The 288358-nt window shown below is 37.3% G+C and overlaps 2 protein-coding genes across 8 annotated transcripts; one reads left to right on the plus strand and one right to left on the minus strand.

Annotated features, from left to right (window-relative positions):
- The first annotated feature begins 36781 nt into the window (after positions 1-36781).
- Positions 36782-96014, plus strand: SACS (sacsin molecular chaperone). 2 transcript variants are annotated; one of them, XM_039718758.1, is made up of 11 exons: positions 36782-36984; positions 53211-53751; positions 60244-60394; positions 63094-63181; positions 66158-66243; positions 68556-68667; positions 69830-69976; positions 71181-72663; positions 74760-74851; positions 77462-77488; positions 78820-96014. In XM_039718758.1, exons 2-11 carry the CDS (start codon positions 53729-53731, stop codon positions 90378-90380), a joined length of 13770 nt encoding a protein of 4589 aa, XP_039574692.1. In that variant the 5' UTR covers positions 36782-36984; positions 53211-53728; the 3' UTR covers positions 90381-96014. The 2 variants fall into 2 exon arrangements, with proteins under 2 accessions (XP_039574692.1, XP_039574693.1); XM_039718759.1 differs by lacking the exon at positions 77462-77488.
- SGCG (sarcoglycan gamma) lies at positions 94252-201203 on the minus strand. 6 transcript variants are annotated; one of them, XM_039718762.1, is made up of 11 exons: positions 200860-201196; positions 170293-170384; positions 168358-168486; positions 158332-158413; positions 149153-149350; positions 136558-136659; positions 132830-132917; positions 122338-122457; positions 116514-116586; positions 99424-99547; positions 94252-97775 (listed from the first exon to the last, which is right to left on the minus strand). In XM_039718762.1, exons 5-11 carry the CDS (start codon positions 149345-149347, stop codon positions 97602-97604), a joined length of 876 nt encoding a protein of 291 aa, XP_039574696.1. In that variant the 5' UTR covers positions 149348-149350; positions 158332-158413; positions 168358-168486; positions 170293-170384; positions 200860-201196; the 3' UTR covers positions 94252-97601. The 6 variants fall into 6 exon arrangements, with proteins under 6 accessions (XP_039574696.1, XP_039574699.1, XP_039574697.1 ...); XM_039718765.1 differs by lacking the exons at positions 158332-158413; positions 168358-168486 and having other exon boundaries at positions 94252-96826; positions 97730-97775; positions 200860-201203; XM_039718763.1 differs by lacking the exon at positions 158332-158413 and having other exon boundaries at positions 149153-149347; positions 200860-201195.
- Between the last annotated feature and the right edge of the window lie 87155 nt (positions 201204-288358).

Raw genomic sequence — 288358 nt, forward strand, 5'->3', positions numbered from 1 at the left:
GTTAATATGTGTCTTGCCATTTTGGTATCCACAGCTTTCATGTGCCTCTTCCTCAGCATACACACCTTGAAAACAGATATGTGTGTTGGAAGACTGTATAGAAGGAGAAGAGTATAAGCTTTACATTTTGGGAACTGGTAATCTCTCTGGTTTAAAAGGCTTTGATAGCTACCTTTTAATTAAGGATGTGCCAACAGTAATTTTCATCCCTATTTCACAAGAAACATAGTTCTGTTCAAAGCTGTATTTTAGTGTCATGCTATGGTTGCCCCAACTATATTTTAGAGCTAGGATCTTTCTCTTCATGCTGAAAACATAGAGAAACTTATGTTGAAATAGAAGGTACTGTGGATATGATTCAATTTGTCTGTCATTATGTCCATTTCACCTTCATCTTTTGTGAATAGTATTTTGTATTTCCAATAAGTGATTTAACTTAACCACTGCCTTCCACAGAAGCTCACAGTTAAATTCTAAATGTTATTTACTTCCCTTTAATTATAAAAATACACCAGGTTAGTTTGTAATTAAAGATAATGATAACGTTGTTTGATACCTTGTGGGGAAAAGTTTAAATATTTCATGACCAAGGAGTTCTAGAAAGGAGGGCAGCAAAAATAGCCGAAGGTTCTTTTTTCCTCTCTCTCTCTTCTAGCATGGAGAACAAAGAAAACAACCCCCAGGAAATTTGGTATGTAAACAAAATGCAGCAAGTTGGTAAAAGCTGAAGACTCTCTGGATGCAAGAGAAGAGAGGTAACACTGAAAATCACACAGATGAGCTCAGACAGATCTTGAGACCCACCTCCAAGAGGTCACCACACCATGCCCAGCTAACTGCCTGTGTTCTCCCAGTGGAGACAGCAGGAGCAGCGCATCAGAGGCTTCTGTCCAGACCTACCTCTTAGAAGCACAGAATCATAGGACATCCTGAGTTGGAAGGGACCCCAGGGATCATTGAGTCCAACTCCTGGCCCTGCACAGGACAGCCCAAGAACTACACCATGTGTCTGAGCACATTGTCCAAGCACTTCTTGAGCTCTGTCAGGCTGATGCTGTGGCCACCTTCCTGGAGAGCCTGAGACAGTGCCCAACCACCCCCTGGGTGAAGAACCTTGTTTTAATATCCAACCTAAACATCTCTGTGAAAGACACAGTTTCTTTCACCTGATTTAAGCTGTGCATAAAAAGGGGGTGTCAAAATGCTAGACCTGTCACAAAAGTGGCAGAGGCTTTGTTTTAGATCCCTCTTGAAGGAATCTTCTTCCAAAGAAAGGGAACTGACAGTTGGAGCTTCTAGCTTTGCTAAGCCACCACAAAAATGTGCACTAGAAGTGCTTTGTCAATACTCTTAAGAAAAATGGAGCACTGGTGAATGACATCTTTGCATCCTCATGTTTAAAAACAATATCTGCTACAGACAAATGTGGATATGTGAAATTATTTTGTACTTTGTCAAGGCTGAATATTTCCTGAAAAGATTGTTTTATATCTGATATTCAGGTATAATGAAATTTTCCTGCATCTGTGCTAATTGTGTCTTTATAAAAGGGAAGAAATAGTGAGAGTGAGGACCACTCTTTCACAACTATCACTATTTGAAAATTCAATATATCCTCCTACCATATAAATGAAAAATTTATCTTGGCCATTCCTGTTGTTTCAAACTATGAATGCTCAGCAATATACTTACTTTATATACCTCTGGAGGTTTTAAATTCCAGCTCATAAAACACTTTATGGGGGATGACTTTCCTTCCCTACCTAGTTAGAGGAGGATAAATCTGAACTGGTATTTTTTTAGTTTGCTGCTATTTCATTTCTTTGATCCTTCATATGTGTATATACTACTAATAATAATCTCATGTGGGAGTTAATCCATCTTGAAGGGGTTCTTTTTACCTGTGAAGTATTCTGATATATGTGGGAGACAACACAAGAATGAAAGAAAAGAAGGTCCTTAACTCAGCTGTAAAGAATGGACCTAAATCAGTCTGTTCTCTGTGGGTTAAATGTCAGTTGCTGAACCTGTGGGATGGACTGAAGACTGGATAACTTTCACAGAGTTTGGAAGCCTTGATCATTTATTTTGTAAAAAAATTGTAAAATATGCTTTGTGAGACACAGAATCTTTAAAACCTGTATTACTGTAATGTTTTAGAAGGCAACCAAGTTTACAGCTGAGACACATTTAACCTAATATTTGTAATATTGTCCGGCTTGGTTTTTAAACGTTTTTTACAGATGTGGCTGGCCTTTTGTGAGTGCTTTCAGCCAAGGGAAGTGGGGCTATTAGTCCTAATTCCCTATATTCTTAAAGTTTCTTGAATACAATGCATGAGAACAGTACAATTGCATGCTGACTCTGGAGGGATTAGAGAGGGCAAAGAAACTTAAATAACACTTTCTCAAAAGACCAAAGCCTCTCCCTTGATGTGGGTTTGCCACAGCAGAATCAGCCAGAAAGGTTTTGGGTGTTTCCGTGAGGCCACACCATTGCTCTGCCATCCTCAGTACAGGTAGACTACACCCTAAGTAGTAACAAGTTACTGCTGTAAGCAGTAACAGCCCCCTTTGGAAAAGCCCTTTTACAAAATAAAAGGATCTTTAATAACATATCTTGTGAGGTTATCCACACGTTGCCATTGGGAGGTGTGAGTGCAGTATGTGTGGGCATGGTGAGATGACTTTCATCTAGCTGACAGACTTCTTGCTGTCTGTGCTGGCCTTAGATGGTGGTGTCAGGCAATGCTACCTTGCAGAGGTCTGAAGAAAAAGCCCATTTCTTCCCTTTCTGGCAGCTGCAAAGAGCCTTATGTGTATCCCAGAGAGCTGCTGCAGTGGACAGAAGTGCCCTGAAAAATCAGAAGTGCCCTGAAGGATACGGCTCACAGGGGCTCTCCATGCCTGTGCAGCTGAGCGATCTCAGCCAACCGAGAGGAGACTGCTGCAAGCAGATGTGCTGAGGGTGGGACTGGCTGGAATTGCCACAACGTCTCCTGTGTAAAGGGCCGGTATTTCTATTTAATGCTTATGGCATTTCCTCCAAATAACTACAAATATACTGGTAACTGGTAACTCTTACAAATGCTTGGTAATGGTTAATTGCATTTAATGGTGTTGCTGCTACAGTTCACACAACAGTGGCAGCTGTAGTATCTGTAATGGGTTAAATACATTTGAAACTGCTAGCTTGGACTCTTCATCTTGTTATATTAACAGTTGAAACAGAGTAGTTTTCCCTGTGTATGCTGCTAGATTATAGCATTACTGCATACTTGGACTTAGATTATTTTGTTCTGTTGAAGTTTGCATTTAGAGCAGGCATAAGCAGCTACCACAGATTAGCCGAGACACAGCAACTTCCCTCCTTTCTCAGCCCCTAGTGCAATGAGGTCCTTCTTTCGAGGTAAACAGAAGAGGAAAATAAACTTCTTTGAGTTAGCTGTCTGAAAGAATCAGAAACATCTTACAAATGTTTTTCAGTATGAAGAACACTGGGGATGGACAGGAGGATGTATTTTTTGATGACCACTACAATAGAAATACTGAAGAAATTCCAAAATAACCAGCAGAAAGTCAGAACAGGATAAAGGCTACTCTGGTCCAGCACTGCAGAAAAACATGTGGTTAAAAATCTTTCAGGTTAAGGGCTAACTGGTGCAGAATTTCTGCTCTACTTCCCATTGATTGAATTATGCTGCGCCAGGGAACTGAGACCCTGCCCAATTTTTGTATCAAAGAAATCCTCAGTTGTACTTAATAAATTCTTTAGCCCCCAAAAATGGACAGCTGTCAAAACTAGCTAGTAGGTATGGAAATAATGTAATGAAATATATTCCTTTTTTGATATCTGGAAATCATTTTCAGTACAGTAGGGAGAAAGGGAATAAAAGAGTCTCCTTGCATGATAATGATTTTGGTATTTTTACAAATAGCATAGAAGGTGGAGCCAAAAGCAGTTATATAAAGGATAATTAATTTCAAAAAAATAGTTCTTATATTTGCCCTACTATCATTTTTGACCTTTTTACTTGGGAAAAAAATCTAATATTTGAAAACTTTATTACTTGAAAAAAAAAAATATAAGTTTTGACAACTTTGTTCTTGATTGATTTTGATGGAGGTCTTATTTTCCAACATTTCCTATAAATCACACAGTGAATTTCCCACTGTCCTCACAGTGGTATGATTGCTAAGTTTTCTTCAAAGAGGTTCTTTCTCTGACTTTTTAGTACTCTGGGAGTGTAAATGGGTGATAACTAGAGCAAGCCCAAATTTTTAGTTATCTGACACTTCCTTTCTCATTGAAATGCTCTCCATATGCCCTGATGTTATACAAATCCTGCCAAGGTGGCACAGCCCAAAACCTCAAAAGAAGCTTCAAAAGAAAACACAAATTCCTGTAACAGATCATATGGAAAAAGTCCCAGCACATAAAATCCTCACAGATATTTCTGAAAGCCACAAGATGACTTGTGCTTGACATCCTAGCAGTTTCATAGCCCATAGATAAAGGAGGGGGTTCTGTCTAAGGTAGAATCTCTACATATTTTTATTAAATGCAGGGATTATTTCTGGGGCTTCTTTTGTAAAAATATGCTTGCTCAAACAAAAGATACAGTATGCTGTAAATTCTGAGTTAATTATGATCCCTCAGTTCAATTTAGTATTTCTTTTTCTTTCTCCAGAATTAAAATTATTAAAAATGTATTAAATTCTTATTTGGCTTATAAGCTTCTTTTCATGCATGAGGTAAAACAAAATGAAGATTCTTATGTTTATGATGTGGGACAAAGTGTTATCACTGAACAAGCAACACAGATGCTGGAAAATAAAATACATAAGTGTTTTAAATTTAATTACTTAGGATATTTGAAAGTATTCAAGTTACAAAAGGAAAACACAGGGAATTTTTGGTTTTATTTTTTTGCTTGCCATATCTGCTGGTTGAAGTAAATAGAACTATTCACTTTACTAGAAATAAACTTTTTAGTTATCTCTTTTAAATGGAAGACTTCTTAATGTAAATTTTAACTTCAAAGTATCATGTGTACAGTGTGCTGAAGCACGTTTTCACATGTTTCCCAGTAAGCAGCTGCTCCTTTCAGTAGGAGGGCAAGCTAGAAGATACCATGAGCAGAATTAGAGGGCCCTTCAATTAGTATGAAAAATCAGCCCTGTTCCCATATTTTAAGTCTTGTACTTCCTGATGGATTTCAAAGTCTTTTTCATTCTGCCCACCCATAGAGTAACTTGAGCTCTTACTAGTTAGAATTTCTGAATATTACAATTGGTTAGTGTGATTTATGTTCTCTAAGTGCTGTTGTCTCTTAGCTGTCATTTGTCTGGCAGGAATCTGTAGCCACCTGCCATGGTGTAAAAACAGTGTTCTACAGTTTTAAGCTGTGCAGCCTTATCTGAACTGAAGATGTGTCATGGTTCTATGCTTTATCATTATATTTCAATTTAGTATTCCAAGTCTCGTGCCAAAGTAATTTCCTGAAACTTGTGTCTATCTTGATGCAGACAATTGTAGTTCTCTCTTTTAAATGTAGCCTCCCTCTTTTGCATATGTAATCTTGTAGGAGGTGGAAGTGTGTATAATCTGATGTAGTTGTTCCATGCATACACCCACCTTTTAAGAATATTTTACATGCAGATGCCCTAAGCTCAGAAGTTTTAAACAGGTTTTTCTGGGTTATCAGAATTCCCCAGGTTTCCCCTTCCCATGGCAAAATTTATGTGATATCCTCTTGTTTAGGAAATGTGTGTGAAAATCTCCTGTAGAGGTCTTTTAAGGGAAATAATACTTTGTTTGCCATTCTGTAAGTCCAGAGACTCCCTCTCAAGCTGGGCAGATATCCCATACCTTCCCTGGTTCACTGGGAATTATGTCAGTCCCTACCCCTTGTGTTTATTCCGGGGTCCAGCCAAGTGCTCATCCTAGGGAAACTGCAGAAATTTGCGACTAAGCCAAGGGTGAGAAGCAGTTTGAATGAACAGCATGGTGAAGAACAAATTATCCTGGACTTAGCACTGTGCTAACTTGCTGTGGGGGGTCCACAGAAGTTCTCTGTAAGCAAGAGAATTTATCTCCTTTTCACATGTCAGTCTGCAGCCTGGTGGTGCACTGTCCTCTGGGGACATCCCAACTCTATGCAAAGGAGAATGGCTTGCATCTTTTTTGAGGAATGCTTTATGGAGGAAGGTCTGTGTGATTCTCAGTCCTGACTTTTGCTGTGTAAGCCCTGCCTTCTACCACCTGTCACAGGCTCTCCTGGGGGTGCCTGAGAGAGGTGGTAGTGGCAGACAAACCCTCAAATGTCTCTTTTTCCAGAGGAGGCAGATTTGGGGGTGGAGTGATGGGAGCCACATGTGAGGAGCCTGAAGGCACTGAGGTGGGCCAGTAGTTTAAGCATTGTAGAAGATCATATTCACTTAATGAGGTCTTGGCTAGTTTGATATTCATAGTGGTTTCATTCCTCTTGCTCTTTCCCACCCTTCCAAGGAGTAGTGATTAAGAACTACTTTTTGGCTGATTGCTTTTTAATTCTATTGCTTTAAGTGGTAAAACTGGATAAGATATACAAAATGCATTATGCTGCTTGTGCTTTATGACTACTCAGCTCTCTGGAGTTGCACTAAGGCCAAAAGGATCAGGACCAAAAAATTACTCTGGCCTTTGAAATCAGCTTTGTTTAAACACTTCCATACCTCTCATAGCCTGGGGTGAGGAAGCCTGTAGCCTTTCAGCTGTGACTTGCATGTGATTCAGGTGCAGTTCTCATGGTAAGCCCTCAGCACAAGGCTGCCAGCAGTGCTGTAGCTCCTGGCTGCAGGAGGAGGCGAGCAGGCAGGAGGTGGGGGCACCCAGCATCAGCAGGAAATGTAACACCGAGCTCTTTGCTCTGCACTTCCCCAAATTACTGCAGGAGAGATGAATTCCCACTGCACTACCACCACCCTCATCCTCTGAAATATGCCTGGAGTTTTCCGTGTCTCCTTCAGATCTCAGGGTATATACGACGTGACATTTGGCCTTTGCTCCTGTGAAGATTCTGAGTGCTTACAGGAGAAGAATGGGCACCCTAATAGCAAGTCTCTAAAATACTTTTCTAAAAGAAATTAAAAATTATCTCGCCTTGTCTTCTTTAAATGCAGTACCAACACTTCTTCATTTTGATCCTATTTTAATAACAACACCTTGCACTTTTTCTCACTGCTCTACGTCATCTCCTCTGTAAATGATTTTCATTTGTTTCAATGGTTGACTGAAATATAAACTTTGATCAAAGGAAAATGTTCTCAAGACATTCTGTGTGCAATTGCCTTTAAACTAACGTTTGTGACTTTGGGATGGTAAAATGTCACAATTGCCAGTGTTTACACTGGCAAATACACATATAGCTATGTGCATGCTTGTGGACAAATACCACATGGCAAAATTTTGCTATCATTTATTTCACTGCATGCATGTCACATTGTTATGTTTAAATATGTTTATGACAATTTCAGGAAGAAAATATTTGGTATACTTCAATACTATTTATCTGCTGAAAAGGCTTAGAAAAGCATCAAGAAGGAGTCCAGAAATGAATGCTATGATAGGTAAGCATACTGGGAATGGAATGCAACCAGTTACACAAAAGACAGCTAAACCACTTCCAAAGTAATAGAAGTGCTGAAAAATAAAATAATTACTCTAAAACAAGAACACACTATTGATGTAAAATTAGCAAGACAGCCAGTCTATTCTCACTGTCATGAAAGAAGCAAATAAAACTTCCAATTAATACAGGAGTAACTATAATAATAATGTCCTGAAAAGGTGAACCCTTCTAGGTGAAGATTCTTAAATAGTTTTAAAAATGAATAGGTCAGAATTATTACCATAACAACAAAAAAGGAGGACAAAATCACCTCATGTCAAAAATATCCATTCAAAATCTTTTGGCAGATATTAAAAACAAGACCAGATGTGTAGATGTAGAGGAATTGTTATATCCTTGCTGAGGCAGTAATTTATGGAGAGGATTTGTTGTGGAATTTACCCCTTGCTGCAGAATTGTTGTCTCCATTTTGAGGGTGTGCCCACACTTGTGAAGCTACTGGAATTTATTGAAGTAATTATTTCAGAATAAGTTGGTAAATTTCCAGAGAAACTCCCAGCCCTAGTTTTAAAATATTTCTGGCCCTGAAGTTTGAGAAACGATGTGGGTTTATTTGTATGGTTCTAAGGAAATAGAATTGCCTTCCTGAGGTCACAGAGAAAGCCAGAAATAATACAGTTGACAGATGGGATCTGCCCTGTACCAGGCTTGTTTAAATTTAAAAAGGCAAGTCCATAGCATAGGAAAGATGAAATGTAGACAGAGAGATGAAACAAAAACAACTTATTTATCAGATAGCACAGAAGCAGGATTATAGAATGGATGCTTCATCATCAGAATAAAACTTCAAAATTCATGAAAATTTTAAAAAATTGAAGGCTCCTTGAAGTCACAGATTTCTGGCAATTTTCCCTCATGTACTGCAAAATTTAGGATTTTTCCTTAAAAAAGAAATAATACCCAGCTTTCTACAGAGCACACTAAGAGTCCAAAAGAAGCTACACATCATGCTTGAGGCCTTGCTAAGAAGATTGTCCTGCTGGGTAAAACTGCACACAGTCTCAAACCCAAACTGCTGCAGCTCTGTATAAGAACCTTACACCCTCCAAACACTCCCAGGTGAGCTTCTCTTGGTAAAGGAGACTCAGTCCTACAGGGGCAATCAGAAGAAACATTGCTCAATTGGAGTGCTTCAGGATGTAGAATATATATTATATTGGCATCACTAAACTCCAGAAATATTATTAAATTCTCTTCCACCTCAGTGAAGTAAATAGTTTGATTTCAAACATGTGCACATATGGGAGAAGTTATATAAGAAAAGTTTGGTATATTAAGGTGAGCAGTAGAGGTTTACTGGTAGAGGCAGTTTTGATCGGTGTGTTGGGGAGTCTGCACTCTCTAAGAAGAGTATCTATAATCTCTATTTCCCAAGCTCAGCTGTTCTGTTTTGGTTTACTTATTTATTTTTAAAATTAACAACCTTTGATCATGGGAAGAGTAGCTATTTTGTACAACAGTGAATTATTTTTTCAGTATTTTTTTTTTCAAAACCTGTGAGTGAAGCATTCCAGTCCTAGTGTTAAAAGACTGGCTCACAGGTACTGAAGTCGGGGGTAGTTCTATTGCTGATTTCAGCAGACTTTGAGGATCTGCAATTGGTTTGTCTTAACTTGTTCCTGTCTAAAGTGTTTACAAGTCATGGAAGTAGCAGAAAGTTACTGCTTGGGATATTTATGTTCTTGTTTCTAAATTCAATTTTGCTTTGATGCACAGCTATGAAAGAATAACATCTAAAATATTCTACAGAGCACATTATGAGTGAATGACATTTTTCAGTTCAGACACCCATGATATACTGTTTAAAGACACTTTTGATATATTTCAAATGTCAAAGTTTCTAGAAGTTTCCAGGAGATGTAGAAAAATGTGATTTATTTTCCACCTATGATTATCATAGTAGATGAAGATATATGGTGATTAAATACCTGTAATGGACTCAGAATATGTAAAGCTCAGTTCAAGTTCTTTTGGGGAGAGGGAGATTTAAAATAAAAAAAATTCTCTTTAAATACTGAAACATACGTATGTATTTTAATAAGCCTGTCGGGATGATTTGTGTGAAAGATAATGTAAAATGATTCTCAGTGCTCCTATATAAAATTTTTTTCTGATATTGAGATGCTTGGGGAAGAAATAAATTATGAAAAAGACAGATTGTAAATGCTGGATCATCTGTGTCTCTGTACTTGAGTGTACCATTACCTGCCATTAGTAAGACCAGCTTGATGCTACCAGTAGTAACACTTCAATTTATAAGTGGTGTCCTGATAGGTGTTGGCTGTGATATTTGTCTCCCTGTCTCAGTATCCTGTGCAGGAAATTTTCAAGACAATTGTCATTAGAGCATGGTGCTTTGTTAAAAATGAAACTTTCTATCCTTGGATGTGCAAACAGTGGAGTATAGACTGAAAACTCAACCTGAAATATTCTTTGTGGCTTTAGATGGTCACAGAACTCAGAGAAAAAATATCTTAGAGAAAAAAAAGTCACAGGGTCTCATGTCTACATGTCAAGAAGGTGAAGGGCTGTAGTAATGACCAGAGTCCTCAAAAACTTGCCTTAGGGTGAGACTCAATGAATGCTTAAGTACCTATATCAAAACCAGAAACTCACTATGAAAGGGCTTTTTGAACTCTAAAACGAACTAGGCTTTAATAGCCTCCAGTTGGTGCAAGATGAAACAGATAAATGCAAACTGCAAATAAATCACACATTTTTAATAGAAATGTTAATTAAACCCTGAAGAGTTTATCATGGGTTGTGGATTTACCACCACTGGAATAATTTAAATCAAGTTCATATGTGTTTCTCGAGGTCTCTTCCAGTTGAGAGGGAAGTTAATTCAAGGCAGTCCTGTGGCCAGTATTATTCAGAGTTAGGTTAGATGATCCCAGTCGTTAGTGGCCTGGATAAATGTTAATCTAACAAACCTCACTTTGTCTGCATAGAATGAGGAGAATTAGCTATAATCTGAAACAAATAGAGCCTCACAAACTATTTCAGGAAAAAGGTAGCCTCAGACGCAGAGTATGAGCTGGGCAGGTGGATAAGGATTTTGGAAGACAAACACTTAAACATGTAAAAGGAACCAAGATAGTAAAACAACTAAAGAAATGAAAATGGAAAGCAATAAAAAGTGTTTACCTTCTGGAAAAAAGAAAATAACAACAACAACAACAAAATAAAACAAAAAAACAAACCCAAACCCAACAAACAAACCACCAAAAAAACCTCCCTGAAATAAACAAAAAACCCCAAGATTCCATCTCCCCCCCCCCCAAAAAAAAAAAAAAAAAAAAAAAAAACAAAAAAAACCCACCAAACCAACAAACCCAAACCCAACAAACAAACAAACCACCAAAAAAAACTCCCTGAAACAAACAAAAAACCCCAAGATTCCACCTCCCCCCCCCCCAAAAAAAACCCAAAAAAAACAAAAAAAAAACCCCAAAAAAACCCAACCCCAAAAAATGAACAAACAAAAAAAGCCCAAACCATTCAACATGTTTTCCCACATGGTTATATGAAATGAGTGGAAAGAAGAGGTCAAATAGAAGATATAGAAAGATAACAGGGTCAGAGATTTTTTATGTTATATGGCAATGGGGAAGAAATCAGCATGTTAATCTGAGTCACAGTTCCTGTCAGAATGAAGTGAAAATTAGTTGTACTAGTGTTGAAACACATAAAGTTCTAAATGATACATATTGGAGCAGCAGTGATCTTTTGCTTGGCACAAGTCACTGATGGGTATAAACTGTTGCAAATGGTGTTTACTGAGGACTAACAGATAACAGTAACACACTTAAAAAAGCTACTAAAATTCCTACACGGTTCCTCAGACGATCAGCAAATATTTTTTTAGTGGATATGTACTTGGCTAGCTTGTGAGGTTATGCAACCCTTGAATTATCTTGTGTGCCATCCATTTAATGATGTGTTTTCCTGGGAATGTATTTTAGTACATTTTCTTCTTTATTGGGTGTAAATTGTAATGACCTTATTTGAATTTGGCAGGTTGCTTGCCAGTGATTGCCATTAATGTAACAGTTTTCAGCCAACAAGGATATACAGTGCTATCACAGTAATGAAATCAGGCAGCCTAATCTGTTTTTAGATTCTTTAACCAAACAGACTGCCAAAATCAGCCCAAAAAATTGTACCATAAAGTAGTGCAAAGGATCAAATTTCTTATACAACTGGCTAATTCCTTGTTCTGTAAAAGAGCTGAGTAGGACCCTGGGCAATATTTGATGCTCATGGAGAAGTGGGATTAGCCCATCTCACTGGCACCAGGCTTGTGTGGTGCAATTAATGGATGTCACCCATGTTTCCATCTGATGCCACTTCTTCTGAGGGGGGTAGATTCTCTTGGGGAAATAATTTTCAACTTGTATTTTGGGGCCTGCCCGAGGTTCCCAAGGTAAAATGTGGATTGGGGGATGCTGTATTTGGAAAGGATATCCTACTCCAACCCAACCTTCTGTGAAAGAAAATCACAGCAACACAGTGGTGGAGCTTGCAAGTTCTTTTTTCTAAGATAATTTTTGGGTCTTGAAATTAATTTATAGGAAAGTTTTAAATGTAGCACCACTAAGAAAACCTTCAAAGATTATTTTAATCCAGGCTGTGGATTAAAGGAACTTCTGCTTTGCGAAGAAGAGCAAATTATGTCTCACATGACAGGCAGCCCTGCAGGTTGCACCGCACTGCAGCAGGAAGCGTAGCCCCAGGAGATGACCAAAATGCCTCTTAACTAAGGGTGGGTGGCTTTTCTTTTTTTGCCATGAGAGTCCCATGCAGCAGGAGTGGCTGGAGCTCTGAGAGCAGCCTGCGGCTCCCTGCAGCTGGGGCATGTCTGCAAGGAGGTGGCACCTGGGTAGGCTTGTGGCTGCTTGTCACTGCCACTTTCTTCTTTGTGCCACGGCTCTGCTCTGCCTCAAGGCACCTGCAGTTTCCTTCTCCTAAAGAAATCAGATGGGAGCCTGAGTGATGTTCACCCAAATCAGGTCAATTCCTTTGGTCTTTACTTCAGCCTTTGTGTGCTAGCAAGCTGCATGTGATGCTCAAAAAAACCAAAAAACCAAAGAAACATCTGGGGACATCCATGGCATGAAGAAATGTGTGCCCATTGGGACATGGATCCCAAGGACATGGGACAGCCTGAGTGGCATCTCCCATGGTGGTTTTGCTCTAATTCTGTAGAATTAGACTTACCCATATGTGGTACTGGGGATTAATTTGGCCATCAAGAAGCCTGGGATAAAGGGACAAAAGTGGCGGATACTCCCTTTCTATACCCATATCTCCCTTCCACCAAATGTGATTGTTGTACAGCCTACTTTTATGCACTTACAGGTACACATCCTCTCAAGATTGGGCTTCAGGGACTGTTACAGACACAACCCCCAAAAACTTGGGTTTTTTTTAGTTAGTTAGTTTGTCATTTTTTCTTTATGTATTTCTCATTGTGCCCACAGATAGTATCTCAGCAATTTATTTTCTCACAAAGATTGCATTTTTGGGCACAGGAGTGCCAGTGACTCAGTGGTCTTAACTTCTCTCAGTTATTCTTCTGGGACAGCAGTGTAACCAGTAGCAAGACACATGTAAAAGTGTAAAAGAGCATAGAGCTTTCATTTTGGTGGCCAGCTGAGGAGAGGAGAATGCACTTATCTCAAAAGCTTAACTTGGGAGGTAAGTAGGGAAAGTATACAAAACATATTGATTCCTTTTGAAAGTGTAGATCAAAGTCGTCATCCAAAGGGTTAATATCATACAGCTAACTAACTATTTCACTCTTGCTGCTGCTTCTGTTAAAGCTTGTCAGGGAAAGAGAAAATTTTCATTTAAAACCTGTTTTCTTCATTCTTTGCTCTTTTGCTATGGCATAATGAAGACATAATTTAAAGTCTGAGGTTTTAAAATTAAGTAATTTTTAAAATTATAAACAAAAAAGTCAAACGCTTTAAAAGATGTGAAAACAGATGGCATTTCTATTTGCATCTCACTTAGTTTGATGTTTTTTCTCAGATGGGGCTGGGAAAAATGTTTAAAGTACTTTTCTGCATTCTGGCAACAAACAGGGAAAAAAGAGGCTGTGTGAGAGTGGGTGCAAGGGAAAGGAGGGCTGAAAGAAACAAAGAAAACTGAACATTTGAAAGAAGGAAACCTCATTTCAATGTGAACTTTGATTCAGCAGATGCTGGCACAGATGCAAAGTTTCTTCTTATTCAGGGCCTCAAGACTTAGTCTGTGATAGATGCATTATTAAGCTCTTAAGGAGAATTTTATTTTCATACCTGGACTGCAGAGATGAAGTTTACATTCATTTTATTTTTCATTAAATCTTGTATTTTTCTCACTTTATTTCACAGGTTATTTATTAATTACATCTTTCTTAAATTTCTATACATGGTGACAGGACTTAGATCTGCATTAAGTCACCAAGACATACTAAATTTACCTTCTTCACTCAATCACATTATATATATTTATATATATATATATATATATCTAGTAATTGGATACATAATTTGGGGCAGTTTCCCAAAAGCTGCTGATGAAAATATGTGAGTATTGTAAAAATCATAAATTGATTTCCCTTCAGAATTTAAGCAATGCATATTTCTTAGAGAAATCTACATCAAGGCCACAGTAGTTTATTCTTCCCCAGCTTGAATTTCCTTTAGCTTTCACAGTTTTTCCTACAATATTTTTTCTAATATATTAATAATAGCTATGAATCAAGGAATCTGTGGCATGTGTTTTGCTCCTGACAATGGTCAGCCTAAATTTGGTAAAAGTTATTTCTGCGTGAAATTCCAGCACCTTCTAGCATATGTACTTGTTCCCTGTTGTCAAATAAGGTTATTTTTCCGCACTATTTTATGTGGCCTTAAAATTATCAAGATATTTATCTTTATTTAAATGTGTAAATACCATTCTGGGAAAATATTCTTCTCCCTTTCACCACCGTGTTAACAAGTTATAAGCGGTTTTGAGTGATAGCAGAACATGACAGGTTGGAGAGTGTCATATAACATAGAGAAATATCCATGTATCCAAGATGGAGATTAAGCTTACAGGAAAATTTTTTTCTGCAGTTTCTGTTCCAGTTCAAGACAGTGAAATAAGAGGCCAAGGGCTAAAATTAGTCCTTGTAGTGTTTGTTCTTGGTCCTGTTTATTTTCTGTGTCCTAAACCCTGTGAGATGCTTTGTAGTCAGAATACAACATCTCATGTTAGAGTGGTATCTGGGTCCTTAAATGCACAAACTTCAGCTTTATTTTTGTATTTTTTCATCCCGCTCTTGACTGGCACCTGGTGGTGTAGCCATTGAGTAATTTACGAAAAAAGAAAAACACTGAGAAAACAAACAAATAAATGTTTTGGTGTATTGCCTAGGTTTGGCTCCCATTGCTTTCTTATGAAGCATGCATCACCCCCCTTTTCAATCAGTACTAAGACACAATTTTAAGATCAGCAACATGTAAATCATGTGAAGATACCTGAGCTAGCTTTTTGCAGATGTTTCATTCAGTTTATAACTTATGATTTTCCTGCCCTAAAAGCAGGAGAGACATCTATTCACTTCACCCCTGCTGACCTGTGATATTGAAATTACAACTACTTGTGCCAGGATTGGGCAAGTGAGCCCTGGAGGAATTCACCTGAGTGCCCCAACTGCCTCCACAATTTCTGGATGAGTGGAGCAGCTGTATTTGGTGAAAGCTCCTTCATATTCCTCCACTGCATAAAGACTGATGAAAGGGCTAAGCTTCCAGCTTTCCAGCCTTGATTTCCAGCCACTCCACTTCTGCCCTTGTCACAGCCAGTCCTGATGTTGTAGAGGATCTCATGAGCAATGGTTGATCTCTGCTGAGGGCAAGTCTAAGCAGGCTAAATTTAGGTAGGCAATCCAAAGGCTGAAAGTGGTTTCCCAAAGCGTCCTGGTCTGCTTCACTGATGGTAGATGAAACAGTGAGTCTGGCTGAATACAACCAATCCACCTTTTAATCTGTTTGCTTGAAAGATGGGATAATCTAATCCAATATTCTTTTGCAATTCAAACAACCATTTTTTAATCAAAAGGCATCCCTACATGTTTTTGGCTGGAGCTGGCTGCAAGCAGATCTGGCAGCAGGGTGCTGACACTGGGATTTACCCTTCTCTCCCCATTTTCTACTGGTTCATGTATTTGGCAACACAGTCAGCATGCTCTCCTGTAAATATCCCATTTGTACATGCTTCAGACTCCAGCAGGTAGTGTGGACACTTCAATATCTAATTTTGTTTATGACTTTGATTTTTGTCCCATCACATAGAGGTTCATGTGGCCTCACTCCACGGCAGTGCTCCAAGCATTTGACTCATCTGTGGAGTTTGACATTGCTGGACATTAATATGACATGGTCATGGCAGAAGTGCTAAAGATCCTAAACATTATCCTGTAAATCCTGTTATAAACATTGCTGCATAGCTGAGTTAGTGTCCTTGACAATATGTTTCAGTGAAGTCAATTATTAATACTGGCTTTTGCTACACTGGACAACAGTTCTCACAATTGTGGGCTCCTTTTACCTCAAACACAGGGGTTGTATATTAATCATAGTATTAAAACAATAAACTGAGAAATCTAACACTGCCATTAGAGATACAATTTTTGATTTTACATTTCATTTTTCACAGTAACTGTATCTACAAATTTTAAGGCCTGAGGGCAGAATCACAATATAAAGTATCTAGTTTCATATATCAGATAAGTGCTTAGGAAATATTAAAATCAATTATGCTATTGTAAAGTTTTAAAGTTCAGAGGGATTGAGATCTGTAAAAAAATGTTCAGATATAATCTCAAGGCAAAGAATTAGGCTCTTATGTCTTCATTTGAAAGTCTGTTCCATAATCAAAAGCTATCTCATTCCATCAGTTTTAGCTTGGGACTCAGTACTGTAGTGGATTAACAGAGGATTTGATAAACCTCCTTCATGCTGAATTGCAGGAACCTCATAGCTGAACTGGCATTGCAGCAAAAATACTTTTTACTTCCATTTAGTTAGCTTAATCCATGAAGAGATTGAAATATTAGATCATAAAAGCTCTTAATAATTAGGGTTTTTTTTGTTTTGTTTTGTGGGCTCAGAGGCTCCTGTGAGCACTGTTACAAGCCTAAGGATCAATGTGCCAGGAGCAGATGGATTACAAATTCCTGCAGCAGTATTAGAGGTACAGCACAGAGTTTGGGAGAGAGCAGCCTGCAGTTTAGCATTTGCAGACTTAGACCTTCATGTCTTGCTGCCAGGCACACTGCATGGCTGTGGGGATCCCTGACTGCACAGCAACACACCCCCAAAACTCTCTGCTGGAGGCTGTAGCACTATGCAGCAACTAAGCAGTGGAGCTGAGAGTTTTCTCCTAAGAGTTTTAGCTACTTTCGATAATCCTGCCATCCCTTTTTCTGCAATCTTTTCATCTAGGACAAGATGATATATACAGCCATCTGTGCCAGAGCTGAATTTCTCTTGTAAAGACTAGAAAAGGAAATAATGGTTTGCAGGTTTATATCCATATTCATCATGAGAGAATTTGGTTTAATGAAAAAGAAAAAAGTGAGGGCTTTATCTTACAGCTAGTGATGTTAAATTAATAGGAAAAATAGTTCTGAGGGACTGGGAAGGAATGTATCTGCATATATATGTACATATGGAGAGCAGAAAAAAATGTATATGGAGAGCAGAAAAATACAGACCTTTGTGCTGTGTCTGTACGGGCAGGCGTGGGCACTTGCATTTTGAATCTGCCAGACAAGGGCCAGTTCAGGACTGACATCCCTGAAAACATGCTAGTGTAGCATGAGATACTTAATTTTTCTCAGAAAAATTTTTTCCCTTAAACTCAGGACTCTGTTTGTGCAGATGCCTTGAAGGTCTGCCAGGCTTGGGAGATGGGTTTGGCAGATGTGCAACCACTGGTAGCAAAGCATGGAGACATGCCCACAAGCCTCTGTGCAGCTGTAGAATGAGTGGCCAACTTGGCTTTCTTTTGATTTTTTGCTTAGCAACTTTTATTTTAAGTTCTATTCCACTCCTTTTATTATGACAGCTGTATTCCTAGACCAGGATGCTCCCAGCCCTGTGGGTGTTGGGAAGCGTGACACCAGAGAGTGCCTTCAGCATCTCCACAGCTGGGTTGCCTGCATGGTTTGAGGGAGCTTGGAGAGGTGCCTATGGCTGAGCAGAGCATGTGCAGCAGAGCCCAGCACTCTTTTATCTTTCCTTCCCCAGAACCAGCTGGAGTGAAGTCATAAGGAAAAGAAGTTTTGCTGGGAATAAAGGCAAAACTTGTCAGGGCATACTCATATGTTGCTCATTTTATGTGAGTACACTTTGCTTCTTCTGTGTTTGCAAAGTAGCACTTAAGAGAGTTTATAATTAATAACAGTAAATTATTCTCTGTTTTCTTATCAGATAATATGAGATGAAGTAGCTGTCAAGACATGTTGGGCAGACACATACAAAACTAATGATATCTAAAGATCCACAACAAAAAGGAAAAATTTGGAAGGTCTTCAGTCAGCACCTTACAGCTGCGAATTTTGCTTAGGATGAAATAATGAACCCATCTAAGGGTCTCTCTCTGAGAACAGTTTTGCTGAATTATTCTTGTCAGAAGCTGTATTTGGCTTCTCACCTTGACCTATTTCCAAAAAAGGAATTGGAACAAACACCTCAAAATGGGTAAGTCTGTGTAAAATCAGGGTATAATGAAGGAAAGAAAGAGAAAGAAAGAAAGAAAGAAAGAAAGAAAGAAAGAAAGAAAGAAAGAAAGAGGCCTCATATGCAGCTGTTTTGCAAAACCAAGACAGTGGTGAAGTTGCTTTGGTATTGCTTACCTGAATGTCTTTGCTCATATTTATATTCAAATTTTAAACTAGATGATATGATGTGCAAGATAAAACTCCAATATAAAATCAGCCAATGCCCTTAAGGCCATGATACAAATATTTCTATTTGTATAGTATTTGATTAACTATTATATTGCACTTGTTTCACAGTTTAGATTTCTGTAATGAAAATGAGTTGCTGTACTGGCAACTAACAATACAGGAACTAGTGAGGAAAAAAAGGACTAGTTTAGGTCCAAACACACTAAAACAGAGGCTGTCCTGATTTTGGCTGAGATAATTTCGGATTCAATCCTTTTTGTATATTTGAGGCTGTTCTGTCCACAAACAGAATTAATGTCTTTTTCACAAGTGAAACTGTTTAAGGCAATACATATTAAATTGCATAAAGATGAATTTGCCTTAATTTTTTTAAAGACAATTTTGTCATCTTTCACAACAATGACTTTTTACCTGAGAGTTGTAACCCTTTGTTGAAAAATCATTTGAATGATGTAGGAATTGTGATATTTTATTTTTTCACTGTGTATGAAAATAATTTATTAACTTCTGAGCAAAACTGATGCAAATTTGGAAGTATTTATATGTGTATTTACTTATTTTGCCAAAATTACTTGTTGAAGACACATTCATCAGCCATGAATTAGGGACATCAGCATAAAATGGATGCTATACGCTAGCTGAAGGCAATAGCTGTGGCATGTTCATATAGAGAATGATGAAAAATTGTCACACAGCTTTGTGTGTGTCTATGAGTGTGTGATGCACAGGTGTGTGTGGCAGCCTGGCCCCTGCATTACCATCTTGTTTGATATGTATATCATTGATTCAGCTGTAATAAAACCCTTCTGAATGGGGAGCCAAAGGAGTTTGGTTAGAAAATTTGCTGGTAGAAAAGACTTTAGATAGTCACGGAGTCCCCCTGTTTAAAGAACAAAAACTCAACATTTTTTGTTCTTTCTCTTTCTGGCCCAGAAAGTACTAATCTTTAAAAACAATATTCATATATTAACTGGGAGGTAACTACCCGTTCAAATGGTCAGGGTTCCTTTATTCAAATGTGCGCTGAGATTTGTTGTCTAAATGTACAAACATCAGTTAGCATTGTGGAGTGGGTGGCAGGCCAAGTTAATCAATAATTTAATTACCAGTGACCCATTTTGTTTACTTCTAGTTGAAAGGGAATTCCTGCATTCTTGCATAAGTTCTCACTTATTCAGTTTTTCACAGATGGATTCCAATGATGCTTTTCCTGCCTTCAGGATGAGATGAACTTAATCCAATGTTATAAATGAAAAACAGGTGCCCAGACGCACACTTTTCCTGACAGCTTACATTGCATTTATTCACGTAGCATAATTTCTGACAAAATTTTCTGCCAAAAGTTTAAGTTACCTTCACTTATGGTGAGTGTGGCCATGCATGCAATCGCTGCAGTGACTGTCAGCAATGTTTTTTTAACATTTGCAAGCCCTTGTGAGAAGGCCAATGTTCACATGATGTAGTTATTATTATTATTACTCATTTTTATTGAGAAGGCAGCTGCTGGGGCTCCAGAAATAGGACAGTTTTAAAGTGAAGCAGAACTTTTCATTTGTCTCTAAAAATAGGTCATCTTCCAGAATGGAATTTGAAACTACGAGTTTTTGTGCTTTTGAATTCCCGGAGTTATTCCTGTTGGATTTCTCTTCATACAATTTTAATATGAACCCTTTGAAATTGGATGCTGGCTGAAGTGTTTCTTTGGCTTGAAAGTCTGCGCTTCACTCGCAGTTGCTTTAGTTAAAAAAAGAAAAGCTGGATGAGAACAGGTGGCGTGACATACTTTTTTTTATAAGCATTCCGGATTTATGTGGTATGTGGCATCACCACAGTCATCACCACAGTCAGGTTGAAGCAGAGAAGCACACACTACATATCCTTGAGAGATCAAACTTCAATTTAATTGGCCTTTTTGATTTCTCATAGTATGAAGTATGATACACTTTATATAGATGCCCTAACATTTTGTAACAAATTGTGCATGTGTTAATTATAATACTGGCTAGAGATCTAAACAGAAATTAGAGTGTGCATGTCTCAGCTCTCAACAAGGACTCAGGAGACCGTTCTTACCCCCGACAGCAAGCAACGTGGATGGCACCATTTTACCTCCACTATGTAGATGAGAAACCTATGTGCAGGAAAACATAAATTATTGTCCCAGAAGCACTAAGCCTACGTCTAGACACCATAACCTGGGAAACATCTGAGTTTCTGACTCAGAATGTGCACAAAGGCTATGTCTGGATCACATTTTGGGGTGAACCCCTGTGCATGCCAGTCACCTCACCTGGGATACCTGGATTTCATAGGAAGGACATCTGGGGATGTGAGCCAGGCTAGAGCTGCAGTGAGCTCCAAGAGATGGAGTCAGGACCTGGCCAGTCAGGGAGCTGGATGTAGATAATGAAGCACCTTGGCAACAAGTTGTGCTTCAGGCAAAGCCACAAAAAATAAAAATAAAACCCTCTAAACTTTACAAAGGTAACTCCAGTGCTTAGGCATAAATTTGTCCTCTATGGGTCCAAACATTTAATAGGATTAAAACGTTTAAATGTTTCTCAGTGTGTGGGTACAATTTTAAATAGGGTGATGGGGAAATGGTTGGAATATTTCCACTATTGTTGGGAACCATTTGCTGGATTCTGGGAACAACACTTCTGGGCAGCACCACTTTTCAATGAGCAGAGGCACAGAGCAGATTGATTACGTATTTTCAAATGTGTGACGATTATTTAAAAAGTTAAATGTCTGCTAGGTGGGTTACTGGTGAACTCCTAGATGTGTCGAAACTTCTTGAAAGTATAAAAGAAAAATATGAAGGGGCACTTTAAACTGAGAATCCTGCCTCTGGGCAGTGTCTAATGCTACAGTAGCAGTGACCATTTAAGGACATAAGCAAGATGAACTATATGAATACAGGTAATATGGTCTGTATTATCCAAATATGGTGTTTATTATCTCTTCCTAAAAACACTGTCTTTATGTATTTATTTCTGATCTGTCCTACTCTCAGCACAATGGTCTGTAGGCTTTTCTGAAAGTTTTTCTGATAGAATATTTTATGTGGAATGTTTTATGAAAAATCTTATGAGTATCTGAAGACAGAGCTTTACTGTTATTTGCACCTCAGACTACAATATAGCTGTAGGATTTATTCCTGCTCAACTAATAAGATATTCAGAGAGCACATTTAATTTAAAAATGCGCCTCAAATTGTGCAAATTCACAGATGTTAATGATTACACACATGTTTTCCCTTACTGCTTCAAAGCCAGCAAAGGCCAAATTCAGCTGTAATTTGTACTGCAGTGATGAGATTTGAATTAATATCAATGACATGAAAAAACGTTTTCAGGGACCTGGGGGTTTATGCAGATAATGGGGCATTTCTAGAAACGCCTGTTTTGGAGAAGTCAGTCCTACACTTCAGCTCATAAAGCATCAGGAGGGTCACTCCAATGTGAAGTCAAAATTGTGCAGAAGGTGAAGAGAAACGACAGAAAGCACCTCCTGCACCCCATGGAAGCAACTGCATCTTGGAACCACTCTTTCCATGTCATGGAAGAGAAGATGAGAAAAAAAGAGGAAATGAAGTGATGGGGTAATAACATGGCACCCAAGAGCAGTGCTGTGTAGCACACACTCTGCTACATGAGACTTTACTCATGCCCTCCATATCTATTTTCAAATTCCATGTGCTTCCATGCATGAATTTTTGCTTGTATATACACTTTATATGATATAGTTTCCTCATTTCTGTAGTAATTCTGGTACCAACCATTGTAAAGTAAGACACTGCATAATGAAAAAAAAAAAAGTCCTTTTATACAAATATGTGTGATCATAAATAGTTTAATAACATGCAGAAATGTGTGCCCTAAGAAGAAGTTTTTCATATGTTTTCTTTCTTCAAAGCTGATGCAACCATATGGGTTTATTCAAGTTCTTTCTACACAATTGCTAAGACTTTTAGAAGATGCTTGGCTTCAAAACCCCAATCTGTGTTTGTATATATGTTTGTATATAAGTAATGCTTTGAGAAGGCTGACCTATAACAGAGGCTAAACAGAGTTAAAGAATAAAGTAGGTATTTATTAACAGGCCTTAATGGATACACCTTGGGCAGCACAAGAGTCCGTCCAGAGCTACACCCGAGATGAACCCAGAATGGTCACAAAATGGATGACCAGCCACAAGATCTCAGACTTTTATAAGTTTTGGTCCATTTGCATATTGGAGTTAATTAATTGTCTAATTACTGATTTAGGTTATGAAGTTCCATTGTCTTTGTTTTTGTCTCTTCAATTCACCGTTGTTTATACTTTTTTGGCCTGGAGCTCATAACATTTTTCCTTGGTCTCAAGTTGGAAAAGGACTGTTTTGTCTACCTTCTCTGTGAAAAGAATTTGCTAACAATTAATATGAAGCTCAGAGTTACACACTGCAGCACAGAATCTGAAAAATATGAAAGCTAAAAGGTATTATAAGCCCTCTCTTGCACTTTCCATTCATGTCAGGAATATCCACTAAACACAAATTTAAGAACTTTAATTTTTTTTTATGTTTAAGTACATAAAAAAGTAAACTTTTAAATGTTTAAGTACAAAGCTGGCAGACTGAAAGCAGCTGCTTCTGAAATTTGTGCTCTAATCTCTGCAGCAGCCCCTTTTAAGGGTCAGATTCTATTTCCTCTGAATGAATATGCCTGTAGGAATACACGTGCACACAAACATTTTTCCTGTCTCTTTGATATCCAAATAGAAAGCTGGTGCTGCGGCTGAAGGCACTACAGTAAGGCATCAACCTGGCACTTGGTAAAGCTTCTAACTCACTGCGTGACTGACCTCCAACACAAGCTCGTGCCACCCATGTGCCAGTGCCTTTTGGGAAGGACACTCCTCACCCACTCCTCCGTGGTGACAGCTCCATGGTGACCTTGAATCCTGGCTTACCACACAGGAGCTTTGCAGCAATGGCCACTGTCCAAATGCCTGATATACTTAGCATTAGAAAGGAATTAAATTCTTTCAGCTCATGTCTTCAGATTGGACATTCATTCCTCTCTCAATTGCTCTTTAATGACAGGATAACATTTCCCCCTTCTAATCAGCCACTTACAAGGTTACTTCGTTCCCTCCTGGGCCATCCAGTGCTAAAGCTGAAGCGTTTATGACCAGTGCATGCAAACACACGTGCTGTGCTTTGTGTGTTGCAGAGCCTCTCTGAGGTTTGTCCTGAGACACCTGAGATGTTCCGCACATTCTGGCACAGCCTCACTCTCCAGTTTCCTTGCTAACAGTGCTGTATACTTACTGAACATTATTTTATCTGGAAGTTAAGCAAGAGTGCACATTCCGGCACAGCCTCACTCCCAACTTTCGCTTGCTAATAGTGCTGTATACTTACTGAACATTATTTTATCTGGAAGTTAAGCAAGAGTTTTAGGGAGCTTAGGTAAATAAACATTTAAGTCTACTGAACTGCATTCTTACAATGTCCCAATCACAAGTCAGATACAGAATTTTGAGGCTGTAAGTGAACAACAAGAGTTTTAGGGAGCTTAGATAAATAAACATTTAAGTCTACTGACTGCATTCTTACAGTGTCCCAATCACAAGTCAGATACAGAATTTTGAGGCTGTAAGTGAACAGGGCATTTTGTCAAGGGCATTGCCTAATTTTTATGCAAGCTAAAGCTGTTCCCCTGATGCAGCAACGATCTTGAATTACCTGAAATCATTTTGCCATATTTCCAAATTCAGTTTGATGGGGAAAGAAAGCAACATGGATTCATCACTGCAGTTAGTGCAACAGGTTTTAAGAGGTTTGGGCTACAGAAACCCTTCATGGCTCTGACATCTGCCTAAGGGGAGCTCATGGCAAGACTGGGCCCAAAATGACCTGTTTCTCATATGAGGCTGTATCACTGCAGGCAAAGGAAGCTGAAGAACCAGATTTTCAGACACTACAAAGAGCATTATTGTGTGAACACTCTCAGAGTATTGAAGGGAGAGGTCGAATCCTGTATGGCATTTTTACAGGTGCATAGTTTCAAACATGAGAGTAATCACACTGATGACAATGAATTGCTTACAAACTTAAAATTAAATGCATTCTTTGTTGAATTAAGGCTAGGGCACAATCTCACCAAATTTAGCCCCTGGTTCTTTCTAATTTAGCCCCTAGTTCTTTCTAATTGTACAACTAGGCCAATCTGTTCCTCTCCCAATACCTTTTGTAACAGCAACTAATTTGCAACGAGTTGGTCTCTCACATTGTTTTAAATTAATTTTTTAAAAAATGAGTGACAACCATTGAGATGCAGCATTGACCAAACCTAAAAGGATGCCTAATTTGCTGCTGCCTGCACCTGCCTTTCATGTTGATGAATATTGCAGATGTGTCACTTTCACTACCACGGACCTTTATTCATATTCACAATTCGGCTGGACCACACCCCTGCCTGAAGTCATCTCAATGCCTACCAAAATGCAGCTCCAAACATGATTCAGTGGCAAGTGCTGTGTGAAAAAGTTTAATGCACATTGACTTGCCAGGGGCCCACGCTTGGCAGCAAAACATTTGCACACCCATTATAATTTTAAAAGTGGTTTTGGGGAGAAGAGACAATAATCGGGTTTATTTGAGGGCTCACCAGAGACAGAATATTTTTCTAAATAATTCTGAATATTTAGTCAATGTCTCTTTCCCCCTCCTAGTTCTAATTCTATTATTTTCTTTTGTTATTTTTTTCTAACTTACTCTATTAAAAGACCAACACATGTAACTCCAATCTTTCAAACACAGGCACATATAAGTGCAAAGATGAGACTACGAGGCAGGATTTTGCAAATACCATTACTTTAAACACCTTCATAGGTAAAAGAACCATTAATCCAGCATTACACACTTGGGTGGATAAACTAGGAGCAGACTCTGCTCTCTGCTGGATCTTACTATTCCTCTTCTTATTCCCAATACAGATATTGTGTGTGGGGGGGAAAAAATAAATAAATTTCGTAGCCAGGTGCTTCATTTTAACCCAATACAGATATTGTGTGGGGCGGGGGGGGGGGAAATAAATAAATTTCGTAGCCAGGTGCTTCATTTTATGCGTGCAAGTTTGACGGAATGGCTTTCACAAGATGCCAGCGGCTGCTGAGAGTGATGCGCGCCCGGGTCCAGCGCAGCCCGGCCGGCAGCCCCGGCTGGCGGGGCTGCGGGGACCTCTCGTGGTGGCAAAGGAGGGAGCAGCCCTCGCTCCCTCCGCTCCCGAACACCCACAGCAAAGCTGCCCTCGCCAGGGAAGCCGACTGGAAGTGAAAAAGGGAAAGCAAGCGGAAATTAATGAGAAGAAATTAAACAGCGCTGAGACCGCAAGACGTTGAGGTGCTGGAGGGTGTCCAAAGCAAAGCAGCAAAATTGGTGCAGTGTCTGGGACATAGCTCCCGTGAAGAGCAGTGAGGGAACTGGGTTCCTTAGCCTGGAGAAAGGAAGAATCATGGGGGAGCCTTGTCCCTCTCTACAGCTCCCTGAAAGAAGGTTCTAGCCACATGGGAGTTGATTTCTTCTCCGAAGTAATAAGGGACAGAATGAGAGGAAATGGCCTCAAGTTGCATCAGGGAAGGTTTACTCTGGATATTAGGAAAAATTTCTTCACTGGAAGGGTGGTCACATTGGAAGAGACTGGCCAGAGGTATGGTGAAATTGCCTCCTCTAGAAGTGTTCAAATTTGTGGATGTGGCACTTAGGCACACCTTGTTTTGGTGGACTTGGCAGTGCTTAGCTAGACCTTGGACACAATGATTTTTTCCAATCTAACAATTTTATGATTCTGTGATTGTCATAGAATCATAGAATGGTTTGGGTTGGAAGGTATCTTAATGTTCATGTCATTCCAAGCCCTCTGTCATGAGGAGAGACAGGCTGGTCAAAGCCTCATCCAACCTGGCCTTGAACATATCCAGGGATGGGCAACAGTTCCTCTATGAAACCTGTTCTATTGTCTCACCTATGGAAGAATTTCTCCTTAACTCTAATGTAGAACAACTCTGTTTCAGTTTAAAACCATTTGCTCTTGTTCTATCACTACACTCCTGGATAAACAGTCCCTCCTTGTCTTTCCTGTAGATTCCTCCTTTCCTGGCTCTAAGGTCTAGACTAAGGTCTAAGGTCTAAGACTTCTCTTCTCTAGACTGAACAACCCCAACTCTCTCCACCTGTCTTCACAGGAGAGGTGCTCCAGCCCTTTAATCATCTTCACAGACCTCCTCTGGACTTGCACCAACAGGTCCATGCTCTTCTCATCCTGGGAGCCACAGACATGGACACAGCAGTTAATGTGGGGTTTTATGAGAGAGGAGTAGAGGGGCAGAATCATCTTCCTTGAACTGCTGGCCACACTTCTTCTGATGCAGCCCAGGGAATCATTGGCTTTCTATGACTATGAAGTTTTATGAGAGAGGAGTAGAGTGGCAGAATCATCTTCCTTGAACTTCTTCTGATGCAGCCCAGGGAATCATTGGCTTTCTATGACTATGATTCTACGTCTATCATTCTAGGATTATTACTCAATGCCAGTGCTGGTGCAAACATGAGCACCTGCCTATACTTTAAAAACATATACCATGAAAGTTCACAGTTTTATGAATAATTAGTGCCTATGTTCATTATGCGGATGTAATTTTCAGTCCTTTCAGTGACACACAGTCCCAACACAAGAGTTTTACCATCCCAGTTTGAGGGACATGCTTACATCCTTCCTCCAGCAGTAATGCTGCAATTTTTTATCTATTCCCGCAGCATTAGTTTTGTGGAATAAAAAAAATGTGAATGTATGCTTACATAATTCAATATTTATTTTTTGCATGCATTCTGGATTTTTTTTCAATCAAAAATACCTAAGCAATGAGTTTGAAGAAATTTGAAGATTCTAGTTCCATAAAAAATGACGAACAATGAATTTGGTCTGGGAATAAAACTCTTCAGCCATGACCCAAACTATGCACGAGACAAACTGAGAACAGAATCAGACACAAATGTAAACTCACATATTGTTCACAAGTGGGATTTTTATTACATTCTGAAGAAATATCTAATGGAAATGTACTTACATGTGTGACTTCAAGGCAGAGTCCAGATTCCCATTTAAGCTTCTTAATGAAGAGATAAAGGGGCTCTCATCAATTATTTTTTACCTGTTTGCACATATGAAAGTAAGATAAAGGTGCAGTGTTTGGTTTATTTCTTTATTTGTTGAGGATTTTTTAACCAAGAGCTACTGTAAGGAGGGATAAATAAGCTTCTCGCACTCAGCGACCCAAGAAATCTGCCTCAGCCAACTTGTTGAAGGGCAGCTGCAGTGCTGAGATTGGACATCAGGCAGGTACAAAGTAAGGTACAGGAAGAGGTGGCTCTGCATGTGCTTCCAGGATAGAAGTGGAGCTGTTGCTCTGATGTCTGCCCAGAATTTTAATGGGCTGGAGGGACACATTTTCAAGAGGATGGATTCAAAGAATCATGGGATGGCAGGACTTTAATATAAGCAAGGGGGACCACAGGAGGTCTCTTTTTCTCCCAGCAGAGTCAGCTCTGAGGTCAGACCAGGCTGATAAGGGCTTTATTCAGTCAGGGCTTGAAAAATCTCAAAGATGGAGAGTGCATCACCCCTTTGGACACCAAAACATCAAAGAGAAATAAAAAAACCCCATACACCAAAAAAACTATGTATGAAAATGAAAAGAGTTGCTCGTCACCCACTGATCAATGCACAGTCAAGTCCCTGAGCCTCCCTGCCTCCCTACCAACCTCCATTCATCATTTTATTGTTGAGCATGATGCCATATGGTCTGGAATATTCCTTTGGCCAGTTGAAGTCAGATATCTTGGCTGTGTTCCTTCCCAACTCCACGTGCACCCTCAGCCTTCTTGATGGTGGTATGGGGTGAGAGGAATAAAAGGCCTTTACCCTGTGCAAGCCCTGCTCAGCAGTAAGGAAAGCATCTATGTGGTTTCAACACTGTTTCCAACACAAGTCCAAAACACAGCCCCTACCATCTACTGTGAAGAAAATGGACTCTGTTCCAGCCCAAATCAGCACACCATTTTAAACTTTTATTCTTTCAAAGTGTATCTGCTGGCTCCCATCTTCCTGTCCTTCATTGCTGTGAAGAATCCGGCTCCCCCTCAGTGACCTCCCTGTTGGCACCAGGAGCAGTTAGGACTCCTCAAGCCATCTTGGCTCAGGCTGAGCAATCCCACTCCACCAACACTTCCTTATAGGACCAGTGCTCTATCTGCCACCAAAGGGGTGCCTCTGCTAAACTTGATCCAGTTCTAGTCAATGCTTCTCCTGTATTTGGGGCCTGGCAGTAATATAGTAACTGCAGATTAGAGGGGAATAATCTCATTCTTTGGTCTCTGGCTCTGCCCCAGCACAATATCTGTTGGTCTTCTTTGGTGCCAGGGCACTGCTGGCTCATGCTCATCTTGCTTCTCCACAGACTCGCCACTAGTCAGGAAGGATCAGCCTGCAGAGGTGCCAGAGGCTCTTCCTTTTCAGGAGCAAGGCTTTGCACTTTTCCTTGAATTTCACAATGGACCAGTCTTCCATCCTGTCTACATGTTTCTGAATGGCTTGTACTCAAGTGTATTCACTAATTTCCCGCCAAATTGGTGTCATCTGCAAAATTTTATTCCATGTAGATCCATGCATATAGGCAAATGATATGGCTACATGATTTTTTTGTAGACCAGCATCTGCTCACTCCTTTCCTGATCCAAGTTTTTATGTGGCATCCCGCCTAAATTAATATACATTGCCTTTCAGGAGAGTTTAATAGCTTGGGATCAAGCTTATGCTAATCACAGCTAAACAGTCAGTATTTGCTCTGTTTTAGTGTCCTGGATTCTCAGAAGCCATAACTCCACTGTGAAGGCTCTGAATTGATGGATGCAGGGATGCGGTTCATTTGCCATAGTCTCCAGTTTTGCCCCCTAAGATCCTACGCACCATTTAAGGTCTTGCTAGCCAGCTGTCATTGCCAAACCATTCCTGCAGAATGCACAAAAAAGCAAACAAAATTTGTTTTGACAAAGATACCAGGGAAAAAATCTACACTCTTGTGCCACCATTGTAGCAGGTTTACAGAGTTCACAGATTCAGGGTGGCTCAGACAGGGGCAAGCTGCCCCATTCCTCTTGCAGGTGACTAAAAGCCTTGTGAGTATCAGCACTGTTAAAGCAGTTCAGTTTCTCTTGCCAGCAGACTCTTGGTGCCACTAGCCCTGAACAGTGCAGAGGCTCTATTTTCTCTAGGCTTACCATAGAGGTGCCAAGTCCCTCAGGGTCGGCACCTGAGAGAGCCAGGTGTGTAACCCAGAGCTCTGACCAAATGTCCCTGCACTGACAGTGCTGACCTTGTGCCCCATGGGTTTGGTATGACTCACTGGAACAATTCTCACAGAATCACAGAATTGTTTGTGTTGGAAGGGACTTTAAAGATCATTCAGTTCTGACACCTCTGCTGTGGGCAGGGACACCTTCCGCTAGACCAACCGGTCTTGAAGAACACTTCTGAGGACAGGGCATCCACAGCTTCTCTGGGCAACCTGTTCCAGTGTCTCACCCCTGCCATAGCAGATATTCCTCCCAATATCTAACCTAAACCTGCCCTCTTTCAGTTTAAAATCACTGGCCTTTGTTCTGTCACTACATGCCTTTGGAAGGTAAAAGGCAGAGCTGCTTATCAACAAGTTTGTGAAAGCTGATTTAGGAAGGTTTTTTGGGAGGGAAATACTTCTTAGCTTTGTGCTCAAGGATAAATTTTGCTTAAAAAAATTGTGAAATGTGGAACAGACACAAAAAAAAAAGAAAAAAAAAAGCATTAAAAAATGAGAGAAGTGTTTCTGAATAAGAAATTAGTACTGTCCAGTAGGCTGAAAAATATATTCTGCTTCCTGGCTAGCCATGGCTTTTGCTGGTGATCAGTCATATTTTTTCCCCTTCCTTTGATAAACAAATTAAGCAGGTTTAATCTATTTTAAGGTGAACATTGTTTCTCTAACTGTGTTGCTGGGGCTTCTCTCAATCTGTTCTTCATGTCTTCATGACATCCTCCTTAACTGGGACTAAATCAGAACTGGACTGAATCTTGTAATTAGCTCTCATTCATTAGTAACTAATGATTTTCTGTAGATCACACTTTTCTTCTTCATGGGTTCACTATGCCAGAAGATAATGGTTACGACAAATTTATAATAATTATTAAGATTATCAAATTGGTTTCTAGTTTTTGAAAAGAAACATATGTATAAATAAATACATAAAAATTCCTTTATATTTATTTACCTACTGAATATACACATAAAATATTACATGTCTGTATTTTGTATAGTATTTTTGCTATTACTACAATAATTAATAATATTTTCTCTGACTGCTGGATGGAGTCAGAGTGCAGAGTGTTGACACTGCAGTCTGACTCATGCTGCCCCTCATTTCACACAGCCTGCTCTTCTGTCCTGTCTTGTCCAGTGTACAAGAGAGAAAGACTAGAGATCCTTAAAATGTTTTCCAAAGCTTTACATACATCCATTGGGGGTCTGCAAATGGTTATGGATGGGTCTTCATCCTTCTCTCCTAAATGTCTTTGGTATTTAAATTGTAGAAAATAATGTGTTAAGCATGTTTGAACACAGTGGCTCATGCTAGCTCATGCTTACCTTACAGTCCCTGTGATATCATGTTGAAGAAGTTATTAGTTACCAGTGCTTATGTGAAACATGTTCTCATTTAGGAGAGATTAATTAACAAATAAACAGAGACTGGAAGTGACACAGCTCTGAGCTGATCGCTGATGAGCAACCTGCAAAAGGGCAAAACTAATTCTACCTAGTTTTTCAAACTCTTCCATGGTAAACAAAACACATACACCCATCACAGAAAAAGCTGATTCAGTTATTTGTATCTTTGTTCACCACGATAAAGCATAGGAAAATCTCCATGCTGGCATCCTTCCAGATGGAAACTACATAGAGTTGCTGCCTTGGAGTGAAATATACGTAGAACAGTAGGGAAAATGAAGAATAACAAATTGCCAGGGCCTAGACATTTAAAAAAATTACTTAATTTAACAACTCATAAAGGAAATACCGGAATGGCTGTTCATGCTTGTAACTTCTCCTTCAAAACCCTTTGCTTCTCACAGTGCTGGAAAGCGACTGATGGGACCATTTTTCAAAAAGGGTTCCAACAGGGATCTGAGGAACTATGGACTGGTATGTTCATTATCTCTACAGGACACTTCCACAAGATTTATAATAAAGACTAAAATTAGAGAACACATGAATAACTATGACACTGTGAGAAAGCATGAATTTTGTGAGTGTAATTCACACCTCACATACTTACTTCAACTGAGAGGAGCAGCATAAAGGGGTACAGGAAATCCTGTCTACCTAGGGTTCCAGAGGCATTTGAGTCCACTGCTGATAGTTTTTTAGGTCACAGAATAAGACTGCATAGCTATTTGGAGAGTTGATTAGATAATAGAAAATTCAGAGTTGCAGTAAATGGTCAATATATATATATGACTGTATAGAGAGTACAGAGAGTGTATATAGATATACATATATACAAATGCTACACAGGTCCCAGGATGCACTGTAGGTGCAATTCTGAGTTGAACACTGATGGCCCAAGTGCTACAGCCTTACAGGCTGCTGTGACTTGGCTCCAGCCTTCTGTAGGTATTGGCTTCTACAAAGGTGATTCTTCATGGCCCCTCTTTTCCTGGACAGCCTAAGCCAAGGTGTCTGCCATGACATTTTTGCCCCAATGTTGAATTTTGCCCCTCATTGGTGTTGCTAGCATTCATCATAGAAAAAGCTCATCTCCTGAATCTGAACACTTGATGTCAAAGCCAACTCTCTCCATGGACCCATCCATATGTTCTGCACCCGCCTTGGGATGCAGAGAGGGCTGCACTGCACTGCAGTGGTTAATGCATCCACTGCCCTGGGCAAATGGGGTCAGTCAGGCTGCACGGCTCTGGCTGCGTGCCATGGACTGACTGAGCTGGCATTTAAGTTTTAGTCAGAGGGTGAAAAAATTTCATCACTGTTTTAACTTCTCTGCTTGGAATTCCTACTTGATAATCCAGCCTTTTCATGACTCCTCCTCCACAGACAATATGTTAGATCTTCCATTATCATGGTGGTCCAAACAAACAAATATTTTTTTCTTATGATTACAAAAATATTAGAAATATGCATATGTATATTTCTATGAGATAAAGTATAGATAAAGAAAAAACATCATGTCAAGCTAATATGAGTTTAAATTAATTCTCAAAGGCCTATAAAATTCCACACCATCAGTGCTAACACTAATAGCTAGGACTGGCAACATACTAATCACTTTGGCTGTAGAAGACCAGGCTGGTATTTTAATCACACAAACGCTAATTGCCTGGCCTTGCTGGCATTAAAATTGTTATGGCATTAATAGTCTGGGCAAGACGTTATTTTAATCATCCTGGATCACAGCCTAGAAATGTTAATTTACAACATTTTTGTCTTTTTATCTAGGTTAACAAGAGGTCTACCACAGATATGATTGGTTACAAAATGCAGAAATCACAAATTCGACCTAAAACAGAAGAAAATCAGATGTCTTGGCATTACAATACTGGAGAATTTTCAGTTAGGTCACGTCTTCCTGATATTTCGTCTTTTTAAAAAACTTTTTCCTTGCAGCAGCTTTAAACCACATGTGAGTCACTTAATGAAGCAGGTTGTGCTGAAGAGTTGCTGTTCCACATATTACAGTGATCTTACTACAAGATCCAGCTAATACAGTTCCATATATTTGACCTTAGATGATTAAACCCCTGTCACTATTGTTGACAATTAAAAAAATTATTTCAGGTTTTCAACAATTCAGGATATCTTCAAGTTTCACTGATTAGTTATCTGTTATACATTCACCAACTTCAAAGACTCCACTTAATCTTTGCCATTACATAGTGCAGGTCTCTTATACACGGATTTTGTAGGAAGGTTTTATGGCTAAATTTCATTTTTATTCCCTTTAATTGGAGGCTGGCTAGGCTGGGGGCTGGGGAGAAGAATTAAACAGAAAATTGTCAGTCCTCCTCCTATGGTTGAGGAGCGTGATCTTGCAATGCCTTGGAAAATTCAATAAAATTGTAGAGGAAATAGAGCTCACTATAAAAAAGAATTTTTATTAAGATTTTTAATTTTGTTTTTTATTTCTCAGAGTGGTTGGGTCAGCCAGCTCTTACGAGATTTTCCACAGTTAAAGCGGTCAGAGCGCTCTTGTACTCAGAACTGGGTCTGTATCCTAGATGCAATACACTGCCACTTGAGGAAGATTTCAGGTCCTCTCATTACAGGGGTGGCTGTGGGCTGCATCCGGATGATGAAACCACTTGCTTGTACTGGAATGTGACAGTGGCCCTGGATGGGGCAGGATGAGTGAGGTGTTTTTGGCTGCTTCCAACCCAGCGCTGCCCAGTGGAAATCCAGGCCACAGTGAATGCCCAAGAGGCATCAGGGGATGTGACTTTGTGCCTCTCCCTACGTGGACAACATAGAGAAGCTGCTGATGCTGAGGGTGCTGTGTGAGGGTAGGTATCCCATTCAAGGAGGAGGGAAGTGAAATTAAAGAGGAAGAGAAATAAGAAAAATGTTTCTGACTGAAAGAGGAGGCAGGTGAACTTTACAAGGTATCAGCTTTGCAGGCCACCAATTTGAGTAGCTGCCTGGCTGCACTTCAGCACGAATAAAAGTCATACCAAACTCAGCAGCAGCAGAAATGAACTTTCTAATTTTACTTGCTTTTTCACAGCTGGGATGCTGAATGCATCAATCAAATACTTATTTTTGCCTTTGTTTTAAAATGTCCCTGGAGGGAAAATTTGCCCTTCACCTGCTTCCCATGTGGGAAGCCAGGCTGCTTTTTCAGGCTCGGTTTTCAGACACAGGGCTGCCCTCAGCTGACATTCTTCTATAAGAAGATTGCTAATAATGCTAGTCATTCATAATCTATTTTCACTCTAGGAATGGAATTTCAAAGAGGGCTCTTTATGCCTGCTGTTTAAAAAGGATTTGAGCACTTCGGGAGGGAGTGCTTTTAAAGCACTTTTATTTTGACGTTCTCTCCCCCATTGCCTCCTATCCTTGCAATGCTTCCTGTGTCATCTGTGGCTTCAGTCCCACCCTCTATATGGATTTTTTCCTGCATCCAGAATGTGACATTGGTAAACAGGGCTGATGCCATGCTTCTGGCCTCTGTGGCCAGCGTAGCCACGGGCAGTCGCAGCTGACACACGTGCCCTGCTCAGGAAGGTCATTCTCCAAGTGCCACTGCATTGGGGCCAGTCCTTCTGGCAGTGAAGCTTAGGAGCAACACGACAGCTGTGTGAGATCATTGTGCTGCAGGAGCTTATCCAGTGGGGCAATGTTTTGGAGACTGGCACTATGTGTTTTCCTGGCTAAACAGTCTGCTCTGCCTGGTTACAATGCCCTTTTGTTTACTTGAACTCAGACAAGATTTCTTACTGTTTCTGTGGTTAAAGCTGAGATGTGATGACCAGAAAAATGTGTTTTCCTTGATCCCTATGCAACAAAAAGCAATATTGTAGGGACAGTGCTGTTGCTTACTTCCTCAGTTCCTCTTGATCAGGAATTCCAAATATAAGATGTTGTCCTCTTCTGGTAAACTGCTTCTGATAACACAAATAATTTCACTTACTATCAGATGTACTTTAATATGGAACAGACTTCTTTTCTTTGGAGGAGTAATATTTTCTTTTATACAATGCAGCAGTAGCCTCTTAGTATTTGCAATGTTATTTTAACCTTCAACATGACAGAAGCCAGCCTCAGCTCCTTGGCAGGAAAATGGGTTTTTCTAACCAAAAGCAGCAGAGGTGTAGTAAAGTCCAGGAGTTGTCTAAGGAGGAGTTCTCTGTCTGTACAAAGATGAATTTCCAATTTGTGGGGATTTTTTCTGCCTCTGCTGACATTACCCCGTAGAGCAGCTATTTCTAGTTCATCACCTGTGCAGCTCAGGACTGCAGAGGGAAAAGAGAGCTCCAGACTCAGGAGAAATCCCTAATCTCATCTTTTCAGCCAGTCCTGAAGCCCTTGTAAAGTTCTGTGTTTGTTTGGCATTTTAAAAGCAGACTGACAGGTTGGAATAATGTGTTTCTGGCAGTAGGCTACCAGATCAAGGGGAGGGACAGAATTCTACGTTTGCATGTGGAATTCAAAGAAGCACAACTGGCGAGATTAGAAGGGCTCTCAAAGGGAAAGTTTCTTGGTTTTCCTGGAGGACAACCTGACAAGTTATCATGAGTGACCAAGGGGAGAGAATGAAAAATCTTAGAAATGCCTCAAATGCTGACATGCTGACATGTGCTTTATGCAGTTGATCACATGAATAGGAATGTGAATGTAAAATTAATAAGGAGATGAGTTTAAAAATGTGGAAGTGCAAACAGCTACCTGTGCCAGCTTAAAAAATGAAACCAAGCTTGAGATGCAACTGGTAGCCCACAGACTTCTGACTTTTGATGTAATCAGCACCAACAAAATTGATTTAAGGAAGTCCTAAAGAGTGTGAGCATACCATGTTAGCAAAACAGAGGCAGAACAGCAAAGATATTTGATAAAACTGCTATACAGACAGAAGTTTTAAGAGAGGACTTCTTCAAATTGTGAACATTTAAATGTAAACATTCTTTGACACAGGAGTTGAAGAGTGAAATATATAAGCAGAAAACCTATTCTTTCTATTGTATAAGCTGAAAAAAATGCAGAAAGTAAAGAAATAAAATATCAAAATGTAAAAAATTTGAATTAAACAGAACCAATCACAAAATTTGAAACAGTTCAAATACGTGTTACACCATGAGTAACATCTCTTAAAATTGTATTATTTTGGCCTTCTGTCTTGATATCCTTCCACATGTATTTGACTGGCCCATGCCTGGATCTTATATTGTGCTCCTAAAAGCTGAGGTTACTCAGGACCATATCTCTTTAAAAAAAACCCCACACAGACAAAGAAAGAAAAAACCCAGGCTGGGAAGGGGGAGCTAAAGCCTCTGCTGCATTGGGCTGTTTGGATACATCGGCTGCAGCAGTGGTCACGCATCCCTCCGCAGCCTGCTGACTTTGCAAAAGAGAGGGCAAAGGATCATTTTGCAGTCCAGATGCTGCCAAACACAAGCAGTCAATGGAAGGAATGGCACAATGAGCAGACAAGCATGTGGAAGCAGCTTACGGAGAAATAGTTAAACGCCGAGCTTTGTCCCGGCTGATGCCGTGATGTAAGTACGAGCTCGACAGCAGATCCCGTGGTCACTGCAGTTGTTTGTGGGAGATGTTTTATGGGTATCCTGATGCTTTTAGCACTTACAGCGGGAGAAAGCATTAACTGTGACTCGTTCCATAGTGTATTTAAGCAAATAACTGTATTGTCTCTGTCTCGACAGGATTTTTGAGTGATTCACAGGCTGCAGTGTGCTGGTAGGGTGGGTGAAGAGTAGGACTGTGCACATGAGCTTATTCTCCTTTCCTGATGGCTTATCTGGGCTCTGCTCTATAGATGTGCTGGCAGATTGCTGCAGCACCACCCTCCCTGTGCAGAGGCCTCTTGCTGAATTTCAGCTCTGCCTTCAAGCACAGGGATGCACAATACATTTTTTCACGCTCCTAAGAATTATTTGTTATACAAACTTACTTCATTCCAAGTGCTTTATTTTAATTTTTTCCTCATGTATGCAGTTGTAGAAAGCTTATGAAATTTCAGTGGCTCTGTGTGTTACTTTCAGGAGACTAGCTCTTAACATAGCTCTCCCAAAGAGACTGCCAAGTATGATTTATTACTCAAAGAATGTACACTTTCCTATCTTTGGGCTCTTGCTAGCTGAAGTAGATGTATATATTTTTAAATGTAAACATTTTTCTTACATAAATCCAGTGTCTTTCTCTTTGGCAAATGATTTGCTGCTTTTTATTCTGCATATGCCCTAATGATCTAGCTTTAAAAACAAGAGAAAAAAGCAGACCTGCGACAAGTTTACCACACTGCATTTATCAGCAATTTTTTTTGGTAATCAGACAAAATTTTTTCTTGTAGCTAAAACTGCACATACCAGCAGAGTGAAAAAAAACCACAAGTAATGAGTATTTCCTTGTTATTTCATGAGAACATTACTTTTGCTTTCATCGGCATAGTACTGCATAAAGCTGTTGTGATTTGCTGTAAGCCAGAGAATATAATCTATCTATTTGATGTCCTCTGTGGCTGCACCTTGCTGCTCAATGCAGCTCCTGCAGAAACCGCCGGGAGATCTCCCTCCGCTGCCGGGGAGGTGACAGCGGGGTGATGGTGACAGCAGCGGGATGGTGACAGCAGCCTGTGTGGGCCTGTGAAGGAGGGTGGGCAGTTGCTGCAAGGAGGAGCCTTCCTTTGTGCATCTCTTTTGGGACCTGGCAGAGCTGCAGCTCCTGATGCTGAGGGCTGCAGGGTAATGCATTTCTGCCCCATCACACTGATCACTTTGGTGGGAATGTAAGGCAGAGCTTCCCTCACACCAAGGAACCCACAGGGAAGTTTTACCATCACTGTTTTGGAAGTTGCCCTCACCTGTATTCCCAGAGGTGTAAGAGCTCTATCAGCTGTCTATTGGCAAAACAACTTCTTATTGCTTGCTATCAGAAACTGAATTATAAGAAGCTAAATTTATCCCTTAATGAGCTTATAGCAAATTACTGTTACCTAGGGGGTGCTCTGGCAGTATATGTGAATGTTGAGGCTTGGTATTGTCAGTGTTCATCCTTGTCCCTTCCTCCCCTGTGTCAGAATTGTCACCCTCTCAACACCAAGCAGAATTGCTGGTTGAAAACAGGATTTCCAAAGATTAAGAAAGTAATAATTTGCAAGAATACGACAATATTAAAAAAACCCTCAGTCCTACATAGAAAAGTTCTGTTCACCTACTGAAAATGTGCAGGACTATTGGATAAAATAGTTTTACAGGCTGCTTACTGTTGTGTAAAGACAGTGGGAAAAAATCAGCTCCTGTGTACTTCCAGTGTTTTCAGCAGAATTTGGTGTTTCTGGGGCCCACTCAAAAACCTTTTGTTTCTCTGTCCCTGGTTCTTGATTGTTTTCCTGTTTCTTAAATGGGAGGGTTTTATAATGGGAATTTCTTAAATGGGAGTTTTTTGCCCCAAGGCAACAGGCACAGATTTATAAAGTATACTGCAGAGGACCTAAAATGCTCAGGTTTGGACTCTATTTTCTTTCTATTACTGGAAGCACAGCAGCGCTTCCAGAAAAAACTGATATATCACATATCTAAAACTAGCCCATGGTCACTGACTTCAAATTTTTGGGGGCCCTTAGATCCTACTCTCAAAAGTAGAGTTTCTAAAATACTGTATTAGTTTTTATGTTAAAATATACAAAAGTGTAAGCTTTGTAAGGCAAAAGAGCATTTTATTGAAGAGTTTAAATAATGTCTAGTTTCTCAGTATGTATCAATCCTTGGAATAACACACAAGAATTGAAAACATGCATGTCAGATTTTGAAATATTTGATATTTTGGAAGGTTTAGTCTTTTTTTTTGAAAAAAAAGTGTTAATTCACTCAGCAACATTTTTTGTTATACACACAATTATTCAGCAATTATTTCTGCCTCAGCTAAGAAATATAACAACTCATACAATTATTTGGTACAGTAGGTTTTTTCTACACATTTTTCTTCTAAATGTGTATTTAATGGATATGTTTTCACTTTAGCAGTCTTGAGCTGAGTCTTTAAATGGGATGATCTAGTTCATTAGCATTTTTTTGTCTTCTTTTTGATCAGCTTAGCAGAAGATGGTCATTGTTTGAAACTTTTAGCAAGTTGTTGGTTGTGATGGAGGTACACCAGAGCTGTGAGAAAGGAAGGTTTCACATTGTCTGTGAAGACCTACATGTGTTTATGTGCAAAAAAATGTGCAGCCACAAAGATCAGACTAGAAATAAATTAGCCTTAGTTGTCTTCACTAAAATTCCCTGTAGAAAATTTTTGCACCCAGGTGAACCCAAAATAAGGCATTATTTCTGATGGGTGATGATTACACGCATGAGAAGATGGGACAGGTGCTTTGATCTCTTCTGGTGACCTCACAGGAGGGCATGAATGTGCCTCAGGCCCCTCTCAGTGGTGAGGTTTGGTTTCCCTTTTCTTACAGGAGAATGTTACAGCTGGCTGCATATACCAATCACCACCTATTTCAGATATGACAGCTGGTGGAAAATAGCAAAGGTCAGAGCTTTAGCACTCTGGTCTCCCATGAGGAAGGAAACAACAATGTTAGTATTTAAAATTAGTTAGTTTTGTCTGGGATAGACTTAATTTTCTTCCTGGTAGCTGGCACAGTGCTGTGCTTTGGATTTATTATGAGAATGATGTTGATAATGCACTGATGTAGCTGTTGCTAAGTAGTGCTGCTCTAAATCAAGGACATTCCAGTTTCCCTTGCTCTGCCAACAAGGAGGTACACTGGAAGCTGGGGGGCAGCACAGCAAGGACAGCTGAGCCAAACTAGCCAAGAGGGTATTCCATACCATAGAATGTCATGTGCAGTATATAAACTGGTGGGAGGAGCTGGTTGCTGCTGCCCAGGAATGGGCTGGGCATTGGTCAGCAACTGTGTTGTGCATCACTTGTTTCACTTGGGTTTTGTTTCTGTCTCTCTTTTTGTTGTATTCCTTTGCATGAAAATTATTATTATTATTATTATTATTATTGTTGTTGTAGTTGTTGTTGTTGTTGTTATTGCTATTGCTATTGTTATTGTTGGATAATTACCTTTTTTAACCTATTTTCATCTCAACCAGTGGGTTTCACCTTCTTTCTGATTCTCCTCCTCATCCCACTGGGGGAAGATGGGCAAGCAAAGCGTCTGTGTGGTGCTTAGATGCTTGCTGGAATTAAACCACAACAGAGTTTTAGCTTCAGTGAAGCAAAAGGATCAGCCTGTACATTTTTTCATTTAAGGACAGGCCAATTTACTTATCTCCTTGTTAGTTATATATGGTGCAATGTGGAGTTCTGCAGAGGTAACAGCTAAGTTATTGTTATTGTTGGTTAATTACCTTTTTTGACCTATTTTCATCTCAACCAATGGGTTTCACCTTCTTTCTGATTCTCCTTCTCATCCCACTGGGGGAAGATGGGCAAGCAAAGCGTCTGTGTGGTGCTTAGATGCTTGCTGGAATGAAACCACAACAGAGTTTTAGCTTCAGTGAAGCAAAAGGGTCAGCCTGTACATTTTTTTCATTTAAGGAGAGGCTAATTTACTTATCTCCTGGTTAGTTATATATGGTGCAATGTGGATTTCTGCAGAGGTAACAGCTAAGTTATTGTCAGATTTTAAATTATGTAAACAGAGATCCTGGGGAATGTGATAGTTGCTTCAGAGTGGTCTGATGCGCTTTACAAGAAAACACCAGCTGTTGCCAAATCCTGTCCCGTAAAATCATTCAATCTATGAAAGAAATTGCTAATGTCAGGTGTCTGGAGACCTGCTGGGAGAGAAGGGGAATTGCAGGATTGTGCCCTCAACCCTTGTTTGTGCTACCTGTACTTTCCCCATGAAATGACTCCTGTAAACCTCCCCCTTCCATCTCAAATTTCTCCCTCCATATTATTGCTTGTTCTCATACCAGGACAATTCCTACACAAACTACCACTGACCAACTCCCATGAAGCTTTTTGTAACAGAAGTGTCCCCAGCCTGCCCCAATCCTACGGCAACACGTTGCATTTCTCCTACTCTCCAGGCCACAGATGTACTGCTAAATAAGAGGTAGGGAACTAAATACTGCTCAAATTCTTAACTCTCTGTGCTCAGAGGTGCAGCCAAGATCCTGCCTGCGTGTTCTGAGCCAGGCTCTCTGTCTAGGGTAGTCCATGGGTAAGAGAGAGAGCAAGATGTGCGCAGAGGATGATTTTTGCACTATAGAGTGATATAGAGCCTCATTCCAGGTGCCAGAAATTTTCAGCTCACTACCTTCATGCTTATATTGGACTGGTGTTGGAAATGCTTCCCTGGATCTTGGCATTGTCTTGTGTTTCCCCACCCTGAGCCAATCAGGATCTCAGCCTAATGCTGTTGACACACCACAGTAAAGTAGATTTAAGAGCTGAAGAACTTAAATTGTTTAAATTGATTTCTGGATTGTTTTGATTACTCCTGTTTTGGTACTCCTGTAAAAACATCTCTTTGACTCGTGCTTGTTTGATGTTTATGCAATGTACGTATATGGACACAGGGACATCCCTTAAACAGCAGTAGTGGTGTGGAAAGCTCATCCCTTTGGGACATACACAATCATATACAATAATCTGTTTAGTTGTGTAGGTTAGCAAGCCCTTCCCTACCACAGAAAAATGGATCATTAGATATGAGATTTTTCATATCTTCTGTGAGAGATCCATAAATATGGATTTATTGCAATTTCTCATTAGCTGTGACAAGGATGATGTCAGATAAGTTGTGCATGCCCTGTCTTATAAATAATAAATGAGAAGGACCCTGTCTCCTCTTCAGCTAATGGATTAATGTCATAGCTGGATGGAAAAGCCACCAGCTTAATTTGTGGAACATAATGGAGCAACAAAATTGCTTAGACTCCCTTAAGTGAATTTATCCCAGGGCCTCCTGCTTGACCCTTTATCTTGATCTTCATTATCTCTCTCGTCATGTTGTAAAATCCAAGTAACAATCAAGTCTTACAGTTTTCTAAAAAAATGCCAAAAATAATAGAACAAATTGCACTGTTTTTTTAGTCAACCTCAACTCTATAATACAAAAATCTTCCACATAACCTTTCAGCATGGCTTTATTTATTAATTATTAGCATAGCAACTGCAATCTAAAGTGTGCTTCTCATTTCTTTCTTTTTATTGTAGTGCTTGCAGAAAGAGCTTTGTTGTTATAAGCTTATCATTAATCATAATTTTCACTAATAAGATGCAGTTTAATCAAGTAGTTCAAAACACTCTGCATACACTCATGAATGCAGCTTTATTTATTTATGCAGCACCTGATGCTTAATATAGCTCTCTATGAATAATATTATAGCTGTTTGATGTATTGAAAAGTCCTTGTTCAGACCCTCGGTCGTTTTCTTTCAGTGTTAGGACACCTTTTTAGCATTTTTGATTGGGGGGAAGAAAAAAGGGCATTAAAATGTCCCTCTAGAAAGTACTATGTAGAACTGGGTATGTTGTGAAGCAATGGAAGAGAAGGATGTGGTGTCAAATCATGGGCACAGCAAATCTTGGCAGAGTTTTAAAGATGTTTTCTAACAACAGTTGCTGTCATGATGGCACCTGCTACATAAACAGGTGACATTTCAGTGCTTTTCACACTTTGCAGCATCTGTAAGTGACTTGGGTAGTCTCAGCTTTTAAAATATTTCCTCTTCACTGTCTTGGTATGCTGTATCAAAGCAGATCTGTGTTCATCTCCTTGCTGCTGCGACATTTGGCATTCCTAGCTGAAAGTTTTCAGCATAATATGTCCCAGTCTAGAGATAAGCCCCCCCACTTATGAAGTAGAACTTAATACAGATGGATTGCCTGCTTAAAAGCATACTAGTCATAGACAGAAAATGCCATGCCATTTGTCATCAATTGTGGCTGACAAATGACATAAAGAAAAAAACACTTCTGGTCATGTCTGTCAAACCTTATCCATACTTGTATAAGTACAAAATGATCATTAAAATCTCTTCCTGATTTTTTTATTTAAAAATTGGAGGAAATGAAGAGAAAAAGAATTTTTTAAAAAATTAACATCAGTAGCTGAACAAAAAATAAAAAATTACCCATGCAACAAACACTTCAGAAGAATTTATCTGTTGGTCTGAATATCCTTTGCCAGGTATATGAACACAACTCATCAGAGCTGTTCTCACTCTTGTGTCTGTTTCTGACACAGCTCCTTGTCCTTTGCAGGGAAACTTGGCCATGTGGAATTGTTTTGGAGAAAGACTATAGCCTGCAAAATATTTCCCACTTTTTACTCATGGACCTGCCTTTCTCCTTAACAACAGTCATGGACACATCCAAAATTTGTGCTAGGAACTTTGTGCTAAAGAAGTACCATTTTTACACAATATAAAGTCATTATTTCCGGTCTTTTGACCTAAAACAAACCCTCTTTCTTCAAAGTTCCTGCAAATCTCTCAAGATCACTGGTATGTCAGAGGGGGCACAGAGACCTGGGAGCAGGGCTATGCACCACATGCACGGCCCAGATCTAGCCTGGTTCTGACTCTGGGCATGCTGTGTATCTGATATGCCAGTTTGTGCACCCAGGACCGGGTAATGACAGGCACATGTACAAACCACGGGAGATGTACATGTACAAACCTGGGCTGGAGAGCAGCCCAGCAGAGAGGGATCTGGGGTTCATGGTGGGAAGCAGCGCAGTGGGAGTCAGCAGCGAGCCCTGGCAGCCAGGAGGGCAAAGCCCATCCCAGGGGGATGGTGCATCAAACAGCATCAGCAGCTGGGCAAAAAAGGGAGTATGGGTACACTTTTCTATAGGTCTGGATCAGACTGATCCAAAGTAATGTTTTGTTTTCTCTCCTCTCTGCACAGGTCTGGTCTATTTGTTCAGGTGGCTGTGATGTATCTGTAGGTTCTGAATTATGGGATTCCTTCTAATAGTTGCAGATTGGGGGCCTTTATTCTAGATTTGATACTACAGTGCTACTGTAACAAGCAAACAGTTGTTACAAAATATTTTGCTCCCTGGCCTAAGTCAAAGAGTCCTGCGGTAAATCTGGGTGCAAGAAAAAACTGATGTGACTTGCTCTTCTACCTGTAGCTGAACAATCTTGTGGTATGCTTGGGTGAAAGCAAACAGAACAAAATCACCAATATCAGCATTGAAATTCTCTGCCAGATGAATGAACAACAGTGAGTTTCTGTGTCAGGAGAGCACACTAAGGCATTTTGTCCTTAATGTATCCATTAATTTTTGGTTTATAGCCTACATTTAGCAGATCTGACATGCATGAGTCCACTACTCACGATGCACAAAGGATCTGTAACTGCCCAGAACAATTTTTCCCAGTATATATACTAATCTCTGATTCATTAAAAATATTTCCTACAAAAATGGAAATTTCAGAAATTATATAATTACTTCCAATTAGAGTGAATTAACTTTAATTCCTACCTCAATTAGGGAATCTCAATTTCTGAACTTTTTTTTCCTACTAGCCATATCATCTTGGCTCCCATGTTGAATGCTAAAAATATCAGGCAATGCTACTTGCCTTTGCTGCCTTGCTCTATAACAATTTGCAAATGAGGTTTTCTAAGTAAAAAGATCATACCTCAAATTGTACCCAGGAATCATTTGGAAGCTATTGCAGGGTAGGAGATACATTGTTCAGAGAACAAGTGCACTGCACACAGTCTGCAGTCCAAAACCGCCGTCCTGACAAGATGAATCAGAGCTCAGTTTTGTCAGAGATATTTCTGTCAGCAATACATGTTTGTCTCACCTGGAGATCCCTCAAACTGGGGCTGGAGATGCATATCTCATCCCTCCCAAAGGACAGACTGACTTGCAGGCTCATGATGTCATCGAGATTACCTCATCATAAGGTTTACAGTAACCCAGTGTGAAGAAAGGTTCTTCACAAGAATAACTGAGGCCACAAGAAGTATTAGGAAAAGGTTTGCCTTCATAAATGCTCCTTTGAGAATTGTTAGTATTTTCCCCTCCATGAAAGTATTGTAACTGTAGACTTGAAATTCTCTCGTCAGGCTTTTCTCTGTCAAATGCAGATTTCTGAGCTGTAGTCTAAGAATTTCCATCTAACACAAACTTTACAAATGAGATACTGCAAAACACGTTCATACCATCAGTCAATCAATCAATCAATCAATCAATCAATCTCATTTATGTATAGCTGATACAGGCTAGTGCTTTGTGGCTATCAATCTTTCCTGAATTCAAATAACTGTAAAAGATACTGCAAAACACATTCATACAATCTGTCAATCAATCAATCAATCAATCAATCTCATTTATGTATAGCTGATACAGGCTAGTGCTTTGTGGCTATCAATCTTTCCTGAATTCAAATAACTGTAAACAAAAGCAAACCACAACACTCTTATCATCGGGCATACTTATTTCCTGGCCATCTGTGCTGCAAAGTGACCAAAGGGGAAGATGCTAGGCCAGAGAAAGCAATAAGGTGACCTATCATATTGACAGCATTCAGGGAAAAGTAATGTCTAAGTCAAACTTCAATTCAATTCATTTTCTTCATTAAAAATATTTTTTTTCAAGATCTGAAACCATCTACCTTTCATTGAAATGTTGAAGTTACATCAGTAACAATGTTTGGACATAGCTAAACTCTTCACTTAAGGGTTAAAGCAAAAATAATTTTAGACACAATGTGTGAAAGGATAACTTTCCATACATGTGTATTACTTGTTATAATTACTTGGAGTTTGATTTAGTAAGTAAGAAAATTTACTAAGTGTATTTTTTCTTGTTTTAAACATTTTTATGTAAACAAAGAGCAATTTGTGTACATCTAAACCAAGTAAATCAAGTATTTTTATTTTGTATTGTTCAGTATACTTAAGCCTGAACTGCCTGTTAGCTTAACTAACTGTGAAGGAGGCAATGCATAAAGAATTTGGATACCAAGATTAGGTATTCAGCATTTAGGGCATAACTGACCTTATAGTATATAACTAAAATTCTAAATTCATCTTTGGAATAAGTTCAGTTATTGTTCCAATTTAAGTGCTTATCTGCAAAGTGTACTTCAGATGCACTGTGAGACTTCATGGATCTGTTATAATGGTTTTCGGTGTACAGCACAGTACAGTGCCCTTGAGCAACCAAGAAGGGTATTTGGTTTTCCTGATATTTCAGCCACTAATAATGTTGCAAAACAGTAATTAAGGTGTGAATTTTCCAGGTTAATCTTGAAGAAAAGTGCCTGAAGGAGATTTATTTTAGCTAAATCCAAATAAAATCTAAAAAAAAAAAAAAATAGAGAGAAGGAAATCTGCAAAAGTACTCAGTTCCATTCCTTCCTGTGGAATTGTATTTTCAGAGCACTTGGCCAACTACTTTTCCTTCCAGCCCTGTATCACTTACAGAGACTGAGTTCAACAAAAACTTATTCTGAAATTTTAGTGTTTTCTGTATAAAGACTAAGTTCCTATCCTGTCTTTCATCTGATTTCTCATCAGGGATTTGTGAAACTGGCAACCTATTGTTAGAAAATTCATAAACTCTTGCATTGGCCAGTCTGCACAATACAGTGTTTTGCTGTGGTGGTTGGTTCGGACACTAGAAATTAGTGTTCAGTTCAGACTTAGTTTACCCTGCTTTAGAGCAAGAAAAGCTTATCTATTAAGCTCTGTATTTCTAAAGGCATCATATTCTGCAGTGAAGTCATAATTCATACACTATTTTTTCCTCAGCTTAATAGCCCATTGTTTATATCTGTGACTGCAGTGCTCTTTAGGCTTCTGTATTGTGGTTCATAGGCAGTGTCAGTTTCCCATTTCATTGGAAAGCACATTAAAATATTCAGAACCAACACAAGCAGAAGTAATTCTCCTTCTGCTTGTCCTTTTTTATGGCAATCATTTCAGAGAAAAGGTCTTAAAATACCCACATTTCTGGAGAACAGCAGTGAGGTCTTAACCACATGGCTCTTTCTCCTAGTTTTGTAGGTTTGTTAAAGACTTTTCTGTCGCCCTAATTTTTTTTAGATTTTCTAAGCCTTCTGATGTTTACATTCTTGTAGCAAACTTTCTCACACACTTCTGTAAATAACTTATTGTTTTGCATTATTTTATGGAGGAGAGAAATTTGATGGACTGTTGGTTTGTGCAGTGTTGTTGGAGAGGTGGCACTTTCACCCTCCAATCCACTGTCATCTTTAGAAATTTATAAATGTTGAAGTCAGAAAATAAGCTTTCCCTTTTCTACCTTGAGAGCAGCAGTGTGTTCATGTTGGGTTTTTTTCGTGTCCTATAGTGACACTTTTTCTTCAGCTGCTATGCATTGCTGAGAAATCACTTTGAGATATTGTCATTTGGTATCTGAGTTTACTTCATCAGGATTTGATGAAAGCATTCTTTATGTATAATTCAGCCACACAGTCCCAGATGGTTACTGTGAGGTCATTTGAATACCATAGAACCAAACTTATTCATACTATTCCAAGTAATTTTTAGAATTTTCCTGATGTTGCACTAATCATACCTCTTGAGTCACCTTTTCCATAAGTGAAGTATGGCATGTTTTGTGTTAAGCACATTTACATTTTAAGAACTGTGTTGCTTTTGCTCCTCTAAGAAAGAAACAGATAAAGTGGGTATGAGACCTATTTTTTGTTTCAGCTAACTTGTTCTTTTATGTCTAAGACAAATTTCCTCAACTCCACGGCTTAAAATAATGGTCAGCTGATGTATCCATGCAGCATTGAGCTGTGAAGAGATACTGGATTAATCTTGAGAACAACAGGGCTGTCAGCTCTGCTTGCTGCAGTGCTGGATTGCTAGCACTGGGCTGCTTTGGATTTTGGAGCTAGTGGCTGCTCTGTTTGCTCAGGCAACTCTGAAATATTTTCCAGTGTGTGCTACAAATGCATCCACACTAGAGCTACTACTTAGCTACATATTGGTATATGCTTTCACTGATTGCTGCTGGAGGCTGCCTTTCCTTTAATAATAAAGAAGTTTTCACAATTAATAGATTTCAGTGATGGTCAGATGACTGCCATGCTGTGAGGCAAAGAGTAGGACAGGGTCTTCACTCATCTTGAGGGAACTACAGAACCTTGTGGTAGGTCATAGAATCACAGAATGTTCTGGGTTGGAAGGGACCTTTAAGATCATCGAGTTTCAACCTCCTGCCATGGTTAGGGACACCTTCTACTAGACCAGGTTGCTCAGAACCCCATCCAGTGTGGCCTTGAAGACATCCAGAGATGGAGAATCCACAGTTTCCCTGGGCAGACTGTTTCTGTGCCTCACCACCCGCACAGTAAAGAAATCTCTCCAGAAGTTCTTCCCTGAAGCTACACTTCAGTTTGAATCCTGTCTCTACAGGCTCTTGTAAAAGCCCCTCTCCACCTTTCTTGTAGGCTTCCTTCAGGCCACGATTAGGACACCATGAAGCCTTCCCTCTTCCAGGTTGAACAATCCCACTTCTCTCAGCCTTTCCTTGTAGGGAGGTGCACCATCCCTCTAATAATGTTGATGGTCTCCACTGTACTCATTCCATCAGGTCCATACCCTCCCTGTGCTGGGACCCCAGAGCTGGAGCAGCCCTGCAGGTGAGGTCTGAGCAGAGCAGAGGGGCAGAATCCCCTCCCTGGCCCTGCTGCCCACCAGTGGATGCAGCCCAGGACATCTTTGGCTCTCTGGGATGTGAGAGCACACTGACAGCTCATGCCATCCTAAGAGGAATAACTGCTGCTCTTCCTGGTGCTGGTGTGGCCTTGGAAAGGGTAGGCATGAGCAATACTTGCTTCAAAAACTGACTGCAGCATTTGTCCTGATTTTCATCTGTTAAATATTTTTATCCTTGTATGTATGTTTGTGATGCTTCATCAAAAAGCAACAATGCCTACTGTGCAAATGCATTGAATTCATCACACTCTAGAAAAAGAATCACTGTTACAGCTGCAAGCACTCTCTTCTCTGTCTAAAAATCAACAAGGGTACAGCATTTTTATTGATTTTAAATGAATAGCATTAACTATATAGAATTTTTAGCATTAATATTATCAACTCTATAATTATTATGATTAAAGTATTGGCATTTTGGAATGCTTTGAGTATATTTTTAATCTTAAAATTCTGTGTGATAAAGAATGAAAGCTCCTGTAATTCATAACAATATAAATGCAGAGCCATATATTTTGCTGATGGCACTGATTCGTATCTGCTGATGGTGTGGACTACTTATTTCAGTTGAAGTTGCTACACCAAAATTGTCTAGACAATTAACATACTAAGGACATATCTACTTTATTTCCAGCTTTAATAGCTTGCAGTCACAGTATTGTATTTCACTGCATCAGGTCTGTCTTAAATTTCTGCAGAACAGGTATCTCTGGGAAGCAAGTCTTTACATTTATGTGGTAGCTGCAGTTGTGTGATGGCCTCGAATTTAATTTGATAGAAATGTGTTTTGAACTCAGCTAGTATAAGTTGTGTGTTGAAAGGAACAATTTGTTCTTTTAGACTGTCTAAAACATAAATTAAGCATTAGCTACTGCAATACTTTGTCCACAGATTTCCTACTCAAAACTTTGGTGTTCAGTAATTCTGATGGTTCTGTATTTTTTTCCCATGCTGCTGGATGGACTTAACAATTTTGATTTAGGCATTATCATTGTGGAAAGGAACTCAGTGTATTTAATTTAGACTGATCCTAATATTAGGTAGGATGAAGGAGTGAGCAGATAGATAATCAGACAACCACTACTGGTTTTTAAAACTAAAATTTCTGGAGAAGTACATTATCTATCTATCTATCTATCTATCTATCTATCTATCTATCTATCTATCCATCCCTACCTGGTTTGCAGGCAAAATTAGGTATTTGTGAAGATATACCTGTGATTGTTTCTACCACATAATACACAAAGCTGAAGATTGTTTTTGCTCTTTGACTGCTAAACCTCCTCCCCCAAAATTCAATTAGACACATATAAAATCCTCGAGCAAGGGTGTTTTTTCCTAAAAGGTAATAAATTCCACAGCAGAAAATTGGCATAGGCATTGGTTGTTACTGGCATTTTTTTTTTCCTCCAGGAGAGATTTATGGTTGGTTATAGCAATAAATTCAATTAGAGAATGTTCTCAGATGCTGCACCTCAGTATCATATAAAAACATAAGGTAGCCTGTATAAGCAGCTCAGGCACCGGGGAAGTGTAAGGTCAGTAAGTTAAGTGTGCCAGGATAACTCTGTATCTGGTATCTGACAGCCAAGTTGGCTCTCTTTCTTTCCATGGGAGACAACATAGACTTGACTGTGTTGAAATCTTTCTAGGGTTGTAATGTGATCTGGTACCAAACTTTTGGTCACATCCATGCTGGCAAGACCAAGTACCTTCGAGGACTATTGGAATTATTTTCTGGTGTAGAGATGTCAGTTCACACTGTGCTAGAACATGCTTTTCTGCTAAGCAAAACATTTATTGTATCAATAATTTTAGGCCGTTTTTAGGTAATTTGGACCTCTCAATTTTCTGAACAAGTTGTCATTGTCAAAAATCCTAGAAGATATTTTTGTTTTCCTAGCATGTGTCAGTACAAAGAAAAGTAACATATCAAAGGGGCAACATAATAAAGGACAATCTTTGAGAGACCAAGTCTAGAAATAGAATGGAGTCTGAGAAAATGTGTCACTCACTAATTATGGAGAGGCTGTCTCCTAAAGTCATAATTAGCTTTCTATTACTTTGCATTATAATGTATTTTCCCTTTATCGTTCCTCAAGGCAATTGAAGCTGCTCAAATAACTTGAAATACTTTTCATGTGTGATTTTTCTAACAACAGTTTAGAGGAACTGGTATAAGCTATCCTTATTTCCAGCCATGGGTGCACACACAGTGCCCGGGCCTCTTGAACCTGGCTTTCCACTGCAGCCAAAAAGCCTTCCCTTAGCACTCCCCTTCAACTGCAACCCATTATGCAGCTGGGCTGCAATAGTTTTGCACTCTTTGAAATCATTTACATCTGGGAAAATGGGGCTGGATTTGCTTCAGTCTTTATTATTTAAGTACGACTTAAGGTTGGACTTTTGTTTATAAGGTAGATATACATCTCAGCATCCACAGAAAGAAAAATTTATATTGAAGCCACTTAGTAACATATTATGCTAACTTAAATTCTTCTTAATGCTTGTCACATGCATTCAGGAGTCATACATTTCAACATTTTTTATACTGAGTAGGTAAAATCCTTAAGTATTTAAAAAACCCCAGTATTCAAGCCACAGATTCTACTTCCCTTTCTTTCACACCATTTGTATTTCAGTATCATTCTTACATCTACTTAATCTTTTGCAATTTAGCCACAGTTGTTTTTCTTTCTGGGTCAGGAAGGAATGTCTGTGCATTGCTGTTTGGAGAGGGACATACACAACTGCACATTATGGAAAGACTTGCCAACACTGTCAGAGGCTCAGAGAAGGATTTACGTTTGCACAGATGCAGAACAATAATGGAACACCACTGTCAGTACTCCCAGCTCTCTAAAGCATATCTTCCTTGGGTAATAACTTAATATTGAAGTATGTTGTTTTCTGCAGCTTGACAGCACACATCTTGCCTCACTTTTACACTGTTCTGGTGCTACAGAAATTCAGTGGAAATAGTTCCCAAGGGTAGCTTAGGGTAGCTGTTGACCTATATAGCTTGGGACTGGGGATTAGCTGGGAAGAGTATGAAACCTCCCAGTGGAAAGTCAGTCTTTCCCTAACTGCAAGCCATTTGACTAGAAGGGCAAAATCCTTCTCCATGAATGCTCTGCCCAGCCTGTTACTTTCCTTGATGGCATAGTTTTATATCCAGACTGTAATATCAAGCAAAGAGGAATATATATCCTAGAACAGCTGCCAGTTGTACTGGTTTTGGCTGAGATTGAGTTAATTTTTTTCCAAGTAGCTGGTACAGCACTGTGGTTTTGAATTTAGTATGAGAATAATGTTGATAACTTGCTGATATTGCCATTGTTGCTCAGTAGTGCTTACAGTAAATCAAGGTTTTTCAGTTTTCTGTGCTCTGATAGCAAGGAGGTGAGAGAAACTGGGAAGAAACAGATCCAGGACAGCTAAGCCCAAAGGGGCTGAAGGAATGTTCCAGACCATAACACTATAGAAATTGGGATGTATTGGCCATGAGGGATGGATCTCTGCTCAGGCATGGGCTGGGCATTGGTTAGTGGGTGATAAGCTACTGTTTTATGTATCACTTTTCTTACCTGGGTATTATTTCTGTCTCTCTTTTTGTTGTATTTCTTTGCATTATGATTACTTCATTCTTATTAATATTAATGATAATATTTTCCATTATTAAGCTGTTCTTATCTCAACCCACAGATTTTACCTTTTTCCCTGGTTCTGCTCCCCATCCCACTGGGGAGAGAGTGAGCAGCTGCTGGGTGCTTAGTTGCCAGCTGGCATTAAACCATGACACCCATTCAGTCAGCATACTTGCAGCTCTGCGTGTTTGTCACTGAGCTGACTGTATGGTATTAAACTGGAGGAGAAGCAGGAAACCTCGCTGCTCTGTGTCAGCCCTCCCTCCGTGTGCCTACAAGCAACGCACAAGGCAGTTTATAATTAGTATCATGACTCACTCCATACTGGTAACTGCAACTATGCCCTCAAAGGAAATGGCTTTTTCATACCCTTCAGCTCAACTCTGCATTAATGATCCTCCCCTTTTCCCTTGTGTCCCTTCTTCCAGAACTCCTGAGCTGATGTTAAGAAGTATCTTCCAGCAGGTGTGACAGAGAAGACACGACAGACTTTGGGCTTCACTAATACTCTTCCAACTGTGCCTGCTTCCAGAAAAAAAGGAACACAAAGCAGAAACAGCAGCTTCCAGAATTCCATGCCTTTTCTAGAAGATAAATAGAAATCAACTGCACAAGAATATAGCCTGAATTCAGGCTATATTAGAGAAACTGAACACGACCTCCTTGCTTTCTGAGATCTGCTCTTGATTATAAGAGAATGAACTTCTGTGAACAATTAAGCAAGTGGCTTTAAAAGAAAACTGGAGAAGTAGCAAATGGTGATGCACAGAGACATTTTGGTCAGAAAAGGGATGAAGTGAATACCGAATTGACTCTCATATTCTTGGGCTTTCTGGTGTCCACTGAAGAGATGATAAGCAAAAAGGATTAAAAAATAACTTTTTAATTTAGAAATCCAATATCTGCTTCATGTTCCTATCAAGAAGATATCAAAGAAAAAGAGACAATGGAGATCAAGGATAAGAACAGGTAAAAAAACACCAAGCAAAAAAAATCTCCTGAAAAAATTTACTGTTAGGCTGGCATGTTCTTGCTAAAACATCCATGGTCAGTAATTTAAAGAAGTCTGAAACTTGGCAAGTGTTTGTACAAAATTGCTATTTTTAAAGGTGAAATTAATTTCTTAAATTACAAAATATTATATAGATGCCAGGTTGTGCTGCACTTACTTATGAATTGTCCCCATGAAATTTATGAGAACTGCTTGAAAAAAATCCTGTGATTAAAGGGTTCATAGTTTAACTTTAAATTTAGAGTCTTCATTCACTATAGCACTTTTTGTAAACAAGTGAAAGTTTCCTTCCTGCGCTTGCCTAACTCTGAATTCAACATATTGTTTCACTGGAATGAATGTACAATCTTGTCAACAGCTAAAATGCAAAGCAAGTTGTTTGTGTCAACCATGTCTAAACAAAGTTAATGAGATAAGTATTTACTTGTTATAAGTTAACAACTTACAAAACAGTAAGTTGTAATTGGAATTGTTCTTATTTGCTGTCAGTGGGCCTGCAGGAAGAAGACAACTTCCACCCTCAGCCTTGCAATCTGCAGAATCCCTCTTGATGTGCAGTTCTTTAATGTACAGTCTCTGCTTTTTCCTGTGTGTTAAGAAGGTGGGCTTTGCATTGTGTTAGACCATGGCTGTAAGCAATAGCTGACTACTCTTTCAGGGTCAGTTCCACTGGCTCCCTGGGTAATTCTGTGAAAACTCATGGAAGTTATATATTTCCATTGCCAGGTGACTGGGGGGTGGAAAATTTGGGGCTTTGAATCCCTCTCTTTCTCCTTTTTTGTAGGTTAGTTAACTAGGCCCTTCTAATGCAAATCTTCTACATGTGGGCATCTCTGAGGATTTTTTCACTTCTCTGTCTTTACCCAGAAGAGGATGACCTGTGTGTTTCTTCCCCTTTTCCTCCCTTCCTCTTACTAGTCTTACACGTGACTCATGTTTCTTCTTCCATGCCACCTGTCCTGTTTTCTGAAGCATAAACTGTAGCTTGTATTTCTCTATGGAATTGTGTTGAGTGAGACAGAACTTATACAGAGATGGAAAAGAGATAAGATTATCTGGAATGATATTGCTGGATATCATCCACTATCTGATGAAGACACAATTGCCGAAATGCTTTAAGTTGTGGCTTTTTACAATTACTCAAACCATTTGTCTTGTATTTCCTTCTATTTTGTATTATAGTTTTCTCTAAATACAAAGGACTCTGTTCACTGATGCCTAGAAAATGTTATGAAACTTTGAAGCATTATTAGATGTAGTATTCAGCAAAAATAGAGATCAGTAAATACTACTTAAAATGTTTAATGCATGTGTAATCTGGACCATTTTCATTAATCAGTTGATTTTCCTCAGTGGAAAGATAGTAGCTTCATTAACTCTGAAATTAAAATAGGAAAAATGCCTTAAGGTAGTATGGAAAAACCCCAGCTTTGATAACCTGATGAATCTGTGTCCTAAATGGAGGAAAAACCCTAGGCCTGCATTAATGAAGGTGTTTAGGAGCCTGCATCAGGTCCTGAAATCAATTTGCAAATTTAGGCTCTGCTCTTCTGATGTTTCAAGGTTAAAGTGAATCTTCTAAATCTGGCCTTTTATTGGCACCAAAGGCCAAAAGAAAATACCACCAATAATTTAACATATTGCTTATTAAAAAATGTATGCCAACAGCACCTCTTGCAACACTGCAGTCCCTCCTATTGTGATCCCTAAAGAGCAATTGAGGAGTTTATTTTTATCATTTGGTTTAATCTTTTGCATAATTTGAAATGTCAAACATTTTGTACTGGTATTTTATTATTTGTACCATCTGGAACCAAAAACTCTGATTCTCAGCAATTCGAATTTGTGGAATAACGGTTACTGCTCTATAGTTGAGTTGTCTCCTCAAGGACTTAGCTTAAAGTAGTATTTCCTTAAAGGTGAATCAAAGAGGAAATTTTACTTCAGCATTTGAGATTTTGAAATCTTGTAAATTTTTTTGCCTTCTTGCTTTGCTCCTTATTTTCAAAGAATAAACTGAAACAACTTTTATAGTTTTTTAAACTATTTTCCATCAGAATTTGCTTAGTGCAATCAAGGAACTCACTTGAACACTAAAGCAAATCACAGAGAGATCAAAATCATTAGATGAAAATAAATGTCTCTTTCTGGTCTCTATGCCCTTAAAGGGTTTGGTCATTGTTAGTACTATTCAAAAGTATCCTGTTCTGTTGATATTTGACTTATAGAACCAAATCAGCTTGAAAAAGGAATAAGATAATATTTCAGTTCTTCAATGTTTGACTAAGCTATGATCATGTAGATATTTTGCTTAGAAACTGCTAATAATGGTTTCACATAAGGGGTGCAAAGTAGGAGTATTTCTTTAAATTCACTGCACCAATCTAAAATAAATAGTTTCATCAAAATATCCAACTTGTGTAATAGATCTGAGGAAAAATGAGACATTTTTTTGAATCAAACACTTCACATGCCATAGTTTGGGGGGGGGTGGGTTTGGCCATTTGTACTAAATAGAACTCTAGCTGGAGAAAAATTAGATGTTTTCTATTAGTGCAGCTATTCAAATGAAACAGAAACTGTACAGTAAGGGGTGGCTTGCCAATGACTAGCACATGTGTCATCAACAAATGGGATTATTATGGCTTATTTTCAAGCTTCTTGAAAAGGCATTAATAAGCAAGGGTATAGCAAGCTCCTGGCAGTGACTATGGACCAATGCAATCTGTAATCTCTGACTGCTGGGAAATACATACAGTGCAATGTTTAAAACATCTGTTGGTAACACTTAAGGCATTGATTTAAGAATGAAGGTCAGTGCTTGCTGTGTCATAGGAAGCTTTGCTGTAAGTTTGGTGTGCACTGTCTCAAACCCAGATGAAGTTGTTGAGTCACTGCTCCTTGCCTGCCAGCACTGCAGAATGTTACTTGCTCTGCTGGAAGCTGCTGTGCTGCAGCGGTTTTCCTCTGGCAGGAGTGACCTAATCGTGTCTGTTTCTTATCACACCATACACCCCTCTGTAGACTCCATTCCATCGTTCTAGTCACACTGACAGCATGGAAGGGACTTGCATCCGTCTCTTTTTCTGCTACTGCAGTCTTATTTTAAATAATTGGAAATATAAGGTGATTCTGCAATGCAGAATTTTCTGTCTTCGAGGAAATGTTACTGTGAAAATGGCTTTCATTTTATAAAGATAATTTAATGTTGCAGAGACCATTAAATTTTTTAAAAAAATTTTTTACTGCATGTCCCTTCTTGTATGACTTATATGACTTCATTCTGAACCAAACAGAATTTATTTATAGCCACAGGAGAATTTTCTGTATGTATTTTTAAATCTAAGTGCTGTTCTGCTTGGAAAAGTGGTTATAAAATTGTTAGCATAGGAAATTCTACATATAATATTTAAAAAATCTCAAATCAGACTCAACCATTTTATATCTAAAAGCTGTTTTTTCTTTTTTTCTTTTTTTTTTTTAATTACCATGGGTAGTCAAAAAATTCCTTGCTGTTAAGGTCATATTTTTTTTTTTAACATTGTAATGTAAAATAAAGTTTAGTAGTTCTGCATAACAAATTTGTGCATGATACAAATTTGTACATACCTTGAAATTTTCTAGGATTACCCAGCTTCCAAGTTCTCTTTTCAAATGGATGAGATTTTAAAATTTATTTTTGTTGTTGTTGCAAAAATCTGCAAGTTGGAACATGTACTCTTTTAGTACTTTTTAGTCAGTCACTGTGATTTATACCTCATCAATTTCTAGGATACTTTTATTTAGACATGAAGTAAAAGTAAGGGGATCAGATTTTTGAGAACAGGCATGGCTAACTTCCAATAGCTCAAGAGTCCAACTCCTTTGTCCAGAACCTTGAAAGGTTCCATTTCTGCAATACCAGTTCTTCCCAACTCTTCCTTCCTACTAAGAGTTTGCATACGAGACAGAATCTGTGGTACTCCAAGTGTTTTTCCTCTAATATTAATGTCAAATCATCACAGGATACAAGTATGTGAATATTGTGAGTATTGTCCTGTCATGTGATGTGGCATAGGTTGGGGAACTTCAGCCTGGCACCTATAGCAGGGTGGTCTCTGGCCCTGAATGTGTCCCACCACTTGAGAAGTTTCACAAGGAGAGATGGCTACTTGAGATTTGTTCTTCTCCAGGGTCCCATTCAAACACTTGTGCATGCTTCATAAGATGTTAAATCACACCCGTGTTCCCTATAAAAGAAGAATTCAATTTTGACAGTGCAGGCTTGGTGGTTTGCAACTGGTCTGGAGAGGATTTTAGTAGCTAATATGGATAGAACTGCATTGGGTTTCAACTCCTTCCATTTTGCCTAGCCACCCTCTTTTGTGTCCCTTCTGCAGGTATTAAGACATAAAAAGATAAACATTGAGAGATCAGAATGCAGCATTTTCATTCTTTTTGACATAGTAGGAAAAATTCTGTGATGATGAACTCTAAAGGGGATGTAATAAAATGGAAACTTAAAAGAGCAAAACAATAGAAAAATGAACAAAGTCCTAAACCAAAGCAGAGAGACATTTTGTTTATGTTAAAATAGTTTTTGTATATTTCTGGTGAAAGCATCCACAGATCCACAAAATTTTCAACATTTTCTTACAATCCTGTAGAATTCAAGATACAAATATTGCTGATGAATAAAATCAGTTGTTGTAGCACTGGTAATCTGGTTGTAGCACTGGAACCTACCTACTTAGATACCGTGTTGGATCCTGCTCCACCTATCTTTGTGGGTTTTTTTAGCTTTCTATCCATTTCAGTGTGCTTATTTTTTCTCTTAGCTTGATACATTTTCTGCAAAGGTTAATTGTGTCTTTTTCCCCTTCCACAGAAACTCTGTTGCCTTTGGTTGTCAAGCATCAGTTTTAGCTCCCTGTCATTGAGTAAGATCTTAAATGCTTTTAGTTTGGTCATGGATTGGAATTGAGGACCTGTTGGAATGAAGTGAAACTTTGGCTGGAGGTCTGTAGACCATATTTTTGCTCAAAGCAGGAGGATCAGTATTGGTTCAGGTCTGTCATGTATCCCTAGACAGCTCCTCTCCTAGTGACAGGATTTTTCCTGCTGTTTCATGTGAACCTCCCAAGCCAGTTTGTTGCCATTGCCCCTTGTTAGTCTTGCACTACTAAGAAGAGCTCAGCTCCCTGGCCTTTGAACCTGCCCTTCATGCGTATGTAGGATGTTACTGTACTGCACCCTGTAGTCTCCTCATCTTCAGACTAAACAGCCCAACTCCCCTCATATACTCCTTGTAGGTCATCTGTAGGGCCCCTGACCATGTCAGTAATCCCCTGCCTGGGAACAAAGCAAGTCCAAAACACCATTGTGTTCTGGTCACAGTAGCTTCATCAGCACTGAGCAGACTCATTTTCCTTCATCTGGAAAGCCTGGTATCCCTGGTATCCTCCAGCTCCTTTGGAGCAGGGCTGCTGTCCAGCCCCTCACTGCTGCACAGCCCATGGTCCCAGGTGCAGAACTTTGTACACGATGAACAGTGGCCTTTCTGCTGGCCCCCTCCACAAGTTTCTCAAAGTGTCCCCTCAAATCATTGGGATCACAGGCAGGCTAAGGCTCACCTTTCAGGAGCGAGCACTTTCCTTAAGTCTTGAATGGTATGAGGAGTTAACACACACCCTTTTGAGATAGGGCAGGATGTATGACCATTGACAGGCTCTCCGACAGAGAGCAGAAAAGGTATGTGTTTTGCATCCTTGAGAAAGAATGAAGTTTATCAGCTGTACCTATGTGTGCTCCATACGGTGGTGCCCGAACGCTGTGAGTTGCGTGAAACACCAGCGTGCTTCCCTGCCGAAGGAGGGATGCGCCTGCGGTACCATCTCAAGATCTCACCCTCAGTCACGGCTCACGCCGTACACGCGAAGCTGAACCCTCTGCCTCGCCCCAGGCGACCGGGCTCTCTCTCCCGAGGGCCCTGGGGACACCGGGCCGCGGGGAGCCGGGACACGCCTCCGTGCGCCGAGGCTGAGGAGCCGCCCGGGCCCCGCCGCCCCTCGGCAGCCTCGGCCGCCGCTCTTGGGGCGGCACTTCCCCCGCTCCCGCCTCCTCCTCCGCCTGCTCCGCGGCGCGGGCCTCCCGGCGGCGCCGCCCCACCCCTTCCCCGTGCGGGGAGCGCCGCCGGCGGGCCGAGTAGCGGTCCTTTGTGTGCGGCAGCGGCTGCGGGATGTGAGTGCGGGCCGGGCCGGGCCGGGCCGGGCCGGGCTGGGCTAGGCGGGGAGGCTGCGGGGTCGGCTTCGCCGCTTCCCTTCGGAGAGCGGGACGGGCGCCCGCCCGCCCATCGCTGCTCCCCGCGGGCTCCAGCGCCCACCTCGGGCCTCCGCGGTGCCCGAGGGGGAAGCGAGCGGGCGGCGGCGCGGCGAGCCTTTTCTCATCTGGTGTCTGTCGTGTTGCCGCAGGCTGGCCCGGGTGACCGTCCTCCATGACTGCCTGGGCTGCAGGACCTTCGAGCTGCCGCCGTCCGCGGCCGTGCGGGACGTGAAGAGGCGGATCGAGGCGGAGGCCGGGCTGCCCGCCGCCCAGCAGCGCCTGTGGCACCGCGGCAGAGAGGTGAGGGCCGGGCGGGGCCGCCGAACCGCCGGGCTGCGGGAAGTCCCCACCCGGATGCTCCTGTGTGGTGCGTGGGCAGCGCGGTGTGGGTGTGTGTGTCCTTAGGTGTTCCTCCCCTCAGGTCGCTTGGACGACCCTCATACCACTCTTGATGGTGCCGGCTTTTACCATCCGAGTTTTTGTATTTTTTTTCACTTTCTTTCCCTGAATTTCTCCATGTGTTTTATCCTAATTTCTCTGGGGGGTTGTTGGGGAGAGCAGAAATTCACCGGAGAGTGCTGGTGTGTTTATTCTGCCCTCCTGCCATTCTGGCCAGTTTCAGGAGCAGAGTTGACATCACAGTGAGATGAAAGTGACAAGCTGAAAATTGAGGTCTGGGCACAGGAGAGAGTGGAATGAATGAATGAATGAATGACCTTGTTCTGTTGAAGGGATCAGCCTGGTGTCAGTCTTTCAGTACTGCTTCCTGTGCTTCTAGCTGTGCTCTTGGGAAATGGGAACCCTTGGGAAATGAGAGCTGGTGAGATGGGATGAATAGAGGCAGGAAGGGGAGAGAGAGGAGGTTGCAAGTTAGTGTTAAATAGGGCAAGGGGATTTGCAAAGGTCTAGAGAAGAGAGGGCTCTAGGAGAACCTTATTGTGGCCTTTCTAAATATAATGGGGGCTTATAAGAAAGATAGAAGGATACTTTCTGCCAAGGCCTGAAGTGATAAGACAAGGGACAATGTTTTAAACCAAAACAAAGTTAAGTTTAGATTGGGCACAAGGAAGAAATTTTTTAGGATAAGGGTGATAAGATACTGAAAAATGTTGCCCAGAGAAGTTGTGGGTTCCCCATGACTGGAAATATTGATAATCAGGGAGGATGGAGCTTTGAGAGACCTGATCTAGTTCCTATTCATGACGATGGTACCAGGGGGAGTTGAACTACATGGTCTTCAAATGTCCCATTCCAGCCCAAACCATTCTATGACACAAGGAAACATACACGTGTTGGTTGTATTGCTTAGGAAGCTTTTGAGAACCTGGGCAGCACAAGTTGGCTTTGAGGGCTCAGGTTTGAAGCAAACTGCCTGTGTAGTTTATCTTTTTTTTTGTATGTGTGTCCTTGATTTTGTTCTTGCCAGGCCTTCTTTTTTTGGAGGACAAACTCTGTATCACTTTCTAAAATTTGCCTGGAAGCAAAGATCTCACTGCCACAGAAAACTTATCTTTTGCAGGGTACAGTCAGTAAGCAGACTCTAATTGCTACTCTGTTTGTTTGGGGTTTTTTAATGTAATACACTAGAATATATATGGGAATATTTATTCTGTACTGCAGCAAATTTGAAAATCCTTTATAAACTTTTGAACTCCTGTTTTTTTGGGATCAAATTATTTTAATTTTTTTTTTGAGTAGTAGAATATTAATCTGTGAATAATTTTTTTCCATTAGAACTGTTACCTGCAATTGATAAATGTTAAGTCCAGTATCTTTTTCTCTCATAGTTCCTTGCTGTATTAAACTATTGATTTGGATCTATTCAATGTCCAAGTTTCTAGTAGTGTCTTGATACAAAAATCCTAACTTAGAATATTCTGTTACTCTATCCCCTTAATGCTTGGTGATGGCTTTCAGCATTCTGTGGCATTCTTTATATTTAATGGTTTCAGAATAGTTATAACCCAATTTTACATCTTGAGAAAGTTCAACTCCAGTACAATATTTCTGCAGTTTTATGATAAACCCTCTGTTGTTTTTATCACTATTTAAAGCTGATAAAAGTAAAAAAGAATGTAAGTTTTTTTCTTACTAATAATGTTAAATAATTATTATGTACTCTGGACTAGGGCTGTCTTTTATTAAGGTAGTTAGATTGTAAGCATCTATGTCTGTGTAAACACCAACTGCTTTCTAGTGATTTGTTTTTACCCATGAAAGTGAGGAAGTAGTCCCAAAATCTACTATAAGCTGAGACTAATATAATAATATAATTTCATATAATAGTATTTTAATCTAGTTTCTAATTAGTACAGTGGCCTTCTAAATCTGCATTTGTTGTTGTGTGCAGGATAACATGGGTCATTTATGAGTCTTCTAGTAGCACTTGGTATATGAATGAGACACACATCATATGAAACTAGAATTGTAACAAAACCTTTATGTGCTCTGAATACGTAATAGTTTTCCCAATGGCTTCTAGGGGTTGTGTTGCTTAGTTTGCCTCAGCTTCTCTATGATGTTCCTGGTGTGGCACTGGAGGCTGGATTAGGTGACTTTCAGTGGTCCTTTCAACCTTGATCATGCTGTGATGGGTCTGCATGTAGCGGTAATAGGGGGTGAGGCTGTCAAATTCTTCAGGGTTGTTTCTCTGACACACTTTTGTCTCTACACAGTGTCTTGCCAGCTGCTTTGAGCTGCTATTGCTTAGTTTAAACCCCCTATAAAACTGCATACCCAGATGTACTTGTGGAGTATACAGACTATGTACTTCCTGTATGTGTTATTTTTTTTGTGGACATGCACCTTAGAACAATAACTGCTTTAGTTTTATGCTTCCAGAACTTCCCTGAATACAAAACTTTTTCAATTGTAGAAACAAGAGGCCATGGCTTGCTCTTAGTATGCTTCTATAGGCATTTTTTCCACCTGATTTGTTTTGGTCCTGTTATTATCAAACTGAAACTTCTGACCAAGACCTGTCTTATTTTTTCCTTCAGTTGTCTGATGGTATCAAGATTGTGGAACTTCAGAAGTCTGAAAATCAAGTTTTTCTAGAGCTTCAGTCAAAAGGACTGAAAGGAGGAGGTATGGAAAATATTTGCTGTTTACAACTCAAAGCATTTTCTGATGCAATATGGAGTTATTTGAATTTTTAATCTTCTTTAAATGGGAAGCAATTATTTTTCATGTAAGTCCTAGGTTTGTCACTGGTTCTTTTCATTCTGCTCTAGATAAATTGAACTGCTCTTTTGAAGTGCCTTGGTGGTGGTGTGGTTTTTTTTTGGTTTTTTTTTTTTCCTCTGTGATATGTGTAGAATTAAGGTTATTGTTATCCTTTGGAATCAATAAGACTTGCCTTTCAGTAATTTTGTAGCTGCCTTGTCTCATATAAAATAAGCTGGATACTTGAAAACAATTCAGATCCTGGAAGGATATCTTTTCAGTAACCAGCATGTAAAAAATTATAACACTGGTGAAAATTTCTGGATTTCTTCTGTGGTTTTTAGGTTTTTTTCTTTGATAGTTTGGTTTTCTTTTGATTCTGTCTGTTATTAACATTTTTATTAAAAAAACCCCAAAGGTGTTTCTTTTCATGTCATATCTTGATAACTGAATATCTTCAGAAATGCTCTAATTAAAATGTCATGATTATTTTCTTTGTCTCCTGGCCTTAATATTCTTCTCACAATAACTTTATTGTAAGGCAGTGAAATAATTGCTAATCAGATGGCATGATGAAGAAGAAAACCCTTCTTTTCATGCAGATATTTTGTTTAGTCTCACAAAATATTGAATTTCTTAGCCTGTTCAAGGCATGTATATACTGGATTATGGATTTATAGTGACAGAGGGAAGTTTGTATATTAGCCAGAAGTTCATGTTCACATTCTCTAGAACCTGAGTAATTAGAAAACACCTATGAAAATTTGACCTCATTTCTATGACCTCATGGTTGTATGACATCAAACATTTTTCTTTCTGTCATGCTTGACTGCTTGCTCTGATGTTTTGCTGTGTGTAGGCTGTGGTAGACTACATAAAAAGAGCCTTATTTTCTGCCATGCAAATATATGGAGAATAAAGTGTGGTGGTCCTAAGAAATCTTTAATGGGAAACTGTTGCTGTATTTTTGTGCCTAGGTTTCTTAGAGATGTCACTGTAAGCAATCTATGTCTAGATAAAGTGTTTAACATTTCCTGGCCCATAGTTCTGATGTAAAACATCTGAAGGCTTCAGTATTAGCCTTTTATGTTCATTCTGGAGTCTTCCAGTTCAGAGATATTTCCTTACAGCAGATGAATCAAGAAATGCCCTGAATTTCTAACTTGGAAATTGGACCAGTAGGACCAAGCGCATGGGTTGCTGAAGCACTCTGAGGATTATCTATGTCCTCTTTGTGTTCATTCATTGCTGGTTTCTATCAAATAATGCATGATCTTTTAATTTGATCACAAAATAATTCATGTTGGAAGGGACATGAGGAGGTTTTTACTCCAGCCTGCTGCTCAGAGTGTGGGCAGCTCTGAGGTCAGTCTGGGTCACTTGAGGGTTGATCTGGTTGAGCTTGGAACGAGGAGGGAGATTGCACAGACTTTCTGGGCTCCTAAGTGCTTGACTGCTCTTACAGTAGAACAAGTTTCTCCTTCAAATTTGTGGTACCAGTTTTGTGTTAAATATGACCACCTCTAATACTGAAGAAAAACCAATTAAGCCTTTCATAGGATGCAGTAAATAATGCCCTATAGCCAGAGTAATTGTTGTGACATACACAGAGCTCTGCTCTTAAAAAGAACAAAGTCTATTTTCATTCCTATCACTTAAAAGTCATTTGTCTGTTTTTGTGGTGGTTCCCATGGTGAATGAAATGTGTTGTTTAAACATTTCCACCTGCCTGTCCAGCTTAGAGAAGATCAGTTTCTTCATTTTATGTTATGTCTGTTGATCAGTTCACCTTATTTTGGAGGTATGCATATTGCATATTGACTTTCATATACTTCTGTATGCTGCAAAAATAACAGAACGTATGAAATACTTCACAAATTCAGCTGTCCATTGCAATTTCTTGCTTATTTTATCATTGATGCTACTAAGTTACCTTAAATAAAACTACTCAAGAAAATTTTAAAGACAAAATATTTGATGTTTTTACTTGATGCTTTCTCAGCCAATTCTCTTATTTGTCCCCTTGTTTTCCACTTTGCTTTTTTATCTTAGTGTTTTATTCCAGAATATATATAATATGTGTGTTTGAATCTGTATAAACATATATATCCAGAAGAGAGGGAGAGAATATTTACTTGTTAACAATTTTAAAAGGAAGCTTTAGATGGGGCATCGTTAGGATCTGTGTTCCTTGCAAGGATTGCATCATTTACTATTTGTTTGAAGCACATGTTTAGGGATCTGCTCTTTAGTCTCAGACTGGAATTGAAAGGGAGAGTATTGAACCTTTCATTTTGTGATAGACTTTTTCTCTTGAAGCAGATGTTCATAATGCTGGGACTCTTCTCCCTCCAGCATTAGGCCCTGGCAACACCAAGGCTGGCACCAGGTCCATGCCCAGAGTATGTCAGAACAGGAAGTGTACACTGGAGCCAAAAACGTGTGTGCCTGTGTGTGTAACTGTCAGTAGGGATCATCACTGGATGTAAAAGAGTTAGAGCCACTGCTGCCCTGGAATACTGTCCTGCTACTTAAAAAGCAGTGGTCCTTTAGAAATTGCTACTTTTGAGCATCAAGTAGTTGGAACTGTGTCATAACTGTTGCAAAGTCTTATGCCCCAAATTTATGTCATCTAGTTATGAAGCAGCTCATTGACTTCAATATCAAGACTGCTATTTCACCTTCTTTGATTAAAAGATTTATAATGTAGGATTTTCACAGCTGATTCTGGAAAGACAAGATTTTACAATAATAGGCCCTGAGTTAGTTTTAAGAAATTATTGCTTCCAGTAATTGTTGTGTTTTTTAAAATCTGAAATTAAGTGCACATTAATGCAGTGTATTAAACAGTGCAGCATAATACACAGCTTTTAAAAATATTATTTGTTTGTTTTTTAGGTCGTTTTGGACAAACAACTCCGCCACTTGTTGATTTTCTAAAGGATATATTAAGAAGATATCCAGAGGGAGGACAGATTCTTAAGGTAGACAATAAATAGTATTTTTAGTAGTTATTTAATGTGCATAACATAATGCCAAAGTTTAACACTTCCCAGCAAATCTTGTGGTTGTTTTATCTTACATTCACTGTACTACAGAAGATATATGAGTCCATTTCTGTGGACAAGGCAAAAGGAGTTGGGTGCTTTGTGTGGTTTTTAGTTTTTTTTTTTTCCTTTGAAGGTGGCAGTTTGGTTTTTTTTTTTTTTTCTTTAAGAGTATCTGGGGTGATCAGTTTGATGTTAAACTTCTCATCCAGCATGCTTCATCACATGGGTGGTAGGAACTTAATTTCTTAGTGTATGGGAATACTAGGTTCTAAAGAATGGGATTTGATACAGATATATCTTATCTATCTATACATGCATACATCCAAAACACCCAAATAAAATGTTGACAGATGATGACAGTTCCTTATGTCTGTTGTTTTGTTTGCATCATGGAACTAGAAGCTGATTATGCTTAGTGGGAATGCCTGAGATAAGCATATTTTCAACTGTTTTGGCAAATTTCCTCCTGGGTATGTTCTAAGCAGTGTCTGTATGTAGGAGTGGTGCTTACATTTTTATTATTTCTCAGTACTAGTTGCATCTGTAAAATGCATTTGAATTAAGAAGGGTTCAAATCTCCTTAATATTTTTAACCCAAAATTTCATTCCAACATGAAGAAATAAGGGAAGGTCCTTAGAAATCAGATAGGCAAATTTAAAAGTAGAAATGATGCTATTTTCATAGTTTACAATTTAGGGTTAACAGATTGTTTAAGAGAGATTACTACCAGGAATTTTGCTGATACCTTAAAATTTATTTCAGTGTTTTGATTCTTCAGATACAATGCTGTTATAGCTGAATGTAGCAGTTACCCCATGTGCCACAGCATGAATGCAAGTCTGACTTCATGGTATTGCCATACTTAGTATTTAATATTTCTGGAAACTTTGGGTTATCTTACTGTGTCTTCATGAAGGGCTGTCATGATTGTTCATTTAGAAGAAGAACTACATATAATGTTTTGTAAATATTCTTTAAACATTGGGTATTTTTTTGCTTAACTGTAGTATATTTCTTGCTATCTCATAACACTTCAAAACTATGTAGAAGTGACAATATAATGTGCATTATAGACTTAACATACTGTCAAAAACTGCAAAATAAAAGGGTTATAATTTTGGATCCAGATATTAAATAAGAGTGAGCTTATTTTAGTCTCCACAATATACTTGAATGCAACCTCATCTGAAATACTTGCTGCTAGTTGATGCATTTTTAAAGTACAAGTTCATCTTGCTATCAAGTCTTTTATGTATAACTGAATGAAATTGAAGTATGTGAATACATTGCATGTGATATATCTACATTGCTTTCCAATTCAGCTGAAATACTTGCTTATGCCAAGCTTGCACACTCCCACATAATCATACACATGTGTTTATGTGTCTGGAGCCCTGGTACACTGTGATGATTCAGTGTAAATAGACCATTGTGTGAGGCTGTAATCCTGTAGGTATTTATAATCACGCTACTGTTGATGAAAACAGGACTGGGTAGGGGTGTTGTATTAATGGTCATGTTTTCAGAACTAGTTTATTGATATTTGAGTTTTTTGTACCTTTCACCATTGATACTGCTATTTAACAAATAACAACCTTAATATAAGTCTCTTTCCAGTCTGTGGGTTTCATTCAAGACGATTGCTGCTCTGTTGGTTCATAACTTAGGGAGCTACTGGTCAGAAATGTTTTGCAGCCCTTTGCTGCAGGGGTGTTAGAAGCGTGAGCACCATGGCCCAGGAATGGTTGGTTCATACTGTGAAATGTTAACTTGAACCTAATTCAGTTGATGTAAAGAAGATTGCTGTGCATTACTCTTTTGTGAATGGTTACCTTACTGTTGTTGAACAACTGTTTGTAAAGACTTACCTAATACACTTTGATAAATTTAAAATTCTTTTTTTCTCTTCTCACATTTGTCTTGTTTTGAGACTTTTACAGCTCTGATTCTTAGGATAATATAGTAGTAACAGTTTAGTAGCTTATTTCTCAACTTTGTGACTGCTTTTGTATGGTATTTGAGCTCCAAATTCAAATCATATTTATAGTATTTGTCTGAATATTTGTTTATAAGGATACCTATTCTCATGCAGGTAAACTGGATAAAACCATTTTAGTTGAAATGTACTAAAACAGTTATACTTGAGAAATTAGCTTGTTATTTTCTACTGTTTAAGTTCAAAAGCCATTGCTAGAATATGTATTACTGCATTATACTTTGTTTTGATTTGTTTTGTCTGCCTCAGGAACTCATACAGAATGCAGAAGATGCTGGTGCCACGGAGGTTAGGTTTCTATATGATGAAACTCAGTATGGAACAGAAACGTTATGGTCAAAGGACATGGCGCAATATCAGGGTGAGTATAAGTTTTATTAAATTTGGCCATTATTTTTCAACATGCATGTTGTTTGGGGTTAGCTGTCCTGGCTATGTTCCCTCTGAGCTCCTTAGCAGCCCCTGCCCACTCGCTGTGTGGGCCACTTAAGAAGCAGAAAAGGCCTTGGCTGTGCATGAGCTCTGCCCAGTGATAACTAAAACAGCCCTGTGTTATCGTCACTGTCTCCAGCACAAATCCAAAACACAGCCCCCAGCTACCATGAAGGCCAAGCCAGCACACCAGCTTTTAAAGGAAAAATGACCTGTGCGTGCCCTTTGCATTTCAGCATTCTCCAGGCAGTTCAGTTTTCTTCCCCATCCCATTTTTCCCTTCACTGTACACCCAGCTTTGCTCCCATGTTGTCTGTATACTGCAAATCCAGCTTCTTGAAACTTTAAAGTTTTTTACATAATTTACTATGGCTTTGTGAGATAAAGATCAATTATGTATTTAATAAGAATAATTATTAAGAATATTACTTTGAAAATTAGTTTGCATAGTCATCCCAAAAGGCATTCAGTTGTGATTTGAAGTTTCAATGATGGATGATCCACTACTTCTTTCTTCCGGCTTTTTTTCAATTGTTAATGAGCCTTATTATGTCTTCTAATATGAATTTGTCTTACTTTCTAGACACAGGCAATTGTTTTATCTTGCCTTATATTCCCTTGCTGTGGTGGTATCTTCAGACTGTGACTAGTACATTTTTCAAACATCTTTTTGATAGTCTGAAGAGACTGAGTTTAAGCCTTGTGTCACATGACACTTCTTTCAGAAGTTCTGTTGTTTTCTGCTTTTTGTTCAGTTTTTCAGACTCATTCTTTTAAAATGAGGTTGCAAGAATTAAATAACAACACATCAGAATATAAATCTAAGTACCATTTACAGAGGTAAATTCATCTCCTTGCTTTTGCTTTTGCATTTGCTTTTATTTTTTTCACTACAAGGCATAATTTGATGTCAGCTTAGAGTCATAGCTTCCCCATTAAATTTGCACATGCATAAAGTATATGATGTATATTCATAACATATACTTCAAAGAAATGCATTCTCAGGTCTGTGAGTTAATTTCCTAGAAATTTTAAACATTACATAGTTTTTTTCATCTGTCATCTTTTAAACTCTTGCCTGTGTATTATAGGGCCAGCATTTTATGCATACAATGATGCGATTTTCACCCCTGAGGACTGGCATGGTATACAGGAAATAGCAAGAAGCAGGAAGAAGGATGATCCCCTGAAAGTTGGAAGATTTGGAATTGGCTTTAATTCAGTTTATCATATAACAGGTAATCTTAGTAGTTATTTAAAAAAAAAGTTGAAGTTTTAAATAGTTAAATTACTTTATATATTCATAAATTCATGGCTAGATTTTCTTATGAAGCATTCCTGTTTTTCTCTAATCCTATAAGGTGTCTGTTTCATTTTGAAGGTTTTTGAAGATTTTTCTATTAACATCATTATGTACTTAGTCCTTTATATTGAAATGAACATTCCTTTACACTGGTATTTCAATTATACACTGCTGCTCATTTTATAGAGGCTCATAATATACAGTAAGTCTCCAAGCAGAAGTGTGAAAGTTCTACTCACTAGACTGAAAGTCTTCTGCAGGTTCTTTGTATAGTAGTGTTTTTATTTATTGCTAGAAAAGATATTATGTAATAGAGGTGTATTCATAGTACATAATGTCTTGCAAGCTCTTAATATTCACCCTTGAAATCTATTATTCTCCCAGAATGTTTTATTGTGGTTCAGAAGAAGCATAAATAATGCTTACAGTCTCCACAGTTAAATAGTGCAGGATAAGAGGCAAATTTTTGCTGAAATAAAATTTTTTACCTTATGAATTGAATTTGTAAGACACATGAATTTTTAAACAATATTTTACCTGGCTGAGCGTGAATAAAATTAATATATTCTGTGGTTTGATAATTCTGTGAATTTGTGCTTTTAAATGTATAAAATTACAGTCTGCCAGCCTTCAAGATCTACAAAGTATGAATGTAGTAGAACACACGTAGTAAATTAATTTGTTGGTTTTTTCCTTGAAAATACTGGAAACATAAAAGTACGTAACTGTAAGAAATTGTGCTTCCTGTTTGCCACTGTCAGCTAGAATTCAATTGGTTGAATGTGTATTTATATATTCACTTGCAGAATAGGTGTTTGCTTGTTTCTTCCCTGTTAGTAAGCACTGAGTTATGTTATCAGAATCATAGAATCATGTAGGTTGGGAAAGACCTTTAAGAACATTGAGTCCAACCATAAGCCTAATGGTGCCAGTTCCACTGTCCCTTAAGGGTCACGTCTGCATGTCTTTTCAATACCTCCAGGGATGGTGACTCAGCCATTTCCCTAGGGATTGTACTCAGTTCATCACAGTTTTAGAATATTTTATTCTTGCCTTTTAAGATTTGTTCCTTAACACCGTATTTTTTAAGTATCTTGTTTTAGAATTATTAGTAATTGTGGTTTTTTTTATGGATACAGATGTCCCTAGCATCTTCAGTGGTGACCAGATTGGAATGCTTGATCCCCATCAAACCCTCTTTGGACCTCATGAGTCAGGCCAGTGTTGGAATCTAAAAGAAGATAGCAAGGAAATAAATGAACTTACGGACCAATTTGCACCTTTCATTGGTGTATTTGGCAGCACTAAGGAAACCTTTAAGAATGGAAACTTTCCTGGTACATTTTTTCGTTTCCCACTTCGTCTGCAGCCTTCCCAACTGAGCAGCAATGTTTACGACAAACAGAAGGTCTTGGAGCTGTTTGAATCCTTCAGAGCAGATGCAGACACAGTATTGCTTTTCCTGAAGAGTGTTCAGGATGTTTCATTGCACATACGGGAAGCTGATGGAACAGAGAGGCTGGTTTTTAGAGTAACTGCCAGTGAGAACAAGGCCTTGAAACATGAAAGACCCAATTCTATAAAAATCCTGGGAACTGCAATAAATCAGTATTGTAAGGGAGTTCCAAGCAATAGCATAACATGTGTGACATACCATGTAAATATAGTTGTAGAGGATGAGAGTGTTAAGGACGCACAGAAAACATCTTGGTTAGTGTGCAATTGTGTGGGTGGTCGAGGAATGTGCACTGAACTGGATGGTTTAGCTGATGACTTGAAATTTGTTCCTACTATTGGAATAGCCATGTCTTTAGCAACTAACGAGGAGGAAAATGGAGCTGTAGCAGACTTTTCAGGAAGAGCATTTTGTTTTCTGCCTTTGCCTCCTGGCGAAGAAAGCAAAACTGGACTTCCAGTTCATGTTAGTGGTTTCTTTGGTCTCACAGACAACAGGAGGAGTATCAAATGGCGAGAGTTGGATCAGTGGAGAGATCCAGCAGCTTTGTGGAATGACCTCCTTGTGGTAAATATAGTGCCTAAGGCATATACCACCCTTATCTTGGAAGCTATCAAACGAATGGAGACTGAGAAGAATTCAGATTTTCCATTGTCACCTGAAAGAATTTATAGGTTATGGCCTGATGAGAATAAAATCAGGGTACCCTGGAAACCCATAGTAGTACCTCTCTTTAAAGACCTGCTCCAGCATACAGTTATTTACTCAGTGAGTAATCAGTGGATAAAGGTGGAACAGGTGTACTTTTCTGAAATGGATGAGAGTTTGGAGTACATGCAGTCTGTTCTCAACTACCTCCAGAATTCAGGGAAGCAGATTGCTAAGGTACCAGCAAATATTGCAAGTGCAGTGCATCTTACTATTTCTACTGATAAAGCTGTGAAAAAAGTGACTCCTGCTGTAGTGCGGCAAGTCCTAAGGAAATCTGGGCACAGTGGACGTGCTGAAGAAAAGCTTCATCTTTTAGAATTTGTGCTTTCTGATGGAGTCTACAGTGAACTGATTGGATTGGAGCTTTTGCCTTTACAGAATGGGAATTTTATTCCTTTTTCCTCATCTGTGTCAGAACAGGATGTAGTTTACATAACCTCAGAAGAATATCCCAGGTATGCTTAATATTTCTAATACTGTGGGGAAGGTTTTTGTTAGGTTTTTTCTTTTTTTAAAATTTCTGTGTTAAAACAGAGCTTCAGACTCCTTTGCTTGTCAGCAAACAAGCAATGTTATTGTGATGAAATAAGGCATAGATAGAACTCAATTTTCTGTATATATGTATATGTCTGTGTTCATATGCCTCATTTGAAAAGTTTGACACCCATTTGCCATTAACCCGTTATAAAAGAATTGTGTGATTGCAATTAAGAGAATACCTCAGGATACATTTCCAGTTCATTTTCTTCTTGGAATTACAAATACGAGGAGATTAGCAACATGCACACTAGGAAGTTATTAAATTAGGTAATGCTAAGGGCTTTTATTAAACTGAAGCCTTGAGATTATGTCTGGCTTTTTTTTTATCACAACACAATTTCAGTGAGGTAGTACTAAAAACTGGTTTCAGGAAATAAGCAGATAATTCGATGAGCTGTCTTTTGCATCTGCTCTCCCTTTGTTCTCTCCAGTCCCTCTCCAATTAGTTTTTTTCCCTTGCTTATTTCCCAGCTGCATCAGTGCTCCACTTTGGTTCTCATCTCATCAGCCAACAGAGCTTGCACTGACACTGGGGAGGGGATAGCAGAGGGCAGGCTAGCTGGAATGAATGAGCCTGGGGTCACTGGGGAGAAAGCATGACTACTGCTTTTTATGTCTGTACTGGATTATGGATGTATTAAATACTTGTTAAGTCTGGACCATTCTGCACACAGTGTCTAAAGACATAAGGCTTGAAGTCACTCAGACACACCAGATGTTTCCTCTTACAAAGTGCTACCCCTATGCATGGGTACAATGAGCCCTCCTTCTCCTTTGCCTCAGAGTTTCACTAATTTCCAGACCCTCAGCTTGAGTGAATGTGACACTTGGCATAGGTTTTGTTGCTTTTACTGCTCTGTGGACTTTTTAAAAGGGAAGTAGAGGTGGGTTGGAGTGTGCCCATATAGGTATTATTTTAAGGTAAAAAGTGCTTCAAGTGACGTCCTTACGTAAATTGTGTTTTGACTAACATATAGACAGCCAATCTAAAAGAAAAGCAGTTGGAGTCAAGTAACTTTTCTTCCCATGTTTCTTGTAAACAATTTGCATATCCATTGGTAATGGACCTGTTTGATTAGTCTTGTAAAACTGATACAAAAGCGTATTATAACAGGCATAAATCTCCTTGCTAGCTGTGATGAAATGGGAATTTGAAATAGTAATGCTTTCTTTGCCTCTATTCTTGTCTACATCAAGTATCTTTAATTCTAATGTTTTAAGTATGATAAATTACGTATGTTAGCTGTTTCAGAACCCTTTAAATTTAGGACATTGGCTCTTATTCAGATTTGGAGCCTGCTAAGAAGGTAAAATCAGCTCTTAGAAATTTTCTTTCTGTTGACTGTGGAAGAACAAGATTCTGTGTTGGCTTATGTCTAATGATCATATCATTATACCCGTGATCAGAATTAAACTGGATATTTATTTTTTATTTCACAAAAACCAAGGCCCTGAAACCTGATTTAGTTTTAACTGCCAAAGTAAGAGAAGGGGAGGATGAGACTGACTCTTGGCACAATAATTTTAAGTATTGACTGCAGATCTTCTGAAATTTTTAGATCTTTTCAAATTCACAGATCTGTGTGACATTCTAGGATTATGTGTTGTATTTTGTGTAAACTTTTCAAACAGAATTCTAAGAGACATAGAATGGTAAGTGTTATTTTTACTTTTTTTTTTCTTATTAGCGTACAAATAAGTGAAAATAGTTTTTTAATCCCAGTTTTTCTATCAAAGAAAACTTGCTTAGACCTGCTTTGTAAAGAAAAGTAGTTGGAAAAATTACTTTCTTACTGCTCTCTGCTTCTAAATGTATAACTTTTTTATTTGTCAGAAAATACTCACTGAAAGCCCTAGCCTGCATATGCACATGATTGCTTCCCATGCTTCTCTGTTCTGCCATGATGATTACCATGCTGGTGATGTCTATACAGCAACACAAATAAATGAGGCTTTGCATAAGTGTGGGGGCCTTTTTTTATTATTTTTCTCTTTTTTTATGGTGTGCTAGATCACTCTTTCCTGGCCTGGAGGGAAGGTTACTCTCTGATGACCTGAAGCCTGAGGTCCTTGCTGCTTTGAAAGAAGCTGCCAAAAGCCGAGGTAATGCGTCTTTTGTATTTTCTTATGGAACTTCTAATGGTTCAAACAAACTAGCTCTAACCCCAACTTTAAAGTAATGTCTCTTGTAGATGAGTTCCCATAAATAAGACAGTCATCTAAAAAAAAACCCAATTAAGATATGATACACTTCTTTGAATTGTAATGACACAAATGAAAATTATAAATGAACAAAAAGGCAAAGGAAGAAGGATGAAAATTTGTGATACAATTTAGTAAAATGTATTCAAGGGTGAAGAATAGTTTTTTAGTCAAATAGTATTCTTTCACCTAAGACTGTCTTAATTCTGTTTTTTATTTATAGTATTTGCATATATTTGCAATGGCTGTGTCATGGTTTTAGTACTGTGGATCATCTTTTAACTCACAATTGCAGGTGATCCCTTCAGTACATTTATTTTAAACCAGGTTAAATCAGTTTAAGTATCTAGTCTCAAGCATACTGTAGACCAAATAATTTCATCATGTGTTTCCTTATTCTTAACTTATGGTTTATCATTATGTCAGTGTGGACCTACTGAAATACTCCCAATCATGATCAAAAGGCATGGTGAAGGAGTTTATTTTATCTGTAGTTAAGATACCTCTGTGTTTAACTGTCTTCACAATTAATTTTTTTTCTGGTATTTATTCTTCTCAGAGTTTGTCTGCATTTACCTTTCCACTCTTGTGTTTATGGTTTGATTGATAAATTTGAAACCTAAATCTCAGAAATATTTTCATGTAAACACAATTCACAAATCAAGCCACTTGTTAGTTTACAAATCAAGCCACTTGTTAGTTCACAAATCAAGCCACTTGTTAGTTCACCATATACTTATCTATTTAAAAGTAAGTGGTTCTTCAATGTCTAGAAATGTACTTTTCAGAAAAAGATTCTTGCCTTTTTTTTATTACTTGATTCATCAGAATTCTTTGTTAGACTGAAGATGTTAGAACTAGATGTAGAATATTGTTATTCACAGTCTTGATTTTCTTTATATCCTTTATTATGGTCTTAAGTCATTTACTCTATGTTTCTTCTATGTTTTGACCTTTTTTCCCCTTCAATCCTTTAAATCTTTCCTCTTTATTATTCTTTTTGTTAAGTTCTAAAGCTCCTCCTTTCTCCATGTTTTGATCATTCCTTCATTATCAAAACCAAAAGAAAAATAAGGTAATCCTGAGGCAAGATGATAAATTTTTAAACTATAGCAAAGCACCTATGAAAAAATTAAAATAATTGAGTAACTTTTTGCATACAGTAAAACATGTAAATATTTAATATAAAATGTATTTAATATATAAAATCTGTGCCTCTAATTGAATATGAAAGACATCAAGTTTGAAATTATTACAAAAAAACCCTTTATTTTAAAAAGCAGAATTTTCAAATTCCTATTAGCATATTAGATGATGGATGCTGTGTCTGTTAATGCAGTAGAATATGCTTAATTTTTTTCCTCTACTGTTAATTTCCCTCTGTAGTATATTTAAACAAGATGTAAAGTGCTGAAAGTAATGACTACTTTAAATTGTGTATCCAGAAAGCGAATATTCGTGATCTAGTATAGAACCAAAAGCAGCTACTGTTTAATAGTACCTTTTAAGGAATAGATATATATAGGTATCAAGACAACCGCAGTGAGATTAGATGGGTGAAGATTTTATGTAAGACAGCAATGTTAGTATTGAAAAATGTCTGTTCTGTGCGAAACCTTGAGCTGATTTTCGAGATGTACTTTCCATAGACAATTTCCTCTGAGTGAATGTCACAAAGCAATCTAAAACCAAGCTTAAATTAAAAAACAGAGCAAAACAACCAAAACAAAATACAGTATATGCCTGAATACATCTCAAACAGAAAACACAGAGGTGACAGAAACAGAAAACCCCTGTATGTTATTAAACCAGTCCCTTGCTGAGTTCTAGGACAATGCTTCCCTTGCAGGCTTGGTCTCAGAACTGCAATGAAGTATTTCTACTCCTTTTAGTTACTGGGGAGATTTTAGGTCACATTTAAGTCTTGCTTTTGTCTCTCTTTTGTTCTGGCAGATCCTTTGGATGATATTTTTCTAGGGACTTGTTCTTGGTAGTATGCCTCTCATTCATTTAGAAGAACATATTTTTGTAAATAAATATGGCGAGTATTCTTCTAAATATTCTAAAAATATTAAATACTATTAGATAATCCTTTACAAGATTCAGGTGTCCTACTTTTCATTCTACCTCCTCCTAAATTATTCTTCACTCAATGATTCTGCATAATTGTACGACTGCACTACCATAAAAATTCTATGTTAGTATAAACAGTAAGTATTCGAGGGGGTTTTGACAGGTTTAGAAATCTTAATCTGTCAAGAATTTTATTTATATAGCTGTAGAAATTATATCAGAGAGATTTCTAATACAGTTGCAGAAATAGAAACTTCTTATATTGTTTCTTTGAGATGGGATACAATTGTTTTTATTGTGTTCAAAGGCAAACAGATCTGACTTTTAATCTGCTAAAGTGTGAACCGTATTTGTCGAGTTAGTAACTGTTTCTTTACTTAGTGTATTCATATGTAGTTCACATGATGTTTTCTAAAAATGGATTTGATTATATTCTAGCCCAACAGCTTCTCTGGGGATTTTCAGGTATGGTTATTAATTGAAGATGTAGTGGTTTGGACTGAAGCTTGATATTTGTGTGAATTTGGTGATTAGCGTTTCTCATTGCCCCAACTTTCTTGTAAAAAAGCTTGCCAAATAGTGCTGCCAAGAGATAGCAATCTAACATAATTATGAAAAGATTTCTAAATACATCTGAGGGGAAAATGCTTCGGTGAAGAAAACCTTGTAATTATGTTTCATGGAAATGATCAATATTTTCATTGGTTTATTTATATATATTTAATAATTTTACATGCAGGAAGATTGCCAGTACTTTAAGATTACCTGTATAACTTTTAAACCAGTATTTTATCTTCTGTTCTCAAATTACAAAAATGGGATTTAAGTTTAGCTTTTAAGTAGATTTTTATCTTCCATGGGCCCCTTCTGCAAGTTTTCCTCACTTTTACAAGGCTGATGTCTTTACCTGTTTTTCTGTTCAACAGAGCTATCAGAGTCTGTAGCTCTGTAAGCATGAAGTGAAAGAAAAAAGATTTTTTCTGAAGGTTGTTTATAAATGCTCTTAATCTTTATTTAGACTGTTGCCTTCAAGAAAATGCCAATGTTATCTAGATGTGTGATGAAAGATTTGAAATTCAAATGGATGTTTTGCTTTCACTTCTGTCATTATTTCTGATGTGTTAGGAGGTAGTGGTATTTTTATTTTCATTCTGTGCTGTTTTAGTCCAGAAGTTCTGTAGTTTTTGAGTATAAACTTGCCTAATGATAATTAAGACATGAGTGTAAAGACATACTTATTTTAGTGAGAACTTCAATAATAGTAAAAACAGATAGACTTAGTTTCAGCACTTCCTGCCTGAGTCTGTTAATTGTCAGTTTTAGTTGTAAGAGCAGCTGCACCTGAACCACTTTGCTATATCTAATAAATGATCTTTCAAATCTGTTTGAACATTTACAGTAATAGAGAAATAAAGGACTAGATTTTTATTTAACACTAAGCAAATAAGTTGGGTAAAGAATCAACTAAAAAAAAAAGGTTTGTAGTTCAATTCTAAATCTCTAGTTGCTATGTATGCCTGAGAACTTTTGTGTTAAACTAACACATGTAATAACATACTGACAATTTTCAATTTGTTTATACTTTCATACTAATATGGAATGTATTTGCTTTTAATTAACTCCTGAAAGCAAAGGAAACTGGTATCTGCAGTCCTGGTTAACAAACTCTTTTTTTTTTTTCCCCAGAAAAAGAGAGGGCACAGATCAGACTTTCCTTGTTTTCCTTTTTCTTTGCCCCTTGCTAAGTTATTCTGCTCTGTGATTTTCACAGCTTTTCCCTTTTGCTGTAATTTTAGGGAGGCCATGCACTCAGCTGCAGCTCCTGAACCCCGAAAGGTTTGCCCGGCTCATCAAAGAAGTTATGAACAGCATGTGGCCTGGGAGAGATGTGGTTGTACAGTGGTATCCAGGCTTGGAAGAAAAAAAGCACCCACCAATTTCCTGGCTGAAGATGGTCTGGAAGAATCTATATATACATTTTTCTGATGACTTGAGCGTGTTTGATGAAATGCCGCTTATCCCCAAGACGCTGCTGGAGGAAAATCAAACATCGGTGGAACTGGTTAGATTTAGGAATCCATCACCCATCATTCTGGAAGATGAATCTGAGACTCAGCTCCCAGAATATTTAGCTGATATTATTCAGAAAATTGGTGGAGTTGTACTTAAGAAACTGGATATTTCTATCCAACATCCACTTATAAAAAAATACGTGCATCCACCATTGCCAAGTGCTGTTTTGCAAATAATGGAAAAAATGTCCTTACAGAAACTATGCAATCAGGTTGCCTCATTCCCACCAACACATAAAGATGCTCTTAGGGCATTCTTAGCTAGTTTAACAGATGCAAATGAAAAAGAGAAGAGAATTATTCAGGAATTGCTAATATTTAAAAAAATTGAAAAATCATCTGATGAAAGTGTTCCTGTTTTTACTGGGCTAAAAGGTAGTAAGGTATTACACCACACTGCCAAAATTCCTCCTGGTCTAAGGTTTTCTGTTCCAATAATTGACAGCAGTGATGAAGCAACTATTCGCTTGGCTAATTTGCTGAAAATAGAACAACTAAAGAGCACAGACTGCTTGAAGTTTGTTATAGAAGACATAAGAAGTGATTTTTATTCATATGATGAAACAGCACAGATAATGCAATGGGTACTTGAAAATCTGACTTTTCTGAAAAATGAGAATACAGATGTGATAGATTGGCTGACACCACTAAAGTTTATTCAGATCTCACCAGAAAAGATGATGTCAGCAAATGAACTCTTTGATCCTGAGGTAGAACTTCTGCAACATTTGTTTTATGCTGAGGAGGAAAGTTGCTTCCCCCCTGTTATTTTTACATCCTCAGATGTTCTTCATTCACTGAGACAAATAGGCTTAAAAAATGAAGCCAACCTTGAGGAAAATGATATCTTGAGAGTGGCAAAAAAAATTGAAAGTTTGCATGCTGACCCTAACACCAGTCATGATTTGCTGTTAAGAAAAGCTAGAACTCTCTTGACGATTTTGAACAAAAACCATATGCTGCTTCAATCATCTGAAACAAAAGCTGCAATGAAAAAGATAAAATGGATTCCTGCAAGTAAGGAAAGGCCTCCAAATTATCCAGGGTCCTTGGTTTGGAAAGGAGATCACTGTAATCTCTGTTCACCACCAGAAATGTGTGATATATCACATGCAATTTTAGTTGGTTCCTCAGTTCCTCTTGTGGAAAATGTACTGTTGGATATAGAGAAAGCACTTGGCATCCCCACCAAGCCCAGCATAAAAGCAGTCTTGAAACATTTCAAGGTGGTAGTTGATTGGCATAGTTCTAAAACCTTCAGTGATGAGGACTACTATCAATTTCAGCATATCTTGCTTGAGATTTATGGATTTATGCATGATCATCTAGAAGAAGGCAAAGAAGCTTTTAAAGCCCTGAAATTTCCCTGGGTTTGGACAGGTAAAACATTTTGTTCCCTCACACAAGCAGTTATAAAATCAGTTCCTGATCTTGATCTCCAGCCTTATCTACATTATGTTCCAAAAACTATGGCGAAGTTTCACCAGTTATTTAAATGTTGTGGTTCAATTGAGGAGTTAACACCAGACCATGTTTCTATGGTCATTCAGAAAATATATCTGAAGAGTGAGCAGTCTCTCTCGGAACAAGAGAGTAAGCAAAGCCTTCACATTATGTTGAGCATCATAAGATGGCTGTACAGCAATCAGATCCCTGCGAGTCTGCATACACCCATGCCGCTGTACAGTGGCAAACTTCCTTACAAACTTGCAATGAAGCCAATTCATGAGTGCTGTTACTGTGACATCAAAGTTGATGACTTAAACGATCTGCTTGAGGATTCTGTTGAACCCATAATTTTGGTGCATGAAGACATACCAATGAAAACTGCTGAGTGGTTAAATGTCCCGTGCCTTAGCACAAGACTCATTAATCCAGAAAATATGGGGTTTGAGCAATCTGGGCAAAGAGAGCCTCTGACTGTGAGAATTAAAAACATATTGGAAGAATACCCTTCCATTTCAGATATCTTTAAGGAGCTTCTTCAAAATGCCGACGATGCTAATGCAACGGAATGTAATTTCCTGATTGACATGAGAAGAAATAATGATATAAGAGAGAACCTTCTGGATCCAGGAATGGCAGCATGTCATGGTCCAGCTTTGTGGTCATTCAATAATTCTGAGTTTTCTGACTCTGATTTCCTAAATATAACTCGATTAGGAGAGTCTCTAAAAAGGAGTGAAGTTGACAAAGTAGGAAAATTTGGACTGGGATTCAATTCTGTTTATCATATCACCGATGTTCCTATTATTTTGAGCCGGGAGTTCATGATTATGTTTGATCCAAATGTCAACCATATAAGTAAGCATATCAGAGATAAATCTAACCCTGGCATCAAAATCAACTGGAGTAAGCAACAGAAGAGACTGCGAAAATTTCCAAATCAGTTTAGGCCATTTATAGGAGTTTTTGGTTGCCAGCTACCACTGACAGTAGAATCTCCCTATAGCTACAAAGGAACACTTTTCAGGCTGTCCTTTAGGACTCAGCAGGAAGCTAAAGTGAGTGAAGTCAGCAGTGCATCCTACAATACAGCAGACATTTACTCTCTTGTGGATGAATTTAGCATTTGCGGTCATAGACTAATTATATTTGCTCAGAGTGTAAATTCAATGGTTTTGAAATACTTGAAAATTGAAGCAGATGATCCCAGCATGGCACAAGATGTTGTCACTATCAGAAAAAATCTGTGTTCTTCCAAAGCCTTGACTGCACCAAATGCAAGTGTTTTAAAGGAAGCAGCTAAACTCATGAAGGTGTGCAGCAGCAGTACTAAAAAGCTTCCCACTGAAACACCAAAGTCGTCATGTATCCTGCAGATAGTAGTAGAAGAGTTTCACCATGTGTTTAGGCGGATTGCTGATTTACAGTCTCCACTTTTCAGAGGTACAGAAGATGATCCAGCTGCTTTCTTTGAAATGGCTAAATCAGGACAGACGAAAAGATCAGGTGATGAATTGCCACAGAAAACAGTAGATTCAACAACGTGGCTTATATGTTCTTGCATGGATGTTGGAGATGCTTTGAAATTTTCTTTGCATGAAAGTGGACGAAGACTAGGCCTAGTTCCCTGTGGTGGTGTAGGAGTGTTGCTGTCTGAAACCCAGGATCAAAAATGGATTGTGAAACCTAATTGCAACAACATAGGTGAAGTATTCTGCTATTTACCTCTGCGAATAAAAACAGGCTTACCTCTCCACATAAATGGCTGCTTTGCAGTTACTTCAAATCGGAAAGAGATCTGGAAAACAGACACAAAAGGAAGATGGAATACAGTATTCATGAGGCATGTTATTGTAAAAGCCTACATAGAAGCCCTTTGTGTTTTACGTGACATGGCAATCAATGGTGAGCTAGTTGACTACAGTTACTGTGCAGTGTGGCCAGATCCTGATTCAGTTCACGATGATTTTTCTGTTATTTGTCAAGGGTTTTATGAGGACATAGCTCATATGAAAAGCAAAGAAGGGATCAAAGTGTTCTCTGATGGTTCATCATGGGTTTCCATGAAGAATGTAAGGTTTTTAGATGACTCCATACTGAAGCGGCCAGATGTTGGGCCATCAGCCTTCAAGATCTTTCTGAAGTACCTGAAAAAAACTGGTTCCAAAAATCTGTGTGCTGTAGATCTTCCATCTTGGGTAAAGACAGGATTTGAAGAAGCGGGATGCAAATACATATTATTGGAGAACACTTTCTCTGAGAAACAGTTCTTTTCTGAGGTATTTTTCCCTAACATTCAGGAGATTGATCCAGAGCTACGCGATCCTTTGATGCGTTATGTTCTCAATGAAAAAGTTGAGGAGTTCTCAGGAATTCTTCGTGCTACTCCATGCATTCCCTGTTCATTGGATGGACATTCATTAGTTACACCATCAAGACTGATCCATCCTGAAGGAAGAGTTGCAAAGTTGTATGATGCTGAGGACGGAAGATTTCCTTATGGTACCACTCAGGATTATCTTAACCCTGTTATTTTGGTTAAACTTGTGCAATTGGGAATGGCTAAAGATGATATTTTGTGGGAAGATCTGATAGAACGTGCAGAGTCAGTAGCTGAAATTAACAAGACTGATCATGCTGCAGCTTGTCTCAGGAGCAGCATTATATTGAGTCTTATTGATGAAAAATTAAAATCTAGAGATCCTAGAGCTAAAGAATTTGCTGTAAAATGTCAAAACGTTCCTTTCCTTCCTTTCCTTAGCAAACCAGCAGGCTTCTCACTGCACTGGAAAGGCAGTGATTTTCCGCCTGAAGCGATGTTTTCAGCAAATGATCTCTTCACTGCTGATCATCAAGATATAGTTTGCCTCATACAACCAATTCTTAATGAAAATTCCCACTCTTTTAAAGGTTGTGGTACTTTGTCATTAGCCGTCAAAGAATTTTTGGGTTTACTTAAGAAACCAGCTGTTAATTTAGTCATAAATCAGTTAGAAGAAGTTGCAAAGTCGTTTGATGGAATCACGTTGTATCAAGAAAACATCACTAATGCTTGTTACAAATATCTGCATGAAGCAATGTTAGAGAGTGAATCAATGAAAGCCATGATAATTGAACAGCTAACAAACTGTAGTTTTATTTTGGTTGAGAATGTGTATGCTGATCCATCAAAAGTGTCTTTTCATTTGAATTTTGAAGCAGCACCCTATCTCTATCAATTGCCTAACAAATACAAAAATAGTTTCCGTGAGCTGTTTGAAAGTGTGGGTGTAAGACAGGCTTTCACAGTTGAAGACTTTGCTGTAGTTCTGGAATTAATAAATCAGGAGAGAGGGACCAAACAACTAACAGAAGACAATTTTCAGCTCTGCAGGAGAATAATTAGTGAAGGAATATGGGGCCTCATTAGAGAGAAGAAGCAGGAATTTTGTGAGAAAAAGTATGGTGAGATATTGTTGCCAGATACTCGTCTTGCACTTCTGCCTGCAAAATCTTTGTGTTACAATGACTGTCCATGGATAAAAGTTAAAGACACAACTGTTAAATATTGTCATGGCGATATTCCAAGAGAAGTTGCAGTGAAGCTTGGAGCAATACCAAAACGCCATAAAGCTTTAGAAAGATATGCATCAAATATCTGTTTTACTACCCTTGGAACAGAATTTGGCCAGAAAGAAAAATTGACTAGTAGAATTAAAAGCATTCTGAACGCTTACCCTTCAGAAAAAGAAATGCTGAAAGAGCTCCTTCAGAATGCAGATGATGCAAAAGCTACAGAGATCTGTTTTGTTTTTGATCCTAGACAGCATCCAGCCGATAGAATATTTGATGAGAAATGGGCACCACTTCAAGGACCAGCACTGTGTGTTTACAACAATCAGCCTTTTACAGAAGATGATATTCGGGGAATCCAGAACCTTGGAAAAGGCACAAAAGTAGGAAATCCCTGTAAAACTGGACAATATGGTATAGGTTTCAATTCTGTTTACCACATCACAGATTGCCCTTCTTTCTTGTCTGGTAATGATATACTTTGCATTTTTGACCCTCATGCAAGATATGCACCAGGTTCAACATCAACAAGTCCTGGCCGCATGTTTAGAGATTTGGATGCAGATTTCAGAACACAGTTCTCAGATGTACTAGATCTCTACTTAGGAAATCACTTTAAACTGGACAATTGTACAATGTTTAGGTTTCCTCTTCGAAATGGAGAAATGGCAAAAGTATCAGAAATTTCATCAGTTCCATGCTCAGATAGAATGGTCCAAAATCTTTTGGATAAGCTGCGTACAGATGGAGCAGAACTCCTAATGTTTTTGAACCATATGGAAAAAATTTCTATTTGTGAGATAGAAAAAACAACAGGAGCACTGAATGTCCTGTATTCTGTACAAGGCAAAATCACTGATGGAGACAGACTGAAACGAAAGCAATTCCATGCATCTGTGATCGACAGTGTAACTAAAAAGAAGCAGTTAAGTGAAATTCCTGTACAGCAGATTACTTACACAATGGATACTGAAGACTCTGAAGGAAATCTCACCACCTGGTTAATTTGTAACAGGTCAGGCTTTTCTGCCATGGAAAAGGTATCCAAAAGTGTGGTCTCAGCCCACAAGAATGAGGACATTACTCTTTTCCCTCGTGGTGGAGTAGCAGCTTGCATTACTCACAATTACAAAAAACCCCACAGAGCATTCTGTTTCTTACCCTTATCGTTAGAAACTGGATTACCTTTCCATGTGAATGGACACTTTGCTCTGGACTCTGCAAGAAGAAATCTGTGGCGTGATGATAATGGTGTTGGAGTAAGAAGTGACTGGAATAGTAGTCTGATGACAGCGCTGATAGCACCAGCCTATGTTGAGCTGCTGATTCAGCTGAAGAAGAGGTATTTTCCAGGCACTGACCCTGCAGTATCAGTGCTGCAAAACACACCTATTCATGCTGTGAAAGACACTTTAAAAAAGTTTCTATCCTTTTTCCCAGTTAATAGGCTTGATATTCAACCAGACTGGTATTGCTTAGTGAAAGCAGTTTACACTTGCATTTATGAAGATTTGAAGCGTCTGTTACCTGTTATGAGAGCTCCAAATGTTGATGGGTCTGATTTGCATTCTGCTGTTATCATCACATGGGTTAACATGTCTATTGTAAACAAAGGCAGACCATTCTTTGACAATTTGCTACAAGATGAATTGCAGCACCTCAAAACCACAGAATACAACATCACAACACGGAAGACAGTGGCTGAAAATGTTTACAGACTAAAGCATTTACTCTTAGAAATTGGATTTAATTTGGTATATAACTGTGATGAGACAGCAAATCTCTACCACTGTTTGGTAGATGCAGATATTCCTGTCACCTATGTGACACCTGCTGATGTCCGATTGTTTTTGATGACATTTTCTTTTCCAGACTCTAACTGCCACATTGGAAAGTTACCCTGTCGTCTTCAGCAGACAAATTTGAAACTGTTCCATAGCCTCAAACTCCTGGTTGACTACTGTTTCAAAGATGCAGAAGAAAATGAAATCGAAATTGAAGGTTTGCCACTCCTCATTACTCTTGACAATGTTTTGCAAGTTTTTGATTCAAAGCGACCAAAGTTTTTGACAACATACCATGAACTGATTCCGTCACGGAAGGATCTCTTTATGAACACATTGTATTTGAGATACAACAATATTCTGCTCAGCAGTGAAGTAGCAAAAGTCTTTGACATCAGAAGTTTTGCGGAATTGTTGTCATCTGTGCTGCCTAGAGAGTATAAAACTAGAAATTGTATGAAATGGAAGGAAAACTTTGCAAGTGAATCTTGGCTTAAGAGTGCTTGGCATTTTATCAGTGAGTCTCTAAATATTAAGGAAGAGCAAGAAGATACACAAGCAAAATTCGATGGTGTTATTGAAACTTTGAAGGACTGGACTTTGCTTCCAGGTGTAAAGTTTACTGTCTCAGCCAATCATCTGGTTGTGCCAGAGTGTGATGTCTTGCTGCCGCTCAGCATCATGCATATAGCTGTCTTTCCAAATGCTCAGAGTGATAAAGTCTTCCATGCTTTAATGAAAACGGGCTGCATTCAGCTGGCATTGAACAAAATCTGCTCCAAAGACAGTGCTTTAGTGCCTTTGTTGTCGGGACGTACAGCAAACATAGATAATCCCTCCAGCATTCTGAAAGCCATACAATATATGGTACAGACATCAACTTTTAAGACTGAAAAGTTAGCAGAAAGTGACTTTGAGGCTCTCCTAATGTACTTCAATTGCAACTTATGTCATTTGACGTCTCAGGATGACATTAAAATTTTAAAGTCTCTTCCATGTTACAAATCAATCAGTGGCCGATACATCAGCATTGCAAAATATGGGACATGTTATGTCCTCACGAAAAGCATCCCATCAGTGGAAGTAGACAGATGGACGCAGTCAACTTCATCGGCTTTTCTTGAGGAGAAGGTTCATTTGAAAGATTTGTATACTCTGCTTGGCTGTGTCTCTGTGGATGATCTTGAAGTGTACTTGAAACATCTTTTGCCAAAAATTGAAAGTCTGTCTTATGATGCAAAATTAGAACATTTGATCTACTTAAAGAACAGGCTAACTAGCATTGAAGAAACTTCAGAAATGAAAGAACAGCTGTTTGAAAAGCTTGAAAGCATTTTGATCATTCATGATGCAAGCAATAGGTTAAAACCTGCAAAGTACTTTTATGACAGGACTGTAAAAGTCTTTGAAGTTATGCTGCCTGAAAAATTCTTTATACCTCAAGATTTTTTTAAGAAGCTAGAGCAACTTACAAAACCAAAAAATCAAGCAGCGTTCCTTCCATCATGGGTAACTTTTCTGCGACATATCGGATTGAAATTCATCATTTCACAGCAGCAGTTACTGCAGTTTGCTAAAGAAATCAGCATGCGAGCAAATACAGAAAACTGGTCTAAAGAAACACTACAGAATACTGTCGATGTTCTCCTCCATCATATATTTCAAGAAAGAGCTGACCTTTTTTCAGGAAATTTTCTGAAAGAATTGTCTTTAATTCCTTTTCTGTGCCCTGAGCGAGCTCCAGCAGAATTTGTGAGGTTTCATCCTCAGTATCAAGAAGTTAATGGAACTCTTCCTCTTATACGATTCAATGGGGCACAGGTGAACCCTAAATTCAAGCAGACGGATGTGTTGCAGTTGCTATGGACGTCATGTCCTATTCTTCCTGAGAAAGCAACACCTTTAAGCATCAAAGAGCAAGAGGGGAGTAGTCTTGGTGCACAAGAACAGCTTGAGCAAGTTTTAGCCATGCTGAATGTTAATTTGGACCCTCCTCTGGACAAAGTTATCAATAACTGCAGGAACATATGTAATATAACAACTTTGGATGAGGACATGGTGAAAACTAGGGCCAAGGTCCTGAGAAGCATTTATGAGTTTCTTAGTACAGAGAAGAGGGAATTCCGCTTTCAGCTTCGAGGAGTTTCTTTTGTAATGGTGGAAGAAGGTTGGAAGCTCCTTAAGCCTGAGGAGGTGGTAATAAACCTTGAGTATGAATCTGACTTCAAACCTTATCTTTACAAACTTCCTTTAGAACTTGGCACTTTCCATCAGTTATTTAAACATTTGGGCACTGAAGACATTATTTCAACAAAGCAGTATGTTGAAGTTCTAGGTCGCATATATAAGAGCTCGGAAGGAAAGCAATTGGATCCTAATGAAATGCGCACAGTTAAAAGAGTAGTTTCAGGCCTGTTCAAAAGTCTTCAGAATGATTCTGTAAAGGTTAGGAATGACCTTGAGAATATGAGAGATTTTGCCCTTTACCTTCCTAGTCAAGATGGTAGGTTGGTAAAGTCTAGTATCTTAGTTTTTGATGATGCACCCCACTACAAAAGCAGAATCCAAGGTAACATTGGTGTGCAGATGCTTGTTGATCTTAGCCAGTGTTACTTGGGCAAAGACCATGGCTTTCACACTAAATTGATAATGTTGTTCCCTCAAAAGCTGAGGCCTCGCTTACTTAGCAGTATACTTGAAGAACAGTTAGATGAGGAGTCTCCCAAAATTTGTCAGTTTGGAGCATTATGTTCTTTGCAGGGAAGGTTACAGTTACTGTTGTCTTCAGAGCAGTTCATCACAGGACTCATTAGGATTATGAAGCATGAAAATGACAATGCTTTCCTGGCTAATGAAGAAAAAGCAATAAGACTTTGCAAAGCTTTGCGAGAAGGTTTGAAAGTTTCCTGTTTTGAGAAGTTGCAGACAACATTAAGAGTTAAAGGGTTTGCTCCTATTCCCCACAGCAAAAGTGAAACATTTGCTTTCTTGAAGAGATATGGAAATGCAGTAATCTTGCTTTACATACAGCATTCTGACAGCAAGGACATAAATTTCCTCTTAGCATTAGCCATGACCTTAAAATCTGCAACTGACAACCTGATTTCTGATACCTCATATTTAATTGCCATGCTGGGTTGTAATGATATTTATCGGATCAGTGAGAAGCTTGACAGCTTAGGAGTGAAGTATGACTCTTCTGAGCCATCAAAACTTGAACTACCAACACCTGGCACTCCTATACCAGCTGAAATTCACTATACACTTCTAATGGATCCAATGAATGTATTTTATCCTGGTGAATATGTTGGTTACCTTGTTGATTCTGAAGGTGGTGATATATATGGATCATATCAGCCCACTTATACCTATGCAATCATTGTGCAAGAAGTAGAAAGAGAAGATGATGAAAGCCCAAGTTTTCTAGGGAAGATTTACCAGATTGATATTGGATATAGTGAATATAAAATAGTCAGCTCCCTTGACTTGTACAAATTTTCCAGACCAGAGGAAAGCTCTCAAGGCAGGGATAGCACACCTTCTACCCCAACCAGTCCTACAGAATTTCCAGCACATGGACCAAGGGCAATTCCACCTATCTTCACTGGTAGAGAGAGCCACAAAACAATGTCCTCAAAACACCACTCTCCAAAAAAGATAAAGTCAAACTCGTTGCCAGAGATATTAAAAGAAGTGACATCTGTGATTGAACAGGCTTGGAAGCTTCCAGAATCTGAAAGAAAAAAGATTATTAGGAGGCTGTATCTTAAATGGCACCCAGATAAAAATGCAGAGAATCTTGATATAGCTAATGAGGTTTTCAAACATTTGCAGAATGAGATTAACAGGATGGAAAAACAGGCCTTTATGGATCAGAATATGGACAGAGCCTCAAGGAGACCATTTTCATCTTCTGCTTCTCGATTTCAGTCAGATAAATTTTCATTTCAGAGATTTTACACTTCGTGGAATCAGGAAGCAACAAGCCACAAATCTGAAAGGCAACAGTATAAAGAAAAGTGTCCCTCCTCCACAGGGCCCTCTTACTCCCAGCGCTTTTTCGTCCCACCTACGTTCAGGTCTGTTGGCAATCCTGTGGAGGCACGTCGATGGCTTAGGCAGGCCCGAGCCAACTTTTCAGCTGCACGAAATGACCTTCATAAAAATGCCAATGAATGGGTGTGCTTTAAGTGCTACCTTTCTACTAAACTAGCCTTGATTGCAGCTGACTACGCTGTGAAGGGCAAGTCAGACAAAGACATAAAACCAGCAGCCCTTGCACAAAAAATAGAGGAGTACAGTCAGCAACTTGAAGGACTTTCAAATGATGTTCAGACATTGGAGGCTTATGGAGTAGATAGCTTAAAAACTAGGTATCCTGACTTACTTCCTTTTCCACAGATTCCCAATGATAGGTTTACTTCAGAAGTTGCTATGAGAGTGATGGAATGCACTGCTTGTATCATAATAAAACTTGAAAACTTCATACAACAAAAAGTATAAATTCTTTGAAGAGGTTAGGGGACTGTTTTGTCAAGAATTAGGTGTTTAAAGTGGTGGCATACAAATGCAGCTCTGCAGATTATGGAACGTCCAAGAGGTTGCATGGTCCCAAGCAGTTTAGAAGTGTCGTACACAAAGGTGGATTGTATTGAGGTACTTAGAACTGATATTTGCTTAAATGGGATTTTTTTCCTTAACTGAGCCTGCTGTTAAGCAAACTGTAAAACAAAACCTGAATATTTTTTAGAATTTGCAAGGAAATTGAGCTGCAAAAATTAGATGTATGCACAACATTGTGATTAATTGGCATATTATTGAACTGCACTTTATATAACCAAAGCTTAGCTTTCTGTTAGATAAAACCTGTAATTATAACTCCTTATTAGATTTATTTCATTTAATGTAATGTTTCTGAAAGAGTAATGTCAGTTTTCAATGTACTAATCTTAAGACTGGACATACAATGAAATGGGGAAACGGGGTGGAAGTTAAAGTAACTTTGGAGATATTGCTCCAAAGCATATCTGTATTCTTTTGCGTTCTGTGGACATTCATGTCACTCACAGTAATACTCTTTATCAGCTGGATCTGATTATAAATTTGCTGCAGTATCACACTGTAAACATTTAAAGGCTAGTTTAGTACATGTGAACTGGTACAGTTATTTTAATGCTGAATAATGATACTTGATTTAACATGCCACATCATGTCATGCATTGATTGCATTTACTTTATTATAAAATCATTAAGTATTTAATTTACTTTTTTTTTAGAGCCTGTCATCTTTTGTTTAATGAGAAAGCATGTGGATGATATAAAATCTGTGAACATTATTATATGGTGTTTTATGATTTTTTTTGGAACACCAAAACTGAGTTTTCAGATGCCTAAACGCTTGAGTTCCTTTTTTCCCCCTGCGTGTGTGCCTTTGTGTATGTACATATATATATATTTTTCCACAAACATTGGTTATAGTACAATTCAGTAAATCATTTTTTGTGTACACAGAGCACTGTTTTTTGTTATGTGTTTAAAGGTGCTGCAATGTAATGCTGGTTTTATTTTGTTATTCACTACAGCCCTTGAGAAATCTGATTATTAGTTCACACTCTTTTCTTTTATAGTTTGTAATACTTTTGGTAATGTCATGTGGTATGTTCAACATTAGCTTTTTGTAAAAAAAATTAAAGAAATAAAAAATGGAAGGATCATGCTAAATGAAAGGATTTTTTTTTCCTTCTGGATCAACCACATTGAACATAAATGTCAAACATTTTCCAGAGGCATGCTGTTACACTTGTCTAATTGACAGCACAGTGAAACTGCAATTTAACTTACAGAATACAAAGGAAAATAAACAACATCAAGCTTGCTGATACAGCTGATACAGCTGTGATAGGGTTGTAATACAAAAACAAAAAAATCACAATGAAGTCTGCCTCAGTTTTGAGTAAATTATGAAGGCCTTGTTCTCGAAGAAATGTGACAGTTGGAAAATGATACTGCTTCTGATTGTGGAGCCCTATTATTATTATTTCTGCTATTAAAATAAGTGCCATACATTTAATAAAGAAAAATGCAAACATATATTTCAGTCCGATGTGTTTCAGTTTTATAATGTAAGCTAACTCTTACCTATTATTTGAAGCTGAAGCTTTTATATAGGTAAATACACAATCTTTTTTTGATTAATTCTAAATAATTGTACAAATATTAAAATACTATTGAAAAGGAAATTTGCTTTTTTTTTTTTTGCAATGACAAATGTTTGCAGTTTTCTCAAACAAGTTGTACATTTTGCTGATTTTTTTGCAATAAATAGCATGTAAGTAAAACACAAATCCTGGTGTGTCATGAAATAAATCAGTTTAGTTAATTCCCTATGTTTTTAAAATAGATTCCTTTGTGGTTCTTGATTTGTGCATTAAGTCAGATGAATAGTATTCAGGGTAAGCAAAATACTTGAAAAGGACACAGTTCTCATGCTTTTCATTTTAAATGGAGCTAAAACATAAGGTCTCATGGAAGCATAAAAAAGTATAACAGGAGCACCATGAACACTTTCCTGTTTTTACGTGAGCTCTTGAGGAAGAAAAACCTTCTAAGTGTTTAACTGTGTTTTATATGCAACTAATGTTGCCTTACCAGTATTATTATTATTATGAACTGTTAAAATAGCTGTGCAGAACCACTAAACTATTCTGTTATAACTTTAATTTTGTTTAGTTTGTATATTCTGTTGAGCACTGACACTGAGAAAGAAAATGGTTCCACTTCTTATGCTAATGGTCTGAAACAATTTTAAACTCTGAGCCAAGTTGAGAAAGAAAACTGGAATGACACAGAAAAAACAAATTAATTCTGTTATTCCTGAATTGAAACTAGCAATAAAATTTACAGATGGCTGCAGAGGGACAGGCAAGAGAGGTGTCTCAGTTGGAAGTCTCTTAGTTTCTTATTTGCTTAACTCACTGTAACAGCTAACATAAATACAGAGGCTGTGTGAGACCAGAAAACCATATTCTGACAGAACATGATTTGATAAGTGCCATTTAATTATTGATTAAAAATAAAAACAAAAAAATAAAATGCTTAATTGATTCTTCCTTTTGGCTCAGCTGGGAGACTTGGCAATGTGTCCCAAGTCAGGTGTGGAGGCTTAGAACAGTTAGGATGTGATGATTCTGTACTAAGGGTCCATAGAAGTAAAAGGTAGCATGTAGGTTCCACAAAAATACATTTAGTAAGTAATTCTGCACATTAAATGAGTCCTCATTGGAGAAAATATTTTTTCATTCAGGTCTATCTCCTGTCTTCCACAGGTACCAGCAGTTTATCTAGGAAAAGCAGCTTCAGTTCTTGTCTCCCAAAATTACAGTTGAGGAGTTTAACAAAAAGTCAGTGGTATAGGAAGCTGATTCAACTATACGTAGAACAGCTTAAATCTAAGGAACTGCAGTTGGAATAAGCCTTGATAGGCTTGTTACTATCTTGTGCTTTAAAAACTTTCCTCTCAAACAATGAGGTGTTACACAGCTATTCTAAAAAGCACAGGACACTTTACTCAGCAATTTGTGACAATAAAAAATACCTTTTGTTTGTTTGTGGTTTTATTCCATTTTGTTTTTGTTGTTTTTTGTTAAGGACATAGATTTTTGTGTAGCTGACTACCACCAGAATAAATGGTTTATTGTGTAAAAAATGCAGTTTTACAATATTTGTACTCGAATCATTATCAGTAGAGTTACTGTAATGATTTGTGAAATAGGATTTAAAATTTACTACAAGGATTGCATGCACTTGGTACTGGTACACCTGGGTTTCTTTAAACAAGGCTGTAATTAAATCTATTGTAATTTCTCCAATTAAAGTAGAGGAATGTAGTACCACCTTTGAGATTTTCTGTTGCTGGATCTAAACTCTTTGAGAAAGGCTGGATTGGTCCCAGGGAACAAAGGCAGAACTAATAGTTCAAAAATAACTAAACCTGGCAGCCAAAGTAAATGTTTTCATTTGAAGAAGACACTTTTTTTTGTCACATGAAGGGTTTTGTCAATGAATTTTTAATCAAAACTGTTTATCTTTTCATTGGTTTGTTTTCTGGATGATTAATTCAGTATCTGCCGTAATTTCTTTGTTAACTTTGACCTACTACTGATTAAGACAAAGGAATTCTAGATGTCAAATGAAACCTAATTGTAAAGCATTTTCTGAATTCTGCTAAGTACATTTTTAGCTGGGACCAAGAATTGCATTCATATTTTTAAATAAAGTACATTTCACATTCTTAGTCTTGGAAAAACAATTTTGTTTTAAAAATAAAAACATTCATTTCAGCTGTGTTTCATTTGAATACAAAAGCAGAAGCAGATTGTTCAAAATGTATAAAGTTTATTCAAGAACTCGGTTTCCAATTCTTGCAATTTCCTTTTGCATAAAGCTATATAAAGACAGACAACTGCTAATACTAAAGGACTGTGAAATGGAAAAAAAAAAGCTCGTGTTTGCGCAATTACCAGTGAACTTTTTCTACCATTTTTCCACTGTGTAACAATTGGAACCAGTTGCAAGAACAGCTGTAAATAATTCTTTTTGAGGGAGTAAATATGCAAACAAATCAGTTCACTATGCTGGTAGTGATTTTTTTCTCTTCTCCATTTGGATAATGCTTTTGGAAATAAACTAGAGAACTGCATACTCTCAATTCCCTGTGCCATAATTTTCTGTTACTCTGTAACTACTGAAGTTTGATAGAACTTTGTAGAAACAGTAATTTTGAAGTATTAAAGAGGGATGGATAGACATCCACATGGAGATACCAGAAACGATAATTTAGCGATGTATGAACTATCATGAGATTAACAGCAATTCAGATTGTGGCATCAGCTGATTACATTCTGGTAATGTTAGCATAAATTTTGTTTCTCTACTAACCATACATAAAAGAGAAAAAATAGTCAGTGACAAGATGTTGCCAGCCATGCTTTAAAACGTGCACAACTTCTATACTGGAACAATACCTCTGATGTCAGTGTTGTAGCATAATGAAAAGAAGAAAGAAAATTAAGCAATGAAAGGGATCATGTTGGTGATTCGGGTGGCAGTGCTGAGGGTACAGCAGACCTCTTTAGGTTTTGGTATACTCAAAATCCACTGTGAACTTAAGCAAGTCCAGAAGATTTCCACAAGAAAGGTAGTAGTTATTGCAGTGTGAAGTGCTATCCTGTTTAATAGTGTTACCAGCCAGGGGACTGCACCCTGATTTTCCCAGATCTTTAGGGGTCAGGTTATTCTTGCCTGGAAACCCTCAGTTCAATCCCTTGCTGTGAATCAATTGGCAAATCACATTTGAAAATGTGCCTCCAAAACAAAAGCTTAAAATGTATAACTTAAACTTGTGCTTCTGTTGCCAGCAGAACAAACAGATTTTTAACTCTTTTGCAGTATCTGGCTAACATTTAGGGGTTAGATTAGGGAATTATTTGTTTGATACTCCACGGAAATGGGCATATGTTCCTCAATGTCAGAACAATGGCTGAAATTTCTAAGGACTCAAGTGCCATTTTTGTTGTTAATACTACACCTGTAAGAGACTGGTGACATTACAGTTCTCCAAGTTAATTGTAGCAGTGGTTTTTAGGTATCTGGCACATGCAAGGGTATTTGCTGACCTTTATTTTAGTACTCGAAATTCCTATCCAATGAAGTGTGCTTGTATTTTGGTTTCTAAAAGCTTGTGCATGGAGCTGGAACCACCTAAACTGATTTTAAAGGAATACTGAAGACAAGTTTCTGTTAAAGTGTGCCTCAGCTGAGGGCTTAGCCTTAGAGACAGATATTGTCAAGATACAGTCGTGGAGATAAATATTTCTCCCCTTGTTGCCAATAGTCTTGGACTCACTCCTGAAGACAGGAGTAAGGGAATGAGTCTAAGCCCAAGAAAAGGCAATTTCAGACATGAAAGATGTGTGGCTTCCTACTTCTGCCTTAGGAGAACAACAGCTGGAGCACTCTCCAGCTAACATGTGAACCCTTGCTTCCCTCGCCTAAGCTTACCTTAAGTGTTTCCTACTTGCTCTACTGAAGTTCTTGGCGTCTGCATTAATTGCTGAGGGCTCCACCCTGCTGCTGAAGGGCAGTTTCAGTTCTGTACATCAGATTCTTGGAGAAATTGCAAAGGCAGCCCTTAAAGTGGGGACTGCCCTGGGCTTTACCACAATAACAGGGGACTGTTTCTCAGCTCAGGCTTTTGTGTGTACCTGGGGATCTCATCCAAGGTTTGATTTTCTTCCCTTGTTCACCAGAGCTTAAGTATCAAGTTTGTTAGTAGTTATTTTGTCCTGATTCTTTTGTTTTCATGATGGTGATTAATTTTTTTCCAAAAGGTGGACATTTGTGGTTTACTAACACTATGGGATAAAGTCCTTCTGTAAATAGACACCAACACAATATGTGATAGCTCCTTCCTGGAGATCATAATGTATATACAAAACAGCATCAAAGGAATTAAAAACCCATGAGGTTTAAACAACAGACTAAATCTTAAGTACAAATCTTGCTACCCAAAGGTGTGCAAACAATTTATTTGTGTTCAGTGCAACACTGTACAGGGGAATGGATCTGCAGTTGCGTTTGTTTACAAGGCCAATAAATGGTTTGTCAGCTCTGGTGAACATTTATTTTGTATCCAAAATCCTAATTAAAAAATAGTAACAGTTTTACTCTCTCTGTTTGTGATGGAGTCCCAGTCTGACAGGATCAGAAATACCAGTAAACAGGTGCAGATGGGAATGAAATATTCCTCTTAATTGAAATCTGTGGGCTGCATAAAGGGATTTTTTCCCAGTGTCCAAATAGTTCCTTGTGTCAGACAATCTGAAGACGCCTTTTTTTTTTTTTTACTAGTCCAGCTGGCATAACAGATTGCCTTGTTGAATTAGCATGTCCTAAAATAAAAAAGGATTTAAATGAATATGATGGTACAGGCAGTAGAACAAACAATTGCTATTATAAAATATACTAATATACTTCTCTGTTGTATAGTGAATGGATTTGAGACACAGAGAGGCCTTCATGACTTCTGGAGCTTTTTGCATTAGTTATTTTTATATGAATCTCAGTAAGAAGCAACTCAGCATATGTGTTGCCAAATTAAAATAGAAAGCTATTAGCAAATTAACATCTTTTACACAGAACTCATACAAATACCACATTTTTCTATCTTGTGTTATTGCAAGAACAAAATTGCATAGACCATTTGCTGGCACTTTCTGAATTTTCCAAATAATGCTTTGTCTTACAAATAATTCAAGTAGTTCTCTCAATTTCATTTCACCCACTAATACAGTAAGTGTTTACATGTAGTGAGAGGAAAAACCCACGGATCTCAAAAATATGAACAATGACATAATCATCTGACTGAATAATAGTTCAGCAAGGAAACATATTTGTTTTATTTTTCTATGCTCTCTGTAAGGCTGTTTTCCAAGTGTTACTGACAAAACATGTAATTTGATTCAAGTCATTCTTCTGAAGTGGAAATGTCATTTGTGCTCTTCTTTCCCTTACACCCTGTATTCCAGAACTGTAGATGCAGATTTGTTTCCTAAATTGTAAGTACTTTTTGTTTTTAAAATGCTGAAAAATATGCTTTCAGTGATGCTCTTTAGGAGTAATACAAAACTCAGATGCCCAAGGGGGTGTGTGGCCTTTTGGGGTGCCTCACTGGCAGACTCGGCTGTATTCCTGGCAAGTGGAGCCCACGCCGGCCACTGACAAGTAGAGCTTTCCATCTGGACACACACAGATTTCATAGAGCCCCTGAGAAATCCCGGATCCACCCCTCGTACCCTCAGGCAGCTTGGGCAGTCGCACAGTTTCAGCATCGAGCAAAAGCTGTGTGGGGAAAAAGCAGGACAAACGGGGTTATTAGAGATGGTAAAGCAATAACGTGCCATGAGACAAGCTGAATTTGGCTAGGCAGAAACTTAAGAACAGCCTTTTACACAGGACTTGTTATATACAAAGTTTCCCTGAGCCCTAGGCTCTTGGCAGACATAAACACAGGACAGGAATAAGCTGGTGCCCAGCCTCTTATCAGAAAACTCCTGAAGTTCAACAAGGCCAAGTGCAATGTCCTGCACCTGTGTTGGGGCAATCCCCAAAACAGAGCAGGGTGATAAACCGATTGAGGAGAAAGATGTGTGGGTAATGATGGATGAAAACCTATGTATGAGCCAGCAATGCACACTCACAGCCCAGAAAATCAATCATATCCTGGGGTTGGATTGAGGAGAAAGATGCGTGGGTAATGATGGATGCAAACCTATGTATGAGCCAGCAATGCATGCTCACAGCCCAGAAAATCAATCATATCCTGGGTTGCAACAGGAGCAGCATGGGCAGGGGCAAGGAGGGGATTCTACCCCTCTGCTCTGCTCTGGTGAGAGCTCACCTGCGTGCAACAGGAGCAGCATGGGGAGGGGCAAGGAGGGGATTCTGCCCTCTGCTCTGCTCTGCTCTGGTGAGAGCTCACCTGCAGTGCTGCAGCTCTGGGGTCCACAAAATAAGAAAGACATGGGTCTGTTGATGTGAGTTCAGAGGAGGGACACGAAGATGCTCAGAGGGATGGAGCACCTCACCTAAGGCTGAGAGGATTTGGGTTGTTCAGCACAGAGAAGAGAAGCACTCATTGGAGCCTTCCAGTACTTAAAGGGGCCTACAAGAAAGCTGGGGAGGGACCCTTTATCAGGGATACTGGTTTTAAACTGAAAGAAGATAGATTAGATATAAAAAGGAATTTCTTTCAGCAGTGAGGCACAGGAACAGGTTGCCCAGAGAACTTGTGGATGACCCATCCCTGGAAGTGTTCAAGGCCAGACTGGACTGAGTTCTGTGCAGCCTGGTCTAGCTGAAGGTGTCCCCGTCCATGGCAGGGGAAGTTGGACCTGTATGATGTTTGAAGTCCCTTCCAGCACAATTCACTCTGTGATTCTAAGATAAGTGACAGGGTCCCTGCCCATGCACAGAGCAGCAGGACACAAACACTGCTGCTGGACCCAGGTCTGTCCTGGCCTGAGTGCTGAGGCCTCACCATGGAGCCAGCTGGTTAAGGATGGACGTGGGTCGGTCTGCAGTTCCTCTGTGGAAGAACTGGCACAGTACAGCCTTGCAGAGGGGATAAATTTAGGCTGCTGCATGTTGCCTGCTGTTAATGATGCATGCAGAGCTTCACTCCTTAATTCTGCCACTCTGGGGCTGTGTCTGCTTCTGAGCCAGGGGGTGCCTGGGAATCACTGTGCTAGTGGGGAGCTAAGCAGTATCTAAGTTTTATTAGAAATCATCTCTCTAAGCTAATACAACATTATGTCTGTTGGTAGTATTATTTATCATAAATGAAAGTTTTATTATTGTCACTATTAATTTTAATATCCTGACACCTAAAACCTGAGGAATTAAATTAACAGAACTTGAAAAAAAGCCTTGAAGTTATTGTCACACAGAAGATCAACCACAGTTATGGAAAAGAAGGGCTCATACTCACCACGCCATCACTGCTGTGTAGTTTGATATCCATCTGGGAAAGAGCTTCAATATTCCCAGCTTGTGCTTTAATATTAATTCCCCGTGGTGCATCCATACTCAAAGATCGAGTTGGTGATTCCAGCCTAAAAGCAGGAGCAGGAAATTGGACAGTAGCACAATGTCATATGTTCCTTTATTTTAGAAAAATAAGTAAACATTGAGTAAGCCCTTGCAGGCTCTGAAGTGATATAAAAGATGCATTTTCCCTTTCCTTCAGGCAGACTTGAAAAAGGAGGCAGCTATTTTGAAAACCAACAAGCATCCCAAATGAAAAAATATAGATTAATTCATGATACAAATGCAAGGTATTATTTCATACACAACCACAGCTTATTTCAGTATGACAGTAACCTAATCTATCAACTTGAAACCCAGTTTTACATTAGTTAGTTTTCAATTTGTTTTCACTTTTGACATAATAAGACATTGAAATAAATACAATAAATATAGTCTGGAACTTTTTTTAATCAATGAGATTTTTGACAATGCAACAGATTGCCTTGTTGAATTAGCATGTCCTAAAATAAAAAAGGATTTAAATGAATATGATGGTACAGACAGTACAACAAGTCTTAGCTGGGCTAAGATTTCACTCTTTGTGTGTGTATGTTGTTTAACTAAATGATATCTGAAACTTAAAAACTGTTAATTTGAAATAAAAATTATAGAGTATAACAAAGAGAGTTGCAAACCTTGCAGTGCCACAAGATGGCAGGAAGGCACTGTATTATCTGAGTAATCACCTCGTCAGATCAGCTGTGCAGGAATAATGATTTTTATTTTTCCAAGAGATAAGGCTTTGTTTCTTCAGAATTCTGGTATAATTTCCATGCGAAGTAGAAGGGATAGAAGTACTAATTAAAAATCATGAGAAGGAAAGAAAAAGCCCAATCCTAGCAACAGGCTAGTGATTATGTTGCTTCCTTTGACCATTACCTAGAACTGCTTCACCTGGAGGCACTGCAAGATCAGAATTGATACCTATTAGGTTTTGATCATGAATATTCACTCACTCTTCCTGATGACACCAGGCAACACTAAACAGGTGAATATGAAGGCTAGAGAGAGTGAGACAACTGTGATCTCTGTTTACATGTGCTGACTTTCCTGTTCTCTGGACACATACCAAAGAATGTGGGTTGCATCCACAGTGCAGAACACAGACACAGTTGTTCCCAAGCCTGCATGTTCTCATCCACTGTGTTTTCTAGGGAGGTTGTGCAGAGGGCTGAGTGTGTGTGTGTGCATGCACTCCCAGCAGATGTTGTGCTGGCTCCACGGGTGCTCCACAGGTTCCAGTCTGGGTGAGAGGAAGCTGTGCCCAAGCAGGTCTTTTACTGGGAATGCATTGTGTAGTGAGTTCAGACTGATTGCCAATCACTGGCAGGAATTAGCTGTCTAATGTACTGAGACCCAACTCTTAATTTTATTTTTGTTTTCCTGTTATTTCATTAAAACCAGAATGTAAAAGAAGGCAGTTTGTGCTTGTGAGGAAGTTCAGTTGTATCTGAGTTCTGAAGAAACTAAATCCAGCTGATAACTTAAAACCTAAATCCATGATATCTCAGCACAGTCACTGAAACTTTATGTTTTATCCTCAAATCTGAAAATAGCTCAAGCAATATTGGCTTATCACAGCTGGCCAGAGTTAGCAGAAGATTCTATCTTCTCTGATCCTGAAAGGTCCCTTCCAACCCAAACCATTCTATGACTTCATGTTTCTATGATCTGCCTCTCCCTGACACCTCCTGGGTTCATCACCTTCAACAAGTTTAAACTCCAGACTGATAAATAAATGAAATACTGATAATGGGTGAATGCATCATGGCCCCATATTGAGACCATATCCACAAAATAATTTGATGCCTCATTCCATGAATCTGAGATAGCACAAACTTCTATCATGACCATGCTGTGTACCAGGTCATGAGTTCTGAATCAGACAATCAATATAGTATTAATAATCTTTATTAAGCAGTGTTTGGAATTTAATAACTTTTGTTAAATTGTTTTTATGGATTTTTGCTTTAGATCTCTAAATTTATACCTCTATGGAATAGAAAATCAGTTTTTACCTGAGCGATTAATGTGGGAGGTCTGCTTCATGGGAATATTTTTCTGCACATTTGTATGCATTATATACTGAAAAATTTAAAAAAGTTTCTATTTTCAATCTTTAAAATTTCATCTATTTTCATAAATTAGTGTCAAAGTAGTCAAATATAACTTTGCCATAGTTTGTCTTAACAAAAAGCTTTAAAGTCTGAAATATCTCATATTATTTTGTAAAGCATTTCACCTACATAAGCAAACTATACGTAGGCATAAATTTGTATTTTTAAACTCCATTAAAATCACAGGATGGCAGACTGGGACAAACTTCTGAGAGTATATCAGACCTAGAGTTTAAAAAGCAATCAAACAAGAGAGAAATATTTCTTACTTTCTACAAAAATTAATGCTGGCATAAAGCCTACAGACTTCGGAAGCACTTAGATTTATGATATGACATACACATAATTTAAATTACATTGCAGAATTACATTTGCTATATTAATCACAAACCTAAATTTCTGCTGTTTATACAGGTCCTATTTCTAGATTAACTCAGCCTGGATTTGCCTAATTAAGCACGTCATTGAAGCTTCCTGGCAATGCAAACTGTTGTGAATCAGTGATGTGAACTGTAATATGATATGTGAGATTCTAGCAAAGGCAAGAGTCAATAACACTAATGATGCATTTCTTTGTACAGTATTCAAAGGTTCAGTGTCTGAAGTCCAGATGCACTCAAAGGGAAATGGACACCTAGTGTAGAAACAGTCTGAGCTGAACCTTGGCTCTGAATGTCCCTTTGAATGTTCCCACATGGATGTGCATCTCTCAAATGGCAAAACAAGAATTCAGTTTGCTTGCAAATAATGGAGGGTGCTTGGAGAGTAAGAGGGAAGAAATTAATTGTCTTAGAGTTTCTGGTCACTTTATAATGTTTGAATTTGTGCATTAGAATGATGAGGGAATATATTGTTACCAGTCACTTTATATTTTTTTTAAACTTACAGACACATAAATTTCATTTAAGAGGATGAAGTGAATGATCTTTACCATCTAGGGAAATTAATCTATGTAATGTGCTGTCCTAAATGTGACATCTGTCACAGCCTCTATCTCACTTGGGAAGATGGATTCTGTACTTCTGAGTAGCTTCTATGTACTGCGGTAGCTGCCAGAGTCAATTAGCAAGGGGGGTGGTGCAAGAGAAATTGATCTGGGCAGCACAACATTTGATGCCAAGGACCTGACAGCCCATTATGTGTGTCCTGAGGAGAACTCTGGACTAGGTGTTGCCAACTGGATGCCCAGAAAGTTTGGAGCACACTAGGTGTTCTCCAAGAGATCACAGCTTTCAGATTAGTTTAACACAAATGTCACCCTGTCCATGTACCCCAAACAGTTCCACAATGAAAATCAAGATGTGGAGAGCTCAGGCCATTGGGAGATTTCTCTCCCAAGCATTGTTTCTAATTTGAATGAAGACACTCAAGTAGACATACTCACAGATTGTAAGGCAATGCAAGCCACACCTGGGCTCACTTGCAGGATAGTTACTTTGCCTGGCTCCCCTTCATCCTGATCCCTGCAGCCTGAGAAACTGCACTATGTCAGCTTATGATAGCCAGGGAAGGGTGAGGGAATAGGTCGTCCCTGGTAATAATTTACAGCTGTCATTTGCTGGATATTGGTTTTCCATAGTCCATCACAACTAAAGCAATTGATTGCAGCAAAGATGGTATTTTCTTGTTGGTAAGAGTTCCAGGAGTCAACTATACTGTCTTGTCTGGCAGCCAAAGAAATTTGGTGCTGAGCTGTGCTAAATAATTAATGGACTGTGTGAAAAAATATTCTGAGGGAACCTCAACAGCATCCAGGCTCTGTATCTGAAACCATCCCAACAAATGAAAGGCTTGAGGATTTCCCTTTTCCTATAAGCATGTTGCCAACTCGTGGAATGCCAGATCACCAGAAATTGCGCAGTTGGCTGTTTTAGGGAGGATGTGAGGGCAGGGACAGCTTGCAGCAGTTCTGGTAAAGAAGCAGATGACACTGCCTGTGCATGCTGCAAGAATACAGATGTCTTTTTTTCATCCTGGTCTGGCAGGAGTCAGAAGGTGATACCTTACAGATCTTGTAAGTACCCCAAGACACTAGGAAGCTGTTTCTAGCACTGAAGAAAGAGTATCACAAGTTTCCTACTGCGCTTTGGGTTGCTTGACCTTTAGAGCAAGACAAAGGAACCAGCTTGCTCTTGGATAATTGTTTATCCTTTCCTTCTGACCCCTTTTGACCTTTCCAGCTCAGGAGTCATCATCTCTCCTGACTTCAGTGGGAAGAGAATTCCCTGGTATGACCTTAGCAGTTGCCCATCTGTATGCATTCTTCCCAGCACCTATCTAAGGAAGATCAGGATTACTGTAACCGGACTGAACAGATCCAGGATCAACACTACCTCTAATACTGTAATACACCCAGCAACTGTGCATCCCTGGAAGTGTCCAAGGTCTGGTTAGACAGGGCTTTGAGCAACCTGGTCTAGTGGAAGGTGTACCTGCTCATGACAGGGGGTTGGAACTAGATGACCTTTAAGGACCCTTGCAACCCAAACCACTCTATGATCCTACAGTCAAAACATCTTTCTCAAATAATCAGGTAACGAAGAGACCCTCATATACCTCCGGCATGCAAAAAGAAATCCTACCATGAACACCTGCCCCAGAATTCATCTGACTTTGTAAAGGTTAAAGTGGAACAGAAATTAAATTATGATGATTAAACAATAAATGATTATAGTAATTTTTTATTAAAAAATGACTAGAGGTCATGGAGCAAAGGATGAATAGAAAAGGTAAGAAATGAAGAGGAAAAAAAACCATGAGGGAAAAAGGAAAATCTTTAACCTGTCAAGGAACTACTGTTTTGAAAGGCAAAAAAGCAACCTAAAGGATTCTGTGGGCTTAATTGGCCTTGGTTCTCTGTAGATGTCTGCTTTGATCCCTGCTTTTTGAATGCACGTTAACCTTTAAAAGGCAATAGGAGTATATTGACTTTTTGATTAGTCTGAAAGCAGTCTAATTCCCCAGCCATACAGCTAGACATCGTAAGAGAGTAAACCATAGGCAGGGCATGCACTAGTCACACAGCAAAAAGAGATTGTCAGCATTTACTTATGGTGCAGTACACAAAATTTCAAACCATATCCTTTCTTTATGAGGAAGCTGGATTTCTGTTAACATGAGCTGAGCAAAGCTGGGCTGGAGTTCTAGATGTGGAGAGTGAGCAGCAGGCACAGAGTAATGCCTACAGCCAATCCCTACCCATATTCACTTATGTCCCAGCAGCTTGCTGTTTTGAGGACAGGCGAGTGGGACAGAAATCAGGATGTTGCAAGAACATGATTACCCAAACTTGAACATCGTGGTGTTCTGCCTTATGGCTTTTGGTTGCATGCCAGAAGGTCCAAAGGCAAAGAAGGACAAAACAACAGGACTGAGATCTCAGTCTCAATATAAGCCTCATTTCTGTATTTTGTAAAAGCATTTTCTTTGGAACGGTTCCTAAAATTACATCTCCTTGCAAAGAGGAAAAATGAGTTTCACAGCATATTCCATCAACTGTGTCTATCTTGAGGACACGGAAGTATCAGTATTCAACAGTAAGCTGTGATAGCTCTTACTGAATGTCAAAGAATAGAAAATACTAATGACTCATTAAATCTTCTTCCCCAATAAGCTTCTGCATAATGAAAATATAGCAGTTACTCAGTCAAGCCTTAGCACAAAATTGTGATTTGACATAACTTCTATAAATCTTTCAAATGCTGACTGATTTTTCTTTCTAAAATGTCCCATTTTGCATCACACCTATTGAATTCCTTCACTTAGAGGTGGAATAATCGCTTCCCACCTGGATGATATTGTCTTCCACATTGCCTTTGTTCACTTCGATATTCTAAGTCTGAACTTCACTGACTTAAAGTAAATGAAATATAATGACAAAAATTGACTGAAAAACTGCATCCATTTTTCCTTGTCAAGCCCATTAGTTGGTCAATGGTTATAATCTATCTCCCAATTTTTGTAGCTTAGTTCAAAAAAATAATTTTCCAAGGACTATTGCCTCTGGGAGTTGCCTGAACTAGGACGCATATTCTGTTTCAGTAAGACCAATGTCAGTATGTACAGCTCTTATACACTGAACACTAAATTAACCTATTATTTATGCCACAAAAAATGTAATATTCAAACCAGTATATTTTTCATGAATCAAATTTAACAGCAATTATCTCAAAATTTAAAATAAAGAACATTTAATAATTTTTCATCAAGTAAATCTGGCTCTTCTATTGCAGAAAAATCTACAGGAAAACTTAAGAACAGCATGTGATACAGCTTAATATTAAAACCGTGCTTTCAACTTAAGCATGCCAAAATTATTAACTCAAATAAAAGTTTTGTGCCTGTAATAAAAAAGATGTCCAGTCTCTTCTGAAAATACAGAAAAGTCGTCTGGTAACACTGTAAGAAAACACATAGGATACAACTGAATTCAGAGAAACATGCTATGAAAATATCTGTTTAGAGGCAAGTGTACATGCACAGGAAATCCATTAGATAAAAATTACTTGGCTGGAATATAAGCAGCTGTTCATAAAGCACCTCAATTTTACAGGAATTCTGAAGCTTTTTAAACAAAATCTATGGTGACCCTATGTTGTAGCTTAAAGATAATAAAATGATAGAGCAATCTGTTCTAATTTGATTTTTAAAGTAACCTTTTCTTTCTTTGATTCTTCTGCTTATTGCTTAAATGCATTAATGAAAACGTAATTTTAGAAGGTCCATCATTTTGCCTCCAATCACCTGGGGAAGCCTCACAATGTGCTGTGCTTTGCTGACAGGTTGTAACGCCACTGACCTCTGAAAATAAACAGAAATGTTTATTTTCTGAAACATCCTGAAAACTTTCATAACAGCAGAACTACTCTGAAATAACTACACAATGCTGTAGTAGGCCCTGCCTTTCTTGGTAGTCTTCTTTCTCCAGACAATCACATTCATGCACAAAGACAGTCATGAAACACAAGCAAGTCATTACTAACAGCAGTATGGGACTTCAGTATGGCATGTATAATACTGCTGCAGATCCTTTATTTCATGTTTATGAGACTCCCCTCCCAGAGGTCTCTGTTCGTAAGGCCTAGGAGCACTTCATTACTCAATCATTTCAGGGCTGAGCTCTCATATCTGGAGGGTAAAAAAACCTCACTGAACCACTTTCATAGTTCCCTTTATTCTAACTCTTGGGAAGCAGTTTTCATCATACACAGCACAGCTGGGCTTACTGAGCTTGGCTGGGATGAAGGGGAGTCACAGTGAAATTACAAAATCATGTAATAGAGAAACAAAGAAATCAAATCACAAATACTCAATAAGCTCAAATAAGCAACCTATAGGGAATGCATTTTCTAAAGCTAAAACAGTCTTGTAATGACCTATTGGAATATTGAGCCATGGCAGTAATGGATCTTAGACTCTTTATGCTTTTTACGTTAAGACAATCATTGTAAGAAAATAAAATCATAATTAATCAGATTCTGTTTTAAGTTTAATTTTCTGTAGATAAATTAATCCATTTATCCTCATTTATGCCTATACTTAAATAATTTTATCCATGGACTTAGCTCCAAGATCTTGGATTTGGAGTGTAGTCTGTTACGTGCCCCAGTGCTGCATCAGGTCGTCTAACTTTTACATATTCCAACATTAGAGATGCAGGACCCAGGAAACCAACCTGGATTGCGTTCCTCTAGTGATGTCTGTGCTAAGGACTCCCTGACAGAAAAGCACTAACAATACAAGGCTTTCATACTCTTATTGTGCTTCAGGCTGAGGGCAATCTGATGACCTCAGATTAGAAGAAAAGAGAGATTGTACTATTTTCTGATACATATTTGAATAATCATAAGCTTTAAGAAATAAGTCAGTTAAAGGAGAACATTGGAGATGAGTGTGCAGTGTAGGATAGAAAACCAGAAAAATGTTCAAAACAAGAATACAGGAGCCAAGGGAAGAACTGTAGTAGATTGTAAATATAAATGTAAATACATGGGATGCATAATTTTCAAGACTGGTATAAAAAAGAAGTCTGAATTTGATGCAGAAGATATAGAGAAGGTTTTGAAGGAGGAAGATATTTAGAAATTTGATAGCAAGGAAAACACTTAGACTGTATTTGAAATTCTCCAAGTCTTTAGTAAGTATTACACAACCATGGATTTTTACCAACTAAGAAAGGATACTTCTTTTAGGTAAATATGATGGTGTCATGACTTTCCTGAAAAGAAAAAGTCGTAGCATTCCAAGCTAATGATTAGCTAGGAAGGACTTATTACCTCATGCCTGATATCAAACAAGAACCAGTAACTGGAAGCCATTTCTAATCCTAGTCACATGGTTATATAAACTATGATTAGTAATTTAGAAATTATTAAATACTAGGTTCCAAGTGGAAAACCTCTATTCTGCAATTTGAACATATCCCAGCACAGTGCCTTGTTTCTTATGATGAATTTTCATTTCCTCAGACCTTAACCAAACATGGTGTAGTACGCAAGTGCATAATTCCTAAAGAAATACCATTGATCTCCCATTCATCATTCAAAATTAATAGAAAGAGAGAATTAGTACTACGGCATAAATAATTGGCTCTGTTTTAGATATCTCTGTAAAATGCCCTCACAATACCTGTTGCCTTCCACCAAAAGTGATGAGATGAAGCACAGGTATCTGCACCTAGATGTCCAAATAAACTGAATTAACTCCACCTGAACATCTGCCCAAACAGCTGTAAACCTCAGGGTCCCTGCTTCAGGTATATTAGTTTCTGTGTAGGTGGCTTGTGGGAGGATCCCTTTCCGCTTCAGTAAATGAATGAATGAATGAATGAATGAATGAATGAATGAATGAATGAATGAATGAATGATTTTGCTTATAGAGAGAGGAGTATTCTAAACCTGGATGGACATTGAGATGCATCTGCTTATTCTGGGCACACAGAGGTCCTCTAGCTTTGAACTCAGTTGCATGAATGCAGCCTAAATATGTAAGAGATGAATACCAGGAGTGTGTGCAGAACCATCAGGTAATCACATACATGAACAATGAAGAAATTATTTAGAATCAGCAAAAATGTTAGGCACATGCAGATGAAGGGGTTTTTGTATGTTTTCACTTTTTAGCCCTACTCTATATGCATAGGAAGCACAGTTGATTTTTGAATAATTAAATCTACTGGGCTTTTTTAAGCTCATTTTGCCTTATGCTAAAAATGATCAAGGATAATGATCAAGAGCAGAACCCCAAGGAACTGCATTCTTTTGGGGGGCCATTCTTAAATATCGGGAGTATCTGCTGCTCTTGAAGGTGTCAGCTGGTGTTTTCTTCAGCATGTTTTTCTTTAATTTAAATAAAAAATTCTTAGCATAGTTTTATTTCTTCAAATAGCCTGTGTTCCAAGTTAGTTCTGTATTTATGTTGTAAATCTGAAATGCGTGGCAGCAGATGATTCCAGTAAAGCTCAGTTATGAGATTCTGGATTCAAGGGAATTGTTCAGCATAAGCACAGCAGGCACTAACACTGTTTATGGCTTAGGGGGGATCTCTGTGCACAAGCACAATTACAAAGCCAGATTTGAATAACAGATGTTTCCAGCTCCCAAGGTTTTGGTTAACAGAATTTTTTTTTTTTTTTTAATGTAAGCCACATAAAAGAAGAAAACAGTTCCCAGATTTAATGGCACTTTGAAAAGGCTCTAAAAGCAATTTAAACAACATTTATAACGTATTGCAAAACACAGCAGATATGATTATCACAGTGTACTAATCTGTTTACTACTTCTCCATCCATTTTAAATATTGAGGTGTTTTTTCCTGTTTGCCGACTGTCATTCAATGCAGAGTCACTGAAAGAAAGAAGACTAAAGATAAGACTAAGACATGATTAAAATAGAAGCCTCTTTCAAGACTGACAGTTGTGATGAAGGGTGGTAAGAGCTAATTCAAAAGAGGTCTCTGTGATGACCTCAATTTTATGATACGCTGACTCTCCAGGTAATTAAAAATGACCAAGGCCCCAGTGAATGTGATTAAATCTGGCACATCACAGATGTTTCCAGCATAGCTATCTTTTTCAAATTACTTTAATAATATTATAAAATAATGCTGTGTATTATAAAATTTTAATCTCATATAATAACAGCACTTGCATCATTGTTGTAAAAAATGGGGTTAGCATTTTCCTTATAAGTAGTTTCATAAAATTACCTTCCAAGTTGAAATTTGCCATGCCTTCTTTTATACATATCTCAATCCATTTTTTATTTAATATGCTGAAACATAGCAAGATTTCAAGTAACTGGAGTTCTTCAGTAAATGCTGTTCATAGTGCCCACATGCTCTCCATGAAAACAAATACTCAAGTGAAGAGGCTTTGCTGAAAAGCAGTTAATATCCTTTCCTTCTTGTGATTGTTAGGACAGTGACTGAATGTGCCACACTGTCATCAGATTTCCCACAACTGAAGTATCACAACTGTGCACACAGTCCAAGGGAGAGGGGAAAGAGTGAATAGTGAGGGTGTCTATGTGCAACGCATCTTGGAAAAGCTACTCTTAGCAGGAAACATTCCCTTTTCTTTTCCCAGTGTTTCCCACACCCACCTCCTTATGGTGGGTGTCTCCTATTTCCTGCCTCCTCCTCAGTTCTCTGCATATATGCATAGATATATGTGCAGATATGTGTGTAGGTGAAAGATAATGCAAGACATGATCTGCTCAACTCAGTATTACAGCTTGGATCAGTGACAGCACCATCAGGCTTACAAACAGGGCTCCAGGTGGTCACCTGCAAGGTGGTGTCTAAAACTGTGACAATCACTAACGAAGTTTTCACAGTGGCTTCTGCTCTGGTGGAATATGCTGTAATCACTGATGACAAGTTCACTTTAGCAAACTCACTCAGCAGTCTGACATTGTCAGGGACCCAGTTCAACAGGTACATTAATCATTACAGCTTTGCTCTTTGTGCTGCTGACACAAGCATCCATGGAAAATACTTAAATGACAGCTCCATGTTTCTGTTTCTGCAGCAGAATCAACTTTTATTGGTTTTAATGTGTTAAGTGACACCTCTGAAAAATTGAGGCTTTAAGAAAAACACCAGCCACGTGACTGGAGCAAGTGAAAGTCATTTATTTTGACTTTCACTTTAGGACTAACATTTACAGGTAAAATCAGGGCTTACAAGACAACCAGATGTGATGTAATACACAAGACTTTGCTAAAAGAGTTTTTTCAAAATATCCAAGTCAGAAATGCTTCTGAAAAGATGATCAACATGTACTGTCCAACCCTCCTAAACGACATCTTTTTACACATTTGAGTCCATCAGATGAATGGAAATAAATTCCTTAAAGCTTCCAAAACAAATATTTTATGGTGTTCTTAGTTAACCTGATTATGAAAATTATATCAATGCAAATGTATATCTATCAAATTAAGGCCAAGGCTCATAAATCACACTGCAGTAGAAATATCTCACTAGTCAGGGAGCAGAGGTGCCTTGCAAACATTGAATCATAACCTTATTCCTACTTTCCATTATGTAATTCATTCTCTTCTGACTGACTGGGCTTTTGATTTACATAATGAATGCAAATCAAAATGACTCTACTTCAATTGGTTAGATGGTATTTTTAGGCAATTAGCATGCAAGCATTAGTGTTACAAATATAATTAAACAATTATTTGGCAAATGCTTTTCCCCTGGTTGGCTTCTATACATTTCTCTACATTTCCTTCATAATTCTTACTCATACAGCCACAAAACTCAACAAATTCAGTTTCCAGCTTTCTCTTATTACAGTTTAACCACAGCAAATACTTCAAGTGCAAAAGGAAAAAATAATATCAACGGGGACTGGAAAGGATAAAAATAAGACTTCAGAAAGAATCTGAGAGAAGTAGAAACCCTAACTCCATCAGTAGAGTTACTGGATGCCACAGAACAGATGTAAAATTAAAGGGTGTATGTCAATTATGAATATATAGATAGGGAAAAGTCTACCATTAGTACAGTAATCTACCCTAACCAGATACCTAGAAACCATACAGTTGGCCTTCAAATTATCAATATTCTGTAATATGTCAATCACATACCCGTACATACATATTTTTATGCTTTTAAGTGCTGGACAGATATTTCAGTTAAATATAAAACAATGCTTCCTTAATTACACATTTGAAGTTTTATTTAATACCAATATTAAACATTTGTTTAGAATCCATTTCCCTGAGGAATACTGAAATATTTTCAGTATATTCCCATAAACCATTAAATATACCCATATTCTTGTAACATATATCTCTCTATAAATTTATAATCGTACTCTGACAAAAGCTGACTCTCTGGAACAGTGATATCATTCCTGCTGTAGAGCTTTCCAAAATCAAGAATAGTGGAATGATGTGGATCATTCTGAAGTTGGATGCAAACCCTCAGTTAAAAGTCTGAATACCACAAGCTGAGTGTACTAAAAGTGATTTCCCACAGGATTTGTGCTCAGAAGGCACAGTTGTTGGCAGTCAGACAGCCATACACAGCAAATATGAGAACAAAGATAGTACTAAGTTGTAAGCGTTATATTCATTATTCATAGTATACAGTTAGTTGATAAATGGAAAAATGCCACATTTGTAAGGAGATTTTTGTAAGCTCGGGAAATGCAAATGTTCAGCTCAGAAACATTGTTCTTATATTTAAAGAGTTTTGCTGATCCACTGTTTTCCCTTAGAAAACCACAAGCCATGTAGACCACGAGAAGCAAATGGTATCAAAATGACAAAACTATGTATAAACTCCATGTTATTGAAGGATATAAAATTTAGGAGCAACACAGGAATAGGCTAAATAATATTCTAAGCTGTTGTAAGTTATCAGAAAAATATGTTAGCATATAAAATATGTTAGACTGGAAAAATGTCTAAACTTAGACACCAGTTTTCATAGAGAATGTTATTTGATAACAGGGGATATAAAAAGGTATGTGTGCTGGCATGAAACTTGGGATAGTATCAGAAGAGGCTATTTCCAGTGCTTAACATGGAACCTGAGGAAAAGATGGCTTTTAGAACTGTTATAAATGTCTCTGTCTACATCATCTAGTTCCAGTAGCAGCTGTTACAGATTTTTGACCTACATTTTGGGTCACAAGGTATGTGTCTGAACATGAGCTTTCCTAATTCTGTTTAAATTAAAGTTTTTCTGGGAAGGAAGACACCTGTTTTCCGTTAAATCTTTGCTGTGATCCAGTTAGAGGTGTCAGCTAAATAAATTCTTGGGAAACACCAGGAGACTTGACTGAGGCAAGTTCTCAAGGTGCCAAATACATACCAAAGTGCAAGGCCTCATGAAGAGCCATGGAAAAGTCTACAAAATAGCTTGGCAGGAATAAAGAGCTGGATCTTATCAATCACTGACATATTTCCATCCTCACTATGGCAATTGGCTGTTTTCAACCAGGTGCCTCCTCAGTGGTATTTGTCTGGGAAGGATATTTCCTGGATATATCCAAACCTCCCCGGTGACGCTCAACATTTCTTTGAGATGTCTGTTGGATACTTCTCACATGCAAGACGCCATTTTTAGGTGTGCACCTGGTACTAAAGTCTTCACAAATTTTGTAAATGGATCTTACTTAGATATAGGAAGTCCATTAAAGGAATTAAAAAGTAGGCAATGTTATTTTAAACTTAGGAAAGCTACAATATTGAAATGTAGGTTTTGTTGTTTTAATCCTTCCTACCAGTTGGAAGTAAATGTGAGCACATCTCCTTTTCTTGATGAGTGAGTCAAAAATTTTATTTTTTAGACTGAAAAGGACTCTATAATTTTCCTTCAAATTGCAAATGAAAGGACAGTCACTGACCACAGTATAATTGCATTGTTCTGAGTAAGTTAGCTATAAAAAGACACGTTCGAACACACACATCTCTTTGTTTCCAAAAAAACAATCTATCTTGAAATTCGGCATTTGGACAAGAAAGCCAGCAGAATTTGTAATTCAGAGGCCATTTGTGTCAGCTTTGTTTGAAATCCTGCTCTAACTGTGAATGATAGAGAAAGAATGTGGCCCCTGTTCATATGACAGAAGCTGAAAAATTACAAGCAGTAACAGCTTTCCAGTCAGCTCCTTGAAACCTGCAACTCCATTTGTAGTGGATGGGGTTTCTCAAAACACTATTCCCCACATTTAATGCTGCAGACCATGGCACTTTATAACACATTCACCCAGCACATCACACCCATATGGCACAGCGCAATCACTGGAGGAAAAATAAAGGAAAAATAGGACAAGATTAATAGATGGTGAAAGTGTGGAGGTAAGGCTCAAGGTAAGCAAATATGTAATGGTAACTATAACTCTGTGCTCACTACCATAATTTGGAAATGAAGCATTTTCAAATCTAAAATAGGAAAGTCATACTTTAAATTTTTATATTGAAGTGCTTTTCAGTGGGTAGGTACCTGTATTTAATCGTGTGGAATGAAACAGAATATTTATGAAGCATTACAAAATACAAATTGTTTTGCAAATTTGTCTGAACTCCTTCACAACAGAATGCATGAATTTTGCTTATGCTGACATTTAAGATTACCCTTGAAAGTAACCTTTTTCCAGCTTGACAAAATGGTTTTCACTGGCTACATCTTCATTTACCATCTGCACTGCAGACCACTGCAGACCAGTACATTTCCTTCTTAAACCTCCCCAGAAGCCCTTAATGAGAAAATGAAATCATTGCCATCTCTGCTTTTAAATTTGACACTGATTATGACAGAAAAAGAAAACAAATTAAAGGACTGAGGCATCCTGAACTGCTCTGGGTAAAGGCCTACCAGGACAGGAGAGAAAAGAGGGATGTTTTACAAGGGCATATAGTGATACAGCATGGAGGAAAGATTTAGATTAGATATTGGGAAAAAATTCTTTGCTGCGAGGATAGTAGGGCACTGGAACAGGATGCCCAGAGAAGCTGTGGATGGTGGAGGTGTCCAAGGCCAGGCTGGGTGGGACTCTGAGCAACCTGGTCTGGTGGGAGATGCCCATGGCAGGAAGAGTTGGACCTTGATGATCTTTAAGGTTCCTTCCAGCCCAAGCTATTCTATGCTGGCATGAGCGAGTGGTGTACACATTGCACTAATGCCCTAATGCCCAGAAAAGCAGTTTTCTTAGGGCTAAGCTAAGTTTCTGGCACAGGTGTTTAGCAGCTCTGGGTTCATGTCAAATACAGTCACAAGTGTGTCAGTGGCCATGTTGCCAATTCCCTGGTATCACAGTAATTACTATCAAACTTCTGTTAATTCTGGAGAAGTCTGTACTTCCCACTACTTTTAAGTTAATTGAAGACAGAACTGAGTGTGATTTTATGTGTTACATTTGAGCTCCGCTAACAAATAGCAACATTCCAGATCAAAATGTGTATTTATAGTTGACACGGTAAAAATCACTGAAGAGGTAAGCTGTGAGGCAAATTAATTCATGGAGAAGAACTTTAGGAACACTTTGAATTAAATTCAGTGTTTTCTTTCCTACTGTTATCCTATTTGAAAAAGAGGCAGAAAATTATACTAACAATATTTGTATATAGTCAAGAACATTGTAACTGTTGTTAAACAAAAGTGCAAGTAAGAACTTAAAATGTAACAGTGCATAACAGACGTAGAATAAAACTACATTAACCCTATTCAAATATTAATTGATTATGAATTTGAAGCAATGTAAAAACCATGGAAAATAATGGATACATATCCAATCAAAATTTGCAGAGAGCTTCTTGATTTTGCAATTAAGAAATCTGATTTCCTACTTCACTGAGGTTGAGATAATCACAGAAAATGTCAAATTTACAACATAATGAATCCACTTCCTACAAAACCAGACAATGTACATTTAAAATGCAGAATATTAGTCAAAGTTTCCCACATCCAAATTCTACCATAACAGAAGAAACATATTTTTGAAAGTGGGCATCAATATGTTAAAAATTATGACTTGAGCTCATACTGTCTTCAAATGCAAGCACAATGTAAATTTTAAATATAAATGAGATAATCAAAATAATTATCTTAACAGTCTCTCTCTCATTTGTCATTATCAATTTGAAAATTCAATCAGCAAGATACAGACAGAGTTTTTGAAAGCTTTCATCAGCCTCCACTACTCTCTAGTAGTTATCCCTATTGGAGAGGAAAACTAAAAAGAGAAATTATGACAAAAAATTAGCAAACTGCCAAGGTATGAAAGAACAGAAATACAATTGTTAAAGACATCCTCTTTCATTTCTAATCTGTCTTTGAACTGGCATGTAAAATGAAAAATAACATGTTCATGAAGAGAATATAATTTGACTTTATTACCTCATCATAACCAGCATATTATAAACTAATTTGGGATACTCAAAATTAAATAGAATAATGCACAAAAAAAGGCTATCCTTGAATTAAGGAGCTCTGAAACATACAAAGTACTTAATAATGATTTTCTCAGCCCAGACTGCTTTTTAGTAATTTTTAATGTTTTTTTTGTTGATCTCACTTTTCTTTCTACCATCTTCTCTGAGGTTGCCCAAACCAATTTTTAATTCTCTTCATACATTAGAGCTGGTAACAAAGTAGAAAAGCTGTATTTCAAAGTCTTTCAAAACTGCAAAATATAACTTTATGGAAAATCTTTCCATGGGGGTTTTAAACATATTCACCAACAGCAACGAACAATTCATAGCATATTTCAAAATTGCAGAACAATATATATGATTTTCCTTCAAAATAATAACTTGTCACATAAACCAGAAAAAAAGTTATTAGCAATTCTGTGCTGAAAAATGTGAATATTTATAGAAAATAACATTTACTTATTAGATTTATAAATTCTTACCTAAGCTGTTTAAAAGCTTCTGCTTTCACAAGTGGTGTTTCTACAGAATGTTCAAAAAGTGCCCCTTCAGGCCCTGCAAAAAAAAAAACAAAAGAAGAAAAACACTGTAATGTAACAGTTCAAATATAACACAAGAGTGTTATTTTTTTAACATGGCCACTTTGATGTTGGACATCAAGAGAACACATGTTAAGAATTAAAAGACAATTTAAATATAGCTATGTTGTTACCATTGCAGTATTGGCTGGACAAGTACAGTACAGAAGTAATGTAAATTTACAGCTGTAAATTCTTAAAAGGGTTTGAAGAGAGATACATTTAAAACTACTTGCGACAATAAAATAAGTAAATAAGATTTCTACAATGTAACTTTTAATACAGTTAATAGAGATAATTAAACCCATACAAAATCTTCGCAAATGCTACAGTCCTAAGTAATCATATTTATTTCAGACTGCTCCATGCATATAAAAATTTCTGTCATATAGCTTTATCAAAGATTTTCCCCTATTTATAGGCAGACTTCCTGAATATGAAATGGTGTTTCTGCATGCAAATGTTAATGACTATGGGATCAGACAGTTTACATCTTGACGTATGAGTAGTTTCATTCCAAAGAGGAAGAAACAGTGGCCACCCAGCCTCACCAGGAGCCTCCCTGTTGGACCTGAAAATCTTCCAAGGACCTCCATGTCTGCTCTCCTGAGTATTAGCATTATTTCAGTATCACCAGCGCAGTGACCACCTTCCACCTAAGCTCCTCTAGGATCAGGAAATCAGATGACATAGGACAAAAGCCCCTAAGCAACAGAGACAGTTCAAAAAAGTAGCTGAACACCACCACCTACAGCAAGGGTGGAGCTTCTCAACTTTTATTCCTTGGCTTTGTGAACACACTCATCAAAAACTGGAGAGGTCTTAGGTTGAGAGATCTTCTCCGGCTTTGAGGATTCACATACCTGAGCACTTTCCAGGTGAGTATGTAGCAAGGCAATATATTTTAATAGTTAGGATATTAGTCAAGGTGGGTTGTCTGGCTGCTCTTCATGCCGTTACCCTCTGGAAAGAATTCTGGGCTGTAAAAATCCCTACATTAGGGATCTGGGCTCTGTCTAGACAGAGAATGGCAATGGATGATTAATAAGTGTGGTGTAGATTGTATAAATGTGGCATTAGATTGTATTAAATGTGGTATAAAGGGAAAAAGAGAATTAAAAATTGGTTGGGGCAACCTCAGAGAGCATGGTAAAAGGAAAAGAAGTGAAATAAAGAGAAAACATTAAAAATTAATACATTGCTGAGACAACTGATAGGAAGACTGTGTCTTCAGGACTGCAGGAAAATTCTCAGAATGTCCTGAGAAAGCATGAAATGTGCTGCATTTTGAGAAGAGTTTTAGCTGAAATACTGATTCCTTGGAATGAAATCTCCTTGTATGGAAGAGAAGAACACAAGATACAAGAATTATCATATTAAATCACTTCAGCACTTTGACCAATCATTGATTTACCAAGCTTGAATTTAAATTTTATTTAGCCTTTGATACTCTTCTCATAAATTTAAATAGATTAATCTTTCTGTAAATTACTAACTGGCATAAATATAATAGAGGAAAATACAAAATTTATTAGTTCAGACAGAACTTTAACCCTGCTTTATTAACATTTAATTTCATTTTCATTAAGATTATTCTGCAGCTTAAGGAATTAAAAATGTTTATCAGAAAATGCTGATTTGGTACAACTAAGATATTTTGCAGTGATATCCTGATATGTTAAAAGTGCAGATGTGGCACCTGGGGACACAATTCAGTGGTAGACTTAGCAGTGCTGGGTTAATGGTTTAGCTCAGTGATCTAAGAGTTCTTTTCCAACCTTAGTGATCCTACAATCCCACGATTCTATAAAGACAAGTACGTGGTTACAGAGATAATATCAGTTTCATGGAAATAGGAGCTAATGGAAGAAAGAGAACAGGAAACACCAGTGCTGATGTTCTGGGTGGTGGGCAGATGGTGTAAAATGGAATGAAAAGGCTTACTTCCATATTCTAGAGCTGTCACCACTAAGCAAGAATAAAACCTTGCCTTTAATGTCAGTAAAACTCCTTCATCAAACAGCATTAAGTTTTACCAGTATGCCACTAAAAGAAAAAAAATCTCAGGGCAACCTTTTTTGGAAAATGGCCCTAAATTAATTTCCTGTCTTCATTTCCTAGTTTAACTGTGATATGACTATTACTATATTTACTATTTTATAGGCTACTGTTTATTAAGATATTGTAATTTATTCCTAAAATACACAAAAACAAGATACTAGTTTTCTCAATGACAGGACTGAAGTCAGCAAGATTCATTAACACCCCACACACCCTGTGTGAGGCAAGGACCATTTGCCTACTCAAAGTCTAACAGAATGTTTACTCATACCCTCAAATTGCCTCCTACTTAACTTACCTTCTGAGCAGAAGTGTTTAAATTAAACACACATTCTCACATTGCACTTCAGCATTAGCTACGCAATCTGAAAGCCTTTGCACAGAACAGAGCAAATACTCCAGGGGATTTTTATAAAAGACAAACAAGCAGAAGGGCAAGTAGTAAACTAGAGAAAGGGTGATGTAATTATGCTTCTCCATAAAAACCTGATCCTCTCTGCCCTGCCGGCTTTCCTTTAGGAAAAAAAAAAGTGTAGGTGTGGCATTTGGGGATGTGATTTAGAGGTGAACATAGCAGTGTTAGGTTTATGGTTGGATGGTATCTTAAGAGATCTTCTCTAACCTTTACAATTCTATGTTTCTATGAACCTGCCATGTCGATGTTTTATAAAGCCAGTCAATACAGTTACAAGGTGGTTTCACTGTCACCAGTGCCAGCTAAATGTACAATACCTTCCTAGAACAAAACATGGATGTTCAGTACTGCCACAGCAACAGGCATGATAAATGCCTGCAAAACACAGGTCCTTACTGAAACAATATTGAAGAGGATGCAGATTTTGTCCATGCTCCTTCAGGAGCAGTAATGGTCACAAAGGGTTAAACCCAGCTTCAGTTTCATACACACTGAGATGTGTCTGTGATTTAGATGTCACAGATGAGCCACAGGCAGTGTTTCTTTGCCTCCTTGCATGTCCTTACTGTCATCTGGGACACCCTTGTGTATCCTGCCTGGCCTCCAGCTGCCACGACCACAGGAAGCATCTCTGGGAGACAAAGTGATACCATGTGGTATCTCACACAGCCCAGGGTGTTTCACACGCAGCTGGATGTTAATGTTTGAGCAGGTGAGCTCAGCCCCTATCTCCTACACCCAAGGCAGATGTCAAGCCCTGGAGCCCTCCCCAAAGCAGAGAAGAGCCTTGATGGGCACAAGAGCTCTGCCCAGGGAAGGTGCCTGTGTCTCTCCATGCCCCAGGGAAACGTGACCACCCAGACCTGCAGTGACCCCACGGGGTATCGGAGGCACAGTCCTAGCTGAGGCCTTCCCCAGGCATTTGCTCTTCTCTGATTTGCACTGTTCTATTCTACACAGGGGCCAGAGAATGTCTGACTGAAATAGGATGAGTTGAAACATACTAATTGTAGGAAAATGACAATTCTTGAGGTGTGGGATTGGATTATATTACTCTTAGACATTTTCCTTTGTCTTGAAATATCATAAATCATACACATTTGCTCTCTGCTATATTATATTTTAGTTGAAAACTGTCAGGTTTTCTAAAAATCATTACTGAGCTTTTCATCATTCACATAAATAAGAAGACGTAAAATCAAATAGTTCACTACACTGTACATAAAAAACTGCAAAACGTTCTTTGTGTATTTTAAGCCAAGGATTATCTGTTTTTTATGGTATGAACTTTTCAAAATTTATTTCACATTGATCTTGTTCTCTATCTAAAATGTTTAAAAATAGTCTCAGTATATATTAGTGTTACTAATTTATCCTTCATGCTAATAGTATCATTTAAATCACAATAATTTATCCTTCATGCTAATAGTATCATTTAAATCACAATTTTAATAAATTAATTTGAAGCAAAGTAGGCATGAATCTCCTCTCACATTAATTTTACACTGAAATAACCTCATTGACTTTAATGTATTTGCTTTTGAATTTTACTACAGTGTAAAAAAGAAACAGGCAATGTGTCTTAGTACAATATCTACTGAAGTAAATAATTATCAATGCACTGTAAATATTAATATTGGATGAGTGAGTCATTAATATTAGCATAACAACTTCAACTCGTGTATGAATGATTTTTACTTACTTTGAGCAGAGACAGACCTTTTCCAAATCAGTTAACAATTATGCAGTTTCTCATATCTTTGTTAAACACGCTTTTCTATTAAAGTTTAGCATCCCTTGGGCAAACAATAATTATTTGATATGGTTTCCTGGTTAAACAAAGTTGTAATTTCAATTAGGTTAAAAAGTAAAAAACCTTAAGATAAGACCCTCAGGCGTAAACAAAATTTATTAACATAATTATTATAACTTAACTTTGGCTTTGAAACACTGATTGTATAGTTACTACCATATTTATAGTTTTGATAGTGAAATAATATGAATCTATTCATTGAAATGAAAACCTCAAGATTTCAGAGGACCAGTAATTAGTGAAGGCCAAACATGACAGTTGCAATCAGGAAAAGAATATTAAAAAATTAATTGAAAAGAAATTACAGAATAATTTCAGTATTTTCTTTGATGGATTCTTCTGCTCAAAGAGAAATCACACCTTGATGTATCTATTTTAATGCTACCTAGAAAATGAAGGTTGACTTTATCAGGTTGTATGAAAGGAAGTAGCTTTTCATGTGATAACTTTGACATATTACTTTGTAAATGAGTACTTCAGTGATTTGAAGAAACAGCCTAAGACAAACTTTGCTCTTGACAGGTGACATTTAAGATATACTACAAATATCTTACTGTGACATATGTGCTACTCACAGAACAGAAATACAGTAGCTTTCACTTTGAAAGATAACTATATAAAAATATCAGAGAGATATTTCTCTCCCTAAAGTTTTCACGGTTCAGACTCATTACTACTCAGAATGGAAAATCTAGAATTTTTTCAGCTTCAGACATCATGCACTGGAAACATTAAGTAATTCAAAAAAGGTGGACTATTGAAAATCAAAGAGAACTCCGACACTGTGAGAGGGAGAGAGAATGATGTATTTGATTTTATTTTATTAGAAGGTTAATTAATTACTTTATTATACTATACTATATACATTGCATCTAAACTGAATCTGTTATGCACACACTCTACACAGAACTGCACTCATCACTTAACTCCCTCGTGACTGCCAGCAGACAGTCTCGACACACACACTTCTGGCCCTGATAGGCCAAAGAAACAAAACAACTTCATTTTGAATAAACAATCTCTATATTACATTCCACTTTAACACAACACAAACACAGCAAGTAATAAAAATTGTCTTTTCCCTTACTCTGAGGTTCAGAGAATGTGAATCTCAGAAATATTCTTAGAAAGAATTGTTCCTTGCTTTTCTCTATTAAGAGAATGTAGCAACAGTGGTCCACTACAGTTCCAGTTATTAATGGCTTTAAAATAAAATACATGCACATTTACACATTTTATAAAATATTTACACATTATATATATATATATATATTCTTACTGATTATTTATTGAAAAAGGTCAGATTATCTTCATATTTCTGTTTCCTAATGAGGTTAAACAAGAACTTGCATTCACACATAATAACATATTTAAAAATTCCATTCTTATTTTGCCTTTCATATGGGTGTTAACTGAGCACTTCTTAAACCATTACAAACCTGTGACTCGAAGCTTATCTGTACCAATTACAACTTCATTTTCATCCACTGTAAAAAGTGGCTTTCCATCCTTTGAGTTGATCTGAAATTGCTGACTGTGGAATTCTACCATTTTAGGACCTGCAAAACACAGTAGAATAATGGAATAATTTCATCATCTTCCTTCAATTTTATATATAAATTAATAATTGTAATTGTTATGTTAACAATGTAGTGACTCATTTAAGTACACTGAAGGGCATGAAGAACTCAGATATTCTAAGGATAGAGAACTTGTAAGTTCTGAAATGGATTAAGTCTATTTACATGCTACAATTTGTTGTTCAAAACCATGCCTTGGAGTCTTCCTTTGTAGTTGGGTTTCCAGGGAATCTAGAAATACCCACACAAATTGATCCAGACTAACATTCATGTCCTTGGTGTTAAAACTGCTTTGATCAAATTAATCTTTGGGGTTTTTTTTTGTTTTTATCAAAGTCTTTGCAGCATCATCCCTTTTCACTAGGGAGGCTCAAATGCTTTAAAATTACAAACATCCCATGTAAGAGCAGGACCTCAGCTCTTCCTAACAGATGTCAGTTTGCCTCCACATATCTAACAAATGCTACTGATCATGTTCTTAAGGGTTTCAAGAAGCTAAGAGAATATTTACAATTGATTCTGGTACTCTAAAAATGAAAATAATATGAGCAAGAGAGTTTGTGTGTAGTTCCAGATCCTAAATTCACTAAAATATCCTGTTGTACAAGTATTGGCTTGGTAAGCAGATAAAAATCAAACTCTTAATATTCCCTCTACTAACAACTTGATCAATTAAAATTCACACCACATCAAGCCTGAATATCTATTACGTAGAGTTGTCATCATAAATCTATATTCAGAATTAAAATTACAGAGAATGGTCAAAGCAGTTAAGACTCCTTTTCAGCAATTTTTAATAAATGTATTTCAAAAACTATCCACTGGACCGAGAGCACTGAACTGCTTCCTTCCCATTAAGAACCTGTTTTCCCATGTCTGCTCCCATAAATATTAAATATATTCCAGGCAGTAATTCTTAAAAGAAAGAGGATTTTTTTTTTTTTTTTTTTAGTTTTTATGTTAAATGAAATACACGCAGGTATTTCACAAATCTGGCTGGTAGCTGGTATGAGAGAAGCACACCATGAGGCTCCATACAAATTGCTTATTGCTTCACTCAAGAGATCCAAAACCAAACACAGAGTTAGAGAAGCCATAATGTCCTAAACTAGGGCAATGATTTTAAGGCATAAAACCCAATATTGATTCTACCTGAAAATGGTCAGCATAGAGGGCTGAGCTCTGCATTATGTTATGTTCTGCAGCACATGTGCACCCAAGCACAGCCTTATGGACCCCAATTTGACTCTTCTCTAAAGTTATTCTGAAGCTCATGTCTTTATTTCTGAGAAGTATATTGCAAAAAGTGATATCAGTAAAATGGATATTATCAATTTTACCAGTGCTGCAGAGGCTGGTCCCTCATGCTTTTTCTCTAAAGTTATTCTGAAGCTCATGACTTTATTTCTGAGAAGTATGTTGCAAAAAAGTGATATCAGAAAATATCTTCGTTAAGTGAAAAGGCCTTAAACAGTATTTAAAAAAAAATTCTTTACACCAAAAGAAACAGTAAGTGAGGCAGGGATGGATCCCTGTCAGTAGTTTCCTAGAGAATCTTGGTTAAGGTTTTATTTAAGCTTCCTTCCAACCCGAGTCATTTTATGGTTTAGTGACTGATTGTTCCTGTTTGTGCCCAGCAACAATAATGAAAATGGCCTTTTATGTAGTGTAGCTAGATCCTTGTGTTTTCAAACAAATCAAAGGCTTGAGTAAAAGGGATATTATCAATTTTACCAGTGCTGCAGAGGCTGGTCCCTCATGCTTCCCATTCATCCAACCCCATGATTTTAAAAGCTAGCTTAATTAAGGAAAACCTCTGCAGGCACTGTGAGAGCACTCACTGAACATGTCATATGTTCCAAAGGTACTTTAACTTGTCCCTCTTTAAACTCCAACTCATGGCCTTGCCCATGCTGTATTTGCATTCAGACTGTTTGATTCTGGACCTTGCACACTTGAATAAATCTTTAACAAGAATCTTTAGGTCCACATCTTTCTTAACATAAGTGCACAACTAATGTGAGACAAGGACTGTCCTATAGATAATCTTCAATATCAGAGAATGGTATGAATAATAACTGATGTATTTTGAATCTTAAGAGGAGATGCTAGGGTAAACAAAATTCAAGCATATGTTTTATTCATGCTAGAGATGAGACATCTCAGGGTTTTAAAAAGAAGTAATAGGCTTTCACATAAATGGGAATAAGTTTATGTAATGAAAAGTAGCCATTAATTTCTCTTAATGGTATTCCACAATACACATAAACTAGCTATATTGCAATAACACTAATTGTATCATAATCCCAGTGAGATTAATTTTCAACTCACAAAAAGCAGCCAAACTCAGTATCTGAAAGTGTAATCTCCTAATGCCTAAATGTGTTTTGTTTACCATCCTAGTGTATTAACTACATATAAGTCAACTAATACTATATAATCATATTTGCTGATAAAATCCTACGATTAAAAATGTAACCTGACTGAATGCAGGTTATAGAAAGTATTTGTTTTCTGCTTGCTGTCACATGTGTCACACGAATTTCCAGGTCAATGGGTTATTCTTGCTAATCAGGCTGATTATTGCCTGCTGTTTCTGTGTGTTTCTTCCTTAAATGCGCAGTCATGAAGCAGACCTTGTAAGTGATCTTCACGTCACATACCTCTTGACACTGAGGATGCTGCTTTAAATGGTGAACTTTTTTTTTTAATCAAAAAGCAACTGACATGCTGCTAAAAAGTCTTCATTTTCATTTGTCCTCACTCTTTACTTCTCCAGAGATTTTCCAGGGAAGGAAGCTCTTTTGTTTAGTACTCCATTTCAGTTGAAAAGCATTTTAATAAACTGTCTTATACTGCTACACAACCTTTGAATTCCAGGCCAATACAAATATAGATGTACCAGACAGCAAAGGATCTTCTGTCAAAAGCAGGGCCAGCCATAAAATAAATATCTACTTAATGCCAATGAAATCTGAGGAGTCTGAAATTTGAAGAGTCTGTCTACATGTTAGCAGCAGGCAGACTCTTCAAATAGTTAGTTCTGCCAAATACTAAGCATTTTTAGTGTGTCTTCAGATCTTTCAGAAGAAAAGGCTTTCCAACACTGGATTTACTTCTATCATTAAGTAATTTAATATATTTTATTTTCTTACTCTATTTTCTTATCTGCCATTTCTAATTAACCTATGGCTGTCAGCTACTCTGTATGCTTTACTCTTCTCCTACCACCTAGAATCATTGAAATATTGGGTACAAACCAAAATCCTGAGTGCTCTTTGGTATTCCTATGTCATTTCCTTTTTTAGTTAATTTTTATTAAACTGAAGCACCTTACTTAAAATAAGATGTCATTAAAAGTGTATTAAAAATGTAATACTCCTACAAATTCAGTTCTCATTCCATGAATGATAGAATACAATACCAAGAAATGTAAAGTTCTTACTTTCAGAGACATAAAACTGATTAAATTTTCATATGGAACAGTATGGTATTTCATTAGAACAAAGGCATTATTATGGAGAATATGCAACACATTTCACATACACATTTTATTTCTGTAACATACATCTCTCATAGGTTTGAACAACAACTCTAATACATTAATAGAACACTTGCTACTCCTGTTTCCCCTTTTTCTCTCAGTTTTCCTTTTATGCAACAGATGAAACAATTATGTCCTCTCAGATCAAAGTAAAAGTGCCTTACTGTCACCACTGTTTATACTTTGTTGTGATCTGTGATTGAACTCAAGTCTAGAGATCTTAAAAAATTGGTCACCTTTTCTCATAGGCTTAATGAATCCAAATTTTGTTACATGATGAAGAACTTCAACAGGGAAAGCTGAAACACAGTCCTCAGACAGATAAGGTGAAAAGCAAAATACTAAAGGAGATGAGGCATGATAATATGAAACCCTGTATGCAGACAGGATAGCTGATCTGTCTGTCTCATTCCTAAGTGAGTACTTTAACTACTTTATCATCTGTATAATGGATATTCTTCTTCCCCTTTTCCTCTTTTTTTAAAAAATAAAGAAAGTCGTGAGTGTATTTTCATAAGGTCAACTCCTGCACTCTGTTTCAGCACTATCCAAAGTCTACCTACTGGATCTGGGCAGAGGACAGTGTGAGAGGATCAGCTGGACAGATGGGGCATGATTCACTTGACAATATCGCTGTCTAGTACCCTTATACCTTCTTTTGTGTTCTCTGCCCGGCCTTCAGCTTATTTCAGATGTCCTAGAGTGTCTAGGACTCCTATATCAGACCAGAAAGTCTGACATGGGGTCTGTAAGCAACGTGAGCCCTTCCAGCTTGTCAGCTGAAGACTGGGCAAGATGGAATCACAGGAGAACGCAAGCCAGAGGTCACCTCTCTGTGTCCTACCTCCTAACCACAGCAGGGTCAGCTCGGCTGGAAGTTAGATAGATAAAGGTGCTCAGGGTCTTGTCCAGATTAAATTTTAATACCTCTGAGGAAGGGGATTTATCAGCCTCTCTGAACAATCTGTTCCCACAGATAATCATGGAACAGTGGTGATTCTCCTCCACCCCTTCTATCCAGTTGCATTTTGCTTCTCTGCAACCTGTGACCATTGCCATTTGCCCTCCTGCTGTGCACCTCAAATTGGGATTCATGCTAGTGATTGGACAGCAGGAAATAGCCTCAACCAAGAGAGGTTCAGGTTTGATATTAGGAAAAAAGTTTCTCCACTAAAAGAGTGGTTAAACCTTGGAACAGGCTACCCAGGGAAGTGGGTTCAGAAGTGTCCAAAAAATAAGTAGATGTGGCACTTTGTGATATGCTTTAGTTGGTACGGTGGTATTTGGTCCAAGGTTGGACTTGACCTTGGAGGTCTTCTTCAACCTTAATGATTCTATGATTTATTTTGTCTCTAGCCCTCCTAGTATTGGCACCAGTTAGAAGCTCTCCTTAAGCTTTCTCTTCTTGCAGGTTAAACAAACACAACCTCTTCAGACTCTTACACTTCTTGTGCTTCCACTCCCTGGCCATCTGAACCACCCTTTGGGTGTCTCCTCCGCTGGCTCACAGCTCCATCACACCAGAGAGGGCTCCACAGAATTCCAGCTGCAGCCTCCCAGGTGAGGGATGGTGCAGCCCAGTGAGCCCAGTGCTCATTGCCACAAGGCTACACTGCAGGTACATGTTCAAGCTGTCCATCAGGACTGGGAGTGTCTTCTGTAGACGTGCTGCACAAAGATAGGGGCATGGCTCCTTTTTTGAGCCGTAGCTGCCATCATGGTTCGAAACTGCTGTTGCATTTGAAGTGACTAGGATTTTAGATGTATTAATTAAACAAATTCTATCTTACAGTCTCAGTAAATTTCAGCTGCTTTAAGCTAGCCTTTACAAATTCATCTAGCATTAACCAATGCCAAAAATTCCATTATTTTTGGTGCAGAAACTATCCTCACCTTTAGCAGTAACTATTACCTTCCAATTACCACCCAATTACTTATGTTAATAATTACTGTACCACTGAACCCAAAATATATCTGGGATTGGAAATTTAATGAAACTGTTAAAATTGAGAAGGTTATAAAACCTTTAATAATTCCCCTTTTTTAATTTATTTTGAATTATTTCCTCCCATTGGAATGAAGAGACAATGAAGCTACTCAGATAAGTAATTGCTCTCTGATGAGGGACAAGTGTCCCCCAAATGGTTATTTTCCAAATAAAAAATGGCTTCCCAAATATTAGTGGACTTTTTTTCAGAGCCAAGCTCTGCAGAATTATGTCTTCTTCTAGACTAAGTGAGAAGAAAAGTGACAGAATAGGATTCAAGTTCCCTGACCCAGGTTAAATTCCCCCTTAATGTGATGCTGTCATATTTAACAAGTTGGCAATGCATGTTATCATAGAATCACAGAATGGTCTGGGTTGGAAGGGACTTTAAAGAATTTGTAGTTTCAACCCCCTGAAATGGGAAGGAGCACCTTCCACTAGATCAGGTTTCTCAAAGCTCCATCCAAGCCTGGCCTTGAACATTTTCAGGGATGGGGCAGCTACAGTTTCTCTGGGCACGCTGTTCCAGTGCCCCTCTACCCTCACATTAAGTATCTGATTAACTCCTAGAGGATGTTTTAATTCTGGCTTAAGTCAGTCTGTCTGACTGTGAACATCATCATTAATTTCTTCATAATGATTATCACATTTGGGGACAGGGTGTGCATATCTTGCTATGGGAAGCATCTTACTCTACATGGTGCTTAGACCACCAATGCTATTTTTTTTTTCAGAAGAGGATACTTTGAGTCTAAATATTAAATTGTATTTTCATTTGCTTAGCTAGCTCTCATTTAAATGTATCTTGAATATTTCTTACTGTTTTCTGCTACTTGTTTTAATTCTTTTCAACATGATATACATTCAAATACTCAAGGGTCTCACAAAAGACTTAAAAGCATTTACATTTAATGCATATTAAAAAGCATGTGCATTTAATGAATATTCTCTTAAAAATGGGAATTGGTTAAAAAGTCTGTAAATGTTTTAGCTGTCACCTGTCACTCTCTCAATCTTATCTATCTAACCAAATTTTACTTTAAATAAACTAGCATGTATGTCTTTATATGATCAGATTCACTGATAGTTAAAATTGTTATACTTAAGGAAGTAAACATTCCTACTTTAATCCCCTTCAAATAAATACTCTAAATTCTTGATCATAGGAATACTTAATCACCTCAAAAATACTTCAATGAATTTTCAGATTTATCCTTCTATTAATTGCTCCTGTGTTGTATCTTCCTTCCTTATGGCCCAGCTGGACAGCAATTAAAGTTGTGCAAATAATCATCCTGCAGACAAAAGATCTTCAAGTAATACATTCTGCCTTTTATCTTAAAGATAAGAAAGAATTTGTTTGGACAAAAATGGGATTTTTAATGAAAGACTTCTGGGAAAAATAAAGAAGGAAAAGCTAAATGATTTTACAGTGTCATTAAGTTTATGAAACTGGCTTCAGGGTTTTCCCTGTGAAAACAAGATCAAACTCTTAGAGTCATCATGCTTCCTTAGCACAGTTTTCTTCCTTCTATGCCTCTTATGAAAAAATATCACCACTTGAAAAGAAATATAAAATGCTGATAAGAAACTCCTACATGATTGGACTTTGGAAAGCAGTAGTTTTCTAAATGGCAATTATCAGTGCTAAAGCAATGTACGAGGTACTGACACGGATCTGTTTCCTCAGAATGTTGTTCCAGTCTGAAAAAAAGAGATAGCACAAATACTCTCATTGTAACAGCTGTTCAGATTAATGCTATTGACAGGAAAATAGTCTCTAAGCAGAATTTTGACTGTAATTCTGTTTTCACACTGCATAAGCCATTTTGGCTTCCACCATATTCCCATGCTTTCTGAGTGAAGCTGATTTCATGCTTAACAATGCAGAACAGCTTCATAATCCAACTATCTAAATAAATTCCTACAAGCTTTAGACACTTTAAACTGAACTCCTGAACTAAGCTACTGATGTTACTATTCATTGGTGTAAAAAACTGAACTAGGATGAGGATTAGCAATCCAGTCTACTGGAATCTGTTCCCACAAACCTTTCATGACTTTGGAAACATCCTTTCTTCTTTTTTTTTTTTTTTTTTTTTTTTTTTTTTTTTTAAGTTTTAATTTTTTTCTTAAATTTTCTCCTGAAAAAGACATATTACAGGGAGAATTTAGGGTCTTCTGTAGGTTGTAACCTCCTTACATAATCCTTGAAAGACAGATATCTTAAAAATCTGGTCCTATTTTTCAGCAGAGACAGTTGTAAACATGCAGCTCTTCACTGACTTATCATCCATGACTGGAACACAACTGCAAAAGCTGACTGTATTATTTTCATCTGCTGATAAGCTGTACATAGAAGCCTATGTTTACTTAGGTAAAACATCATTTACTGTTTGATACCAATGTTGCTCTTAATGATTTGATAATGGAATATATAGTCCATATGTTTCTTTTATACATAAAAAGTTGGACAAGTTTTTTGCACTAAGTTGATTTATTATTGCTCAGGATATAAATCACAAGTGCTGCATTACTATTTTATTCTAGGATTGAATAAGGCTTTGAAGTGGTTAAGAACAGAAATCTTGGAGATCATAATTAGCAGCTTTCTTGGATTACCAAAAAAAATTCTAGATATTTCAATTTTGTAAGTTGATAAGCAAGGTGTAAGAATGACACCTGAATCTTATTCATTATTTTAAGGAGAGGAGCAATTCTAGTGAGAATATTTACCATCTGTTCTGTACACATTGCTGCCTTGCCTATAAAGCAACTCTCTCCACAACTTTCTTAATTCCCTATGACTATCAAGCCTGTACATTTCCAGACTATGCTTTGCTTAGTTTCCTTCCTTGCTGTCTGTTGGCTAACATCTTTCTAAGTCGCATTTCTCCTAGAAATATTAACAAAGTAATATCTTCCCTTAAATAAAGCTCTTATTTCCTTTTATGCCTTGTTGTTTTTTTCTTGTTTATTTGTAAAAAGTAATCAAAACAAAATGGGTATTTTTGTCATCCAGGGGGCCACCGAAGTCAAAAAAGAGTAAAGAAGGTAATTGGTTGTTTTTTTTTTTAAATTACGATCCCCATTATTTTGAAAGTATTATTTTTCTGGCAAACAGTTTTTGAAGTATTTGCATTTAGTGAGGCTTCTGAAAGCAGTGTAATTATGGGTCACTGTACAAAATTCAACATCTATAGCATTTTGATTTAAAAAACGATGTCCAGACAACTCTTCCAAGAGTTATTTCATGCAGATGAACAGAGGGACATGCAGAAGCTTTAAAGCCAGAATGATTGTGTTGGAATTTGCTCACATTTTATGTCTTTTTTGTATACCTGTGATTCCTGAGGGAATGCATAATATGTGCCTATTATCTTCATAGGGGGAATTTCACAGAAGCTCAAATAAAGATTTGTTTCACATCTCTTGTGTGAATTACTTCTGTTGAAGACTGGTATTTAAATCATTCTTAGTAACTTATTAAATTCTTTTAACAGATCATTTGAATCACAATTTTCATGGGTAAAAGGTATTTTTGTTATAATCTTGTGAGAGATGCTATATTATATTGCCATCTCTGGAACAATTCTAAGCTTATCTATAGGACTCCTTTACAATTGCAACTATTCTTATTTATAAAATGACTAGAGTTTTAAGACATAATTCCAGCAGATTGCTAAATGTGGAAGATATTAACTCTTTAGCAAAGGCTTGTGCATATTAAATGAACATGCCACACACTTATTTATTACACTCCTTTTGATAAATACTAAAAAGTATTTTCTTAAGACAAATCATTCAGGTCTTTATGACTGACTGAATTAAGAGAAGGAAATCTGAAAACATTTAAAGGCTGAAGTGCAGTTAATTGTATAATTATACATTTTTAAGGGGAATAACAGGCTCCTTTATATATTTTAAGTTTTTTTTCCTTTTGTTTGAGAACAGTGAAGCTTGCAAAACATTATGTGAACTGAAATGGTAATTCTTCAAACAGGAGTTGTCACAGAAGATACACAGTCTCAACAGCATTAAAAAGTTGCTCATCAATGCTCTGCTGGATCCCAATTTAGTAAACTACTTAAACATATCAGGTTAGGCTACAGTTAAATGAGCAGGAATTTATGCTTTACTGCCTGAGGACCTTGTAAGAAATGCTTTAATAACTTGCTACATTTTTCTCCAATGTCAAATAAAGGTTGACAAATAGTAACAAAGCTAAGAAAAATTTTGTCATAGCTCACCCATACTGTTGCCATTATTGCCTTAAAAATATGACTTAAAGAGTAAGGTCAGCTTATTTTTGCTGCCAAGATCTCTCACTTATATCTGTCTAGAGGTATTGATTTCACTGAATAAACTGATGTATTTTACTGCTACCATAGATAGTAAAAGATATAAATGTCTGAGTTTTGAACTTGAATTTTCTAGAGATGTCTGCTTAAACGTATTATTTTCTGGAATACTAGGAAATACAGAGAGACTCCAGCCATGTTTACGTGTTGAATTTTCTCAGAAACTGATTTGCAACTATCAATAGGTATTTACACAAGGAAAAAGGGTAACTTTTGCAGAGACCTTTCTTGCATAACTCTGCAATAAAGAAGTGCTTCAAATATTTAAAGAATTATTGCTTAACTGAGAAATTGAAAACACACAGCTGCTTTTTACTAAGTGGCAGGTGGACTATTCAAATATGACCACAATAGTAATAAATAATAATGTGTTTAGTGCTTTATATTCTCAAATCTCTATACAAATATTTATTACAATGTTTCCAAAGCAGTGGGCAAGGAATAATCACTCAGACTTACCCACGTTTAATCTGCCTGTGACTTCCCCATTTGAATTGCGAGCATTCACAGTCACATTGTGAGTAGACTGGAGAAGCAGCGATGAGTCCTGAAGTATGGAGAAAGAAAAAAAGTATGTTGGACAGTACAATTAGAATTGTGAACCATTTTCAAAATTTAGTCTAGTGCTGGTATCAACTCAGTCACTGAAAGGTCTTTGCAGCTACAAAACAAAATCCACAGATCTCATCAAGTAATGTGGGCAGACATTTCTGATTACTACAACTACATCAGATTTAAAGTAAGAAAAATAAATAAAGGGAATATGTCAGGAGAACAAAACCTGTGTTACTGGACCAATGAACAAGGCTGCTAACATTTTGTCTTTTGGAAAAGGTGCTTTAGTACCTGTCAGTACATAACTGAAACTCCTAGAAGACAGCCATTTAATTAAGTGTGAGCACTCCACTTTGAGAATTCATACCACTGTACTAACTTGGTGAGAAACATGCCTGTGCATTCTGCTTCCTCAATGGTCCATGCAGTCTGTAGGCTGTGGCCTAATTTTGGCACCTAGAATTGACTCTCCAGGCAAGGAAGCTGTAACAGTGAGTGATGGAGAGAGTGGCAGGCTGACAAGATCAATGCTGACTTTAACAGATGACAGTACAGGTGACTTTCAGGGTAATCATAGTGGCCACTGTGTTTACTTGACATTAAATATCAGAAAATTATCTGGGTACACATGTCTTATCACTCATTTGGATCAGCAAACTGTAAATACACTGGTAGACCTCAAAAAAAGGGGAGGAAGTTTCCTGCAGTACAGGCGCTTTCATACTAAAGCACACTTTGTGTCTGAAGGCCAGGAACTCAGTAAGTGTTAAGATCTCAGATCTCAGCTGCCAAAGATTCAGTATCAGTTGCCAAAATATGTGATATGAACAGAGTATCAGCCTGCTCATGACCTCAGTGGAGATACTCATTCCTAAATAAATGAATTTCTAACTACTGGAATATTATTAAAAGATCAGCCTCCTTCACAGCTATGGCTTCTAGTTATTTTTCTGGACTCACCAGAGACCATGTGGTACCTTGAAGGGCTAACCCCTGAAAACAACCCCAAGGCATGTTTTCATCTCAATTTAATGCTTTAGAGTATGAGACAACCTGAGAGTTTTAAAGACTTTTTATGTGATGAATTTTACTACAAACACTTACTCAGTAACAAAACCACAAACCTGATTAAAAAGTAGTGAAATATGAGTAACACGCAATTTGGACTCAAACTTACACATTTTTTAAAGAAAACAAGCTATCTTACCAGTAAGTCGAAAGGCTCTTTCAAAATAAGTCATTAAGTGAGCAAAAAAATTAATCTCACTTTGTAAATTATATTGGGAAAACATAAAAGCTCACAGAATTAATACAAATAATGAAAAGTCTTAGGAAAAAAGTAGGCCATGTGTTAGAATGAACATTAATGGTAGCAAGCTAGTATGAAGTAGAAAAGGAAGGCCAATAAAGACTGGGGATTGGGTAAATATAGCACATTTAAGTAAATCTGCTAAATGACCCACAAAGCTGGGCATCATTATTACATTTATTTGATTGCCACTGGTTGATTTAAAAATTAATTTAGCAATTTGTGATATCAAATGAAAGTGTGAATAAACTGCACTCTAGACCTGCTGCTGCCACACATGTGGTTTTGCGTAATTAAAATCTAGTAACATATTTAAAAATGCTCATCTTTTATCTTTCCATGAAGATGTTTTAGCAAAGGTGCAATGGTCTTGCCCACAGCTCTTTGTTGGACTCATAATGAAGGCATAAGCTTTTAATAGGCTCCAGAGACAACATAAAGCAAGTAGATTTTCTGCTACATATTTTCTTAGCACTTTGGAGACCTCATTAGGTGAGAAAATCTGTTAGGAGACTGCAAGTAGAAAACTATTAAGGCAAGGGAGAAAGCTGCTTTGAAAACTGAGAGGCGCCCAGTTCTCCAAGACAAACTTAAGAAAAGAAAGATTAACAAATAAGTAATGTTATGAGACTAAACACATAAATGCCAACTCAGGAGACCAAGCTGCAGGAAATTAAGCCTTTAGAGAGTTCAAATATTTAAAAAAGCAAAGATACAAACAAAAAACCTCTGATGAGGCAATTGTCAGTAGGCAGAGAAAGCAGTAGCCTGAAGGCTCTAATTAATGCATGCTACTAATGATCATGACGGATCATTGGACAGCTAAGCTTATATTAGATGCTGCCACACCTCTTTTTCCTATATTGTACTAAACGTATTAAGAGCTGAAAGGAATATTAAGAAAGCACAAATGGTAGCTTAACACTGCACAATGATCCTTGGGACTAGAGGGAGTTCTTAAACATTAGCTGTGGTGGTCTTAAAAAGTTACATGTCTTACTGGATAAACAACCTCAAGGGAAATTCACCAAAGCACATAAATAGTTTTCTCAATGCCTGTGAGGCAGAAAAGAACACAGCATAAGAAGCTAAATGGAAATACAGATATGGTAATGGAATTTCACTGTCTTAATTAAGAGCTGTTCCTGAAACTGGAAATACTTGTTGCAGAAAAAGAAAAGCTCAATATAAACAAAATATGTTAGCATTGCTTAAATTGTAGTAATCAAGCATGTTAACAATCTAATTCTGCTAAATTTATTTACATTTATTTACATTTTCTCTTGCTATAGCAATATATATACACACTAACTTTTTTCCTAGGTTCAGAAAACTCTCATGGCTGGCTATTTCTTCTCAATTACATGTCTGAGGATATGAAAGAGTCATATTTGGCTTTTATTGTCACTGAATAGTAAGTTATTCAATGAAATGTCCCATTGGTTGATGGTAATATTTACAAAACATGAAACTTTATTTTGTGAAATGTTGGACTATGGACAATAATTCTGAAAAATATTTATTTTATTGGCCAGAAGTAGATATTTCCCTACAAAAAATTCACTGGAGTAAGTTTCAGAGTCCCCCTGGATAATTAAAATCCAAATCAGATGCTCTCTTCCTTTTTCTAAACCCACAACTTCCAGACCTTTCCCATTCTCTGTGACATTTGAAAGTTAATCATTTTGATAAATATACGAGTAAGTATGGTATTCCTTTTTCACCTCGCTAGTAATAACAACAACAAACTTTTCTGTCTAGGTGAACTATATTAAATACTAAGTCTTTTCATTTAGACTTGTAAATTTTATATACATAAATAAATAAAAAGCCAGACATCACATGGCATTGTTCTTGAAGTGAAAAGCCTATATATTTTAGAGAAATCGTTAACTTTTCCATTGGGAAAATTTTAAAATAAACCAGAACTCTAAAACTAATTTTAGAGATATTGAAACTATTCTGCAGTGGATGAATAAACAGAACAAGCAGCTTCCTAGGGAAGCCTATATTAAAAAATAATCTCAGTAAAAATAATGTAAACCTTTTATACACTCCTCAAGTTTTAGCATTACTTACATATCATAACAATTATACTACCTGTTTGAGCTGCTTATCACATACCTAAGAGATAAATGTTCATTCTGACAAAGTATCATAACACTGACCTTGTAAAGCGTGCAGAAATATATGTGTATACAAATGTACATGACCATACATATATATATGGGAATTTTTCCTTACATGACAGAAATCATGGAAAGTTCAATTATTCAGAAGTGCATTCATTTTATTTAGCATTTTTGCAAGATTAGCCACTTACCACTCTCGAATGGATTTCTTTGGCATAAAGAGGGAATAAGAATTCAGATTCCCCTTCCAGTCGAAGGCCTTCTTTTGTAACACGCAGGTGTCCCATTCCAGTCTGAGGAGAAGATGTGAGAATTATGCACAATTTACTATTGTTGCTGTATTTATTTTGTGTTCTTTTCATGAATTAAACATTTTCAGAATGTTTAAACATTTTTCAATTAAACATTTTCAGCCTCAAGTCTACTGATAAATATACAAATAGGAATGCATTTAAAATTTTGAGAATACCTTATTTTGTCCTAGGAGTAATTTTCTTGAGAAATTGCAGGTTTCATGAAGTTATTAAACTTGGTTTGTTTTTTTTTTTTTTGGGGGAAGGGGTGGAGGGTGTGGAGTGGAAATAGTGTTTTATAGTCATTAAATGAAAAAGAGGCACATTTGTATTGGCTGTGCTGAAACAGCTTTTGTACCTGCCTTCTAAAAATGTAATGAACAATAAACTTTTACATATGAGTACTCACATAAAAAACCATTACATTAACATCTCAGGGTTCATTCTATCCACAATGTAAGCCTACACAACAGACAAAGAGGGGGTTTTATTTGCTTTCATTTTCAGCAATAACTTCTTCTTAATTAAGTTTTAATTCATTGGCTTAGGTTTTTTTCTCCTTCAGTTGTAGGTCAAGGCTCTATATCTCATTATCATATACCTTTTTCTCCAACACCTGCTTCTCAGTTTTCTCATGCTTTCTTCCTCAGTCCCTCCTGCTTTCAGCCCAATTATTCTTTTCAGCTGATATCTCCTTTCTTTCTTTCTTTTTACTTCCTTTCATCATTATCATAGAAGTGATAATGTGAAAAATGAGTAAGGAATTACTTCAGTAAGTACATCTGAGGATTTGCAGGCTTCAGCTGAAAAATATTTCACAGGTATTTAACTAATTTGTAAAGGATTCACCTGTTTCCCTGACATAAAGAGTGACAGAAAACTTGCTAAAAAAAACCCAAACAAACCCAAAAAAAACCCCTTTTACTTCCTTTCATCATTATCACAGAATTGATAATGTGAAAAATGAGTGAGGAATTACTTCAGTAAGTACATCTGAGGGTTTGCAGGCTTCAGCTGAAAAATATTTCACAGGTATTTAACTAATTTGTAAGGGATTCACCCGTTTCCCTGACATAAAGAGTAACAGAAAACTTGCCAAAAAAACCCCCAACAAACCCAAAAAACCAGCCTTCCACCTAGGCCACATGAAAATATTTCAAGACAACTGCTGCAAACTACAAGGAACAGATGGAAGGGCTATATAAAAAAACAATAAACCCAAAAAAGTATTTTCACTCTGAACAGTTTTCAGGTAGTTCTTGATGTAAGCAGAAGAGATACATAACAGGCCACTGACTATGCATCAATAAATTGTTCATCTAATGAATTATGCTTGCCACCGAGAAAAGTTATCATTGAAGAGATGGTACTTGCTTTCAAATATATGTTCTGACTAATCAGATTATATATGTACATATATAATGCTAAGTAACATTATCAAACCAGCCTTCAATGAAAAATCATAGCTATTTTTTTTAGCAGGCCTGAATGGAGACAAAGAGACAAAGGAGACAAAAAACAAGTTTTGCTTAAATTCCCTAAGGGAAGAAATGTTTCATTCATTCCACTGGAGAGTACAACCACAATTCTTCCTCAACAAGATTTGCTTCAGGAAAGAGGCTTTTAGAAAAGCTATTTATGGAATCTGTTTTTCAGGGTCAAATATTTTACTGTTTTGAAATGTATAATGCACTGACTTTTCTCAGTGAAAACGGGTACGGTTTCCAAATTCTACACCACTGCAAAGCTTTTAAAAAGTGCCCAGTATATACTGATTCATACCATAAGGCAAAACTAAAGTAATACCTATGATTGGCTTTTATAACGACAATTCCTAGCCAGCACTGACTGATTTAGAAATATGTTTTTCTAGCAAAGACGATGTTCCTAACTTGCGGAACATTATAAAGATGCCTAGGTTTTAAGGAAAATACTTGAAAAATCTGATGTGAAATATCAGGATATTCTAAAGAAATACCACCAACAAGTATCTCCTCTTTTATTAACCAAATTTAGGGTCTGATTATTTACTCTGAGCTCATATCTTTTCCCATCAGGTGAAAGTAGTTTATGTAAATAAGTAGCATATCACAGAGTAAGTACAAGAAAATGTCATTGACAAATCTGAAATTTAAGAAGGCAGAGGAAGAAGTAGCAATTAATTCTTGCTCTGAAGCAGACGGGGGAAAATTAACAAACTCCTAGGTGGCAATCTCTCTCCTGCCTTTGGCAGGAATAAATTTTTAGTAAAGACAGAATAAAAAAAAAAAAAGTGGAAAAAATTATGCAATTTACTCAGCACACTCTTTCTAATGCATTCAGGTTTCCCAGCAATGATTATTGTGAAAACGCTATATAGACAAAGAAATGTCTTTGACAAAAAGAATAGTATGTCACATGACCAAACTCAGAACTTTCAACTTATCTAGAAGTTCCTAATTCTTTAGTAAATCCAGTCATATCCCTGAGGATTACTTTAAGTATGTCCTCCAGTATGCTGTATTTTCTTCACCAGATATTTAATTTAAGCACTGATACAAACTTCACATTCTCACATATTTGCCTAACAGCCTCATTATCCATTCTCATTGACCACTTGGGAAGTGCAAACCCAGGGAAATTTAGATTTGCGTTATGCACATAAATGACTATCTGTGAGGACTAACATAAACTTTGTAACATGCATGCAAACAATAAAAATGTGGATTTTATATAATATCCTCACTTCTATTACCTTTGTGACTGCAAACAATTATTATGTTCTTAGTACTACAATATTTGAGCATCTTAAGATTGTAAAAGTACTGAATTATGCAGTACAGAGAGATAGGGGAATTCTATTATGTCCCTTTTATAACTGGCAAATTGAAGTTACATGGAATATAAAATAGAGGGATTTAGAATAAACATCCACCCCAATGCACTGAGATCCAATGCTAAGTTCCATGAAAAGGCAGAGCATAATAGTTACACATAATGTTGTCTCAACAATCACTCTGCTTCTTACATTACCAATTGTTTTTTCTGAGTATTGAGGCTTCCTCAGTGATGAACAAACTTGATGCTTTCTGTTTCAAGGATTTTATTCTGTTCCTATTCAAATAAATGAATAACAAGATTTCTACTGACTTGAGGAAAGGGACCCAATATCAGTTAGATGTGGACTTTGATGCAGTTGAACAACAAGCTATTGCTTAGCGGGGGGGGGAAAGTGCTTCATTAAAGACAGGAAATGTATGGCAAGTCTGGATTCTGGTTATCCTGATGCTGGTGACTGTCACTGCCTGAGTTTGCTTGGCCTGAGCTGTAACACACTGTTGTACACACGGATATAGCTGAGACACATTTTGTAATTACTCAAAGCCCTCAGCAAGGCAGGGACGCAGCTGTACAGCAGGGAAGGATGAAATGGCATCTCTGTAGACAGCAATCAGGTTTTATTGCTGCATGGAGTTGACTAGCGTGGAAACTGCTGGCAGCTGCCAAACTCTTGTGTACCAAAGATGCAACTTAGCATTAGTGTTCACACAGGTGTGACCAGTTTTCATTTCAGAATTGCCTGACTTATTCTAACTGCAGCAACAGGATGTCTTCAACCACAGTAGAAACATTTTTTCATAATTTGAAAATGCTCCCAAGCAGGTAAGTGCTTGGAGAAAGAGACAAAGCCTTCTACCACAAAAATTCCATCTCTGAATCCTTATAAAAGCTCATCAAAAGACTACTTGATTGAGAAGTCCTAGTCTAAAAGACATTTGACACCTAGCTTTTCAGTGAATTATCTACATAGAGATACTCCAAACCAGATGAAATGAGTAGCCACCACTGCAGAATTCCAGGTAATATGCACTGTGTTGTGGAACACCTGGATGGGAGGACCATCTTGGATGTGTTATCATTCTCTTAGACTCTAAACACAGACTCCAGATAACTAGGAGTGGAAAACAAGCAGATGCAGCTATAGGGCTCTTGTACTCATAGTGAGTTGCTCTCAGGTAGCTGAGCTCATGCTGCCTATATGGCATATGGAAGCAAAAGAGCATCAGATGATTTATCTGGGATTTATCTCCCAGGAGTATGACAATGTAGGTCTGCTGCTGTAGGCATGTGGCCCTTCGAAAACAAGCATGGAGGCATGGGGAATATTAATTCAGTTTAAAAATGAGTATTTCTAGTCACCTAAATCTGATCAATAACTACAGCTTTTATTTTCCTACCAACACTGAAAGTGATAGACACTGGCTCACTGTATTTGGTCAATCACTCTGCATATCGTATGTCATACCATATCACATCATATCATCATTGTTTCTGTACCTTCTCAGCATTAGACTCAAATACAGTCCTCAGGCTTCTCTGCATACGAGAAATTGAACTTCTGTGCAGCTAATAGCTGCAGGGGAAGATATGTATTTTCTCCTTTTGGGGAGAGATCTAATACTGGAAAGACAGGCTGACCCATATGCTAGCATAGTTAAACCAAAAAAAATCTCAAAGTTGATTCCAACATTAGTTTGAATACATATTCAATTCAAATCAAGTAGCTTCTGTCTCAGAAGTTAAAAACATGTTTAGTTTGCAGGATCTTCTCCCTGAATATTCAACTTTTCCATATATTAAAAGTCCACACACGCTGTAGTGGCTGAATGAAACCAGTAATGATATTAACTTCAGAGTAGAAAGGATGCAGCATTTCCACTCAGTTAAATCCTTTTCTTTCTTATAGGATCCTTGCATTCTCCTTCCAGGCCAGATCAGGGAAAGACCTCTGCAAGTTCAGACCAAGACATCACTTGTGCCCCAAAGCTAGTTAAATTAATGGCTTTATAGATCCAGCTTCCACTGCAGTACTTCTTGCAGCAATTACTATTTAGAGAACTTGCTTTGCAAACAAGAGTGTACTGTTTCATTGAGATAATAGGACTGTGGGTAGAGATTGTTGAGGAGCAATCAGCAAAACAGGATTGGTAATGAATCTGATGAAACTCTGTTTGACTTACAATATCAATTTTGGAGCAAAGTACGTGCTTGGTATAATAACATTAGTGATGCCTCATCTCATTTTCAGTTGCAAGGACTCTATTTGCTGGGCTCAGACAAAGGTTATCTGACTCATCTGCTTAGATGACAGCGGAGTAATTTCAGTCAAAGACATTGGTCAAATCAGAGCCCTAGGCAACAGCAAGCACTCCTGGTAGTCTCACCTGGCTTAGGACTGGATACAAACCAAAACAGCATTTGTGGACAAGAGTAAAAAGTGTGTATATAATATTTAGAAAAGTAGATGGCCACTTTGAATTCAACAGATTTGTAAGAAAACCAAATTTGCATTGTGCAAATTATCAAACCACTGATAAAATAGGATTCATACTTAAGATGCATATTTTCAAGGTATTTTCAGGTCCTCTTTTATCTTTGTCCAGATACACAGAATAATAACCTTACTAAAAGTATTAATTAAAACAGGTGCTACTCAAAGAGGAAAGAATATAATCTCAAAAACAGATTCAATTTTAGCTTCATTTCCTTGCTGAACAAAGACCAAATTCTGTCTTTGATTCTGTACTGCACAGATATTAAAAAATGCCATTACATCTGGCATTATATCTACTGTGTTAGAAAAACTGACTATGAAGAAATAGACTTCTACTCCCACTGCTACATGTATTTATTCAGGAATTAGGTTTTTATAAGTTGGGTAATTAATTTTATTATATTAACATCTGTAATTATGCAACTTAGCTTAAGAAATGGAATTAAATATTTTCCTTTGGTTTGCAAAGGTTGTCAAAAGGGTTTTCTTAAATCCCGTTCTTAAACTTGCGTGTACACTAATCTCACTGTACTCAGATTTTTTTATAACTCTTAATTAATATTATAAATTGTTCCAACAGTACACTTAAGTGTTCCTCCACACCCTTTTACATACACATAATTTGATTCATAATATAATTCAGAATAGTCAAATGCTTTAAGAAAATATATTTAAATGAGCATATGTATCACTACTGAAAAGTCTTTGGCAACAGCTTCTTGCAGTATCTCAATATCTTTCTATTCAATTATTACTCTTTGCATAAAATATTTAAATATTTGTCTGATAGTGACAATGGGAATGACTTGAGTCTGACTGGAGGGAAACTGTATTTAACTTAACAGAAAGGTTGCAAAATACAGCTGTTTAGGATTATTCAAAATAGAAACTATGGCATGTTCATATTCTGACATGAAAATTTCAATAAAAATTTATGAAAAAATCAATAATTTATTTTATTTAAGTATTAAGGTAATGCAACATTCTCAAAATGGCAATAAATTCCATGGAGGACACACTGTTAATCACAAAATGCATGGAAAGGCAGTACAAGTTCACTAATGTATGTCTTTGGTGAAGAAGATCTCTTGGTCTAAGTGTTTTTTACAGTACATTTTCATTACTGTCTGCTCTGCTTTTAGGTGCTTCAAGTGGTTGAGCATCTCCAATTTAATAAGGTATGCTATTACACAATCTATTAAGTCTCACTGTCAGAAAATGTTAACTGATTTTCAATTAAAACTTTACCTTCTTAATTCATTACATTCCTAGTTTCATATTTCTATATTTCTTTAAGTAATTCCCTCCATCTTCAGTGTCTGAGTTTATCAAATGCTTGAATAGTTGTTTACACAAGTATTTTATTAAAAAATCAGGGTTTTATTTCAAAATACATATTGTATCTATAGATTTAGAGCAGTACCATTACCATGCAACTAACAGTATATATAGTAGGATTATATATAGTTTGCTTTTCAACATGTCTTATTAAATGAACTGTCAACAAATTACTACTGCCTTATGGAAAACTTTGAAAAATAATTTAAAAATTATTTTTTATACTTTTCCTATGTTCATTTTTAATAGGAACCCTAGAAGTTTGGAAGTGTGCTATGTCTGTGATGAAAGTATCTGGGAATGGCTACATGGGCAGAGTACTCCCTAATCAAAAGTAGGCCAAAAGAAGAAAACACCTGTCAATAATATATAGAAAAACCCTCAATGTTTTTGCACAACTGTGGCATTTGCCCTATTTATTCCAGTGCCAGAAATTTATGTACATAACGGAGAAACTAATAGCCCACAATCTATTTTAAATGTGCAGAAACCCTCCCAGCTCTCATTGCCCTTGTCTCTATGTCCAGCTGAGGTACAGACAAAGAGCAGGCCAAACATTTATCCTGTTCCTAGGAAGAACCATGCTTAGGATATGCACTGTTGGACTGGACATTGGGGACTGTTCAACTTGGCCCTCCACAGACCAAGTTACTCCCTGTCATGATAAGGTGACCCAGCGGTTATTCTAAGTCTCAGTGTTAGGACTTGACTTTCTTCTTGTTAGACTTAAACCCAAGTAAGTTTTGATATGGGTGGCAGGAGAACTTGAGATTGAGCACGGATTTGAATTATGTTTGATTAGCAGTACATCTAAAGCTATAAAGACCTGTCTACTTCTCTTACTACACTGTGCTTAAAATTTTTGTCAGAGGAAACTCCACACTAAAGAAAGGCATTTAGTTATCCTGGTAAACACTGTAGTAGCATTATTATCTGTCTTTATCAAAATGAAATACAGTGCAATTTCCTTTCTTATTCCAGGAGATCATGATAGCTGGGGCATTCACTAAAATCCATGGAAAACATGGGTGTCTTCATCAGAGGCCAAAACAATTTAGAAATAATCTTTGGCACACAACTGTTCCTGGTGTTATGATAATGTGGCAGAACCTAAATAATACAATAACTGAATTAATGAGGGGTTTCTGAAAAAGATTTGCTAGAGCCTCAGGAATGGTAATCACCTGAGCAGGTGCATTTTTCACACCTGAGTTTTAGAGACCTAGCACAACAATCCTGGCCTAGAGCTAGTGTGACCTCCAGCCTGAGCCTTGGAAGTTTTGAATGGTACCCCCAAACTGGCATAACCTGCTAATTCAGTGAGCAAACATTCTGTCACGGTTGATTAAGTTTTTGCAAAAGACAGGAGTCAGGACAAGACAACTGCAATCCTTATTACTGCCCTCCATGCAGACCACAACACATTAGCATCTACCTTCTGAGCCCAACTACCCAGGCAGTTTACTTTTTGTACTTATCTGTTTTTCCACTTCTCATGGCTGTAATATCCTCACTAGGATACAGGAATATTGTGGGAGAGGGTCAGAAGCTTTGCTGAAGTCAAGGTAAATTATATATTGTGTCCTCCCATCATCTATAATTTCAGACATTTTATCATAAAATGGCAATCAGATTGGTCGGGCGTGGCCCAAACCCATGGCCCCTTTTTCTAAAGACAAGTGCAACACTTGCATTCCACCAGCCATTAAGGAACTCCTCAGTCTCCAAAATCTTACAAACACTGTAGAGGTGACTCTGCAGATGGTGTGCACCAATGGATGCACACCATCTTGTTGCCATTTACCCTTTGTAATTCTTAACTAAAGCTGGGCTTTGGTGTTCTTGACACAGAAAGTCTGACATATTTCCTGGCCCAGACATTGTTTAGAAATTTCTTCTTTGTAGCCTTTATCTGCTTCCAACTCTTCTATACTGCTTTTTCATTGACGCTCCATCGCAGGTAACCCGCCCAGATAAGCCCGGATATTTATCTAAGTAAGTATCAGGACTGATCCTTCCTACCTTTGGAGGATACAGTCCTTAAACTTGATCAAGCTTTTCTGGGTAACTTTCAGATCCATCTCCCATGGGATCCTGTGAGTAGCAGATCCAGCTGTGTGCCACCTTTAATTGTCCTCTTCAGAAGTTGTTGCTGACACCCTCTAGGAATCTTCACTGCTTCCATCCTGCTGCACTTATCAGCAAATATCAGAGACATGGAAGGTCCTCTCTTTCAGATCTAATGGATCCTTCAGAACTGTCCACAGGACTTCTGACATCCTTGCAGCCTTAAACCCCTAATCTTAGACTAAGATTCTTAGTCTTCTAAACTCTTAAAACTAGCAGTCCCCTTTAGTGCTCAGAAAGCCTCATTATGTTAAAACAGAATCTGAAATTTCCATTACATGCAAAATGTGATGTGTTGTCCAGGGGAAAAAACCCAACTCTTTTTAAAACTGATTTTCATGCACAAATAATGGTATTTTTAAAATTACTCTATTTCACCATATTCACCAAACTCAAGGCATAATTATTTTAATGTCTTCTCTGAAACAGCTGAATAGAATGAATTCACGGGTTCCTTTGCTTATTCTTACACAAAAACTTGAGACCCTGTCACTGAACTCCAAGAGAGAAAAGGAAAAAAAAATAGTAAGACACAGCTGGTACCTTTAAATTAATGTGCACTATTTGGAGATGCCCATATATTTTTTTAATTGGGCAGCAAGAGAAAAGAATTCTCTGTTCAGGTTGTTCTCTTTTAGTCTAGCTTTTATGAAATGAAATGAAGTGAAATGAAATGAAACAATGAAATTCTGTGCAATTTAGTCATCTACATTTGATGCCAAAGGCCTCTCAAACAATAGAGCTTAGAAAAGTTTCTGTCTTTCATCATTCCAAACTCGTAAAAGAACAAACTCTATTCATCTTGCAGCATATCTATGTCTGGTTCATGTTCTCCTTTATCAGCTTAGCTTCTTTGCTAGTATTTATCACACTGTCTGGTTTTATGGGGGTTAAGGCAGGACATGCATGAATTAATTCCATGCCAGAGCTTCTTCAAACTCTCTTCATAATTTCATTATTATTTTAATCTGGATCTCTGAATAGACATAGCATGTGATTTTTGTATACTGCAAGTTATTACTTAATGAAAAAGTCAAGGATGCTTTATAGAAAAAGAGAACACTTTTTGTACAACTAAAGAAACTTTGATGTCTAAATAACCAGTTTGTCAGCTCTGAGTGGGCTTATGAAAGGGTTGTGCTATAGAACCATGTCAGTCAATCACTAAAGCACCAAAGCCCCTATTATTGAAAAACTGTTTTCCTTATAAAATTATATACTGCAGTCATCTTATGCTTAAACTTTTGCTTCAGCATAAACTCTCTTCAGGACTCTTCTATATAAATATATTTTAAAATGTTTGCAACATTTTTTTCTAAATATGTTTATCAGCCTTAGTGAAAATACAATTTGTTTCTTGTATTATTTTACAGAGAAAAAAGCTGTTAATATCTTATTAGCTATCAATATTTAAATATTGTTAAAGGTGATATTTTTAAGAGTGATCTTAAAGATTTTTTTTAAAACTAGGACCAAATGCTCTTAAAGTATTAGCTAAAAATACAATATCTATTATGAATATTAAACATAGTCCTATAATGGCTGCATAGTAGACCTATAATACATTTAATAAATATAACTGTTATCACATTTTACAGATTAATATTTGCTAAATAACTAATGATTGCATAGGATAATATTTCACAATTACTGTTAAACTCTTCCCAATCATGGGAATGCTTAATTGGGTAAGTGTGATATACATCAATCAACTCACTTCCTAAACAACAAATACTTTTCAAGCTTGGAAATCTAATTCCGACACGATACTGATATTTCTCTTTTCAAACAACAACAAAATACTTGGAGGAATAAATGTTTAATTTCATCATGAAAAGGGTTTTATGATAGCATTGGTTATTTCTTATAACTGTTACACTAATTCTTCTTCTTGTTTCCTTTGACACAAGAAAGAACTGTGATGCTTCAATTATATACTTCCAGACTTTGAATATGCACTAAACATCCTTCTCAGACTCAGTGGCTAGCAGTGCTTCTCTGTGATTCTCTAAGTGGTATTTCTGCTATCCTCAGAGTTACTTCTTGTCTTGAGAGATGTAGTCTATTAAAAGTCTACTAAAACAACACCCAGTAAAAGAAGTTCTCTCCTCTTAACAACATCACATGTACTTTTGCTGAGGATTGTGACATACGTGTGCACTTTGCACAAATGTATTTACAGTTGATATTTATCTGAATTTCAGTACTTCCCTATTATTAAATTATCCAAATTAATGAAGGCGTTACAGTTAAGTCATATCCAATTGGGCACAGCAAGCATACAGATTCTTTAACACAGAATTAGGAAATTCCTTGTAATTGCAGCATTCACAGCCCTTTCACTCTGTGAAAGGATGTAAACCTGCACTGCTAGAGCTGTTACTCCACTGCTCTTGTTGCAAAAGCAGGACACTGTCCCTCAGCAGATCAAGACATTTGGTACCTTCCACACAGGAACTACAAGGAGATGGGCATTCCTCTAAGAAGACTTTCTAATGTTATTTTTGTTTAGTCCTCCTGGTATCAGAGAAGAAATACCCAGGTTCATATGTAGAAATCAAATCAACATAAAATATTTTTTAAAACTCCGTAAAAATAGAACCCTGAGCCACACAGAAAACAATTATAAGTTTTTCATGTTCTCTGTGATTTATGACATGCAGGCACTAAAAGCTTATCTTCCATGTGAGCTGCGTAAGAGAAAAATTATATGTGATCTAAGATGTTTTGCACTGTAATCTGTATGACAGTAACAGTGCTGTAAAGAGTTCATGTAGGGGAAGACCATTCACAGGAATTCAAGCACAAAAAACTGTATTAGTAAGTAGGACTGAAAATTAGCATACTTTCTTTTTAGTGAGCATAGAAATATTTATATTAAGATAAAGTGGTCTTCACTTAGTGACAGAGGAGTAATAACAATAGATAACAGAAAGATAACTTTCTTCAGTAGCCAGGGCAGAGCTGTAGAAATTTATTATTATGGTTTTTCTTGTAACAAGTCTAGTCAAATAATTTGTGTGTCACAACTGCATGTTAGGAGCAAATTAGCTTAGCTTCAATATTCACTGATGCATTTTATTACATTCTGACTAAAGCTGTATCTTGCAGACTTCTGCAACTTACCTTTTAATCTATTACATGCAAAATTCCATTATAAATATTAAAATATATATCACAGTAGAAAGTTATTAAATTTATTTCTGAATTATATAGCTGCTTAGCCTCAAGCATGAAGTAGTGATAATTACCTCTGAGCTGTAATTAATTGGGCAAACAAATTGCTAAATTTTAGATGCTGATAAATAGGAGAAAGAAGCTAAAAAACCACAGCAACTGTCAGCAATATTTTAACCAAGGAATTCTGTATGAGATAAAATTACAGCAAATACATTTATAAAATATCAACTAAACAGAGATTATGAGACAACAGTAAAATAAATTCTCATAGAATTATTAGAATTCACTGCAGTCTAAAGCATCAACAACCTCAGTATTTCAAAAATTATTACTAATGCAGAAATTACATATGAGGAAGTACATTCAAAGACAGATTTTTCTAACACACATTCAGCCAAAGTACAAACTGCAGCTGAGAAGAAAGAAAAAAAGAACCATCCATTACCTACAGAGGAGCTGGTTTACATACAAAGTAAGTGAAGGGGTGAGGCAGGGAAGAGAAGTCAAGAATGGAAAATTAAAGAGGACACTTACTGGGGAAAACCACATCACTTTAAGAATCCAAATTGTCAAAGAAAAATTCACAACTAGGATGATAAGCAGGAGGAGAACAAACAGGTAGAGACAACGCTTTCTCCAGCCATAAATTCCAATTTTGTAGATATATTCATTCTTCGGCCTCTCAAGGCTCGTGCCTGGTGTCGTTGTCATATATTGTTCACGTACCATCTGCTATTAAAGAAAAAAAAGAAAGGGAACTGCTTAGTTGCTTAATTTAAGCAACAATATTTATATAAAACTCTAAGGAAAATACAAAGATATAATTGTAATAGCTAGGAACTAGAAACTCTTATGAAGTTTTACCTGGAAAGCATTTTTATCCCGTCCTTTTCATCTTACATCTTAGTTTTTGATACACTCAATGTGATGTTTTAATATATGAACTGCATTAACTGCTGCTTCCAAGAGGCTTAAATTTATTTCATCCTATAAAGAGTGGCAAAATTTTCCACCCATTTGTCATAATATTTTAATTCTCCCATCATAAAATCTTTCATGGGATCATATCATAATCTACAGCTCACAAGTATGTATCAGTTGGAATGCCAATATATATTAGGCTTCAGAGTATGTACGTAAAGAAATTAAATTATTCTTTATGATGTTCAGGAAAGAATGATTTCTCAATTAATCAGATATGCATATTTAAAGATATACCAACATTAAAAACATTGCCTAGTGGGTTTAAACAACTTCACTTTTATACTATAGTTCTTAAAGAAACATTGTTTGAATTTAAAGGAATCATACAAGGCTGCACTTAAAACTTGAGAATATTCACTAACTTCCACTTCTACTGCACAGAAACCACCAACAATTCAAACCACTCATTAAAGATTACAATTTTGGCCAAAAGAATAAAAAACACAGCAGCTGAAGCTGCATATCAAGAACAATAGTGGGCAATATGTGCCTCATTCACACTGAGATAAAGCAAAAATCCCCAACACAATCATGGATGGCAGAAACAAAATAGGTGTTGTAAATTGAAGCCCTTCCCATGAACCAGGAATGTCCACAGGCATCTTACATCCAAAAAAGTGGTCCACTTTCTTATAATATAATGCTCCCAAATGAGAGTGCCTTCAGAAAGGTTTCACACAGGGTCTACTCTCAATTCTGAATTTCCTCCCATCAATGAGATCACCATGCTCACCATGCTGCTCACACAGCTGTCAAAACATGATCAAAAGACATCCTTGCCTCTATTCAAGTTTCCTGCAGAGCCATCCTGTGTCTGTAACATGCTTGTGTCTCTCAGTTCTAACCCTCATTGTTAGAAATATGTTATTTTTTTTCTTTATGTCATCCTTCCTTTCCTTTCTTCGTAGCAGGACAGAGAATGCCATATAAGTTTACAACTGAACAGAAGCCTATGCATTTGTCCCTTGTATATATGCAGTAGTCATCTTATTTCTGCACTTCTACCAAAAGAATTTCTTGGTTTTTTATATTCAAAAAATGAGACCAAATAATTGGCAGTTCATAATGCAATTTTACATAGAGACATTATGGTATAATATTACAAATTTTTTTCTGCTATCAGTCTCAGTTGCTCATAGACTATGTATATAAATATTTTCATTGCTGAAAATAGTATAACAATTTATTACTGAGGAATTATAGATTCTGAAATAACTTGGCTTAATCTTAGTGCAAAACATCTACAAGATTTACAAGATGTTACATAATATTCACCAGATGAACTATGTTTGTTTAAAGATATCAGATTATGTATTTTAGTTCTGTGTATTACTCAAGCACATATACTCATTAGAGAATGCTATTTAAGTTGATACTATTTTTTTCTATTTTCCACCTAATTATTGTATAGTAAACCATAGAGTTTGCCCCTTATCTGAAATATCTGTTACTGTGTGCTGCCATAAGATAATGGTAACATTTATACATACAATGGATTCCATAAGATGCTTAAAAAAACCTTCACCCTTACTTCCATACAGATTTCTTCTCAACACATAACTTACAGAACAGGATGCAGAACTTGTATCTGGTAACAACCAGGGACAAACTTTGAGAAATAAGCTGGGCAGTTAAAGAGTTAATTAATTGTAACATCTTCATGGTCTTATGCAGCCTCATTACAGTGGTCTCTGAGGCTGGAATTCATCTCACAAAGTTAGATACGAACAATTTAGCCCCAAATATCTGAGCCAGTCAACCTGGACTCCCTTTATGGTTAATGGAGATAGGTCTCCTTGCTGGGAATTATTCAGCTGACTCATGTTAGATGTGAATTTCAGACATCCAACGGACTGCTTAACTTCTCTCCATTAAAAGAGAGAGAGCCTGTGATGACTTTCTTATATGTGTATGCCTGTATGTTGTAGACATTTCTACCAGAATGATTTCCAAAAGCATGTAATTTAACTAGAAGATAGGACTTTTCTCATTCCTGTTCTTCTCTGTTCTATTTTTAGCCAGTTGTAAAATGTTTATTTAGTGAGTTGAGTGTTTTATATATAATGTATTATGTACTGCTGTTTAATGAGGTGAGGTCAAAATCCATTATGCATTTCAGCAAAAAGCCTAGGAGTTTTGTGATTGTTTTCAGCCCTTCAGAAATTCCACAAGGGACATCTCCTAGCACAGCATTGTTCCCTGCATGGAGAATTTTTTCCCGACAGAAAACAGTTCTATTGTTTCTGAGCATTATTAATACTGCCAAAAATTGCTTTGGTCATAGTAAATAGGCAGTGCTTGCCTAAACAACTGAATGCTTTGAGAAGGATTAAGTGTTTCTCCTCAACATAATATTTCATGATTTTTAAGAGATTTAGTATCCTACTATTATATAAGTATAGCGGAAATCCTTTCAGAACTGATACTGTTAGGCTGTTTCTTTTGGGAAAATCAACTTTCCATATTACTGACTTGTATGTTCATGAGCTGAAATCACACAGGAAAATAATCTCCAACCTAACCGGAGAAGTCAGAAAGAAATCTTTTTGTAGGTCTGGGATGTTTTATAAAGGTGAGCTGAAAGGAAAGCCTTAGATAGGCAGACCTCATAGTTGTGTTGTGAAGTCAGCCAAGGTTCAAGATTGACTCATAGAAGAACAAAAGCAGGTATTTAGTACTATAATGAGAAACGTGATTTCTAAGTGGAATAACCATGAAACTGGTTGTGCAGGAGCATTCTAAACAGGCACTAAAAAGGAAGTGGTGACTGAAGACATCCGGATGTACACAAGTTAGTTGTGTTAGGAGAAGCAAGAAACCTGAAGAATGCACAATGACTTGGGTAAATGTTATCTTTTTTCTGTTAACTGTTTTACAAGGAAGCAGCACACAGTGACTAAGAGTAAGAAATACTGGCAACCCACAGGGCAGGTAAAATGGCAATTGAGCTTCAGAATGAAAATTCTTACATCTTTCAAATGGAACGTGAAAACATCTTATTTTCATCAGGTCAGCCGTACCACAATAAAAAAGCTACTACAAATAAACTACTTAATTGGAAGTGGAATTTCTTGGTGTTTCTATTCAACAACCAACACAATCAAAAATCCATATGGATTTTTGTAATTTGGCCATAATTCATGGGATCAAGCTCTATCACAACAGTTTGTTATTTAGAAGTATTTTCTAGTTGTTGACATCTATTTTACTGGGATCCATTTAAATCCAATTACTTCTTGCCTATTTGCTGCTTTAAACCAGATACTGAATGCTAATTAGCTGCCAGAAGACTTTTCACAGATTTTAAATGATAGATCAAACTTGTGAACAACCAGTAACACTGCAGACTTTCGACCTCATGAGATTTCCCATGTGTTTAGACATTGTATGGGTTGCATGTAAGGCATGACATTCATGCCTGTAATAATACATATGAGCTACCCGTGAAAGACCTGTACGCTCTTCACACTTAAAATTGTCCTCTAAAAATATATAACCATAACATAACATTTCCCTGGCTCTAATGCACCTTTTTTGATGCAAGACTTAGAAACTGGTCTCTGTCATTTGAGAGATTCTAAAGTCTAGGAGATTTTTATATTAATATTGCTTAATGAAAGACTTTGAAAAACTGTTACAAATGTTACTGTTGGACTGAAGTTAGTTTGGGCATCAAGTTCAAAAACCTATTCTGACAGCTCTGAAATATTCACTTAAGACAGCTATGTTTTTAAAAAGTAATTTGAAAACTTATCCTTTAGCCTGCTTAGAAAAGCAAGCCTGAGTAAAAGCATGATATTTGTACTATTTTCAGGAATGACTTATCTGTAGGGAATACTGTAGACAGTATTGAAAAAAATACAATAAAATAACTAATCTCAGTATATTTCAATTGTAAAAATATATTTTCATTGTTTTTGTTCATAAACGGCTGTTATTGTCATGTAAATAAAATTCCCCTTTACACATAGCTCTGAACTGTGTTACTCATGTACTTTGTCATGTTGTCATAAAGCAACTGATAGTATACAATTAGAAAACAATTTAAATACAGAACTACTTAGTTGATTAATACTCATAACCAGTGGTAATTCCATTAATAATTATCTAATTATTCACATTTTATATTTTCAGCAAAAAGCTTTTTTGCAGCATCAAGAAGGAGACATTGTTGAAGTGGTGTGTCCAGGACCCTGATGTTTTTATATACCCCAGTAGGTCATTGCCAGGGGTGGGGGAGAAGGGACTCAGGCTTCTGAGGAAAAGGGCATTCCCTTCAGTGGAAAAACACACGTTCAGGAAGAACTGATTGGTATTTTTTATTGTCGCAGGCTTTCCATGCAAGTAATTTCTTTGTGCTATACCTTCTTTTGTTAATGTTGTTGCTTTTACTGTTCTTTTTCTTATCTTATTGCTGTTTCCAGCAAACTGTTCTTATCTCAACCCATGATCCTTGTCTTTTGTGCTTCCACTTGGAGGGGAAGGGGAGCAAGTGGCAGCATGGTTTTGATAGGAATACTGAATTGGAGAACACCCACCATCCCTAAACCATGACATTACTTTACATGAAGTATATTCATTTACATACAAGAAAATTCACAGTAGGTGTGGGCATGAAAGAGGTGATAGTGCTAAACAAACACACTACAGTGAAAAGACCATTTCAATGTCTTTAAATTCTTGTGCCATTGTATACAAACTGAAAACTGAAATTAAACAACCTGTCAGCTGAAGAAAGTGAGAACTACTTTTACGATCTGCATACAGTAGCTTCATGAAATATTATATTCTCTTTTTGTGTGTGTTGTATTGGCCTAAGTGGGTATTATTATAGTATGAACATCAGAAGTACACCGAGGCTTCACACTTTAGTGCATTCAGGCATGCACACTTTTGTCTTTGTGAACACAGAAGCAGGTCAATGATTAACCAACAGCAAAGAGGTGCTGTTGGAGTATCTTTCTGAAAGATGAAAAACAGTTTAGGCAATCCTGTTGTTCAGAGAAAAAGAAAAGAAACCTTTAGAATCCACGTGGAAAAGCTTTTAGAAAAAAAAACCCAGAAAGACAGGGAAAAATCAATCTCTCGTGATTAGGTGAAAATTGTATAATTACTTTCAGCCCTTCCATCATATTGTATTTAATCTTGCCCAACCTTGCTTTGTTGAAATTTTTGTGTTATCTAGCATATTACAGATTGAATTGTAAACTAGTGTCATCAGCTGAAAAGAGTTGGATCCCTGCAGTGTAATTTGTGGAAACCAGTGAAGAAATTTATATGGCCTAGTTAACTGTTTGCATACTGCAAATGCACATTTGCATAATAACTATGACATGGTCACAATTAACAGCTTTGCACATTTTTAAGTAGAGCTGAAAGGCAGTCTCTGACAGCAAAAGATTATATTAATGACATAATTACTAATAATATATAAATATATGCACAATGCTATTAGAACGTATTATAATTACTAATATAATCTTTATAAAATATTCTTTGTCTAATATGTCTACTCTTGAACCTCATTTACAGCAATTATTTTTAAGGCTTATTTTCTGTCTTTCAATTATATTTGTTTTCCTCCTTTGAAGATGCCAAAAAAATAAATCAGATAAGAAAAAAAAAATCATGTTACTCCCACCAGAATTAGAAGACCACACAAAAATATTACACAGACTTTTTTGTAAATAGTTTTAAATTTTTACATATTTTATGAACATTTGAAGAAGTAGCTAATTTGTGGTATCTCTCCTGTCTCTTATGTAAAATGCCTGAAATTGTTTTAATTAAAAAAAATAAAGAACCTTCTCTCTCTGAAATTCAGCCACTATTACAGCTAAGTGACCTTGAGTATCATCATATGAAAGGAAAATAAAAATCTCACAATTATTACTTTTCAGGTTTTTCAACGTATTTGTTACTCTGTCTTCGTAGCCAAACAAAACCACAAAGAACTTGGAATAACTGACGTAGAAATGACTGAATGATGACACGGGTGAGGCTACTGTTTAAACACTGTGGAGCTCTCATTACTATTACAGATTTTAGAAATAATCCTTTAAGAAGAGAGAAAAGAACAGTCTGTACAGACACTGTTTTCACTTAACAATTAGAGACTGAGAACAATTAATGGTGTTAAGATCATTTAAATGTTTCCTTACTTACTGTTCTTTGCGTAATGAACTTTCATAGTTCCAGTGTGTAAAACCTTGTCTTGTCCTGTTGAATGTCATTCAGTGTTTTTCAATAGAGTTTATTACCACAAAGACATTTTAAAACAACAAATCTGCAACAGGTAACTCATCTCCTCTTACTAGTACAGTTTTTATTCTCCAACCCCTTTCAGAAGAAGGTATCTCATGGGCCTTGACTAGAGGATAAAAATGCAATAGTGAACAATTTGCTTTACTGAACGTAATTGTGAAATAAATTTTACCCTCTAAAGTCCAATACACTTTTCCCCCATACTAGGTGCTCTTCAACATGATTAATTTTTTCCTTGAAGGACCACAAGTACACCAGATACATAACGTACTGCCATGAATGTCAGAACAAAGTCATTGTAGTCTTCTGGCTGTGAGGTTTCTTTCTCTGAAGCACAAGCCAGAGTAGATTCATTCCCCTAGACCCCTCTTTTTCTTTAATTGTGCATGTAAGAAGGTGTTTATAACTAGGCTAGGTATGAACTTTAACTGCCTGTGTTTGTATGCAAGTCTTTAAACATGTAGCGTGAGATCTGTGGCACTTCTCTTGAGACTAGTGGAAGAAAGGAAAATGTTTATGTGCAAGGAATGCTGAGAGCCACCTTGTTCTTATGGAAAGGCTAGGAGAATCACCCTTCTTTGTCTTCTTATAGTTTAATAAAAACCATGTCTTTATGAAAAATAAGAACAATGCGCATTTAGTCTCCTGTATAAAGGGCTGTGTCACTAAGAAGGACAAAATAAAATTCAACACGTCTTGAACATTTAATACATTTTCCAATTCTAATTTATAAAATGATAGTTTGAAAGAATTATAAAATTACTTAACACTGCATCCTCTCTTATTCTGATCATTTGATCCTTCCAGGTGTCAAAGGGCTTTTCTTCAGGTGAAAGTGGAATGTTTCCCTTGGGGTTGTCATTCCTTGCAAGTAATAAAGGTTTACAAAGCAATGCACATATAATCTGACACTTCAAGGAGAAAATGAAGAGAAGGTGGCTGTCAAATTTACAGAACTTTTGCTATAATCTACCACAGGTAGTTTTTGTTCACTACCATTTTAGTTCTTTCGTTCAGTGACAGCTAAATGATTTCCTTATTCAGAAGGGATGTGCACTGTATGCAGATAAAGCCTTTCCATTTAGTCCTTGTTATATTTAATTACTGTAAAAGTCTGCCATTGAATTCTGAAGGTCATTAGCAAGTAACTTGGTGACTAAATTCTGAATAAAACATCAAATTATAGAATTTTGTAAAACTTCATATACACAAAATCTAATACCAAACAAAGACGTGACGGCTACAGACGACAGCACAAAAAATGTGTTATCTTATGTGATCTATCCCAGACATCCAATATTTTATTATTAATAAAAAAATTTAATTAAGTCAGGCAAGACAAAAGTCAGTTGACATCAGAAGTTAAACATCACAATTAAACCCACATATTTACTCAGACCAAGACTTAGCTACATCTTCCTGTGTATCTACCTACCCAAGGAAGTCAATCATACTTGAGGAAATTAGAAAGATTATAAAATCCTTCTGTGGAGAACAAGAATGCCATGTGTTATACAATTTCAAATAATCTTCTTAGAGAAAACTTATTGCTTTTATAAAAGGGTATAATTCCTCATTTGAAATATAAAATGTTTTATCAGCTTGTACAGAAGAAGTGAACTGTTTTGCACCAGTGCTACAGGGCTTTATAACTAAAATGTATGTTTTTACTTAGATTTGCATGTGGGGCACAAAAGATGTCATTATAGCTGAAAAAAATCTGGAATGTGCACTGATATTTACAGATTAATTTTTCTTAATTCCCTGCTATAGCCTTTTCAATAACAACTCCAAATGGTAAATTATTTTAAATTTTTAGCAAAGATAAAACATATTGTGCTCTTTAGAGATATATTTCTGTTTTGTATTAGAAATTTGAAGACTGGCAAATGAAGACACTTAATGAAATTAAAATTTTTACTCTTGATACCATATTTTTATACCACAAGCTGTTGTGCCTGCAAAAGCAATACATCCAGACGTGCCAGAAAGTGCTGGACAGAAAATGACATGTGAGTCTGTTGTTCATTTCCACGACTGCTCTACAGGAGCATTCTTGTATTCTGAATTGTATATTAAACTCTCTACTGTCCTCCAGAGAAAAACTCTTTCACTTAGATTTACAATATCATCGGCAAGTGCAGAAAATCACAGCATTTGAGAGACAGCTACAGAAAATATGTGTTTTTAAGACATTGCCTTTGCTCTTTAAGAAAAACTGTTTTTTACATTGTATTACAATGGACTATGGAGATGTCCACAACACCTTTGGAAGTTGTAAGCTTATCGGAATTATTCTGTTCAATGGCTGTGACTTAAAACATTCTTCCCCAATTGCTTGCAAACATCTGATAGTCTCTGTTCGCTTACTCTACAATTTACTTATTCATAAGTGACTTTTCCTTCACAATCCCTTTATAACCATTTCCAAACACAACAAAGGTTACATTTTGGCTTTAACTTACATTATTGCTCTTTTGTTTATTCAAAAGATGAAGATAGGGATAATCTGCCTGGGAGTATTCTCTGACAGTGACAAAATTCCTCCTGTTTGAACAGAAAATTAATAGGAATTGCATAATATTTGAAGATTTATGTCTGTTTCTCATCACTATTCTACTCTGTACTCAAGCTCTTGGAAGAATGGACAGTGGGGATGTATTGTAGTAGTAAAGCTAAAACCATGCAGTTAGCAATACCTAAATATATTAGAAGTTCTTGGGGCTGAAAATTAAGATGAAGACATGTCTGGTGCTATCTTGCTTCTTTTACCAGAAAAGTAAAACTTTTTGCCTTCTGAACATGACTGAGCAACATCTGGTCCTGATGACAGAAAACTAATTATTATCAATTGTATTGATTTGTCCCAAAATATCTTCTAATGATTTTTTTATCAATTGGGACATTTCTTCAAAGCCATCCTCCAGAATGAAAAGTTATATAGAGAAGTTTCCCAGATCTCCTCAGTGGGGAACATTGATGTTAACTCCTTTAGGATTTTCTTTTTGATAACTTTGTTCAAGCACTCAAAATACAAATCTTCAGTGTCTATCCAGTACTCAAATGTATAGTATGGATATTCAAAAACAAATACAAGTCAATTAAAAAAAAACCCTATCCCACAAAGGAACTGAATGAATACTTCTGACAGCATGAACACACCTCCAAATACTCTTTGTAAAGTGTCAGGTTAGACAGTTCCAGCATCAATCACCAAAAATATTATTCACTGTATTTAACAATTTTTAACACCAATGGTAAATGATTGTTAGAAGTTATCCAACGCTGCACATCTTCTTTGTAGGAAGGCATTCAAGTCTACCTTCTCTGGCCATTTTGTTAAAATCCATGGAGGAAAAAAAACAACCACTATCAAGACAGTGATTCACATATGTCTAGGTATATACAAAGTCCTTCAGGAAGTAGCACAAAGCATGGTTTCTGTCTCTGTGGTCTAAATACTAATTTAACACCTACCAAAGTTGACTGGTGATACCTCAGAGTGTCGCAACACAGCAATTGTTATATATTACAAAAAGCCACAAGACATGAGGGATTGGTCCTCACTACCTCTGATCATGAAGCAGGCCACAGATGGTGCTTGAACATACAGGACATCTGTTATGAACACAGCAATAATATTCTGAAACAAATTCAGGATTTGTGTTGGGAGATAACTGCTTCATCTGGGAAGAGTGCTGAGAAGGGGAAAACTCAAAGCCCAGTTTGTGCCCATCACTTAAATTAGCAGCAAAGATGAAACTAAAGTTAGTAGCAAAGTACAGAAGGAATCAAAAGAGATTAGGGTACAAGACCTTTGTGTGTTGCTGTTGCTTTCAATTGTGTCAAAGAATCCTTTAAAAGCACCAAAGAAACGGTGAAAGCTTAATTAACAATTTGTACTATAACCAGAAGTAGTGATGAGGCCTAATTCTGTACAGATTTTTTAGTTTGGTCAAGCACCCACATCAACACAGTGATCTCGTTACTTTTACTCTATCCATGTGCTTTATAAAAATTTCCTGAGTGGAATATAACACATTAGTATTAGGTAGCTTCAATTGTGTATTCTGATATTATTCACATGCCAACAGAATGTACCATGACAGAGTTTTCCTCTAATGAGAGCATTATCTCACAAGACACTTTCAATAAACTTGAAAAGACATTAAATTATCTGGAAAACCTCTATGCCTTTATTTTATCATACTCAAATTTGATTGCAAAGTCAAAAAAGATAGCAGGGGCAGTGGAATGGGCAGCAACTCTGAGGTAAACAACAGTCAACAGTAAATTGAATTCTGTCAGTTTAATGAAAAAAAAAACAAACAAAAAACAAAGAAGAAAATTCTACCAGAATCAAATATCAATAGACAACAACAATTTGTAGAGTAATACTTTACACAGCTTTCACAAACAGATTACATTTAAAAATAAAACTTCTTTTCTTGCAAGTGTGAAACATGTGATAAATAGGAGTACTTATTTAGCATACTACTTATTTGGAAACTACATCTAAGAACTCCCCTTAAGTCATCAAATTCAAACTTTTATTCTATCAGGTCAGCACTACTACTATTAACCTAGGTGATTAATCAGCATTCTAGCTACTTCAGAGTGATTTTCATGTCTCTGGGTGTCATGGACATTAAGAGAAGAAGTTTATTTGAGTATCTGACAAAATGGATACATCCTATACTCTTTGTATTGCAATTTAAATTGTTCTAAATCAGGTTCCTTTTCTCTGTATTGTAACTGTAAGACTTGAATGCTCCTAATTACCTTTAATTCCTCCTTTATCATCAGTGTACAGTGTCGTAAGAGAGAACCACGAAGTTTTACTTTCACACACTGAAGTTAAACTTTGCAGACAGGATCTGGTAGCTAGTCAGTTTGAGTTACAGCAAAACATAGGAAAATCTGCATAGAAGATTTAATTTCTGAAGCACCATTAAATGCAAATAATTGTTTTGTGGCTTTTAATTTTCTTTCACCAGAGACAACACCAGAAATCTCAAAGCACTTCTAGGCATAATTTTTTTAAAAAAAAAATTGTTATTTGTCATGCTTTTTCTGGTTATTTGTAGCACTTAGAAGCGTGACACAGTGACCAGAATTGCGAAGCTAACTCGGGAAGGAATGGGAAAATAATCTTCATTGGGGTCACTGAAAACACATCAAAAGACCTGAAATTCCAAATAAATGTGAAGAAAATTAAAGTAATCCCTCTGATGGAGGCAAATCATGAAAGAATCTCTGGTGTCATATTCTTGTGTGCATATTTACCAGACAAAGAATACATTTAGGTGCTTTTTAAAAAAGCAGTTGTGTATTTTTCTGTTTAAAAATACTTTAAAAAAATTTGTTTTCAATGTGTGTTATAGAAGAGCTTTCCTATCATACCACAATGATTACCAGCAGCAAGGCCAAAATGTATCTTATAGAAATAGTGTTCCTAAAGCAAGTCCTGTTTTAGAGAGCTTTTAGAAAAAGCTCTTTAACACTATCCTCAATGTTGTTTGCAGGAAAAGTATTTCATGTTGTCAGAGCTGGGAAGAGGTGAAAGCAAATAGGTCTATTTAAGTACATAAAGACATACACATTGGCATAACTTTTCCCTCTTTTTCCTTCTCTTGCTGCTGCTTTTATGAAAGCGTTACTTCCAGGTAGAATGCTGTTACCTCTTGAGAAGGATACTTCTGGTTCATTTAGTAGACTTCAGCATAATTACAAAATAACTCCCTTTTGTGATGCTTGGTAATTTTTTTTTTTTAAATTTAAATAGAAATAGACAAAAGGAGGAACAGAACTAGATGTAAACTAGATGTTGAGGCTACAGATGAAAATTAATCTTCAAGTCTTCCTTCCCTAGTTCAAGTGATTCTTCACATACATACTTTAAAAATACAACAGAATAATTTGACCTTCCTTGATCTGGAAAATAACAACTGTACCTTTGTTGACAAGTCACATGTAGCTAAACTAAAAATTCAAAATTCATTTTTCATTAGCAAGAGAAGCAAAATGCTTTCCTATGTATACTGTGTCTCATTATATACTTTAAACCTGTGCCCTTTTCTGAGGAATTTTAAATGTCAATGACTACAAAATGATGTGTTCCTGTTGCTTTGAAGTCCTGGTCATAACAACTTTATTACTCATTTTTACTTACACAGGGGAAAACCCAATTGTTTTAAACATGTATTAGACACATAAGGATATCATCAAAAGACTTGCACTGCAGAAGCCTTTTTTGGTGATGTTGACTCCAACTGTTTAGGCAGCAACCATCTCTAAGTTTCTTTCCAAGCAACTGTGACAAAGCAATAATGCAATGCAAGAAACAGAAAATGAAGAACAGGCAGAAGTGTATGAATACTGGTTTTGATCATTATACCAGTTCTTGGATTAAAATCTATAAGAAAGACATAGCTGATATTTCAGTTAACTGTAAAAACAAATGAAGCATCAGCAAAACCCAAATTACCTGTTAAGTATGTAGGCATTCCAAGATAACCTAGAAGATCTCTTATTTGACACAATATATGCTCCTTGTATTTTGAAGCAGAATTTTCCATACAAAGTATTTAATCCAAAATGGAAATCAGCAAGCATTACTCAAATCCTTACCTTTACCTGAGAGATGATTTACTGATGTAAATCAAGTAGTATAATCTGAAACACAGGATTTATTTTTCTTCATTTTAAAGATTTTTTAATTTTAAAGATTCTAATTTGAGTAATTGGAAAACAACTCCTATTTGGATCAAATAACAAGCACATTACCTTCTCCAGAAAGTATGTCTGAAGTTTCTAAACTTCTAAACTGTTCTTTAGGCATACATAGGAAAAGACATTCATAGAGCACAAGTATAACTTGTCTTTTTAAACTTCAGTTAGACAATGTTTGTTCCTCAGATTTGGACAGTAGTGCTTGACCCATCAATCAGTTTTTGTAGTCTGAGATATTATCAGAGAACCAAGAGCTGCAAATCAGGCTTCCCTAAACTCAAATTCTGGAAAAATATGCAAGTTTCTGACTGCAAGTTAAAGATAAACTATGCTATATCTTAGTACCTGAAGGTTTGCCTAGTCCAGGTTTGCAGTGATTTGGACTGTTCTCTACCAACTGGGCAACTAAGCTCTGCCTAGGATAGATCTTGATTTCCTACTTGGCAGTGCGAGAACAATGCTGCACACATTTCTGAAAGGTAATTACTTTTCAGAAAAGCTTTAGTTCAACATAAGAACAACTGAGGGATTTTTGTCAGCCCCTGGTATACATAAGCAGAGTGACCTCAAAGCTTTAGAATCTATCATTTCAATTTAAAGAAAATGCTGGATAAATTCAGCTGAAATTTAAACTCACCTACCACAAGGTAGAGATCTCTTTTGGCAGGGGAAAATTGTCTTAAAAATATTTTTATTTCTTTTTAGCTGTGAATTAACAAAATATGAGATCAGATATGTAAAAAAGTCTTCACATTTTAATTACAGTAAAATAAACACTGTGAGTAGACACTTGAGGATAAAATAAAAAAGGTTAAGTAGTGAGCACACTCAGGAAATGAACATGAGATGTATAAGTGGAGGCTGTAAAATATGGGGAGAATGAGGAAATTCCTAGGGATGCGGAAGAAAACAAAAAAAGAAAAGAAGAAAAAGGTACCAAAAGATGGAATCTTTTGATAACGTAAAGGAATATAGATTAATTTTGCTTTCTGCTGCCTTTACCTTATTTTGCATTCTAGCCATTTATATACTTTGCTTACCAAACAATCCTAAATTGAAGCTTATTTCTATGTAATTTTTTGAATGCTAGCTTTGAATTTTTTCTTGAATTAAAGCCATTTGTTATTAGGTGCCTTAGGATTTCTGATACAGGAAGAAAGTCATATTAATGTTCTCAATTTAAATAATGTTTTAGATGTTTTCAATATGACTAAAGGGACACAGCTTTTTCTTCCATAAATGTGACTAAAATAAATTAAAATAAATCACCAAGTGTGAATCACAATACTATCAGTTCAACATATGTTTAACTAAATGCAAAATCAATAAAATTAGAATATATATTTAAAAAGTAAGTACTCTCATATATTGTGAAAGTTGTTACTAACAGAATTTCAACAAAATATTCAATTCAAAAAGAATGGAGGGTACTCAAATACAGTGGTCTTATCAAATATAGCTTAGAAATGCTTTTTTCTCTGTTATGACAATATATTAATAGTCTTATACAACTTTGTCAATATAAGAACTGCATTTCTATTTTTGGAAGCACTATCTTCACACATGCATTGAACGTAATTATCAAATGACTCATGAAATCACTCAAAATGAAATAAACTATTTTGTAATGCAGTTCCATGTTTAAGCAAGATAACAGTTTTCAGCAGATGTCATCAGTATTATCATTAAGTGGGAAATACCTGCCATAACAGAACAAAACTAGAAGTAGAATATCACAAAGAAGAAAAGTTTTGGGGCTAGAAAAAAAAAATCTTTTCTTATACTAAACAGTAGGCCTGAAAATAAGGCAAATTTTTTGGTGTACAGGCTACATCAGGTCTGTTTGAACATTTGAGACTAGAAAAATAGCCTGAGAAGTCGCATGGGCAGCACAGGACTAAGGTCTGTTCTTGGTCTTGCTGCCCACCCTACAAGTGTCCTTCATAAAATTCTATACCACACACATCCATAATACATAAAACTTGGCTCTGGGTACCCTCTGGGTAAACATGGACCACTTCAGCCTTCAAATATGACTTTTTGCAGCACCAGAATATATGCTGGAAGTCTTGGGGTGTACTGAAAAGGCACAATGTGTATCAAGACATTGCCACGTGAATGCACAGGGAACAAACCTGACACTGCCTTCTAGGCCCCAGCCGTGCTGGCTTTTGGGATTGTTCACCATGCTCACTTTCTTGTTTGGCACTCAGGCCAAACCCAAATCAAACTCTTCTTCCTTCACATACTGAAATCTCTTATCATTTTATTATCCCTACTGTGAAAACTTTCACTCAGGCAATCAGTAACAGCAACCTTTTCTGCCAGGTGTACAAATATCCTCCTGTGGCTTTTCAGCTCATAGGGAACGCTTATATTAAAGTAATACTCACTGTCAGTTTTTTGGCTTTAAGTTCTGAATCCACCTATTTCCTTCCTTGTATTTCCAAGTAAAAGTCAAATATTACAGTTAATTCTCATTGATTGACAGCAACTTTACATGGCTTGAGAATACTGCTAGCTACCAATCTCACGTATTTATTAAATTGTGATGCCCTCTTCCATGAACTCTGAAGCATTGCCAATTAGACCAGCTAATAATACAGCCAGGTGACTAAACAAAACCAGTAGGTAATTCATAATAACAATGAAGTGAAAAGTCATGAAAATCTGAACAAATTCTGAGAATCTTAGAAAAAAACTGGGCTGCAATGGACTTCTGGAGATTATCTATTCCAGTTCAAAGCTGGACTGGAGAGGCCTTTGGAAGGAGCTTGATATCTATAGCGTTGCTAATGTAGCCTGATCTGTGGTCAGGGTTCATTACCACAGCTTTGCTCTACTGACTCAGCTTCATTTTAGAGCATTTATTTTTTAAGAAAGTCCTCCATTTTATTCTGTTTTCAGAAATCTAGAGTCACCAGAACATGTTTTTTATTTAATTATTACTGCCTCTCACTTAAAATCTTTTTCCTCAAAACTGAGGAAATTGGGTGCAGTGGAACTTTGCAGACATGTCTACTTCCATCAGCAGCCTGCATGCTTCTCTCAGGAAGGTCTAATAGCTTGGAAATTCAAGGTAGGACCTATGTGAAACTTTAACATGAAACAGGCTGCTGTACTGTATGCAGTCAGACTTTTCTGAAAGCCACTAGCATCCACAACTAATAAGGCAAGGATGCAAAATGTCTGTGTAAAATTTAGTATCTGGCACTTGGAATACTGGGAAAAGGTAAGGTGAAGCAGAGGTACTAAAATTTCTGTTCCTCAGAGCACTGACAGCACAGCAAAAAAAAAGGGGAAGAACTGAAGAGTTTTAACAGTCATACTACAAGATGATTCCAACCGTACAGCCTTTTATTGTAAATGCATATATACCTGATTCTTACAGGTAACCTTCAGAATATATATATCCACAAACATACATCTCATTGAAAAGCATGTGTTTTAGGGCTGCCACCAGCATTATCCAACACTTCAGTACATATCACATTACATTAAAACACGTATTTATGTATTTTAGTTTATATTTCTCTTCAAAGTCTTACACAGACTTCATCCACCACAGAAACATAACCAGCCATGGAATGAAATGCATCAGCTGTTTAACAGGTTTTGGCAGATATACAGAAAGGTTTAATGAGAAGACTGGCCCAGGTAGCCAAAGCTAAGATGAATTAAATAGTGAGAATACTATTACCCAAGCTGAAAATTTGACCAGGATATTGAATTAACCTGCTATCCAAACTGCCATGATGCTTTTAGCTTGGTTTAATAAATAAAAAAGCAACCAAACCCTATGTCAATGTCTAAACCATCTGTCTCCCATTCATTTTCCCTACCTCCTTCAATAGCCTTTGAGTTTCTTGGCCAATTTCAATGAAATTCAACAGACAAGCAGATGTCTCAAATACTACATTCCTGCAAACTTTCTGAAAATGAGATAACAGAAAATAAGAACCCCCATTTATATCTTTACTGAGGGACTCCAATGGGCATGAAGACCTTAGAAAATATCAGAAAACTGATGTGAGAAAAAGACCTTGTAAATGTCTCTGTTATAAAAAACCTTCAATCACTCCTTGTTAAACATCTAAGACAGTCAACTCTGAGAAATAAGTCTACTGGAAATCCAGCTTACTTAATTCCAAGTCATGAAAATAATTAAAAACAGTAAGAGGTTAGGACCTTGGATTTGTATTTCATGTGCAAGGCATTACTTTCCACAGGAAGGAAAGAAATCTCATGAGGCTATTCAAGCAAGAAGATCTTTGTACACATAACTTTATCTGTCTTATGATTATGAATAAAACTCAAAATATAAAATGCTTTAAACCACTGAGTTTTCAACCAGGAAAGAGCTGCAGGCTGTTAGCAAAAGCATGAAGGTTTAGAAAAGAGATTTTAACTGGTTCCTTCTAATGCTGGGTTTAATTTAGACTCTTTTACTTTTAATTTAACCCCATGCAGTTGTTCTTATCCTTTGGTGGTATTCTAGGAGCATTTTTTCTTCATTACATAGTAGAAAGGAGGGGTGTACATAATAGAACATTTGTATAGAAGATAAACAGAAATCCATTTCAGCCAAAGTGGCATAATTTGTGACTATCACAAACCATACTTTTAAAATCTCAACTCATGGCAAACTTCCAGAACTTTATGGTACAAAATTCCTATAGTTCACTCAAATGAACTACTCATGGAAGTGGTTGTGCAGACCAAAATTCATCTCTCCAAACACAGACAAGATCAGCCACAATTACCTCCACAGAAAATGGAGATAGACACTTCTAGGACATGATTCACATCCTTCTCAAGTAGGAGGAGATTTTAAACAGATACAGTAAAAACACCCATATCTCGGTAAAAGGAGCCTAGCTGACTGGTGTTGATGCACTAAAATCACATTCCTACACTTTGGCAATATCCTGTTTTAGGAACTCAGATTCATGATTAAGTATGCAGTGCAAGCACCTGTTGGTGGCAAGACACCAAGTATCATCCAATAAATCATTTGATAATGAGTCAGTAATCTACTGATAACTAGCTGGTAATTTTCTTTCAGGCAGAAAAATTATCCACAAGAAAATGTTTTTGAATTCAAAGACACTACAAACTTGCAAAACGAGTCTGGTACACACATAATTGTATGTCCTATATTAATTCAAGTGTGCTTCATACAAGGTAGAAACAATTTTGGTAACAATTCCTCAGGTGGGAGGTTTTTATCACACAATCAAGCCAACAAGAAGTGTTCAGCAGAACCATGGATCCATTCTTGACTAAATTTAAACTTTTGGTATGTGATAAATAAACTGAGAGAAATCTACAGCTACAAGGATCAGAGGTTTACTACTGCAAATCAGATATTTATGTAAGTACAGTAACATGATACTGTAAAAGATTTAAAAGTTACTAAAGTTAAAATTTCTAATTTAGCTTCTTAATATTACAGAAGTGCAGGTTTAAACTATGTAACTTAATACTACATTTAACTGCATAAATAAACATCTGAATCGAAAATTATAATTGTAGTTAAAAATGAACACATAATTTAGGCCCTAAAATAAATCACATAAGCATCAAAATGATCCTTAAATAAGGACAAAATCAGTCTGAAATGTTACACAGAAACTTACACAGGAGAGAATCTCAACACAACCATGTAACAAGTAAAGAACAAACAAAAAGAACTAATTTGTTAACATGCTAATGTTTTAATACAGATATAAAAACAAGTTTTAAAAATTTTTACTTACCTTGGAGATTCGAAACAATGTGGACTTGTGAAAAAACTACAACCGGTCTCTTTCCAAGAGAGAATTGTCTAACTTTTCCACTACTTTCAGATCTGGAGTGGAAGATATTTTAGGTCTGGCCAAATATCACTGGAAGAAAATTCGTTCACATGTTTGGCTATGTTTTGCATTCCATCCTGTTGCTCTGGCACACAGACACAGCTAATTATAATCTGTGACATAAGCGGTTAATTCTACTGCTGAAACAGTTGTGTACTGACTCCAGAAATGAACTTATGGTAAGACATAACCAATCCATAATGTGCACTGAAATCGCTCAACCTGTCACATAATGCCAACTTCTTTATTAAAAACTGAGAATGTGAGCACTCCATAGAACTTGCACATAAAAACCATTATCAGAGCTGGCTGCTAACAGCACTCAATGCAAAATTAGAAACAAAAAAGACTTCTGCTTTCTTTTCTGAAACTGTATGTAACATCCTGACTGAATTTTAAGAGTTTGTTTTCTGAAAACTTTTCATTTTAATGCTAACATTATTCTAGCTATAATATATACTGGCTGGCATATAAAAAGTCTCTTTCAAAAAGGAAATACAGATATTGTAATATACCTATAATAGCACATATAAATTTTATACAAGAATCATACTAAGAATTGCCAATCTTTCCAAGAAGTTAAGCCTATCTTGGTATTTAAAACACAGATGCATATTTATGCATAGACACATGTAAATACTAGGAGCTATATTAAAAAAGGTTGCATATATTACGGATACATTACATATTTTCAGATTTCAGACATTATAGAAGTTATAAGACTTTTTTTTTTTCAGTATCATTAAAGCTTTGAGCTCTCAAATGCAGAAAAAGAATTCCTGTCTGGCACTGCTTACATTACTCTGCCTACACAAACATTGACCAGCAGACCTCTTGTTCAGCCTCAGATATGTTAGAATCTGTGCTGGTAGCTTTCCACAGTTTTAAAAGCATTAAAATATACATATGTAAGATTTACAGATAAAAGGTTTGTGCTACGTGAAGCATTGCAATCATCACCCACGTTTGGACAGTTTCATTTCTCAAAGCACTATGTTTCCTTCTTCTCAGCTTTGTGCTCACTCTGTCATCACGCTTTAGAAGACAAAGCTCCTATCACACATTTAACAGCTGCAGATCATAAATTTAGGACTGACACAAATCCACCTGATCGCAGGCCTACAAGAAACTTTTTTCCCTTCATGAGTTCTGAGGCCATAAATCCTTTATCAGACTCTGTTTACATACACGAATGGTGTTATTTCTCTGCAAAGAAATTAATTCACTGATATCTGCCAAAAATGACAAATATTTCCAACAAAAATATTTATCAATATTTTTAAAACATATTTTGTATTTAATCTCAAGGTTGTATGAAAGAAAGTGTGAGGAAAGCATTTATATATATGTTGTGTTAATACCAAAGCTTTTCTTTAATTGAAATTCCTTTTAAGTATTAGAGGAAGAAACCTGTAAATGATGGGAGTGTTTTGAAAGGTTCATTATTTAGTCATTATTTGGGTAATTGGGTATTCATGTCTAGGGATTTTCTGCAAAATCTTTTGCCCGTTCTTGGAGAAAATCAGAGGATCAGATAAAACTGGGTACATGACCCTCAAAACCCCAATGTTTTTAACTGCATTTATAACATTTTTTCTTTTGACATATTTGTGATTATTTGGTTTCTAAACATATAAAAAAGATTGACTAACATAGTGCCTAGCTATTGAAAGATTAGATCCTATTGTCCAGTAGCTCTCTTTATGACAGAAATTTGTGCTATTTTCCACATACGATTTCCCTTCACTAGTGTAGATGTCTCCCTTGTCCTGCTCTTCCACATAACTACTTTCTACAAAGGTAAAACTTGAAAAAATGAAAAGAACAAATAAATACCTCAGTTAGTAACTTCTGAAGTTCTCATGAAGTAGGACTGAAGCAAGCGCAACTGTCAGTGAGTTCTGCACCATCTGAAGGCAGCTGTCCTCCTATTTAAATGCACAGAAGGGAAAGAGAAAGAAAAATTTTGCTTGAGCGTGGAGAAAAAATAAGATATATTCATGAGCTGCCCTCCCCACTACTTCAACTGACAACATCTTACAAGTGATAGGCCAAAATTCACTCAGCTTAAAAGTGTGGCACAAATAAATGAAACGCTGCACACCCAATAGCTGTTTGGACTGCAAATGTTCATAACAGCAGAATTTACAGTAATGCAAAATAAATATTAGTCAAAAATCTATGTGCAAAATAATAAAAAATATTTTTGTTGCAACTAGAAGATTGGAATCCATTAGTATAATGAACAACAAATTCAGTTATGGGGTTACACTGCACTTGTACAAAATCTAAATCTTTCTCCCCTTCCCCCTAATTTTCTGCAATGTTCAAGAATGCTGATATCCCATTCCTCACCCCAAAACTGAAAACCTTCTTTTCAATTTTGAAAGTCTATGGCTATTGACTTAGTCCTGGGAAGGTAACTAAGCAGACATATTTGTCTTCCACGTTGTCAGAGTCCACCCATACCAGCACCTGACTAAATAGAAGCACTTGCAAACTCATCTCAGGAAAAAAACCCAACAGAAACTACGGTTTCAATATTCTGCTACTTTAACAGATTCTAAATATTTTACCCTCTCTTTTTCTTTTTTTAACAAACGTTTGATGTATGCCTATAAGATTTCAAGAACACCTCTTTATTTCCCAAAGTACAAAACAACACAGTGGTGGAGAAGACACTATCAGGCATCAGTTTAAGTAATTCATCCAGCTAGAAAGGACATAGAAGACATTTGTTCCTGTCACATATTTTTCAAGTCTGTGAGATGTTTAAAGACTGTGATAAGCAGTGGAAAGCAAAGGGTATTTAAGTGGTGATAAGGATTTGGTAAGCAAAGGGTATTCAGGAAACAAGAACATTCTACCTGTATAGGAAATGGAATTTATGTGGAATACCATGATTATGTCGAAAACACTAAAAATAACTAAAATTAGATTGTACAGATGTGTAACTCCCCATGATAGCAGAGATCTTTTTCAACCTAAAAGATTTTATGAAACAGGAGTTTTGACATATGAAATATTAAAAGATTCTTTGGTGAAGGTTCAGAAAGGTCAAGTAGTATAGCAAAAGCAAATTTAAAGATAAAATGGCAGAAACCTTGGGGAAAAAAGTACAAATGCAAAACCAAAAATTAACCAAATTCTAAAACAGCTAAGTGGGGGTAACTGTAATAATGGCCAGGAAATATAAAAAAGTAATTATTTACCAGAAATCTCTGGACTACCAGTAACAGAGGGGAAATGTCCAAGCATCCTCTATTCTTGTTATTGGGCATTTTATTTACTCATGAGCTTGAATATTGATGCCACAGAAAAAGCACCTTTTCACAAACGATGTTTTCCTGTTCTCCTGACTTCTTACTAAATTAGAGACTCCCCTGAGATACTAGGCAAGAAGTGTTGGAAAGAATTTTTCCAGTGTTTCCCTTCAAAGCATTTTGAATTGGCTACGTTTAATGTGCTTTTTGAATTTTTAAGGGATAAGACAGATGTTCATTTAAGTGATAGATTGAGACCTCACCTCCTCCTAAGGACAGGGCTACGGTGAATATTTAAAATGGGATGTAATCTTCTAAACCCAAGCAAAAGAATGAGCCAAAAGAGATTTATATCTTTCTCATATAAACAGAAACACTTCTTACACCAATTACATCTACAAAAATGCAATTGTTTTAAAGATTAACAAAGTGGAAAATACTCCAATAGGAACCCTTTAAAATATAAACATATGACCCAAAAATATAAGGCTTTAAGGGAGATCTGCTTAGACCATTCCATTCCATGACATCTATAAGGAGGTTCAAAACAGCTTTGAAACTTGTAATATCTATGTTTCATTAGAGAATGAACAACAATAAATAAAAGAGAAAAATGTGAACAGTAGTATGCAAGACAATACAAAAATTAAAGAACTTGTAAGTATCCAACCACCCTGTGTGTCAGTGCATGGCAGGTCTGGTTTCTAGGAACTTTTTTCATCTGTGAGCACAAACAGCCAGCTGTGGGTCTATTGCCTGGTCACCTTAACAGTGTTTCAATTAATGCTTCAGCTGTTAGGTTTCTGTTCCTTGCTGCCACGCTGCTTTCCTCTATCCCACTTTTGGATGCATTCTGTCACCTTTCCTCCCCAGTACACTCAGTGGGTCCAGACGAAGAATCTTTTTAGCTTGTTGTTCACCAGCTCTACTCAATCTCTTTTCAAATTCACATAGACACAAAATTAATTTATACAGAACTGTTTCAAATTGTCACAGAGGGCTAGTTAATGTTTTCTGGGGGGGAGAAGGATGTGCTAAGTGGTATTTTCTTCTTGGATTGCATCTTCACACACTCTGATTAAAAAAGACAATTTCTGTGAGTATAATTTTGCACAAACTTTTAAATAGATTAAGTAATGAAGCAACAAGTGAAAAGCTGTATTTTACTCTGTGCTCACCACTGTATTCTGTGCAAAGATGAGCCTGACAGCTGCCCTGGAGAATATAGGTGAGTTGGGATAAATTTATCTTTTAAGAGCAAACAAGAAAGCTCATGTTTGTAGAACCTTCAAAAGAGTCCAGCTGAAAAGATTAATTTGGAGTCTGCAGCTTATGCACACTGGAAGACACAAAGGAGTAACCTTGCAGTAGCACTACCTTAAAAGCAGAAAGTTGCCTAAATATCAAGGAAGAAAAACCCCACCAAACACTAAATGTCCAAGCAGATTTGTAATGGTTTTGTCCCACTGCATTGTTGGTATAATACAAGCATTCTCCTAAGCATGAAGTATGCAAATACTGTTAGCTTGAGGAAGTTAATTGTTAGCTTTTTGTCAGGAATGAAACTAGAACTGTTTTTTCCTTTGGCGTACTTACCAAAGCATATGGAAACGTATACTTATGTTAATATAAAACTCTCTAATATTCTGGACAGGAGGGTGGAGCAAAGCACTTTTTAATAGGTGTACTATTTTGTGCATTGGGACTTTTATTTTAGGATGTGATTCATTGTGCACCTACTCACAGCTCCATCAGTGATCACTCTGTGACAGGCAGAATAGTGTATTTACAATTCTATTCTGTACAGTATGTCAAATCACTTCTACGACAGATGTCAACAGCATCGACAAGGTACAGAGAACCACATTTCATTTTCTCTGGTCATAACATTTCCTCTTACATCATCTGGTCTTTACTAAAACCAAAACCAAAACCCCAAATGTGCTAAATGTCCAGAGCAGGATGGTCTAGTCTGCCTTGGGATATTGAATTCTGAGGTATTCAAGCGAAACACATGGCTGTCACCCAGAACAGGTGGCTGTATGAAACAGAAAATGGAATGACTGTCCCTCCATGGTAGAACAAGTTTGTTAGATCTTTGAAGCCCTGCCTCTGTATCCACATTCTCATATCACATAATGGCTTGTACAGATACAAATCCTGAAGAATACAATGACTTTAGCACTCTCTTTTATTTTCTTCCTATTCCTTTAACCTTCTTTAATTTTTAGCGCTTCCTTCCCTACTCACTGACAGAGCAGAAGTACTGGTGATCAAGAGATATAAAAGTCTGCCATTTTATTATTAAATGTTATATTTCAGTAACATAGCATATATTTAACTCTGAGAAAGAAAGCTTTTATCTAATTTGCATTTGAAACAAAAGCATATAAAGGACATAAAACTGTTTAAATCCAGTTATTCAGTGTCTACTTCATTAGTTAGAATAGTATGCTCATTTAGTACCACCATGCATCTTCCCAGAAAGAAAAAAAAAAAAGTTAAGGCACACAAGTAAAATGTCTCCAGTTTCAAAAGATTTAGAAGAAGAGAAGTGAAACCATGGAAATAACAGTGCTCTGGCCAGAACTCTATAATATGAACCATTGTCCCAGAACTTGTGCCGTGACAGATCCAATGCTCAGAATTTAGTGGATTCTAATTTTATATTTGGAGCAACTGACCATTAAATTATGGAAGGAATCTGCATTAGTTTAATTTTCTTAAAACTTCAGTCTTCAATAAAAGTGATAAAACGATTGAAATCTATTTAATACTGTAAAAATACAGTATTAAAATAGTTCTGCCTTGTTAAAAAAGAGGGAAAAGTTATTTTAGGATGGTCATACTACAGACCAGCATGTATGCCCAAAGAAAGAGAATAAGTAAGACTGGCTGTTTAGTATAAATAAATGAACACATTCTTAACAATTTGTTATAAGACCTAAAGAGAGCTTCTTTAAATTCTTTTGTTGCACAAGTTCAGCTTACAAAATATCAAAAATACTTGCAAAAAAAAAAAGAACCAACCAACCAACCAAACAAAAAAACCCCCCCAAAAAAACAACAACAAACCCAAAACCAAAAAACCCCAAGAATTAATGTCTTGCAGTCAAAAGCTTTTATCCAATACTGATTATCTCCTGCGGGTTTTTTTTGGTAGCCAAGAAAAAGCAATGTTCCCAAAGTATTTTACTTTCCCTTTAAAACTATGCTATAAAATGCTGAATGATTAATGATTTTTCCTTTTACAAGTTCCCATTGTAACTGTTCTGAAGTAGATTACTATTAATTTTGCAATCAAAATCATACTACACCCTATGACTCACTAAAAGAATGCCAGGGAAAAAAAGCCCTAGCACTTTAAAATGCCAAAAATGGGGTGGAAGGTAAGAAAAGGCACAATAAAAAGCATTTTTTGTGCTACAGAGTAAAACAGCCTAAACCCCAGATATATTAGCTATTATTCTGGAAACCAGAAGTATACAGTATTTTATGGCATTTCCATTTTTGACTGCAAAACTGAGTCTCTCACTTTTAAATTCCCAAGAAATAATTAACACTCGTACCATACACGTATAGAGTCAACCCAGCAAAACAGTTCACACCTTGAAGGCCTGGGCAATCTTTGGTTAACAAAACACAGTTATACATTGGGTTTTCATGGACAGGTTTTGATAGCACGGGGGCTACAGGGGTGGCTTCTGTGAGAAGCTGCCAGAAGCTCCTCCCATGTCCGACAGAGCCAATGCCAGCTGGCTCCAAAATGGACGTGCTGCTGGCCAAGGCTGGGTCAATCAGGAACGACAGTAATACCTCTGGCGTAACAGATTTAAGAAGGAAAAAACAGTTATTGGGCAGATGTAACTGTGGCCAAAAAGTAGTGTAGTGAGAACATGTGAGAGGGACAGCCCTGCAGACACAAGGTCAGGGCACAAGGAGGGGCAGGAGGGACTCCAGGCATTGAGCTGAGATTCCCCTGCAGCCCTTGGTGCAGACTGTGGTGAGGCAGCTGTGCCCCTGCAGCTCATGGAGAACCACGGGATGCAGAGATCCACCTGGAGCCTGTGGTGGAGCCCACACTGGAAGAGGTGGATGCCTAGAGGAGGCTGTGTGATCCCATGGGAAGCCCATATTGGAGCAGGCTCCTGGCAGGGACCTGCAGACCCGTGGAGAGAGGTGTCCATGCTGGAGCAGGTTTCCTGGTAGGACTTGTGACCCTGTGGGAGACCCACGTTGGAGCAGGCTGGGCCGGAAGGAATGCACCTTGTGGAAGAGTGACCCACACTGCAAACTTTTGTGAAGAACTGTTGCTCATGGAATGGACTCATGCTGGAGAAGTTCATGGAGAACTGCCACCTGTGGTGGGAGGGACTCACACTGGAGCGAGGGAGACTTCTCCCTGAGCAGTGGCAGGAACAACATGTGATGAACTAACTGTAACCTCCATTCCCAATCTCCCTGTACTGCTAGGAAGGAGGAAGTAGAGATGAGAAGCAGGGAGAGGTAGGGGAAGGTGTTTTTAAAATTTGTTTTTACTTCTCATTATCCTGCTCTGACTTTATTAGTAATAAATTCAGTAATATCCCCAAATCAAGTCTGTTTTCTCCATGATGGTATTTGGTGAGTGATCTTTCCTGTTCCTTACCTCAACCCATGAAACCTTCATTATATTTTCTCCGCCCCACCCAGCTGGGAAGAGAAGAGACAGAGGAGCTTTATTGGATTCAGAGCATGCAGCCAGGGTGAACCCACTACACATTATAAAATAAAACTTAATTCATGATTTCCCAAGATCACTCCATGAAGAATCACTACTGAACCATAATTAAGAATGCAAGACCGAAGTACTTAATTCAGAGTCACTTTTCTGGATCAAGATGATTGTCCTCATCAGGTGGACAAAGGAAGCTCAGCACTTAGCTCAGGAGTTTTTACCTCTTCTAATGTTTCTAAGAAGACAAAAAGAAAGCCAACGCAAAGGAAGCAGAAAATGGACAAGCAATTCTTCTTACCAACCACCATAATAAAATAGCAATTTCTGCTCCTGCTTTCTGTGGCAAAAAAAAATTGAACAGCCCTTAAAGAGCAACAGTAGAAGGGTAGAGAAAATAATTTTTAAGAATATGGTTTGACATTCTGAACTTGTATTGAAGCAGAGCCTTGGTACCAAAGGTTAAGTCGCAGCTCTTGATCCATAAGATCTTTTCTGAGGTACCATTCATAAGAAAGACTGTAAAAATAACAATAATAATGTTGTTAGTATACCCCAAGTATCTGTTTGCCCTACTGAGATTTTAGCTTTGCCAAAATGCAAGCAGAAAAATTAGGCACATGAGAAGAGAATTTAATTAGGAACTTGCCATCTGGCATAAGCAAGCAAATGTTAAGTGGCGCCCTTTTAATATGAAGAAACTATAATCAACGAGGGAACAGACTATAAGCTATTTCCTGTTTGACTGAAATGCTTAAATTAACTATGGGAATAGTGTAATTATCTAGTATATTGAAGGGTTATCCTTGAGGCTGAGCTGTAGGCAACCACAGCATGCAGAGTAACCATAGTGGAAGTGTTGACTTAAAACTGACAGATGTAAACTGATAAATTTTGGCAGTCTTTGAGAATATGACATCCCAACTTATTGAGCAGAGTTTGAATATACTTGCAAAATAAAGTGTTGTATCAGTTTAAACAAGAAATATAGTAGTGCTATCTCGAGCAATGTTTATTACAATATGGCATTCCATTCTAAAAGGCTATTTTGAAAAATAATAAATAATAAAGAAAAAACTAGTACAGAAATGGACAACAAAATGCAGCTCTACGCGGCTGCTCTAGTTGTGCAAAATAGGAGACAATTTGTTTGATTTTAGTAAGAAACATTATCACCAAACGCCCAAGTTTCTCCTCTAGTGAATCTGTGATTCATAACATTTTCACAATTACTAGTCGAAGTAATTGACTAGTAGGGAATACATTCATTTCAGCCATAATCAGAATGTATGCTTAGAAGTCTTTTCCCCGGTTATTTACTCAAAACATTTAATGTCACATCTTTACTTCTCACACTTCACTGGCTTTGCATCAGCTGAAGTGACAACAGCTGCATCCTAGTTGGTATGATCATCTCATTTACTGTCTGGATAACTACACAAACAGGATGCTTCATTTTCAGCTGTGCAGTCAAATACCCAGTTCATCAACTATTAGAAAATGGCTGCACAGCTAGACACAAAGCCAAGGCGTAGATCAGCCCCTCCAGCAGAAAACAGCTTCCAGAAATTCACTGTCCATTTCCTAAGATAAAGGTGTCTGACCATCTCCAACCTACTGTGATGACCCACAAACCCCCTTAAGGGCAGGCTGTCACACCTACTCTGTTATGGTGTATTAATCCAGCAGATAAGCACCGAGACCAGTCTAAAACTGCATTGTTCTAGTCAGCTCTTGTACAAAACTGAATGGACCCCATTATGCACAGTATAATTAGCTGCATATCCAGTTTAATCATGACTTAGAGTAATTTCTACGTTTTCAAGCACTTTGTAAAGAAGTATCCTTGATATTTCCTAGGATAATCATAGGAAGAGGTCTTAGAGGGTAACCAGCAACATACAAGAAGTCAGTGCCAAGCCTTTCAGATTTTCAGAATGTGCACATTATCTTTGGGGCTCTTTCTCTTTAATTGCCATGGTTAGATTTTTTTAATTAACTGATTTTAGTTGCCTCAGAGGAACCTTAGGATCTGATTCTGGGTTTGGCAAAACCATCAATACCAGAGCACTTTATTTTTATATTCTCAAGGAAGTTCTAGTAGACACTTGATGTACTTCTCTTTCCTCATTAACTTCGCTTGACGTGCTTAGATTTTAAGCTTGTTCTAAGTCAAGGGCATCTTGCTTTACTATCAATACCTAGCAGTTCTTATTGCTCATACAATTTAGTGCTCCTTGTTGGTCTTCTATATAATATCCCCAGAAGAATAAAAAAAATCAATGAAGATGCATTTTAAAAACAGATATATAGCCTAATACGTTCAGGGGTGCATGTAAAAATACTTACAGGTATCTCTCAAATTGCCCCACAATTCTCTACTGCTTGCCACAGGACTGAGCAAATGGAAAGGATAGCAGTTTTGTTTGCTGCTGAAATAGCTTGGGAAGAAAAGGTCTGGTCAAGACTATATTCAGATTTTGAGAATGGCATAGGAAGAGAAGCAATATTTTTGGATATTTGTGTTCTCCTTATATTTTAAAGACTGAATCAAGGAGGGATTGGCACTTTGACACCTGAGGCTAGACGAGAAGTTGCCTCCAGCCATACTGATTTTCATGACAGCTTTCCTGGGTATATTGTTAGCTAAAGACTGGAAAGTCAGGGAAGACAGACACTGAGTGTTGCATTTGTGATATTTAGCATCCAACAGCACATAGGAATACTCTTCCTGCAGTGATATGGATACCCAAGTGACTGAGAAAAAGTGAAGACAATGACTCACATTCAGGTTACACATTCAGGAACTGGAAGGAGTTGAATGAAAATGTGTTTGCACTGTTGCTAGGGAAGTTGTTTAATCCTTGGAGCAGATTGTGACAATGCTTCATGTAAAGGCCATGCATTGAGAGACCAGGATGAGCAGCTGGTAAAGTACTGTAGGAAGTTTGACCTTACTCTGAGAGAAACTGATGGAGGAAATCCCACAGAAGACAGACCCTGAACGAAGAAGGAGCATTTTGAGGCTGCTGGTTTAGTACCAAATCTGCAAGAGAAAGATACTACTTCTGCTCTTGATGCTTAATGTGCAAGTTACAGGTTAAGAAGAACAGCCGTTAAGATGTAAAAGACTAACTTTGTGAGCAACAAAACTCTACACACTGAACATTTTCCAACAGCACCTTCCTTAAGATGACACAGGAAATTAGAACACTCTTTGAACCGTACAATGTAACCTCTACAGAAGGGGGTCAAATGAAAAAGAGATTCTTCTACATTAAATTGTATCTCTTTGCTCAAGTAGCATTTTATATCTTCATATAGGATATGAAGACAAGGATCTTGTCTTCATTGCAGGTGAAGTCTTCACTTGTCTTTCACTGCAAAAGAATAGACTGGGCTTTGTTTTATATAATTCTTTCTACATACAGCATATTCTTATATGAAGTCTATACCTTAGGTAGCTTGCTTTCTTTTCAAGCAATCAACATTTGAAACAATGATTTGAACATGGTCTGTATACTGTGAAATAGCTCCACTTAAAATCTTCTTATAGCAGTCCAGATAATCAGGTAATTTGCATTTGTTAATGGTTGTATGGTTAAAAAATGGAGAAAATATATCAACTTAATTCATATTTATATGAGTATTATACACTCATTTATAATTAAAAAAAACCAACAACATAAATAACAGAAAATATTTTGGGCTATATAAATTTTTAAATGGCATATGCAGAAACTACGAAATTAAATATGACAAGAAAAGAGATTCATAGTCCAGCTTCCACGCTTAGTAAACAGTAAAATTTACATGCTTACTTATATTCCTCTGTGAAAACTATAACTACCTTAAAATACTTTAAAAAATTTTTTTTACTGGAAGTGCCGCATAAAATCAACTACTTGTTCTGTGTAGGCCCACGGAACAGATCCAGCAGAGGGCAAAGGCCCTGTTTAGCAAGACGAGGTAAAAAACAGCAAGACAAACAGATGGACACATGGTAACTAACTGTGTGTCAAGTTCTTCTGAACTAAAGCGACCTTATACTTATTTTGCATTCCCAAAAGGTAACTAAGCATAAATGAGCTTTGGGGTTTTAATTTTTTTTTCCCCTGTTGAAAGAGTAATTATAATTAGCAATGCAGAGAAGGTTCTGTGTCACTTTCTCAGAATCACCAGCAATTTCAAACTTTGAGATACATATTTAATGTGCTTGGTGCAGAAGCCAAAATACTGATAACTGTCTATCTCTGAAGGATGCTTCCCAGTTTTTTGTACATTGTAATGCAGCATCTGTAAAAATGTAAAGCACTAAAAGCTTCCTAAGCCAATCCCATGCAATTCATTGCAGTTCTTGGTTTCACCTTCTTTAGGAAGGAACCATAAATATATGTAAATATTCCACAAATTAACACCTTCCTGAGTATGAACAGTGTAACTTTTTTGGGGAGTTGAGTCCATCTCAGCTAGACTCAATGATGTGCCTTTGGAGGTATATGTAACTTTTCTTAAAGATGGATGCTTTTGTAATCTTTATTCTTTTTAGGCTGTGAAACAAAGATTCAATCTTAAGAGGAAAGACAGAATTTAAGGAACAATGCTTGCAGTCATTAGAAAATCCTGACTTCTACAGAACTGCTGAGTTTGAGTATTCTTATCAAGAATAACTCTAATAATGAAAATGAAAAGTATAATTTTGACAATGAAATTAACAAATGTCTGCCTGATGCATTAATCCAGGCTAATCATCAGGAACAATAGCCTTTTCTGAATTAACTACAAGAAAATCTCACCTAATAAAGTAAATAATATTTAAAAGGAGGCTATTGATTTTATAAAGAGGGGTGTTTATGGAGGCATGGAAAATGTACACTAGAATAATCTCCAAAAGAAAGTTTTACAAATTAGATGCTTTGAAACATTTTCAGAAACTAAAATTTTTCATAAATGACTCAAACTATAACAATGCAGAGAATTCAGCAGCTATAGAACATTTACTGCATTTCCTATTTTCTCTACAGCAATATGCAATCAAGGTGAAAGCAGAAAAGGACTCCATGGCTGTGAGACAATCATAGAATCTCACACCAACAGACTTAAAGACGGGCCAAAGAGAGAAAACTCTGAATGTGCCTGGACAAAGAAACTGCAGTCAGCCTATAAAGTAAAAGAAGGTATCTACAGAAAAGCTTAGGGAAAAAAAATGATGTTCTGGTGTACCACATCAATCCCCCTGTCAGAGTTCTCTTACCATCTTAATAGCCACTCAGCATGGGGCTAGAATCTAAGTCCCAGTTTAAGAATAATTAAAGAAACAGCAGGACCATACATGGTTAGAATATGACATTAATTTTTTAGCAACCAGAAAACAAACAGTTCTTTTGGAAAGGTATTTTACTTCCTAGAAAAGCTTTTTTTCCAAAAGTGACTTCATTGAAATTTCCCAAATTGTAAATAAGAAATTGTCTTCCACTGTCTATAAATACTTTACTTTCCATGTTAGAATTTGATTTTATGAATAGCTATTGAACTCCATTTGAGATAAAATTTCCTCATATCATATTTACTTTCCAGCTGCTTCAACTAATTTACAAAAAAAATGGAAAAAGTGTAGCATAAAAGCAAAATATTCACTATCTACCCTGCACCTGTCACTAAAGTGGATGACTGTACAGCTTTTTGCCACAGGACTTAATTCAAGCCACAAAAATAAACTCTCTTTTCATCAAGCTCCTGTCTGTGAAACTCTAATTCAGCATTACATATGGGAATTTTCCTATCAGCATTCATAAACACCAGACATAGCTAGGAAGAGAAACAAAACCTCTGATGGTTTTGTTAACGCCATCCAATACCTCCCACAGCTTCTCAACTGAAAGGGCTGTTATATCTCCAATCCCCCTTTTATCCCGATGTTCTGCTTAGCTGCATTTTGAAGCCCCTTCTCATGAATGTAGCTTTCAAAAGCAAGGGGGGAAATTATCCTGACCAGTAGAGGTGTTCCTTCCTTGGATAATTCCCAAGTGCATTTTAACAAAAGGCAAATTTATCCTAATCACAAAAGAATGACGTTTCCCCTTGCAGTGTCCATGGAATGCTCTAATCCCTGCCCCACTAACATTGCGCAAAACAGAACATACCCACTGCCATTTCTGTACCACTGATACCTTTGATCAGCTCCTTAAGATGCAGAGAATACACAAAAAAACTTGCCTTTTGTACCTCACTTCTTTGATGGGCTCACAAAAGTATTGGAACAACAGTTGGTACTACCCAACCTCCACCAATTAAACAATGGTGAATTGAAAATTCACTGTAGATTTGAAAATGATGCTGTGCTAGATAAGTGGCTTTACAGTAAGATGTCTGGTGAGATGTTAAAGAACACAGTTACAAAGATCACTAAGTGCCAGTAAAATCCTAAATGGGTTGGTTTGAGTTGGAAAAGACCATAAAGATCATCTAGATCCCACCATGGGTTGGTACTGTATGCTGGTATCAGAACTCTTTCCAAACACAACACCACATATGTGAGGACAAATTGCTACACTGAAACAACAGAACCCACTTCCCAGAATCGAGAACACTTTCTGTAAGGCTTACACGTGCGAAAGTGAAGAAAGAACATTCTTTTTTATGTTGAGCACGTAACAATACAGGGCTAGCTTCAGAAGCTTAAGGCCAACGAATAACTGAAGGGGTGACCCTCCCTAGATTAATTTTAATGGTATTTTGATACAGCCAGGAAAGCATGAAGGAAACATACTGAGGGATTTTCTGCCTTTCAAAAGGACAACGTGACAGCTGGAATAGATGACCGATGGAAGGCCCCTGCTCAATGAAGTATTCTGTTCTAGTCTACTCTAGCATACCTTACATTTCCATCACCTGGATTTGCCATTCTACTGTCTCACCACTCAGAATCAGAAGGTACTTATTAACTTTTTCAGTTGATCCTATTTCTAACTTATTTTCAAACATCACAGCTCTAAACCCCAACACAGCCCTTTTTAATATGTGCTATCATGGAAAAGATATGTGATGTGTATTGTGCAAGATCTGGGTTACGTGGTCAGGTCTCAGCATAAACTGTTGCCTCTCTACAAAGACAATGTTTTTCCACTGCAAAAATTTAGCATGCATTTTTCCTCCCTGTTTTCCAAGTTTTAGCCATCTGTTTATCCTTTCATAACGCTACTACTTGTGCCACAGCTGCTTAGGTTCTTAAATTTCTGGTTAGGGAATATCTTGAAAGTTTCCTGAGGAAATATGAGGAATCAACAAGAGAATTTTGACAGATGTTATTCTCCATGTGCAGGGACATACATGATGTCATACAGTAGAATGGAATGTAAAACTGGAATTGCTCAAAAGGCTGACCTAAAATTTGAAAGCAAAAATATCTAGCCGCATCCCAAGTCAAAGTAATTTGCTTTACCTAATTCTTTTCATAGCTGCTTTGCCTTCATGACACGTACTTCAGAAGCTTAAAAATTCATCTAATTTTTTTAACTTCTCAGGGTACAAGAACAACAAAATCAATGTCAAAAAGCTGCATCTAAAGCTTTCAGATGCATCAAAGAACCAAAATTACAAGCGACAATGCTGAAGACTGACAGAATGGAAAGAAGCTTTTAGTTAGGATTCAATTTCCTGAAAATTAAAGTACAACTATCAAAGGGGTGGCAGTATTAAAATGAAGGTTGAAAACTGTCAATTTTTGATAGAAAGATTACTTTTAAGGTGTTAGAAACTAGTCAGATATTTTTAAGTCAAATAAGAGCACATTAACAGCTTAGATGTTCAGGTTTACATGGGATAGATGCACACTAAATTACAAAGAGAAAGTTTTTAAGAAAAAGCAGCTTGCATCTTACAGAAAGGCAGAAAAGGCTGTCATAACAAACGAAGTTCCATAAATTAAAAAAACATGTAATTGGAATTATAATGTAAAGAAACATTCTACTTAAATGAGGTAAGGTTAATTCACCTATTTAATGAACCAGTGCAAGGAATTGTGAATCTATTTTGGCAACCTATGCACAGTGATCTAGGCACAATAAAAAAAGGGAGGGAAGAAGGGGGCAGTGATTTACATTGTATTCTCAATTCCTTCTAAACCCTCATCTTCTATAAGAAATTCTTTAGGAGAGGTAAAGAAAAGACTAGGGAATACATGCATATAGAGGAGCTCTTTCCATTTCTTTCTTTTAGTTACCTTCTAGTTCCACCATCTACAGCAACACAACTTTTTGATTTACTCAAGGTAAACTACAAAAGCACAGACAGCTGTTAGACCAGTACCTCTTAGGCAGAAGACAGAAATCAGTTCTTTCTGTCTCTTTTCCTCCTTCACACCCAGAGTTTCAGAAAAAAAAAACCAAAACAACAAAAAACCCTAATGAAAACAAAAACCCAATCCCAAACCCTCTCCTCATAACCACTGAAATATGGCTCCTGCCATCGCTATCAGGAATATAGATTGTCATTTACCACCAGCTGGTATGCAGGTTATCTTATTTACATGTGTGATCTGAGATGGAATGACTCCAGCCTAAATATCCGCAAGGAAAACTGCAGCATTTTTCTTTCATTATGTGTGCTTCAAGATGTCAAGCCTAGAAAAGAGAGTCTAGCTACCAAAATATTTGCTATTATTGTCTCCACCGACTCCGATCACATTTCAGACAATGGCTGGCCAGTGTCCCATGTCCATATGCTAGTCCATCTAATGGGAAGACATTTTGGCCAATGACTTCAGACTCAATTACAGTTTGACTTCCAGGGGATGGTAGGAAATCTACTGGGCCTAAGAAGGATTATTTAGCTGAACTTCAGGTCCAGAGCAAGGAGGGAGAAAAGGACTTTCTTTCCTGTTTTCATACGGACTTCTTAGAATACAAAACTACTGAAAACATGTCACAGTACAGAATTAATTCAGGGCAAAGAGTAAACAGTTCAAATGCAATGATGCCTCTAGACAGCCCACATGCTAAGAACTTCACCAGATTGAAAAGGTAAGGTAGACACATTCCTGGAAATCTTTCTAAAACTCATATACAAAGGCATGACAACAGGCACTGATAAATCTTGAAATAATCAAAGAAAGTAGGAGAATATTTTGGGAAATATCACCAAAAGATAATGTTTCCTGTCCTTATATTCTTTCCTAGGCATTTATTGTGAGCTACTGCCAAAGACAGACTTTTGGGCAACATGGAGCTGAGGTATTTCCAAAATTTATCATAAATACAGCACTGGAGATACCAGCACCTCAAACACCTCTCAAGTTGTCTTTTTTATGTTAAGGGGAGCAAAGGCATAATTCATTTGTACTTGCTAGAGCTCAAGACTGAGCTGTTGTCTCTGTACTGGCTTCCATTATCAAAGAACAGTTGTCACTTGCAGAGGGGAGCAGGGCTTGAGTGGCACCATCACAATGCAGACTAATACTCTGAGATTGATACAGATGGCATCTCAGGAGAAGTTAAGAATGCTATACACATTGTTAGAACAAGTCTGACCTACACAATGTACATTTAGCTGTTACAACAAGTCAAGGAATCCACAAATCTTCCCTGGTTATCCACAAATCTCTGTAGACACCCATGTGAAGCAACTGCCAGTTATAAACATTATGTAGACACAGCCACATAAACAGTCGCCATCGACTACCCCAAGACAAATGGGAACTCCCCTTGAACATATCCCTTATAAACCTGGTTGTTCTCAATATGCATGATTTATAGCTATATTTTCTACAACTGACTATGAAAATACTCAGATTTTACTCTCTTAGGCTGAAGTCATTCCTTAGGTATGAGCTGGGGATTGGTTCACTTTAAAGAAAAGTATAATTTTCCTACTCAATAAGAACAAGTGCCCAGGAAACAAAGACAAGATGTCAGATATCCCAGGCTCCAGACAGCAAAATTCGAAACCCAATCCTGATCTCGGCTCAATAGGACAACTAAGTTCAATTTTCTCCACCAACATTCTGTATAGTGAGGATTGACACTTGATGAAAGCAAACAGACAAAGAATCATCCTTCACAAGACAGCAGTTTCTTCCAAACTTCATAATATAATAGGATCACAGATGCCAAATTACAACATTTCACGTTAGCTCATGAAGTTGTATTCCATAAACCAGAATAACCCTATATAAGCAATCTGGGATCATAGCTTCACCAATGGTAAAGTTACAGCAACATCACATCTAGGCAATTATCATAAACCAATGGCATGTATAAATAGCACAACACATTCAAGAGATAAAGCAGCTCAAGAACAAGGAAGCCTATACTGTGAAAATCCCAAGTCTTCTGAAGTAGCTGCTTACACCGTCTACACTCCTGCTTATATGCAGCAGGGATGCAACTTATCTTTCTGAAGAGTCTCAGGCTTGGGAAGAACAGACATGAGCCACTAATGATCTCAGGGAACAGATGTAGTCAGTGGACAGATTTCTCTCTGAAGTCTTTTTCTGATTATACTACAATGTCTCCTGTTATTATTCCCCTTTACATCCAAATCTATTATTCTTTGCTTCATAATGATCCAGCATAGACTGGCTTGAGACTGAATCTATCTAATATTAATCTACAGTCTGGCTGTTAAGGCATTCTCTTGTAAGGTGAAGTAGTATGCTTCCATAGCTAGTAACTTTCTGAATTTAGTTTCCCACTTCCCTGTCCCTTTTTTTAGTCTATAATCAAAAATGTGGCTAGGTCATCTATAGCTTTTTCCAAGTTACATGAAATAAAATTCAGGACTCTCCTGTGTAAAACAACTCCTTTGCTTCTGCTCCAGAAACAGACTTTTGGACTTGTAAAATTTATAGCCACTGCACTATTTTACATTAACTGTATGTGTACTATACACCAAATCATAAATTATTTTAAAGACCTACTGCATAGTAGGTCATATTGCATTAGTATATGCAAATGCCTCCCAAAATATTCCCAATAAGAAGTACCCTTGCTAGTTGTTGTGAAAAGGTAAGCTCTCTTTATGAGGCTATAGTTGGTCTTGTGCATTTTATAAGTTTGTATACAAAAAGCTCAATGTTACAAACAGTATTTCCTTTTATATAATCTAAAATAATTAGATTATATTTAGCTTGTTTTTACTCAGCGTGGAGCAGGTAAATTGCAATTCTTTTTAAATCTTTCAAGAACTTTAGGAAACACAGCCCACATACACAATGTAAATTCTTAACATAAAATCCTGAACATAATCTGTCAAAATACATCAGTATGAAGAAACTTACATTCATTTGGTTGTGACCTATAATTTTTCAGGATGACAGCTTGGGTGCATGAGGTATTTGCAAAGATCACAAATTCCCCTCTTCGGATTTAGCATTTAACCTGTCCTTGACATCTGCTAATATTTACAATCTCCATTATTACCTATGTACGTATCCTGTACTCATTGTACTTTAAACAGGTGGGATGCATTTTAAGAATAGCAATATTCCAAACATCCAATACTTACAAATCCAAGGATCTGTAGTAAAACTGACTTCCAATGAACTCCAAAACAAAATTTGTCTTTCTGCCTACGCAACATGTGTTACATATCTGCTTTTACAATTTCTTGTCGAGTGCATTAGCAGCACATGACAACAATTCACTTCAGATTTAGCCTTCTCTCAACTACCACCTTTTACAGAGAATTTTCAGTGCCAGGCTATTGGACTAACTAACTTTAACAGCAATAGCAGGCCAATCCCCTACTGGTACCTTATTTTTCAGGATCCTTGGGACAAAAACCAAAGAACAAGGACTATACTGGAAAAGCCCTTCCGATGGTGGCACATTTCCAGTGAGCTGATTTCCAAAGGACCAAACAGCCTACTTCCTGTCACAGTGGCAAATGCAATCTCATGCCAAAGCAGAATCCATAAATCTTCAGAAAAAAATATTGACTGGCACTGGACAGCCATAACAGAATGATCCACAGCCTTTCCCTACTGGCACACAAAGAACTTTAGGAAGAGTTGAGGAGTAGGGCTAATCACTTGTTTTTGACAGCAGCAACTCACTCCAAACTACTTGGAGTAGCACACAGAAAGTCTACAGTGAATATGCAGTAAGCCTAATATTTCCAGCTTGGGGAAAACAGAATTTTAAAAAATTACTTTTAAAATTTTATTTTCAGCAGTGTAAGAGGGAAATTTAGGCCCAAGCAGTTTGGTAAATGCTCTCCTCTTGTCCAGTTACTGTGACCTTGTTTGTTACTTACAAAGGAAAACAAAGATATGGGGTTTTTTGTTTGAACTGCCTGCTAGAATTGCTTTTGATTAGTAAATTAAATGCAAGGTCAAGCTGCTTTAGCAACAAGGAATTTTGATAAGGTGCTCCCATGGTTGTGTTACAAAAACTTGATGACCTCAATGTTACTATGAACTCAGGCTTAATGAAATTGTGAAAAACGGATTTGTGTGGCTAGGAAACATTACATAATAAGAACGTAACAGTAAGTCTAGCTGAGAAGTAAATCTGCAGATGTAATACTGAAAAAGTGTATGTGTATGGATTTTTTATGTATATACATAACAAAATCAGGGGTGTTCCTTGAAGTTTCTTCTGAGGTAATGTTTACTTATCTTACAAAAGGGAAACAAGACAATAGGAAGGCCTTGTGATAAAACATAACAGCTTTTATTTCAGTTATAAAAATGTTCATTCTGCCATCTATCTGCTGAGGTAAGCCTGAGAATTCTCATTAAAACTTCAGCATGGCTGGTCATAAAAAAAAATAAGAAAGTAGGAATAGTTAAAAAAAGGTAATTGTATTCTTACATGATTGCAGTATAGTCTGACACCTCTAAGTAAGGCTATACCTTCTGCCACTGAACAAAAGGTTACCTGGCATGGGATGTGTTGCCTGTCACTAAATAAGCTATGCGACTTATTCACTTGGAAAGCTGAGCCCTATTAAGTCTGTTATTTACATAAGTTAGAACACTATGATTTTATTATAAAATTAGACAAATATACAGAGTACTACTTCTCACTAACACATTACTCCAGTTACATAAAATATGTATTATATTTGTTATTAAAATGTAAGGCAAATACCCTGAGGCAGTCCTAATGGCACAAAATGGTGTTGTTACTTCCAGAGACAAAACTGAGCTATTCAAGAACAGTAAGTCACCACTACCATAGCTTTAATCATATTTCTTTATCTCTGTGAAGAAGCACAAGTGAGTAAAATGCTCTCTTTGTCTGTTTAGACACTTCTTTAATGGTAAAAGTCCAAAGATCTCTTAGTGGGACAGACAATCATTCAATAATGATGATGGAGAACACTTACATAAAAATTAGAACTATCAAACTCATTAAAACAAACCTCATGGCTTCTTCTGACAAATGCGATGAGAAAGACAATGTACACTAACAATACTAATGACTCCTCAGGAAGCTGAAGCTCAAGAAAACTCATATCAATATTTTTCCCCCTGTATTTTACTTAAAACTAATCTGTCAGGATCTCCTGGACCTGCTTATAGATAAATCTTTCACTAGGTTAATCAAAACTTCCTCTTTTCTTTTTCCTTCCAGTTCCCAGAGCTCACTATGGACTTTTGCTATGCAATGAGATCAGACAGTTTTTCACTGGACTTCCAAAATTCAGTTGACTTATGCTTAGGAAGAAAGGAAGAGTCATCTATACTAAAGAGAAGTCATAAGATGACTTTATAGGAGGTAAGAGACATGAAGACTTAGGAATGACATACAAAAAATAAACCAAGAAATATGACGAGAGAAGCAAACAAAATAAAAGGGACTGAGAAAGGGTAGAGACAACAACAACAAAAAATCTGCAGTGGTAAAGCACAGAACAGAGAGTAACAGGAGTGTCCCATCCAAAAATAGCCTGATGTCCACTATTTCATAGGACAGAGGGAAAGTACTTGCTACTACCAATTGTTGTAAGGTTAGAGAACTTCCCCATTTTCCTTAGGAACTGAAGGAGTTGGGAATAGAAGCTAGCTCATTTACGTGATTTTATAAGGAATAGAAACAACTGCTGAAATTTCAATACTGCTTACCAAAACACAATAGGGCTACCTCAGAACTGGTAAGTAATTAAAACTGTCTTGCTTATAACAAGTCAGAGTCAGCACTTAAGTATTAACCTGAAATATCACTAAAATGATTTAATTTCTCAACCGAATAGTGCATATTGTAAGACTCAACTACTGTGAAACAAAAGTTCATATTTTGTTAAGTTTGTAGCTGTAAACTCACTTGTGTCTACCTACAGGAAATGGAATCCTGCTATTCCCTGGACACAAAAGTATTTCAACATTTTCTGTTGGATTAGCATCTGAGAACTTTGTAATGTTCATAAGTATTGTAAATACAATTTTCATACAGAACCATAATAACTCAATTAAACATTTGATCCTCATAGATTATTTTTAAACATTACTTACAATGAAATACTAAACAATGCAGGAAAAAAGGAAGTTAAACTTTTCCATTTTTAGCTGCTGTACTAACAATTCAAATTCAAGAATTTAGAACCTCTACTTTACCAAACTTTTCACAACAATGCATGCATTTCTCAGCCCAAGGAAGTTCTTGAATAGAAATTATCAGAATAGCAAACATATAGATGAAAGTTTGAAGTATATTGGCAAATACATATGCTTAGAAGTAGAGACTTTTGTATCAGCTGTTTAAATAGTTCTTGTGATTTCATAAACCCTTTGAAGATTTCTCTTCAAATAAAGTCATGTGTATTAGTGCCCTGGTGTCACTCACTAAAACTTTCGGTAACAATAAGTAAAGAGAGTGCACACCTTCCCACAGCACAGTGCTTGCTGCATCTAACAATCATATTGACAGCACAGTCACAGCCACTGCCACATTAGTTACTGGAACTCAGACTCCAGCATATATCTGCACATTCCCCTATGCAGAAGCAATCCCTAACTACCAACATGATCATCTCCAATTGGCTACTGTATGATCTAACTCTTTTTGGGATGCACTGGTGTCCAAAGCCAGGCTGGATGGGGCTTTGAGAAACACTGTGTAGTGGAAGGTGTCCCTGCCTGTGGCAGGGAGTTGGAACTGGATGATCTTTAACGTCCCTTCCAACTCAAACAATTTTGTGATTCTCTTCTGTGATATAAAGACCTCCTTCCATGTTGCAGGAGACTCACTTCACATAGTGTAAGAGTGTACCATTTCCCAGAACTGTTACCACAAAATTGTTATGATTTTAATACCCATTATAAGTAGATAAATGAAACTGCTTTGAGTACCTTTCAGAAATCTTTATGTTTGTTTTAATGCTATCATTGACATATAATTTCAGTTAAAGATTCTCATTTGTTCCTGCCAACTGATCCTAAAGAATAATGGTCTAGTGTAAGGCTGTTTTACAGGGGGAAAAAAAAAAAAGAGAAAATATTTTCTTTCCATTCAGATCACGCTGTTTCCACAGTCTGTTGTGGCAATTGAAGATATCACCAGTTGTCCCTGTAGCTAATGCAGGAGCTACTGGTTTCTTGTGACAAAGGCCTGGAGCATGACAATTTTATCTCATGATTTTATTTTTTTGTTCCCATCAAAGACCTAGATTGTAAAAAAGTGTAATTCATGTACTTGATACCAAATGAGTTTACATCTAAAACTAACAAGAAGAAAAGACATGCCAGCATCTCCTTTAGAGTAATGTCTGCAATAATAAGCTATTCAAAAGGATGAACAGAAAGAAGTAATTCATTTTCCAGACTTTTCCAAAGTCGACTATCAGGAGATTTGTATCAGCATTGGGCTACTTCCAGGTGATGTCTGTTGCAGCTGATTGCAGAGACAGTTTCTTACTACAACCAACTTTAGTCAAGCTACCTATTGTCAGATATGCATTTTCTTCTCTTTTCCACAATTCCCAATAAAGCAGACAAAGTATGATTGCTGATGGCTTTAGTTAACTTACTATTTTCATGAAGGCATTTTATTTGCAGAATACTGCCACAACTCATTAGTAAGAGTTGGAAAAATCACATAGTAGTTCAACCTGCCAAGACAAATTCAAGTGCCAAAAAGTAATCTTGTGCTAACTAGCAAATCTATACTAACTTCTTAAGAATATTTTGCCACATGAATAAGAAAAAAATTGCCTAGAAAAAAAAAATGAATTGTAGACATAGCTGTAAGGTAAGCATGTAGTGAACTCAACCAAAAGTGTATTCCCATAGCTCAACTAAGTTTTCCAAAACCTTATGGAGCTGCAATTAAAATAAAAACAGGATTTTACATCCAGCCATAACAATTATTTTAGTCTAGTCACTTCTGCTGTTAATTATGATTTTCTGCACACTATGCAAAAAGACTCCTTGAGTCCATGCTCATCATTTACACCGTGGGCTGACAGCGGTAGTAGTCATGGGAAAGAGACTGACCCAGATCAGAGATTATACTTGAAAATGACAGTACAATCAATAAACCCTAATGATACATAGATGAGAAGCAGATTTTACAGGCCTCAACTCTTGGATATTTGCATGAGGGGCTGATTTCTGGATAGGCAGGGACCTTGAGGGAAGCCTGTCAGCCAAGAGTGGATGCAGCAAATATCTGCTGGGAAAATGGCAAAATTTTCTGCACTTGCTCACCAGCTTGATGATAGGACTAAAAAAAATACATGAATCATCATGAATGTCCAGAATTTATTATCAGCCAGTGTAATGTCTTCAATCAGTGTTGCATTCATCATTTGGCATGCTCAAAGACATACATGTAGACATAGGTGCCAACTGTACAAGCAACATGAGACAAGAATTCACTGGCATGCTTAGGCACACTTGCATTTTTTTGTTGGAACGGAGGACTAAATGTTTTTATTATTAGCATATTTTTGGACTCAGCTGAGCAAACAATAACAATGGATGCTTAGTTTGGGTTACTGCAACTGGCTGCAAGTTAACCTACCATTTAAACACCAAAAAAAAACAAAAACAAAAACCCAACCAAAAAAACCACAAAAATATCTGAATACAGCTCCTGACAAAAACTGCCATAATTAACAAATAATTTCAAAATATTCCCAGAAATTCAGTATGTGTCGTGTATGAAACATTGTATGACAGTACAAGTCCCAAGAAAAAATCTTAAGATGTGTCTTAGACAGATTACCACAAAACACTCCCAAAACTGAGAACGATTTGGCAATCATTAGGTTTAACTAGTAGATAAAGAGACACACAGCACCATACTTAAAAAGGGAGGGATGCTTCCTTTTAGCACAGATATTTCATTTGTCTCAGATTTAAGATTAACCTTCACTTGTGGGAATAAGAAAGCAATGACAGTGAAAAATTTCTTACAAACTTCCCTACTTCCCTTATTGCTCAAGCACTAGTGTTTAAAAGAATACAAGCAATTACTATTCTTGGCAAATCTCTAAATAGGGATTAGGAAGGCAAGATACAAGCTGGACAAAGAGAAGAATCATGCATATATCCTAATTATACAGTATTAAGAACCCAATAACCCATGTTGATGGGTTACTGCAGACACTTCAGAAGTAGCATAATGATTTCCCCTAAAAAGCCAGGCCTGATGAGACTGCTATATTGCTCTAAGCCATCAGTCAAATGTACTGTTAAGAAGACAGCATATGCTAACAAAAGGATATTATTAAAGAAGATAAAAAATACCTTTTCCCATAAATGCATACAGTTTTCCTGAAGCTCTGTTAATTTGATTGGAGGACAGGCACAAATTTTCTTTGCTGATCTAAGTAAAGTTGACTCTGCCTCTCCACTGAGAAGTTAGAATTCAGTTTTAAGTCTCCTCAAAGTCTAGTGTATCCTAAATATGCAATGCTCAAATGTAACATGAAACCAACTGTACTCCTTAAAATGCAGTATTTTTAGTTGCATTTGCAATTTCTTAATGTATTCCCTTGCAATAGAATCAATAAAGACCTGTGCAACACTGTAATATTGCTGTAGCTTTCAAAGCTATGTTCAGGTGCATCAAGAACTGCAGCACGTCTGCAATGCTTAACCTGAAATAATCTTTTGGAACAGCGAAAGTCCTTAGTGATACCTTGGGTCAATTGTTGCAAATCTTGACTGAAATTTCATGATAATTCTGCCCTTGAAAAACCATGATAAGTGAGTGTACTTTTCCCCCAAAGCACAACTATTTTTTTTCCTTTTAAAGTGGTATTTAGACCAAGTAGTATCACAACTTAACATGGCTTAAGTTCAAAGGTGTAATAAGTGATTCAGGCCATACTGCAGCTTTCTCTATACAGACTGAACAAGAAGAAATTATTAAACATTCTGGAATTAAAACACCATAATTGACAAGATTATTTAATTAGACTACAATAGAAGGCTCTGTCCTGGTGTCACTCACTAAAACTATTTCACTAACAGTAAGTAAAGAGAGTGCACACATCTTCCCACAGCACTGTGCTTGCTGCATCTAATAATTATATTGGCAGCACAGTCACAGCCATTTCCACATTAGTTGCTGGAACTCAGACTCCTGCATATATCTACACATTCCTCTTTGCAGATCCCAATCCCTAACTATGAGTATAATTACCTCCAATAATAGAGATTCCTGTATGATCCCTAACTCTTTCTGGGACATTCTAGCGCCCACTTGGATGGGGCTTTTTACAATCTGGTGTAGTAAGAGGTGTTCCTCCACATGACAGGGGGTTTGGAACTGGATGATCTTTAAGGTCCCTTCCAACCCAAGCTATTCTACAATGCTATGACTTCTGGATGATCTTGTATTAGCCAGCGAGTGAACTAAGGGAAGAAGAAGATCCCACTGCCTAAAGGCTTGGTAGCTCATCACATTCCTTAAAAGATCCTGAGAAGACCTCTTGACTTCCTTCTAGATCCATGAAGAACACAGCTCATCCAACAACTAAATGTCCTGAGAGAAGTAATTTGACCTTGCACTTCAGACATAAAAGTAACTTTGACCATTGCCAAGAGACAGTAAATGGTTTACTGAAAACTGAACCTTCTTTCTAAATAATAGAAGGCTTCAGAACCCAGTGTTGGTTTCCATAAGAAGGAGGAGGCAGGATGTCTCTGAACTTCCACAATGGCTGCTATTGCAGTCCTTTTAAGACAGGTTACAATGTTTTGTTCTCAAATTATCCGGGGAAGTTTGTTTTTGAGAAGGGATGGAGAGATTCCAGTGAAATTTATTTAATCAGCCAGATCATTCCATTTTGTTTCTCCTTCCTTGGTTGTTTAAGTGCTTCCAAATTTTGACGTCAGCACCAGAAAAAGTCTGAGTCCTTTTTATTTATGTGCATATGCACCTCTACGTGTAAAAAATATCCCTGTCTTCAAATTTCTGAGCAAAAATCTTCACAGCCTGAGAAAGTGCTGTGTCCAAGAAAATCAAGTCAGGGAACCAGTATCATTTTATTATTTTTCTCAAAGAGTGTTGCACATTAATTTACAATTCCTCATTAGCAAATAAATAATTTGAGGAAAGTGACAGATATGGACAAAAATTCCTTGTTTCTGAAATAAAATAAATTGCTGGTTTAGAATCAATATATATATGTTATTATGTCATTTTTAGATTAATGAACAGGGTTTTTGGGGTTCATTTTGCAATTTCTTGAATCTTGGAACTTTTTTCTTAAAACTCAAAAAGCAATTTACTTTTCTGCAACATAGAAAAACATGTTTTTACAGTATCTTTGATAACAGCAAGGGTGTTCAATACACAAAATCCAAGTTCCAGAGAGCTACTCTTAGAAAACAAATAGAAGTTATCTCTCCAGGTTTATACAGACATGATATTATGAAGCTTTCAGAATTATTTATAATAAACACATTCTCAGAAGTATAGAATGCTTAATGCACAACCACAAGCAAGGAATTTATTTAGGTACTTTTGTATGACTCACATATATTGAAGTTTCCAAAAGTAATTCTTCAGTTTCAGAGGTTGATACATGTAATGTGACTTGACAGCAATATTGACAAATATATTAATTTGGAACATCACAGTGAGTCAATTCAGTGAAGTGGAAAAAAAATAATTAGATGTTCAGAATCACTCTGTTAAACCTAAGACTCTACATATTTGTAGAAAACACGAAAATATAGCAACAAATTTTATATTATAGCAATTTCATGAAAGACTACTAAGGTTTTCAATGCCATATGCCTCTAAAAGAAAATCAGTTTTCATAACACTATTTTAGTTTTCCTCTAATGTTTTCATAAATATGTATAAATATGAAAATTGAATGACCCTTAGAAATTATCTAAAACATAGTAGTTAATCAAGCAGCTCAATAATTTGACACATTATTCCCCATTTTTTGGTAACTAAAGTTACTCACTACATATAATTGTGAAAAACTAAAAAGTAAAACTAGCACTTATGCTACCTTGTTAATTTTCATGAGGTTTGTGTACAGCATTTTAATGACAAATAAGATACATGACACGATTGCAACGGACACTGCCCAGGAGTGTTTTGACCTGACATTCAAGAAAAGGTATTTGGTTGCTCAGTAAAACTACCATATTTAAAAGACTTTCTAAATAAAAAGACACTTTCTTTCCTTTAAAGCTGTGATGTTTTGCAACAAAATCTTTCTTAAACAAATACATACTACTCCTGCATTGGACTTCATAATAGTTTCTAAAAGACAATAACACCCATATTTATACGCTCTTATAATACCTATGGACTGAAACCCATTATATTGGTTAATTAAGAAACAGGTTACATTACCATATTAAGAGAAGGCTCCCCTAGTCTTTCCTGATTCCTGATTTCCTGATTCTTATGAATCACTTTATTAATAAGAAGTGACAGAGTATAGTTTTTACATCTAAACATGACAATAAGCCAAGGAGATCTAGAAGCCAGGACTAGAAATCTTGGTATACAGGACTAAAACTCAGAATAATGATATTAAAATGAAAACATGATCCAGGAGAAAATTAAGATGCTACTAAAGAATTGTAAATGGCTTAACTGAAAATAATCAAGTGAGAAAATACTGGATGAGGATGCACAGTGTGTAGCTGCTCTGGTATTTTGCTGGTTAGAGTTACCATGAGTAAAAATGATGAGCAATACCATATTCTTGCATAAAAGACAACATGCTGCCTTGAACTGAAGCCAATCTTTACAGTTTACTTGTTGGTAAGGCTACAGCTGTAATTTCCATACAGAACATTCTCTACCTATGGAATACAGGAAGAAATTAGAGGAATTCAGCAGAAAATACTAACTACCAGAGGTCTAAAAAAGGTGACAAAGAAAGCAGAAATTAAATAATCAGGAGTCTTTCAGTTGAGAGGAAACCAACACTCAGAATGTGCATGCAAAGTGAAAGCTCATTCTGCAGGAATATTACTTGTTTGTAGCGACCAGAAGGAATCCTTTCCCCAAATCTAGCCCTTTCTTTTTACAGGTTTATCATATGTACTTCTCAGTGCCTGGGAATTCAACTTCTAACTTCAATGTTTTTTAGCCTTTTTTTAGCCAGTATATTCCACCTTTTTCCAGTTTCTGGCTTCTGTAAAAACACTAAACACAATTAACTAGTTTTACAATGGTATTATCTACTCCAACCACACCAGATGGGTTTAACAACCAAGTAAAAAGTTTCCTATTACAGCTCAAGAGTTGCCTTTAAATATAGCAGTACAAGGTCTGCAAGCAGAACTATAAGAAAAAAAGCTGCATATGCAACCACAGTTTTCAGGTACTTCACCTGTTTCTTTGTGTACACCTTTACCCAAAATCCTCAAGGTGTGTATTACCTTCAAAAGAGGTAACTTTATTTTTTAGAGCAAATGTTCATATTAAAAAACCAACTAACTAAACCAAAAAATCACAGCAAACAAAACCCCAAACCCTAAATTTCTTCCTTTTTTTTCTAACTTCCCATGCTTCCATACCTTAATGGCATTTCATACGCTCCCTGGCCATTTTCATTGCTTAAGATTTTGCACTCTGTAAAAGAATGTTTGTTGGACACACAAACACATTTAAGCTTCTGATTTCTAACATGAGCTCAGCTTTTGATAGCAACCCCTATATACAATTTGGACATGTCATTAGAACAGGCATCTTATCAGCAAACAAAGCATTTTGCTTCAGTATATTCTATCCATATTCTACCTCTGCAGAGCTTAAGTAGCAGTACTTCTGTACTGAATTTAACTAAGATGCTGATATGAATAAAATTAATTCAAATATCTGGTTATAGAACTGAGCATTAAATTCATAGACTTCTAAATATTAAAACTATACAAAAAATCCTAAGTTTGACCCAACATCACTACATCAATTCATCCTTACATCTTAGTTACATCCTAGCAGTGATTTTTATAAGCAAAATATTCACCTCCGTATAAAAAAAAGAAACCTGTTGAAAAGTTTGTCAGACAGTTCAGAATGACATCTTCTTTTAATACATTACACATGCTCACTCCTATGCAAACCAAGTTTTAACTGTCATGCTGTCAAGAAAAATGATAATTCCCTAGTCATATCTTATCTTTCCAAGGAAGTAAGAACTACAGAACATTTTACAATAGAAAATTGTATCATATGTTTAATAAAACCTGCTGCTTGCATGAAAGCCTACAGTTGTTGTATTTGAAGCTGACAATAAAAAAATCAAAAAAAACCACAACTAGTGAACAAAATGCAGAAAAGTGGGAAGCATTTCAAGTTTTATATATGTCTATACTTCTACTTCCTCAGCCCTCTCTCAGCTTAATGCAATATAGAAGTCCATTAATAAAAGCCTGAGCACATGTAAAGTCTTAGAGCTGCATTGTGTCATTAACTGTGATAGACCTTCTTAAGAGACATATCCATGTGTCTATTAAGAAAAGTCCCAACCTGAAAATCACCTGAAGTATGGTGCCTTAACAATGTTCAACAATCAGGCATTACCTGCAGCAACAGATGCACGTTGTGAAATCTAGGCTAATTTTGAATGCTCCCCTAAATCTGGTTTCAAATTTGTTCTATTAAAAATCAACCAACCAAAAAAACCCCCTCAAAACCAAGAAAATAAACCACCAAACCAAAAAAATACTCATACTTCTTTGATCTAATGAAATTAGGTTCATTGCTCTTAAGTTTTTCATTTAGATTTTACAATAAATATTGTGGAATTACCATGGTGTTTGAAAACCTGTAAGTAAAACAGAACTGCAGCTGATAGTTAAAGTAGACTGTCTCTGATTAACCAAGCAAGTTAGTACAGAACATTGTCTGTAAGGGGAAACTGCCTCATTTGAAATGGCCTGAATCCTTCCACTCTCAGTGCAGTTTGCAATGTACACATCTTTGTTCAGGATGGGAGGAAAGCAGGCTTCCCAAGGTACAGTTTTTTTTGATTAGTTACTTTTCGTTAAAGTGGTTCAATGTTGTTTTTCTGCTTTGCTGCAAAGGTACCTACAATCTCTGTGTGGAACTCTGCTCACTTTTGATTCCTTAAGTTACTTCAGAAGAACTATGCAAACTACTTGAGTCTGTCCTTTTTATGAATTATGAGCAAAGGGGGAAGAAAATAATTGCAAACCATTTAAACTGGGATTTGATCTCCAACAGCGTTATGATGATTCACACATTTTACTCAAAGTTTCTGCTTAATCCACAAATGTTCAGTTAAAAAGCCCCAATGAAATGTGAATCAAAAAGAGCAGCAGTTGCATTTACTGTTACGTCACACAACATAACAAACCTCCTGAAGTCTCAGGCGTACTGCTGTGCGTCCCTTTCTGGTAAGACTTTGCAGTTTGCTTTCCCTAAACATACCTAAACATACCTAAACTGACACTCGGCGGTAGGTAAATTTCACAGAAGAGTAAGATGTAGCCATCAAAGATATCAACATTACACTTGCAGGGGTACTTGATCCTACTCCTCTGCAACAAACCAGAGCGAAAACAACGAAACAAGTTGAGCGAACTGCTGGCAGCACCGCTCCGGCCACCCGGGGAAAGCTGCGGCGCCCACTGCCCACGGCAACACAGACAGGCTGCTTCTCCCTCGCCACGCTCCCGTCCCGCGGTGATCCTCTCCCGCTTCTCCCTGCCCTCACCCCGCTGGAAACTTTCCGCGGGGCGCGGCACGGCCGCTGACACCAGCGCCGAGCCGCGGGACGCCGCGGCCGCGCTCCCCGCGCTGCGCGCCTCGCCCGGCGGGGCGGCACAGCCCCGGGCACCGCAGCACCCGGCGGGTCCCGCCGAACAGCCCGATGTGCCACCCTGCACCGCGGGCTGCCTCTGCCCAACTCCCCTGCCCTTCGCCCCTCGGCCGGCGGCGGCAGGACAACTTTCCAGGGGACGCTTGCCCTCTCCCGGCACTGGAAGTGTGTCGGCTCCGGTCGGGCCGGGCAGGCGTGGGGGGCGCTTACCTGATGTCCCCGCTCGGCTGCAGGGCAGGGCAGCGTCCCCGCGGTCCCCTTCATGCCCGAGGGGCTGCCTTGCCCGCACACACGTCCTCATCCAGCTTCCCGTCCGCGGGCTGCGCCTGCTTCCCTCGCCCTGGCGGGGCGGGCGCCGCTCTCGCGGTCTCGCCGGCGCTGCAGGGAGGGAAGGAGGAACAGAGGGCGGGCGCCAGAAGGAGGAGGAGGAGGAGAAGAAGGAAAAGGCGAGCAGGGGGCGGGAGACGAGCTGTGCCCTCCCTCTCTCCGCCCCGGCCGCCAAGCGGACACCGAGCGACCGCGGACGGGCCGCGCTCCCCGGCCGTGGGAAGCGCCAGGGCTCCCCGGCCCTCCCTGCACCGCGTCCCTGCCGGGTGCCCGGCTCTGGCGGGCAGGGCAGGGCTCGGCGGTGCCTCTGGAGGGCGCCCCGACCCCAAAGCTCTGCGCTTTATCGGGGAGACACGGCTCCAGGGTCGGCAGCTGGGCTGGGCAAGGCAGGGCAGGATTGGGCTGGGCTGGCACGGCACCGCCGCGCCTCGCTCGCTGCTGCGGATGGAGTCTGGGGCCGGCCTCAGGGTGGGATGGCGGTCATGGGAGGCTTCGGGATGTGTGGTGGGAACCGGGCAGGATAAATGCAGGTGGAGAGCACAAAAGGAGCTGGGGGACAGATGCCGGAGCAGATTGTGAGAATCAGGTTTGCGCAGTTCAGGAGAAGAAAAAGGGATCGGGGAGGAAAAGAGGGAAACTGACCGAGACAGAGAAGCAGGGTGACGTGCGGATTGGGAAGATGAATGATAAATGCACTTTTTCCTGATAAATTTTGCAGGAAGGGTGTTCAGAAAGGCAGGGAGGAGTGAATGGCAATGGGATAACTGAAGAGGAGAAAGGAGTAGGAAAGGATTGTTGGGCAACAAAGGAGAAAATGTGTCCTGCAAGTCATCAAAGGCAGATTTTGGGAAGGCGAAGAGACTAAGGAGATAAGGATTCAGAGGAATCCTTTACTGGGCTTGGCAGGAAACTTAGATGATGGGTACAGAGTTTAGCGACCTTATCCTAGAGGTTAGGAAAATGAGTCACTGAGAAGGAAATATTCTCAAGTGGAAGCATTGGAAAAGTAGGAGATAAGCCCTGCAGGAATTGCTGGGTAAGAAGAAACTCTGAGATCAAAAGAACAATTCCCAGCCTGAAACAGCTAGTGCATCTGAGCAGAATGCACAAAGTTCTTGGTTGAAAGGAGCGGGAGTGTTCCTTCTATATGGGATAGAAATCACCCTGCCCAGAAACTTCTTCTGTAAGATTTGTGCAGTATATCTCACCACTTTCTGGCAAATCATGCCATCCCACATGGGTAGTGGAGTGTAGGATTCAAGCTCTCCAAACTGAACTCACCTTTACAACCAGTGTAGCAAAGTGGACCCTGACCAGCCAGGACTAGCAGTAAAAGCAGTATTCCCCACAGACTTGATATCATCTTAGTCCTTGGAGAACTGAATTGAGCTTTAACTTTTAGCCAACCCAGTCTGAAGAATGTATGGGCATGCAGATTCATTGCTTTTAGTGTCTGGCATGTCTACTGCCTCTCATGTGGAAAATGACTTGAGATACAATGGCATACAAACTGGGATACATGAAACTGGAGTAGAAATTACTGGGTGTACACTGAAATGTGTAATAAAAGTATTTACTGAAGAAATGAGAGGAAAAAAAATGTTGAATATCAAATTAATCTCTTCATTCAGAGGGTAATTTGTTGTTGGAATAATGCATTCCTTTACACACTCTGAAGCAGCTTTTTGGTGGGTTGGGGTTTTGTTGTTGTTTTGTTTTGGATTTTTTTTACTCTGGTCTATTTTAACACCTTGAATCTCAGCTATTGTGAGACAGCTGTAGTGAACTGTAGTGAATTTGTGTCCAGGACAAGGCTTATGTTGTATGAGTGATAAGCAGAATATTGTAAGATCAGGCTAGTCAGGGTATAGATTTAAAAAAAAAAAAAAAAAAAAAAAAAAAAAAAAAAAAAACCAAAAAAAAAAACCACCCCCGCCTTTTCCCTTTGGTTTTCTCCCTTCATTTTTCTTCCTGCCCTTCTTGTGGTTCATCAATCCAACCACTGTACTAATGTCTAAAACTAATTTTACATATTTTATGTATGTAGAAATTTTTTATGGGAGTTGTTACCAGAGATCTAGCAAAATGATACTTTGGTAGCCATCTCTTGCATAAAAATGGTGTGCCAGTCTGGACTTCCAGGTGCTGTTGTAGCATTGGAGAGAATGATGATGGTTAAAAATAAATGTTTAGCTGGTTGTTCATAGGAGTTGAAAGCTCTCTGGAAGTTACCTGTGGAGCTGCTGCTCAGGACTGGTAAAAATCTTGAATATAGGAAACATGGTGAGATCAGCATTTTAAAGTTATTTCAGAGCTTTTTCATGCCTCCCTCCCTCAGTTGTTTTTTTGTTTGTTTTTTTTTTTTTTGGGGGGGGGGGGGTGTTTTGTTTTTTTTTTTTGGGGGGGGGGTGATTGGTTTTTGTTTTGTTTTTTTGGGGGGAGGGGTGTTCATTATGAAAATCTGTGGCTAATCAGGAAATCTTTTGTGAAAGGCCACTCTCAGAGGTGCTGTTTGCAACCAGTTTGTATTTTGTGTAACAAATCTCTTCTAGTTCCTTGAACTGTTATGAAATCTTTTGTGAAATGCCACACTCAGAGGTACTGTTTGCATCCAGTTTGTATTTTGTGTAACAAATCTCTTCTAGTTCCTTGAACTGTTTGTTATGTGTCTGAAGTTGAGACAATGTACTGCAAATTATTGTTCTGGATACATCAGCAAATTTAATCAAAATCAGTGGAAAACTCAGTCATTTTCTTTAAAGTATGTACTTGTTAACAAATTCTATACTTGTTAACATAATCTATAATGTACATGGATTTGTAAATCCAAAGTATCATTTAAAATGATATACCCAATATTGGTATGGGAAAATTCTAAGAGTATGCTTTAATCACTGGGACAGCATTAGAATTGGATATGTTGATCACCTAGATTCAATGGTATTAATAACTTGTGCATAAGAATCTGTTCCATAGAAAATGAAATATTGTATTATGGATGCCAGCAATAAACTCCCTGAAGAAAACACATTTATTTTCAGTGACTATTTTCTTTTTGAAGACAGATTGCTTGTACAGTGGAATAAGCAGTGAGTGATATATAAATGTAAAGATATTTGGGGTTGTAATGAACTGGATAACACGTTGATAAGTTCAGGTTTGTGGCATCTCTACCATCATGTAAACAGCTGAGTTCACCTTCTCCTCCCTCACCTGTCCCCACCCCCCACCCACCCATCACTGGCCATGTTGCTTATGTCTTTTTTTGGATTCCTACTCAGCTGTGACAAGCTAAATAGCTTTCCCAATAAAGAAACTCAAGCTTGGAGTTGGGAATAGCTCATACTGATGTCATGGATCCATCTGCACTCAGATGGCTCATAGCAGCTTAGTCATTGTTCTCCAAAGATGCAGCCTTTGGGTTACGCTGTGACTTCTCACTGTGCTGTCATGTGCCATGTAAGTGTTAATCTGCCAGCATAGCTCTGCCTTTCAAAAGTTGTATACTGGATTGTGAAATAGCCCAGTTGTCTCTGGGAAGTCTCGGTGGCTCATGCTGCAAGTCTGCTTCTGTTGTTTAAACACTTAAAAAAATAAAAATGACACCCCCCCCCCAAACAATAATCTTTAGTTGTTTTATGAGGCTATCTCCCTGGACACCATCCAACTGTGTAAGTTCAAGTCTGAAAAATGGAAGGTGGTATGTCTCAGGACAAAAGGATCCAACAGCTTTTCTGTGGCTATGTGTCATATGACATGCTTTTTCTTGTGAGCACCTCTCCATAATATATAGCAAGCACTTGACAGCATTTTAGTTCCTTCAAGAAATCCAGGGCGTTATCTGAGTTCCATGGCCAGGTATCAGTAATAGCTTCCCTATTGAAATCCAAGGACAGAATGACAAGACATTTTTTCACATTCAAACTCAGTGTTCATGAAAAGACCCCAGCCTAACTATAAGCTCCGGAGGACTGGAGCCCTTGGGCAACCTTCAGCTGAGTCTCTTATAACCCTGAGCTCCTGAGAAATTCATATATGTTCCTCTTCAGCTTTTCTGTTGCCCATTTTATTTCTCATAGTGCATCTGGAATCCATGATTGTGTCTCAAAATTGTTTATGCTCTTTATATAGCCAAAAAAAAGAATCCTGAGCATTCTGAAGACTGGTTTTGAAGACTTCTGGCTACTCCTAGTAACTCTACAGCCACTTAGGCAATAATATCAGGATTCATTTGTAAACTGGGATCTGAAGCCTTTTCTGGGACCTTCTCCATTGAGGGGCCCCAGAGTGTTGGTATTGGTTCAGTCCAAGGCTCCTTTCAAAGTGAACCTGCTAGATCCAACCAAGAGGAAACACAGACAGGATAGTTTCCTTGGTCATTCCTGGCAGGCAGTTTTTTGCATGTGTTCTTTTTGTGCCTCCTTTTTTCCCCTTCACCCCTGTTAATATTTTTTCCTCTTATATTTGGATGAACACTTCCAAAGATTTCTTGCTTCAAAGCAATTTTGCTGTAATTAATTCAGACTACACATTTTGCTTGTCTTTTTGTACTCTTTAGATATGACCAATATGAATGCACTCTTAGCAGAATGAACACAGTTCTCATTTCTACCAGTTCTGCACCAATTTATATTGCTTTATTTTCTTCTCAGTTGCTAGTTTATCTCTTTTTTTCCCTCTGTCTGTGGAGAAAGGGATAAACTAATTAGATTTTAAATGCCATATTGCAGTACTAAATAAGGTATTACTCATTAAAAATAACCTTTTATTAGGACCCATTTTGTCACCAAATGTCTTGTAGGCCATGCATTGTCCCTAAGTTAAATTTTTAACTTTTTTTTTTTAATTTGTTTTTAATTCTACCAGCTTAAACCAAATCAGTCACTACTTACACAATGTAGTTGGATAAATGTTTTGGTAGTGTCATGGTAAAGGTGGTTCATAAGCATGAAGGTTTGTTTCATAAGCATAATTCATAAGCATAATTGTCTTGCAATGTATGGTAAAATAGTGAATTGAATTATATTTAAACTGGTCAAATATGACAACTAAGACTTGTCTTTTTCTTTAAAAAAATAGGATTATTTCTTGAAATTATTCGTATCTCTTTCTGTAGTCATACAGAAAAGATGGATCTTTATTGTAGGTGAGAACAAGCCTTTCAATATCCTCCTGAAAAGAAGGGTTTAGAGTATTGTTAACACGAGTTTTCTGCTTTGCTTTGGTTCTGGTTTCACTTCTTCTGTCTAAATTATACTATATATCTCTTGCCAAATTGCTATCCACATGCATGCGGCATAACAATTTGATTTTCAAATCTTTACTGTCAGCTGAATAATGTCCTTTCATGACACTATCTATGGAAATGTGAATTCCTTGGAGGCTTTGTAATAGTAATCAGTACTTTTGAAATTTCTTTTGTGCTGTTATTCAGATTTTAGCAGGAATGTCATACAGCCCTGAAGAGGAATAATTTTGTTGAGCCACTAGTTCTTGTCTCATCTAGATGAATGCATGCTCACTGTACTCCTTTTAAGCATACCAAGTAATGGTAGTAATAAATCTGGTGCTTCAGCTGTGTTACTACACTGAATTTTACATCATTCTTTTACTGTGCAGTAGTTGTACTGGAATTACCTCAGCTGTCACATCTTATATCTATCATAAAATTTTAAGTGTAGTTCATATTAGTATGTGTATCTTTGTTTCACTTTTTGCTTTTAAGAATATAGATGACACACGTCCCAATAAGGGCACAAGGAAACTAAATAACAATAAAGAAATAAAATATTGCTAATTACAACCATCTGTATAGAGACAAATTAATACATAATAGTACTATTATGTGTATTCTATCCTATTTGTAGGCTGTTGGGAATGTATACTACTCACTTCAGCTGCTGTACTGGGTATATTCAGTTATATATGTGGCTAAATATTTACAGCATGCACCATTACTTTGTGTACAGTAATGCATAGGGATATCCTTTAATAGTACCTATAGATAAAACCATTTAGAATAGTCCATGAGAATCAGTGCTCAGGTCTTATTCCACAGTCTCACAGGTGGAATAGTAATGTTCCCTGTTTGCTGTGCTATAGCTTCTGTCCCAACTCAAAAAAGAAAATTTTGGACTGTTATGAAATCCCCAAACAATTTAGAGTCTTTCAGAATTGCTTGTTCCCATTTAAAGCAACTTTCACCCTTCAGTCTTGAGGCTATAATGATATTTGAAACTCTATTCTTCTATGAGATGTTGGTGAAAGCGTGCACCCCAAATTGTCCCCTAGCTGCTTATAGAAGAATTTCTAATCTATGTTCTTAGAGAAGTACAGAAAGATTCTGAAGTTAGATTCCAGTGGCAGATCATGTAGGACTTGTAAAGGAATACAGGATTTTCTGAGAGCCCTCAGTCCTGTGTTTCTGTCATTCTGAAACATGGTGAAGAGGCACTGATAATTTCCCACTGAAAAGGAGGGAGTTATAGTAAATGGCAACCAGAATAAAATAGCTACTTTAGATTTGTGGCTACCTTTGCAAAATAGAAGTCCAGTTCCACGAAAATACAAGAATTTTCAGGAACAGTAATTGAGAGGAAATAGCCATGAAGAGAGGCACTATGAAATCATAGAATTCTTTAGTGTATTTTCTCAGTTAAAAAAAGAAAAAAAATTATCAAATTATCTCAGGCTTTATTTTAGTATTAAACATATTTTTTTTCTCAAACAAAATACAGTTATGCCTTTGAAAAAGATGACCTAATAGATCCTGAGTCTGTGTAACTAGTGTAAGATATAAATTTTCATTGCAAAATATAAATTCATTTAGGATAAATATAGTAGAGCTGAGAGTTGCTTATACAGACAATGTTGGAAAATTGTTTTAAAATCTCCTAAAAATTCCCACTACTCCCAATTCTGGTTCAATTTTTCAATCCTCAGTGTTATTATAGGCATAAACGTAGTTCCTGAATAACTTCTTATTTCTAGGATCAGTATTTCCACTACTGAGTTTTTGAGCATGGTGTTTTAATTCTTTAGAAGTTCTGAAGAGTGAAGGAATGAAAGGCTAGATATCCTTGTGTAGGTGGTGTTTCTTAGCTCTCTGCTTAACCTCTGTGTAATTTTGGATTTCATTATGAGAATCCTATCTTTGATTGCACATTGTGTATGCCTTGTGGAACCTAAAGCAAGTTCCTGTATTTCAGACCAAGATGTAGTCTCCTTTAGCTATGAAGATTAACTGAAATCTGATGCATTCTAGTGCCAATGAAGTATGTGTATATCTGAAGCCATATTCTTAAAATTACCTTCACAGAGTAATTACTTTATACATTATTTTTAAATGAAGTAATTAAATTAATTGATTCTTCATAGAGTAGTTCTGTTCTAACAGGAGTTCTGAATGTCATCTTCATTAATTTCTTGCTCAAAGCAGGTCTAATTAGGTCAGGTTGGTATGGGCCATGTCAAGCTGAGCCTTAAACATCTTGGAGTCTGTAGACAACCTCTCTGTTCAAAATTTGGATAACCCTCAAGGTAATTTTATCCCTTTAATATTTGCTCAGAATTTTTTGTGTTCCAATCTGTGTCTGTTTTCTCTCTTATCACCCCAGTTCACCTCCAAGAAAAGCATGTCCCCCTCTTTATGGTATCTACTGGTGAATTCAACTTGACTTACATAAACACATTAGTGGATATATTCCTAAGTGATGAGGGAGGCAGAAGTCCATTTATTCTACAGTCTGTTGGGAAAAACAGAGCCACCAATTTTGCTGTATGTCTCTAATAGCAGCGCTTGTAGTTCTCTGTGCAGAGCTTGGATGTTGGGTCCTTTGGGCTGTTTGATCTGTCTCACTCCAGGTCAGATGGGATTGTGGCACTGAGCTGTGGAAGCCAAGTTGTTCTGATTATGTGTAGGTGCAGGACTGCTTGTGAGTAGAGGGCTTTACATCCATCAGGAACCCTATAAGATTAGGTGCACCACTGAGCCACAGTTTTGTCTTACAGCAATAAAAATGTTATAAAACATGTCAATTGGTCATTTGTGAGGTCTAGTGCTCTTTGATATGCCCTAGGGGAATCCTACTTGGCACCCCGCAGTGTGCACCTTTCCTCCTTGACCTTTGTCCCATACGGGTTTCTTGGATAACGTAAGACAACTCAAACGGCCTTAGACACTTGTATGTGGATATATGCTTATTCCCATTGCGTGTTTTTTGGCTCCTGCTCTAAGGATAGAATTCAGTTTGACATTTAGAAACCTTCACACAAGTGCCCATCTATATCAAACTGTAAACTAAAGTTTACACTCCCATTATTGTCAGGGGAGACCTGGGCCTTGACTCACCTGCTTACATGACCAAGTGCGCATGCTGTGCTCTGGCATATGGCATATCCAAGGCAGCCATGGGATCAAAACGGTGTGAGATGGGATTGTAGGAGACTACTGTCCTTCTGGGCCAGCAGCTGGAAGCCAGTGAAAACGTCCTACTGAATCTGAAATTGCAGTAAACCTTAGCTGGCCAGCTGAGAATTTGTTATATGCTTATTTCCTTCTTCCCTTCAGGATATAGGTGGAAACTTTGTTACCCTTTCTGCTGCTTCTACTCCACTGTGCAGCAACATGTCACCCTGCTGTCACTGTTCAATTATCACTTAATTGAAAATTGGCTTGATTATGAATTACATGCTTATTAAAATCAATTTAAACATAAATTGCTGTTCAATAATATACTTTGATGTCATTCAATGTTATTAGTAAAGATGCTATGCTTTTTTCATACTTCATTGATGCTTATTTCAAACCAATGAATAAATATTTTATTATATATTTTATTAAAATGTAATGAAAAGTACTTCTTCCTTACACACAGTTTTTGTAGCACATGAAATGTACTTTGCAGACCTTTCTCTCTAGTTTTGTTAGGTGCAGTTGCTTCTAGTTATCTTTTTTTGGAGTTACAAATATGAATGTATAATGCATCTACTTTTATATATAACCATAATTTTCTCTTTCACAGTGTGTATAACAATAAATCATCTCATTAAGTAATTTGAGGAATACATAATGAACAACTTTGGGATATAAACTTTATTGTATACATGAGCTGAAGTCTTCATAACTATCCTTGAAAGATTTTTTTGACTGGTGGGATTAATTATATATCACACAGATGCCTGTCATACACTCTGTTTACACTATAGGGAAATGAAATAGGATAGCTAATTTTCTTTTATTCTGTTAAAATGCCAAGGTTTAATTAAACTGCTTCAGCTTAAGGGTTGCACAGTTACTTTCAGCTGTCACAAAGCATACTCAAAATTGATTTGTCATTGCCTACATTCCCAAGAAGAGATTCAGCAGGCATCATAATTTCACTCAAAATTGTTTTTATTAATCATAGCTGCTTTTCAGTTGCTAAAATTTGTATGAGAAACAGAGAATATTAAAATAAGTTTTGGCCATATGCTCAGGGAGTAAAAACAACCCAAATATCTGAAATCTACACTGAGTTGTGAATTCACATCTGGGTTTTGCTTTTTATTTGAGATTTTTGTAACATTGAAATTTCATGCATGTTGGAACATTTTACATAATCATTCCAGTTATACAAAAACAATTAGATAGCATCATGAATTAGCAAGACAATTATGAACAATAAAAACATAGTAACAGACAATGAAAACAAACCACTTGCTTGCAGCAATACATACTTGCATGTAGTGTATAATAACCACAATATAGAGAACTTAAAAAAAGGTTGGCAGAAAGGATATTAAGCTTGCTCACTTCAAGCACTCCACACCCAATCTCCAGTGATGTGAGGAAACAGCTACCATGCTGAACAAGAGAATGCAGCCATTACTGAATCTGCATTTCCAGTGTAAAAACCAAAAAGGCAAAAGCTACATGTATAAGAAGGCCCTTAGTGCTGTCTTTAAACACTTGGGGAAAACTGGTGTTAACATAATCCTTTTTCCTCTGCTGCTGTGTGAGTTTGCAGTGAAAGCTCCAGCTGAAATCCATACACAGCGTGCTTCCAGCATACACAACTGCCTGGAGTTTGGTGGAGTTCCCTATCAGCTTCTGTGCTAATGAGCATGTGAGGTTTCACGCAAAATGTAGTAATTTGCAAGGGAATAATTGCCGAATAGGAATACAAGTAAAACCAGTACTGTCTGCATGGGGGTCACTGCCTAGGTTGGGATCTTGTATTAAGCTCATTACTGGGATTTTATTTTTCATTGAACCTTCCTGTTTTCCATTTCCCAAGGGTAGCTAAAATTTTTGTAGTTTCTGTGGCTGTTATCAACACAGTGTTATTGAAAAGTGCTGTATCACAGGAGAACATAAAAATTCTAATATTTTTAGTCGAAGAACTAATGGCTCTTGATCTTAACCTGTAATTTAACTATGGATAAGGTATTTTCTTTAGTGGTGGAATGAGGATAAAATATGTGACTTAAATCAGAGAGGAGCTGATCCGAAGCTGTTTCCCGTCCAATTTCCTTCAGATGACTTAGAGGCACCTAATTCTTTCTGAAAGGCTGAGCTTAGATTCTCTTACCTACTTGTACTTTGTGTTGCCTAACTTAGTTTTTCTCTTGCTTGTCCTGCAAGCAGGCCTCTCTTCTTGACCGTTCCCTGATCTGAGAATGTGGTTTACAACTAGCAACAACCTATTAACTGAGCATTAAGGTTTTATGCTCCTCTCATCGGGGTCTGTATGTGGGGTAAGAGTGCAAACCTCTGAGAGTGATGTGAGTAATGGCAAGTATAGTCAAAAATTACATTTTGACAATCTTATCAAAGCCTGGCAGAATAAATTAATTTTAGCAAATCGAACATAGAGTTCTAGGATATAGTCACTTACATTAACTATTAAAGGAAGGTAAGCTGAATCTTTAGGCACAACAGTTATAGATAAATTTATCCGAACATAGAGTTCTAGGATATAGTCACATTAACTATTAAAGGAAGGTAAGCTGAATCTTTAGGCACAACAGTTATAGATAAATTTATAGTATTTCAATGAGGTAAAGGGATGTAACCTTATACATTCCTTGTCTGACCTTCACTAATTTTTTTTATATATACATTGAGATATTTAAAACCATTACAATTGCATAGAAATTGTTGTGCAATGCATTTATTTGGAGAAGCAAATGGAGTGATTGTTTCTGAATATCCAATACCATTTTGGGAGGAGGAGCAGAAAGTAGATAATCACATGGTGTAAACTAGAATGGATTTTTTCCCCTTATTGAAGGTGACACTGCTCAGAATGTGAGCCACAGACTTTAGACATAGAACCTTAAACCAGAAAGGAAAACCTTTCCTTTTGTGTATGCCTGTCAAGCACTTCAATTATTCTTCATTTAAAATAAAAAATCTTCAGCTCGCATAACACACCTTAAGGTCTCCAAGTGAAATTCTTATCATTGTTGCATGATTTGTGGAAAAGTAGAGAACCTTGTATTTTAATTCACCAAGGTTGGTCTACCACACCTGGTTTATTGTAAAAGCATGCACTGTGAAGCTGAAAATACCTTTTTTTGGAAATTGTCTTCACTTTTCCCCCTTGCTTCAACTGTCATCTGCTTCAGATGCAGTATTATTCATACTCATTCATGCAGGGATGCACTTAATAGGCTCACAGGAAAAGTGTTCATTAGTTGATTGACTGTAACTTGATTGCCTGTGGATAACATTTACAGGTTTATTTCTTCATTTCAGTAAGGAATGGAATCTGCCACACCTCAGTCTGCTTAATTATGAATACAGTTCTTACTGTCATGAGGAAACATTCTTACAATTATAAAACATTCAGTGCAAAACATTCAGCTGGTGATGTCTTCAATAACACTGGGGTATTCAAAAATCAAACCATAAAGATGTTCTAAAAGAGTGAAAAAGGTGCTTTAATTTTGCTTTATGATCAATATTTTAGGAGCATATTCAAATGGAAGATGCAAACTTTCTGTAAGAAGGGTCTGTCCAGGGTACCTGGTTTGGTGGAGAAGTAAAACATACAAGTGGTACCTCAAGGTGTTCACAATATAAAAAACATCCTTAAAAAACATAGTAAACTTAATAAAACATCTATGCAAAATAAAGCAGCTGGATTTATTAATAATTTTTGAGGAAGCTGTTTTTGGAAGATATATAAGAAAACTTGTTAACAGGATTCAGTAGCATTTTAGAACTTTGTTTTCAAAATTCCTCGGGAAATTTCTAATCTTTGGGAGAAGAAAGAAATGCTCATTTTCAAGAAATGTTTAGCAAACATTTTTTTAAAGCCTTTATCCAAATATAGAGGATTACAGAAAAAGTGGTTAGAGGAACACACTTCTTCTTAGTGTTCAGACAGGCAAAGACACTTTGCTTTCAATGCTTGCACCTTGCTTCCCATCTCCTTTCAATGGTGGCAGCAGCCCTGTATCTCACACACACACACACAGAGCTATTATTGATCTGTCTATCTGCCTCCCAGCTTACCTGTATGTTCATGATGTTTCTCTGCATTACAGGATTTATCTTTGTAAAGAAAAAAAAAATCAAATAATAGCTGTTAAGAGCTAGGCAGTCCATCAGTTCCTTATGAATCAGTCCTGGAGGTTTCGATGTGCAAATTTCAGTTTATCTTTAAATTTAGAATAGATTTATTATTTCTTCCTGCTTTGCATAGATCTTTTCACAAGTTAAAAGAGTGTTTTTATCAGGTTGCTGATAGAATAATGGGAATGGAAATTAATTTGAATGGAGAAGAAAGATAATGTTTGTGTTTCCTTTATGAGTCAGATGAAAGGAAATAACAATAAAAGGGGTGAAAGCAGCATACAAGAGAATCTGTAGATGTGTGTAATGTAGTCAGTCATTTCAGGGTGAGCAACAAACAGCCATCATTCAGAAATAACAGGTTTTTACTGTGGTTTCAGTTTGAAATTTTACTATGCCTCAGCACAAGTGGAATTATACAAAATAGTTTATTTTTCTTAAACTGGCAGAATAAGTTACTGCTTTGTAAATTAAAATTTCTCTTCATTGATTAGAGAGTGGGCCTGGACTATATAAAGGTTTTTAGTGGGGATAGATTAATAAATGGGGATAAAACAAGGAAATGTGAATTCTAAGCAACGTGTCAAGTTTTCTTAGAAAATGTTTAGACCGGTAATATTTGAACAAGCAAGACCTTTTTATGCTGGCTGAAGCTTGCATGTATATTAACATATGGCTCCATAAGATATCCCTGACAAATCCTCAATATGTTTACTTGCAGCGCTTCTGCCAGTGAGACATTGATGTTGTAAGGCCTAATAGATGTCATAAAAATTTAAGCCAAATTACAGTATTTTGTGCTGTTCTGTCACGCCCATTCTCCCCAAGACAAAGTTTGTGGGGATTAGGATTGCTGGCATTATCATGTTAGTGGTACTGACAGTATTAACTCAAGGGACCTATTGCAACCCCACAAGTTTTATTTTCCCATGACTGAACAGGAAAGTTCTCAGTCAGATGAATTTTTTCCGCATATGCATTGTCAGGTAATTTGGGCATTCTGAGTAATGGTTAAGAAAACCAGGGAGAGTACTCTGTTTCAGCTTCATACAGTTATCCTGAAGGAGGCTTATCATGAGGATTGTGCTGACAGATGCTGCATGCCATTAATTGTAACAATCTAATTAAACACATGCACTAAAAGCATAGTCACAGTCAAATGGTCACATAGTAACTCTATCATCTCCATAGTTTCTTTTTGGACTTGGCTCAGGTTAATTATGAGAACTGTGGAGCAGTGGTGCTTAGTGCAGTTGCCTCCTGTTTTCCCAGACCACCTTGTCTTTCTCCTAGTGTTAGTTTCAGTCCAGTGGTATCACTGATGTGTCTCACCAAAGGTCATCAAAAAAGCGTCCTGACACCTGACTGTTGATATGAGACTAGATTAACTTAAAAATTAACTTTAATTTATTATGAAAACTAGTACCTGACTGATTACTGAGCTTCATGGCCTCAGGGAACCCTTTTAATGCACTGCTCTTCTTTTTTAAGACTCCTAATGGAACACTCAACACTCTTCTGCTTCACAGTGCCTTCAGAGATCTTGAAATAGTGTCGATTGCTGCTTACATCTTTATTCCATTTCAGTTTTTCTCTGATTAATGCATGTGTAATAACTATCTTATGGCAAAGATCTCCATGTAACAGACTTTATCTGCTTCCTAGGCTTGAGGAACATCATGTGCATGGTATGTTTTGCTGATATATTCTCCTTCATCCGTGGGTGTTTATACAGGTAATGGTGCATAGTATAGCAGAACAGACTGCCATATGTATCACAAAAGAGTAGCAGCCTGTTTCCTGCAGAATATAGAGGTCATCCGGTCCTCCCATTAATACTTCACATAAAAGTGAAGATAGATTAGCCTATATTGAGAATTTAGTATGTAGGGAATGGAAAATATAAGATGAGGTTAGCAGGTCATCCAAATTGAATGCAACATGTGTGCTTGATAAAGTGTAACATGTCTTCATGTTTTCCTTGCACTCTTCTGCTTCTGGCCTATAGAATTTGTGGTTTCCATCTTGGATTGCACTGGGGAAGGGCCAGTTAGGAATACAAATACAGAGCTGATACTGAGTTTTTGAAAATTTCCTTAGATGTCAGTGGGAGGAATAGAACCTCAGACTACTTGGAAAGGGGGATATTACCTAATTCTGATGCATAGATCTGTCCTAGTTTAAGATTGTTCTCGGTTCATGTAGGGTAACGGAGTATGGAGTCCATAGATCACAGACTGCAGCTATAAGAGAGGCAGGTTGCTATTTGGCAGAGGTGCCTGTAGTGTCTGCCTCCTGAATGACAGACACAGTGATTAGGTAGAAGGAACAGGATAAATCTTGTAGGCAAGGAGGCAATGTAAGTTATGCAAAGAGCAGATGATTAATGTAAACATGTTGTAAGTAAATGATTGATTAATAGGCATGACTAATACATGAATTAAGTCATATTTTTCAGCAGCACACACTATGGTTTCACATTTTAAATCTGTGTCTAATTACAGTGATTATGCATGCAAATCAGATAATGACATGTACAAGTAGCCACTTAGATGCACAACTGGCCATTTGCATATAAATTTGCATGTAATTATGTTATAGACTCATTAAATATAGAACTTTGATTAGTTTTGTGGGCGCTGGCATTCCCTGAATGAAGTAGATACTCAGAGAAATGTATTTTATGACCATACAGTTAAATAAGGCATCCAAGCACCTGAAAGCAAATGTAAAGTTACACAGCAAAATCTTAAATCCAACAATTTCTAATATCTGCATAGTTAATTTTGTAGACTTAATGTTTTAAATTTTTTAGCATTGTTTTTAAATTGCATGATCAAGTTCAGATTGAGTGCCACATATAACCATTAATTTTTATATCTAAATAGATTTTTGAGATAAGATCCTATTATCCTTGTGGTTCTGAAATCTAATGTTCTTCAGGCTATTGTGACCAGGCTGGGTAAATGTTAACTCATTTTCTAAAAGGGTGGCCTTTTCAAAAGCATGTAAGTAACTTTGAAGCCTGTCCCATTTTTACAAGGTGACTTAGTGATTTAAAATCATAGTCCTGGAGACTGTTGCTGCAGTTAAGGCTCTTGAATCCCTTGCCTGTGTCTGGATATCATATCTAAATCTCTGTTTCAAAATGACCAAGAAACATATTTTAATAGTTGTATAATTACTTAAAATATTTATGGGTGGTAAATGAGGATTTAATACTATTTTATTATTTGATGTATGAATCACTTATGGCTGCCTCTGTCTTTATCTAAAAGTCTTTGTAAATCTGGCCTTAAATCACTTTTGAGAAAATTGTGGCTTAGTATTCCAATTAACATGGGTACTTTACAATGTTGACTCAATATATTAACTCTCCAGATTTTAGTGTTTTCCATCAATCATCTATCAAAAAGAAACCCAAACCAAATTAGTTTGAAATCTTGATCTTTAATCCTGATAGTAACCATTGTAGCATGAAGACCTTGGGAGAAAAGCTGGAGAACCAAGCACTGAGTTTCTAATTGATTTTTCTTTAATCCATAAATATCCCCATTGTCTATGATTGTAAAGTATTATGGGAAAATGTAAAGTATTATTGAAGAAGAGCACTCTTTAGATTCTCAAAGCACCTGCAAGTCCCACAAATAATAATATGTATGTTAATCTAGTGCCACTTTCTGTTTTTTAAGTACTTTTATGACAGATTTGATTTGCTCCCATGCTTGTGATAAAATTTTTCAGTCTACAGTTAAAGTGGAAATCTCTGAGGTTTCTACAGGTGCCTGGAGCTATTAGTTTTGAGTGTCATGTCAGTTAGGATATCCATACCTCCATTAACAATTAGAAGAGGCTACTGGATCAATAGTCTTCCAGGGTTCACAGCTGTGATATATATTGCCTGATGTTCGCTGAGCCCTAAACTGCCCTTACCAGCTGCTGCTCTTGAATAGCCTTCAAAAGGAACATCATGTTTTAAATCTGAACAGGCAGCTTTGTTGCCTTTTAACGGTAGAACAAGGCTGAGAAGAATAGAGAAAATGTGAACTTTTGTCTGCAAGTTTACTTCAGATGAACTTCATTCCTTTTCACAAAGGAGAATACTCCCCTTTGTTTAAGTCTGTGGAATATTCAGATAGACCATGTATGTTGGCTTTCTTTCACACTTGTGATTGCTTTGAAAGGAGGCTCGGTGTTTGTAAATGTTACCAACTCACAAAACAGCTGAGGTTGCAAGGGACCTCTGGAGAACATCTAGTCCAACAGAGGTCAGCAAGAGCAGGGCCATCTCCAGTCAGGTTTTTAGTATCTCCAAGGATGTAGACTCCAAAACCTTTCTGGACAACCTGTGCCAGTACTTGACCGCTTTCATAATTAAAAAGCTTCTTCACAAGTGCAAGTGGACTTTGTTGAATTTAATTTATGCCTATTGCTTCTTGCCTTTTTTACTACTCTCTATCAAGTCCTTATAAACATGGACAGGATTCTCTATGAACACCCTCTTCTAGAAGCTAAGTATCCTTTCTCAGTCACTTGTGTGTTAGATGCTTCAACCTCTAAAAATCCCTTCAACTGTCTTCATGGTGAATCAAGGGACTCACTCTGCTATGGCCATGCCTTCCTTGTGCTGGAGAACACAGAGGTGGACACAGCACTCCAGAGGTGGCCTCACCAGTGGTCACCTTGCTGGCAGCAGTCTCCCTCATAGCAGCCTGGACACTTCTCATCTTCTTTGATGGAAGGAAGCATCAATGGCCCATTTCTCCTGCCTGTTGAAGTCCCTTTGAAAAGCAGCACAGCCATCTGGTGTGTCGACATTTTCTCCATGAAAAAATGAGGGTGCAGTCTGTCCTGTTCTCCAGCTCATTAATGAAATTGTTAAGCAACACTGGCTCAGCACTGACCCCTGGGGTACTCTGTAAGTGGCTGGCACCCAGATGGATTTTTTGTCACTGATCACAATGCTTTTAGAGTGGCAGCTGAGCCTGATTTCAGTTCACCTCATGGTCTACTTCCCTATCCTGTACTTCATTATCCATGAGGATGTTATAGCATACAGCAACAAAATGCTTGCTAAAGCCAATGTAAAATATATTAGCTATGTTTTATGATAAAATTTTATGATAGAATGCTCTCACATTGGTTAGCCAGCTTCTTCCTTCACAAATTCATGCTGATTACTTCCAGTTGTGATCTTGCCTTTCACATGTCAGGAACTGGCTTACAGGAGTTTGAGTCTATCACTTTTCTAGGGACCTGAGGCCACACTCAAAGACGGGAATGACTTTTCCTTTCTCACATGAGTCTCCTCTAAACACAATTCTAAGATCATGAGTGGCTTTGCAGTCAAAGAACCATAGAACTCTAGAACCACTTTGGGTTGGAAGGAACCATTCAAGGTCATTTAACCCAATGCCCCTGCTGTGAGCAGGGACGCCTTCAAAGAGACCAGGTTGCTCCTGCCACAGTTGTGTGAGTTCTTGTGCATGAGGATGGACACTTCTGACCATGAAAGAGGTGATCCTTGAAATTTAGTCAGGACCCCTCACGTCTCCAGAATGGCCTCACATGGGAATCCTTCCAAGCAAATTTCTGAACAGATTAAAATCTGATCTTTTGAAGTCCAGGACTGTGGTCTTTTAATTGTCTATTTTCCTCTTCTCAGGAGAAATCCTCTCTCTTAAAGCAATAATAAAAAAGTTCCTTTGCCTGTTTGTATGTTTTTAAAGAATTGTATTATATGGCTCCTGAAGTTTAATTATGCTTGTTATTATTTGTAAAGTATTGAAGAATGTTAACTGTATTAGAAGATGTCTATTTTTGAAGACAGAAAATACAGTATACTTAGTACTTACATTGTAGTTTGATTAATTAATGAAAGACTTGAGTTATATCATATAGCAGGAATACTGAAAAAAGTAGTAAACTAGGAGAATAGATATGGAGTTGGAATTAAACATTTTAATTGCAGTGGCTTTAAGCTATTCATATTATCCCCATGTGCAATACAAGAAGAAAATTCCTGAGAGGTTCAAGGAAGACATAGAAGGTTATTTTGTTTCTTATGGATATCAGTCCTTAACAGAAGACAAATGAGAATCCCTTGGAACAAAAATCAACATTTTAAATTCATTTCATTTAGGGGTAAAATGCGTGTGTGACAAACAAAACCTCTTCTATAGCAAAGTCTTCAGAACAGGACTGTACATATATTTAAGGTGGCACCAGACCTTGAATATTTTAATGGTCAAATAGAAATAAAAAATTATACTGGTAGTTAATATTAAACATCCACGTTGAAGCATGAGCTGAGGAAAATCTCAGAAGCTCCACAGCCATTTCCTTCTTATCTGCATTGATACCTACACGCAACCTACATTCAAACTGCAAACTACACTTGTATTTTTGCTCAGTTCCAATGATTTATGAAGCTCATTTTTTCTTTCCTGTTTGTAGGGTACTCATACATTCCTGAAGTGTTCTGATAGTTCCTGAATTTATTTAAATGACAAGGATTTATTTAAAGGTATCCATTGTATAATAAAAACTAATTTGCATTAATATAATGAGGTATTTAGTCTAAATTATTCTAGTGAGAGTAGCTATGAAAATTGTTTTGAAGGATTTATTTTCCACTTACGAGTTTCTTTCAAATGAGGATTACATACTCAGAGGAGAAGAAGTAATTGATAAAAATAGCTTTTTGCCTTTCAGTGTTTTCACTCCCATTATCTTGCTTTTGAATAAGATGTTAAATCCTTACAATTTGAAACAATGAAATAATAACCATCCCTAAGTCCTTACTGTAATCAAAGAGTTTTAAATTGTTTGCTACCTGCATTATAAAAATCACCTAACATAGTTCTTCAAGGTCTCAGAATTTTCTTGTCTGCTTTGTTCAACTGTATGCAAGCAGTTCTCATTTGATTACAGCATACAATGAAAACAAACCTCTGGGTTTGCCACATGCTAGTGCCTTTGCTAATATTGTAATAAAGTAATTTACAACCTGGTGATGGAGCTTGACTACTGCTGAAGAGTCATAAATGCAAAGCAAATACAAAATGCAGCAGTTATCTGAATATATATAATACTTGTATGCCTACATGGTCAAATTTGCCCACACCAGAGCTGGAGTGAATTCTCCAATTTTCCTCCTGTCCACCACACAGGTACCTCACAGGAGGGCTAAGAAACACAATTCTGGATGAGATCAGTGGTGCAGGCTAAGGAAGAGAAAATAAATTATTTTAATATTTTTCTCTTTTTTATTTAAACATAAATTATAATAATCTCTTGTCTTAGTATAAGAGAAGGTAAAATATAATCTGTTCAAATCTGAAATTCAAAATAAAGGTCTCTGATGAATTTTGTTTAGTCTCCAATCAAAGAAACACTTTTTTCTTCATCAGTTCTTATCTAGTTAAAGGAGAAAAGTAATTAAAGCAAATCACCAGTAAGAATATATGAACTTGGCAAACCTTTTCTTTTATTATAAGGATGTTTTCCATGTAGTTTGTGAGTGTGTTTGTTTGGCTGTTTGGCCTTGGCCTGTCATTTTGGCAGGTGGACTCATACTTGATTGGTACACAACGTAGGAATGTATGTATCTGCCATAGAAAACTTCTGTTTCCAAATAGGATGATATTAATGGCCCAGTAGACAGTGCCCTTTTGTCTGAAACCAAAGTGTTCAAAATCAGTGTGATGACCAGGTTTTAAACCTTCTGATTAGTTCAGACATGGAAGACGACCCCTGGGTGAAAAATGAAGTTTCATATTATTCTTGCAAGAGGTCAGATCTAAATGGTAGAAAAATATAACCTAGCTTACAATATCTTCCTAAACTTTGCATTCATAACTTGACTATTTAGAATATTCTTCTTTTAATATTTTTTTAACAAAGGCTTCAAATTTGAATGTTTTTTTAAGCAGGAAGTAAAAGCAAGTGCCTCACACTTCAAAATACATACTTATAGAGTGTACGGTTTTCCAACTCAGAGAGTTCAGAAAAAAACCCTTCAAAAATTCATGGCCTTTTTAGATAACATATGTATTTTTATAGACATATACATAAAATACTTACTTTATATTTTTCAGGAAAACTACTTGCAAATAAGTTTTTATTTTATTTATGTGCTTCTAAGTAGGATTAAATAGGCTATTTAAGTATTATAATACAGAAGTCTCTTCGATACTTCAAATTTAATCCTTGCTAAGAATTCTCTTATTGGTATCCTTGGAAAATCTGCAAGATTTCTACGAAACTTAGGTTGTACTTTGTCTTGGTTTTGAAAGGGAACAAAAGGTATGGTTCTGGGACAAGACAATGTCCATTTTGGAGGCAGGGATATCCGAACTTTGGAAGAAGTCCAAACACAAGCAATTTATTAATTGTCCTAGGGATATGTAACAGGAAATTATAAACTGCTGTAGTGACTTGACCCTGGCTGGATGCCAGGCACCCCTCCAAAGTCTTTCGAAAGCTCCTGTCCACAGCTGGACAGTGGGGAGAAAATATAACAAAGGGTTCATGAATTAAGGATCAGGAGAGATCACTCACCAAATTCTGTCATGGGCAAAACAGGCTTGAATTAGAGCGATTAATTTAATTTATTGCTAAAACAATCAGAGCAGTATAACGAGATGTAAAATAAAACCTTCAAAACACCTTCCCTCCACCCCTCCCTCCTTCCTGAGCTCTACCTCCTCCCCCAGTGGCTCAGTGAATGGGGTTATTGTCAGTTCATCACTTGTTTCTGCCACTGCTCAGGGAGAGGAGTTGTTCCTCTGCTGGACCGTGGGGTCCCTCCCATGGGAGACAATTTTCCATGAACTTGTCCAATATGAGTCCAACTCATGAGCAATAGTCCCCCTCAAACTGCTGCAGTGTGGGTCACTCTTCCCTGGAGTGCAGCCCTTCCAGGACAGGCTGCTCCAGCATGGGCTCCTCTCCCCGGGAGCCTCCCATGGGGTCACAGCCTCCTCTCAGGCATCACCTGCTCCAGCATGGGCTCCTCCATGGGCTCCAGGTGGATCTCTGCATCCCATGGTTCTCCATGAGCTGCAGGGGCACAGCTGCCTCACCACAGTCTGCACCAGGGGCTGCAGGGGAATCTCAGCTCAATGCCTGGAGCCCCTCCTGCCCCTCCTTGTGCCCTGACCTTGTGTCTGCAGGGCTGTCCCTCTCAGGTGTTCTCACCCAGCTCTTCTCTGGCTGCAGTTACATCTGTGCAGTAACTTTTACAAAATTCTTCTTAAATATGTTATCTCCGAGGCATTACCACCATTTCCAATCAGCCCAGCCTGGACCAGCAATAGATCTGTCTTTGGAACTAACAGGGATTGGCTCTTCTGGACATGGGGGAAGCTTCTGGCAGCTTCTCACAGAAGCCACCCCTTGGCCCACCCCTGCTATTAAAGCTTGGCCATGGAAACCCAATACAACTGCGTAGTTTATCATTAGTTGTAAAAAAGCATTGACTCTGACTCTAATACTTTAGATATGACTCTTTTATCAAACAGATAAAAAGGGTAAGGTAGATCTTGTTTAAAAATTAGTTCACTGCTATTAAATGGCCAACATTCCACCAGGAAAGAAGTCACAGTTTTTTCATTTATAATAAGATTTTATGTGGATAGAGTTCAAACGAGAAATTTGGAAACTACAAATAAATGCTTTTTTTCCTTCAGAAATGATTATGTAATTGTAACATTATGTAAATATTTGAGTACAAACAGCTTATTTGGCAATGGAAAAGAAACACATATAAATAGAGACTGTTGCAGCCCCTGAGTGTCATGGGAGCAGAGGTGTGGCGGGAAATCAGGGCACGATTTCTGACTTTGTTGATGATACCCACCAGAGTCATGGTTCTACTGCCAGAAGGTCAGATAAGGTGGTCATCCAGATCTCTTTAGCACTATTGGTAAGCAATTCTCTTTCACGCAGAGGAGCAGTTCCCAAATCTGTACAAAGAACTGAACAAGAAAAAATACTGCTTCTTGCTTGTTGACCTTGTCTACATGCGCTGGTCAGGTTCTTCAGGCCCCAAATATTTCCAAATACCATGATAATCCTGTAAACATGTTAATCATTAACTTTGTTAAAGTACTTAATTAGTTTTGTGGTTTATTATTATTTTATTCAATAATTTTCCGACTATCTGACTGTAGATTTATACTAAGGCTTTGTCTGCAATATTCAAAATCATCAAAACAATGTCATGGCTTTTCTTCTTTCCTGAAAAGAACTATTTTTCTTAGCACAGTGCACTGAAATTGCACATAATGACTTCACTGTAGACTGTATAATTTAAAATGAAAAAAAACCCCTTTTTCTGAAAATACTCTCTGAAGAGAAAATCAACTCAATTAAGCAGCTTCGGTTCCATTTTGAGTCCAACTTCAGGAGCAAATTCTAAGTTGTGTCTACATGTGTGTGCTAGTTACACATGAAAAAGGAACTGATTCATTCTAATAGGTCTGTTGCTTGGAGGCATTAGGTTGAAGGGGGAGAAAAGGTAATTGTGATGTTATTGTCTAACTAAACAATTGTAAAAATTGTGCATTTTCCTCTCTAGCATGTCAGAAAAGGTGGTTTGAGTGCCTGAGCTGTAGTCTCAAGTAGCAAAGGAGCAGTATTCCACAGCATCATTATAAAAAAACTACAGTGAGAGGCTGTGTTGCTGGTAGGGATACTCTGAGGGCCTGACAGAAAAACCTGGAAAAATCATTGTTAGTACATTGCTGAGTTAGGAGTTGGGAGACACCCATGGAACTGAGGCCCGTCCAGTCTCATTCCAGACATTCATCCTTGACAGGTCTGCTTAGAAAACTTATTTAGAGGAGTCTATTTAGAAGCTTAAGTGTTGATTTATGTTTTGGCTAATGAAAGGTTTGCCCCCCCAACAAAGCTACCTCTAGCATAATCTCAGTGAAGTTGCTTTTACTCCCTTTTATGGTCTGATTTATCAAATTACCAACACAAATTTCTGAGAGAACTGGCCTTTTGCTTTCATGCTGTATATCTGTACACTGCCTAATGTATGTGACTGTAGAGAAACAATAGATTATAATTGGGATTTTTTTTCCTTTTTGATTAGACCTACTACATTTTTGTATGCTGCTTGCATCTTGCATTAATTCTAAATCCTAACTAATAAATGTTAAAATATTTCTGGGTGAAAGTCATACTTTTACCAATGCAATCCTAATTTGAGTTTTTTAACATGGTGCATAGGTCATAGCTGGCCTTCAACAGAAAACACCTTTGCATTTAGAAAGGGTATCTTACCCAATGATAAATTACCAAAATACCCTATACATGAATAAATCTGTGGTCACCTAAAACCAGTAGGGTTTTTCAATTTCTATTGGAATAAACACAAGGAATTCAAACTATGTGTCTCTAATTTAGTAGCATAAGAGCTATAAATGTTCTGTGGGATTTAAACTTGAAAGTTACAAATGCGCTTGAAAATTTTGCTAAAAGTTCTCTGAAATTTTCTGTCACTAAATATAATAAATAATTATCAAGTGCAATTTTTTCTGAAATATGAAGGGTTATATAATAAACTGCTAATCCAAATGGAAACTGTAATTACTAAAGACTGCTTTCAAATTTCAAATGTCATCAAAGCTCATCTTTGACCTCATACATTGATGTCTGATACATTATTTTTGCCACAGAATGATGGTAAAGGCTTATGAAAAGATGACTCATTGAACAAAAGGAAAATTAAATTAAAAAGTAGGACTTCACACAGTCTTGCTTCTTTAGACTTCAAAGATGAAGTGAAACTGTTTGAAAGATTTCAAATAGCTAAATTATTCTCACTGCAGTTTTTACTGATTCTTTATCATTTCATCTGTGAGGTTTATATTAATCATAGCTAGAGAGTTATGTTCTGAGATGTAGCTGTGCTTAGGAGCAGGGAGTTCTGATACCAGTTCTTTAGCCCTTCAATTCTACCCTAAAATCGTTGTCCTGCCTCTTTCTGTAGAGTAGAAAGGCTGCAGTGGGAATCCCTTCTACATATTTTAGGAAGCTGTCATGGCTAGGATATAAGGATTGGCCCTTCTACTGCCTGTATCTTCCTATGGACCAAGAGCGAGCCCAGGAATTTTGCTCAGAATAAGACAGAATAGAAACTGCAGGTTTAGCATGACAAAGTTATATGAAGTTATTTGAATCCCTCACAATTTAATCTGTGTTCCATGTAGCATCTCCCAAGGGTCTCTGGCTCTGCTTCTGCAGATTAAATGTGTTTTCTCACCTATACTTATCTTATGCTCTGTTTGTTGTTAGAAGTACAGCATTTATTGATGCCAGCTGTACTGTCTCAAGTCCACACAAAGAGATGTGGTATTATTGTCTGCTGATGGACCAGTAGAATACAAATAAAAGAGAACAGCATATTTCCCTGGACCTGACCTGTCACCTCTCTTTCTCCCTGGTTTTCTTGAGTTGAAGCCACATTTGAATCATCACGCTTCTTACATAGGGGTTACAAGAATAAATAGCTTTTGCTACTCCTTAAGAAATAGAGCGTGAATAAAGAGAGGAGAAATCAAACACTGTATGTCCTTGTTCTCAAGGAGAAGGTGATAATTCTTTTTGCAGGAAGTTGTGACTTAAATTTCTTGATGTCATATGAAATAACCTGAGTCAGAACTGACTTCCACAGAGCCAGTTGTGAAAATAATGCTAATTCTGTACCATTGCAAAACAAAGCAGTGTGTCTAAGTTTGTCATTCAGACAAAACATTCTGATATTGATAATACCACATACTGAAAGCAGAGCAACTTATATATTATTAAGAGATGTATAAATAGTAAGAAATTTAATAATAGTTTAATAGAGAATTTTCAAATATTTTAAATTGTCTGGTTTAGTAAACTAAGTAGATAGTATACAACTCAGAATATTTTTTAATAAAGTTTGGGGTTTCCCCCACAAATTCCAATGGCAAATGAAACAATGTTTTCCACTGATCTGACTGCCCAACCTACATCATGCAGTTCTGATGCTGTACCTCAAGGCCTGCTTCAAACTGATAATTTCTCATTGGAAAGAGATCCCTTCCAATGAGATCACCAGCCTCAATCTCCAAAATTCAAGTAATAGAGATCCACCCCTGAAAACACCTTTTCAGACTTGTTAAATGTCTTCAGGTTTGATAACATAGGAAGCAAGTCTGCAGTCAGTATTTGAGGCTTTGGTCATGTATGATGAATGAAACCCAAAGTAAGTCAAAATGATATTTTTTCTGCACTTCAGGTAATTTCTGCTTTCTGTAGGATTACAGAAATTGGAAATGTGTTCTAAAGTTCAATATATGGGAAAACAGTCTCCAGAGAATAATGCCAGCTTGTAATATCATAGCTATGTATAATGTGAATTTATATTTACAGTTAGCAGATGAGAGTTTCATGAAGTGAGAAAGTGTTTATTTTAAAGAGCTGGTGGGTTGCTCAGTAATAAAGAGAAGAATGCCAGCTGGACAAGGAAAATACTGCCAGAAATATCAAATATTTGTAAACAAAATAGGACTAATTAATTATAAAAGATATACTAATAGAAAGTGCTAACCTCATCTCCCTTTTATACACATTTCTTTAATCATAGATTTTAAATTTTCTTCCTTTGCTAAAGAAAATCTGTCATCTTCTGTTCTAACTTTTGCAACAGACATGAGTCCAAACTTACTGTCTTAAATAAACTAAAGAAAACGGAAAATTTTAACAGCTCTACAAGAATCAAGAAAGTTTCTAGATCTGTAGCATAGACAAATCAAAGATATATCAATTTTGCCAGCCAAAAAAAAAAAAAAGTTTGTTGCTGATTTCAAATTCAGTAATGACTAATAACTTCAGTGAAACAATAAAAGCTGTTCCTTTTTTCATACACTGTAGCTTTTCCCACCACTTCAAAACCCAGAGAATCTTGGTAACCTTCAAGGATCTGTTGATCTTACCTCTTGCAATACAGTAATGCTCCAGTAGCAGCCTTGCCATTTTTGGAAGATTTCTGTGAAGGTATAAACATTTAGCATTCCATATTCCTAGTTTAGTCTTTTTCATATTCAAGATGTTATTCATACTACACTTTCTTTTTTCCTTCTGATATTTAAAGTAAAATATAAAAAACAACAAGAACAACCACTCCACCAAAGCAAAGCAAAGCAAACCAAATCCCCAAGAAATCAAAACTGATACGCTATCCCTTCCAAATGACAATTAAATACAGCAACTGACCCAAACTCAGAACTTTCAGGTTTTCAACACAGTTTTTAAAGTAGCCCACATTATCAAAGTAGCATGGATTGGGCTCCAGCTTGACCTTTCAAGGTCTTGATCTAACAGCATGCTGTAGAATGATAAAGCATCAAGAAGTCCTGCAGACATCTGTGGAGCTCTGTAAGGGTGCACCAGTCTGTTCACACATTATTAATTGCAGAATGGGTCTCTAAATTAGTTTATCAGGCAGTTTAACTGGCAACAGCAACCACCACAAAACCTCAGTTATAACACCCCTTCTTTCACGTAGAGATTGAGAAAAGCTGAAGACCTGAAAATTATTTAGCATTACAAGTAGACAAATTGGCAAGCCAAGAAAAATTTACAGGTATCAGAAATAAAATTAAAAGCTTCATATATGTTTTAATGGCAAAAAAATAGATACTTTATCTATCTTATCATCACAATCATTCTTTTATGAATTAAATTTCTTACAATGAATTATTTTAAGGTATCAATGCCTCTATATAAATCTTCCTCTAAAAGAAAAAAGAAAGTTTGAAATTGTCATCAATTGTTCTCAATTATAATTCCACACTATGCTGCTTTGATATCATTGCTATTTTCAAAGACTCTGATGTTTAAGTGAATGAATAACATCTTATTTTATTACTATGTCACAAAGTTTTTCATGTCTTCTGTATTCTTATAATGGGGTCCAAAGTGAAGCAGATTTCTTTTTTTAATGGAAAATCAAAGAGAAAGTATCAATGCAATTGTCAAAGATAAGTAAAGAGGGGCTAAAATGAATCAGAGAAGTCGACCAAAAGAGAAGAATCATCTGAGAAAGTTGGACTGATTATATTCAACATGGATTGCTCACCTCTGCTAAATAATATTCTCACACTGATGTGGAAAAGATTTAAAAAAATGCCTAGCAAACATAGCATTATTTCTACCTCTACAAGGGGACATTTTCCCCTGCTGCTCCTGTATTGCTTGGTTTCTTTCTGGCTTTACTGAGATGAAGAACCTGTGCCAGACGGTGTAAATTTTCTTGAATGGAAGAAAGTGACCTGAGTGTCAGAGTCCTCTGCCCTGTGACTCAGTGCTCTTTCTGTGACACTGAATGGAATTTGAAACAGATAATTAGGATCTGTCTACAACTTATAATTTTTATAAACATATGAGAGTGTGTTCACATGATAACCTGCTGCAGTGTGTGTTTGCCATCCTTTATTTATAGTAGGGAAATAAGATAGTGAGGTGTTAAACGTGAGTAGCCCTGGGCAATATTTTAATTTCCCCATCTATTCTCTGAAAATGCCTCTGCAGCTGCAAATGACATTACATTACAGTCAGGAGCAGAGGGACTCTTCCAGGCTTGCTGTTTCCTCTGTGGCAGAGAATAGTTTTATGTATTGTGATCTACTTGCTAGACAAGATGCTTCTTCTAAAGGATGCCTCTTTGTGGTTTTTTCCCCTGATAGTCAGTTTTTCATGGACAGCATAGGGTGGGGGAATGGTCTGTGGAGTTATCTCTGCATTCATTTGCTTTGATGATTAGTCTAGTTACTCAAGAGCTGTGAGCAGGCTGCTGCCTGCTCCTGGAAATTGGATCAGTGACAAATCAACTCCTTTATTTCACTGGACTGTTAAAATGTCTTGCGCTACTTCAGCATTTCTGTTCAAAAATAACAAAAAAGCAACAGAAATCTAGAAACAACTTTTCAGAAGATAACAATGTGTCATGTTACTCATAAGACACTAATGTATACAATAAAATAGCAAATACAAATATAATAATGAAATACTAAAATGGGATATAGAGACAAATGCCTGGTTTTAACCTCATTGCATGGGAGGCAGACTCAGAGTTCTAAATAAGGAATTCTGACTTCATGTCACAGTTTGGTGCTTGTTTTCACATCTCTGCCTGAAAGTTATGCAGTTTCTGTTTGCAGCAGCAGCTAAGCTGTTAATTCATCCCAGTGGCTCTGCTTGACTCACTGGAGATGTAGGAGGAAGGCAGGAATTTTGTTAGCAAGGAAACTCATACACCAGGAGATATCTGTGCCATCTGTCCCTGCTGTATAGGTGAACAGAGCTTTTCTTCTAATGGGGAGTTGCCTTCTCCAGATCCTTTCTAGCCCTTGAGTGGACCCTTTTCAGTTGATACAGAAATTCATAATTCCATCTGACCTGACAAAAACTTTGGGCTCCTCTTTTGGTTGTAGACCTAGCAATCTTAACATCAACATCTGCATGGGTTTCCTAGGAAGGAACTATGGAGCACTACACTGAATTCTCAAAGCTGAAGAAAGTTTACTTGCCACAGGATGTGACTTGGACTTTTAGATGTGACTCAGAGTTTTAAATGGATTTAAAACAAAGTAAAAGTGACATGGAGCAGGACAGATTCCTGTGATAAAATGCAGATGGCTCTAGCTGAGCTGGCCACAGAGGTCCTTCTTCACTGTCAAAGAAGAAACATGGACCTGGCTGATCTGGGGTGATTTAAATGCCCTTAGTTCTTCCTCATGACTTTAAATGTTCTGAAAGCAAGTAGGTCAGAAATAAGCGTGTATGTTTTAGTAATTTAAAGTTGGGCAATGTGAATGTCACTCCTTCTCTCTCACCTACATTAAATTCAAGCCTGCTTACCACGAACTTGGGCATCTGAGACTTTCTGGGCTGATGGCCATTGCTGCGACAGCACAGTCCCTCAAAATCCTTCCCTTTTATAGTTGTCATATGGGAATTAACAGCCTTTTCTTTGAAACAACTTAGTCATCAAAATAATCTACGTTCATCAGAATAGATGAGGCATTTTCTATTTAACAGATTGTCCATATTTTTCTCCAATAACTTCTATATACAATACAGTTTTGTCTCCTTCTTGGTCACTTCTACAAATCCTCTAGATGCAGCTACACCTTTAATTTGATAGTTTTCAAACAGAGAAATAATATAGATACATAATATTTCAAGAAAGTATTGAGATTTCCCCCTTGGTTATCCACAAGCCAGAAGTTTTGTACTCCTTAGAAAATTTATTTTCTATTTACGAGTGAGTAGTCTATGGCATAGTTAATTCTGAGCAATTTAAATTCCAAATACACCATTGTACTAAACATATTTTCCTTTCTTGTTGCCTTTCCAATTATCTTTTTGTATCTTATTAGTAAAGAAAATTTTTAGTGTCCCTACCATCATATAATTTCAATCACTGGGAAAAATTATTGATATTAAACTTATTAGGGAGTGACAGCAAAATGTGTTATAATTATTGAAGCATTTTTACTGTTTTTAAAATCAAAGAGCCAACATAATAAACCTGTTAAATTTGTTTCTCTTTAGTATCTGTTTGTAAACTATTACATTTAATTGTTTTAAGATCTCTTTAGTCCTTTTTTGCCTACTTGTAATCAACTGTTTTTAATATCATGTCAGTTTACATCACATAATTTATCTCCATTTTTGCCATTACTCTGGCAGCACTAAATTATTGGTAACTAGAAAAATCTTTCTCACAAACTAGATCACAGTGATTCCTTTTTTAATGTCTCTGCTTGGATAAGAAAAGGAGAAGAGCCTTAATTTATTTTCCCTGGTGTCCATTTGTTTGGAAGTTTTCTTTATAAGTACTCCCATAAGCAGTGGTGATGTCTCAGTGCACGTAGGTCTTGTCATCATCTTTCCTTTTTACAAGCTTTATTTGGAGAGGCTTGTTCCAGCTGGTGCTAGTGAAACCTGATAGAATGCCTCTTCTTGGAGTTATTTATATGTTTGTGTGTACATATATGAACCCTATCCTTTGAGAGACTGTGACTCAAGCCCTGCCTCATTTCAGCAGTTACCTCTGTGTTTGCAGAAAGCACCAGAAAACCTGTGCCTCTGAAGATAATACTTTTAGATTATGTAGTGAGAGAACAGAGGATCTACCTTCCTCACAGCAGAGCTCCCTTTTTAGCCTGTGAAACTGGCAATTACAGATTGAAATTATTCACTAATGATAAAATAAATGGTTTGATATCAAGTATTCTTTTTAATCCCATAAATTACTTCTGTTTCTAGATCACTTAGTATCTGTATCCATAAGCAGACACCTGCACATATTAGGCTCTCCACAAATGCAAATTAAAACAAAAATCTCTTCTCCACCCCCATATTTCTATGAGAATAGAAGGAAAGGCAGCAGATGAGTGCAATTAAAAGGATAGTACAGAAACACTGAGGCTCTCTTGCTTCATCATAGGCCTTAGCAGGAAGCAAAGTGCATTGGCAGTCTAACCCATGTCAGGCGTTTTCAATGGGTAAACATTGCACCAAAGTGAGGATTTGTTGGAGAACAAGGAGTGGATTTTGTGGCTTTTTACATGGAGCTGCTTCCAGGTAGGAGAAAGCAAGATGTTCAACTTGCAAAAGTCTACAGCCAGTTTAAAACACATTGGTCAGCAAAGGGCTAATCTGCTGGTACTACGAAATATTTAAAATAAGGTCTGAGATATAGAGATACGTAAATAGTGGCAGAGTTTGCAAAAAACTTGTAGATCAGATGGGTCAGGATAAAAGCACATTAATAGTTTAACAGGATTTTTTCTTTTCTTGATCAGAAGGCTAAATCTTTTTGAGGGAAGTGTTGAACTGACCTGTCATTATTTAAGTAGCCATAGGGACAAAGATCCCATTTGTTCTGATCCTCCAGCTGACATAAGCAAGAGACCAAATTCTGCATTTTCTTGAGAAAAGGTGTATGTATTCAACTGGACAATTTAAAAAGAAGAGATGAAAGGCTTCTATCACATTATGTTGAGCTGACCTAGTGTTCCTGCTGGGCTTGGTGCACTCTGGTGCAGTGGTGCTGCTCTGTGCCATTTGCATCTGGTGCTTCACACCCAGTCCCAAAGCAGCACAAATCTACTGAGAGGCAGCAGCTTCTCCTCTCTGTGTGACTGGCTGAAGTAGAAGCTTTCTCCATGATGTCTCTGTTCTTCTTGTCAAGTCCCTGCTGGTGTGTCATGTTTCTTTTAGCACAAACAAAATGCTCTGGGAAATGAGATGAACTTGAGGGAAATTCATTATTTGGATTAGGTTCTTGTGCTGTGCTTGTGCCTCCATTCATTTGTACTAGATAATTTAAAATAACATACCTGAAAAAGGGAGAAAACTGCTGAATTTCCATGCTGAGCAAAACAAAGACATTTTGCAACTAAACAGTGCTTTGTATGCCTCAAAGTTTTATTTATGATCTTTGTTGTATTTCCTAAGCAACACAGAATTTGGAGAAATTTGGTCTTGTTCCTGGACTATCTGAAGCTACTGATGAGAGAAGATAAAATTAATGCATTTGTATATTTCAAAATGTCTTCAGTAAATCAACACTGCAAAGGTTTTACTTCACAGGAGCACAACGCTCCAACATAACAACGGTTCCAGGGAGAAAAAAAGTACTGTTTTTCACATTTTGTCCTTGCTGATGTTTCAATTCTATTACAGTGGCAGTTGCTAATTGCTAAATAATACAAGTCACTTGTCAGGAGTTTCTATTAGCGTGTTATTATCTCTGCAGAAAAAGGGAGATTAGCTTAGCACTTCAGCTACCAGACCTAGGCAGGATTTCATACAGAAAAACATCAGCATGCAGAGCACAAAGTTTTCTCACAAGGCCAGATAAGTACAGGAGCTTTTGTTTTGATGCTAAGATGAAATAGCAACACTATATAGATACAAAGTCTTCAGTGCCAAAACTTTAGCTATAAAGTTATCAAATTTACAAATTACAGATATTTATTTTATTTCAAATAAATCTCAGGACAATATTTTGTTTACTCTTTTTAAAATGTTCACTCATGCAACAAAGGCTCTCAATTGTCTGATGCTCTAGTTACTAGATGAAATCAATGTCAGAATAAAATTTGTTGTCGAACTCATAGAACACAAAATTATGTTAGAAGAAACAGGTTATTAGTGTATATCCCTTAATAGTGTTGAGAGATCTCATGCATCATGAAGTCATAATAAAAAAACTGTTGTCTGTGTTATTTATTTGGCAAGTATGAAGTTTCCCATTATTTTTCCCCATTTTGTATACATTCAATTACTCTGATTGAAAAAATTTGACTGCAGCACTAGAAAGACAAAGTCCTGCCCTGAAGAGCTTATGGTCTAAAAGGCAGAACACTACAAAGAGGATTAAAGCATGTAGGTTTCTATGTGATTAACACTATGACTCATGTCTTTAATGATGGTGTCTTCTGTAGATTCCCAGTTCTTCCTGTTTTTTTTATGTATCCTAAATATTTTGACTGCACCTCTCATCTACTTCTAGCACAGACTTATTCTCTGAGATGTATGCCCAGCTTTCCAACTCTCTTAACTCCCATCTTTCCTACATTGTCCTGGCTTCTGAACAAAAAAAGCAAAACCAGAAAATGCCATGAGAGAGAGACCACAACACCAATTTTTATTCTGAACATGGAAAATATTTTATTATCTAATAATTCAAATTAATCTCACTTCTTCATGTGGTAGCCATATGCCACGAAGGACACATGGATTTTTTAGAGGGCAATAGGTATGGAAGCAGAGAGGGGCTGCCCATAATGATGAAGATTTTTTGTTATCTCTAGATTATATGATTAATTTCCCAGAGACCTAAGCATCTGAAGTTTTGTCCTGATACTCACTTCTGCAAAAGCAGATCACAGGGTTAGCCATCTGATAATGACATTACAGCAGTGGCATGATAAACTGTTTCTGTTCCCAAGTTTGAATGAGAGGCAGTCCTTAAAATGGCAAATCCAGACAGAAATTCTGAGCTTCGTACACAGGAGGTTTTATGCTTTTTACTGTCATTTTTGTCTGATCTTAGTTCAGTGTCAAAGGACATACAGGCTTTCATTTTTAAATTGCAGGCTGATTTTTAAAATCAGCTCAGCAACTCAGCTGGAATAGATTTTCTAGATATTTCAGTAACAAGCAACCCTCATTCCCGTGTTCACTGACATTCAGAAGAGCTTAGCACCGAAAGTATGATCTCCTTAGTCATTGTAGCCATTGTAGACAGTTCTGTGCCCTTGCAGGCAAAAAGGATACACAAATTCTCTTCATAAAGTTCTTTAATTCAATTCTAAACATGAAAAAATGTTTTGTTCATGTTACACTTTCTGGAAAGTTGTTCCAGACAGGTCAGTGGGTAGGTTTATTTCTGTAGGGTCAGACTCAAAAGATGCTTGTGTTCATTTATTACCCCCAGTCATTCTTGTTCAAGTGTTATTCTTTAACATAAACAGTTTTATTTCCTCTTAGCATTTAACCCAACACATATTTATTAGCAGCCATATATTTTATTGGCCTGTGTTTTGTCAAACCAAACAAAGCCTTTCATGCTCTGGATGATGCTATTTAGTTTTTTCAAGTCAAAGTCACTCTTCTTGAGCATTGGTAATAAGTTTTGTGTCAGATTAAAAACGAAGTGTCATGAGCACTTTGTACAACAGGAGTGATGCTTCACTACCTGTGCAGCTAATGCTTCCTTGTGCTGTATTTTGTTGTTTCACAAATAAAAAATAACCATTTTTACCTCCCCTCACGATCATTTTCATCTATTACCTTCTAACTAACAGCATAAGTTCCTCTTGAGCGAGCTTCTCCAAACTGTTTATCCTGGAAAAAAGGAGGCTCAGGGAGGACCTCACTGCTCTCTCCAGCTGCCTGAAAGGAGGGTGTAGCCAGGTGAGGGTTGGCCTCTTCTGCCAGGTAGCAAGTGACAGGATGAAAGGACACAGTCTCACGCTGCACCAGGGGAGGTTTAGGTTTGACATCAGGAAGAATTTATTCACAGAAAGGGTCATTAGACATTGGAATGACTTCCCAGGGTGGTGGTGGTCATCATCCATGGAGGTGTTTTGGGGAAGGCTGAATGTAGCACTCAGTGCCATGGTCTGGTTGACAGGGCAGCATTCACCCACAGGTTGGATTCAACGACCTCAGAGATCTTTTCCAACCTAACTGATTCTGTGATACTGTGATAAGGATTACAGGGAATGAACTGAGTGCCATGTACACAGATTTGTACATTTTTAGCTCAGGCACTCACTTCAGTTGTTGAGGAAGTCTGTTGTCAAGAGCCAATAAAAGGAGACAAAGAGGGTCATGTTCAGAGAGCAATTCTCTCTTAAGTATGGGTAGCACCTATACTTCCCTCCACACATCTGGGACATCGCTCTCCAGACAATGGATATGAAACACTCGGCTACATGATCAACACTATCAGTACTTCTGATTTTGGTTAGTAGCATGGGAGATGTTTGTTTCAGAAGGACGTGAAGAACAGTTGTTCCTCATGTGATCATGCCATCTGTACCACCCTTCCTTAGAGTGATTCTCTATAACGATGTTAAGATCTACAGTAAAGGCAAAAAGTTAGTGTTTTTCAAGTGCAACAAAACAAATCAGAGGAAACTATCAATGTTCTGGGTTTTCAGTTTTTTTAAAACATAGTAAATGTTTGTTAAACAAGGTGAGCAATACAATGTTAGAAAAACCTGACTTCAGAATCTGCAATTTGGTATGGCAGCTCTAACAAAGCTTTGGACAAAATTCACTAGTATCTTGGAGTTTTATTTCCACTTAGATTGAGATTATTTCCATTCCCATTATGGTCCTTTTGCCCCAAATTCAACATCATTAATTGTGTTGACAATGAAGCAAGTGTTCATTTAGTTTTGAGGACCTTTCAAGATTATCTTTCATCTTGACCTTCTCAACAAATTTCTTTTTCCTTGCTTTATTTTAATTAAAATGTTTGAGAAATATTTGCCACTGTTTCAAATAACCTTTGAAAACTCTAGCAGAGCTTGGCTTGCTGTCCTCTTGAACTCTTGATATATGGTTGTTTATTCTAGCATTTCAGTGGGAGTTGAATGGTGACCTCCTCAGAAAATCTAGTTCAAGGAATGAGTTCTAAGCTCATAAAAATTCTAGTCTGAATCCTTAAGTATTTTCAAAAGCATGCAAGAAATGACAAAGGTTAATTACTAGTGACTTCATGTAAGTAATTTATATATTTTTGAAATTCTTTTCAAGGGTATAAAAAGTGTCAGTCACGTAATACAAATCTTTTGTAGCTGGCTCATTTTGTATACAATGAAGAACTACTAATTTATACCTTCTGCATTTTCAAGTGTAAAAAAGTCAATTTTTTCAGAAGCAGCTTTCCATATGTACTTATGATCAGTGTAAGTTCACTGCACATATTCCTTATTTACCATTTCACACTTTTGTTTTGTGTTAATACAAAAATTACAGTCTATCAGCTTGTAACCTTTTCACATGCTGGTTTATCTAAAATTTGTTAATTTTTTTTATTACAAATTAGTAAAAATTATCATATTTTAGGATCAAGAAATGAAAATATCAAAGCTGTCTACTTAATCTTTTGGAGGTTTGTACTAAAAATTATAGGACTATTCCATCCAACTAGTTTGAGGCATCTTGTAAAATGAGATAGTGCTTCATGATTCTACGTTCTGGATTATTCCTGGGGAACCAGCTGCAAACGTCCTGTCTCTTTTAATACTGGTAATATTTTTTACTTCTGTTTCATATACAAACAATGGCAGTAAACTGAATATTTAAAATGTTTTTTAAGAAGTTTCTTATTATTTCTCATCGAGTATATATACCTTGATGGTTCTGACAGCTGGATAAGCACGAAATAGACTTTTCCTAAAATGCAATAACTGTATAGAAATTGGAAAGTGAGAATCTGACATACTCTCAAGGTTATATAAAGACAAAGCGATTAACTACCAAGACTGTATATATAAAGGGAAAACTTACTGTCTCTGCATACATTGGGATGAAGAGCACAGATTACTATTCTGCCCGTACCAGCTCACATGTAGGAGATGCTAAAGTAGAGCTCTTACGGCAGGAGCAAATCTCTACAGTTTGTGTTACTGATTCCGCATCCGTTGGCATAGAATAAGAGTGACACAGAAAAGAAGACATTAGTTCAGCAACTTCCATCTTGTCTGGGACTCAAACTCAGAACTGAAATGGTTATTTTATTAAAAGCTAATAATTTATGCACAAGCAGAGATATAAGTTTCATGTTTAGTTCTGGGGTTTTTTGACATTGTGTAAATACAACATATGGGAAAACTGCCCTGTGCTGCCTTTGGGAGATGTCCTGTCATTCACAAGCCATTGGATGTGTTCTCTGTGTGCACTCCTGACACCCTCAGTCTGCTTGGTGAAGGCACAGCCTGCTTCTGTGACACATGACAGGAGTGGGTGTCTCTGCTTTTTGTGCTGTAGTGCTCGTGCCATGACAACTCTGATTCCTTTTAACAGACCCTCCCTGAGTGATCTGTATCACACCCTGCTGGGGCACTGACATGCTCTACGCATGGCTGAGTGAGCCTGACACAATCAGTCCCTCATCCCTCACTGATGTCCTTCTGCCTCCAGCTGCACCAGAAGGTGCAGGCCTGGGCCTGGCTTTGCTTGGACCAGGGCTGTTTGGAGCTTTTGCATCTCACAGCAAGTGGGAGAGCTAGGCACTGTGCTTCTGCCCCAAGCCTGGAGTCAGGGATCTCATCCTGCTCCCAGAAGTAAGGTGTGGGGGTCCCACCTGTGTGCTCCTCTTCACCCTCCCCAAAGTCCCAGGTGTCAGTCAAGGCCATGGCTGAGTTTTCCTACTCCATTTTACCTACACATAGATGAAGCTTTGGCAGAGGACTGCAAGGGACAGTTCCACAGGTATCGGGCAACTGGATATACCCTCTTATTAAAATCTACCCTCTTCACTGTAAGGAAGCCACATTCCCAGATCTGTGCAAAAATTCAGCAATTGCCCAGCAGCACCAGAGCAGCTTCTGAGGCCCCACTTCCTTTGTCAAGAAGGTCACTATGGTATTGCTCTGCACAGCCATTCTCATTGATTCACTTCCTCAGATTAAGATGAGGAAAGCTCTCATTTGCTTGAATATAACCAAAATACAACCCCAAAACTCTCTCTTAAGACTAATTGTTGTGTAATGCTGAGTGTAGTTTCCTGTAGCAACAATTAGAGGGAAGGGGGGATGGCAAGAAAAATACAGCACTGACATATGTATCTTCTGTACTAGAGAGGTCAGCTCTGGGTGGTTCATCTGACCTTCAAATGCCCAGACATGCCAAGCCACCAATGTCTGACAGACAGGGTAAGTTTGGTAACTTGTCATCTGCACAAATAAGCACAATTCTAGACTCAGCAGTTTCGAATGACACGACATACCTTGACAGGGAAACTTGATAGCAAAGCAGCTTTAGATGGAAAGTTATTTCTGGTGGCCTGATCATTTGCCTTAGGCACATGGGGTGCAATGTCTTGTGTCTCAGTGGCTTTGTAGCTGGGATGCTCAATAAACCTGGGCAATATTACTGTCCTGTCACTGAATCACATTTGGCTACTGACAGTACAGAAAGATGGTCCAAGTCCAGGGAGGAACTTCAGGATTGAGGACAAAATCTCCTCAGAGGTAACTTATCTTCTTTTGCAACAAAACAGTACTTAATGGTAATTAATAACTATTTTTAAGAGCAAGAGAAAGCTCTTTAAAGAAGATACTCAAACACTCAAGAGTGACAAATTTGAGATTACCTCTAATGTCTGTGAAATAAGTAAGATCTGATGATTTATCCTGGTTGAAAATTTAAATTCTGACATCTAGAAGTAGCCTCATGAACACCATTAAATTCAAGTAGTGTCCCTCTTTTCCTATGTCTGCACAGGAACAAGAATTTAGTACTAATATAACTTGGTCTTATTCTTTATTTTGTGATCTAAAATTCTAGACTAATTTTTTTACTCTTTAAGAATGTGGCTATCACTTCTTTTTTTTAGTGAAATAACTATGAAAATACAGAAAACCAGCAATAAAGTGTTCAATTCCTTCTGGTATTTTGCTCTGAAAAATTAATAGGAAGCACTGGAAAATGCTATACTGTCTCACCTCACTGAATAGTAATTTACAATGCAAATATATGTAATTTTCCTTAAGCATAGTAGACTTGGGGGGAAAAAAATAAGGTATGCAGTCAATCCTGCTCTGTAAACACATGAACAAAACTGCCCCTGAAGCTTCAACACCAATCTCCTTTTCCTTTGGCACCTCTATTTTCATTAAGATTATATCATACTGTTTGTTACAATGACTGTCCTGGCAGTTTTATGTGGGAACCATAACAGTGATAAACATTAATATAACTCTTAAAATCGATTTTAAAAAGCAGAAAATAATTGATTCTTTTTAACAAACCTTTCAGTCTTAGTTCAAAAAGAATATGATTTAAGCCATGGGTGAGGAATAGTTCATCCCACTCAGATGATGTGGCTCCATCTCCATTAGGGCTTCAGGCTGGAACAATAGTGTGAGCTTGGAGGGAAGTCCTGAATATCCTCATTTCCCACAGCTCAGAACTTACAAAGAAGTTCTGAGGGTGGGAACTGGATGTCTTTTGGAGGAAACTCAATGGGAATCTCCCATCCAGGGTGCACCACATGCACTGCAATCACAAACGCACACAGGCATATGAAACCAATAAGTTTCAAACTCTTCAAACAGCTTCAAGCTGCATGTTTCATAGCTATGTTCAATCCAGGATTCCAGACTATATCTAAGCAGATAATATTAATGAGCCGTGGGTTATGTGGGATTAGGGGGCTCAGCACTACCTCTTTTAGTCTATTAATCCACTCCTTTAGTGCAAAAATAGGTACTTGCATAGACATACCCTGGGTCTTAGTGCTAAATTCCTCTCTTCTTGAAGGAACCATCACTTGTATATATTTATATACGTACAAAAATAAAATACTGATTATACACAGGAACAATCAACAAAATTGAAATTACATCTTTTTCTACTTCCTAAAAGTACTGTAATTTCGTCCATGAAAATTCAGTGCTTACAAAATGTGATTTTCCATGAGACTGTTATTCAATCAATTTTCCAGGGGGACTGATTGATGCTGAGTGGGTGGCAATTGAGTAACCTGCCAAGGTCACACATTGAGACATTGCTTTTCCTGAAACTGCAGTCCAGCATCTTGCTGACTAGCAGTCCTGCTAAAAAGAGGCAGCCTCTACCTATAAGAAATTACTAGAAATGACCATATAAATACCAACCACTGAAGAGAAATGTAAAAACATTGAATGACCTCCACATTAATGGATCTAATTTTCAGGTGAATACTACACAAAAGCAAACACAGTTCTTTCAGGTGGATTACTGGATAGTGTTTTATTCTGTGCTGATCACAGACACGTTGTTCTGCTGGCTGGTTGAACATGTCCAATGCACTTTTAGCATGCACTCTAAAATACTCTAAAAATACTAGTACGTATATAGGATTAAAAACATAGTCCTGTGTTCTTCTTAGTCCTGATCTACTTTGGTAAAGATGAATGTCAAAGTTGCCCTGTGTACATTATAATGTTTAGAAAAGCAACTGTCTTTTATCTGTGCTTCTTGTAGTGAAATTATTTCCTAATGATGCCTCATCTCCTGCTGCCCAGGCATGTTGTTTTGCTCCATATGAAGTCGATATATGAAGAAAATTACACTTTTTACTATTCAGACCAGAATACCTGAAGTATTGTTCTTTTTAGCCCTGATTTCTGGAAATACTTCATGCCACTTGAGTCTTCTTTGTGTTAAGAATCATCAGCTAAAAAGATAAAAATGGGGTAGTGAAGCCTGTAAACAAGTTAAGAGAAAATAATTATGAAATGCTTAATTATGTCGCTCAGTGGCAGCATCAGCATACTTTGAAGGTAAGTATCAGCCTAAGGTTCCAAAATCAGGGGTGATGTAGAGAAAATAAAAGGATCTCTCAAAAGTAGAAGAACAACACAAAAATAAAAAGAACTTAATATGGTTTATAATAACAAAATAGCTTAGATTAAAATAAATGTTGACAGAAAAAGCTTTCTCCTTGTTAAAAAAACTTGATTCAGTATAGAATAAAGTTTCTACTTAAAGGGTTTAAATATTAATATTACTTTTACCTACATGATCTAATTTTTGTTTCCCATTATTAAAAACAATGTTTTCAAATGCAAATATGCAAGAAACTAATATATCTCTGAAATTACCAAAATAGGATGTTAGGGCCCCAAATTCAATTAAAAATCTTCCACAATGCTGGTTATAAAACATCTGTTTTGTTCAAATGACTGCACTGTGAAGTCACAGTGTGATGGATTGACCCTGACTGGTTGCCTGGTGCCAACCAAATCTACCCTGTCACTGCCCTCCTCAATGGACAGGAAAGAGCAAATAAAACAAAAATCTCATGGGTTGAGATAAGGGCAGGAAGAGATTACTCACCAATTACCATGATGGACAGAACTGGGGAAAATTAATTTGATTTATTATTATTAATCAAGTCAGAGTAGGATAATGAGAAACAAAACCAAATCTTGCAATATCTTTCCATCACCCCTTCCTTATTCACAGACTTCACTCCTGACTTCTCCACCTCCTCGCGGCAGTGGTGCAGGGAGAGTGGGGGTGCAGGGAGTGGTGGCTGCAGTCAGTTCATCACATGTTGTCTCTGCCGCTCCTTCCTCCTCAGGGAAGGACTCCTCACACTCCTCTTCTCCAGCCTGGGGTCCCTCCCATAGGAGACTGTGAACTCCATGAACTTCTCCCACCTGAGTCCTACCCTCAAGGGCTGCAGATCTTCACGAACTGCTCCAATGTGGGTTCTTCAGAACAGGCTGCCCAAGTGTGGGTCCTTCCACAGGCCACTCCTCCCACCAGGACCCTTCTCCATTGTGGGCTTTCCATGGGGACACTGCTTCCTTCAGACTTCCACTTGCTCCAGCACAGGATCCTCCATGGGCTGCAGGTGGATCTCTTCTCCACCACGGCCTTCCATGGGCTGCAGGGGCACTACTGCCTCACCATGGTTCTGCACCAAGGGCTGCAGGGGAATCTCAGCTCTGGTGCTTGCAGCACCTCCTGCCCCTCTTTATTCATGATCTCGATGTCTGCAGGGCTGTTTCCTCTCATATATTCTCACTCCCCTCTCCAGCTTCTACTGCTACTTCTGCCCTGTTTCTTAAGTCTGTTATCCCAGAGGTGCTGCCACCATCACCAATGGCTTTGGCCTTGGTCTGTGACAGTTCTGTCTTGGAGCCAGCTGGCATTGGCTCTGTAGGACATGGGACAAGCTTCTGGCAACTTCTTGCAGAAGCCACCCCTGTAACCACCCACTACCAAAACATTGCCATGCAAACCCAATAGACACATAAAAAGTATTCACAAAGGAACAGGTTGTGCCTGACTGGTTCTGAACATCTGCCTGATAAGTAAGTCCTTACTAATACTGAGCATTTCTTTTCTCAGTGTTCTTGTTTTAAATTCAACTCACCAAGAAATATTTTCTCAGAACAAGTGTTTTAAGTAACATCTCTTATGTTCCAAAACAATAAATATTTTCTTGTTGCTGTAAATGATCTCTAGCAGTTGCTGTAAATGAAAATACACCACATCTTTGAAATAGATGATTCAATGTAAGCTATTATGTAAAGACTTGTTTTCAATTATTCCTGAATTCTGCGTTACATATTCTTAAGAATTCTTCTGCATAGAGCAATTTTCACAATTCATGACACAGTTTGGAAGCAGCATTGTCCTCTGTAGACCAACCAAAATTTAGAAGAATCTGATAATGCAGGCTAGAAAACCTATATAAGTTTCAGACCAGCCTCATCTAAGAGATCTTTCAGACTCCACAGTGGAGTGTTCCTATACAGCTGTGAATGTATGCAGCTTTATCAGATTCAGCTAAAGCTACTTAATTTTCTGAAAAAAACCCATAAAAAATACCTTTTTTCCCCTCACAATCCTTTCCCTCTTGGGCTGCCTATCAGCACAGGAACTGCAGTGATCTCTCTAGCTCCACAACCAAGGGAAGAATAGATAGAGATGCTTTACCAGGAAATCTTTGCACCTAGTGTGAAGAGCCATGCATTCCCCTTGTCTGGGATGCTTTCAACTCATAGCAAATGTGTTGCTTTGTTCAAAACTGCTTTGTGTGGGCAAAGAACAGAGTCAGATGCCTCAGAGAAAAGCAACAAGTGGGGAGACCAAGGATTTTGAAGCTGTTTGGGAATATTTTGCTAGTCATCTGCAGTCTAAACGATCCAAAAACCATCCTGCCTAGTGCATTGTGTACTTTGCTGCAGCCAGGTATCTAAATCTCTAACAGGATACTTTTCTGTGTTATTAGAGCCTTTGTTTCCTCCCATTAAATAGATAAATGAAAAACTGATCCTATTAAGGAAGTACAGATAATTTATTCATTACTACATCTAATAAATAAGAACAAGTCCATGCAGAGACTTAACAATGAGAACCTCACCTCCTGAAACTATCATAGTGGAGCAAAAGTAGCCTGTTGTGTGTGGATGCAATAATTTCCCCTAACCAAGCAGATTAAAACAGCCAATGGGAAGAAAAAGTCTGTTTTAAATTACTTTTTTTTTCACTGGGGAGCTGTGATATAGGTCTTACATCATGCTTAAAGGACTAGTAGTCTTATGAATATGGGGAAAATTAGACCATTTACCAAGCACCTAGTTATTAGGTACAGCCTAATGAGATGCTCAGAAGAATATCTGAAAATGCATTATTTTTAATGCAATAGATAATGTTCAGAAAGAGTTTAAATGAACAAAGTTGCTTGGAAAAGATGCATTCAGGTTCTGAAACCTTTCCAGAGCTTTGTACATTCAAAGACAATAGCTGGCAGGCTGCCTAAGAAAGGGAATGTGATAAAGAGAAAACTATTATATCTGGCACTTTTGCAGGAAACTGTAACTCCTATGTCTCATTTTTCTGCTCTGCTTGATAATGTAATAATTCTCATGAAAGGAATGCACAGAAATATAATGAAAAATGATACGATTGTGCAGTGAAAGATAAAGCAATTTGAAACTTCATGGTTACAAAGTACGGCACGGTGCTTTAGCTGTGGGCCTGTCCATTGAAGTCAACACAACTCATTTACCTCCAAGTGTTCACACTACCTTGAAAATTGAGTTGAGTTCAGCTGAGTCTGTCTCTGTCTACCTGGACATATCTCTAGGTGGTTATTTCAGGCTCTGTACCTGCATGGAACAAGTATCACAGAACTGCATGTAAATTTTACTTCTAATGACAGACAAAGCCTGTTTGAAGGGGTCGGATGTGTTTCTGTGCGCATTTGAAACTCCAGTGTAAACAGTTCAACTCCTCTTTCCTCTACCACAATAAATTTCTGCTAGATCTGCTCCTCATTTAAAAATGTGAAATGTGAATATGTACATAATGTTTCTAAATGATAAAAAAATAGAATCTGCAACTGCCATTGGACTATTATCATTCATGCTGTTGTTATCAATTAATCCATCAACAATCAATCAACTACAGACAAACTGCCAGTTTGCTTGTAGGCATTCCTGGAAAATAATTAATTCAAAATTTAATGCAAATTGTATCAAGTTCACCAGCAGAGGTTTTTTTTTTTTCTGCTTATTTTTATCCACTGCAGTAACCAGCTTTAAACAAACTCTGGACATCTCCCATTAAATGAGTACATTGAGAATTTGATCTGCGTGGTTAATTAAAAAAAGTACTGACCAATTTTTTTTTCTTATGTGGTATCAGCAAGTGGCATTCAAATCTGGAAAATATCAAGTGTCAGGATATCTCTATCTCAAATCACAAAAGCATTTGGAAACACTTGAAAGCCTTTGCACTAATGAGGACAGAGTGCTCTTTGCAGGCAAAGTGTGATCACTACTGGGGTACTCAGCCCCCTGCGTGCTCCACAGTGGGATGTGCTGCCCAGGCTCCTCCTGTGGATAAATAAAATTCTCCTACTGGGTTGCAGGGCTGGGCAATGAGCAATGTACTGCAGAGTCAGAGGGAAACAGGAGGAGATCTGAGTGCTGCAGAGTACTCCTGCCATAATGGAGCACAAGACCGAAGTTCAAGTGTCAAAGATTGATTTCATTTAGACACATGCTCTTAGCACTCAGGATACAAAGGAGCCTCAGGCAAGGCCCTTCAAAACAAGTGCTATCTGCTACTGCACCCAAACATTGCTCTTCAGAGGTAAACTGAGTCTCAGTATTTTTGTGACATTATAGCTACCAGATTAATTTTAAACTAATCTTAAATGTTCTGAAAACAATACTGAGAGGAAAAGATCAAAGTAATTTAAAGGTATTCATGAACCCATAAATAACAGTTTCTTGTACAGATGGATGACACTTGGGACCTGAGTTAAAAAAGATCAAATCGGCATCACTAATATATGACCCCAAGGAGCAACAATTCAAGAACTTATCCTTGAGGGACTGATTCAAGACTATGAGCAGCTTCAGATCACTGGTCTCTAAAAACAGTTGTTTTATGTGGACCCGATTAATAACACTTCAGCCAGGCTAAGGCCAGTTCTGGTACATGCTTATCCTATTATCATCAAATATGCTGGCAAAAATGATACTTACTAAAGCAATCAAATAAAGAAATATATTTCTCTATGAACATCTGTTATCTTAAGATCAAAAAATATCAGTCATGAGAAGAGGCAAGGATAATGCAATGTGGAGCCATAAATCAAAATCTTGGAACATTAAAGTTACATTAGTAATTGTTTTAGCAGTATAGTAAGTTATAATATGGAAGCACTTTACAACTGTCAGTAGAAAAGACAGAGAGAGATCATTGCAACAGAAACAACAGCCTGACCCAGGACAGCACATCCATCAGCATCAGCTGGACAAGTAAACAGGACAGCTGGGAAATGGACAGTTACACAAAGCTTTTAAGGCTGAAGGTTAAAGAACTTTTCTCTTTTTGTAGAGCTAGGGGTTTAAAAATGAAACCTTAGTTCAGAGAAAATGTAAATACACTGTATGTTAATGACTAAGAGCTACAAATAAATATTCTCATTGAATAAGTAGCTCTGAGTCATAAAATGAGAGAGTTGTGGAATCCATCTTCCTGTAAAACAGTAGAATCGTCTTAAAAAATTATAATTCACAGTTTCATTATAAGTATAATGAAATGTGAGCTTGCAGATCAAATAAACTCATCATTAAAAGACATAAATCAAAGAAACATTAAAGCAAAGATATATTTGATAGTCAGATGCAGATACTGAAATTAGTATTGGGCTAATAAAGTGTTCTCTCTAATACAGAATATTTTGGATCTAAAGATGTTATCATAAGCTGCCAAAAATGAAGTTTTAAAATCTGATAAAGAAATTCCTTAAATTACTTAAATCCCCCATGCTTTTCTTTTATGGTATTAGGATTTACTTCAAAACCTGCACAATGTTTAGAACAGAATAAGGAGAAGCTGCTTCAGAGAAGTTGCTTATTCCAAAGATTGTTTTCAAAAAATCACAAAGTGGGAGAGGTTGGAAGGGACCTCCTGAGATTGTCTAGCTCATTCCCACCTGCTCAAGCAGAGTCAGCTAAATTAGGTTGCCACGACTGTGTCTTGTTGGGTTTTGAATACAGAGGGAATGGCACTGGGCACTACTGAGCAGATTCCAGCTCCCGTATCTTAATTCCCTTCCAACAGGTATCAGTAAACATTGATAAGATCACCTCTAGGCTTCCTTTCTCCAGGCTTCCTTTAAACTCAGCAGAATAAAATATATATATATTTTTTTTTAATTTCAGGAGGATATTGGGTAAATCTCACAAAAATTTCCACAGTTAAGATACTTGGAAAGTGCGCTCCAAGATATTTAATCTGCTCTAGATATTTAATCCAGGTGGAATTGCCAGAGTTTGTCCCATCTCAGATTTTACAGGGCATTTTGAGAAATCTTTGAGAGACTCTCTGCTGTTGGCTCTTTAATTGTAATAAATTGCTAATGAAAAGCTGTGAGCATAGTTAGCTTCAAAAGGGTTGGTTTCTTTTGCTGAAGGGAGCATCCCAAATAGTGTCTCTTTTTAGTGCTGTGTCTATCAGCAGAGAAACATTTTACCCTGAAATCCTTACACAGATCTAAATACATAAATGAATTTATAAGCTAATATACCAGAAGGGCCTTAGTTTGGCCTTTAATTATATTTCCACCAATAATATTAAATATTAATTGTTGGCAGGAAAAAATAGATGCTGTCCTGTATAACTTGAAGGCGCAATTTACCTTTTGTTCTATGATCACAGACTGAGAGTTGTACCACATCTAAACTCTAACATTTATGTCCTCAAATAACTGCTTGGAAAGTGACACGTGCAGCTAATTTCAAGCCTTGCAGATGTCTTGGATCCTGTGGCCATTTCCCTAGTGGACGCCTGAGCTAAGCCAGCTCCTAGTTTATGGGAGAACTGAAGAAGGTGAGGCTGTCCACAGGCAAACAGCAGCTCTCCTCTAGGATGCCCTCTGCAGCTGACCCCACTCATAAAAAAGGTATAGTCAAATGTCCTCTACTTCAACATGTTGTGTGGGGATCATGTCCAAAAAGATGACCCAAAATCCCTGAACCCTTATATAATTTTGGAGGTGCCTTGGACAGCAACAAATGACACCCCAACTGGGCCCTTTTAATAAGTTTTAATAAGTCCATTATCTCTTGAAAATAGTCTTCATTTGAAAATTGACAAACTCCAGGAAAAAAGGCAGTAGAGTAGCCTTCTTCCGTGAGCAGAAAGAAACTGATATTCTGCAGATCTCAGTGCTGTGTGCATTCTGTGTTTTCACAACAAAGAAAAAGAAGTGAACATCCTGAGGAAACTATGAAGCCATATGCGTTAGGTTGCCAGGCAGGAATTACCCTTTGGTTGGAGAGTTTACCTGGCAGTTTATTCAGCTGCTTTCCTGGCAGGAAAAAAGGAATGGTGATATTTCAAGTGGCTGAAAAAAGATTCAGAGCAGTTTCTCATACCTGAGCACTTATAATGAGATAATAGAAATTTTGGCATTTAAATCTGTGAGCATATTGGTTGGTTTTATTTGTTACTGTGTTATTAGGTGTTCATTATAATTTTAAAATCAATGTTTTACTTCCATGAAGTAAACAGTGGCAGTAAGATCCTTCCAAATAAATACTTAATAGTAGTTTGATTTATTTAAAATCAAACTTCATATTCTCCACCTAATTGGATTCACAGTTCAAAAGTAGCTATCAGAGATTTTGAGTAAAGGCATTCTTGGCTGAGCTAAAAGTGACAACTGTAATGAAGATAAAACAGCCAAAGCTAATAATTCTCAGAAGCAAAGAAGACATATTTTGAGCAGTATTAAAGAACTGGGAACATTGAATATATTCTTCTGTGTACCCATGTTTGTTTAGGCAGCAAACAGTGTAATAATTATTAGTATATATTATTATCAAAATACTATATGATCACTTAGTACATTAACAATAATGTCGACTCAATGTGAATATAATTTGCATCAACTGCAGATATGCCAGGGAAGCTTATTCAGGGAATAGAAATCTCATTAATTAAGTGTGAAGATGATACCAATCTCAGAGCTTTTCTTACTTTTAGAGAAGAAAGCAAAAATGACATGAGAATACAGAAGTATTAATATATTCTGTAAATGAAAATCTAGAATGCTTATTAGAGAAATGTGAGCTAACAGATCTGCTTGAAAATTGTCTGTGATAGTTAATATGAGAGAAACATGAAAAGCAGAGGAAGCAGAGGGCATCAAATAATATGTTAATTTGTAACACAATACAGCAAGAAAATAGATGAAGACTGTGCAGGTACATTAAGCCTGCAGTAAGCTGGTGATGGCCTCATGCTACACAGCTCTATCAGAGCAGTTCCTCAAGTTCTACCTTTATTTTAGAGGCTTTCTTTATATGAATAAAGTAAAAAAATTAAAGTGAATTCAGAAACAGCTGTGAGGAAGGACTGTTACAACAGGAGCTGCTGCAAGAGCTCACTATGCTCTTTCTGCCCAGGTGGTTACTGATGCAGGGTCTGCAGTGCTGTGTTGGGTCACGGCTCAGCAGAGTAAAGTCACACACGGTCACTGTGAGACACGTGAATCTGTGCATGCGGCTTTTTAGGGACTCCAGACAGCTGCGTATGGAAAATATACCTTTGGGTTCCTGCACAATATTAATTCCTTTTCCAGTTCCCTGTACCTAACATAGCTAGTAGCTTCCCCAGGCTGGACAGGTGAATGTGGCACATGGTGTTGCAGAGGGCAATCTCTTCCACTAGGGAGAGTTAAAGAAGGTGTCAAAGACTGTGTGAGATTTAATTGGTTGGCCCAGAGGTCTGGGATGCCTTGCTACAAACTGCTTAATCTAGTGAGACCAGCTCTCATCTGATGGGGGGCACTTCTGCACTGATTTGCAAGAGCTAGGATGGGACTGAGGTTCTGGCAGCCTCTCAACAACCCTCTGAGCACTGGGAAGCACTCTGAGCTCTCTAAGGATGGAGAAGGCTTTTTCAAATGGGCATCTGAGAAAAAAGAAAAGTAATACATATGAAAAGGAAGATACATGGTGGGAAGTCAAAACTGGGACCTACATGTGTCTAAAACCCAGTCTGAAATTTCCAATCTGGAGAGATCAAATGCAACAGTAAAAGCGTTGCTACTTTGAAGTCATATGTTTGAATGCTGTTGATAACCTTTGATACCAACATTCAATGTCAATACCTGGTGTTTGTAAAATGAACACCCTGCATCATCACTGTTACCATTCTTGTTGGTATTGGTCTAGTAAGATTCTCGCAATCTCTTCCACTAGGGAGAGTTAAAGAAGGTGTCAAAGACTGTGTGAGATTTAATTGGTTGGCCCAGAGGTCTGGGATGCCTTGCTACAAACTGCTTAATCTAGTGAGACCAGCTCTCATCGGATGGGGGGCACTTCTCCTGCACTGATTTGCAAGAGCTAGGATGGGACTGAGGTTCTGGCAGCCTCTCAACAACCCTCTGAGCACTGGGAAGCACTCTGAGCTCTCTAAGGATGGAGAAGGCTTTTTCAAATGGGCATCTGAGAAAAAAGAAAAGTAATACATATGAAAAGGAAGATACATGGTGGGAAGTCAAAACTGGGACCTACATGTGACTAAAACCCAGTCTGAAATTTCCAATCTGGAGAGATCAAATGCAACAGTAAAACTGTTGCTACTTTGAAGTCATATGTTTGAATGCTGTTGATAACCTTTGATACCAACATTCAATGTCAATACCTGGTGTTTGTAAAATGAACACCCTGCATCATCACTATTACCATTCTTGTTGGTATTGGTCTAGTAAGATTCTCATTCAACATGATTGTTAAACAGACATGGGATAGTATGCTCAAAGTCCAATCTTAGGACTCAAAGTACTCAGGTACATTACACCACTTATGGCATTTGCCCAGCAATAAAAGCTAAGAAAAGAAAGGAGTTGTGGACTCTTTTAATTACTTTTGTTTTCCAGAGGAAGGCGGATCCTGGTGGACAGAAATATTTCTAAAAGTATAGTTTTGATTTATTTAAATAATTTTAAAATCATACGAAATAACGAACAGTAATTTTTAAAAAGTTCTAGAAGAAACGACACAGTAAACGATATAAAGACTATGCACGTTATAAGACATGCTGGTTTTGAATAAAGAATACTCAAAGTTGCCCTGTATAATATGTTTTAAATTGTGCAATTGATTTTTGCATAAATTTCTAAATAAACAGCAAATCAAGAGATGTGAATAAGGGCTACAACTGATTTATTCTGTACAACTTTTCAAAAGGATAGTCCCAAAAATATCTGTTGAAAGAAAATGTGGATTGCTTCTCTACTAGGCTGCCCCTTGGTAACCATGGAAACTGCAGACTTCCCCAGGACATAAAAGAGAGCTATATTGCATTGGACACATTTATTTGTTTAGATTCGAAGTTTTACAGCAGTGAAAGTCATATAACATTGTGCGCTGGCTCTCTGTCAGGCCCGTGACCTCCACACTGCAGCAATGCTCCTTGGAAATAAGGAACTCTGTAAATCTCTGGTGATCTGCTACAACAACAGCTGTTGTTGCTGTCAGCTCCATGTTCCTGTGAAGCAGAAAATCATTACAGATCAATAAATCATACTTCTAAGGAAATACTGGAAGATGATGGCTTCATCTCTCTTCCATCCTTACAGGATGAGAGATGATGTGAACTCAGGGCTGCCTCAGCAGCACCTCATCCCTGCTGGGATACACAGGAGGAGAAGCCCTTGAGCCCTCACCTCCTCTTTATGAAAATGGTATGTCTCACTCAAAAATCACTAGCTCATGAAGGTGGCCCTCATCCCTGATGTCTGGAGACAAAGTCACACCAGTGGCACAGGTACTGCCACTGTACACGATGGCTCTGCTTTGCTCCAAGGTAAAGATGACAGGAACTGCACCGGAGTGAGGAACTGGCCAGCTGAAGCTCCACATGCTAAGAAGGCTGTTACTAAAGAAGGGGAGAAAAGTTTAAAAGGAATTTTAATTCAAATTTGTCTGAAAATTGTTCATTGTAGTGTTTAGTGATGGTTTAGTGGCATTTGCAAAATTCTTTTTTTCAAATGACATTATAGCAAAAGGGGATACTATTTTCATTACCAATTTTTGTCCAGTGTCATTTGGAAAAAATACTGTAAAGAAGATCTATTAAAAATTTTGGGTTAACTGTTTATACATGTACACCCCACAACTGGATTAACAGCTAATTGTTAACATCCACCCCCAAACCATGAATCCATTAAAGGTTATTGAAATAAACTGAGGGTTAAATTATGGAACATGTAATATTTCATTTTCATTTACCTTCTACAGTTTTTGGAGACTCTCAAGAGAATAATGTATATTCACTGGTGATTGAATCTTACTATCTGCTGCCATGAAGGTTTTTAATCAAAGATATGCCCTATCCATTACAGATCAAACCAAAAGTATTCTGGATTGGAGAAAATGCTGGCTTTCCTTGCAGCTTCCCTACTACTTTAGGCAACATGTGGCCAGTTGAGCTGTGCAGACCACAGAATTTACAGCTCTGTGACTAAATAGAAACCAACAAAAACCAACCCCCTCCAAAGAAACAAACAAAGAAACAGACAACAAAAATAAGATGAAAAAAAATTTTTGTTAGGAGTTGAAGTAAAAATTCTTTAGCCTGAAATTCTTGTCCTTAAAGAATTTCTTATACAGGTTGATGTCAAAATTAGAAACATTATACAGAACAAAATAGCTAAGATTTTTAAAGTATCTATGTTTCTTTTTTTTTTTAAATCTGAAAATATTAAACAAATACTGTTTGTAGCATTAGCAGGTTTGGTTACTCTTTATATAATTGTACACAATTATTAGTTGTGTACTTCAAACAAATATTTTGCTGAGATCTGTTGAGAATTTTGTAAAATCATAAAAATCTTTACACAGAGCACAGGATTGTAAGGAATTAGTTCCAAAGCAGATTTTTTTCTTTGGTATGACCTACACTAAAAGGTGGTTTGGTGGTTTTGTTTGTTTGTTTGTTTGTTTTCATTAAATATCACAAGCATTAATTTGGAAAATAAAATGCTATACTTTTTCATCAGCAAAGTTACTTTGTTTATTTTAAATTCCAGCTTTTCAGAATAAAATGTTCCAAAATGGTGCAGGGAATACCTTTTCATGTAGTGTTGTGGCTTCATTTTCCCTTTCAGTCATTTAAACAGTTTCTCACATTTCCCATATTGTATGTGAAAAGATATTTCATAGCATTAATTTTGAAATAAATGTGTAAACAGAGAAGCAATATTGGTGCAGGCAGCTTATTTATTCCTTGAAGTGTTTTGACTTTATCTTTAAAATCATATTCCAGCAATTCTTTCTTAGCTTTAATGTGAGTTTTGTTTGAATATAAATTTGGGCAAGGGTCCAAGGAGGAGGAAAGAAAAGGTGAACTTTCTGCTATTATGGAGTCTAAGAATGAAAATTAATAAAATTATCTGGAAAGCTGCCAATACTGTGAGAGATATATTTATTAATCTTGCATAAATTTGAAAGAAAACAAAATAGATACAAAATAAATAACAAGATTGTCAAAGAGCAAACTCGCATGAAATCTCAACATGTAAAATAAATTAAAACTGTATTTAAATTTCAGATATGACAGATAAAATCTTTCATCACGCTGGACAAAAAAATTTCTTTTGTTATTTAGGGTCATTCAGGTAATTTGAGAAAAAGAGTAACTGCATATTCTAAAAAGCTAGCACAAAAGAGAAATATTGCATGAAGATTGTAGAAAGTAATTAAATGCCAACTCCCTTGGCAATTAGCAATATCAAAACTCTGTAAACATGCTCTTAGGATTATGGGATTATTATAATTTACTAGCTCAATGCATTCCTTTGTCTTTACATGCAGGAAAGGCATTTGACAAGCTTGAGTGGTCAGTTTTTAATCAAGTAAACATTTTTAAAGTGTTTCAAGGATACAGAAGTGGAAAATGAGTTTTAAAAAGCTGTGGCCTTGACAAGTTTTCCAAAGAAATTTATTCCCAAAGAGAAGGTAAAAGATTTCAGAAGTTCACCGCTTTTTAAAGAGCTGTGTTACATCCCATTTCCCATATCCACTGGTGTCCTCCAAAGCAATCATAGCAAAAAATAGAGCATTCTGTTAAGAAGTGCCATTTCCATTGTAAAATCTACTACTTTGAGGGTGTATGTTATATGAAAAAATTTAAATTGTGATATGTGAGCTGAAAGCACAGTAAAACGACCCAGCGTACAGGCTGTACTTGTCTGAGGACAGGAGCACATCGTTGACAGAATCCTAAAGAGCTGCGCATCAACAAGCCCCAGCAGGCCAGACAGCCAAGTCTCAGCTGGGCTGAGCTCTAGGATGGGAACTTCACCGATTCCAGCCTTTGTTCTGAGTGTAACTCTTTGAATTGTTGGTAGTAGGGGACAGCAGGGAAAATCCTGATTGGGTCATCAATTCTATTCTCATCAGGAGCTACGGAGCAAAGAAACATTGAATGAAATTCTCTGCTGCTTCTCATGAGAGTGAGAGAACAGGATGTACAGCTCGGGGGGTGGAGGTGTTTAAGGAAAGGGATGTTTGAGGAAATTCTCTAGAGCAGATTGAGTCAATCATGTGGGAACTAGGACTCCACAGGTGGCAAACCTTACACACTGACAGGATTGTATAAAGGGTTGGAATTGAAGATAGTATCTGTTCTGTTTATTTTCACTATGGAATTTACTCCTCTTTATTTTTTAGATTTTTCCAGGAAATTTATGGTAGTAAGTATGTAGTATAATTTTATTTTAAAAGCCTTATTGAGTTCTATCATAACTGTGAATCTTGGCAGAGAAAAAGAATAATTAGTCCTACTATTATGAATTTATTGTTCACTTATTTAAATGTTTGCAGTACTTGTTACAGATTAAAATAATTTATTTTCACCAAACTGGAAGCTGAAATAGTGTGCGATTCCTCTGAGGTTTGGGGTTGCTGTTGGCTTGTTTATGTCATTCTCTTTGTGAGCAAATGAGAGCATCACATTGTGTTACTCATAAATATGCCATTGTGATATACAGTAGACTTTAAGTCTCTCATTGCAGCAACATATCCATGTATTTTCCCTAATAATAAAGGGAAATGAAACTTGTCCAGCTGATCTCTTAGCGTAATAGGGACATCCTCCCCTCTAATTGCAGAAAAAGTTTCAGAGCTTCTTCTCTGCTTAAAAGACTTTATTAGGTTCTTCAAGGTGTATTAAATTGAATAAGGGTTATATCAAGTGATTTGTCACTCTCAGCAAGCCAGAATAGCAGGAAAAGTAGATTTATTCAGAGTATTTTTCCAGTCAATGTATTTACAGCCTCCACATTGCCTTGAGATAAAGCTAAGCCAATTCTTGATGCTTTTTTTTCCCCCTTTTAAATGATTTTCAGCAAAGTCCCTCTGCGTATCTCTGTATTTTCTCTTTTGATTTCTATGTCTCCATCTCTTCTTAATATTGAAAAATCATTCCCAGGTGGGTGGAACCGCTTCCTCTGACAACATCTCTGGCAGGTTTTTTTGTGTCACTTTGGAGGATACAGGTGTTATTTTTAGGGCATCATATTAAACTTGTTTTGTCTTGCATTTCCCTTTTATTTCTTATTTCAGCACAGCCATATTACCAGGACAGTAGCTATATGTTTTTTCTTTATAAGAAGAGTGGTTTGGTGCATTTTTGTCTAGTGCCAGGCCTGTGCCATGTTTCTGTGCAGTTTTGTGTGCCCAGTGGTGGGAGGTGTTATAAAATCTGGGAGTGCACAGTGTAGAGGCTTGAGTATAAAACAGGGCCAAATGCCACCCCAGGCTCTGATGCCAGAGGCTGTAGGCAGACCTGGCTTGGAGTCCTCTCTGCAAAGGGAGTGGGGGTGATTCAGGCATGTTGGCTTTAAAAGCCAAAGGAGAGGGAGTATGGAGAGAGAGAAGTGCACCTGATGCTGCTGCTACTTCCTTGTTATTTTTCTCTCAATACTAAATGAGGGTATTTGGTTGTTAGTGACTTTCAAAAGACAATAGAAGAAAAATGGGTATTACCTTGTAAATATACTTGTAGTGCTTGTAGCTCTGCTTTTTGCCTGTCAGAATGCTGGAGGAACTTTAAGTCAAGATAATTCTTCTTGCACATATGGAAACAGGCAATATAAACATAATTCCTCAAATACTTGCTTTATAGTATAAACACTGATGCAATATACAGTAGAAATTAAATACTGAATATATTTATGGCAAACCAGTAACACAGCTAGGATGACTCAAAGAAATGGCTAGTTTTAAATATTTCCCAGTATTTCCCTTTCTCAGTAGAACAGGCTGGTATTACTCTATAATTTCACTGTAAACCTAAGGAGCAGCCTTGCTGGCTGGTGGCTGAAGGTCTAGAAAATTTAAGGGTCTGGGTGATGTGTGTATTTATTTCCATATTCACAACCGTAATACTATAAACTTCACATTTACACCAAGACAAATGAACAGCCAAAGTTGTCGGGTTTTGTGCAGCAGAAAGATGTAAAACTGAGGGTGATTGCAGTTAAATATGGAAGACCCATTAAGTGAGGTGATCTTAGTACAGCACTGATACTTACATCAGTAGTCCAGGTGGCTAAGAAAGAATAGAAAGGTGGTCTGGCCTTGAGACAAGTCATTCTCCAGGATTTTCTTAGAGAATTCCAAATCCAGGACACTCACATGACCAGAAAAAGTCACCTATGTCCACGGTTGTAAGCCTTAAGGACAAGAACACTCTTAGATGTTCAGCTAGATCAGGACTGAATTAGCTGTAACACTTTCAGTCTGATCTCACTGGAATCTGAATGAATGTTACTTCCATTCTATCAGAATTTGTTACAACAAGCCCACTTGGGTGTCTACCCACATGACTATAACAGGGAATAAAGCACATTACGCTCAATAAACTGAAAACTAGCAAGAAAGTTCTTCATCTCAGACCTTGAAATGCCAGGTCCACTGAAGTTCACAAGAGCAGTAGACTTTAATTTTGTGAACACTTCATGTTCTGAATCACATTAACCATAAAAAATCTTTCTGAAATCTGTCTTAATTCCAAAGTATTATTCATAGGTTTTCTTCTTGTTTGGAAAGGTTGCAATAACGTTGACTGAAAAGGCTGGTCATTACAGCCTCACAATGCACGTGGGGAATAGCAACACCATTCTGTTACAAGACAAGCATTACCCATTGTCCTATACGTAATCTGACTGAAGCACTTTGGAAACCTGATTGTGCTCCTCCAGCTCATTTCTGGGAAACAAAATGGTTAATAGAATTTTTTAATTGTATATTGGCTCAAGGCAAGAAATAAAGAAGTTATTTGCATTCACATATGTATCTGATAAGAATTATACCTCTATTAATAAGTGCTCCCACTCATTGCACTTCCAAATCAGAGACTAAACCCCTTACAGTTTAATTTATATTTAATATTCTCACATATTACCAATTTGCATACCAGTCACAGTATCACAATCCTGATTTTGTGAGCTGTGAATGTGCTACAAGATTCTTATTGAAGTGAATTGTAATTGAGAACCCCAGCATAATAAAGGATCAGGCTGAATAGAGGGTGCAGTGTAATGTAACTCCTCTGTACTAATTTCTTGGTTGTTCTGGTAAGAGATAGCTTTTTTCTTCATTTCTTATCAGTTATTTGCTGGATCCACTTTTGTCTTCCTAGACTGAGAGGAAAATACTTTGCTGACACAGATAGGTACGTCTCCTTTCATTGATGAAGTTCTTATCTGCCCCAGCAAATTGTTGACCTCAACCTCAAGAACAGTGATTCAATTATATGAATCGGCTGTATTATTTTGCCCCATAACAGGTGAGAAACACCTGTATTATTTCTATGACTTGTTTCTCTTCCTGCTAAACTAGTTGCTTTCGTGTTACACAAAACAGGCTTCTGAAGGCCCAAGCAGGCAGGGAAATGATGACCTTGGCGTGGGGAGGCCACCAAGAGCAGCCAGGTACAGTCTTGGTGCAGTCAAACCCCGTGCCCCAAGCTGGGTGACAGTGACGCACTGAAAAGAAGCAGATGTAAACTGAAATGCAGAGGTTCCCCATGGCCCTGGCAAACACTGTTTGGCCTCTGTCACCCCAGGAGAACATGTTGTGACCAGGCACAGACTCAGGTACAGCTGCATTAATTGCAAAATTGCCTGATCATACAGAGTGAGACTGAAGGGTGTCCTGCATCAATTGAGGGCAAGAAAATGGTTCTCTTTTCCTTACTTTGGCAATGTCAAGAAAATTTAGACTACAGAGACTGACCTCAAAAACTCAGACGAGGATAGGGAATAGCAAAAAATGTCTAATGATAGCAAAATTACTCCTCTCTACTACAACAGAATTAATTGTTTTGCTCCAAATATTCCTCCTGGAACTGCTCACAAACCCATGCTATTCAATGGCCTGCTCTCATTTTTAAATACTGGGATTATAGCTTGAGGTAAATCACTTGGAATAATACCTCTTCTATCTATTTCTTGCTGACATTGGAAAGATAACTTTTGTCTAAATGTGTGTTGATAAATTCAAAGAATCCATTTAAAAAAATAAAATTCATGTTACAAGTTTTACATAACCTTTCTCTTCTTGTAAATTTAAGAGATGGATTAAAGTACTTTCAATTCACTATTGCTTTAAAGTGGTGGATTTGATAATGTCAGATAGTATTTAAATCCTCTTCTCTATTCAGTCAGTGTCAGTCTTCCTTTAAGTAGCCCAATGGCATCCTTTGCTTTATCTGGAATAATTTTGAAGAGACTGTAAATGCAAAAAATGTCCTTGAGAAAACTCTCTTTTCAAAATAGCTTCTTCATTTATTAAACAAAATATTATTTCTGTTTGGTCTATCATTCTGCAAGTTTCTAATAATCATTCAATATGATCTTACCTTTTCTGTTCCTCATGATTTTGATTCAGTCATGGTTTCTGCAGCCTGAGAATATGATTTAAATCAGGTTAGAGAAATTCCAGACTAACCAATTAGTTTACAGGAACTTTTCTTTTGCAGTCAAACCACAGTAGGACCAGATGAGATGGCTTGGTATCATTGGTACACCTGGTATGATTGATTATGCTAAAATCTCTCAGCCCAAAATATGTCACCTTGTCTTTGAACAGAGAGATTAATTAAAGGATCTTTTCAAGGAGTGTCCCAGGTTTTTCCCAGCAGCATGAGGCGTCCAAACCAGTGGATTCTCATAAGAATTTTTTTTCAGTTGTATAATAATACCATTAAAGCCATTTATGGACTAAGTTTTATTTAGAATACTTTAAAATGTACTTGGAAAACAAACAGGTTTCTGGAGTTTTGCCAGGCTTTGTACCTTGTACTTCAAGGTTTCCTTGGTTAGTTCATTGCTCAGCAATAGTGAAGACATCTTTGATTCAAGTTAATAATCACTGTTAGTGAAAGCATAGAGGATGAAACAAAGATGATCAAAGTTGTAGGGAAGATTCTACATAGGGAACAACACCAACAAAGACTCTGTCCCTTGTAAAAGGTTTGGCCAAGTTAAAATACCATTAGGTTCTTTCAAATAATGAGTGGTAAAGATGAGAAAAACAGAGAAAAAAATATTTGCTGCATTTTTGAAGAACAGTTAAGTGAAATCAGAGGGTGATTAATGCAAAAGAGAAGTGTTTGTTTACACAGCAGTGGTAGAGAAATTCCTCTGGTGCAAGAAAGAGTGGAACACAACTTGCCGAGGCTTACACAGAGTAAAGAAAAAAAGTGAGACAAATGCACAGAAGGAGAAGTTACACAGGACTATTAAATAAAAGCAACAATAAAATACATCAAACCTTTGGCTCAGGAAACCTCTAATCCATTATTTTTGGATGTGAGTAGAATATATACAGGAGATATCACTATTTGCTTGTCCTCTTTTTTGCTCTTTCCTAGGCATTCACCATTAGTCATTGCCAGGGACAAGAAACTAGGCTAGAGGAATACTTAGTCTTACTCAGGAGAGCTTCTTTTGTGTTAGTCCTTTCCAAGTTTCACATTGCTTTAGCAAGTTTGTTATTTCTAGAATTTTCTTCTCATTTTCTTAGAGTAATGATATATAGAATTTTCTTCATAAAAAGTTACAAAAGTAGCATATACCCTGTTAGAGATTGTAAATAACCCTTAGCAGTTGGTTTTGTATATAAAATCAGAGATCGCTCCTGAGTAGTTTTAGACTTTAACATCAATAACTTGCAAATTTAATTTCCTTTTTCAGAGTGTTTTGTATGCCTAAGGGGTTTTCTAATGGTTTCTGTCATCATATTCTGTTTCCTTCCAGTTTTAGTGACTTCTCAATATATTTTTTGCATCAGTATTCCTGTGAACCCCTTAGACATTTTATCTTCTGTCCTAGTTTTCACTTGTCTTCAGCTCTGTTTATCAGCTGACTGTCAAAGCTTGTTTTATGACATTCTTTAGAAGATCTTCTTTTCTTTCTATTCTTATGATTTATTTGGAAGCAATGTCCTCTAGTTTTTTGCAAGTGAATCTCAACCCTGGAGAAGATGGAACTTCTTAAATATGAGATCTTGCTTCCAATGTGACCCAAGCAGGCTAAGATAGGGGAATCTTTACCACTTCATAAAACAATCAGAAGCTAGTATGGAATAAGTGTATAGTGTGAATAAATTAAACATTCTTATTTCTCTAGTAGGGATGATTGATCAAACAATGAAAATAAAAATGCTAAATGCTTCATTATGTATATATTTTTATTTTCTGTCTTTTTAAAATAAAACAATTCACAACAGAAGTCCTTCTATAGACATGATTTTTCCAGAGTATTGCAGTAATTCAATGAAACACCTAATATAGGACTTTCTTTTTAATGTGGAATGTAATTTATTGTTGCTAATAACTGAAAAATGTCCCTATTAATAAGACCAATTATATCTTTTTCTCAAACATATTGCTTTTAAAAATATAAATTTGACAAGCATTTATTTTTTTTTCCCTAAAGCAATAAATATCCACTGGAAAGTCTCTTTCACATCCCTTGAAAAACAGTTAAATAATTTAAGTAAGGATATTTAAGTGTTTCCAGTGTTTTCTTCCCTTTAATATTGCTAATTAGAAGCCATTCCATTAAAAGAAGGAGATACACTCAGTTTATCAAAAATCCTGGAAAGCCTTTGGATGTTTAATACAATTAGCCCTTATTGGCAGAGGGATTGAGGATTTTTGTGTGTACATACATAAAGAGTACTCATTAATATGTCTTGACTGTAAAATTAGAATACTCTTTTCTCACTTTGTTCTAATCCTGGCCTCTTCTGTAGCCTCTTTTAGTAAAAAAAAAGAAATAAATAGGGAAAAAGAAAATAAGAAAATATCTAAATTAACTCTAAATGGATTAAGAACTATAACTTTCTAGCCATTATGCCTGGATGTGTGAACTATTTCTTTTGCAATATAGAAGAGGTATATTTCCTACCTATGGTGTCAGTTGTGTTAGGGACAATGTACCTCCAAGTTGTGCTGGGCGCTTTGTCCTCTTTTTTTTTTTCTCTACTCTCATACTGGAGGTCTTTTTAGCCTACCTTTTCTCTGGTGCAACACACAGAGACCTGTTTAAACAGCTGTAGGAATGTATGAAGTCACAGTTAGTATGCAATTGGTAGTGCCTGACAGTCACTCAAAACCTGTAAGGTTTTGGGAGAAGCAAACAGCCTTATTGCAGCGCTACCATGCTGTCATTAAATCAAAATTTCTACAGGTTTTTCCACAGCTTTACTCTAATTTTAGTTCAAGTGTTTGACATGTGACATGACATTCATCATGCCTATCTCTCTCTGTCTAGACACAGGGTGTTTAATATAAGCTGGTTGTCTCCATCCTGTTTGCAGGAGATATCTCCTTAGTGTGATTCATCCCAACTCTGTTACATATTATCTTAAAGGACCGTGAATTTATTCTGTCATTTCTCTGCCCTTTGAAACAGAGAAACATCTGCGGAATCTGCAGGTAAGTGACAAAACAAGGCTTTGTCCTGCCCCGTTGTAGTGACCCTGACCAGAAGACTACCACACATTTGAGGAGCACAAAGCAGTTACCCCGAGCACACCCACAGCTTTCCTCCCTGTGCTGGGCTGCCAAATCCCTGGGCTGGAGAAGGAACTCCTACAGTTTATCTGACAGAGCATCCTGCAGGCAGATCCCCGCTTTTACCAGCAACTATGGCTTTGTTTTGATCTAAATGTCAACAAGGAGTTCTCAGGTGAACCTCTTCTGACTCTAGAAATGATAGAGTTGTTTACTCTTGGATGACAATACCAGTACAAGAAGGCAATAGCTGCTTCTACTGCAGCATAAAGAACACAGAACTCTTGGATCCAATTAACAAATATTTTTCATATTTTTCATATGTACATATGTAGTTGCATATGTACACCAAAGCTTTTACAATTTTGGCAGTTATACTTTTATTCTTCTTTTTAATAATGAACTGTAATCAAATGTAACAAGTTTAAGCCCGCAGTTACAGAGAATTGTGTATGTGCTTGTGCAGATGCTAGCTTTCAATTATCCACATATAAGTATAGAATCTGAAAGTTCTTAAAACATGAAAAAGATTTTTTTTTTTTTTTTACTTCTCCATCTCAAGCAGTCCAATGGAATTGACTAATATTTCCAAACCCATTATTTGAGCCAAGTGAAAACATGAGAAGCTTCAGCCTTAAGATACTTTGATTCAGGAAGGAATTTTTAGTGTGAAATAGTGGCACTGCAAGAAAGGCATTTCCAGAAGCTCGAGGCCACCCTGTAGCTGATGGGATCAGGAAATTAATTCAACAATGAAAAGTTATAGCACAGATTGGACAAAGACATTTACCCAAATTGACCACATTGGTTTTTTTGAACCACTTAAGATATACTCTTGCATTTAAAAGCAGTGAAAAAAATGCTGGTATGGTGGGAAGCAGATGACCTAATTTTCTGGTAGTGAAGTCTTTCCATAGTAATTTAAGAGCTGTAATTTGTAGAATAACTGAAGAGGTTGGCCCGCTAGTGCCTCAGTTATATCTTTTGCAGTCTAGTATGAATTAGATTTAGCAGGGTCTGTGCTCAGAGCCAGCCATTTCTCCAGAATGAAAGCTGAGGAAGATACAGATGGCCAGGTGAGTCCTGTTGAAATTATCAAAAATTCAATTCTTGCCTAACTGAAATGGGAAGCAATTACTTTTATATTTCTAAACTCATTTTAGACAGTGCAGAATAAAATCAGATTAGATCCCAGCATTGCTGAATGTTGCAGCAACAAGATCACATTACCTACTACGTAGGTTTTTCCTAGATGTGCCATGGCACTTCCAAGTTGTGTGATGTCTGTGAGTGTCCAGCCACCAGGACACCACAAAGGCAATGCCCAGTGTTCCTGTGCCATTAGGGGCCTCTGAGAGGCACACTTATTTAGGCAATCTTGTGAAGTTTAGAAAGCTGCCTGGAACAGGTGCTGGCCTTAGAAAGACAGATGGCTTTACTCCAGCATGCCTTTGAAGTGAGTTTTGGCTTTGAACCAAGCTCATAACACCTCAATCTGGAAACATCTGTGATAATTGCTAACCAAGATGAGTTGCTCAGTTTTACTACATTAAGTAAAAATGAACATGAAATAAATATAGACATGCTAGGACTAATATGAAATGTGGGCCTTACCTACCTTGATCTATGTTAAGACTTTTTTTTTAATTAAATTTGCTTTACCTGCAATCCATCAGGAATTTTCAGGCGAGACTCAGAGGTCAGAAAATAATTATCTGTCAAAAGCAAAACTCAGTAGGAGAGCGGAGTGGGCTTTGAAGACTTCTGATGTCACACTGACATGGTTGAAAACCCTTTCAACTTTTAAAATAAAAATTTCAATACATTTCCAAATTTTATATAATAATTTCCTGAAGATTTGAAGGGTTTTTTAAGTAGAGGGAAAATGAAAAAGAATTTTGCAGATATATTAAGAACAACTTTTTTGTAGCTGAGCTTTACTGTTCTTTTAATATAGTTGAATCAGGTAAAATGTCAACATTTCAACTTTTTGTTCTATTTCGTTAGAGATAAAATTTTCAAAACCTTGCAGGATGGAAAGCTTAACCTGATAGTCCCAGGTCTAGTTTTGAAGATCTTTTACATAGATTTACTTTGAACAAATTTGAACAATCTGTTCCAGGACTTCTAGTCTTGTTACTTTGGAGATAAATGTTAGAAGCATTAGAAAAACAAGGTCACTGGTGACAGTAAGAACTTGATTAGATGCACAAGGTACGGTTTACCTGAACAAGAAATAGACAGTTCTAAGACATGGAACAATTCTTCCTTAAAAAGGCCTTTAAAATAGGTCAGACAAAGGCTACCCTGAAAGCACCTCTTCTTTTGACTGGCTGTAAAAAGGATGATTAGTTTGAATCCAGACAGCTACTCCTTGGACACAGAAATGAGAATCCCACCCAGAAAGAGTAAAAAGAATTAAAATAGCTGGTATCAACTACTTTGTCACTAAGTGAGGACATCTGAAGTGTCTGAAATTTTGTTATTGTCCACTCATGACAACCAGCATCAGAGATGGGATAAAAATGTAGCTGTTCACTTGTAGAATAGTCAGAGAAGTTTGGGAGATATATGGGGACATGGCACCAGAGATCCTGACTGATTTATGGGCAACATTTTTATAAATGGAGAAAAACTGGTGAGGCTTGAATTTGATACAAACATAGAATGGGTTTAGGGTTTGATCCCTCAGGTACCTGGAAGGAGCCCACAAAAAAGTTGAAGGGACACTATTTACAGAGAGAGCTTGTAGTGATAGAACAAATAGGAATGGCTTCAAACTGAAAGAATGCAGGTTTAGATTATATATTTGGAAGAAATTCTTTACTATGATGGCAGCAAGGCACTGGAACAAGCTGCCCTGAAGAGCTGTGGTTATTCTATCCCTAAAATGTTCAAGGCCAGGTTAGATGAAGCTCTGAGCAACCTGATCTAGTGTGAGGTGCCCCTGCTCATGGCAGGGGTATTGGAACAAGATAGGTCCCTTCCCTTAAGGTCCCTTCCAACCCAAGCCACTCTGCAATTCTATGATCATCTACTTCATCCTCCTGCCACAGGCAGGGGCATCTTCAGCTAGAACAGGCTGCTCAAATGTCTGCACAACCCAACCTTGACAGGAAATGCACAACCAATGACAGGAAATGCACAACCAATTTTTCAGCAGTTTGATATTAAAGTGATATTTCTCCTTTCCAGTGCAAATAGAGGAGAGGCACTGAGATGTGACATCACCTTTATAAACTTTTATGGAGCTGTGGTCTAATTTGGCATTATTCCTGAAAATATCTGGAACAAAACACACATAAGAAGATGGCCAGATTTATTTAGCCAGTCAGTTAGATAGTCACTACACATTTGTTTGAATTCTTTATCTTGCTAAAAAATAACACTGATTTTTTTTTTGAAAGTCCGTTTTCTCTGTTTTAGTTTAGGAGAGTTTATTGTGCAGTCACTTTCTTGAATCTGCAGTTAAACATCCTCAGTGCAGGTGATTTTATCCATGAACAGTATCCTAGACACTAAAGCAATGGTTTTCCTTGCAGTGCAGTGCAAGAGCATAATTGGAGCGCTTGAAACATATCTAGAAATAATTTGTAGGACAACAGCATCTAATTATGTTGGACACAGAAGTCTGGTAAGTAGCACTAAGTACTGACAATTGTAGCAATGAAAGTACTTTAAATGAATAAGAAATGTAATTTAAATGGCAACATCAGGATGATGAAACCAGTTTATGTAACAGAGGAAAAACAAAAACTAATTAAAAATATTGTGGACTGTACAGAAAGTTCTTCTATAACTTCATATAAAAGTTAATTTTCACAGTTGTGTCTGTTGATTTGTTTTGGTTTTTTGATACGAGGCTCATTAGCCCACATAAATTTCGGTGGTTAGATAAAAATTACTGTTCTTTGTGGTCCTTTAGTTTCCCAGCATGAAATAATGTTTTGTAGGACTAATCCTTTCCACAGCCTGTCATATAATTAGTGTTGGTGCGCATCTGCATTGACATTTTGAGAATCTGATAGGAAATCATTTTATCTGGAAACATTCATTGGGACAAACAAGTTATACAGTGATTGCTTGCTGGTCTTTTCTTGTTGTATTTCCCATTTGCAAAATAGTTAATGAGGCCAGAGAAGATGCATTATTTTTTCACCCAGAGGCTTTCACAATACTGCCAAATTACATTTGATCTGGGAGCAAGCATTCTCCTCAGGGAGGGAGCGGGGGCTGCTTGGGGCGGTGTTTCCAGAGGCAGCACAAATGCACGGGTACTGTTTCCATGAGCTGGCAAGGTTGGCTGGGCAGTTTGCCTACGGCAGCAGACTCCTCTGGAGCTTATCCTGTTGGACTTAACCAGGCAAATAAGGACGAATGCTCATGGAACATATGGCTATACTGCTTATTGTGAAGGTTCTCCTCTGATAGGGAGTAACTTTGAGCAGATGGGTAGATTTGGACTTGGTAAGTGGCTGGTTTATTTCTTAGACAAGAAAAATGAGCAAGCACTGAGTAAGTGAATTATCCCAATTAAACTTTATTTTTAGTATAGCATTGGGTAAACACGGATATTAAGGCCAAATCTCAAGTATAAACTCAAGATTATAGCAGAGGATAGAGAAAGAGAAAACCTTGCCTCTGTGAAGTGGAGGTGACACATGGCCACCCCATAGTTTCTTCTGGCATCTGATAAGTGTGGGATCCAGGTGCTATCATCTGTCAAGAAAATTATCTTGTGAAATTAGTGTGGGAATCTCCCACCCCACCCAAGGATTTCTGGTTTATTGCATGGTTTATTGGTCTTTATGATTGTGACGAAAAATCTCAAGCTCTATCAACCCCACTCTTTTCTCATGGCTTTCCTAGAAGGATTTGATGAGTTGTTCATGTCATAAGTTATTGTGACCTAAGACCCTGGAAAACTTTTAACAATGCAAATATTAGTATATGATTAACTTAGTCACTCACCAGACAGTGAAATAAGAAATTCATATTTTCTTATGAATAGATTAAATGATCAGAGTTGGTTTTTTGGGGGTTTGTTGTTTTGAGTTTTTTCTGGTGGAAGAGATGACAGAACTCGCACTTCTTTCTACAGCAGGTACATCCTTCAGGAAAAGCAGAGTGAAAATTCATGACAAGACTGAAATTGCAATTAACTGGATGATTGGTTCCCACAAAGAACGAAAATAAAAGAGGAATATCAGGCCAATTACCTGGTGCTGAGGTAACAACATTATGTTGTATGAAATACAGTGTTTGGTAAGCACAGCATTAGTGGCAGGTGGAAAGTTCTGCAACCTCTGGCTTGTGGCAGTGCAATACTGATAATTGAACAGCATTGAAATAAGCAGGAATGTCAGCAATATTTACATAGCTTGGCTGTTGAGGCAGACAAGATAAAACAGAGGGAAATCTTGATACTAAGAAATTTAGACCACAAGCGACAAGATGGAAATGCTTTGATGTAGCATTAAGAAAAAAGAGGAATGTGAAAAAGAAGTCAGAAGTGAAATTTTCCCTGGTGATATTAGAACTTACTAAACATGAAAAGATCTGGAGAGGTAGGATTTGTTCAAATGCAAACAAGATAGAAATGCCTTACAGTGACAATGCTTTCAATAATATCTTTAGGGATTTTAATATTGAATATTTATTAAAGCAAAAGAACTATGGTACCATTTTCAGCACATGGGCTGAACACTTTGCCAGATATACATACTTATCATTGTTATATTATCAGTAACTGATCCTCAGGAGTAAATATTCTGATCGTAAACTGAATGTCAGGAGCAAAAGTATGGTGGACATGAGAAGACGTAAAGGCCTAGTGCCATAGTTCTTAAAAAAAACATGAATCAGAGAAGGTCAAGAAGCCTCAGACAAAGTGGACTTGTATGAAGTCACCAGCAAAGCTTCTTTGCTTTTCTTCTTCTGCTGAAAAAGATAATCTGCAAAATGGTGTCCTCATATGAAAATAATCTGTGCAGGAATCATCATCTCGGAACTCTGTAACAGGGCAGAAGAGGAAATCTTAACTCATAAAAACACCTTACAGTTAGTGGGAAAGAAAAAAATACTATTGAAATACTTAAATACCTCATATTTCACATTTGTAACTACTACCTTCTTTTTTCACAACATCTTTAGCAAAAAATGCTGAAGGTTTATTAACATATATTAGTCAAGGTATTAAGAAAGAGTGGGGGTTTTTTTAAGACCTCAAGTATTGCTTAAAAGTGTGATAATTTGGGGAGGTAAGGACAGATCATATCTGTGGCTGTCATTTATTCCAAAATTGTAAGTTCAATGTATTGAGTATATGAATGAAGTAATTGCCTAACTCATGTCAAGGCATCCTATATAAAAATGAAAGCATCAATAATTTCTCCCTTTTCTTTCCAGTAATATTAGAAAACAAAGAATAAAATATATTTTAAAAGGGTTTTAATGAAGAAATATAATTAACTACAGCACCTCGACTAGTAAGGCAGAACTTGTTTTAGAAAAATGTCTATCCCAAGGAAATGTTTTTATTAGATTTCAATTAGATTCAGGAATTTCATATTTCTTCTCATTGGAAATGTTCAGATAACTTCAAAATCGGCTTTTTTATCTTGGACTGTAACTTCAAAAGCCGACAAAATGAATGATTTTGCATTTTATTTCCACAAAGCTAGACAGCCAAGGAACTGAATGCTGTATTTTGTTGGGTTTTTGAGTGAATGTCTGGGGATCTGTAAACAGGGTAAAATAAAACAGCAGTGAGGTAACATAAATTAGGAATCAGGACTGTTGACAGTGTAAGCACTTCTAAAGTGCTATTAACAGAGGGATGGTTTAACTAATGAGGTACAACACCAATAGTGTACTTTAAAGTATTAATATATAATGCTCACATATTTGTTAAACCATATTAACAGAGGGACTGTTTAACTAATGAGGTACAACATCAATAGTGTAAAGTATTAATATATAATGCTCACATATTTGTTAAGTCATAATATCCAAAGAATATTCTCTTGCTATTTAATTAGGCATTTGGGTTACAGTAAACGGGCTATTTAATCTCTCACTTTATATTAATCAAATAGCTGCATTCTTGTAAACATTAGCCATCAACATTAAAATAATATAATTACTGTCTTGTAAATACCAAGTTAGGTGCCTCATAAAAGCACAAATGGATAAGGTCACAGCCCTACGCTTCTATAAATTTTCCACCTCTATCTTTTGTGACTTAAAGCCAAAAGCACAATGCACTGTTCGTGTTCTGGAGCAGGGGGACTTGCCCAGTGCTCTGTGTGAGAAAGGTCAGTGTCCTCTGAAAGAAATGAGCCACTGCCTGACCAGCATCTAAACATAAATCTGATGGTCAAAAGATTCCTGGCTGGAGCAGCTGTCTTGCCTCCTCAGGTGGAGAAGCCTTCTGTAGTTTGGTGTGCCACCATGCTCTACTGTAGCTCCAGGCCCCTGGTGCTGGGGTCTCCAGTGGCTTCCCTTGGGTGTGGGTGCCCCGTGGGGCTGGAGAAAGCTGCAGTGGCTCTTTTCACCCTGCCTGAGGGAGCTGGGTGGACTCACCTTGGTTCTTCACTTCCCACTTTTGTAAGTTCTAAAAAATTACGTGTATTTGCTGAATAAAATCCCATTACTGTTCTGTCTTTTATCATACAAATCCTGATCTCTTCTTCAAGTGTTCCCGGTTTAGACTGAATGAAATGGTGTTGTGGTTTCAGCCCAGTGGCAATCAAGGCCCACACAGCCATTCACTTACCCAGCCATGGTGGGAGGCGGAGAGAATAAGAAGGGTAAAAGGGAGAATACTCAGAGGCTGAGGTAAAGATACGGAAAACAAAAGCCACACACATGAGCAAAGCCAAACAAGGAATTTGTTCACTCCCTCCTGTGGCCAGGCAGGTGTTCAGCCATGCCCAGGAGAGCAGGGCTCCACCATGCATAATGGGGACTTGAAGAGAAAAACACCCATTATTCCAAAAGTCCCCCCTCCTTCCTCTTTCTTCCCCCAGCTTTATATGCTGAGCATGACTGTGTGTAGTACGGAATATCCCCTTGGTCAGCTGGGGTCCCAGCTGTGTCTCCTCCCACCCTTTGGATTACTTCTTTACATAGCCATTTTTCCTCATCTGCAGGCTTCTTTGTCATTTCCCCTACTTACTTTCTTCTGACTAATTTAAAAGAAAATAATTGTTATTGCAGGTAATTTTCTTTATTTATTTTATTTCTTTATATTTTTATGTCAGTATTTTAAAACAATGTAAAGATTCTCTCTAGATCGTTTCTAAAATTTAACCTGTATAAAAGACTTCTGGATACACAACAATATTTTCAATATATTTTCTATTTATTTTTCCCATGCTGTCAGTAGTTCTCAGCTTTACAAGGAATTTGTTCATTCCCTCCTGTGGCCAGGCAGGTGTTCAGCCATGCCCAGGAGAGCAGGGCTCCACCATGCATAATGGGGACTTGAAGAGAAAAACACCCATTATTCCAAAAGTCCCCCCTCCTTCCTCTTTCTTCCCCCAGCTTTATATGCTGAGCATGACTGTGTGTAGTACGGAATATCCCCTTGGTCAGCTGGGGTCCCAGCTGTGTCTCCTCCCACCCTTTGGATTACTTCTTTACATAGCCATTTTTCCTCATCTGCAGGCTTCTTTGTCATTTCCCCTACTTACTTTCTTCTGACTAATTTAAAAGAAAATAATTGTTATTGCAGGTAATTTTCTTTATTTATTTTATTTCTTTATATTTTTATGTCAGTATTTTAAAACAATGTAAAGATTCTCTCTAGATCGTTTCTAAAATTTAACCTGTATAAAAGACTTCTGGATACACAACAATATTTTCAATATATTTTCTATTTATTTTTCCCATGCTGTCAGTAGTTCTCAGCTTTGCATTTAGGATCAAAACTTTGGGTAGAATTTTAAAAAATAGAAATGCACATTTCAGACAATATTTCCCTGGACTGCTTTTTGTCCTTCATCCAGCTAGAGTTTGTTCTTTGAAAATACTTAATCTCCCTAAAAACTCCCTAAGAGTTGATGGAAGACCCTATCTCAACTTTTATGAAAGTATAATATAATTTTTTAATTATCTGATATAATTAAAGGACAATGGAATTAAGGACAGTGGAAAATTTCATTGTATGATTTGCTCTCCCTCTCTTTGCAAGAATTCCTAGTAATAGCCATAGGAATTCCTAAAACAAACAAAATAAATGCCTTGTCTGATAGATGCCTTCTGAGACACAGTGTACCTTGGAGAGAAAGGTGGTATCATCAAGGCACTCTCTTTTTTTAAGCTGTGATAAATTCTGGGAATGTATTGCCTAGAACTACCTGGAAGATTAATTTGAATTAAAAAAAATATTTTGGTTGGATCCATATCTTTGTTTTCTATAATGAACAAATTTATACCTTGTGCCCAGCTAAAAAGCTTTTATTCTGGTATATGAACAGCAACCACTAAATATTTTGCAAGACACAGAAATTATTAAGCCGAGATTTTGTGACTTATATTAGAAAACTTAATAACATTTTCTCCAGTGTAATTGTTTAGGGATGTTATTTGCAGAAAACTAAATGATTTACAGAATATATGATTTGATATCAATTATTCACCTGGTGCTAACTTTGAGAACAAGAAAGCAGGCACAGGCTTTTGCATTGTTTGTACATGATGTTCCCTCTGCAAGGTCAAGCACTGCCAGAGCCTGGGTGAAACTTTCAGAACAAGTATTATGATCAATACAAGAACTAAGGATGCCTGGTTCCCCACAGATTTCTTTTGAGGTTGGTTCACTTTGATGTCTAAGCAGGCAAGATCTATGAATGAAGCTTTTCACTTCTTGACAATGTTAATAATGGCTCACGCTACGTGGATCCTCTGATGTCTAATCAAGGTTAAACCTCCAAATTCATCAGTGCAGGTCCTTAACAGGCTGCCTCAGGTGCCTTTTTTTCACTTGGCACTAGTAACAAGCAGATGGCATTAAAAACCAGAAAACTTGCACTTGTTTGGGTGCCACTGGCCACTGGCTTTGGGGGAGATAAGTTATTTGGGAGGACAGGCAGACAAGCAGAGCTAGAATAGGATCACGCAAGTTTTCCCTGAAGAACAAGGAAAGAACCACAGTGCTTATAAAGTGATACTGAAGCTGAGGCCCTCCCTTCTCAATCTGAGTTAAATCTATGTCTTCTTGCTGTTACAAGGAGGCAAAACATCCCTGCATGTCTCATGATAGACAAGCTGAAGTCCTGACCTCTGATGGCTTTCTCTGCTCATGTAAGAGGAGCTGCTATGGATTTCTCATTCCAAGCAGAGGGGTCTCTGCCCATGATTAACCTGTGTGCTTTCCTGCACAGAGACACTGCTATCCAGTAATGACTTAAGCTACTTCATACCAGATGGCTGAACCCTTCTCAGCAGGACGTAGGTTAGACACTAACAGAAAGATCTGAAAACACAATTACAGAAATGTTCCCAATGTCAACACATATTTTCAAAGGTAGTGGCATCCTTGTGGAGTCACACAGTGAACAAACACAGAATCAGTGCTAATACAGCTTATGAAAACTCAGGTTATTGCTAGCAGATGATGAGACTATCCTTATCAGGCATGAGCAGGAGCTAAGAAACTGCTCCCATTTATGACAGCCCTTATCAATATACTGAAGAGATCAAGCTCTTCCATTGTTCTGATTTTTGCCAAGAAACTTTGAACTGCTCACTTAAAATCATGGTGTCTGTTCAACTCCAGACAGGTGAAGCCTTTGTAAAAATACATCAACATTTCAATAACAAAAATAAACTTTATTTTGTGCTGCAAAATTTAAATGGAGAGATTAAAAGGAGCTGTTTCTTTTTTTTTTTTTTCCGTAATCATCTGGCCAATTTGTCATTTCTCTCTTACTTTGCAAGCTTGACCGACTTTCACAGGTAGCAAAAGGTGCTACTGGAGTGCTTTACATTTTGTGGCTTGCAGAATCAGACTGTGAGTTTCTGGTGTGATCCAAAGGAAGCCAAAGACAATAACAGTCTTCCCACTGGCTCCAGGGAACACTAAATCATGCTTTAAATTCTTACAGCCAAGGATGATGGTGCTATACTCAGATCTGATACTTCAGTTGCAAAAGATTGCAACTTATTTTTGAGATCTACAGAAATTAGGCTTTCTTCATATGTAGCATCCAGTCTTGATGGGGGCTACATTTTCAGCTCTTTGGGTGGAAACAGATGGTGTGCTTCAGAAGCTGAAATAGATGCTAATTGAAGATACTGCCACTGGTTTTTGTGCTCCTGAGAGGGCAAAGGCAACAGGGACATCAGTTTGTACCAGTGATCCCAGGAGTCGGACAAACACAAGACAGTCTCTGAGTTCTTCCTTCTAGTTGGAAAATTAGATACCATATGCATTCAAATCTCTAATAACCCCAAGTGATTCTTCACTATTTATCAAATGAGACAATTTAAAACAAACGAACTAGCTAAATGGAAAAGGAGAGAAAAGTGCCTGCAAGTTAGTTTTCTTTTGTTTTTCAAAAAATGTTTCCCTGACTTGTTAGCAAAGAGAAAAGGACAGCACACAGATTCAAGATTCTGCTGCAGTCAGCAGCATCTAAAAGAAGAAAGCAGTTTGGCTAAAAATTTGAGCTTGTTATATTTATACAGCAGCATGTGGGGCAGTGTATTTTATTTGACTTTCCATTGCAGCTGTTGCAATTTGAAGCCTATAGGTAGGTATAAAAATAATATTTGACTTTATTTGCAGGTTGTGCATGCACTGAGTAAAATCCACCAGAGCTCTGTTTCTCCTATTTTAAAGTATAATAACTCACCTGCACATTTTGAACAAAGAAAGTCTTTGTAAGGCCAGTTGTCATGGAATCACACACTATTATTTTAAATAGCATATTGCTCCTGGGCACAAGCAGCAACGATCATAAATTACATACAGGTTAGAAGAAATGGTACTGTCATGGGTGAGATAAGTATGATCTGCATTTTTAGAAGTATATGCTCATCCTGCTCCGACTGAAGTATTTGAGTATTTTTTAAATTTTTCCTTTATAAAGACAGGAAAGAGATATTTTAAGTACTTTTTTTCTCACAGAAAAAATAAAAGCAGAAATCATTTTTATGAGTGTTTTGGCATCATAAACACCTTTTTGTATCACATACATTTATAAATCTTGGGTTTTAAGGTTGCACAGAATTCCAGCAAAAATAAAACATCTTTTAAGCCTCCCACATGAAAAATCTTTCAAAATGAGCCTATGGGGAAGTGGTAGCCAAATGTTCATGTCCTAAAAATTTGCAACATCATGTGAAAGAACATTTCTTAGGAGTATTTAAGAATACTCAGCTGAGTATCTCAGTGCTTTATAGGATGAATGAAATGCCATATGTTCATAAGGAAAAACAAAATTTCAAAATCTGCAGTCATAGTAATAACCTACCTGAAAATAAGAGTAATGTATATGGATTTATGTCATCCATACTGTTGTCTCTCCCTTTTCTACTTGAGCAACAAACAGTGTGTGAAAGCAAACTGAGAGGTATATTTTTGGTGTATTGAGCATGAGAAGTGAATATATATTGAAAAATTGAAGGGTTTTTTTGGTGTATGTATATATATATATAATATACTAGATATAATGTTTACATAGATATTTTTAATTCTAAAAAAATGTAACCAATGTCAAAGGCTAAGTCAGTGGAGGCATCTGTCAAAACTAAAATCCTCTTAACTAATTAGATATATTATTTCTTAATACTTCCTTGGAGTGATGGTTAGAAAAGTTCCATAGAAATATTTTATAATGCAAGGCAATAATCCCTAATACTTGTTGGTAGCATAAGAATTTGTTAGTTACACCCAGAGCCATCTGCCGTATTTAGCAAACCTTTAAAATAAGCAGTAGAGGAGATAAGGTGTTCCACCTGGAAGACTCAGAAATTCATTACACAATTTTTCACAACAACAACCTCTAAAGTCAAATACTTGTATCCTTCAGATTTGATAGCAAGCAGAAGCAGCGTATGCATTATTATAGAAGTTGAACAGAATATTATTCAGTTCACTGGACTTATTTGAACTTCAAAGATATATTACTGGGAGTGTATAGAAATAACTGAGACTTGATTCTGATGTAAACAATGCCATTTACTCAAGTAGTGTAAATGGTTACTCATCATTCACAAGAAAGTAGCTTAGAGCAGAAATACACCTCACTGAGATTCCATATTTTAGTCTCTTTTCTTTGTCAAATTTATTTTTAAAATATAGAAGATAGAAACCAAAAGCTTCTATTTGGTACTTTAATTTGACCAAAGGGCAAAACAGTTGCTTCTTTCTGCCTATTTCTTTTGCAGGTGCAATGAATAGATACCTTTGGCCAGCTAAAGCACAGCATTTGGCTCAAAGCCCACAGTGTCTTTGCTAGCTGAAAAACCAAAGGAACCTGTGTCATTCAGGCATCTTAAGAAAATGCTGTTACTCAGAAATAGCTGAAGCCTTGATTCCTTACAGGGCTGCTAAATTTTTTTACTGCTTTTCAGATCTTTGTGTTAAGTGTAGTTGCCTTGGCCTAAAGCAAGAGTGAAACATTTCCACTCTGTTTATGGATGGCTGGGCAGCCCACAAAAAATTGTCAGAGAATGGGGAACAAATGAAAGGGAATCCTGCTAGACACAAAGCGTGTTCAGCTTTGTTACCTGAGAGACATTTCTGTTAAAGGAAACATAAAACAAGTGTAGAAAGGTTACTTATTGCACCAGCACAAGGAAATTCACATCAGCTACCTTTGCTTAAATGAATATGCCATAGGTGATCACAGCCACCAGCACTTAGGTCCAAGAACTATAGTCTGAAACTAAAACCAAGGGTCACCTATCATCTTCAAAAAAGATGAAGCTGTTTCAGAATCTTCTTTATGCAAGACCCACACAAGCCCTCAGTGACATAAGCATGCTTGCCAAGCACTGCAATCACAGGAACAGTCAACCCAGGAGCTAGCAGAGCAGGATGTACCAAAAAAAGGCTCACAGGACCAAAGCAAGGAGAAATGAGTCCTCCTACATGGCTGGCAGTGACATTTGTCTGTGGGCACAGAACACTACCGTGTAGTTCTTACAGCTGTGCCTTGGGTGATGATTACTGGAATAGAATTTAACAAGTCCAAGTGTTGGATTCTGCTCCTAGGGCGGAATAGCACCAGGCACAAACATACACTTTGAGAGGAATGGCTAGAGAGCAGCCCTGCACAGAGAAATCTGGAGATGGGGAGTCACTCAGTGTGAGTAAGAAGCAAGCCTGAATCCTGTCCTGGAGGGCAGCACCAGTGGCCCTGCAGCTGAAGAAGGAATGTCCTGTGACTTTGAGCTTGTCCTATTTGGAGTAAAGGAGGTTGAGGGGCAACTTAGTTGTTCAGCTTCTTGAGGGGAAGTGGAGAGGGAAGTGCTGAGCTGTCATCCTGGGACTCCATGGCAGAACATGTGGGACTGGTTTAAATCTGCATCAGAGTAGGTACCTGGACATTAGGAAGTACTTATTTACTGAGAGGATGGCCAAACACTGTGAGAGTCCTAGAAAGGGGGTCGATGCTCCAAGGCTATCAGTGTTTAAAAGGCATTTGGACAATGCACTTAACAACATGCTTTGACTTTTGGTCAGCCTTGAAGTAGTCTACAAAAGCCCTGTAGGTCCCTTCCAGGTGAAATTATTCTATTCTATTCTATTCTATTCTATTCTATTCTATTCTATTCTATTCTATTCTATTAAATTACCTATTGAGATTGCTCTATTTTTCTACCTTATTGTTCCTGCCTAAAAGACTATTTGTAAATCCAGTTGATTCCTGTTTAAGAAAAGGGAAAATTATTTTAGCTAGTTGAATTTGCACAATGTTCCACAGACAGGCTACACCCAGTAGCCTCTGGCAATCCCCTTCAATCTGACCCTGACTTTGCTGATGTCAGTCACATCCTGGAAGAAATCTTGCATGTATGTATGATTTACTTTGCCACTACTGGTCTTGCAAGAATAGCCTAATCAAGTGAGTAACTATGTTTAGGAAAACCAAAATGAGACAAGTGATGTTTCTAAAAGCTACTCTAAATGGGTTGCAATCTGAGTAGTATGGGTGTGATTTCATCGTCAAAAGCAATCATCAAAAATAGGAATTCCTGTGTTGAGAAGGAGCATAGTCTATCTCTGAGACACATTTCTTTGCTCCTACTTCAGAAATAGATGTCCCTGGCAGTCAGTGCTATGGTCATCAGCATTCATAATCATCAGCATAGCCTAATCTTGGGCAATGGGTAAACTATCCTTCCTTCCTTGTAAGTACTTATTTTATCTTCTGCTGTCTTCAGAACTGGGGGCATGAAACCACTCTGCCCCAGGACAGCTGTGTGAGCTTTCCATCCATGACCACCTTTGCCTTCTCTTGCCTCCTCAGAGCCTCTCTCCCGGGAGGTATCACAGCTTCTTTTCTCAGTACTACTGCCTCTATGATTCAGTCTTCTCTTGGTTATGACAGGCTTGGCAGGATCTTGGTGGGAAGCAGTAGGACAGCCTTCCCCAAGGTCACACCTAGGACAACCATCCTGTACTTTCACCTTCTTTTAGCAAAGTTTTAGTCACCAAGGCTCTGAAAGGCAAAAGTTATTAAAATTGTCTTAATTTTCATGCTATGCATTCCATTAACTGACTTATGGATCATTTGTTTCACAATATCTGACAATTATAATACCGATCATCAGTTTAATTGTATAATAGTGCAGACAGGGGACACTGAGGGGTGATTTTGTTAGGTGCACTGAAGCTTGTCAGAAAAAGACTTCCTGTATCAGTCTTGTTAGCTCAAATGTTCAAAACCTTGAGTCTGTCCTTCCATCACAGCCTAAAGCCATGAGATGAAAACAAACAAACAAACAAACAAATTCAGGCAATATTTTTATATTTTATGGTTCTGAAGTTTGGTTTTTAGTCTAAGAGAGTTTAAATTTTCCTTCACCATGCCTTCTGAGGAGCATATGCAATTCTTGACAGGCCACACAGTAGTGAATGAAGAGTTTAATGAATTGCTACTCACATTAAAGTTCTATATTGGTATTTTTGTCCCACGTCCTTAAAGCACAGTAGGATTCCCTTTCCTTCTGGATTCTGGGTTTCACTGGGATCCTATGTTATTCACAAAATGATAAAAATTGGAAAGGACCTTTGGAGGTTATCTTGTCCTGGCATCTTGAAGAGGTTAATCAGGACTGGACCCCGTAATGAGCCTTTGGGTGCACTGCTAGTTATTGACCTCCAACCAAACTTTGTGCCACAGATCACCAACCTCTTTATCAGCCTCTCTATGAGGATCTTACAGCAGGCAATGTTCATTATCTGGTCTATAGTCTTTACTGGCTTGTTTTCAGTAAACTCTGAAGTCCTGATAGTCAATGTCCACTGCTCTGCCCCCATTCACCAAGCCAGCCAATTCACAACAGAAGGTTATCAGGTTGTTTGGGCACAAGTTCCCTTCTGTTCATGGCTGTTGCTGGCTGTTACTGGACTGCACAGGTCCCTTTGTCCTCTGTCTATCCAGTTTAAATCCCTGAGAAGTGACACCTGAGGTAATGCAGACAGTGATACCTTCTGTTACATCTGAACTTCTAGGAGTGTGGAGTTTGGAGACGAACTGATGAACATGGACCTGGAAAATTAGAAATCTGATTAACATGGCTCCTTTGTATGCCGTATCTGATGCCAATCCAAAGATGCCACAACGTCCTGGAAACGAACCTTGTTTCTATATCCTATAACTGAAGGGGCATAATAGTGAATTACAATAAAAAAATTTCAATTCATGCATTTGCGACAACTTCTTTTGTTCGCACAAGCTTTTTGAGTATCTGTATTTTCTACATGCTTACATTGGAAAATAAAACTCCTCTGAAACAGCTGGAGGGAGAAGGAAATATCTTATCTTTCCCATGTTGTCTTTTTTGTTTTGAATATCTCATCCTGTAGTCCTAATGATCAGAGAAGAGGAGAGAGATGAGGTGGTAAAAAAGCTTCTCATTTACACACCTGGTTTTGGGAATCAGGAAAAACACATTTACTATGTTATGAGAGCAGGTGTCCATGTGATGTGATTAATATATGGCTAGCAGTACAAGAAAAACAAGGGGGTTTTTTTGTTCTCAAAAAAATCCCCAAAGACATAAACAAAAATATTTTCAATGAAGAAATAAAATGATGGATGAATTTGTGCATTCTAAGGAAAGCTTGAGGATCAGCATATTATCACACAAGAAAGCAAATATTTTTTGACAAAATCAGGACAGAAAATTATGTCTCCATTTCAAAGTCCCACGGTCCTCAGGAAGATAAACTTCTTGTTCTCTTACAGTCTACAGCAGTATTCCCACCTGAGAGATGCATTTACTGATGAAGAGCAACTATGAAAAAGATGCTACAGAAGGCAGCATCATGTCTCCCAGACTCTAACACTTCACAGTTTTTGAGACAAGGTTCACAAAAAGGAGTGGAATGCAACAAATAAAACAATGCCTCTAATTTTCAATAAATGTCTGAAAGATAGAATATGTGAAGTGTAGCTGTTTATTGTGAGAAGGACATCAATTTGAGAAATCATACATGATACTAGAGACAGCTGAAACCATGTTTGGGGAAACCCAGTGGTCTTCTCACTGCTCTGGCTCTGGCTTGGTTGAAAGTGAGTCACAGTTTTGCTGCACTAACCAGCAACATTCCTTGGAGATGCAGTTTTCATAAACAAAGGGCATTTGATTGTGGTTTTGGTTTTTTTTGCTTCCAGAAAAGTATAACATTCTGGGGAGTTTTCCAGGTCAAGCTGAGGAGGCAGATGGTCAGTGTTGGCACTGTGGCCAGCCAGAGCCTTACAGAAATGGACCTTCAAAGCACTCATTTTAATGGAGGCTCCACCTGTGGTCAAATCTATTGAGAGACATTTTTATTTACCAAATGTTGAATGATTGAGTCACTGTCCTGAAAAATGATTGCACTTCTGTAATACTTTCATCAAAGAAAGCAAATAAGCTCTTCAGAATCATAGCTTTAATGACAGTTGTGAAATTCATACATTTTAAATAAAGTCCTAATTGGCTGGCTGTGAAGTAGAGAGTTGGTGCAATGAATGGTTTAAATGCAGCAATTACAGTATTTCTTATTCTTTGCCAATCTAAAATTAATGAAAAACCTTTCTTGCTGTGACCTTGACAAATGGTGGTGTAACCTTTTTCGATTCTCAGAGGGTGCTGAATTCTACCCTGTGAGAAAGTGATGTATAGGAATTGCAGCTGAACATTTATAATTAGTAAACTGAAACCCTGTGACAGGGAAGAAAGCTAAAAGGCACTGATTGGATTGAACATATATTAGACAGCATCCCCAAGGAACAGAATTGGAAGTTAGCTCCGAGTATTTTAATTTTCGCATACCTGATTATCTTTGGGCATCACTGAATCCTGCATTATTGAATTGTCTGCAAAATTGATGTAAACCCACTAGAATTCACCCAAGGTGAAGTGTGATCTTGTAAAATATTGGGTATGTTTGACTCCTACTGCTCTGAGGAAATGCTTAACTCCTCAGGGAATGGGACAGAGAGTGCAGCTTCCCAGCACAGGGGCTGACATTTGCACTGGAGGTATTCCACCTATCGCTAGCATTACTTGGGGGTTTTGACATGGATGTGCAGCATATTAAACCAGCTTTAAACCCTTTTACACTGCCAAGGTGGTGTGGGGGAATCTGGAACCTTCACATTCAAATTTATTTGGGTAAGTATCATTTCCATGTAAGTATAAAATAGTGCTTGATTACTAAAAGTGATTTGTTGATTTGACACCATGAATACTCCCAGGAGACTCAAAAATCCCTAGAACATTCTTTTTTTTTCCTAGTAGGTCACAACTGTGAGGCATAATGATTCAAGCTATGCTGTGTTTTACCAGCTCTATTTTTATTCCTTCTAAGAGGCAAAGAATCTTTGGGTGGTAGATAAACAAGAGAAACTACTACAGACATGTACTTTCCCCTTCATAGATTTTTTTGTTGCTAAATCCTATTTTCAACCACTGGACTGTTTAAATTGTCTAGGGAGTCTTACAAGTGATGGTAAAATTTCTATTATTATTTCCTAATTTCTTGGATAACTAGAAAATTTTCAATGTCTTTTGAGAAGCTGAACATCTTGTGTTTTATTTAGCAATTCATATCCTGACAATGCTCCTTATTATGAGTCCCACCTCCTTTACTCCTTTCTGGTAAGCAAAGCAAGTGCAAATACAGGTCAGGAGAAATTATACCCAAATTCTCTGTCCTTTGCATGGAGCATATGGAAATTTTCAGTGTAATTAAAGAGACTCTGAAAGGTTAGTGGAGCAGGTCTTTCTGACATTAATTTTTATGATATGTTAACTATTTTGCAAGTTCCTTTGATTTTAAATTAAAAATCGGAACTTTTTCTTTCTAATAGCAACTGACCACGTTGGTCCTTAGTTCTGTCACTAAAAAATCAGTCCTCAGAGAGCAAATGATTATATTTGTGTGAAAAATAAGAGACATTGAAACGAAATAAAATTTAAGTGCTTTTTGGGAACTTATCAGTGAAAAGTCAGGTGACTTTTCTTATGTTATGCTTTATTTTCCTCAGTTTTCAACTGAAGAATGATTTTATTTGTATAATTCAAGGTAGAAATTATTTCAGGCAGAGCTTTTAATTATTTTAGCAATTATTCACTGCAAGTTAAAATGGCAGAAATGGCTTGTGCTCTAATTTTGTTTCCTTCCATCTTTTTTTACCTCTCATACTCTCTTCCATACTCTATCTGGTATTCCTTAGCTTTGTTAATGTCAGATTTTTTGATCGATGTGACTTTAACACTGGTTTATGGAATATTTTTAAGTACTTGGTTTTAAAATTAGCTGTACATGGAAAATAATACGAAACATCATCGTACCTTAGAAGTGGAAACATAATAAAAATAATCACTCTGCAGTATGATTTTTTTTTTACTTGTATGGAATGAATTTTCCTACTGAGTGTTTTTAACACTAATTGAGAAACGTCAAAAAAAAATCAGTACAATGAGCAAAATGAATAGAGACTAAATTATTGAATCATAGTAACTGCAATCCTAGATTTTGTTAAATTGATGTAACAACTTCTGCATGAAGACATCTTTCAGATTATGTTTTTTTACGTAGGTATTTCCCTTCTAATGTTGCAAACAAATCCAATTAAATGTCACTGTTATAACAACAAATTTTTATCAAAGGGAAATATTCACAGAATAGAAATCCTCAGTGGACAGAAATCTCTTTGAGCTGAAGTCAGAAGTGGCCAAGAGGCACTGATGTTATAACTGGTGCTGGTACCTCTGCCAGCGCCTCAAACCAGCTTTGCATCCTAGATAAGATTCTGTAACTTTCCTGTAGTTTTGATGGGAACAGAACAGTTCTATCACATGGTACCAGCTGCTCATTCACACAGTTTTTCAATAACTGTACTGTCAGTAATAAATTCCACCAGTATTTCCACTCAAATTTAGTCCAACATCCAATATAGTCAAAGAAAATCACCCCAGACTACTTATGAGGACACTACCAGACCTTGAAAAAATCAAAATGTTTGCAAATTCTTCATTGTTTATGGATAATAATGTTATGAATGTTGACATTCCAATGACAAAAAAGAAAAGAGGTCTTAAATTCCTAAATTGAAATAGAGACCTTATTTCAAATTAGTAAAATTTGTACAAAAACTTCCTTAAAAATTCAACATTTATCACACAAAATCTTAAAATAGTACTAGAATCAGGTCTTTGTTCTCAATTACAGCTTCCTGAGGAGGAGGTAGGGAGAGAAAAGTTCTGAGCTCTCTCCCTGGTGTCCAGTGACAGGATGCGTGTGAATAGCTCAAAGCTGCACCAGGATAGGTTCAGATTGAACATTAGCAAGTATTTCTTTACCAAGAAAGGGGGTCAAATACTGGAACAGGCTTCCTAAAGAGGTGGTGGATGTCCCAACTCTGACAATGTTTAAGAAGTATTCGGACAATGCACTTAGCAACATGCTTTAATTTTTGTTCAGCCCTCGAGTGGTCAGACAGTTGAACTGATGATTGTTGTAGGTCTATCCTATTCTATTCTATTCTATTCTATTCTATTCTATTCTATTCTATTCTATTCTATTCTATTCACTCTGGTGAAAACCTAGACAAGTTTTGCTGAAGAGGGTTGTTTTCTTTGTCTTCATTATGTATTACAAGTGTATTGCATGTTGGAGCCAGCTCCTGTATACCGGGAGTTAGAGCCAACTCTCACCATTTGCTTTCTCTTCCTTTGGGGTGAGATACTGTGTCCAGAAAGGGACTGGCTAAAATTCATTGCTCCTTATTTTACCTAAAAACCTAGGGAAATGATCAGACATTTCTAAAGCTCAGTAGTTTTAAGCCCCATGGAATGATAAGTAATACCACTTATTCTTTTTATGGCAAAATGAGTTTTTCCACTTCATTTCTCCACTGAAACTATTTACATAATGTCTGTGTTCTTTTATGGCTTGTACAAAAAAATAGTGCCATACTGAATTTGCATGGGCTTAGGGAGAAGGCTGAAATAGGAAAAAGTAATAAATGCATATGCCAATCATTTATCTTATTTTTAACCATCTCATACATTATAAACTTCATAGAAATTTCAAAGTAGTAATTTCTAACAGCTGAAGAATGCTTATTTCCTCATGAACTTTCAATATACTTCCATTTAACATTTAGTGGCTCAATTTTCTTTGTATAGGTCAAGAGGATTTTTTCGCATCTTGTCACAGGGAAAAGGGTACTTGAGTGGAAAAGGTGCACTCTCTATTATCACCACAGAATTTCAAGTACCTGAGCATATTCATTAGAAGTGGAGGACTTTAGCAAAGATATGAGATATTAGAACAAAACCTGCATATTCTTACTATAATAAGAATTGGTTATAGTCAAACTGATATAAAGGGCAAAACTCACATGCCAAGCATGTCTGAGTTTTAGTTCAGGTCTGCATATTCTACTTTATAGTATTTGCTAGTATTTTAGAGAATTAATTGATTATAAGAAAAATTATATTGCAGGAGTCCCAGTGACACTAATGAATTCCAGCTCCAGGCAGACATTACCATGTGATATCATGAATTATTTCATTCATGCTGGCATTACAAAACCACAGAGCCCTCCGTTCTTGAGTGTGGGAGTGCTGGGGAGAAATCTAGGGATGTGAGGAAGACAGAAAACTGAGTCTAAAGGTAAATGAGCAAGATATCTAAAATGAACGTTGTAAAAGGTTAAGTTCCTTTCTTGAATTTTGGATCCTTTAAGTAGTTTCAGAAGCAGGCAAAATACTCTATTTGAAACTCTAAGTAAAACTCAGGTATTTTACCATCTGCCTAAGAATTTTAATATATTTCAGTATATAAAATAATTGATTTCAATAAAATTCACAACTTGCAGCCCATAGAGACATTTTTTCCCTCAAGTTTTGTCTAAGTTGGCCTTCAAAATTAAATTTCTCATTAGTTTTCCAAAGGATAGTTGACATTTAGGAATTAGTTAGAAATTACAGTTTTATTGCTCATGTTATTGCAATGTAATGTTCATTTGGAGAGAAACACAATGTCCTACTTAAGCAGACTGCATTTAAATTGTTCATTTTGTTTTATTCTGAAAAGTATTTGCATGATGATAAATGGATAAAGAATAATGATTTCTAAGGAGACATTTTCTCTATCCTTGAGTTAGACAAATGAGGGCCAAAGATGGAACAAATGGTCTGGGAAGATGCCATTTCTACAGCAAAAGAAGACACTGTTTTCTGAAGGATGTCTCCTTAGTAACAAATCACTGTCTGAGAAGGGATGAAGAACAACATGACTAAAAGGACTTAAATTTTAACCCAAATAATGGGGTTTTTCTGCAGCAGAATTATTACAGATGCCACAATGTTTCAATTTGATTGCTGAAGTCTTCATACATATCACTAACATTTTAATTTTCCATAACTTGCCTTGATTTTCTTGTGTCAATTGAAGTAATAATGGAAACACTTTTAAAAATCTTCAGATGTGATAGTGCTCAACAGACCCTGCAGATAAACAGAGTCAACACTGAATGTATTCAGCTGGAATTGAGTGAGAAAAACACCTAGAGAAGTACCATTCCCTTAATCATCATGGTGGGTGCACATCTACCCACATGCACAAGTTTTTCTGACTTTCTTGAGACAAAGCTTCCACCATAATCATACCACCAGATCTGAGCTCCCTTGAAGGGAGCATTACCCACCAAATATAGATGAGACCAGACCAACAAACTTTCTTTGAAAAAGCAACCACTTTTCTTGAGAAGAAGCATTGGGAAGTTCCATATTTTTTGTATTTCAATATCTAGATTACAATGAAGTACCCTGTACACTTCTATTTCTAATAAAAATATAAATGTACCACCATGACTAAAGAGACACAGTAGATAGTGTCAGAAAATTAGACCCCAGATTGAAGGGAAGCTGCTATTGGACTTTCTCAAGGATTAATTTTTGAATGAATTTTTTATTGACCTTGACTTAAAACCAAGTAGTTTATCCATACAACTGCAGTATCATAAACACAAAAGGAAGATGGAGATGTCAAATGAATAGACTACTGCTGTATTTGCAGGAATGCCAGAAGAGGGATCCAAAAAAATGGTTTCAAGGACAAGTATCAGAGAATTAATAACAAGAAAATTAACAATTAGGTCCTTATTTAGAAGTGACTGAGGAAGCCAAAGGCTAAAAGGTATACTATTTGCAAATCACCATCTGGAGAGTAAAGTTAATCTGTGGAAGGCTCGATGCTGTTGATGAGACTGCACCTGGACTCCTAAGTAAATTCTCAGCTCCTTCCCAAAAGGTGAATTCACATTTGAATTAGTACAGAAAAGATATTTTGTGACAAAAGGTGGAGTGTAAAACTTTAGGAAGCCAGGAGACAGAAAGAGCATGGATTAAGCAGCAAGGCAAACTGGAATGTGGTCTTTAAATACATTGGGAAATACATGTAGAAAAGAAGTGTCCCCTAAAGTTAAAGAACAGGACTGGTGTAAAAATTAATATGGTCAGGGTGGAAAAGATTGGAGATCTCTAGTCAGCAGTGGAGTTACTTTCAAGTTACCATTTGAGGAGCTTGGGAGACGCTCTTTAGAGAGATGTCTGGATGGTGTTCTGTTCTGGAGCTCTCAGCAAAGAATGGACATGGACCTGTTGGATTGAATCCAGAGGATCAGAGGGCTGGAACGCCTTTCTTATGAAGACAGTCTGAAAGAGCTGGAGCTATTCAGTCTGGAGAGAAGTCTTCAAAGTGACCTTAGAGCAGCTTTCCAGCTTTCCCCCCAGAAGGGGGCCTACAAAACAGCTGAAGGGCTTTCTAAGGGCATGGAGAGATAGGACAAGGGGAATGTCTTTAAACTGAAGGAAGGCAAGTTTAGCTATGAGGAAGAAATCCTTCATTGAGGGTGATGAGACACTGGGACAGGTTTCCCAGAGAAGCTGTGATGCCCATCCCTGGAATTGTTCAAGACCAGGCTGGATGGGACTCTGAGTAACCTGGTCTAGTGGAAGGTGTCCCTGCCCATGGCCAAGGAGCTGGATCTAGATGAACTTAAAAGTCCTTTCCAAATTAACACTTTCTATGACTCTATGATTTTATGATAACTGGGATTGTACCACAAGTTTATTTTGGGTCCTATCCTCCATATCAGTGTATAGTTTTGTTTCTAAAGGGACAGATCTTTTAATTTCATAAATCAAGACTTCCTCAATGTTGGGTGAGGGCCTGGTGGATTTCTATTTTAAAGAGAAGGAAAAAAACTCATAAACCTGTTCCCAAAAGGTGTTTGTCTTCTGCAGTTTCAGCTGTTAGCCTTTTTGTGTTATTGACATTCTTTAAGGAAAGATGATAGAAAATAATACAGTTGTTGCACATCAGACTACTCCAGAGTTTTCTGGCTGAAAAGAACAGAAATATAATAAAAAGAACAGTGGATATTTGTATTTATTATGGCTTTCTATGTTATTTCCTTTGGCTACATATCTGTCTAATGATAGATAACCCTTCAAAGCAATTTTACCTTTGTTTTAATTTAGATTTTAGTATGGACACTTATCTGAATTATCCAAGGTACTTGGATATGCATTACTGGACTGGAAAATTCATGTAAACATAATCTAATACAATTTCAGCTGCTTTTTGTTTCCAGAAACAAGATATTCCTTGTAGAAAATTTATCTGGGAGAAAGGGTGACCAGAGATAGCCAGAAGAGTGGTGACAAAAGTAAATAGGGGACTGCTATTCCTTGTGAGCTTTGTAAAAGTTGAAATCCTCATTGTTTATCTAACACAATTCTTAGTCACGACGTGTTTTAAAATGGAGGTACATCAAACTTTTTAACAGCATTTTGTTAATCCTCATCACTCATTCCATCAGCTAACAGGATGACGACGCTGTTTAACACGGATGGTACTTCTCTTCCAGCGTCTTTAATCAACAGGCAAACCAATGTCAGGCAATTACTTCTTTCCAAAGGGATACTGCCCAAGGAAGGGAGGTCAGGACAACTTCAGCACTCAGCTGGAAATGAAGCTTCAGACATCTAATGAAAAGATTTCCACACCTCAGTCAGAGACTGTAAGCTCTTTATGCATTCAGTGAAGACAAAAGGACTCTTATTCAGATACCTACCTCATGAAGGGAGGGGCATCACTTTAAAAGTGAAGATTACTCTCCACTATGGACAGATGAATTCCCATACAGTGGATGACACTTCATCCAGGAGGACAATGGCAGAAGGTTTCCAGCTTTGAACTCTGTTGCCCAG

The sequence above is a fragment of the Passer montanus genome, unplaced genomic scaffold, assembly GCF_014805655.1.
Source record: "Passer montanus isolate IOZ18808 unplaced genomic scaffold, ASM1480565v1 scaffold4, whole genome shotgun sequence".
Lineage (NCBI taxonomy): Eukaryota > Metazoa > Chordata > Aves > Passeriformes > Passeridae > Passer > Passer montanus.

What these genes read in the sequence shown, in the direction of transcription:
- SGCG (XM_039718762.1), bottom strand. Translation starts at nt 149,347, where the DNA reads ATGGTACGTGAACAATATATGACAACGACACCAGGCACGAGCCTTGAG. An exon ending in AAGTGATGTGGTTTTCCCCA is followed by an intron (nt 136,660 to 149,152) that starts GTAAGTGTCCTC and finishes TCTTCTCCTCAG; the next exon opens with ACTGGAATGGGACACCTGCG. An exon ending in TACACAGCAGTGATGGCGTG is followed by an intron (nt 97,776 to 99,423) that starts GTGAGTATGAGC and finishes TTCCCCACACAG; the next exon opens with CTTTTGCTCGATGCTGAAAC.
- SACS (XM_039718758.1), top strand. Translation starts at nt 53,729, where the DNA reads ATGGAGATCAAGGATAAGAACAG. An exon ending in ACCTCAGAAGAATATCCCAG is followed by an intron (nt 72,664 to 74,759) that starts GTATGCTTAATA and finishes ATGGTGTGCTAG; the next exon opens with ATCACTCTTTCCTGGCCTGG. An exon ending in AGAAGCTGCCAAAAGCCGAG is followed by an intron (nt 74,852 to 77,461) that starts GTAATGCGTCTT and finishes ATTATATTCTAG; the next exon opens with CCCAACAGCTTCTCTGGGGA.